Source organism: Centropristis striata, chromosome 19, assembly GCF_030273125.1.
Source record: "Centropristis striata isolate RG_2023a ecotype Rhode Island chromosome 19, C.striata_1.0, whole genome shotgun sequence".
NCBI classification, from domain to species: Eukaryota; Metazoa; Chordata; class Actinopteri; order Perciformes; family Serranidae; genus Centropristis; species Centropristis striata.
The window spans coordinates 13,108,717-13,395,454 of NC_081535.1; the positions used below are offsets into that span (position 1 = coordinate 13,108,717).

General features: G+C 38.7%; 17 protein-coding genes and 1 long non-coding RNA gene across 26 annotated transcripts; 6 read left to right on the forward strand and 12 right to left on the reverse strand.

Annotated features, from left to right (window-relative positions):
* Window positions 1-995: 995 nt before the first annotated feature.
* On the reverse strand, window positions 996-15,321 carry atp6v0a2a (ATPase H+ transporting V0 subunit a2a). 2 transcript variants are annotated; one of them, XM_059358318.1, is made up of 20 exons: window positions 14,679-15,321; window positions 14,054-14,132; window positions 13,751-13,848; window positions 12,284-12,421; window positions 11,827-11,903; window positions 11,594-11,720; window positions 10,333-10,415; window positions 10,146-10,239; window positions 9,850-10,062; window positions 8,600-8,750; window positions 8,357-8,493; window positions 8,109-8,266; window positions 7,923-8,013; window positions 7,714-7,832; window positions 5,808-6,018; window positions 5,600-5,719; window positions 5,384-5,500; window positions 3,609-3,726; window positions 2,967-3,138; window positions 996-2,022 (listed from the first exon to the last, which is right to left on the reverse strand). In XM_059358318.1, the coding sequence occupies exons 1-20, from the start codon at window positions 14,787-14,789 to the stop codon at window positions 1,920-1,922; spliced, it is 2,517 nt and encodes an 838-aa protein (XP_059214301.1). In that variant the 5' UTR covers window positions 14,790-15,321; the 3' UTR covers window positions 996-1,919. The 2 variants fall into 2 exon arrangements, with proteins under 2 accessions (XP_059214301.1, XP_059214300.1); XM_059358317.1 differs by having other exon boundaries at window positions 11,827-11,924.
* Window positions 15,322-16,061: 740 nt separating this feature from the next.
* nfkbil1 (nuclear factor of kappa light polypeptide gene enhancer in B-cells inhibitor-like 1) lies at window positions 16,062-20,498 on the reverse strand. The gene is made up of 4 exons (XM_059357776.1): window positions 20,113-20,498; window positions 19,903-20,015; window positions 18,273-18,384; window positions 16,062-18,193 (listed from the first exon to the last, which is right to left on the reverse strand). Exons 1-4 carry the CDS (start codon window positions 20,384-20,386, stop codon window positions 17,604-17,606), a joined length of 1,089 nt encoding a protein of 362 aa, XP_059213759.1. The 5' UTR covers window positions 20,387-20,498; the 3' UTR covers window positions 16,062-17,603.
* Window positions 20,499-29,051: 8,553 nt separating this feature from the next.
* LOC131992267 (apelin receptor B-like) lies at window positions 29,052-31,085 on the reverse strand. The gene has a single exon (XM_059357775.1). The coding sequence runs from the start codon at window positions 31,015-31,017 to the stop codon at window positions 29,926-29,928; it is 1,092 nt and encodes a 363-aa protein (XP_059213758.1). The 5' UTR covers window positions 31,018-31,085; the 3' UTR covers window positions 29,052-29,925.
* Window positions 31,086-44,887: 13,802 nt separating this feature from the next.
* tbc1d10ab (TBC1 domain family, member 10Ab) lies at window positions 44,888-54,337 on the reverse strand. The gene is made up of 9 exons (XM_059357774.1): window positions 53,673-54,337; window positions 51,101-51,200; window positions 50,705-50,812; window positions 50,233-50,339; window positions 50,018-50,132; window positions 49,722-49,787; window positions 49,002-49,191; window positions 48,002-48,156; window positions 44,888-47,789 (listed from the first exon to the last, which is right to left on the reverse strand). The coding sequence occupies exons 1-9, from the start codon at window positions 53,846-53,848 to the stop codon at window positions 47,385-47,387; spliced, it is 1,422 nt and encodes a 473-aa protein (XP_059213757.1). The 5' UTR covers window positions 53,849-54,337; the 3' UTR covers window positions 44,888-47,384.
* Window positions 54,338-55,644: 1,307 nt separating this feature from the next.
* Window positions 55,645-63,972, reverse strand: LOC131992272 (protein phosphatase PTC7 homolog). Its single transcript, XM_059357779.1, has 6 exons — window positions 63,424-63,972; window positions 61,705-61,884; window positions 60,449-60,647; window positions 59,068-59,191; window positions 58,817-58,946; window positions 55,645-58,458 (listed from the first exon to the last, which is right to left on the reverse strand). Exons 1-6 carry the CDS (start codon window positions 63,623-63,625, stop codon window positions 58,400-58,402), a joined length of 894 nt encoding a protein of 297 aa, XP_059213762.1. The 5' UTR covers window positions 63,626-63,972; the 3' UTR covers window positions 55,645-58,399.
* A 1,692-nt stretch (window positions 63,973-65,664) lies between these two features.
* Window positions 65,665-68,005, forward strand: prnpb (prion protein b). The gene is made up of 2 exons (XM_059357773.1): window positions 65,665-65,874; window positions 66,390-68,005. The coding sequence occupies exon 2, from the start codon at window positions 66,393-66,395 to the stop codon at window positions 67,860-67,862; it is 1,470 nt and encodes a 489-aa protein (XP_059213756.1). The 5' UTR covers window positions 65,665-65,874; window positions 66,390-66,392; the 3' UTR covers window positions 67,863-68,005.
* Window positions 68,006-72,144: 4,139 nt separating this feature from the next.
* Window positions 72,145-102,235, reverse strand: LOC131992273 (calsenilin-like). 2 transcript variants are annotated; one of them, XM_059357781.1, is made up of 13 exons: window positions 101,678-102,235; window positions 96,275-96,562; window positions 95,779-96,036; window positions 89,867-89,957; window positions 85,910-86,084; window positions 79,852-79,854; window positions 78,592-78,716; window positions 76,438-76,507; window positions 76,054-76,124; window positions 75,862-75,969; window positions 75,654-75,758; window positions 74,648-74,710; window positions 72,145-74,541 (listed from the first exon to the last, which is right to left on the reverse strand). In XM_059357781.1, the coding sequence occupies exons 4-13, from the start codon at window positions 89,870-89,872 to the stop codon at window positions 74,494-74,496; spliced, it is 774 nt and encodes a 257-aa protein (XP_059213764.1). In that variant the 5' UTR covers window positions 89,873-89,957; window positions 95,779-96,036; window positions 96,275-96,562; window positions 101,678-102,235; the 3' UTR covers window positions 72,145-74,493. The 2 variants fall into 2 exon arrangements, with proteins under 2 accessions (XP_059213764.1, XP_059213763.1); XM_059357780.1 differs by lacking the exons at window positions 79,852-79,854; window positions 85,910-86,084; window positions 89,867-89,957; ... (1 more) ...; window positions 96,275-96,562; window positions 101,678-102,235 and adding an exon at window positions 80,292-80,676 and having other exon boundaries at window positions 72,146-74,541.
* trim69 (tripartite motif containing 69) lies at window positions 96,028-101,144 on the forward strand. The gene is made up of 6 exons (XM_059357772.1): window positions 96,028-96,698; window positions 97,434-97,529; window positions 97,749-97,982; window positions 98,675-98,697; window positions 98,790-98,905; window positions 99,625-101,144. The coding sequence occupies exons 1-6, from the start codon at window positions 96,069-96,071 to the stop codon at window positions 100,167-100,169; spliced, it is 1,644 nt and encodes a 547-aa protein (XP_059213755.1). The 5' UTR covers window positions 96,028-96,068; the 3' UTR covers window positions 100,170-101,144.
* A 427-nt stretch (window positions 102,236-102,662) lies between the features above and the next one.
* Window positions 102,663-119,934, reverse strand: LOC131992262 (bone morphogenetic protein 1-like). 2 transcript variants are annotated; one of them, XM_059357769.1, is made up of 20 exons: window positions 119,505-119,934; window positions 115,074-115,184; window positions 114,839-114,982; window positions 114,608-114,725; window positions 113,932-114,110; window positions 113,729-113,834; window positions 111,675-111,799; window positions 111,377-111,492; window positions 110,884-110,986; window positions 110,634-110,750; window positions 110,311-110,456; window positions 110,025-110,220; window positions 109,817-109,942; window positions 106,873-107,033; window positions 106,542-106,722; window positions 105,162-105,287; window positions 104,739-104,866; window positions 103,791-104,004; window positions 103,335-103,585; window positions 102,663-103,249 (listed from the first exon to the last, which is right to left on the reverse strand). In XM_059357769.1, exons 1-20 carry the CDS (start codon window positions 119,635-119,637, stop codon window positions 103,115-103,117), a joined length of 2,916 nt encoding a protein of 971 aa, XP_059213752.1. In that variant the 5' UTR covers window positions 119,638-119,934; the 3' UTR covers window positions 102,663-103,114. The 2 variants fall into 2 exon arrangements, with proteins under 2 accessions (XP_059213752.1, XP_059213751.1); XM_059357768.1 differs by having other exon boundaries at window positions 102,664-103,249; window positions 106,873-107,036; window positions 119,505-119,933.
* Window positions 119,935-122,836: 2,902 nt separating this feature from the next.
* LOC131992263 (anthrax toxin receptor 1-like) lies at window positions 122,837-139,315 on the forward strand. The gene is made up of 18 exons (XM_059357770.1): window positions 122,837-123,174; window positions 125,980-126,051; window positions 126,131-126,202; window positions 126,353-126,434; window positions 126,556-126,589; window positions 126,867-126,946; window positions 129,863-129,931; window positions 130,017-130,097; window positions 130,201-130,261; window positions 130,507-130,605; window positions 131,673-131,742; window positions 131,877-131,955; window positions 133,041-133,136; window positions 133,244-133,285; window positions 133,439-133,531; window positions 136,214-136,375; window positions 137,635-137,715; window positions 138,419-139,315. The coding sequence occupies exons 1-18, from the start codon at window positions 123,020-123,022 to the stop codon at window positions 138,794-138,796; spliced, it is 1,806 nt and encodes a 601-aa protein (XP_059213753.1). The 5' UTR covers window positions 122,837-123,019; the 3' UTR covers window positions 138,797-139,315.
* Window positions 139,316-142,658: 3,343 nt separating this feature from the next.
* On the reverse strand, window positions 142,659-169,124 carry aak1b (AP2 associated kinase 1b). 2 transcript variants are annotated; one of them, XM_059357766.1, is made up of 20 exons: window positions 168,082-169,124; window positions 166,432-166,550; window positions 164,181-164,289; window positions 163,905-164,047; window positions 162,149-162,270; window positions 161,822-161,903; window positions 161,173-161,305; window positions 160,958-161,061; window positions 160,531-160,613; window positions 160,210-160,370; window positions 159,648-159,769; window positions 158,159-158,503; window positions 157,262-157,407; window positions 156,988-157,181; window positions 155,906-155,998; window positions 154,706-154,798; window positions 154,200-154,307; window positions 153,918-154,088; window positions 152,562-152,672; window positions 142,659-145,053 (listed from the first exon to the last, which is right to left on the reverse strand). In XM_059357766.1, exons 1-20 carry the CDS (start codon window positions 168,242-168,244, stop codon window positions 144,341-144,343), a joined length of 3,315 nt encoding a protein of 1,104 aa, XP_059213749.1. In that variant the 5' UTR covers window positions 168,245-169,124; the 3' UTR covers window positions 142,659-144,340. The 2 variants fall into 2 exon arrangements, with proteins under 2 accessions (XP_059213749.1, XP_059213750.1); XM_059357767.1 differs by lacking the exon at window positions 142,659-145,053 and adding an exon at window positions 146,704-151,514 and having other exon boundaries at window positions 168,082-169,121.
* A 2,897-nt stretch (window positions 169,125-172,021) lies between these two features.
* Window positions 172,022-182,356, forward strand: anxa4 (annexin A4). The gene is made up of 13 exons (XM_059357778.1): window positions 172,022-172,153; window positions 173,467-173,516; window positions 174,469-174,556; window positions 176,237-176,331; window positions 177,210-177,323; window positions 178,839-178,929; window positions 179,498-179,577; window positions 179,991-180,047; window positions 180,121-180,214; window positions 180,424-180,519; window positions 181,390-181,448; window positions 181,708-181,830; window positions 182,116-182,356. The coding sequence occupies exons 2-13, from the start codon at window positions 173,508-173,510 to the stop codon at window positions 182,170-182,172; spliced, it is 963 nt and encodes a 320-aa protein (XP_059213761.1). The 5' UTR covers window positions 172,022-172,153; window positions 173,467-173,507; the 3' UTR covers window positions 182,173-182,356.
* A 12,695-nt stretch (window positions 182,357-195,051) lies between these two features.
* On the forward strand, window positions 195,052-198,317 carry LOC131992269 (prolactin-releasing peptide receptor-like). Its single transcript, XM_059357777.1, has 2 exons — window positions 195,052-195,500; window positions 197,464-198,317. Exons 1-2 carry the CDS (start codon window positions 195,052-195,054, stop codon window positions 198,095-198,097), a joined length of 1,083 nt encoding a protein of 360 aa, XP_059213760.1. The 3' UTR covers window positions 198,098-198,317.
* Window positions 198,318-203,620: 5,303 nt separating this feature from the next.
* brf2 (BRF2 RNA polymerase III transcription initiation factor subunit) lies at window positions 203,621-210,605 on the reverse strand. Its single transcript, XM_059357738.1, has 4 exons — window positions 210,398-210,605; window positions 206,339-206,398; window positions 205,895-206,216; window positions 203,621-204,626 (listed from the first exon to the last, which is right to left on the reverse strand). The coding sequence occupies exons 1-4, from the start codon at window positions 210,540-210,542 to the stop codon at window positions 203,798-203,800; spliced, it is 1,356 nt and encodes a 451-aa protein (XP_059213721.1). The 5' UTR covers window positions 210,543-210,605; the 3' UTR covers window positions 203,621-203,797.
* A 1,378-nt stretch (window positions 210,606-211,983) lies between these two features.
* Window positions 211,984-228,770, reverse strand: rab11fip1b (RAB11 family interacting protein 1 (class I) b). Of its 2 annotated transcripts, XM_059357737.1 has the most exons (7): window positions 228,227-228,770; window positions 219,605-220,032; window positions 219,118-219,508; window positions 217,492-219,063; window positions 215,185-215,967; window positions 214,154-214,268; window positions 211,984-212,945 (listed from the first exon to the last, which is right to left on the reverse strand). In XM_059357737.1, the coding sequence occupies exons 1-7, from the start codon at window positions 228,586-228,588 to the stop codon at window positions 212,739-212,741; spliced, it is 3,858 nt and encodes a 1,285-aa protein (XP_059213720.1). In that variant the 5' UTR covers window positions 228,589-228,770; the 3' UTR covers window positions 211,984-212,738. The 2 variants fall into 2 exon arrangements, with proteins under 2 accessions (XP_059213720.1, XP_059213719.1); XM_059357736.1 differs by having other exon boundaries at window positions 217,492-219,508; window positions 228,227-228,769.
* Window positions 228,771-229,829: 1,059 nt separating this feature from the next.
* gpat4 (glycerol-3-phosphate acyltransferase 4) lies at window positions 229,830-237,995 on the reverse strand. Its single transcript, XM_059357256.1, has 13 exons — window positions 237,815-237,995; window positions 236,051-236,248; window positions 234,192-234,261; window positions 233,798-234,095; window positions 233,185-233,259; window positions 232,897-232,986; window positions 232,666-232,759; window positions 232,342-232,457; window positions 231,466-231,521; window positions 231,279-231,364; window positions 231,056-231,184; window positions 230,833-230,912; window positions 229,830-230,410 (listed from the first exon to the last, which is right to left on the reverse strand). The coding sequence occupies exons 2-13, from the start codon at window positions 236,216-236,218 to the stop codon at window positions 230,203-230,205; spliced, it is 1,470 nt and encodes a 489-aa protein (XP_059213239.1). The 5' UTR covers window positions 236,219-236,248; window positions 237,815-237,995; the 3' UTR covers window positions 229,830-230,202.
* A 2,473-nt stretch (window positions 237,996-240,468) lies between these two features.
* On the reverse strand, window positions 240,469-262,629 carry cabp1b (calcium binding protein 1b). 4 transcript variants are annotated; one of them, XM_059357917.1, is made up of 8 exons: window positions 250,388-250,920; window positions 246,219-246,386; window positions 245,307-245,337; window positions 245,058-245,201; window positions 243,592-243,701; window positions 243,242-243,316; window positions 243,045-243,117; window positions 240,469-241,061 (listed from the first exon to the last, which is right to left on the reverse strand). In XM_059357917.1, exons 1-8 carry the CDS (start codon window positions 250,427-250,429, stop codon window positions 241,036-241,038), a joined length of 669 nt encoding a protein of 222 aa, XP_059213900.1. In that variant the 5' UTR covers window positions 250,430-250,920; the 3' UTR covers window positions 240,469-241,035. The 4 variants fall into 4 exon arrangements, with proteins under 4 accessions (XP_059213900.1, XP_059213901.1, XP_059213899.1 ...); XM_059357918.1 differs by having other exon boundaries at window positions 249,247-250,920; XM_059357916.1 differs by lacking the exons at window positions 246,219-246,386; window positions 250,388-250,920 and adding an exon at window positions 261,767-262,629.
* A 13,744-nt stretch (window positions 262,630-276,373) lies between these two features.
* LOC131993001 (uncharacterized) lies at window positions 276,374-277,797 on the forward strand. Its single transcript, XR_009396259.1, has 2 exons — window positions 276,374-276,434; window positions 277,645-277,797. It is a non-coding gene; the product is annotated as an uncharacterized LOC131993001 (long non-coding RNA).
* Window positions 277,798-286,738: the final 8,941 nt, after the last annotated feature.

The window sequence follows — 286,738 nt, forward strand, 5'->3', positions numbered from 1 at the left end:
AAATATGTTTACAGTGCAGCAACTTAACATATTCATGCTCAAATGCATGTATAACAGTATAAATAGGAATACAAAAGGTTTGAAGCAAATAAAAAATAACCACTTACTGTGATTTATTTTGTTTTCAGTGCAAGAAGAGCAGACAAACATTAATTGCAAGAAGTAATTTTGTGAATTTCTACAAAGCACTTTTAAGATTTCATGCTCAAATGCATACTTGTACTGAGGGCCACTTCAAGTGAGGGTGCAGGCCATATCCGGCCCCCGGGCCTCCAGTTGCCCATTCCTGTACTATGGGAATAAAATGAAAATGATGAATATCTTAATTAGCATGATTGTATTCCAATCAATTTCTTTTAGAAAAACATCAGATATATTAGAAAAATCTGAATTGTTAGGCTGTATTTCCATTTTTTAAACAATTTGAGGAAAAAAAAGTCAGAATTCAAACACATAGTCAAACATTTCAAATAAATCTCAACTCAAATATTATAGTCAGATATTCTAAGACTGAAGAAAATAATTTGTAACTAAAGTCAAGTTTTATAATGAAATCTGAATAAAATTCATACACAGGAGATGTATTGTACAAGAGGCTATGTTGCACTGTGAGGTTAAAGCCACCAGAGGGCACTTCTGACTTAAATTTCACACAAAAAAATTAGTTTTTATAATTATTTAAAATATAGAATTAACAGTACAGTTAATCCCTTCTCTTACTAGCAATGCTATTTATCAATCTAGATAGTTTTTTTGGTGTGAGTGGTTGAAATAAGAGTCTGGAATTAAGGTGTCATTTTGGATGTTAAAGATTTTTCCCAGAACTTTGTCAGAAATCTGCAATATTCTGTTATTTCCATTTGACACCTGCCACTTTAAACTGTCTCTTAAAAGTAAAATACTTATTTTACTGGAAGAATTTATTACCAAAAAAGAGGATGAAGCAGAATCAACACCAGAATTGCCCATCAAAATTAATAAGGAAGCTTAAAAGAATCACACTGAACATGGATGCTTTACTTGCTTGCATTTCTTGAAACCTTTATTCAACACATCAAAATGGTAAAATATTAGACTCTTGTACAGACAATAATTTAAATAAATACCATGATTAATTATCATTAACAAACGCAACAAGCAGTATCATCAAAGAAAGGCCTAAGGCTTCTTGACTTTTTCAGGAGCATTTGACTTTTTTCTATCGATTACAGGGGAGGTTACGCTTAAATAAATGCATTAATAAGTAAATAAGCAAACAGCTAACAGTTGAAGATTATTTTCATTTGGCATCATCACAGTCATCAGTGAAAACTTTTCATTGTACAATCATTTCTGCAAAGTGCTTTGTGACAATATGCCTCACAAAAAGGGTTGTATTGTTTTAATTCTTTCTTTAGATTTTGTTGCGAACATGTTTTCTCTCATCGAGTGGAGGAGCTGTTTTAAAAGACCCAAAGGCATCCCCATATCATCATCAGAAATAAATCTCTATGGCACTACATCAGGATGCTTGATTGCATTACATTGCACTGTATAACTGTTTATTTTAAATACAATGTTGTAAATAATCCAAAACCAGTTAACACAGCACAATGCAAATCAAATATTTAAACTCACCCAACTGGTGCGGCGAGTAGTGTTGAGTGATCTCACCTACAAAATTAAATAATTAACAGAAGAATAATTTCGAACCTCTGTATATTCAGAGGTTTGCTGGGTACAGTAGTAAGGCAGTCAGCACAGCAATAACATTTTAAAAATCGTCATGGTGAAAAACGTTGCTACAAGAGTGAGTTTCAGTCCATTGTCTTGAAGATTTGTTGTCGTCATCACAGTGTGAATTGTTCCAGCTTTCAGCATCCTTTCCAATCATAAAGTCTGCTTCCAATCATATGTAATACTTCAGAGTCAATCATTTTTTAAAGTAGGCCATCTTGTTCAAAAACGGAGGGCAGGAGGGAGAAGTCAAAGGGCACAAACTTGACACCGGTCCCATGGTAGAATTTGTTCTGAAACTCCACCCTGAAATCAAATGTTCAAGTGAGCAATTAAGGATATCTAAAAAAATGATAAGGAAGGTCTCAAAAGTCTCAAATGTCTGTTATAGTCCCATTATTTAAGTTCTCATTATAGAAAGGTCATTTGGTCTATTTAATTAATCTAGAACAGTCAAATAAGTTAAAAAAAATTGAAGTGCTGAATAGTAGAATAGGAAAACCACAATTCATGCAACATTTTAACATTATGATTAGAGTTGAATGATGTGTTGTTGAAGTGTTGTGTTGGTTTGATAATCATTAATTGTTTAATTAATTCTTAAAAGGAACAAAGACCAAAATCCTTCTGCTTTTTTCCAAGTCTAATCTGCAAGCAAATTGAATGTCTTGGGTTTTTCAGTGTTCATTTTAACAAAACAAGATATTTGAAGACATCATCTAGCTCTTGGAAATTTTAGAGATCAAACGAATAATAAAAAAGAAGACAGTAATCGGCTAATAGCTAAAATCCAATAAAATGTTAAGTCTCATATCACAGTATTTATTTATTTTCCTGAGCCACTGGTGTTGCCATGTTCTAATACTGATGATATCCATGATATATAGAATACAAAATACTGATATCATGTAAACAATACACATATGAAAATATTGTGTTAATCATTTTAAGGGTTAGGGACGTGAGTTCATCTAGTTGCCTTTTCTTTATCCACGTGTAAAGAGTGTCCTTTTTGTATGCTTTTGTATAGTTATGGTGACAGACTCTCCACCTCATCCTCATCCACTCTCTCATTCTGAATCATATTTTCACAATAAACAAAGTTAAAGATAGATTTGACTGACAGCATTATTTTTCTTCAAATTTTCATTCATTACGATTAATTATTTTGGCCATGACGTTAATGTACTTAAATTTCATATTGTGACCGCCCTGTCATGAACTGAATATTCAGATCAGTTGAGACTCACCAGTGAAGTCGGAGAGCGTGGAGGAACGCTGATAAACCCTCCATGACGAGTAGGATGGACACGGTGAGTACAGCGAAGAGGCCGAACACAGGGACTAAAAGCACCACCCCCACCCTGGTGGTGATCCTCAGACCCAGACGCATCACCATGCCCCACAACACCTCAGACAGCTCTGAAAACAATCAAAACAAAGTCCATAAAGATGCAAAATACACAAAGAAATGAATTAACAGGGTTCATACGGGTGCTTGAAATCCTTGAAAATGCTTGAATTTAAATATTGTCAATTGCTTGACATTCTTACTGTATTTCTCTTGAAATCTGACTACATCCATCTATAGACTATAGATAATCACATGTTCAATGTAAAAAATAATGAGTAGCCTATCTGAAATGAAGACCGTTCCTCCTTGAAGTGTAATACCATCGCTGTTGGTATGGTTCAGTGAAATCTCCCCCTTTTAAGTATGTAAGTACTCATCTAAAACATGCAACTTACAACAGGTGTAAGGTACTGGAAAAGCTTGAAAATTGACCTTGAAAGTCCTTGAAAAATGCCACTGCTAAAGTGTACGAATCCTGATTAATATCCAAGGTAAAGAAATGAAAAGTATTAGGAGTACTTTTTGTGAGTGCACTTACGGGCGTGAGCCAAGCTGAGTGCCCACAGACGCAGGTATGATGCAGTGTTGGAGATACAGCCCAGGCAGTACTCTATGGTGTGAATGGACTGGTACAGGAGCACATCTGCAAAGTCAAACTGCAAAACAGATCAAATAATATATAAGATACTACACTTAATTCAGACTGATGAAAATTACGTCCAGATAATGTGGCTCTTCTGTTTAATGAAGCATTTATGCAATATTTCTGTATTCTGAAATTTACAAAAAGACAAGGCTGATGATTCTTCTCTACTCTCTGTCAAACATTTAATGTAATTTATGCAAGTGCAATACATATTAATCCATACTTTTGTGCATCTCCAACTGTAGTCCCTTTTGCAAGATATTTTAAAACCAATAACAAGACTAATGTCATGGGTAGGAAATACATTAGGAAATAACATTAGAGAATAATATGCCACAATGATGATGAATGCAAAATCAGCATACAATGATCACAACCAGTGTTCAGAACATGCGGCCTTGCAAAGAAGTAAACATTAATATCTTCTTAGGTGCAAATACAGCATGTCACATGCACTTCAAATGTCATGAATGCTGTTCAAAAGACAGTTAAATCATTAATGAGTAAAATGAGTAAAAGGAAGTAAGAATGAAACCAGTGCAATAAATCTTTTCTTGCATGATTTAGGTGACTGATCATCTCATATAAAACCTGTGGCCAGGAATTTATGTGTAATTTTTTTTCTTTTAAAGTGACCTGACTTTCGGAGAAAGAAAGTTGTGAAGTCCTGCGTCCTTCAGCTTGGAAATGTATCAAAAACCAAATCATTTTCTGAGAAGGTAGTTCATGCTTACGTTTAATCTCATCTAGACTTTTGAAACTCTCTCTATACCTGCCTCAGTCAAAAATCAACCTCGCATATCCAGCTTGTTTAAAATGCTGCAGCTAGAATTTTGACAGTATTTCCCCAGTCTTAGCACATCTACACCGTCTACCAGTAAGATTAAGAATTGATTTCACGACTTTAATGACTACTTTTAAAGCACAGAAAGGCCTAGACTCAAGATATATGCTTTCTGTTTTTTAATGTTGTTGGTTTGGGATTTTTTTTAAACACTTTATAAACACTGTTTTTTAGAAAAGTGACATATTAGTATTATTAATATTATCATCAGACTGTTTAGCAGCAGCACCATATAATACAGCACTGTTTGTTCCAACAGGTCACTTTACTGGTTGACTTGCACTGTCTCAGTTTACATCCAACCACATTAGGCCTATATTAGACCTTCTGTGTTTTTCCTATGATATATGTCATATGCCATTTATTCTATACTGTGTACATCTCTGCGTATATTTAAATATATTTATTCATTGATGTTCATACTTCTACTACATGCAACAACTTATTTAACCTATTTAACATGCTAAAATATATTTTCTCCAATGTGCAATATCTGTAAAATGCAAAGTACTTTCAGGAAAACAAACAAACACAAGAAAAATCTATATTTATAAAACATGCATATTAAATAAATAATATTTTTAAATAAAATTAAAATAAATAGCAGAATATATATGTATATAATTATTCTGTTTATTATATCTATGTGTCTGTATCTTGAGCTGCTGTCACAACTACATTTCCCCACTACAGGATAAATAAAGTCATCTTATCTTATCTTATCTCATCTATTTCATGCAAATATATATATATAATAAAAATATAGACACACAGAATCATAGATATTTAACATATAAAGGCAGGGTACTGTTGGATCTCTGACCTCTTTGGGAAGAGTTTGACTGCTTGGCATTTCATCAAGTCCCTCCTCTTCGTCATCTTCATAGGACGGTGCTGTGGAATTGTCATCCTCGCTTACACGCCTCACCCTCTCATAACCCTAAGATGAGACAACAGCAATTGATTTTATTAACAACTGACCAAAAACTGTTTGGGTTGAACATACAGATGTATATTTAATATGTTTGACCACACATACTCTGCGTCTGCGCAGGCCTTTGCCTCCCCGGTACAGCCAATACAAGTAAAGAGGTTTTCCTAACAGCAGCACAGGAACTGACAGCATCGCTATCACAACTAAGAAAATCTGCAGCCCAGTCTGTGGAATCAATCAACAAAAATGCATTAAGAGTACATTCAGGATTAAAATCATGCAGAGCTCATCATGTTGCAACATGAAAAGCTACCTGTCCTGGGTAGAGAGGAGTCATATCCTTCGACTGCATGACGAACATGTTGATGAAGTGGATGAGGATGCTGGGAGCCCGGCTGGAGTCTCGAGCACCAAACGCCAACCACTTGTAGACAATCATGAAGACCAGGTAGCCAAAGAGACAGAGCAGAAAGAGCAGCTCAGGAAGAAACAGCAGATAGACGTTAAATTTCTGTCGGAAGTGCCTGAAGGGAGAGAGCAAAGTGTGGGAATAATGAAAGTGATAAGAGAGTGCTTCAAACAAACAATACAACCTCTCAAAAAATTTTACATAAAAGGACATGAGTAGTGCACCAATGCCAACATTGCATGCTTGTTATTGTATCATTGCTTTATATTACAGTTTTATTAATTACATTTATGAATAGCTGTTGAGACAACTGTGTGGTAAAGCCTCATAGAGCTGCTATCATAGCTATAGTTTCTTAGTCTTGCTCATAGTTGTTTTTTCAACACTGGACCAGACATATCTGCGTGTTTAAGCTTCATTCGATCTGGCAGATGCACCTGGTCCCCCTCTCATTCAGGCAGATTTCCAGCTGAGCGGCCCCTTGTCAAACCGATCACAATTGTCTATCTAATATGGGGGGGGTTGGAAAAAGTTCAATTTTTACGTCAACAAAAGGAAAGGGCACAGTGTAAAAGGCTATTGCTTTTCGATCGTGTCCTTTCCTGTTTGTATGTTTTTGTAATTTATAACACGTATTATTTTCTAATTCTGACGATTTCTGATGTCTGGTTATATTTTTCTGTGGCTCCGTTCTACGTCACACATTTAAAACAGTCTTCCCTCCACAATAAGGGAATGTCCCACATATATTTGTATTTCCTTTTTTATTATTTTTAGGGACTACGGATGCAAACTAGCAGCTTTGCTATAGTCCGGCATGTTTACAGAGATGTTTTCGATGTTCGTTAATGTGCACTGTCCCTATCCAAAAACAAAGCATTATCCTAAATTGAAAATTTTTGCAAATTGGTCTGTTAATGCCAGACTAGAGGCCTTTGGCACAGAAACTCATTTAAACATGCTGATGCGTTCATTTTTATCTAGAAGAACCATCAATGCTGGTTAGTCAGTTAGTATATCTAATATAAATTACGGTTGTAGTGTTGCATCAGAAGACACTATTACTATAATAAAGATGCCTAGATGCCTGTCAGCCAATAACAATGCAGGAATACTGATACTATATATATATATATATATATATATATATATATATGTATATATATATATATATATACAGGGTGTCTATAAAGTCTCTTTACAATAAAAATACAAATGCAAATGCAATTGATGAGATATCTTAATCAGATTTGTTGTATTTACTGAGTGGTTATTAATCACATTGCATTTGTGTATTTCAGGTAACCTGCTGATGAAATAAGTAGCGGTAAATGAACCCCTACAAAAATGGCTACTCCCCAAGAGAAGGCATAATGTGTATCATGGTTTATTGAAACAAAATTGCAGGGGACGGTTTCTCTGTCTCCGTGGTCAGTTTGTCTCTCGGGGAGCCCAGGAGACAGTATTAGAGTTGACGGTAGAAAGGAGGAGGATAACAGACTGACACCCTACAGTGAAAATGGCAAGAAATCGAGTACCGTCTTGATGTGCTTCATGCAACTAATAGTGCGCATGTAGAAGTGTATTAAATGAGGCAAAAAAATTGAATATCTACTCCTCATACTGTAATTATATTCAGATATTTGTCTGTTCATTTGCTTTTGGAATAAATCTTTTAAGTTGTAAAGAGAATTTATGGACACCCTGTATATATAAGTTAATTTTTATCTGCACATGTTGCTGGTTGACTGATCGATGCTGTTAGTGCATCAACAAAAGTGATGTCAGGTTATCGCAAGGAGCCACTCACAGGTGATTGAAGACACTCAGCACCACTCCAAAGCTCATGTGAACGACCCCGATCACAACCGACATCTTCATCTTGTAGGAGTTGAGGAAGGACAGTCGGTTCACTGCCATGTTCCATATCTGATGGGATATTAAAAAGCATCTCAGTGAAAATGGTCAGAAAATGAGTCAATTATACCCTGAGTGTAGCATCTGAGTGCATTTACTCACAGGATCGATGCCAAATGGATACGGTCCACTGAAAACACCGCTGACATTAGGGTCTAATGTGAGCAAAGCATTTGTTCGGAGGGTTTTATTCCTGCAATGTAAAAAGAGATTTGTATCACTTAGAAAAACCCATTAAAAGAACACATTTATGTTTTTCTGAGTGTGTTTATTTTACTGGTGACTCACGTCCACTGCTGATTTGTGAACATAGCCTTGACGCTCCACCCAGAACCAAATATATTAAGAGACTTGGAGAAACAGTCGTTGTAAATCAGCCCGGTGTAGATAGAGAAAAGCCCCATCATCAGGATGATGTAACGTCCGTTGAAGAATGTCGTCCATATCTGAGATCAACAGAGACTCAGCTATCCGCAAAAACTAATTTGCAATCATCAGATTCTGCATTATGGATGAGCGGAACAACTCATTCCTACCTCATTACTGGAACGCTTCTTCTGCTTTTTTTCCGTCAGCACCATCCACAAGGCGAAGAGGCTCATTACCATCCCATGCCCGAGGTCGCCAAACATCACAGCAAACAGAAAGGGGAATGTGATGATGGTGTAGGGAGCTGCCAGTGAGAGAAACATCTTCAATAAATCTACCTTGAACGTATCCAGAGCCAACAAAAAGACACTTTAAAGTTAATTTCTTACAAGATACAGTGTGATTCTTACCTGGGCTTACCTCGCGATAGTCCCCCACCCCGTACGCCTCCACAATGCTCTGAAAGCCAGATGTGAACTTGTTGGTTCTTAACAGAGTGGGTGGAGTGTCAGTGCTCGGGATGCGGTTCACAAAGGACGGTACGGTGGCATCACCTTTTCTCTGTTTAAAAAAAAAGGAATGAAAAAGGATGATCACATAGCCTTTTATTGTTAGAAAAGGACATTTATGATGCTTTGAGCTCCCTTTGTTCATTCATATCTCATGTGAACTATTCACAAGTTTGAGTGATTTTCTGGTCAAAGAGTTCCGTCCAATGCATTCATGGTGAGAGATTTGATTTGAAAACAACAAAATATGCAGCTCGGAGCAGTAAGAATTGCTGGCACTCACAAGATGAAAACGCTAATTGACAAAATCTACAACAGCAAATGATACAGCCAATAATGCACAAAGAAAGACAGATGGAGTTGTTTTGGAGAGGGAGTCATCCAAAAACCCTGCTGCCAGTATAAATTGGAAATAATTAAAAATGCATCTTAGTGACACATCTTGAGTGCTTTACAGCTGATAAGCAATGCCAATTCAATTAAAGAAAAAAAAATCAGCTACAAAATGACAATTTGTATATCAATTACTCACCTTTTTTATCTTGAAAGTTTTTTTCAAGAATTGATGGTAATATGGGGTGAGTAATTGATAATTGATAACTTTAAGAGACCAAAAATGATTCATAGAATCAGCTCAAGGGAGAAAAACATATTAATACCAACCACAGTGTTTTTGTTTCCACAGAAAAAAAATCAGACTTGAGTAGCTGCCATTGATGCCTATAATTAGAGACTAATACTTGTAAGTCTGCTTTGGTGCATCAAATCGATTAACATCATTTCTATAGCGCCTGATACAACCAGAGTTACAAGGTACTTCACAAGTGCACAGAAAATAAAGTTTCAGGATTTGGCAACAAACCTGATTTTAGGGGTCTTGGTGCAGTTGAAAGATCCTAATAAAAAATAATGAATAAGACCTTGTGCACTATTCACAGGTCATGAATGTGATGCTTAACCTCAGCTCAGAAATTGCAGTGTAATTGATTTGTTGCAGCATTATCATTAATATTTTATCATAGAGCCTAATCACAATCTTGGTTTGGCTTTATGACTACACATTCATTCTGTGTGAAAAGGTTAAATGTTTATTAAGCACAGTGGTAGTTTTCTGTCACCATTTAAAAAATAATCAGCTTCTCTTTCCTCACCGAGCCTTCTTCTAGCGCCCCCCGCAGGTTTGCCAGGTCACTGACGGGACACCACACCTCCGCGATCAGACACTTGTTGGTGACGTCGAAGCTGCAGAGGTTCAGGATATGGTAGATTGCCTTCATCTTTTTCACCTGCACAACCCAGGTATAGGCAGACTCCGAGGCTTTCTGCAGAACCTGTCTCAGGTAGTCCTCAGTGCGGTGCAGCACCTGGAGGGACACAACAGTAACTACAAACTCACTGAGAAAGGATGTAAGTGTTAAATTTCCCTGTCTGTCTTCATCAGTCCTACATTGTTAAGATCTTGGATGCGAGTCCTTAAGCTGTCCAACACATCTGCCCGCTCCTCGTCGTTCTCAGGGTGCGGGTAAAGGTGGCAATGGTAACTGTGGACAAAACGTACGGACGTGTAATGTCATAAAGAAGGATAGTACAACAAATGTTTGAAAAATTCAGTCATGTGATGAGGGCATTCTTACCAATCACAGATTTTTTGTACTTTCTGTCCGATCTGGTCTCCCCAGAAGGAGATGAGAAACACAACACTTTTGCTGATCTCACCCTGAAACAACACAGATCAGGCAAGTTCATAACCACAGCATCACTAAAGTTTAGAAAAAGGGGGAAAAAATAAAAAATGTAAACGTAAAATCTAAGTCTGTTAGCAATTCATCAATTCATGACACATTTACCAAAAAAGTGACTCATAGAAATGTATGTAAACTTAACTTGAAAGATTATAAAAACTGGTTCAACCATTTGGAAAATTACCCCGTTGTAGGATTATTAAAGTAATATCTTAAATTATTTTGCATGTAGTAAACCAAGCCTACATAAGCCTGGATGTATTTGGGGGTGAAACTATTCAACAGGGAACCTATATAATATATTTGGATTAACATGACAAAAGCAGTTGACATTGAAGGAAACAGCAGACAATTGTACATCATCACTTGACTTGATGTGTTAAAGCATTTGCAATTTGTTCGAAAGAAGAAATTGCTTTTGTGATGTGCATAAGGGAACAGATGATGTGGAGGCTGAACGAGTCGTTTTTAGAATTTCTATTCTGCTCTGAAAAATATACCAAAGTGTCTGAGAAAAGTGTATGTCGCGTTAACCAGTGACATTTAGCTAAAGATATTGATCTATATCTATGTGTTTTCAATTGCTATTTGCTAATAGTGAGCAGATCCTCACAAATCCAACATGGAAACGGCTATTCAAGCATACAAATATAATGATGACAACAAAAAATAGCTCATAAGAGTTTAATTTAGGAGCTGATATCTAGCCATTTTCCATGGTTTTCTTGATAATAACCAAAATCATAAAAAAAACCCAGTTGTCCCGAGGCATTAAAATGAACACGAATTTCAAGAAAAACAATGCTCTAATATTTTTTTCCATGACTGTATATCTAGTTTAGATGTGGTTTTATCAGACTGACATAAGCCAACATCCCCAGAACTATCATCACAGTTTGATAAAATTGTTTCTAAACTCTGGTTGGTAAATAGAAATACATGACATTATCGTGTAAAACCAGGGCAAACCCACAAATGCAGAATGTGAAATGACCGAAACAAAACAAGAAAATAGTTTGATTCTGTAAGACCCCCATGCTCAGAGTAAGAAACAGCAAAAAAACAAAAAAAAAAAACAGCATTTCCTGTGATTTTTACAAGCAGAATACATGTTACGTTTGGCATTTGTAATGAAATCTGCGGTGTAACTCACCGTGTCGAGATCAGCGAGGTTCTCATCCACTTCTGCGTAGCTAAGGATGGTGTAACCTTTACACACTCTCCACAACATGCGCTCAAAGGCCTCCACCTTCACCCGCTGGATGAGACCCGACACAAACCTGCAGCCAAGAGACATCAGATGAGGTTAAAGGTTCATTTTTTATAGATAGCACACATTACAACATCCTGTTTTGTGGTTGTACAATGACACAGTTTGCAGCTCACCCCAGTTTGGCTCCGAGTCTTTGCATACCGGTGCATCCTGTCACCGAGTCTGTCTCCATAGTGGGGAACTCTTCATACTGGGGACCAAGAGCCTCATGCTAATTATAAAAGGGAACATGTTTCATTCATGACAGCTAACATTAACTGCTCCTTACATGGTCCTACACAAAGGCGATGTGGTGTTCACACACTGGAATGTGATGTTTACTCTCACATAGACACGACTGTTGCCGTGTCCCTGTTTAACTCGGCAGCCTGGATGAGTCAGGTGCAGCTTGTAACGGCTGCATTGTGACCGTGTCTTTAATTAAAGTCGTCTCTAGTTCCACCTCTGTCACCCCGGGAACACGTCAGTGACAAGAAAACAAGACGAGGTGAGTGGGAGCAATTTGCCTGAGATGCAAACAGAGTGGAAACAAAAGCAGCGTAAAACAGATAGTTTAAAAAACAGACTTACTCTGGAGCGGCTGTGAATGAAGGTCCGTGTGATCTTCAGCATGTGCGTGTACTCGGTGAGCTCCAGGAGGTTCCTCCGCAGCTTCTCTTTGTTTCGGGCCACCTCGCTGAGCTCCATCTCCAGCCTCTGAAGCTGCTCCTGTACGTCAACACACATCAAGGACACAGTGACTATGACTGGCAGCAGAATATGGTCATAATCCCACAATTTTAAAACATAAACTATCAATGTGGATAGATACTTTAGATAGATTAGATAGACGGACAATAACAATCACTGTCAAATATACAGTAGGTCAATCTGCAGCATTTGTCATATATGAATTCGTTTTTAAAATATACATAAAGAGCTGACAACTGTTGCTCAGTGCGAGGAACCTGATGATATCATTGTAGCAGTATTTGCAATAAGGAGAATAAAGTATTCTTAAAACTTAACTTTGTTTTTCATGATGTGTTTGTTATTTTGTCAACCATCCAGGGAGAGTTAGTTCATAACACACTTATCTAATGTATATATTTTAGTAGTAGTAGTTTAGTATATTTATAGTGTATTCTTATGTGTTCTTTGTATGCTGGTGTTTCTTCTATTATTCTGTATTGAGCTACTTTAATCTAATTCTATTGACATATATTTGTCTGTTGTAGTGTTGATGTGTGTATTCATTTTCCTGTGAAATGTCTGGATAACCTGCTGCTGTAACAAGAACTTCCCAGGTTCTACACGTTGAGTTGTGAGTCCTAAATGAGCCACAATGCACTCTTCAAAAAATGTAAAGCCATTTTAACAACAAAGTAGTAATATATTAATTTCTGCATTAATTTGTCCTTCATGATTTTCTCCTGCAACTTGATTGGATGCAGTCGGATTGGTTCAAACAAAGTTGATCTGGGTAATTTAGTGTTGACTTGATGGGAATGAACAGTGATAATGTTAGTTGATCCCGGAAATAAAATTAAATAAATTGATTTGTGGTCCACTTGAGGGAAGGCATCAAGTATTTTCAAGTCAGAAGGTGCAAGTACAAGTGAAGTCACAAGTTATACGTGTTGAATTCCAACTAGAGTTCAATATCTTCTTTGGTTTTATCAATTTGGAGTCTCCAGTCATCAAATGTGTGACTTGAGTCCACACTTCATCTAGTAGAGATCCCTAAGTTTCACTGAAATGCCAGGCTTAAACACACAGGAACAAGAGCTGAAACATGCTGATGCAGTATTTATGCATGATACTGCCAGACAGTGTGAAATAATGTATGATTTTCTTTCTGGAGGTTAACAGATCTACGGGAACATGGCTGCACCACTGAAGAAATCAAAAACATATTAATATTAGGATCTAGACAGAGATATGAACAGACTATTCTCTGTGTTTCAAATATTAAGGATACTAGAGTTCATATAAAATACTCAATTAAACTATGACATGTGCAAAATGTTTACAGTAAGGTGTTGATGTAATACTTACCATGATCTCAAGCACTTGTCTGGGGGGAGGAGCGAGCGGGCTCTCATCCTCCTCTGGAACGGCTATGTTGGCCTTCTGGATCTCCCTCAGAAGGTATCCTGTCCACAAAACATGCTGACGGTTTATTTCATGGTCATTATTAACTGGAGTGTCGGAGCAAGCTGTCTAAATCTAAATCCCTGAGGGACCATTTTTACAAAACACAATCAGCCAAGAGTTGCTTACTGCCCCTGATGATATATCGTCCAGGTGTATGCTCAAGGCTACACCCACATGAACCACCCCAGGTGCTCTCTCTCTTACCCAGAATCCTCTCCATCTCCTCACATCTCTTGATTTCGCTGACGAAGCGCCGCTGGAATGAGCTGACACTTGGGTTGAGCTGAAACCAGAGGAGCATTACAGGTCAGGTGAGCTGTTAAGTTATTGCATCAGTCAGTGCATGTGCAGTAACAATCACACCATCTTTACACAGATTTAGACTGCCTCTGACATGTTTTTATTGTTTATTAAATACTCTAATAAAATTCCTCCCCAAGGCAACTGCAATGTGGATTCATTGGACTTTTAACCTAGATTTTTATTTTATTTTAAATAAGACAAATTTGACATGAAAAGTCACTTGAATTGGAAAATATGGATAGATGGTCACATGGTCAAACATCACTACAGTTAGATAGATAGATAGATAGATAGATAGATAGATAGATAGATAGATAGATAGATAGATAGATAGATAGATAGACAGATTGATAGATATCCATGCATGCAGAGAGAAAATGAGCTAAGGTAGAATTAATTTATTCAGCAGGCTATTCGAAGATAATAAAAACAGGCCTTCTAAAATAATACACATAAAAGCACAAAGGCTTTTAATCTGGTGGTAAAAATAGATAGTTAAAAGTGTTTGTGCATCATCTGTACTTACATCCCTGAACTCGACCAGCCCCAGCTCCCCGAGCTCACTAATGCAGTCATATTCAGAGCCGGACTGCAGAAACAATTGCGCCAAGCACATCTCCTCACTCCGAAACACCATCTTTATCTGCCAGACAGATCTGCTCCGCCGCTTGATAATCTGTCTGTAGTGTAGGCTGCTGAAGCTGGACGACGAGCCGGTAACTACAAGCGAAAATAGGGCATCACAAAATTCAACGAGTCGGTGCGCGGCTTTAAACCCCTTAACCAATTAACATCCCCTCGAGGATTAATTATTGTCTATTAATAATGACGAATTTCAGACGGGGCATTTTTTCCTCATCCTTAGTCTGGGTGTCGCACCGTTGTGTCGCCGACTGATGTCTATTAAATAAACAATATGAAAACAAAGACAGAAACCTCCCTAGTGCACCTTATGCATCGAGCGATCCCGGAGAAAGGCGTCATCCTATGGGCTCTTTACCTTGAACACCTGTCATTACGGCGCAAAAACACGGCGACGACGCAACGCCTGCGGCACAGAAACGAGCAACAGGCAAACTAAAAGATAAAGAGTCAACCCGCCATGAAGACAAACGTGGCGGAGGGCAGCATCACACGTTATAAAAAGCCAGAGTCAGAAATAGGCTACGGCCTTTATTCCCGCTACGTCGCCCGGCAATTGACACAGATTGCGTCTCCGGGTTGCCAGGTTTGTCGCATCCTCCGAAATAATAGTGTTGTTTTTTCGCGAATTAGAAAATCGTCACCCTGTTAAAAATAATCGCCTAACTCAAGTTTTGCAGAAAACACAAAAAACTTCACCAAAAGTGTAAAATATGGCATTTATTGATCATTTCACTCAAAAAGGATGTAACAAAGGATGGCTATTGGCATAGTAATAACACTGTGTGTAAATTATGTAACTTTAGAGAAATAAATGACTTAGGCCATTTTTTGAACATGGCTTTGTGACTTAAGCAAGATATGGTAACACTTTATTTTGAAGGTGTCTACATAAGAGTCACACAAGCCTGTCAGAAACATGACATGTATCATGAGTATTAATGTTACTTCAAAGTGTCATTAATGTTCATGACACATCCCATGTCATGTTTATGACACGCTCATGTCACTCTTATGTCGACACCTTAGAGTAAGTGTTACCAATATTAGTGTCAACAATAAAACAGTCATAAACTAAACTGATAACTAAACAATCTCCCTCTAGCTCTTCTTTGCTGGGTTCTTATCATATGAATATGGCAAATTGTCAAAGAAGATGATGTTAAAGGGGTAAAATCACATGATCTGATCAACTGAGGATGTAGGCGATTTTACCATAGGTGGCCGGCGTCATGAGGAGATGATTGAGGCACAAAAAAAACAAAAAACATTTTTGACAAAATTTTAATTTTTAAAACTTTTTAAGTATGACGAAAGGTGTGAAATGGGTTTGATTAGACAAAAAAACGTCATATTGGTACATATACGTAGTTTCACTGGCATTAATGTAAACTTTGATGATTATTTATTAAAAAAAAATAAACAACAGAAAAACACAAATAGTCCATTTTCTATTCCTAAATGATAACACATTCACAAAAACATTTACGATTATAACAATTATGGCTTTGGCCATCCGTTCTGTATTATAATTTTATCAGCAAACCTACTCTGATAGACCAATTATTTTGTTTTGCTATTAGATTAAAAAACAGACGGAATGTTTTCATATTTTGCTCTTTTTGGAATAAATAAAATAAAAAGCCATGGTATATATTTAGGTGTAAATTGTTCAGTAGGCCTAAATAAATTCGTCTCGTGTTAAATGGCAAGGTTTTTTGTATTTTGTATCAGCTAACTTGCTCTATAGCAGTCTATTAGGTCTATTTTGTTTTGATGTTATATTAAGAAACCGGTGGAATTCTTCTACCCCCTTCCTCATTTCATATTATGCTTGTAAATGGCACGTTTTCTCATTTCAAAAAGGGGGGTATCATACAAACCTGGCAACCAGCGCATCTTCTTATTCTGTTCCATCACTGAAAGCGGGCCGACCATCTGCTCTTCTTTGTGTGAAATCCTTTATTTAGAATATGTTAATTATGTTTCTTTTAAGGCAAATGTCCCTTTTGGTAAATTACAATTGTGTGTTTAAATAAATCTGCAGATCACAGATGTCAGCATCTTTTTGACAAGACTCTTCATGCACGTAACAATGTATGATAAGAATATAAATACTGATAGCAGGCCCACATGACTCAACACAAATGTTACACAGGGTTAGAGAAATCTTGATGTTCATTTTATTTTTCTTTAAATCAGGAATTTGACAGAAGCATGTTTATGCTCAGGGTTCAATCTGGGGATTGGTCCTCTGTGGGTACCATCTCTGATGTTCCAATACGGCAAGCTCCACACTCATATTTCAGGAAAATGTCAGCTGGCAAATATTTAAATTATTTTGTCTCAAATGGCTTACACTTCCCAACACTACAGACATCAGAAGCATGGTTGTAGTCTAATTAAAAGGGCAGTGGTGTCCTTAAAGGTTAAAGGTAGCTTGAAGCCTCAGACTAGCAAGATAAATCTTGCTAGTATTGTTAGCACCACTAGTGCTAAACAAGGCCTTTAACCCTCACGCTCACATGTCAGACTGTGAAACCTGAAGCCACCTGATACCATCTCCTTAAATTTGTATAAATGCAAAAGCACACCTTCTGCTTTGTGTTTTCCCCATCAGGCAACGTTTACATTTGCATACTGGTGCTGGTGTGTCTGTATGAATTTGACCTGATGAAGATCTGAAGATGAAACAAAAGGTTGTGAGACAGTGTGCTGAATTTGTTGGTTCTTTTGCATTAAAATAATTAATTTTGTGTACAGAGTTTTCCATAAAAGCACATAATAATATTAGACTAGTTGCTAAGTTTTAAGTCCTCAGACTCTGGGCCAGTCTGTTGAGCTCCTGTGACAGAGCAGTGACTGTATCCAGGATCCGCTGTTTGTCCTTCTCCTCTAACCGAGCTTCGCATCGCTGAGCAAATTTATCAGGATGCCACAGAGCTTGCTGCTTCCGGAGCATTTTCCGAAACACAGGCACGTCCTTCCTGTCCACGCCGTGCAGCATCACGTCCACCATCTCCTGCACTGTGCCTTGTGCAGCTGGCCAGGGGATGTCGCTGTAGCTCAGCTTTGTGACACCTGATGAGGAGCCACCATTAAAAGTAGCTGCACACCTTTCATCGTACCTGCGCTTCTTGCCCTGCCGAGTCTCTTCCTCTTTACGTGCTGCTCGTGCCAGATACTCTTCATGTTCCCTCTGCAGCTTCTCATGCAGCTCCTTGTTGCTTTTCTCTTCCTGCTCTCTCTCTTGTTTACTCTTCCGTTTTTTCCACCCAGAAGACGACGCTGCCAGTCTTTGAGCTTCAGCGTGCTTTTTATCAAAATATTGTCTTCTAATGCGGTCGGCCCAGTCCCCAAAGTCTTCCTCATCATCGTCTACCGGAAGAAAATCATCAGCTGGGAAACAAATACAGCAGTGTTATTATCAAGTGAAGTCAAAATAAAATCCAGCAGTAATGAATGAGTTTACATTTACCGTCATATACTCCAAAAGTTTCAGAGAATTCATCCTCGCATTCACCGAACAGCTTTTCCAGCCACTCCTTCTCTGGGTCTCTTTCAGATGGACGGTTCATGTTTTCTGCAGTCTGAAGAATAAAAGGAAATTAGGCTTAAATATGATCCAATACTACAGATGATATTGTGCTCTGCTGACATCTGGTGCCAAATAATCACACACATTTTATATGGTTTGGTCCATTCTTTCAAAGATATCACACACGTCACAAAGATGTGTTTTCCACCTTTCAGGCAGCCAGTGGTTTGGATGCATTTGTGTACAGAGGATTGATATCTGATACTTTTGATACATTTTTTTAACAATGGTACACTCAAACTTTTTCATAGTTATAGAATCAACCATGAAAGACAACTAGCACACATTTAGCAAATGTATATCTATGCATGTATTTCTTACATTATGCTTTATAGAGTTAGAAAAGCAATGATTAAGTCACGCCTGATGTTGCCTCACAGAAGAATAATCTGATCAATGCACACTGAAATAGATAGCAATGACCACCTGGAAGGTACTTAAACTAACTTTTAAATAAATAAGTAAATGTGCTGTGGTAAAAATATGATAATGGTCAGGAGTTATAGTAGATGATATAATGTAGATGTTATATGAAGTAAAAAAGAACAACTCATTTTAAATCACTGGCATTATAACTAATTATAACACCATGAATAAGACAAATAGACTCCTGTCCAGTTCTGTCACTGCTGTAGGTCTGCTATGGAAAACAGACTGATGGGTTGGATTTGAAACAATTAATCAATCAAAATAATGTCCAAGGATTTTGATAAATGAATGACAACACAGTCATTTTCCAAGCAAAGATGTCAAACATTCCCAACAAATTTACTAGTTTCTCAGATCTTCTGGCATAATAATTTATTTTCGTTTTGTTTATATGTAAAACAGATATAATTGATACATTTCTTTATATACAATATTATTTATATATTTATGCTTCTTGTCTTTTTCAAGACAATTTTCCTTTCTCTTACTATGTTTAAGGTGCCCCATGATTTTTTATCAAACAGCTATCAAAACCCAGTTGATCATAGATTTCCGCAGACTCAAGCCCCCTCTTCAGCCAGTGTATACATTTACATGTATACCTGGATAATAAGTTGGACTGGCCCCTAAAAGCTATTGCTCTATACAAAAAGGGGCAGCTTAAGGAAGCTCAGATCTCTGGACATCTGTAGTAAGATGCTGCAGATGTTTTATCATTCTGTGGTGGCATGTGTGTTGTTTTGTACTGCAGTCTGCTGGGGAGGCAGCATCAGACACAGAGATGCAAGGCGGTTGGACAGACTGGTCTAAAGAGCTGGTTCTGTGGTTGGAGCCTGGTTGGACACACTGGAGGAGGTGGTGGAGAGATGCACTGTCAAGATGTTCCAGGCCATCTTGAAATACCAGGATAATCCTTATGGACCAAAAACACAGCAGTGGACAGCTCCTCTCTCTGTTGCAGGACGGATTCTACCAGACTAACTGAATTTCCCCTCAGGGATAAATAAAGTAAATTTGATTTGATTGATTGATTTGATTGTATGTACCAAAGCACTTATTCTTATCTAAATGTCAAATTTACCTTTGTTTGTTTCCTCCAGTTCAGCAGGTCTTGAGGTGTAACTCCTGCACTGTTGGGAACATTCAAACTTTCTGGGCAGCTCTTTTTCAGAGGCACAACCAGGTCATCATATGCTGAAGGGTAAACCACAAATAAAAGCCAATATAAATATGACACATGACTGTTAAGGTTTATAGCCCACTGGCAGCTTCTTTCCTCTGTCCTCCTCACCTGTTTTCCCGTGTTTCAGAGCCCGGTTGACTGCGATGTGTAACACCGTGTCTCCTTTACGGTCCCTCTGGAGGACATCGGCTCCGTGTTTGAGCAGCAGCCGCAGCACAGCGTCGTCTCCCAGGCAGCAGGCCAGGTGCAGCGGGCTCCTCTGCCTCTTACCCTGGGAGAAGTTCACATCCAGGTCCCGGTGCTTCCGCAAATACGACTTCAGTTTGAGCAGACTGCCCTCCTCCACGTATTTCCACACCCGCTTCTGTTTGCGAGACAGCATGCGGACTAAAAACAACCCAGCCTTTGAGACAAAGGAGGTTATTATGACCTGTTTTGTGGCTAGCTTGTGTTAGCTTCGAAAGGCCTTAGCATTACCAACGGCTAACCCGGTCCTTCTTCTTAATGACTCCGATGAGCTCGGACACTAAAGTTCCGGGGACAGAATGGTTCCGGTGTGTCACTAGGTGTCAGTGTTCATTCATTCATTAGGGCCCGAGCAGGCAACGACCTGCGAGGTCCCTATTGTATTTCGAATGATTCTTTATTTTTATTCTTTGTCCCAAATGATCGCATTTTACACTACCTGAACATACCCCAGAACTCATGAAACTTTAAATATAAGTCACACCAGCCGAAAAATTGTATAATCTATTGTCATCCTGAATTTTCACCACTAGGTGGCGCTATAATAAAGGAAAGTGCGTTTTGGCTAATAACTCCCACATACTTCATTGAACATTCAAAAATCTTATATTCACGCGTTCACTGAGTTTTGCTGAATCTCGTTATATAGGCCACGCCCATTTTCGCCTAGAGTTTTTTTTCCGCAAATTCGCGAAATGTCACAAACCTACTTTTTCGAACTCCTCCGAGGCAATTTCATCGTTTTGCACCAAACTTTGCACACAGCATCTATGGACCCTCATGACAAAAAGTTATTAAAAGAATTTTGATAACCCAAAGAATACTCAAGTTATTAAATAACAACAAAACAACAAGTTTTGTATAATAATGCACAAACTATCCCTTTAATCCTCATACAGTGTCTGAAGGAGGACACTTAACTGATATGTATAAGTTAGAAGAGGCAGGTAGCAATGGTTGAAAGTAACTATGTACATTTGCTCAAGTACTGGACTTAAAGTACAATTTTGAGGTACTTTTATGTACATTTTATTTAACTTTATACTTCTACACAGTGTGGTATTAGTACTTTTACTGAAGTAAAGGATCTGAATACTTCTTCCACCACTGTCCTTTTTACTTCTTTACTTTTTTATTTATTGTTTTTTTTTTTATTTGTAAATTTTTAATTTAATTTAATTTAATTTAATTTTTTTTCCCAATGCGCATGCGCGGCCCCGCTGCGCAATGTGGTTATGGATATGAGCTTGGGCTAAAAATAATATGCGCAATACTTGGAATACTTCTTCCACCACTGTCCTTTTTACTTCTTTACTTTTTTTATTCTTTTTTATTTTTTTATTTATTTATTTTTTTATAATTTTTTTACATTTTTAATTGTTTTTAATTGTTTTTAATTATTCTTAATTTTATTTTTAAAATTTTTTAAAAAAATGTATTTTTAAATTTTTAAATTTTTAAATTTTTAAATTTTTAAATTTTTAAATTTTTAAATTTTTAAATTTTTTAAATTTTTTTATTTTTTATTTTTTTTAAATTAATAATTTTTTTTTCTGCGCTTCTGCGCGGCCCCGGTGCGTTACTGCGCATGCGCGGCCTTGTTACGCTACTGCGCATGCGCGGCCCCGTTACGCTACAGCGCATGCGCGGCTTCGTTGCGTTACTGCGCATGCGCGGTCTGTTGCGCTTCTACGCATGCGCGGCTTTTCTGCGCATGCACAGAAGCGTAACAAGTCACGCATGCGCAGAAGCGCAGAAGCGCAGAAAATAAAATAAAATAAAATAAAATAAAATAAAATAAAATAAAATAAAATAAAATAAAATAAAATAAAAAAATAATTAATACATTTAAAAAAAATTAAAATAAAAAAAAATATGAAAAAAATAAAAAAAATAAAATAAAATTTTAAATTTAAAAAAATAAAAAAGTAAAGAAGTAAAAAGGACAGGGGTGGAAGAAGTATTCAGATCCTTTACTTCAGTAAAAGTACTAATACCACACTGTGAAATGACTCCACTCATTTAACTACCTAATAAACTTTTAAGTGGTTTAATTTATAAAAATGGGTCATCATTTTAAATGTTTCATGTTTTTCATTTTAAATCTTGACCTGAAAAGTAATTAAAGCTGTCAGCTAAATGTAGAGGAGTAAAAAGTACAATATTCGCCTCAAAATGTAGTGGAGTAGAAGTATAACGTTACATAAAATGTACATAAAAGTACCTGAAAATTGTTTTTTGAACTTTTGTTCACATTTGCAACATTTCACACATTTTATGTTGGACTAAAGGACTAAAAAAGACACAAAATTACCAAAAAAATACACAAAATGACAAAAAAAAAAAATACACAAAATTACCAAAAAAGACACAAAATGAGAAGACAAAATGACAACACAAAAAACACAGAAGAAGACACAAAATGACTGAAAAAAGACACAAAATGACCAAAAAAGACACAAAATGACTTACAAAGACACAAATGACTAAAAAATACACAAATAAAACCATTTATGTGCTTTGTTTCTTTTTGGTTCAAAATGTTGATCCAGTAAGTCAGAATATTAGGTCATATAGGTGAGGTTTTGCTGGGGAAAAAAATACCAACATGGCATTTAAACATTTTTAAGTGGTGTATACAGGTAGGATGAAAAGGATTAAAAAATGACTGTATAATCATGTAAACCTGTGTTTCATGTTGGGATTGAATGCAACTAAGTACATTTACTCAAGTACTGTACTTAAGTACAGTTTTGAGTTATGTGTACTTAAGTATTTTCATTTGTGTAACTTTATAATTCTACTTCACTACATTTTGAGGCAAATATTATACTTGTTACTCCACTACACAACAGCTTTTCAGAACAAGATTTAACATAAAATACATGATCAATTTGAAGTGATTAGACTTTTTTTGTTAAATGAAACCTCATAACAATATATAAGGTAGTTATAATGAACCCTACCTTGAGAAAATTTAGATGCTGATACTTAAGATGACTTTTACTTAAGTAAGTTTTGAATGCAGGATTTTTACTTGTAGTGGGGTAATTTCACAGCGTGGTGTTAGTACTTTTACGTAAGGCATCTGAATAATTCTTCCACCACTGGTTTCATGTCAGTTTTACAGACTCTGCAGCACACTGTAGCGACACAGGATGCTCCGAAATACAACAGAATGATGGCAAAGCAAAGTTAGCTTACAGAAACTGGACAAGTTTGGCACTACAGTGATGTTCTTTATACTTGCAGGGCTCTTTTGTCATCTTCTAGACTGCCTATACTCAGCATTCATAAGCCCTGCAGGCTCTCTTTGGTTCTCTGAGCCTCAGCCTCCTTTCAACATGCCACCTGTCAGAAAGATGTCATGTAAGGAGGTCATCTGTGTGGTTCTCTGTGTGGGTCGACCTACATACATTGGTGAATAAACAGTTTTTCAGATTTTTTAAATTTCATTTATCTGGTATCTTACAGTTATGAGATCTTGCCCTTTTATTTGAAAATCCTAGCCCATAACAATTTTTTATGAACTGATATATGATTTATTATGATTCAGTGTGAACATGTCACATTGTAGACTAGAGTATTAGGAACGAACAACAGGGTCCTAATACTGAAGGATGATGTTTTTCAATGAAATGTTCATGACTTATTTGTGGGCTGTGACACTGACTTCTTTCTTTATGATTGTAGATGCACAGTTTGACTTAAAAACAACATTTAGACAGGTAATCTTATTGACAAACGGGATCTCATTCTCAAAAGAGACCTGGTCAACACACAACAAAGTTACAGACAGACAGACAGGACATTCATACAAAGACAAAGTAAAAAAGACTTTTGATAAACTCTACACTTACTTATATTTCTATTTTATGAGATGTCTCTAACTTTAGTTCGAGGATTTACATGCTACATCAACTGTTGTAGCTGTGATTACTGTGAATGTCTTTCACTGTAGACTACAGTTCAACAATCTTTATTTTAAAGCACCACTTGAATTTATGGGAAGTTACAGGGAATCCATTTCTCAGGGATTTTGCTTGATCTTGTTCTTGTTTCTTTTGCTATTTTAAGTTTCAAATAGGTATGTTAACATGTCTTGAGTGGAAATTAAGGTTACAACTCTTCATTTGGTCCATTCTGAATCTTTTAAAGCCACAATACACAGAGCAAACACATCAACATTATAAATACATGGTCCAACTACACACACACAGACACACACACACACACACACATGTTGTTGCAGGGACCTGAAGATGTGGCTGCAATAACAGAGGGCAGTTTGCAACATGTTTTCATAATTAAGTCTAGAAAGTCTGTTAACATTTAGGTATCACTGCAGTCTAATATGTTGAAAGATTAAAGCCACTGGTGTTATTAGCTAAACCAATGAAAACTGTAAAGTGGGGTTGTTCTTGTGTAATTTCTTGTTTGCACATGCAGCTATCTCTACCTGTGATGGTTAAATTAGTGCAGCTGAGCCTCTGAACTGGCTCTGTCCTGCTGCAGATGACAGGGCATCCATTTAGGCCTGAGGGAGGGAAGGATGCACAAAGGAGAGGATAGAGGAGGGAATGAAGGGACACTCTGTGTGCTGTGAAGAGGATGATCTTCTCTGAGACCCACATAACCCAAGATCCGGAGTCACCCAAAGCTTGGGCACTTCCGCTCCTTTCTGCTGTCGGAAACGACGTGTCTCCACTAACGATGGCCGTCTTGTGTGAACGCCTTTGAAATGTCTGCCATCACAGGAGAGACGGAGTGAGAGCAGCAGAGTGAGGGAGAAAGAGACATCTGATTTGACACCTCAGGTGTTTAAGTCACATGTTTTTAAGGTTTATTGTCCTTTTTTTCTATAGCTCCTCTTTGTCTATCACAGAGAAGATAACTTTCCTCACATACTCAGTAGAGAAGAAACAAGTAGGCTCCCCTTATCCTCCAAGACCTCAGGTGGAGCATGCATCCATCAATCTCACAGAGGGTCCTAAAAGCAGAGAGATGCCGCTGAAAGACAGGATATCCCCGGCCAGGAACCCCTACCTTTCCTTTCCTGCCTGGCCTGCTGACTCCTATCCTGTCCGTGAGGTCCTTTGCGTCCTCCTGGGACGGTGCAGGGAGGAGAGCTGCGAGACCATTTGGCAGGAAGCTGAGGGTCCTCCAAGACGCTCCAGGGGTCAACATCTCATCCTTACACGCGATGGTCAGATCGGGCTCAAGGTCCGGTCTGCATTGTTAGGATGGAGGTGAAACGCGTGCAGACTTCCTCTGTCTATTTTCTGCACGGCCTGGTTTATTGGGTTCTGATTTATGACAGTTTACCTTGTGCTGCCAACACACAGGAGGTCTGGCTGTGTGCCTGATTTAAAACAACACATTTGTCTCCCATTGATACGACAATGAATGAGTTATGGTGGGCACCTCCATAGAAACTCTGCCTGCTTACCGTTAGTTTCTATTGTTATGCATCACCTGGTAAACAAACAGTTTCCAGTCTGGTGAAGATTTTGGGTTTGGCCTTTTCACAGTGTTTATAGATCACCATCTAAGAGAGAGGATTTTTGGTTTCATACATCTCTGGCCAGACTCATAAGGTCAGTTCAAGAAATAAGAAAACAAAACAAACAAATATGTTTAATAACAGATGTTCCTGACTCCATGTATTTTACTGCAAATTAACGCTATACAATGCATTACGCTGTCAACCAATTTTACAAATGGAAACTGAGAAAATAAAGAACAGTTAAATTTTTAAAAAGTAGCTAAATAAATATAAGTACTGTATGTTCAGTATCAGTAAATTGCTGACAATTGAAATAATGAAACAATAAATAAATAATAAACACCATTTCTAAACCACTCCAAGCATCGATTCTATTATTATTTGTTCCGTTAAAAAAGGGTTTCATATTGGATAAAATATATTCTGATACTGGCCAATATTAAAATGTGCTTAAAACAGATGGGTTGGGCCCCAATACTTACTGTTAAATTTTTACACATCAGTTTTTTTGTACATTTCACACTCTACCTTTCAAAAACTGTAGCTTTTCGTATTTGGAAAACAGATTTATATTACTATATTTATATTTTAAAATACATAAACTTGTGTAAAGATTTCTACTTTCTATTTTTGCATTTTCCTCTCACAAAGTGTACTGTTATGCAGCAAAAATACTAAGGCAAATTCCTTGTATATGAACACCGACTTATTCTGATTCTAACCAGGTGTTGTGTATTAATCCTATGCTGAGAGCTTATTTAGCGTGTTCACACAGAAAAAAGGCTTCAGGGTTTGTATTACTGTTTGGGATCATCATTTTAATGTTGCAGTAGGTTGAGATTGAGTGAAAAATAAAAAAGGTGCAACACAACTACAGGCAGTGGAATGAAAATAATATTTGTGAGGTGAGGTGGAGTAAACATATTTCACTATCATTATCATTATCATTATTATTATTATTATTATTATTACGTTTCTCTACAACAATATATGTCAAATGTTGTGCCAATTAAATGTGACAGTTTCATCTGAAACTCAAATACATGACAACTGTTAAGAGTGTAAACAATGGAACTAATGAGGACTTTTTACAGCTTCAGTATGATATAAACATTTAGTTCAGAGTAAAGCTGATTTATGTTGTTAGAAGCTATTGAAATAAGACTGTTGTATAAGGTGTTAATTAGTGTTGACAAGGTACTATTATGGTATGTTATTAGTGGTTTGAGTTTGTTATCTTTGATATTTTATGGAGCTTTGATTTTTTTTTTTTTACTCAGCAGTGTTTTCAGACAACAGTGGTGCTTTTTTTCTTTGCACAGACAGAACTGCTGTTGCCATCTAACAGAATTATCAACACAACAATGTTCCAGTCGCATTATGAATACAGAAAATATTTGGCAGTAAAGGTCAAATGATTATTTCTGCTTGTGCATGCATTTTCCAAGAAAGCTGTTCTAGTTGTTTGTCATTTCTTAAAGAGGGAGAATGAATACTGTTTATACCCTCGGGATTCCCCGCGGCGAGCCTGCTTCCAGTGTAGACGCACTCAATTTTCATACTCTGTTATTACAGAGGAATGAAAACATTTGTGTAATCATTTCTGAATAGTCATGTGCAGATATACACCCAGTCTATAGACGATCAAAGGGCATAAATCCCTTCTCTCTCTGGTTCGTGCCATGAAATCTTGGTAACGTGATCACATTAGCTTCATAAAACATGAAAACCCATGACAATAATCTGTCCAGATTATCTTTCACTGTGGCCTCTGACTTTGAAAATGACAGGTGGAGGATAATGTGACAAGTCCTCCTGTAAAAATAATAAGCTGCTGCATGGAATTTAAAAATGCACTGTATGCTCTTTCACTAATACAACCTGTTGTGTGTAGACTGATCGTGCCACTATTTAATTCACTGTTGCACCAGTTTGTAATGATTTATGTCCACAAGTTGTACAATGCAACTAGTTTTCATGTAATTCTATATGCAAACATTCCAGACTAAATTCAGGAAACAGATTTTGTTTGCATGTCTGTGTTTGTGTCTTGGCTCAGATGAGATTATAGAGCTGAGACAGCGATGAAGGACACAGAGTGAGTGTCACTGCAGCTGTTGGACTTCTTTTTTCTTTCCTCCAGTGACAGATTTCACCGGTGAAATTAAAGACACCGATGACTTTTTCCTTCTACGAGGAGTTCAGCTTTTGTCACATATATAAATGAAAAACCAACTGTAATTGTAGGTGATTTAGACTAAGCCACTCTCCGTCACAGGTATTACACAGGGACAGATAGACGACTCCCACTACAAATCAGTAACCAAGGATTAGTCCAATCCTTCTGTCTCCCTGCTGTTTCTGATTACATCCTGTAAAAAGCTCTTTACAGTCACAATCGCTGAATTCTAATTTAGAGCTCAGCAACCTGTTGTGGCGTTTGTTTGCTAAAACGATACATTGAACTATCACAAAGTTAATCATGATAGACTAATAACACAGGGACTGTGCAAACACTACAGAAAGATTTTGGGAGCTGTTGTTAAGTTGTTAAGGGCTTCCAATGGAATAAAACCACCATAAAGACTGACAGTCTGTATAATCCTGAACATTGATATACATCAGTTCTCACTAATTTGCATTGCTATTTTTTAAATTTCAACGTCTATTTTCTCTACATAAAATATGTTAAGAGCAAAATCATGCTTTCACACTTTGTACTTTTAAGTTAAACTTCATTTATTTTAATTCATACATATCTGATCTGGACAATGCTGCAGTGTTTTACAGCTTTATTTACACATTTATGTTTTCTAGTAGATCTTTACTTGTACTTACTTATCTATTATTTTTATTTCACACTTAATTTAGAAAGGAAAACATATGTCAAGCATGCCAATAGAGATGGTTTTAATTTAATTTAATTGACTCTTAGATGTATTTTGAGCTATATTGTTGAAGTTGAAGGTTGAAGTTGGGGTAATTGAAACATATCCGGGACAAAGCTTGTGGTTGATCCAATTTAGAAACTTTTGTACTCACTGATTGTTTGTGTGAGCAAATTGTAAGGAGGAGAAGAAACAAACATGCTGGAAAAGGGAAACAGAAGTCCAACTTGCATTTCCTGCAGACACATGCTTTGATTTCAACCCTGCGAAACACAATGGCAGGGAGACTGCCCTCCCTCAGCAATGCACCAACAGGAAGAAGCACATTCACTGGATGGGAGAAAATACATTCCAGCAAGACTTAACAAGCAATCACAAGTGACAGAGTGAGACCAGAGAGAGAATAATTGCGTTTTTTCAGATCACTTTTTTTTATTACAAATCATAAACAATCCATTCAAAATAATGTGTATTCACAAAATGCTTTCATGTATTTGTTGGGAACAAATTCATTGTCATTCTGACGCACAATAAACAAATTCATTCCTTCACACACAGACACACACTCACACACACATTCAGCAGACTGTCAAAGCGGTCACCTTTTAATTGGGCCCTGCACCAGCCTGAAAACATTTGTCAGCTGCCATCTGTCTGTCTGTCTGGGACTCCCCTCCTCCTCCTCCTCCTCTTCTCTCCCACAACCCCGTCTCTTCTTACAACACTCTTATCAGACTCCGACACCTCTTGCAGACTGGCACACCCTTTCTACACACACATACGTAACACTGCTGGCTGTGATACAGATACTACAGTTTCAGCTGGTAGATATCACACCTCAAGTGCTTACAAATGAAAACTAGAACAACAGGGGCAAATGCACGCACTTCACCAGGACTTGAGGACAAAATTTTTTGAGTTCTAAAGCTCAGTGTTTTTGCATAAAAGTCCACAAGCGAAACACATGAGCATGAGGTCCTTTTTAAAATACATTCCACCCTTTTAAAAAAGTCTGGTTTGTGCTTGGTCCCTTGTATTAAATGCAGTTTTGCTTCCCTGCTCCTGAAAGTGAGGTTGGAGTTTGGTCAGACCCCAAAACCTGAAGCCTTGACAGTCGTCTTCAGGACCACAGCAGTCAGATAGGAGCACAGATGACACCCTGAAACTGACCGCAGACGATCTGTGAGCAGGCCCCCAGCAGTGCTGTTCAGTTTAGATTTACCTGCATTGTTCTGCATTGTTCACCTCTTCCCCAGCATGCATCTGGGCCCTCAGTTGTCATCACACCTTTGTGGCCAGAGACTGAGCCTCTGTCTTCTGAGAGGACAGGGAGCTGGCAGGGCTCGCATGCAGGGACTTCTTTAGGTTGAGCAGACACAGACACTGGGATCTGAAGCGCAGGTCGAAGAAGGCGTAAAGAAACGGGTTGAGGCAGCTGTTGACGTAAGCCAGGCAGGTGGCGTAGGGGTGAGCCAGCAGCAGGAAGCGCAGGAAGGCACAGGTGGCGGGTAACAGCTCCAGGTAGGAGAGGGCATCAGCGCTCTTCACCAGGTGGAAGGGGATCCAGCAGGCGGCGAACACCACGACCAACGTGGTGATGATCTTCAGCAGCCTCCTCTTACGCTGGTCCTCTTTGCGCAGAGTGTTGAAGTGACGTGTGACGGTGCAGCCAATGAAGCCGTAGCACACCATCATCGCCAGGAAGGGTAGAAGGAAGCCCAGTAATGAGGAGGAGATGCTGAGACCTGCGATCCACAGGTTCTCCTGGTCCTCCCTGGTCATCACCAGGCTGAAGTCCATGGCGCAGGATGTGCGGTTGCTGGTCGGGTCATATTTGGTGGTGCGGAAGAGCAAAGTTGGGGCAGCCAGGAGACCAGAGAGCAACCAGATGGCTGTCAGGGAGGCTTGCATGTAGCCACGGGTGCGCAGCTGGGTGCTGGTCAAGGAGTGGACGATGGCCAGGTAGCGGTCAAAGCTCATGCAGGTGAGGCAGAAGACGCTGGCGTACATGTTGAGAAGGACCACGTAGCTGCTGATCTTACACAGGGCCACTCCGAAGGGCCAGTGGTAGCCCATGGCGGTGTAAACGGCCCACAGTGGAAGAGTGATCACAAAGGTGAGGTCAGCCAGGGCCAGGTTGCCGATGTAGACGTCAGCAGCTCGTCTCTTACCCTGAGCCCTCCACACGGTGAAGATCACCACGCCATTTCCAGAGAGGCCGAGGATGAAAATAAGCATGTACAGCACCGGGATGACGGAGTATGACGGCGTCCACTCTGAATAGTCACACATTGTGGAGTTTTCTGACTCATCGTAGTCATAAGGACCGTAGTAATCATCAGGACCTTCAGTCGGCTCCAGCTCCAGCTCCATTTTCTCTTCTTATCCTTTTTGTTAAAGAACAGGAAAACTGTTTGGGTGCAGATAGATCCACAGCAGTCATCAGCACTCTGAAGTCTGTTGTTGCATGTGGAAACTGCCCACCCTTTTATACCCCCTCAGCTTTGTACCCTCCCAGGACGCCCCCTGCTCCCCTCCCACTGCCCTCCTCCCTTCTGCTCTGAGGAACATGCTCTTTCTCTGCCTACACGCCCACCTCTCTGTCCATTTGTGTGATTTGTCTACAACATAATGCATAGTGGAGTCATTTTAATGCATGTAATATATGGGTTGAAATGCTTGTAACCTTTGCTAGTATTGCTTTAGGATATCCTTTATTTTTCCTCACATTTCATGCACAAATTATGGGAAGCAGGAATTGATGTCCAGGGGCAAAAGGAATCCCTGTCCAAAGTATTTTGTTTTTTTCCTGATATAACTGCAACACTTTTTAAAAAAAATTTCACTTTAGGGAGTCAAAATCACTTAGACATGTTTGGACAGTAGCCCCTGAGTCACGTCTGGGCATGACAAGTTTCATGAAGTAGTCAATTTCAATATCAATTGAGAGTCCTTCTGGCACCGGAGCACTCTGCTGAAATCCTAATGGGCTGCATTATTTACATTTCTATGTCTGTTTCCTACATGTCTGTACATGCTGAAACTAGGAGAACCACAAACTAAACACAAAATAAAGACGTGTTTAGCTTTAATGAACTGCAGGTTAGATAAACAAAACTTTAACCTCAGACATTTAATGAAAATCTACAATAATATTAAGATAATCAACAATTAAATTGTCATAATAAATTTAGATATCACTTTTCAAAAAGTCCCTAATAAACAATAAAATTGATAAAGGGCCGCCAGTATGACAGCAAATAATGAAATAATATTTATTAACAGTAGGGAGAGAGCACATTATGTAAAGGGAGAAATATGTCCAGAAATACTACAAAACAAAAGCTTTGGCGCCGTGATTCAAGTCATATGTCAATCCTGAATTTTATTTTCTCAATCTCAACCCCTTAAAAGACAGGGAATATACCAGGGACCCCAAATGTTCCTTGGAATAGTTTGACAAATATTTTTTTAATCATACAGGTTTTATCAACTTCAAGTGCATTTCAGAACACACACACACACACACACACACACACACACGCACAGACTTGTACTTCTAACATTGTGAGGACACCTAATCACAGAATACCTTTCCAAAAAAAAGAAAAATGACAGGCCAGTTAAAGAACAAACATTAATAAAATCATAATCATAATCCAGTCGCAGCAGCCCAGCACAAGTCATGTATATACAGCAGTGTTTCTCTGATTCGAGAACATTCAGGGTATCCTCCCCTTGTACTTTTATGTTTTATTTTGGTGCTTTTTTATGCACTCTGGCTTCTCATTTGCAGTACAAAAAAAATCCCCACAACCCCCACCAATTTTGGCCCCCAAGCCTTAAGTTTTAGTATCACTGCCCTAGCCTATTAACCTTAACCATTACAATTAAATGCCTTACCCCAACCCTTACCCTAACCCTAACATACATCTAAAATGGAAATAAAACAGAATGAATATATTCAAATTCAAATTGTACAAATGAGTAAACTTGTGTTTATAAATTTGCACTCATGTATTCTGAAATTGATGCTTTCTGTTTTTATTTATGTTTTACACAGTTGGGTGGAATTGGGGGTTGTAAACCTAATTGTAACCTGAACCTTAAAACCAAGTCTTAACCCTCAAACGGGCCTTTGAAGAAGTGAGGACCGGGGCCAAAATGTCCTAATAGATTTACAAGTACACACACACACACACACACACACACTATGAGGGGTATTTTATGCCAGCGAACTATACTAAAACGCCTTAATCACGTCGCCTGCGCCTGCATAATGACTGATAAATAGGCGTCCATACAGGCACGCAGATTGCGAGTACACCAGATAATGAAGGGGTGACGGGTGAAAAGTGTCATATGAGGGGTATTTTATGCCAGCGAGCTATACTAAAACGCCTTAATCGCGTCTCTTGCGCCTGCATAAAGACTAATGAATAGGCGTGTACAGGCACGCGTATTGCAAGTACACCAGATAATGAAGGAGTGACGGGTGAAAAGTGTCATGCCACGTGCGAACGTAGCGAACGCCTGTGCGCACGCTTGTCTCAATGTACAAATAATTATTTACTTTATGATGACGAATTTCGAGTTTAACAGCTGCTTCGCTTCATAATTAAAGCAGTTCATATATCACCAAGAGACGATGAGACAGTTTAAGCTGTTTCAAGTCTACATGTGCAAACGTTAAGGCGTCTGAAGCGTTGGCTTTAGGACAAAAACACACACGCGTTAACCCCATAGGCACGAATGACCCATCCCTATTTGATTTCCACAAACACTACACAGCGTGTGCCTGAACGCTCATGTAGAATTGTACTTAACAGTAACGCGGATCTTCATGTCATGTATTTGAGGCGTAGTTCACCCGTCACACAGCCGTCACGTAGGCGTATGCGCAACAACGCATGTGCAGCATCTGCGCGGCGCCTACGTGACGCTCATCTGTCCATTGAAAGTGAATGGAATTTACATGTGCACATTAGAGGTTTGATGTGATCGCATAGGCACTGTACACACGTTTTATATAGTTCGCTGGCATAAAATACCCCTCATACACACACACACACACACATACACACACACAAATCACAAGAACATGTTTCACTGTTAGTGCAAAAGTAATGGCAAATAATGTAATATGATATATCTTCATTACGAACTTAACATAATCTTTACAGGAAAACTGCATAAATTAGATATCTAAAATGTATATATATATATATATATATATATATATACATATATATAAATTACTTGTTAAACTTCAGATGGAACCAATAATACAAACTCATGCTGTGCAGCCAAACATTCATTCCATAAAATCCTAGTAAGGTCAAAATTTTGGGGGAAAACAGTGCTTGGCTTGAATATTTCACAGTAAACCTCCAACAGCATGGCTTCAATAGAGATATGTAATAAGCTGGTATAGATTTGTACTGTCCGTGTGGAATAAGATATATACTTTTAGACTTTAAAGCTACTTGAGGGGAAAAAGTGGAGAATGTAATTATAAGAGGTTAAACAAGTAACACTCCTTCTCTTCTCTGCGGTCTCTTGGGTGTGTTTGAGGGCCCAGGTGGGTCGGCTCAGTCTTCAGTCTGCTCCGTCTCTCAGCAGAGAGGCAGCGGTGGCGCCAGGGCACCGACCTTTAGACACAACTACTGTATCACTCAACAATCTTTTCCTCCGTTGATCCCTTCCTCCAGCCCTCCATCCTCCTCCTCTCCCCCTCCCCGCTCATCTCCGCCTTCCTCTGATTATGAAGATGAGGATTGATTCCCGTCTTCCTCCGCTTTCGCCAACGTCATTTACTGCAGAGAACTGTTTGTTGTTGCCAATTATTGTGATGTGATCTTGTGGCATTTGTTAATCAAACTGATGTGATTGTGTTTGTGTGCCTCCTCCTGAACTCTGTCTTCTCGGGCCAGGCTTGATTGTCTGTCCAGCTCTTTGTCCGCCCGGCAAGACAGGAAAAAAAGCATAAACCGAGCTTCCTATCTGTGCTCTGGAGGGACTGAGGTCTGTTTATAGCTGAGCTCGCTGACAGGGATGTGAATATAGAGCTAAATAAAACATCAGGCCCTCACTTTTTCCCAAAAATCCCCTCATTAGCATGGACGGATTATGAGACAATGGGCCCCTGGGCGCAGACATGTAAGAGGCCCCCCCACCCTGTCTGCATAGGGACAAGACACCTAAACTCAAACTTTCTACTTTTAGTCATTTTACGTTCCTTTTTATTTAATTTGCATCTATTTTTTTAGTAGCTTTGCGCCTCTCTGTGATGGTTTTGTATGCTTTTTTAGCTGTGTTGCATCTTTAATGGTGGTTTTGCATCTAATTTCAGTTGTTTTGTTTGTCATAGTTTTGTGTCTCCATTGTTTTGTATCTATTTTGTGTAGTTTTACTTTCTATATGATTGTTTTGGGTCTCTTTGTAGCCATTTTGTGTCTCTGTAGTCTTGCTTGCATCTCTATGTGGTTGTCTTTTGATTAATTTTGAATCTTTTTGTGGTGTATTTCCATCTATTTGTATCTTCTTGCATCTATTTTTAGCCATTTTACATTTATTTGTTGACATTTTTGTGTCTTTGTTACCATTTTGTGTGATTTATATTTGTTTTGTGTATGTTTGAGGTCATGTAGTGACTCCTGTGAATGTTTTGTGGGTTTTTAGCAGCCACATCTTGTGATTCAGTTGAGCCCATGGTTCCCTGGGCCTGGCCAGCCCGCTTAGTAATCCATCCATGCTCATCATCCTTGAAGGAGCAGTTTCACAATGACAGGATAAGAAACATAAAATAAAAGAAGATAAGTTTGCTGCCTTCAGGATTGACAAGTTCCCATTAGACCGAGACCCATCGAACCTCCTTTAATTCAACATAGCAGAGATCCTGTTTCTGCAACATTCAGCTGATGTTTTTCCACTAAATTGCCCACCTGTGTCTCAAATTGATAGTTGTTATTGTTGGTGCTGTCCTCTCTTGTGTGGCCTTGTGCTGTAAACCACACACCATGAAAGCAACAAGACATTCTTCACTCTTGTCTAACCACACCAAGGCATTTCATCCATCCTTCATACTTCATTCGACTGTCGTCAACGATGAGTCAGGAGCAGACAGTGTAGCCAGTGTATTCTATATCCGGGGGTTAAAGGATGACTACTTGATTCTCAAAATATACACAAAGGCAGAGAGACTCACAAACACACACTGCAGTGACAGTCTGTCTCTTTGATCTTTTATCGTGACCTTGCGTGTTTGTGAGTTTATTAGTCTGTTTTCTGTGATTCTTGCAGCACCAAAAGAGCGTGAGGTGTGTGTTCTTGTTGTTTAGGTGTGTGTGGGAGTCCGACAGTTGTTTGATGTGTATGTTAAGCTGTCACAGACCACATGCATGGGCCCCCCCTGTGCTGAGACAGCTGGTTCCTCCAGGCTTTGTTTGCGATTGGACCAATTCATTCTGAGTCAGACTCAAGCGCCCCTGACAATTCATGATATCACACGTCTGACCTGATAGCAGCCTGACAGCCCTGTTGATAAACAGACCCTCGGGCCCGAACCATCATCACCATTTACATTACCAATCACATCAGGAGTCTGATCTGCTCTTTTAATTATCCGAATGCCGTCAAAGCTAACACTCCCAGCAGCACGGCTGCAAAGCTGGAACATTTGGGAGTTGTTGCCGCCTGCTACACTTCTCCACCCTGCCTTTACTCTTTACAGCAAAGACGATGAGGTGATTGACACCAGCTTGTTAGACACAAAAGCCACCAGGACGGGAGAGTCACACCTTTTTCTTACTGCTCCAGTTAAGACTAATATGGCTTCAGCTAGAGGTTTACAGCCGTTTGCATGGATGAAACTGTTCTAAAGCAACTGTTTGTGTGTTTCCTGAAGCCGTTGCATGAAATAAGATTGGGTATGATTAAACAGGATGGGACAGGATGGCGGGGCAGGGCAGCATAAATTGGGATCAGGCATGACAGGACAGAAAACAACATGATACAATTCACATTTTATTGCAGTTGTAGGGAAACAACATAAAGGGCCATCTACCAGGAGTGTTTGGATGATGTTATGGCAAAAGTTGAGCCTGGTTCAACTGTTTTTCCCGGATGATTTGCTGGAGCATCTCCATTGGCACCCCTGCTGCGCCCGCCAACTGGCCTCATTTAATGTATCTAATGTGTCTTAGCTGATGGATTCATGCCAGTGCTGCAGCATTATTGTTTGGACTAATGTAATTTCCTGGTACTGGAACCAGCCAATAACACATTCTCAGTCAGTCCCTGGCCCAGAAACAGCCAATTCTAGCAACCATGAACTGAATGAGCCAGGTCTCTCACATTTGGTCCCCTGCTGCCAAAGCACAGAAATCCAAATCTTCCAATGCACATAGATTACATTATCAACTTCATTTTTCTTCTCTTAAAGGCAGACCCCACAGGTGAACAGGGGAAACTTTTTAACTTATAGATATCAGCAGTGCTGGAAAAAGTATTCAGATGCAGGCCTGGAATTTCATCATTTTAGGGGCAAGGCCACTTGGCCTTTTGTGTTGTCAATTTTTGAGGGCACGAAGGCCAAAAGCCAGGTCACCAAGGCCATAAAATAAAACAATGATTTTAACTTCCATATTGAATTTAATTTAAGGACTAGTAACTTCTGAGGAAGATTGGAGTCTCAGTCGAAACTGTGAGCTAAACTTTGAGAGCTAAATGAGAGCAAACACCTCACATAACATTTTTCACAGTCGGGAGATACCGTATTATAGAATCTTTGTTATCCTACTGTGTCATTTTTAATTGCTGTCAAAATGCTTTCCACTAGGACATGGAGTAGCCAGCCAGTGTGGAAAAATAGCTGGCTAGAATTTTTTCCCCATAAAAGCCCAAATTTGGTGCCTCTCACAAATTCTATTGCCACCATTACATCATATACACTGATCTTAATCACTGCATATTTTAAAAATTATTTTAAAGGAGAATAAAGGCACCTTATTTTGACAGTCCTCTTGTAAATTCTGTGGTCGATTCTGTTAACACCGGTTAACACACTGCACTCTTATTTTGAAAGCTGCATGCGTTTAGCCACAAAACTTCCCCAGCTGATTACTTACATTAAGGCAGTTATTGTTCGTATTACAGGTTTTTTGAAACTCTATGTTTGAATATGCAAATGAGGCATTATGTAATGCTAGCTTTTGGTGAATTTAGGAGAAATCTACAAACACAAACAAAGTTATCAAATAAACATCTAAATGTATCCTTTGGATTTTCTTTGCACAAGTCTGAAAGAAGACATGTTACAGAAGTGAAATAGCCTAAAATGTTACAATTAACCATTGCATGAAAAAAAAAAGTTTTTGCCTGTAGTATCTTGCCTTAATTAATAGATTCTCCCACTTAGCCTCTCCTGCTCAGGGTCAGGACATGCAATATAGAGTAAAGGGGACAAAGGCCTGCAGGTCCTACGTGCCTTTCCTTTTGAAAGGTCAGGAAGTAGCCATGGAGCAGTCTTTGCTGAGTTTGTATCTATATGATAACGCTTTCCTGACCTCACTCAGCACACGCGCGCACAAGATGTTTTCATGACCTAACGGCCCCGCTGACCCCTCTGCACTGCAGCCACTCACACATCCAGAGCAGCAGCAGCTATTCTGAATGAGCAGCTAACACACACATCCAATATCTGTTTGTAGACCAGGCGACCGGAGGAGTCTGTTGATATGAATCTTCCTGCTTTCAAGATGTTGTTGTCTTCTTGTGCCGGGATAGCAGCTGAACAGAAATGTTTATCAAATATAGGCTAAAAGTGAAGACAGGGGAGGGGAATCCCAAACAGTTTTCACGAAAAGGTATATATAGCTCAGTCTTCAGGGTCACCAGCGAAAATATTAGAGAAAGGCGGGGCGCCTCCTCGTCTCTCACGCAGGACAGCTGAGGAGAGTTTAAATCAGAAGGAACAAAAGCGAGAGCTTCATTTATCATTTACAGTAGCAGTGAGGTAACAATGCTGCCGCAAGTCATCATGACAACTGTGGTTGCTGTTTACACCAACAAAGAGTTGTGTCTTACACAGGATAAGGTCCAATAAGGAGGTTTGTTTGTTGGGTTTAGTTTGATATTTTTGAGGTCTTCCTGTAAGCCAGAACAGAGACAAGAGTCTTAGATTTTGAAAATTATTATATGTATGTTGCTAAAGTTTGCTAACATTAGCCACCATAAGTTACTTGTCATACAAGACATGTTATAATGGATTCCATTGCCGTTCTGAGCAAGTCACGCCCTACATTGGGTGCTCTTCACACCTTTAAAAGAAGTAAAATGCAACCGCTGTGTTTATTAGCCACGGTAAAACCTACATGAGACCTAAGTTAACCCGAACCCTAACCCTAAAGTTACCGTTACCCGTTAGTTTTGTGAACTAACCAACCAATTAACAACCTTAACCATTTTCCCACCAATTCACACCAAGGTTATAATAGTTTTGGATTTTTTATTAGTCTTAGTTTTAATTTTGTTGTGAATTTTTGTTCTCAAATTCAGTAAGTTTTAGTTAGTTTTTAGAGTGAGTTTGCTAGTTTTAGTTTATTTTTTATTTTTTGAAAATGCTTAGTTTTAGTTTAGTTTTTATTAGTTTTAGTGTTAGTTTTAGTTTTTTGTAATGGACTATGTGTGTGGTGCGAGATTCAAAGAGGTCACAATAAATTTTGCCTTTGTTTCCTTTGGCTTATCCATTGTATCCCCAATAAGGTCAAGTTTCATGACAGTTGTGATGCTATCTTGTTGACAAAATCTGTCCACAGGCAGACATATAAACCTGGCAAAGTACTCAAAACCACTTCTGTGCATGTTCCTGCTAGGCCATAATGACACACACGCATGCACGCACACACACACACACACACACACACACACAATCACAAGGTGAAAACAACACCAGCCACACACTGTCGCTGCAGGCAATAAATATGATGCTCCAAACCACTCCAAACAAAGATAAAGTCTCGAGCCTCCCTGCTGTCTAAACACCAGAAAGCTGCAGTAAAATCTGCACCCACAGTTCCCTTTCCCTATGTGAGGAACATCCAGCAGGTGAGAAACGTCCCTCTGCTGCACGCCTCCCCCCTCCTGCATATAAGACTGATATTGTTCATAAAATCGTGTGAAACAGCGATGGGTCAGACAACAAGAGGTAGTCTAGAAACTGTGTGAATTATTCTAAATGCATGCAGGATTTACAAAGTCTTTTATCCCTCACATGTAACATGAACTGTTTTATAGATTTTTATGGAGGTCCGAACTTCACAGAGTTTTGAAACACAAGCTTCCAGTTTGGTTTCAAGGCTGAGAAACGTACAGACACACACACACACACACACACACACACTCACTAACGCACACACGCACGCACGCATGCTACGATCGTACAAGTTCACACACACTATGTAACACCCATGACTATGCTGGACGCAATACAATAAGCTATTGTAACCTCAAACCAAAGGTCCTGACGCCCATGTGCTTTTGTCATTAGTCTCAATTATAACAGGCTATGAGGTCACTTGCTGATGTGTGAACATCCCTTCCTCTCTCAAGCACACACATGCAATGCAAACGCAAAAATGAATGCAAAATTAGGTACTTTTGTGCAGCCTAACATCTATGTTCTAACACCGAAATGATCCTTTAACTAATTTCTGCAGGAAACCTTTATTCTCAGTATCAGTGGGGCTCTCCTGCAGGCATGCACCAGCACACTGTTTGATTCCAAGCCTAATATTTTTCACAGTGGGCGACTTATTTTCTCTCTTACAAGAAAAAACCCTCCAATTCTTTACATGGTTGGTCTTGTTATCTGGCTGTTTATTTTACTGTTATCACAGGCAGCTTTTTCTTCTCCTGCTCACCATCAATAGTCTGTCCCAGTTAAGTCTATCCCAGGTTTATCAGGGCAGGGCTCTCTTTCTCACTCTCTGTGTCTCTCACTTGCACGCACACAAACATGCACACACAGCAACATGCACACTCACCCCCTCCTCCTCCTGTGTATCCTCTCTCAGCCCCTGGCTTCCTTGATGGGGAAAGAGGGGACTAGATGCACGGGAAGAGAGGAGACAGTGGGGATGTGACACAACAATGGCAGGAAGTGACTTCAGATCAATACAGATTAGCGCAAACACACCGACACAGAAGCACCAAGCTAACAAACATCCCCAGTGACAAGATAAACATGCAACACAAACATTACCAAATAAATGTTGCAAGGCCCAAAAACCATTTAAGACAGCAGCTTCACTCATTATTTGTCACAGGACTTTTCTTCTTTACTTACCAACAAATAACATTTTCTTCATTCTGTCTGGGTGTCTGATTTACAATTTAATTATGTTTAACATGCACTGGGTAAATGCCTTTAATTACAGTCATCATATGATAAATCTAAAATAGTTTAACCACAAAGAACTGCTAGTGTGGTTATTTTTAAAACATTATGAAGCACTGCTCCGTATTTAAAATGTGCTGATTGAATGCAACTATGACCTGACAGCTTTTACCCCATTAACTACCAGGCCTGGTTATTTATTTCTGTCAACTCTAATATATTTTTCTAAAACATTTTTAAGACAAGCCTAAGTTAATTATTATGCTCCAAATAAAATAAAAAAAACAACTAACATATAAATATGCACATTAAAACACAAAGATAATATTGAAACCTTCAAAATAAAAGCAAATTGTTTGCTGGAGGCTGAAAGAGTCAACAGCGGGTGCAGTTTGAGAGAAGGAAAGGCTGTTGAGCAGTTCAAAGGTCACGACAAGGTCTCTAAAACAGAAAACCTGATAGGTCTGTGAAACCTGCCCAACTTCAAACACTGAAAACAAGTGGAAAGAAGCCAGAAGATTTTCTGCAGTACTTTGGATCAATGAAATATAAGAATATGACAAAGTATGACTTTATCCAAGTCTTTAAATGAACAGAGATACTTTTATATATTATTGTAAATATAAAGAAACAGGAGTTTTAACTTTACATTGACTTAAAACTACAGGATATGTAGTTATTTAACCCACCTTAATGCCTAGTATAAAATTTTCTATTATGCACTTATTTTTCTAGCAGAAAATTACCCTACACAAGGACTTTACACAGGTACAATAACTTGTATGTGGATCTAAAGTTACTAAGCAGTATAAATCAGTCTTATGACAATTCACAATTTTGGTGATTATTCCTTTAATGTAGAGTGATCAGGGGGATCCCCCCCAGCTGGAACCAAAGACATGTGTGTTATCATTTCCTTTAACAAATTATAACCCAGTGTCAAAACCCCTGATAAATCTGAGATCACACGGTTCATAAGGATCATAGGTGCAGCTACTGTTGTCCTGAGGACAACCATAAAAGGACACACACACATCCTGTCCACTGTCCATTGAAAGAGCATCTGTCTGACCCCTGACACCTTCCACTCCGACTCTGCTTCCTGTCCCACACGTGCAGCTCCGCTACTTGAAACTTTTCATCAAAGCTTTTCCCCCAAAACATGGAAAAGTCCCAAATAAGAGATCTCAGCTCATTCACATATACAAGGTGGAGACAAAATTAGAGAAAAGTTGTTTTACCTGCAGACACACACAATTATTGTATTAGACAAACATCACTAACACAAGCTGCAATCCAATTTAACAAGAAAAAACATTATCAACGGGTCACATTGGTGTTTTTTTGTTTCGTAGCCATGACCTCTACCACTTCTAATCCCTCCTTTGGGCATAGGGCATGATGGGGGATGGCAGGCAGGGATAAAGGTGCAGACCCTCGGCCTTTTTACCAAAAAGCTTTAGAGGAGCTTTACAGCTCATGTAGCCAGACTATAATCTGCCAGACGCTTCACACATATGTTCTCATGAGATCATCCACCTCACTATATTCACCCACCCCCCATAAACAGCTACAGTGTATAAACAGATATCACATGGGTCTGGTGTCTGTTTACACACAGATACAGTTTATTTGGAGATAGTTGTACACTCAAAAAATAGGCGTGCACTGTTTTGTCCTAAAAAATAAAACCTGAGATTAATTCTTAAACCTGAAAATACACTCAAGACACTTTATTTGATCCACCATAAAAGGTGCAACATATTTTCTGGTACTTCAAAGGCTGCGGCCCAGTGATGGTGGTTTAGGGTCATTAAATATAGTTGTTTGGCTCGGTATCATTTGATACTTTTTGTTCTTGCTTTATTAAATATCCACTATGTGAATGGAAACCTTCAGTTGCATAGAAAGCCACCACCACCAGAATTCATTTTATCAGACGCAACTGTTCTGTAGTATAGTCATACTGAACAATTATTTGGAATTTTAAGGAAATCGCAGTATACGTGTGCTAAATTGAAGAAGGCGCAATATTTGTTAAAGGCAAATATGTGTCAAAACACCACTCTGAATTAAGTATTGTGGTGCTGCAATTGCAATATCAGTGAAAATAATCAAAATGTTATATTATTTTCAGATACTTCAACCCTTATTAAGACCACTGCATTGGGCCAACTGGTATCCTGGTAATAAACACGAGGTCATCTGGAAAAAATATGTGATCCTGGTTCAACTTTTGGTTTCCTCAATATTTTTGGGGTATTTCATGTCTTTATTAGATGATGATCGTGGATAGATGACAGGAAAGCAGCAGTTCAATAGGAGATGCTGTGGTTCATGGTCCTTGAAACTGGGTCAACTTTTCCTGCATCAGCTAATAAAATGTGTGCAAGAGCTTTCCTGGTAGATTACGTTGTAATGTGAACCTTCCAATAGTCGGGATGGAGGATGAAATGATTGCTGCCGTGACAACTTTCTAGTCTCACAGTATAATGAACTGTGTCTGATGACTCTTAAAGCTCGTAGATGTAGTGAAACGCTCAAACTGGACTTCCTGGATCATATTTCATCTTCTCACCAGCACTTGTAGCAACATGTCCACACCAACATAGCCTCTTGTGTGTGTTTTTAAAACACAGATCTATTTTCAGTCTGAACGTATGAGGCTTCAGCAGCAACATGGATTGCAAGAAATTGTTGCTTCAGATTGGGAGAAAAGGGAGAAAACATGAGTATCCTAATTTTCTCAGTCTTGATGCTTCCCCAGCAACGAGCTATTGTACTATGAAAGCTACAAACACAGCTCTGCTCTCTTCTGAGAGTGCGGTTATGGGGGCACGTCTGGGTCACGTCTCCTCCTCCTCCTCTGCAGACTTACCATAAAGCCAGTCTCCCATTACACCCTTTCTGGTTTAGTGAATGTCAGTGAGCACCAGGCAGAGACAGACAGGTGGGGGGTGGGGTGGGGTCCTGTGGGGTGGGGTTGGATTGAGGTGAAGGGTGGAGTTGGGGTGAGAAACTAGCATTGTTTACAGACAGTGAAAGGCACAAAAGAGATGATTGGAAGAGCCAGATGAACAAAAATGCTCTAATGACAGGCATCCTCAGACACACAAAATGCTTCACAAAAAATAGAGGAAGCCACTCTGAGGGACACCCAGGAATGTGACATGAAGATGAAAAAAAACCTATATAATCTCATCTGATTATTAGGTGTTATAAATTAAAATCTTGCCACAAAGCTTATTCCCAAATGACAGAAAATGTCTCTACCTAAAATGAGCATAAGTATGGTGGCACAATAGGAAGCACATAATATTTCAACTCACAATAATTATGAATTATATCCAAAGGGACTCGTATTATACAGTGTTGAGGTTCCACTGGTTAGCTAAATTAAAATGTGGAGGAGAGCCTTCTTAGCTGTCATGTTCTTGGACTGCAGCTGAACCTTGTCGAAGTAGAAGGAGAAGAAGAAGAAGAAGGCCTGTATACACGCAGAAGACTCCATTCAGAGACCAAAGGCAAATGGCTGGGTGAGGCGCTCTGGATGGTGCTGTGGGAATTCGCCCTATTTGAGATGCAAATTCCTCAAAGAGCTGAAAGAGCCGGAGAAACAGGTGTCCAAGGAAGTGTGCTGCTGCGGCGGTGAGGGAGGGCGGCTAGGGGGGGCGGGTGTGGGGGTGCTGAATGATAACACAGGGTGTATTGAAATCCTGCTTGTTCAGTCCAGCCTGTGTGGCACTTCTTCTCTTGTCTCATTTTTCGCTGTTTCACACTAAAAGTTGGTTACAGAGGGGGGACTGACGTCAGAATAAAATGGAAAAATGTGACAAATCTGCAAAATTCAAGAGTTTAAAAAAATTTATTGATTTTTGGATGTAATTTTGTATAAAACAGCTTGATATGAGAGGTTGATTTCAAATGAAATAAGTAAACAGATCAGAAATAAAAGTCCTATTGGATACGTTGCACATTTACAAGCTCCAGGCTCAAACATTTCAATCACAATAGTTGCAATGATTAATAGAAAGGAGTCTGTCAACAGTCTTCATTTATATATTTTTGATGGATATTTAAACCTTTGGAAAAAATGAACTTAAAGTTTTTAGATGCCAAACCACATCCTATATATTTCCTTATCCTTCAGCATGACAGGGAAACTTAGTCCCTGCAAGAAGCTCACTGGAACCATCTACATGACATAACAGAATGCTCCTGGTAGAAACTGCTCAACTGCATGTTGAGTAAATGTGATCAGTGTTCTTACAACATTACTCATTACTCATTACAACATTTAAAAAAAAAATCTAAATATTAAAAGCTTTGGAGGACGTTGCAGGTCAACAGTGCCTTCTTATACACAGAAAATAAACCCGTAGCATATAAAATCTCCACAGTGTGTAAAATCAACATATACCCACAACCATTTCCCATTATAAAAACTGGCATTTGACAGCTTTACAGCAAATAATATGATGTATTGTTACACATGTAACTGCTTATAAAGGAATTTGCTGGCCTGGGAGTTAAATGTTGATTGTTTCTAAATTGATTAAGAGTTTTTCAAAAAAAATTCTTCATTTAAACATCTCAAATAAAATGAGAATCAAAACATATTGTCTGGTCATCATCAAAGGTTCATGGCTCCCTTGACTTTAAATATCTTTTTATCTGAATAATCCCATTAGAAAAGAACTAACGGTTATAGTTGTACATTACTTGGATGTTATGATTTGATTTGGATTTTATATATATTTTTAAAGCTTGTTCAAAGCAACAACTGAGATAAGACAAGGTACTTTGTTACCTTTAGCTAAAGAAACATAATAAGTGTTGGGACTGGAGATTAGATTATAAGATTTCATAAAACAAAACTCCTAAATGCCATGTTTTTAAGTAAAAGATATCTTTAAGTCTAAGGAACCATAAACCTTTAATCAGAATTGCAAAAAACAGCTTTAGTGTTCTTCAAAATGGTATTTTACCATATATCATTCATGACATAAATAAAAACCTGATCCTCTCCCAAATACTGTATCACAATATGATTGAATAAACTGCTTGGACAACATATACTTTTAAAAATATACAATAAAAATCTTTGGCTTAGTGGCACAAAACATCCCTGCACACTTCTTCATTGTGTCAGCTTATGCTCTCAGCAAGAGGACTGCTGGTCACTGCTGCGGCTGTGAGATAATCTGAGGACGCCCTCAAGTGTTCGACTACAGCAAGGACAAACCCCCAAATGCAGCATTAACAGTCACACTGATAAACTGTGTGTCTGCAAATTAGTGCGAGTTTAGCAAAAGCAGGGTAAATACAAATCTCTGCGTTGGCAACTTAGCAACTAACACAGGCAAAGAGGAAGACTATAAAAGCAAAGTGCTCCAGAAAATACCTGATATCAGACTTCATTTATCAAAAAGGAAAGAATCTAGGAGGTAAATTCAAAATGTAAGAGGTAAGTGGTAGGAGTAGCTGTTAAAAGTTAATTAGCGAGTGTTATTTCCCCACAAGCTCAGTCATATGAAGCTCATAGTTCCAATAGCTTCATACTCTGACAGGCTAAAACCAAAGAACACATAGTCACCATCTGCTGGTGCTCCCTGGCAATTACACAATTTTAAGCTCCATATAGTTTTATGCTATACTATCATGACTTTACTTAACTAAAAGTAGAGTAAAGAGCAACCTGTATAAATTAAAATTACACCTCAAATGTGTTGAATATTATGATGAGTGCATTAACATGGACATGCATAACCCATTATGAATTTACAGGTATTTAGATTATCCCATTTATGTGTTTGGGCATGTAAAGATCATGAAGAAACAGAATTTTGACTTTCGGTAATAAGAAAGGTTGCATATCCTCATCCATTGCTCCCATGTCCTACATAGTGACTGCGCAGTAAAAAGGCTGGCACTGGTGTGGAGGACAGTGTTTTAAAAGTAGTGTAGCTGCTTAGCAATTAAGTGGTGGTAGTGGTAGTAAAAGTAGGTTGACAGTGTGCTGTTCAAAAGTTTCTTACTATCTAATGAAGGCAAAAAAGCCCTGAAAATAATCCCTAAACAAAAGACGCCTCAAATGGGTTATTCATGTTCATAAACACACAAAGTGACTGCTTAGTAGTCTATGAAATGGTGTTTTTGCAAACTCTAAAAATTAGATTACTTTTTTCTCGATTGTTAAAATAGCAATAAAAATAATAACTAAAACCTGTCAAAGGGTTTTTCATGTCACTGTGAGAACTCTGACTGAAAACTGTGAGTGCTAGTAAGTTAGTAAAGGCTGTATGGAATGATTAACGTTAGTAAACTGGTAACACTCACCCTGCTACAGGTAAGTGTCCTGCTCTGCACTGCTCAGACTCTCTTTGGACCCTTGTACAGTCAGGTGTTTGAGGTGAGGTGAGGGGTTACTGGGAGGGAGGTAAGGATTAACAACCCCCTGCGGCAGTGGGATTGTTTTCTTCTCTTTTTCCTCTTTAGTCTTTCCATTTTCCTTGGTGTCATCTGGCCTCTGCCCATCTGTCTTGGGTGCAAGAGGAGACTCCACGATGATGGTGGGCCTCTGTCTCAGGTCCTGACGACTGGGTGGATCGGCAGCGATGATGGCCTTAGCGCCATGCATCCTGGGAGGGGACTTGCAGTGTAGATCTCCATGAGTCTCCTTCCAGCGACGCAGCTGAGCATGGTGTTCCTTCTCAATGTCTTTCTCAGACACTACTAACTCAATAATCTGAAACACAAGAGGAGAATGAGTGTGAATCACATGAGTAATGCCTGAGTTTTTTGGTTCAAGTAGTCCAGCAAATTACACGTTAAGTCTTGTTGTTGTATCTTAATGTTAGGGGCAAAGTCGAAGGGAAAGACAGGGTGTGCAGGAAGTGCTGAGTCAAAACAATAAAATGGATAACACAGACTAATAACCATGACAGAGTATAGCTGTACCTCGTGCACCAAGAAGCCTTCTTGCATGTACTGTGGTTGTATTTTTCGGAGCAGCTCCATTGTTTCATAGAGACCTTGATTGGCCTTCAGTTTCTCTTGTGATCCCAACGTGCATTTCAGGAGAACCAGGCCCACTCGAAAGAGGATCTTTACTCCTGAGAAAAGCATCACATCAGAACACATAGAGCAGCAGTCTTAAATTTAAATAGAGAGCTCATCTGAGAGCTGCACCTTACTGCTGACAACCAATTTATTTACCTAAATATTTGGATGGACAACTATGCTGTTGCCACTTGGATTGGGTGCAACAACTTTAACATATATATCTGCATATTCTGCATCCCAAACTACAACAATAAATCAGCCTTATGTATTCAACATGATCCTTGTGCTTTAAAGGAATACTTCAACTGCAATATGACAATTTTCATGTCAATAACTCTACTCTACTCTTGCTTCTCAACCGTGGAAGTCTGGAGAAGTAGTGAGATTAAGACAGTCTATACAGAAGTGTTTAAATAGTAAAATTTTAGCAAAAATGTGTGTATTTGATCTTATGACTGGATAAATTAGAGTAGGTTTTTACTGGACAAGTTGTGAGAGAGCTTTCTTTAAGAATTCAAGGTAACACAGGGTGAGTAATCGATATACAAATGCCACATATCATGCGCTGGTGTTCTACAGGTAAGATTAAACAGGAGGATAATAAGCACATGATATGGCCTGGAGGAGAATTAAATACTGCTATTGTGTATTTAACTCGTTTGACCTGTAAAATGATCCTCGATTCTACTACATCAAACAAAGCTGCTGTCTATGATCCGAGAGTCACATTTCACTTTTATTTCTATCCATTGAAACACACTAGAATAGACGTTCATTCATGGAATAACCTCTGAAATGGTGACCTGTCCATTCAAGGGAAACCATTTTCAATATGATGCTTTTTCATGCATGGTGTAGTAACATATGTAGATGGTTTACATGCATAGTGTCTCACCCTCACAGAGGAACATGTCCCAGACACGCAGCACTGAGGCCCACGGCAGAGTCCGAGAGAAGGCGCACATGAACCACTCAGTCATATACAGGATGGGCTCCAGCTTGTGTTTCTTCAGGTGACGGTGGGCCACAGAAGACACCCGCCGCAGTAGAGCGTAGAGGATCTCCCCATCCAGCTGGATTGCCTCCTGTTGAGACAACAGGGAACAGCAGTCAGTGGAGAGAGAGAGAGAGAGAGGGAACAGACACCTTTCTATTTGCTTAATCTCATTGTCTGATTATCTCCTCCATGTGGCCTGGTCACCACCTCGTGTTATTGTGTCGTTAGCATGTCAGTGTCAAGCTGGGGCGACGCTGGCCTGAGAAAACTAGCACATATTACATCTACTGACTCTATAAAATGAAGCTAACTGACTATTTTGTCTTTTAAACTTTGGTTTGGCTGATCAAATAAGTTGGTGTTTTCAGGAAGCTTAAATACTCAGGCAGAATCAATGTGGGGAATAAATCTTGGGTAGTATAATGTCTAAAAAATATAAATAAATACAAGTCACATGGTAGAAATGCAGTCTTAGCTCAATAGATAATAATTGACACATAGAGGACTGTTAATGTGTAATTCTGTTACAGGTTGTACTCAGATGTTCACAACCTCTTCCTATGACATTAAAGTCCTCTTTACAAAATCATGTGACAGCGTGTCTGTCTGGACTCTTACCAGTCCTGTACTGTAGTATCCAGGAAGGTATTTCTCACAAATCTGGACAAGAACCCAAAATGCATCCTAGGAAAAAGAAAGGAAACAAGGGTCAGCATAGTAAAATGTTAAAAAACAAAGAATGATGACTATTACGAATGCATATGAAACAATGCAATATATAACAAGGTATCATTCTTTCCCGCTTATTCTTCTTAACCCCATCATTTTGGCATCAAGTATCCAGGATCAACTATATACTATTTCATATTAGAGAAAAAACATTTGGAAAGGTTGAATATCAGGTGTGTGTTCACCTCTGCTGGCATGTGCATCAGGAGCACAGCAGCGATGGGAGCCTGAGCCTGACAATAACCCTCTTCAGGACGATGCAGAGTATAAGCCTTCAACACGCGGAGCAGGTCTTGCTGCCTGAATGTATCAACAAACATAAACAATCATAAATGTTCAGAAACCATGTTCAGCCATATTAACACAGCAATATGCATCATGATCAGAGGGTAGTGCTTACCCATGACCTCCTCTCGCTGCAAACATTTCATGGAAGGGGAACTGTCGATGGAGGTCCCTCTCAATAATATCTACCCATTTAGGATCTCCTGGCTGGCTGTCCAGTTCCTTAAAACACAGCATAAGTTTAGCATAAGTTGCTACAATTAACCTTACGTTTTTGAGTTATTTCACACCATTCACTTTTTAATAGCAATTTTAAAATGCAGGAAATTTGGGAGCTTAAAGCCTCAGTGATGTTATAAAGTATTAGAGAATCCAACCCCTCATCAGGAGTTTGGATATTAGTGTAATGTTTGTAAAACTGAGTCAATATTTGGCAACATGACTTGAATTTCAAATATACATACATTTATCATAAATTCTTTATTCAATTTGCATCATTTTTTCCAAAACACTACTCAGTACTTAGTACAATACTTAGTACAGTATGTTTCGTTTCAGGCAGCTGAGATCACAAAAATACCACTGACCTGGAATTTGCCCTGGTTTTGCTCCCTCCTAACTTTACCCCCAGTGAGGAAGAGCCAGGCCCGGCCACGCAGGGATGGAGGTATCCCCTTCTGGCAGCGCTCTTTCACCTGCCATTCAACACATACACAGTTACTCAAGAGCCTGCAGAAAGTGAGAGAGGAAACACACACGTGCCAATCCTTGTGTCCTTTCTGTAATATGACATGCAATTAATCAAAGATAAAATAAAAAAAACCTGATATGATGATGGATAATTACAGATTTTCTTGCTCTGTTTTTGACATGAATTTGGATTGTGCATTCTATTTCAAAACTGTTGCCACAACACACACATACATATTTTCAATACAAAAAAAAGAAAACCTGAGATTTAATTTACAATTTATAAAGCAGACCTTCTTGTGTTTTTTGGCCATCCACTTGTCCCAATTGTTGAGCATCTCCAGCCATTTTGCCTCCCGCTGCCTCAGCACATCAATAGGGATTTCTTCAGCACTGTGCAGATGACAGAGACAGTGTCACGGATAAAAGCAAACCAATTAATTTAATAAAAATGGACTATGGCTAAACAGTACTGTGTCACATCCCTGTACTTATGACTATGTACTGATGAGTAATGTTGTCTTCAAAGGGGGCGAGACAGTGTGGCTCATCTCTTCCTTGCCCATACAGGAAACCTAACCTCAGACATAACAGTGGAACACTTGCCATCGACAGCAAAGTACAAGGAAAAACAGGAAGCTGCGTGAGAACTTTCCCCTAGTTCAGTTCCCTACAACCTCCTACACAACACTTGAACAAATATCTCCCTTCACTACAGTCCTGTTAGAGCTGTCATAAAGTCATGCACACTTTACTGTTGTGATCTATTGAACACGTCTGTTCTTTTTTTTGCAGACAAATTTAAACTGATAAATGTACAGGCGATTGACATGCTATAGCATACAAATGCTTCACAAGTTGTCAATCATTAAACGCGTCTGGTCGGTATCATTATTGGTCCATTACTGACCAAATTGGCTGGATTGGATATTGAAAAATATAATCCAACATGCTGTTAAGAGTGTGTAATGTGTGAGTAATAAAGATGAGCAGCATGTTTCATGTTAACAGTAGTTAGAATAGTCAAGCATGTGGCTTAAAGTTCTGTGTGAGTAAAAGTTGTAATAAAAAGAAGTTAAGGGAAGAAAAACAAAGCCATCAGTTTTGCATATCATGCATCACTCAGTTATGCAAAACGAATGGCTTTGTATTTCCTTCTTAAGGAGAGCATTTATTAGATGGCTAGATTAAGCAAAGTGTGTCCATACCAATTTAACTGCTTAGTTGTCATTAAAAACATTGCCAAAAATAAAATGCATGGAATAACTAGATACTGTTAAAAACATGAACTTCTGCGCTCCTCAGCGACGCTGTGAAGCCATGAATGATGATGCTGAGACAACCAGTCACATAATTCACATAAAATCTACAACATGTTGGGCAGACAGGAAGGTACAGGAGAGGTTGCAAAAATGTTAATAGTACAATATGTGTATCATGTGATGACCCAATTATTTTTCCAATAATAATAACACTTGTAGGCACTTGAAAAAGTGTTGTATATATAAATTCCATGTTATTCTAACCAAAAAAAATATTTATTACAGAAATTCAACTTGAGTTGTTTCTTTCTTTTTAGCGAAGTATGTCATTATAACTGTGTTATTATGCACAAAATACATATTTGAGTTGTGTTCACCTCTAGCCATGATTGTGCTGATTTCATAGAGGTGTAGGACTTGTATATTGCAGTGAAATACAAGGCCCCAATGAGTAACATGTAAAAAGAGCAACAACAAAAAAGCCCTGAAACGACTTGGGTTTAAAGGAGGTAAAAAAAGACAGTATTTGATTGGTATCGGTATCAGCAGATACTCATGGTTACAGTATTTGAAATTGTAAAATAAAGATATTATGTATATCATCACACTGTTCAAATAATCTCCTAACTCATTTTTTGTCAAAATTTGTTTTTTTGCCTAAATCATCTCCTCATGACGCCGGCCACCTATGGTAAAATCGCCTACATCCTCAGTTGATCAAATCATGTGATTTTACCCCTTTAAGATAATGGCCTATGTCAAGTGTGTGACTTAAGCGGATTTATTATGCCTACGTCAAAATAAAATGTGACTTGGGCAATTTTTTGAATATGCCTTTGGGACTTGGGCAAGATATGGTAACACTTTATTTTGAAGGTTTAAAAAAAAAGACATGGGATGTGTCATGAACATTAATGACATTTTGAAGTAACATTTATGCTCATGATACTTGTCATGTCATGTTCCTGACAGGCTTGTGTGACTTATGTAGACACCTTCAAAATAAAGTGTTACCATATCTTCCTTAAGTTAAAAAGGCATGTTCAAAAAATGTCCTAAATAATTTATTTCTCTTAAGTTACATAATTTACACACAGTATTATTACTATGCCAATAGACATCCTTTGTTACATCCTTTTTGAGTGAAATGATCAATAAATGTCATATGTTACACTTTTGGTTAAGTTTTTTGTGTTTCCTGCAAAACTTGAAAAAATTAGTTGGGCGATTATTTTAACAGGGTGACGATATGTAGTATTCTCCCTAACAAAGCCAAACTGGTAAGGATGGACATTACTTCACTTTGAAAGGTCCAGGTGCCAAGAAATTCAGCTATAAATCATGGTAATTACCCAAGTATTTACTTGAATGACCTATTCTTTGTTTTCCTTCTTCTACGTATAAAATGCATTCCAATGACAGCAGGCATGTCTACATCAACCAGAGCAAGGTTACGTGACAGAGATATTATCTTATTGTACACCTTTACCTGCCATCAGATAAGTGCAAGGACTGAAAGTTTATGGCAGTCTGTAGGTTCATTCATTCAGTTAATCTAACCAAATACTTTAGGAAACCTTCAGCATAATAAGGCTCAACTTACCGCTCTCCTGTCTGCTGGGCTCCCCCTGTGAAGCCGTACTTGTCCACCTCTGTGTCCCCGGGGACACTGCCCTTTACCTCGGGCTCGGATCCATACGAGCCGATTGTGCCATTATCTGTCAGCTTCTCACTGCTGCCCCGCAAGTCCAGTCCATTGCCCTGCTCAGTTTTTGCCATTTAATTAACATTTACCTAAACATGAGCCGCCTGTCTACTCTGTGCTCACATAACTCACCCTTCCGACCGATATTAAAGCTCAGCAGACGCTTTAAAGCTCTCCATGAAGACTAACCTGCTGTCACAGCTAGCTACGGTTGCTAGGAAGATTTGCTTCCTAGCTGCTAGCTCCACTGCTAATGCTATAAAAAAACAACTTAGCTAGTTTGTTTCAAGATAAACCTGTTCACTTTGGTCATACAATCAATGTCCAAGTCAAACAATTGAAAAGAAAAATCGAACCATCAAAAAACAAACGCTGCTATTTCCATAAACGTTAAATTAGTACAGTATCTTCTTGCTAACTCCGAAGCTAACATGCTAGCATCACACAACTGTCAGCTGACACAGAGCAGGCTGAATCTGTGCTGTCAGCAGGAATGTGGGTTAGCTGGTGGCTACAAGGAAGAGAAGATTAGTAAACAAAACATCCATGGTATCCTATAACTCTACACTGCCATCTACTGTTACTGCTGGAAATCACATAGGAAGTGTTTACTCCTAAAACATTATTATTAATAATATTAATTTTTAAACTTTATTAAAGCAACATGGTGCAATACAAGACAATACACCAACAAAACGCTGTCAGGGGGTTCAATAATACAGAGGCAAGCTTTTCATACAAAAACATTGTGTACAAGTGTACATACATTCAAAGTATTTATAGCTTTCATGTTGGTAGATTTCTAAATAGACTTAATATATTGTTTGGTTTCATTTTCAAAGACAAGAAAGAGAGGTTTTGATTAACGTAACAACATTTATGGATATGCCATTTGGCTAACTGTATCATGAGATTGATGATAGTATTGTTTGTCTTTTGCAAAAGGGAAGGCAGTGAAATCAAACAGTATATGTTCAAAGCACAGGGATAAAAGAGGTTAAATCAAAAAAGAAATCTCTTCCCATAATTTAGTTGAGAAAGGGCAAGACCAAAATAAATAAAAAACATCTTTTTTTACATGGTTGTAAAAAAAACTTTAGATGGGTAAATTCTGTGAATCATCTTAAAAGATACTTCTTTAACCTTATTATTGATAATAGTTTACTCCTAAAATACTAGGACTAAATAATAAGATTCAACTGTGGATGTCAGAGTATGCTGGCTTTACTTCATTTTATAGTGTGGTTTAATGAGGTATATGCAGTCACAATTCCTCTGTCACTGTGTGTTTAATTAGGTATATATAAAAGTAGCTAAGTTCATTCTACTTTTATTCATGTTGATTGTTTAACCATTTAACTAGAAAGAAGATATGAAGAGCAAAAGAGATTAAATGAACTGCTTTACATACTCCTAGGCAATGTGTAATATTGTGTTTCTTCATCATGAGACTGTAAAGTAACTACTTAATACACAATATGTTTCAGATAATCCCAATAAAGTAAAAAAAAAAAAGAACAGTGTTTTCCTCTGAAAAAGTGGAGAAAAGGGAAGTAATTTCTCCATTGTTGGAAATGTCCCTATTGTGGGACTAATAAAGGAATGTCTTATCTTACCTAGTTTCTGAAGTATTAACTTAATCTATGTAACATGCTTAATCAACCACCATACTGCTGTTGGGTTGTTTTGATTATACATTTTCCTAAAGCATGTCCTTTTTTGTGCACTCAAGGGAAACATAAATCAAGATTGTGTTGGTTTATTTATTTTAAGAATGGTTGTTACCTGTTTATTGCAAATGAGCGGTTTCTGAAGATGAAACATCATGAAAATACACAAGCAAATTTAGTATAAATACTAGATTCTTTATTTAAATATTGTACATATTTTAAAACATATTTACATAAATTAGACCTGCATTGTTACACTGTAGACATAGGTGTATCTTTCATTCACACAAACATCGCTTGCTGAAAAGAGGAAAATCGTACCTTACGGACTGCAGAAGCACCTTTGAGAACAACTTCACAGGAGAGAAAGACGGGGGCAGACTTTCTTTTACATTTACAAACACTGGGCAACATGACCGGGACGAGACAAGCTTGCAATGACAGGAAAGGCCTCTTGATTACAGGTCTAGCTATTTGTTAAGGCTGAAACTGTGCTCACCCTCATACTGTAAGTTCACAGCACCATTACCTATCTCACCACCCCTCCTCCTGCATATTGGTTATATCTCTCTGTCAAATATAGGGCTCTTTGAAGTAAATACAAGTTCATAACCTTTTTTTTTTTGTTGACACAATCTATAAACCAGCAAGACAAGAACATACGACAACTGTGTGAAGTTAACTTTGTAAAATGGTGCCAATAGCTGAGACAGAAACCATGCTTAAAGAACAGTGCAGACAGTAGGAGAGATAATATTCAAATAATTGTGTATGAGGAAGAAACACAATCGTATCTTTACAGCAGGGCTTACAGAGCAATGCCCTTATCATGTCTTTAAATATGGCTTTCCTTCTTTGGTTTCATAAACCTGTCTTACACTTTGTTGCAACCAGTCACATATAACTTCAACCAAGAATATGATACAGATTTTGCTCTGGTAAAACAAGTTCAGGCAAAGAAAAGACATTTAAATGTCCCTCTGAATATTTCCACCCACACCTCTGGCCATCACAAACGAGTACAGTATTGCTGTATGATGTTTGTAACAACAAAGCGTTGTATATGACATACACAAAGAAAATGCGTCTTTGGTGCAACTGTAAAGACAATTTCCAAACCCCTTGGGTGAGCTGTTAGACAAAAAAGGGACAGACTATCATGAGCAGAACAGTATTATCTTTGATTAATGTCATTTGATGCAGCAGAAACATTTACACACACTCCTTACAATCATGGTGACCATAAATCATGTCAAGTCATTTACAGACATTTGAATTACAAAAGAGAAGCAGCAAACAAATATAAAAGGGAAATAAGGAACTGGAAAAAACAAATTTGACACACGCACATCGACACACACACACACACACACACATGCACACCTGATTCTTGTTAAGATAGCCGGATCTTTGTCATCCATCACAAATATTTCATGTCAGCAGACATTTCAAAACTCTTACTTTTTAAAACTAAATAACGTTAAAAAAATACATCTTTTCCTTTAAACTCACGCCTGACCTATCATTGCAATTGTAAGCATTCCCAGATGCTAGCTTTAGCTTTGTGAGAAACAAATATTAACATTAAATACACACATTCCATAAACGACTTCTCACGTTACGCACACACGCACACGCACACGCACACACACACACACACACACACACACACTTTTTAACATCATTCCTACCACACAACTGTTGCAGCGATCAATCTCAGCAAGTATCTTCTTTTTCCATTTCAGCCAGTGGAAGTGTGGGATTGATAAAGCTCACTTCAAGATTAACATCTATACAAGAAAAATATATTTATGAATGCATGTGTACATCATCCACAATAGTAACGAAATAGTTCTTTGCTTTACCAACCAAAGCAAAGACAACAGAATAGGCCAGAATGAAGCCATAAAAACACAAAAATATTTACAACTTATCAGGATGTTCGCACCGACAGATCCCCAGCCAAGTGACGATAACTGATTAACCTTCACATGTAAGCTCTAACGAGTGTTACGGTTTCCCTTTATTTCTTTGATCTGAGCGATTGCTAGTAAGCTCTTCCATTGTTCACATTCCCAAACCCAAGACACTGAAACCCAACTCTTAAGACCATTCTCTCATAACACCCATCCTTTTTCATCAGCTTCCTCAGTCCATCTATATGCATTGCTCAAACACATTTACAACAAGGAACAGATTCACATCTGGAACAAACAGAGACAGCTAGCCGGGTTCAATAGTAAACTCTATCACTAGTCTCCCAAGCAGGGCTGTACCGAATGTCATCTTTTTTTTAAGTTTCAAGCTTCTACTGAAGTCTAAGAATGAAGCCTTGAATGTCTAACATGATTTTTTTATGACGCCTCTCCATAGTTTTGGATGGAGACGTGTCTGAGCAGAGATTTCACTTCATGCCAAAAGCTGCAGAGCATTTGAATGTTGGTTCAGAATTTAAATATATATGTTACGAATGAAGCTTTGCACTATTCGGTTCAGCCCTATGATCCAAAACCTTGGCTTGCTCCTCTTGTAATATGATTTTTTTTATACAGGAGGGCTACCAGGTTATAATGCTCTCAGTCAAACAAAACCATCCTGAACTGACTCTCACTCACAACACTTAAAAAGTGTTGATGCCACACAGAGACGGGAGACTGAAAGGCATCCCTCAGCCCGTCGTACTCAACTCCTCCTGCATCATGATCAACATGAAAATGTCCTAGCTGCCTGCTTCCCCTCAACCGCTGAAGTACCACAACATAAACAGAGGAAGAAAACAAAAATGTACACGGGTGAATGTCAGCCCCGCAGCAAGGAGTGTGTGTCGTGTTGGTGGGCGTCCTCTGTAAACCCACGGGATGCAGTGCATTTTTTGGAGGGCTGCAGGTGGAAGACTCAGGCAGACAGGAAGGTTGGATCAGCCTCAGAGAAGCGCACACACTCTCAGACACACTTTTAGTCTGTATATTCAGCCACAATAGACAGCAGCACCGTGATATCATCTGGTTTCCCTCCTGCAGAACATGACAAAAAGAGTGTGAGGAATCATGCCAACATTTATCACCAGTTCATGCAAAGTAGGTCAGGAATTGTTTTTCCTCTCAAGTGCATGGCTATTTTGAACTCAGTGACACTAAATGCTGGGAGAGTAATGGCATTTACCTTTTGGTATAGCTTTGTCAAGGGGAGCCAAACTTAAGGTTTGACTGCATCCATAACATAACCCTAAACCTTTGTATGTTATGTCCATTTTAAATAAAGAAAAAAGGCAATTTGGTTTCACAGCTTTGAATTATCTATCATCTGAATTACCTGTGCTGCAGAACATGTTTTTGAAGTAAAAACACTGCATATAAACCACGGTATGCTTACCTCTTACATTCAGGCCATTGTCACAGGCAAACTGTGCAAAAGGCGACATATAATTGGGGTCGTAGGCAAGGTTGTGCGCTTGCTTTGCAATACTCTGTGCAGTCTGCAGAACGCTGTCATAGTTGGTAGTCTGAAATAATAAAAAATAAAAGGCATTGAAAGACAAAAAAATATGCCTTTGCATATGTTCACTTACAACTAGATGCAGTATGTGTGAAAGCTTGAACAAACTGATAATTCAGAAGTGACACCTTGAGTTTCTTGAGTTCCTGAAGAATCATGTAGTCTGGCATGTTGTCAAACAAGCCGTCGGTTGCCGTCAGGATGATGTCACCAAGCTGCACGTCAAAAGAGGAGTTGTCAGCTGCTTCAGGGCTGGAGGAAACACACACGGGCACGGAAAGATCAGTCACAAGTGTAACAGGAGCATGTGGCGCCTGGGCCGCTGTCAACTGTTTCCAGTATGGAATTAAGCAGGTCAGAAGTCACTCTGCCAAATCTTGACGGTGGACGCAGCGTAGGCGTTTAATCTGACAGCTGACTCGGAAGCAGCCTGCCCGGTGTGTCTTTACGGAGGTCCTGTTGCTTGCTGACGCCATACCCAAGACTCAACTTTATTTACAGAGAGACATTAACCTTATGTTCATGCTACTTTTTGAGGGTTGTTATTTTTAAGGTGGCACACCACAGAGCAATACATGTACCTTAAAATGGAATGTTTACTTGTGCAAAGTAACAACTGTGTTTCACATTTGAAAAACAGTAAAACCAGTGTGGTAAAAAAAGAAGTTGAAAACAGGACCTCAAGACTGCTCTAAGTGGATTACAAAAGGTTTATCCCTTGTTAATCAGTCATTGTAAGAATCAAGTTGTGACACCTATCTGGGTAACCTGGCAAGCATATATACATGATTGTGCATTGGGTTTCTTCTGCTTGAAATATAACCTCATGGGGAACATTTTGGAATAAGTTTCACTGCTTTTTTTAGTTGCGGCAGTCTGCAGGCAGTAAAAAACACTGAATCCGTGTTCTCTGAAGAAAAGATGATCAAGTAGTTAAGGTAACTATGTCAAGGCGTGGCCTGGGTTGGCCAGGAGTGTGAGGCCAAGCAGGACTTGTCTATACTGCAAACATTGTCTCAAAGGTTCCCAACAACAACTTATGTTTGATGCCTACATTAGTGCATGCGTCACATTTTAAGAAATGCCGTCTGATGGCAAACAATTGTTTGGAAGCAAATACAACACTAAACTAGAGCTGGGCAATTAATCAAATCCGGCACTCAGAACCTACGAATTATTGCCCATGACGATTATGACCCCGAATATTTTCAGGGTGGAGTCACTTGTTGTTATGCAACTCTGTCCCGCCTTTTCGTTATTTGCTTTGCAAATTGGCATGCACACCCAACTATGTTATGTGCAATGTACAAAGCTGAACCAGGAAGTAGATCAGCAACATGACTGAAATTTTCAAAGGACAATTGTACTTTCACCTTTCCGTTTTTAATATATACTGTATAGTGCGCTGTTAAGCCTCCAGTATTTCCATCAAAACAAATTTTTAAATAATATTCTTTAAATTGCATTCACACATGACTTGTTAGGATGTATAAACATAAAGCTACAGACCTGTCACTGAGCACCACCCCTTCAGCTCCAGGGGGAGCGATGGACAGCTGGAAGGGTGTGTTAAAATAGTGCTGTTGCTCATCTGAGCGATGAACCACCTCCCCTCCCCGAACGACTAGGAAGCCTGAGTCACCAAGGTTACACGTGTGTAGCCGATGACTCCGCCGATCCAGAACCACGATACAGGCTGTGCTGCTCCCTGCAAACAGAGGAGATCAAAACAACAATAAGGTTATGGATATACAGATGGTAAAACTTGAGAAAACCTCGAAAAGGAAACTTATCTCGGTAGTAAAAATATAACCATATCTTTACCAGTTTGAACAGATAGCCAAAAAAGAAGCACTGGGTGAAGGCGTGTGTTTCGAGAAAGACCTTTTCTGCCTTTGTGTGCATTTTCCTCATGATTTTCATGCTTCCATAGTGGGTGGTTTAGAGTATCATGCAATTTGCAAGTGAAAAAGGAGAACGCAAACACAAAGGTCATGGACCGTGCCTGTCCCAGATCCCCAGTGACTGCAGCCAACAGTCCAAGTAACCTTGAGCAGGGAAGGTCAGGCACAGACCTTGTAACAACTTCCCAAAATAAAAGTAGGCCATTTGACAAGCATCGTGACTAGGGGAGAGGAGGTTAACATTTTGTGTACGTGCCTGCTGTAAATCAGGGATACTGACTATCAGAAGAAATGTGACCTTGGTCACATGTTTGGCATGTGAACAGTTTAAAAATTGTTCAGCCCTCCTGTGGTGTCAGTTACAAATGGATTCTTGACCTTTTGAAACTCAGGTATGACACAAAATATTCACCCAGCGTCAAAGGAAAACACTTTTGAGTTTCAACTTCCAACTGGCGGCATAACGAAGTACAGTGTGAATAAGTTGGTCAGTTACCTCACATGTATTACATCAGCCGAGATGCAAGTCTTAGCCAAAATCAATAACCAACAGCCCTCGCACAACATTATACATGTTCTGTGCCTAATGCATTTTAATCATCATTTATAATTTTCCGTTTTATTTCTTCCTACCTCCATTCATGCATTTAAATGGAGATGCATTCTGTCATGACTTATAGTAATAAACTATGCATTTCACTAAATAAAGCCACCACTCATAGTCTGACTCATCCTGCAGCTTATATTATGCATTTGCCAGAGTATGGCTGGTCACATAGGAAGCATGACTCACTCCACCACCGACTCTGTATGTATAACAATGTACCATCTCTGTGTGGTTTTGTTTCTGTGCGTACTCACCTAACAGGGGAACTTTGTTCTGTAGAAGCTCATAGTAGCCAGAGGTCAGGATACCCACTGGGTTACTGGGGGTGAAGCGTCCCTCCTTCACCAGTCGCTCACAGGTTCTCATTAATGTTGCAGAGAATTGAGACGGGTCGACGCCGTAGTCACGCCAACCACCAACGCCGTCTGCAACACCTGATGGACAGAAGAGGAAAAAACAATTTTAATCTAGTGGTTGTTGTTTTGGTGCTCAAACATCCACAAAAATACAGAATATTAATTGCACAAGAGGACCAAGATCTATTAAATGTCATTAAAATATAACTGGAGCAGCAGTTTCCTTCCTTGCATCAAGAAGGCAAAAAACATCATAATGGCTACATCTTCCAAACCACATACACCAGATGTTGTTATGGAAACATTTTGAAAGTTTTTTTTAGTTGAATCAAATGCCAGACTGGAGCAGAGAGATAAATGTGATGGCAATTGATCAAACAAGGTAATTGATATGTCAGAATTCACCAGGATGATATTGGATGACTTAACTGGATATGATATCATATTAGAAGGGCCATAAAGATGGTGGCAAGAACAAACAGTCCGTATTCAAACTGCAGCTTTGCATCATCCAACATCCCAAACAAATACTTCTGTTTACTTTGTAATTGGCTGTTTAGTCATTCAACTGACACTTCATTTTGAACAACTAGAGCTAAAATGTTGAGTGATGTGAAGACATCAGTATTTATGATGAATATTGTTACCATGCTCTACTTTAGTTTCATTTTCTCCTTGAAGTGCAGGTGGAAATTCCCCCAAATAAGAAACTAAAAAGGGAAAAAAACACTCTGGGAATCTCTTGAAATGTCCCTTTGTGCTGCTGGAAGAAAGAAGCAGCACCCATTACTGTTATGACGCCGGAAACCATAAATCCTTTATTAAATACTGTCACTGAGTCTAATTCAGAGGAGGTCACTACTGATTTTACTACCACGCCATTTCTGCTGCTTGCCATTTGCAACACATAAAGCCTTGGGGGGATTCTGTTCCTCAGAGCTGGCTATTTTTACTTGATAACACCCGCCTAAACATTTAAGGCTGCACTTTAAATGAAATCTATAAAACACACAGTTTATGTGTCTCCCGAGCCACGTGTTGAGGCATGTTTTCTGCTGTTTACCCTCTTGTCAGCTGGGCGGTGAGGACAAAGCAATTACACTCAGCTAACAGCTAGCAGGCTACTGACGCTATCAGCAACATGGCTGCCTCCATGCTCAACCATTCTGACCTTTGCAAGACATTGTGGTGTCAAGTCTTAGACGTTGTAATCTGAGCTTTTTTAGCACCGTTCTCCTTATATTAAGCGTATCTAAGTCTCCTTATTTGATACGTTTAATATGTCGCATTACCGCCATGTATTCTTCAGTTGGAGCTCATCTAGGTGAAAGGTCATCTGGTGTTTCACCTCGAAACTACCCGCTAACGGCACATAATCACAGTTTAAGCATAAAATAGCTTTCCTACAGCTGCACTTGTGTTCTGTACGCATCTGCTCGGGGTCAAATAAGCTAAACAAGGCTGACATAACAATGGTCAGGGGAGAAAAGTTATGGCTCTGTTTTTAGAGGGGGTGGGGGCTGTTGTGTTTTCATCCGAGGGTCGTACACGTGCAGGCCAGCTACCTGAAGGTCACCTGAGCACTGAGTGAGTCTACAGACCATTTTTAATGCTTACCCAAAACATCGGCGTTCCGATTCCGCGCAATGAAGCATGCATCATCTCCGTAGCACATCCCTTTCTTCAGGATCCCCTTGCGAAAGTCTTTACCGAAGCCATAGCTGGCGGTGATCAGGCTGTAGTCCCGACTGTCCGTCTGAGAGAGTCCGCCCAGGACAGCCCTGGCTACCAGTCTGCCATAAGACAGTACGGATAACATCCCCTAGCATGCAAGCAGCAACCCCGTCTTGTTCTGAGCGCACACACAGCCCCCCTCTGTCTCTCTCTACCGGCCCGGCCGCCTGCCTGCGAGGCTACTTCTTCTGAACAAGCCCCGGCTGGCTGTCTTTATCCGGCCATTCGCTCCCGACTGGCCCCGCTGCTGGGAAAATACTAACGTGGCCCCGGCAGTCGCTAACTCGGCTAAAACGCCAATGTCCGCCCGGACTGACTAACGCCAACTTTATGTCTCAGGTGTACATTTCATGTACGCAGTTCCTCCGCTGGGTGCTCTCCTTCCCGACATGTTTCCACTGTGTAACGTTACCGGACGGAAAGCTGCGACGAGGTACCATAGACTGTAGGTACATACGGGTGTTAGACAGTTTACAACACTGACGTCACGGCTCACCGACATCATCCAATCACAGAGCAGCTCCACAGACCTGCAGTTCCGAACTGCGCAGGGTTCAGATGTGCACCTGTTCTATTTAACGGGATGTAACGGTTGAACTCCATCGTTAAAGAGGTTTTTATTATGATAATCCAGATGATGGCGCTCTGGAAACTCACATAAATGTTCGAATGAAATACCTAATTTATTACCTTTTCTCCTGAACTGAATACTCTATTTAAATCATTTATCAGACAAGAATGAGCATTTGAAAAAATGTGGAACCTATTTTTCCATGAAACCTGTGACTGAATATGTTTTTCCCTGTTTATGTACAAACTATATCTGTGTATTTATTTATTTAGTTTTTTTTTAATGTAACTGTCCTAGATATAGAAAAAAATGCACAAACCTGTAAATGCTGCCCCCCTGGACATTTTGTGTTGTATTGTATTGTATTGTAAAGCGTATTATTATTATTGCTATTGTTATTGTTATTGTTATTATTGTTATTATTATTATTATTATTATTATTATTATTATTATTATTAATAATAATAATAATAATAATAATAATAATAATATAATAATAATATTGTTGTTGTTGTTGTTGTTGTTATTATTATTATTATTGAATAAAAGCGCTCTATTAAAGGTTCACTAACTACCTCTCTGTAAATAACCTGCAAATGTAGCCCTATGTACATAACTAGAATTTATTTTTAAGGTGCTATAAAAGCTTCTAATTTTTTTGCATTTTCTTGCTTGTATTTATATCTCATATATTTGTTTTTGTTTTTCTCTATATTTTTTATACATTTTGTGTTTGTGTGTGTGTGTGTTTTTACATGTTTATAGATATATATATTTTTTCTAAATGCATGGAGAGAAGCCATCCACAATTTCAGTTTACATAAGTGTAATGATAATAAAGACCTTTATGATTATGATGCTGATATTCTTATTTTCTGTCTTCATATAATGTTTGTATACACTTAGCCTATATTTGATTCAATATATTTTTATACCTCAATAAGTAAATATCGGTTGTATAAATATAAATATATTCATTTGTGTTTAGAATACAGTTTTAGGTGAGCTGAGGTCATGAATGGAGCCTCCATTTATAACTTAGGCTTCTTTAAGTAAAACACATTTGAATATATATATATATATATATATTTTTTTTCTTTTTTTTTTGGTGGGGGGGGGGTTATTGGTTGTATTTTTCTTCTTTTTTTTCTTTCTTTTTTCTTCACAATAACCATTTACAATATATACAGTATTTGCCAGGGGGTTACAGAAAGAAAAACACACACAAAATCAGACAAACATCAATTCCAAAACACAAATCCAAAATAAACACAGGGTAAGAAACAGAGACAAACAAAACAATAAATAAATACATAAATACATTTTCACATACACATACATTTCACATAGCCTTCATAAGAAGAAATGGGCTGACTCCAAACCCAGTTTTGTTCACTTTCTATATGAACTGGAGCAATACTGCACTTCTATTAAAGGACTTAAGAGCAAGAAGGCTCTGAAAACGGACTTTGTTTTGGACAAATACTCTATTGATTGATGAATCATGTATCATGTTTTTTTATTTATTCATTTATTTTTGGTTGTATTTGGCTTCATGATTATCATCGCAGGAACTTCACCGGAAACTGTCCCCACCTCCATTCCCAACAGGGCATGTGCTGGACATGGAAACGAGCGCACCCTTCAGCTAAAAGAAGCCACCCATAGCTGGAGCACATAACGGAGAAGAGCAGGGAGGAAAAGACAACAACGCATTATCTCCGACTTCACATCGAAGCAAGAAGACAAACAGCCAGTTCACGGTAAGAAATAATTCAGTTAAACTCAATGATAATGTTAAATAAATCTAATTAGGTAAGCTCGACGAGAGAACAAAGCGGCACACATTATACGATGCTGACGAATCGAATGGAAATAATGACAGTGATGCAACGATCGTTACTTGCTGTTTTAAAAAGAATTAAAAAAAGGAAAGCAGGAAATCGTTTCGATGTTATGGCTATCATATCGATTTTATTTATTTAGGCCTATTTCTTTTCCGATTACAAATTGATGAGAGAATGGTGAGAGTGCTCCGCTTGAATATCTTTGAAACGGAACGATTATTTTATTGGATTGAGACTATTTATTGCTATATAGCAATATAAGAGCATTATTGTTATATAATAATCTCAGTTGCTCATGTTCCTCATTGCTAAATGAAAAGGTAGCACTAGGCCATATTGCACATCACCCTAAATAACAGGGAAAGCAGTGTTTGTTTTTTAGAATGCTTGATTGTTTTTATGATAATTTCCTTGAACAATTTTCTCTTTAGGCCATGATGGGGAGGTTGCATGAGGTGGCTGTTGTGTCACTTCTTATTTTGCTTCTCCTGAACACTGAATCAACATGGGCGAAGAAAGGGGGGAGCAGCAGCAGCAGCAGCAGGAAGACCAATAACAAGGGAACAAATCCTAAACCCTCTCAGCCAGGAAATTACCCCCGACAACCACAGAATCCCAATCCATACCCCGCTGGTGGAAGTTACCCTCATCCAGGTGGAGGCAACACTAATCCAGGAGGATATCCCAGACAAAACCCACCAAATTATCCAGGAGTCGGTAGTAACCCAAACCAGTATCCTGGTAGAGCCAATCCTGGAGGTTACCCAAACCAGAACCCTGCTGGAGGCTACCCAGCAGCAGGTGGCAATCCCAACCAGTATCCAGGCAGAGCTGGCAACCCAGCATATCCTCCCCAGAACCCAGCTGCAGGAGGCTACCCAGCCGGGGGAGGGTATCCCAACCAAAATCCAGGCAGAGCTGGCAACCCAGCATATCCTCCCCAGTACCCGGCTGCCGGTGGAGGGTATCCCAACCAGTATCCAGGCAGAGCTGGCAACCCAGCACATCCTCCCCAGTACCCAGCTGCAGGAGGCTACCCAGCCGGGGGAGGGTATCCCAACCAATATCCAGGCAGAGCTGGCAACCCAGGAGGTTACCCAGCAGGAGGTCACCCAGCAGGAGGTTACCCAGCAGGAGGTTACCCTATCAGAACGGGGAATACAGGACAAGGTTGGGGTCAGCCTGGTGCATATCCAGGGGGTTACCCCGGTGGAGGTGCTGGTGGTTACCCAAACTGGAACCCAAATAATAAGATCCTCAGTCCGCGTTATGGTGGAGGAGGCTACGGATATGGTGGAGGAGGCTATGGACAGGGTCACGGGATGGGAGGGTCTCCTTTCTCCCGCTCTGTGCAGAGTATGGGTTACCAGCCCAAGTCTTCAGGTTTTGCCAAAAAAGCCATGATGGCAGCAGGTGTTGGCGCTGTGGCTGGTATGGCCGTTGGATATGGACTAGGGCGCTTCCCTCGACCTCACTTTAATTTCCGCAACCCTGAAGAAGAGCAGTACTACAATAACTACATGTATCGACGTTATGGCACCCAGTCCACAGATGAAAAAGACTATGGGCGTGATTATGTCTACAAACCTCCGAAACGGGCAAAGTCTTACGACAAGTTCATGGAAGAGTGTATGAATAGCACTATGCCTAAAAGTCAGGGTGCAGCTGGCGAGGATGATGATGACACCGTCAGCATTGAGGAGATTGGGTACCCAGCCCTAATTGACCAAGTGAAGTCTCGTCGCTGTGTTGAGCAGTACATGGTCTACTCTGAGCGCTTCCTGGAGGAACGAAAAGCTGAACAACAAGTCCAGCCAAGAAACAGCAGCCCTTTGAACAACAGCGTGATTCAACTTTTCACCTCCCTCCTCATGCTGCTGTCCAGCATGCTCCTTCTCCAGTGAGGATAATTACTGTCTTCCATTTACCCGACCCCAAATGGATTTCTATGTCCTTCCATTATGCCTGCATGCCTACATACTGGTAATGCATATTGTCTACATAGCAAGCACTGGGTCATATTCAGCCAATCTCTATTACTGCAGCAGACATATAGTTAAAAAAAGTAACGAAAGACTGATGTGTATATAGTTACTAAAGGCAGTCAGTAAAAAAAATAATCAGTTATGTGTTGTAGAAGGGCATTTTTTTTCTTTCAAGAATTTATTTAGCATCTCTGTTACTTTGCACTTTTTAAATCCACATTATTGCGCACTGAATGCATAGAAACAGATTCAGGGTATTTTAGTTTAGTATTTGTGGCTTTGTGGTTCATTGTGTTTGTTACTTTATGTAATAATAATGAGACATTTAGGGGTTTATATATTCAAGAAAGACAAACTACTACTGATGACGGGTCTGCATGGAACTAACATTCATCTATTCTTTTTTTATCTGTACTGGACAATTCAACAGACTGATTTTTCAATTAGTTAGGTATGGTCGATTAACTATAAAAGAAAGTTTAAGCCAGGGTTCCACTAATTTTGACCCAATTAAAATTTGGGGTTTGAAGCAGATTTTCAGATTATCAAATCAAAGTGCAGACGTGGTGATTACAGCTGTACAGAGATGTCATTATCTGTATTTGGTAAAACAACAAAATGATCTGTCTCTGTATTTGTATAGATGACAAAAAATGGGCTTGGTTTATACCAGAAGTCATGTTAAATTGGGCAAATTACGTATTTTCTAATCTAATATTCATTTACAATGCAATTTTTTGTGCTTTCAAAGAATCCAATTCTAAAATCTCTAAAATCTAAAAGAAAATATAATGGCTGATGCAAAGGATTTTTGTCTACAAATGAAAACGAGCAACTTTGGAAGGAAAAAATATCTGCTTATGTCACATTATTTGTGCTTTCCCAGAACAAAATATTCAAATTTTGGTTCATCCCTAGAAGTGGTCACCAAATAATGTAGTTTGGCAATGGGAACAAATAAAGATATACTTCCTTTAGCTGTTTTTTTAAAATAAGGGACTACACACAAAGGTGCCAAACAAATTGTTATAATTAAGAAAGTCCACAATCCAAGATTCAGGTTATTGTCATTTTCTTGTGTACTTAACATTAAAAAAAATCGCCTCAAAATGTTAAACGTTAAACAGTAAGCAGCACAATGCATCAAAGTCCTTTCAATGAAAAAGCCATGGTTCACAGTGTGGTTTAGTAATTAACAGATATCCTCGAAACAGAGTAATAGGTCTGTGGTGATGATTGGCTTTGTGTTGTTGTATAATGGCCAAGATGAGGCTTTTTAATGGTCATAAAATGTTGCATGAGCATGTACACATTCGATACAAACACTTGGCCCTAATGGTGTTTGCATCTTAAGTCAAACTGACCATTAGTAAGCATCAGTTAACCATAATTGGAAATGTAAGAGGCAGACTCCCTTTGGACCAATGGTTTACTTTCCCACAATAAACAACATGAGACAAATAAAAAAACAAGACTGAATGTGTCCTCAAAGTAAAGTACAGCCCTGTTCCTTCTCAGGTACATGATACTCACACATTGTTGCTTGCTTACTACAACCCTGAACTGCATGTAGTAGCTACTGACAGTAAGACGGCTTCAGCGAGCATGCGTCCTTTATGTCCTGCAGATGTCATCATTAGTGGTGTTGCTACCTTGCCTGCAGCTGTTATTATGAACAACGGGTGCAATTGTTGATGATGGCGCCTGATGCTTTGAATCCATGTATTTTGGTCACAGCTGGGACTTTACTGAGGTTCTGAACAGATAAGGTCCACAACAATTCAAGACTTTAATCTCAAAGCTTTGTTTGTATACATAATCACAGCAGGTGCGCCATTAGGAATTCTGGACAGGGGGGCAAGAGATTTCCCAATTAGGCCCCTCATCCCCCCCCCGGGGCTTTGGGCCTGAGTCTGATGGTGGGCCTGGATCACACAAAGTATCTTCACATGATATTTGTATCATCAGTCAGACAAGAAGACCACAGCAGCTGGAGGCACTGACACTGGTTTAAAACTGGAATCAGTGGAAAATACAGAGTCTGTCTCATGAATAGTGCTGTGGGGGGCGGAAGATCTGGATTCTTGTTTATGCTCCGAGGCATAAATACTTAAACTTTCCAGACTTTCCAGCTTTGTGCCAGTCAGTACATCTCAGTGTCTTCCGCCCATCACCTGACTCTTTCCGTAGCGCAGTCAGATAGTTCACAGGTCAGGCGTTGACGGGTCTGTAAATAAATCTGTTTGCTTTTTTGTAGCCTCCCTGGCTGTCATGGTGTATGCTACTCCACAAATGAAAATGTTCCTTTTCTCTACATCCTTATCTGCACATAGTTCCTTTGTGATTCTTTGACTGATCCAGCTTGTTTTCTATTATCAGACTGTTTTAATTATTTCTTGCCCTCTGGGTCTTGTGAAGCACTTTGTAACTCTGTTTTTGAAAAATTATACTTAAATTAAATTTGCAGGCTTTTAAAGGGACTTTCAACCTAGTAAATGTTCAGATTAAAGATAAACTGTCACTGCTCGTTCCTTTAAGCTATTTTGACAGAGTACCGGTGTTTCCGCTCTGTTGTTGGTGATTTCACACACAATATTTATGTGTATAAAGGAAATCAAGTGGATTATGTCCAAATTTTGACAAATTTTGTCTGGAAGGGATCATATAAACTATTTTAAAGTGATGTATTTATTTGTTCTCAGTCTTTTTTGCTTTTAATCCCTGAGCTCATGTTTTCATACAGTCCCCAGGGTTTCTTTCTGTTGATTTTTTTTGAAAAATGTTTCCTATCTATTTGACACTCTCATGGCTGTAGAATATCTGTAAAGTGCACTTATTTCCCTTTAGGTTTAGATATTCTGTGACTGCGTCATTGAGCTCATATTGGGACATACATCTGTGTAAATCTTCTCATTTTGACTTGCAGCTGTAAACGCTTTTGGTTACTAATATGGTTTAATATGGTTTGTCATGGATGTTTATGTGCTAAATAAAATGAGTAACACAACAAGGGGTTCTCTGTCTAAGTTGTATGATTTAACAAACACTGTCACATATTCTTGTTAACAATCTCCTTTAAATTGAATATTTAAATAATTACATTGAAGTGTAGAATTAAGACAATGAAACAAGGATTGGTTCCTTACAAGTGTAATTATTTACACTGTAATTATTTGCAGTTCAGCTCACAGCCACCATTTGTTTTCACTACAAGTATACCTGCAGTTACTCACATTTCTGAGTTAGACTTTAGTAAAGCATGCATTTTATAGATCTTAAGTTTTAAAAAAAGGTCAAAACCATAGCTGCAACAATAAGTCACTGGACAGGAATGTTTAATTAATTTAATATAATTTTGTTGCTCAAACATAAGACACTTGATGTTAAAAGAAAATTTCACTTGCATTCACAGGCCTTTTTCTAATGTTTTTGTAGACCAAATTACTTATTGATAGATCAATTAATCAATTAAATAATCAGCAGAAATAATTATTAGTTACAGCAAAGACAAAACATGTTCATATTCCCCCAAAGCAAGGTGTCAAAATAGAGACTAATATTTATACCCACCCATCCCAAATTCCCTATCAATTAATAAAGGACAGGAAGGATAGTTTGTTTAATGGAGCTTTTTTATTTGATTTGGTGATTGATTGCTGTCCCAGTGATCAGGTGTTAAATGTCTCTTATCCAGGCTGCTATGAGAAAAGACACCACATGTCCAAGTGTGAGAAAGATGTTAGTCACGGGAGCAGGGGCAGCTGCCTTAACAAAGGCTCTCCACAGAGACTGGTTATGGAATCTTTGGCCTTCGTTGTGGTTGTGGTAATGCTGTTGATCTTGCTCATGCGAGGCTGTCTTATGGCCGTGATGTTTCCCAGATCCGTGCTTCGGCCTCCCGAAGAGCCCCAGCCCGTAGCCGGTGCCGGTGCCTCCCAGCATCCCGGCTGCTGCTGCTCCTGCCCATTTCAGCCCGTGCTTGGAGAGGCCTTTGCTCTGAGAGGGAGACGATTTGTCGCCTTCACCTTTTCCTTTACCCTTGAAGATGCCGCCACGCTTACTGTACGCGCCTGGGCAGAGAGCTGCCATGAGCAGCAGCCAAACCCAGAGTGAGACAAGCTTCTGTTTGCCAGTCATGACTGGAGGCCCTGCAGAAACACTACATGTTTGAATAAACAAAAGAGTGGCAGGTGAAAGCTGAGGGTAAATAACCTGAGAGTGATAAAACTAAAATGATCTATGTTTGTATTTCTGCATGGTATACTTATTCTTTTATGTGAGAGACAAAGAGTGTTTTGTAAAGTCTGTTGGCTGTCGTTCAAACTGGCATTAAAGCTTTTGATTGAGCTCACTGCACATCCTAAGTCACATGCTCAGCAGCACAAACACAGCAGACATCCAGAACTATCCACATTCTCTGTCAACAGTGGGATTAGCTGGCCATTATCTGAGTAATGCATATTTCTCCCATCTATAATGTTTTTTTCCCCCTGACTCTGACAAGCAGTGTAAATTACAGAACATATTAATGTTTAATTATCAAAAGGTGTGAATATGCAACTGTATTATTGCAACGCACCTGGAAAAAACATATTTATAACTCTTAAATCACACAAATAAAATGTTCTGATATCATCCACTTTCAATTCATATAATAATAAAGAATATTAATTCTTATTTCTTTTACCTTTGTGATTGGTCACACCCAGAGGTTGTGATGCTGGAGCAGCAGTCCTTTGTCAAACCACAACAAGAGCAGCAGCATTTTGTTATCAGTATTATTTCTATACAAACATCCACTCAACACAGCTCCTCCCCAAAACAAACCCTGCTCTGCCATTGGTTCCAGATCAATAATACAGTACAGGTTGAATGATTTTGGCTGGTGACAGCATTTCACATACAGTTGCAACACAAATGCAAAGGCTGGTGCAAAAACAAACATATTACTGTCTGGTTATTTTCACTCACAGGTCTGTATGTTTGTCTGCCTACTTCCTTATAATTATTAAAAGCTGTTTATGCCTTCATGAATCTAATGCTCAGCAGTGACTGGAGAAATTGATGGTTTGTCTCCTTAATTTTAATCTGTGCCTGATGAATTAACCAGTTGGCCCTTTAGCTGGAAGGATGGCCTGTAGCACAATAAGCTAGAGTTATTATTACAGGAAATTTAACAGGAGAATATTCTTCTTTTTATAATTAATTTGTACTGTTGCTTTTTACGTCTATTTTAATCATAATATTACAATTACAACCAGAAACCTATATTCTGATATTTATATTTTGTCAGTCTTCGTACCATTGATTCTTTGATAAAAATAAACGAACAAACAAAAAATATTTCAACATTTGTTTACAGCATTTATAATGCTACTCTGGGCATCAATGTGTCAAAGATGTCTGGTCCAGAGGGACAAGTGTATATTTATCAAGTGATAAATGGAAAACCCCATCATGCAGGACAAAAACAGATTACTGCAAACAAGCACAACAGCCAATGATGGCTTGCTTCAAGAATTTGGACCTTTTTGCATGAAATGTTGAGACTATGATGCTACAGAGAAGTTAGACATCCCAGAAGATGCAGAACAAAAGAGATGATTGTTCAGAGAAACCAGACTGGTCACAATGCTACAAATTGGGGGGAAATTCCTTCAGGCCAAATTAAAGAACTATGAATTTTTGCTTTGTGTTATGGGTATAGAAGATTAGCACGATCTAGGGCACTCTTTGGACAATCATCGGTTTGTTCAGTATTTTTCATACAATCATTTAACACATTGAATTTTCCATGTAACTAAATTTAGATATAAGTTGCATAGAACTTTGTTTGATTTTTTTCAGCTGGATAGTTACATAACTTCAATGTAATGCACTGTAACCATCTGAACATCTTGCTTTCATAAATCCCAGCCTTGTGTGTTTTCAACAAGATAAAAACTTTATGTAGAAAGAATTTAGCACATTTAGATCATTTGTAGGTCCATAAAATTCTTAATTTAATTTAAGACTTACTATTTATCTTGGCGAGGAAATTAGAGATATAAAAAAAGAAGATATTCGATTGAGTTATCAGTATGTGAAGGTGTATATTTATTTCAGCAGGTTCTGGGTCAGCATGACAATGACGGGGTATCACGTTTACACAAAAATCTGAAGAACTTAGAAACATCATTATTTTCTTTACAGTATAATACAATAACAAGGTGGTCACATCGAAGCTCCTTGTTTATGTTCAATGTGGTTTGCAAGCACTCATGCTCGTCTGGTAATGAGGACATTTTTTCACATCTCCTTTAGGTGCAAAAACAAAACTGTCATGCAATAAAATATTTATTCTCCATGTGATTTGGTGAATTCTGCACTTTTCTCTGCATAGAACAGTTTGTCATGAAACAGAATAGTTTCTTCCACTTTGTATTAAAATGTGTCAAAAGTGTTGCACAACCTAGTTTTTCTCTTTTCAGAATGAATGAAGTTATTTCAGGCCCAGAGGCTCGGGGCTGGAAGCACTATGCAACATTACCGATCCATGAGCTTACAGGAACTAGATGACGTTCTCAAAGAGCTGCATGGAAGCCATTATATTTTCATCCTGTTGAGGAAGCAGATGCAAGAGAAGGTGTGCTGTTGTACACAACGCTGCATTAAATCGGTCAATCAGTCAGTGGTAAAACTTGACAGTTAAATGGTAGGATTACCTTTTGGCAGGTTTCTATGAATTCATCAATCGTCACCACTCCATCTCTGTTCCGATCCATTTTCTGAAGAACATCAGACATGAAAGCAGATATTTCAGATTAAAGCAAGTGTGAAATTATATTAATCCACAAACTGTGGTTTTGGAAGAGGTCTGGCTTTGACTATGTAACAGCGGTGTAGCTCTGGGTCTGAAAGGTGAAGCCAATAGTAGACAGCAGTAGTGACTTAAACCTGCATTCTTTCCAATGGCCACTAGGGGATGACTTCATAAAGAAGTCTGCTTGTATAGAAGTCTATGAGAAAATGATTCTACTTCTCACTTGATTTATCATCTCAGTAAACATTTTCCGGTAACTTTATAATAAGGTCCTTAATAACCATTAATTAACAAGTAATAAGGCATTGTTCTCGTTTTAGATCCGGTAGTTGCAAAAAGCATAGTTAACTTATAGTTAACTTATAATAGATGAGCAATAAAGTAAGATTAATTAATTAACAAAAAATAAGATTAATAAAGGCATGGCAAAGACATAATGGGTGGGTCATGGGTGTTTGTAATGCCATTATTAACACTTATATAAGCTTATAAACACACAATAATGTTAATTAATGGTTATTACAAGGACCTTAATATAAAGCGTTACCCATTTTCCTAATAAGTTTATGGTCTCAATCACTAGTTTAAAGTCTTTTGTCAATACAGTTGATGTTAAATTTATAAATGATGGTCCCACTTGAGCAAAATAGACAATAAAGGGTATGCTTTAGGGTATGGCTTCCTTGAGATTGACAAATTGCTATCACAATAGCCACTCAAACAGGCTGCAGTTGTTTTTTTCTGTTAAATTAGAGTTTCTTTTTCTTTGAGAGTATGTCATTGGTCAAAAACACCAGAGGCCCACGATATGGTCTTGCATCAGTACAATATCTAGATGTAATAATATGTAGTCTATTCAGATGTAAAGGATTAGGATGTGTGGATTAATGGTTGCAGAGATAACAAACCTGGAAGAATTTCTCCACATGCTCAGAGGGGGAATCTTCTCGTACACTGGGTAAGGTATACCTGCCCATCATGTCATAAATGGATGTCATTATTGCCATCATTTCCTGCAGGAAACCAGAGAGACATAGGATGAATCTGCAGAAATTAAAACACTGTATCAGATTTTGGCACGTTTTCTCATGAATGAAAGTGGTTTGTTGAGTGCACCTCTTTTGTAACATATCCGTCTTTGTTGATGTCATACAGGTTGAAAGCCCATCTTAGTTTCTCTGTAACGGAGCCTCGAAGCAACACAGACAATCCTATCACAAAGTCCTGAAAAAGCAATTTTCAATATTAGCTTTTGTTAAAAAATAAATAAATAAATGACCACAAACATGCAGTCCTTAGTGCCCTCACCTCAAACCGGATGGAGCCATTTCTGTCCATGTCAAATGCGTTGAACAAGAAATGTGCATACGTGGTTGCATCTGAAAACAAATTATGAATATGTAGCTTTGCAAATCAAGTTATTAGCCTTGTTTAGTTGCATGTCACTTTATCTATTTCATACTGTTTAATTGACTTTTTTTAGTCAATGGTCTTTGGGTCCAAACAAGCTGGAATTATTTAATTAAAGATGAACTAAAATATTAGCTTTATAGAGGATTAACCACTTTCATTTTCATTATTCAGACATTTTGGGTTTTACTTGAAACAGTAGCGAGATTTACAAATTAATAATAGCAGACTGAGTTTGCGAGGGCAGCCTTTTATATGAAAATAGTTTGTTACATACTGTACCTCCTTGAGGGAAGAACTGTGAGTAAATGGTCTTGAAAGTTTCCTCATCCACGAGCCCACTGGGACATTCCTAATGAAAGAAAAACATTTACATAATACAATACATAGAGTGCTTACAATATAAGGAAGGAATTCATAAGAATATCATAAAGTTACTGTTATCTTTATGTTGTATCATTGTATGCTGTGCAGACACAGTCTCTGACTGCACTGCAGGTTTATGACCACAGGAGGGCAAGATGAGTAGAATATCCAAAAGCTTCATTAATGCTACAGGGAAAACCTAGACTGAGGCCTTTTGTGCTATTTTCTTTATTAATCCTCACAGTGCAGTTACGCAGAGCAGAACAGGAATGAAAAGCCTCAAGGCACATGTTTATAAGCTGGTGTGAAAATGTCTTATGTCCTGTTTCAGTTGAAATGAAGTGCAAAAACATTCAGTATTAAAAACCAAAATCTCAGAGGCATATTTTTTTTCACTTAACCGAACATCTGCCATCAAAAGCATCTCCCTGTTGAGGTTTTATTACAGTTCTATTCAGATTCAACATTTCTTTCCATGACTCATTGCGGGATCATTAAGGTCCCAGAAACCTCATTACACATGTTCAATTATCTTCTTTGTTTGTTTGTTTAAAGCCGTTTTTGTTTACATCGCTATGCATGTGGCTTCTTCTTCCTCTTTAATAACACATTACAGTTCCCAAAGGTTGATATGCATCAACAAGGTCTGCAGCTGGTAAAAACAGGCCCATGTAGCCAACCCAGTCACCTGAATTAAATGTCGGCATTGTAAGTTTCTGCAAACTACAGGAATGTCAAATCTTGAAATGTCGTCATATTCTCGTCATATACTGTCAGGACACCTTGGTGTCACTTTTTGACACACCGAGTAGGTCCAGACTTATTAAAATAAGTATTTTTCCTGTGTAACTTAACTTTAACTTTAACTTTCACACAGGAAATGAACGTCACACAAACTGCGGCCTCTGAAAGTCCAGTGTCTATTTGACTCATCCTACTTCCCACCTGGCACTTGTTATAGTACGTCACCTGACTTCCAGAGGTCAGGCAACTGGGCTGAAATAGCACAACACTCACTGTGCTTGTGCATTTGTTGGGAGAACACAAAGATTTTTTTTTAACAAAGACAGCTGCTCATCAAAATCATGGCCTTATGGTGCCACCTGTGATCAGAAAATGCACAAGGGGCCTTTAATCAAGGCATTTAAATCTACAGAAATCCACTCTCAAATTGACTTGCTGGCTTAGTGTATGTGCAAATGAGGATTTTTATGTACATTGAGGCAGAAAGCCCCCCCCCCCAAATATTTTTATCTACATTAAAAGATGTGGATACAAATATAAACAGTGATATGACTAATATGCACTTTATTAACAAAAGTATGAAGGCACCCCACCCACTTTTTCATGGTTTTACTGAGACCCATTAGTTGAAATTATGGTCAGTGTTAATACTACAGCGTTAAATTATATTTTATACCAGTAATTCCAAGCCTCTTGGTATTGAGACTTCCCCAAGGGGTCACAACACAAATCTGAGGCCACAAGACAGAAAGAGGAGAGAACAAGAAATAAGAATACATTTTTGCTAAAAAATAAATAAATACAATTTTGTTTTGATTTCTATAAATCTGTAAGCATCTAAAATGTACTGAAATAAGACAGCCTGAAAAAGACAACCCATGTATATGTCCAACCTGTGACTTAGAATTACAGCTTTGTTTTACGAGGTCACAAAAAAAAAGATTGGGAACCATTTTTTTAACAATAGTGTGCTTCGAACTCTGTGGCAGTAGTTTGGGGAAGGCCAAGGCGACATCCATAAAGAAATACTTTTCTTGCATATTTTGTACCCATTCAGAAATACACACCTATAAACATACACAAAATAGTACATATGGTGTGGTTACACCCCAAGCCAGGTCTCAAAAAGTGAAGGATATAGCAACAGATTACTGTCCATGGTCTTAGAAATATATGTTCAGGAACTGCACCCCTGAGCAATCATTACTGTTGCTAAAGTGTAATGATATTTGCACATATACAAGTTTCTTCTCAAATCACAACCATTGTAAAATCCAATCAAGTAAAAATCAATAATTTGGATGAGTGTGCTAATTGTTTTCATACATTTTTGAAGCCTCTGTAGAGCGACTGAAGCTCCTTCCTGGTAAACTTTGTCTGGGCTTGGAGCTGATCGAGGCCCTCAGGTTGGTGACGCACCATTGAGAGTTCAAGGTCGCCGTCACAGATGTCTGTCAGTGGGAAACAAAGAAAACCAGGGGTGGGGTGGGAGAGAGGGGGAGGAAGAAAGGACGAAGGAAACAGTGGTAAGACAAGAAAGAAAGAAAAAAACAAAGGATGGGGAGGAGTTGAAAATATAAGAAAATCCACATAGATGGGAGGCAAAGAAACGTACAGTACAGAACTCAAAATGCTCACCATCTTTATACAAATAACAGTGGAGAGGTTTAAGAAGGAAAGGAAAAGGCGAGACAAGGAGATGGGTGGGAGAGAAAAAGGGTTAGAAGAATTAACAGTATTGGTTAAACATGTTAAAAGAAGACAGCATGGGAAAGGGACTTTTTTTGACAGAGAAGTGTAAGAAATTACTTTAAAGCTTGGAGAAATTAGGGTTAGAGGGAATAAGCAGATATACAGTTCATTGGCAGAAAGCAGTTTGAAAAAGACCTTGCTAATTGCAGAGTTTGGCTGTGTCAGAAATAAATCCCTCTTTCACCGATCCCCTGTTCCCTACATAATAAATGCACGATAGTTTACTCTATAGCATGGAATACAATGAGATTTTAAGTAGATTTTAGTTCAAAATCAGTATCATTTTTGTGCCGGCACTGACAGGAGTAGTACCACATTTTTTGCAAAAGTATTCCATAACCTAATTCTTTACCAACAAAAAAAATAAAAGTGGGAGAATTTATAAGAGGTTCTTGGACAAATAGTGGTGTAAAAGGAGGAAATGAGCAGACAAGCAGTCTTCTTCCTCCTGCCCCATAGTGGACATTTTTAAGGTCACCAGAGCATAAACTTCACACTGATAATTCTTGATATAATTAAGAAATATAAGTAGCAAAAAGGGAATGATTTAAGACACAGCTTTTAAATTGCCGTATAATCACAGGTGTCACTAATGAATGAAGTCTGTGTGTCAGTAAGGACGACATCACTCAAAGCAACCATAATTAATCTTATTAGCAACACCTGTGATGAACAAGTCCCAATGTCCACAAGGGAGAGAGCTTCTTACTATACCAGCCAAAGGGACAAAGTTCAGTTCGATAAAAAAAATGAAGGGGAAGAAGTTTACAGAGACAGCTGGGATGAAATTAAACTTAATAAGAGTTCACAGAGGAATACCATCGAGGTACTCACCATCTTTATAAGAGCAAAAACACAAATGGGAAAAGGTGGTGATGATGAAATGAAAGGGGAAGAAGAAAGTTAAAATATTTGGATTGATGTCCACAAGTTACCAACATGTACCAACACAGTGAACCCTATATTAAAAATGGGTTCACAACATTAACATGCCAATATGTACATTGAAAGAGTTTTTGGTTGCTGCAGATGTACACGGCCAGTATGAAGAAGACAAACACCTACAGCAACCAAAAACTCTATACGTTTGTTTTTACGTTTATTTTAGAATAGGTGAACCTGTCCTTTAATATTTACCAGTCTGCTTATGTGACTGCATTTACTTATAATTTAAAGATCACTATTTCAGTTGACAAACTCAAACAACAAGAAAGTTTTAACAAGATAATTGTACACAGAAGATAAAGGTTGTAACATAAACATTTATGTCTTACCTTCCAGTGACAAGGGCTCCCAAACCCCAAACTGTTTGAGCACGACAATAAACAGTCCAATAACAACAATAATGGCAATTACTTCCATGCCATCCACCTCCATCGTGGCCTTGCATTAGATATCTCCTGTGCAAAAACCCTTTTAAAAAACTTAACGTCAACTTCCTCCTGCCGCGTCCTTTTATCAGTGTTTTTGCACAGGCATCAGCAATTTTGTTCACTTAAATGAAACCCCTGACTCAAACCGCTGACCAGTTAGACAAAAAAGATTGCCCACAGAGCATCCTCCTCAAAGCAAACAAGTTCAAAGTCCATTATGTGCAAATAAATATCAAATTCATAGAGTGTTAATCCTCCAAAATGAGCCGAAGCTTTCTCCACTCGATCCATCTCTGTTACTTCTCGCCGGCATTTTACCTCCTGGCCAGTTCATTTTAGGATCTCTCCCACAACTCCATCAACTCAGGGGCTCCACCCCCCCACTCACTCCATCTCCTCTCACTCTGCCCTTAGCTGTGTGTGTGCATTCTTGTGTGTGTTTGAGGTTGGTAAGGAGGGGGTTGTTACTGAAGGAATTTCTTTACTAATAGTCTCTGATTGACAGTCTAAGCTGTCTTTATTTGCCCAGTCATTTCAAGGATGCAAAGCTGTAAAACCAAGCATTGATCCACATCCGCTGATGGCTGGGATATGAACAGCACTTAGAATGAAGGAGCCTGCCCTGCCCTGTGTGGCGCTGCTTGTGTCTACTAGGTCGTTCAGCCATACACGCGGTCAATAACTCAGGAGGATTCACTCAGAGCTGAAAAACACTGTGACCGTTGTGACTGTAAAAACGGTGCTCGGTTTATGACATTGTAGTTAAGAATAGTAAAGTGAATTATATCTGTGCCGCAAAAGCGAGCTGCACGCCTCAGAGGTGTAGCTCCTGTAAAATGCTCACAAACATGCAGAGTATTTGTATTTGGTAGATACTTTTTTATGCTTTGTGTTGTTGTTAAAAGATGAATGAGCCTTGGTATGATTATAATGCGGGGAAGGACAACGGGAGTGAAGAAGAATGTGAGTATAGTTCACAGCTGATGACTCTGCACAACATAATGGACTCAGTTAAAGTACAAAGGGGGGTGGAGGGCAAATCAATTGTTGAGAGGTAAAATATTGGTCTTAGAAGAGGGAGAGAAAGCGGGCCAGAAATGCATTTCGATAGCCACGAAGGGTTTATGTAAATGGACTCGTCTTTCATGTCTGAGTCAAACAGCTACTGATATAACTAATGAACTGGGATGGTGCCACTCCAAAAATACTAAAAAAGAATTTGATTCTATTCACAGCGCACCTCAGGAGCAGTGTTACACGTGTATGAATACAACTGACATTTCAGAGCGAGACTTTGATGTCATAGTGCAATGTTTGTTTGTATTATTATAACAGTAGTTGTCTATTATAGATCATAATAGTGCCTTACTGTTTATAAAGCAAGGAATCTGTGTGTATGTAAGTAGTGTCTTTTGCATATCTTAAGAAAGGTTTGTCATTGTTCTTCACACTTGGCAGGTGGATACTGGGGAGTTCAGTGTTTAAATGTGGCTCAGTTTGACAGTTTGATGGTGGCACTGTAACAACAACAAGCTTTACATTTTGGCCTGTAACTTTTTAACCTTTACTCTCAGAAACAACGTTTTTGTCTTTATTTTGTGGGATAGATAAATCTATCCTTATAAGCCACTTGCATCTTGATCAATTTTTTATGTCATTTTGAATTGTGTCTAAATCTTTTTTTTTTGCTACTACTCCTAGGTTAAGATTGGGAACCAATGTGCTTCCAACCCTGTGGCATAATTTGGGTAAAGCCAAAAAGAGTCCATAAAGAAATACTTTTCTTGCACATTTTTTACCCATTCAAAAATACATGTAATGTCTACACACTCACATACATATACACACCTATACACATGCACAAATACTACATACGGTGTGGTTACACCCACGCCAGGTCACAAATTTTGTACACAAGATCTCTGGACCAAAATGGAAAAAGTGTGGACAGCCATAGCTGGCTCTCAAAGTTTGCTCAAATGCTGTACGCAGGGACTATATTACAAAAAATGTCATATCTCCTGGACGATTTGTGCTGTTGGACACGTGTAGATATGTCTGAAAAATCTGGTACCATTCTACCGATAGGTGGTGCTTTAGCAGCATAATCTAACTATAAAGTCAGGAATCTTTATATATCTGTGTGTGTGTGTGTGTGTGTGTGTGTGTGTGTGTGTGTGTGTGTGTGTGTGTATGTGTGTGTGTGTGTGTGTGTGTGTGTGTGTGTGTGTGTGTGTGTGTGTGTATGTGTGTGTATGTCCTTCTCATATCACAAGATCCGATTGACCTCAGACTTGGCAGATGTATTGTATAATCTTGAATGAGCACTGCACTAATTATCTATACAATCCTTGACAAATAAGTCCCTTGTGGACGTCTAATGAAGGCTTGTATTATATTATTATATTAAATTATATATTATTATTTATATCACAGTTCACACTGGAGGTCACTCAAACAGTCATTCAGTCAGAGGAAAAGCACCTGTTTTCATTGAATATACTAAAATGACCAATATAATACACCTAACTTTGCCTTATATGTGAGCAAGCACAGTGTAAACTGGGAGATCAGAGGTGATGGAGCTCCAGCTAATAAAACTGTGTGAGTAGCTACCCTTTGCGTACACATATGGATTTTTCTGTTTTTGATGTGTAGGTTAATTCCACCACACCGGACAGAAACACACTCAGCCATTACAGAACATGCAAGATGTATGAGATCATGTGGGAACTCTCCTGCCATAAAAATAATGCAGCATTATACTGTTTAATGCACTCTAAGTGCTGATCTATCCCTGTTCTTCTATTAAATACAGACAAGAGTGAGGTGGCTTAAGCATGCAAAGATGCAGACAGTGCAACCATCAGTCTCACCATCAGGTTTAATGACTGCAGTGAGAGCAGCATTACAGCTCAGAGCCTGAGCCCATCTATCAAAAACTGTCACACCGCTTCTCGTCACACAATTAAACACCCTGATCTTTACTTTCTCTCTCTCTCAGTCTTGTTCTTATTGCAACATTTCTTTGCTCTTTCATTGATTTTTTATGCATTTTATCTCTGAAAGAAATTACCTTTCTGGAGAGGCTTCATGCACACACTTTGCATGGTGCAAAGGGGGATTCCACATGCACTCTTGGACTATTTTGGTCTAGGTTTCACTTGAATTGAATTGTTGAGCATAGTTTCTAAATGTGCATAGCTAACACTGATTACCTGACAAACGTCAGGTAATCAGTGTTAGCATTTTAAAAGTAAAATGGCTAAAATTCTAAGGCCATTTTTATAATAGTATTTCCATCATCTGTAGGCTATTCACAGATGGTCATACCTCCCCTTTTAGCAGCTGATATAATTCAACAGAAAACACAAATGTTTTCACTCTCTGTAATATTATATGACAGCTTGCTTCCTCTCTTAAACAGTTATCATGGAGAAGAGTGTGCAGAAGGCCCGACAGCAGCCATAACTATGACTAATTGCCTCTGTGATATTTGGCAGATTCAAACGCTGCTACAGCTGCGGCGGAAAAATGCTTGTTTGCTTTATTAACACCAAATCAGACAATTTCAGAAGCAGATTGTCATTTCTTTGATTCCTAAATTGTTTTCGCTCCTGTTTTTATGACTTAAGGATTTCGCTCTGAGTTGCTTTTTTTTTTGTCACCTGTGAAACTGGGTGGAAACCCTGCAAACCTTAGCCAGGATCATCCTGCAACACCCTCGGCTAATTTTATTGGGTCATTCAGAGATTCAAGTTTATTACTCAGGTACTGTATTTTAAAGAAAAATTGGAGTCAATGTACTTCACTTCATTTGAGTATTTTTCTGTCTTTTATTCCATTTTACTTTACCTTTATGCTTTCAATTCACTGAAATACAGATGAAAATATTATACTTTTAGTCAATTATGCTTATTTGACTTCTCAAGTAACTTTCCATAATTCTTCTAATTTATAATCAACTAATATATGATGATGTATTATTAAGCTACCTAGCAGTATATCTAGTAAAAAAAGAAGCTCCTGTTTTACCAGCTGCAATGTTCAAGTGATGTACAAATAACTGCATAAATAATTGGAACCCAGTACTATAATATACAATATTCAGAAATGTGCCTTTCAGATAATTAGTACTACTTTTTGCAGTTTAAGTATATTTTGAGGCTAATGCCTTTGTACTTTTAAATAAGAATTTGAATGAAGGACATTTACTTGTAAATATTTTAACACTCTGGTATTTCTACTTTTACTTAAGTAAAATATCTTCCACCACTACATATATACACCTTTGTAAGTGCAAACAACCTTCTGCTGTGCAGAGACAGACACTAAGGTGTAATAACGTCTGCAGACCAGTAGATGGAGATCAAGTTGTAATAATGTGATGGTGATCTGCTCATACCCTTTACAAATATTTGCATTTAAATATGTATGGTCGAATGTTAGGCCTCATAAATAAAACATAAAGACTATTTCTTATCTGATGTCCAAATTAGGGATTATATTTAAATGTCATCATGCACCTGTTTGAAGTAATGGTTTGTCAGCCATGGGTGCATTTGTCCTGCTACTGTTTACATCACTGTCCTGTCGGAGGCACATGACATGTCTGTTGGCAGAGAGAGAAGTCAGCAGTAAATAACAACAGCGGGTCATTTCTGGAAACTGCAGAGGAGACATTTTGTCTGCTCATCACTGCTAGCCAGGCTGATAAAGGTATCAGAGGGAAAAATAATCCACTTCTATTTATAAATTGAATTGAGGGAATTTTTGAGATATTGCATTGTCCTATTGCAGAACTAAAAGTCTGTTCTGTCTGTCAAGTGCACGCACACAGCCTGCACTGTCTGTCTGCACTGAAAGACAATGTCAATAATTTAGATAAACCGAGAAAAAGGGGCCACGTACAGGCAGTCAGTGCAACACACCGTGCTCTTCATCTTCAGAATGTGCTCCTACAAAGCTATATATTCTTTAATTTTCTTATGGATTCATTTACTTATAAATAATGGTATTTGAATATAGCTATACCTTAACATTAAATCCTTCTTTATAATTTCTTGGAGGTGAAGCAGTGAGACAAAAACAACAGTACTGTGTGTAAGAGAGAGAAAAGGAGAGGGAGTGCGAGCATTAGATGAGGAGGAAAAGATCAAACTTAATTCTTTAGAGCAGAATCAGAGGTGAGAGTGAAAATGGCCCCTGCACTGACTGATTAGCTGCTGAAATGAAGTGGCGTTTGCTGGAGCGAGAGGCCTGTGCTGTAAATACTGAATAGAAGAAAAGAACAGCGAGAACATACAGTAGATGTACATTCTGTGAATGGGGCAGATGCTTTAAAATTCATGTATTCTGTAGTGCAGGAGATTAAAGGTCTGCCCTCCTACTGTATCTCCCTCCTGCTTTGCTGTGAGTCCGACTTCCCCTGATATCACGCACAATCATGCAGATATTTAACACACTGTGTTTTGTGGAGGGTGTTATGCCTGGTGGTGTGTCTCTTTATGTGCCTGTACCTGGGCCTTGCTGCGTGGTACTGGCGATGATCCACTTGACGAGACAACACTTCATGAGAGATTTACGTGTGAGTCGTGGTTTCTGCCACTTGGAGCCGTCAGTCTGTCTTTCCGGGTTTGGATCTTTCCCGTTGGCATCCGGCAGCAGGCCGCCATCCACTGCCTTCTCATCCGCCTGAGGGAGACAGAAAAGAAAGTCTTCTGAGAGAGAAATGAGAAGACAGGCCTTATGATGATTCTGCAGAAAACAGCTCACCCTGTCTGGAAAAAAGACACACAAATAATATCTGTAATGTTATAGCAGACAGTTTTGCTCACATATTTCTTGTATGTGTCTGAACTTAGCAAGAGGATCCAGGTTCCTCCCCTGCTTTGTTTTTTCTTCACAGTGTATAATTTGTAACACAACTTCTTATCTGATTGGATTAACTAATTAACTGAATAAATATGATTTAACTCAGGAAGGCAATGCTGGCCTGTTAATAGTGAGTCCACCACTTTTGGTCCAGACTGAAATATCTCAACAATTATTTGATGGATGTCCATGACATTGGGTACAGATATTCACGGTGCCCAGTGGATGAATCCTAATCACTTTGGAGACCCAGTGACTTTTGTGATCATGCTCGTTTGTCATTGTCATTGTTAGCATTTAGTTCATAGCATTGCGCTGTGCCCAAATATGGCTTCACAGACCTGCGTGCATGACTGTAGAACAGGGGTGGCCAATTTAGGGAATCAGCATTTGATTGAGGGCTGCACAGAACCTACTAACCTCATCTAACATCACTTGCATACACAACAGAGTGACCATGCAACCATTAGTTTTCTACAAGTGGATGGACAGTGGAAAGATTCAAACACAATGCATGCATTTCATGTCATGACATATTTTCCTGAGGGGGGCCACCATTGGCCCAGAGGCTAAACGTTCAGCAGCTCTGCTATAGACTCTCCGTCTTGTAGTTGGTACACATGATTTAGTAGAAAGTTAGTCGTTTGTTCCTAATGCAGAGCTTCATACTACACATGCAGACAGAAATTCAAAAAAAATTCATCTTTGTGCTGTCCACGATTACATGTCCTGTCAGTTCTCTTAAAGTTTTGCTTTTAAGTGGTTCTCTTGGTGTAGAACACATAATCCGCGATACCAGGAGGTCTGTAGCACTTTAATGTAAGATCCTTATGATAAGGCAGTGTCTCACATTTCATCCAATTTAAGCACATTTTACTCTGATATAACTTCTCATAACTGAGTATATATATATATATATATATATATATATATATATATAATGTAAGTTTTTAATTACAAGGTGGTATGACATAACAACAGGTTTGGCACTGGCAGGTTACATGTGCTTGTGACAGCTGGACCAGCAGCAGGAGTTACATTCAGACATGAGAATGAGAAGATCAATACCTCAGGAATAAATACTGTCGTAGATTCACCCCTGCTCGTTTTACCTACATGCTGAAATGTATGTATTACACAGATTAAGACACAGCAAGCTAGTATAAAAATGTGCTTAGTGTCCGGAAAACAAGAGAAAGAATTAAGAAGAATCCAATATTCTTGTAAGATGAGTACTTATGAGAATAGGGACATGGACGCTCTTTTGTTTCCAGTTTCACCACCACATAACATCTCACACTGGATGCACCCTCACTGTTCTGTTCTGATTCCTATTTATGATATATAAGATTAACATTTCTGAGTCTGAATGAAATGGCAAAACTGATCGACTGTAAAATAAACCACTGTGATGCTTAGCATTTTAAATATTTTGTTTTTCTCAGGCGCTATAAGTGTAGAAACTGTGTTTTTCAGTCCTATACAGTATGTGTTGACTCATAGCATCTGTCAGTGTCATTGCATAATGTGCTGTTCTGCAGGGCAGTGCTACATGTCCAGCCTTTCAGTGGCGTCTTCCTTTTGCTGTTCAGTTTTTCAGAGCTGGTTTTGTCTTGTCTTAATGCTCTTGCGTCCCTTTTCTTTGCCTCCACTAAGTATTTTACTTGCTTGTGATAAAGAGGATTTAAGAGGTTGTAATGTAAAGAGTTTGTAGAAAATAGATAGAAGTACTATCTGGGGAGCTCTTCTGTCCCTCTGGTCCTCTATCTGAATATGAAAGGATGCCAAAGCATACAGAGCATCGAGAATGTTGCTCAATAATTCAAACTCCTTAAAACTGCATCAATAAAAGATCCGAGTTGGCTGCTGCGGTGAGGTGAAAGATGACTTTGAGTAATACAGACTGATACTTCATGGACCCTCCAAAAGCCACATAAACAAACAGACACACACATATGCAACCACAAAATTCACACAACCTTCTTGAGAGTCTCTGGGTTAGGGCTGACCGTATAATATATCAAAGAAATATAAAAAATATCAGTTTAACTTAATCATCCGTGACTCATTTAGAATTTCTGTGAATCCATGTTGAGAAACTTGAGATCTAAAAGAAAGAAGAAGAAGAAGAAGAAGAAGAAGAAGAAGAAGAAGAAGAAGAAGAAGAAGAAGAAGAAGAAGAAGAACTGCATTATTCAAAGTACTGAAGCCATGTGAGCAGTGAGATGCTCCTTGGGATGACTCCTTGGGAGTCATCATGAACGTTCTGGGCGACCATCTTCCAGTGATCATGTTCTTTGTGAGCACACACACACAATGCAAAAACAAATTCCACACACCAGACAACCGGATGTCTGCAGAGACGGTCTCTTTCATCCAGGACAGTTGAAAAAGAGACAACTGATGGCAGAAAAACCTGCTGTTCGCCTGCTTTGGATCTTTTCGAGCTTGTATCACAGCTTCCAGCTCTGCTGCCTGCACAGCCAACTATGATCCACCTGAGATGCTCTGAACCTCCTTTTATTTCTCTCATGGGTAAGATGTTAAAAAGAATGCACGAAAACCCCCAGATATTGTATTTACCTCTGAATTAAGGTTAGCTTGACCAACAGTGCCCTATATAATAAACATTTTTAAACAGCTGAAAACCTATTGATTTTATTAATATCATTAATATTACTATACTATTTTAATTTTACTGCCTACTTTTTTTTACATTCACATCTAACTTTTTATTTTCTATTTGCCCTTGTTTTAATGCATTGCATTTTTTTCAATTTCTTTTTATTTTACACTTTAAATTACTACATTAGTACTTCAAATTATAATAAACTTTATTATTTAGTGCTTTTCATCCAAGAGATGTGGTTTAAAGTTCTATATCACCAGTTTAAACAAGTACTGCAGTTGAATCCAGTTTTGAGTTACTTGCACTTTAATTTTATGCTACTTTAACTTCCATTTCCCTACATTTTAGAGGGAAATATCATACCTCTATATGTTATAGCTTTTAGATACAAAACACATGACTAATAACATATAACACATTTTAATATTTTATGCAGTCTATGATTTTAATAGATTAAACTAACAGCACATAAAGCAGTTAAAGTAATCAAGCAGCCACCATAAAAATACTGCCTATCAATACAATAAAATGATGTCATCACATTTTGAAAGGAGACATTCTGCATAATTTGACATTTTGACATTTGTTACTTTAGGTAAATTTAGCTAATAACGCTTGAGTACTTCAGTAAATTTTGAATGCAGGACTTTCACTGGTAACTGAGTATTTTTTCTATTACTTACAGTTTAACTAAAGTATACCCAAGTACTTCTTCTACCACTGGAAATCACACTGAAATCCTTTACTAAAATGTGACTGTGACCCAAAGCTTTTTCTCCGTAATGTTCAGTTTGCTGTGAAGACTTTTTGCAAGTGATGGATTAGAAAGTACTATGATTGTAGTAAGTGACCTACACAGTACCACAGGTACTCTTATCACATAAAGGAGTATTACCATGAATTATCCCTCTGCATGCATGTTTATCCCAGCAATAAGTAAAATAAAGCAAATAGAAATAAATGTTTATTGTACCTGCATTGCGTCTGGATGTGTGTTGCTGTTTTGCAGAATAAATTGCTGCAATCCTCCTCTGCTTGCGCTCCTCAGACGACCCTGAAGTGATCTGCAGCAGCATGCAGAGAGACGGAGAGAAAAGAGCGATATGAAGGAGGAGCAGAGCTGCTCAGAGTGCTGAGCTCACACACACACACACACACACACACACACACACACACACACACACAGACACAGACACACACCGAGCTGAGGATAAACACTATAAAACTACATCATCACAGCCGCAGATTAACGAACCTGAAGAGTCAGAGGATTAAAACATGACTCAGTCAGTGATCTGCAGGAGAGTCGTGATCCTCAACAGATACAGTAATAAGAGCATCAGAGCCTGAGCTGCTCTCAACAAGTGAAGAGGAGGCGGACAATTTATAGAGGGACAGCAGGAGTGAGGTGTGGATGAGGTGTTCACATCGTGACACATATTATTAGAAGTGCCAGACATATTATAACCTGCAGTGATGGTGTATGGGTCCAGACTCAGACAGGCACTAACAGTGTGTCTCTCTGAGGAAATTAAAAAAAGATTGCTGTGTTTCATAATCACATACTGTCCAAATAGATTTGCTGATTTCATATCTTTGTGCGAGGCTTTCTGTATGATCCTGCTCAGATATAATAATAATAAAAATAAAAACAGAAGGCGTGTTATATTATTATATTAACAGCCCCACCATCAACAGACACGACACTCTTGCAGACTGCTTGTGACAATTAATCACTGTGATTGACTGTGACATCTGAAAAAGTTAAACACAATTTGCAGGATGAAAATAACAATATGTCAACATGCAAAACTGAAAGAGGAAAATGATACACCCTTTAAACTAGGTTGTAATGAGATTTAGTTCATAGACAGAAAGGCCATTAAAATAAGTCCATTGTTAAACCTTTGTTAAGCTGTTTTTGTTGCTTTATTAAGATTAATACATAATTTATTAGGCATTTATTCGCATGAACTGCATTTTCTTGCAGTTACTGGATCTTAAGCAAGAACAATGCCTTATTATGGTTCGGAATTTCTTCATTAGGCACTTATTTGGTGCATATGATTAAGGATGATAAAACGTGTATAAGAAATTAGATATAAATACTATTTTTTTTAGCAATGAAGCAAAAAACAAAACAAAATAAACCTTAATAGAGGTCTACAAGTTCTTGTGTTAGATCAGATAGGAATAATAGGGTGCTATAATTTACACTTATACAGTCTTAACACATAATAATCTTAAAGAGCATGTTATGACTTATAATGGCCTTATTACCTATATGTATACTTATTACAAGAACCTTATTAAAAAGCTGTTACCCACTTGGGTCATTTCAGTGTTAAAAAATACAAATATCACAATATTTATAGTGTAATGGTCTCTCTAATAGATGGGTTAATTTAGGGGGTTGGTTTATGTGTTCTTACCAAAATGTTCTCAAACCACAAAAAACAACAAAGTAAGTCTGAACAACACTGAATAAACAGGATGCATGCGACTTTGAATGTGACATTATAGTTAGAGCACTCTTTGTACTGTACACCTGCGTCTGTCCATGGTTTCACATTAGCCTCGAAGGTAAATGAATAGGAGTGCAGGAAGTTGCCTCCTGTGCCCAAAATACGCTCCGACATTGCCTCTGCATCTGCTTAAGTGCCTCTTCTCAAATTCTATGAAAGTCATGAGGAGAAGGAGGAGGAGGGGGGAGTTTTATTGTCGGGGGGAATCTGTCAAAAAAACAGAGCTGAAGATAAACAGGGAATAGAGAGCGGAAGAGAGAAACACTGGCTGGGTGATGGGAAGAATATAATATGAATTTCACTTTCTGGGTATACCAAAAGTTGCCTTTTATTCTAGATGAGTAATCAACAAAATATGCGATTTCATTGCAGCACTAGTGGGCATACATTTGTAAAATAAAGACAAAAATGGTGCCTGGTTGTTGCTCACAATGACAATGCCAACATTACAATGTCTAGTAGGTATACTGTTTATGTAGTCAGTTTATTTTTAATCATCTTAGTTTAGCATGTTAGCAAGCTAATTAGCATGAAACACAAACAACAGAGGTTGATGGTAATATCATTAGTTTTGCAGGTATTTAATGATAAACCAAAGTATTGGACAAATAAACATTTTGATTCAATAATGGTGCTTAAGTAAAAGTCAGGGGTCATCAATGTAATTTTGGCTTCTAGCTAGGCTAAAATTATTATTTTTTTGAGTGAAATTATACAATTTGTAATATTTGAATGTGATAATTCCATTAGATGTCAGAGTAACTAATATTTATTGTAACTAATACTATCACCACGGTTACCACCATCATGCTAACTGGAGAAATTCAATATTTCCGCACAGTCTGTCCTTGTGCCTCTTATCTTCCTACAGGTCTCTCACTCCTGCAGACACTGAGGTTATTTTTAGCCTCACAAGTTCCAGAGAGCCTCCAGTTTCCCTGGTGCCTTACACATCAGCTCAGGGTTTAATTGAAGGTGTGTGTGTGTGTTCAGTGCAGATGTGCCTTCTGAGTGTGAGTGTGTGTGTGTGTGTGTGCGCGCGCGTGTTTGTACATGTCTGTGAAAAAGTCTATCTTTTATTTTCTCTCTGTCCTCATAAATATTGCATTTTCTTTCAGAATTTGCCACAAACACTCACACGCATGGCTGCACACATTTGTGCACATATTCACACTTTGTCTCCAGCTGTGCCATAAATACCAACTGCTTCTTCTCATCCCTTTGTATGATAAGAGGCACGAACATAGCCTCTATATGTAACATTGAAACCTGTTTATGAGTCATAGCCGATACAGAGGTGGTTGTGTAATGAGGCAGATGAAGATAAACAGCCTCACAGCAAAGCAGACATTAAAGGTTAAAATATAGAAGATCCCAAATTAAAATCTCTACAGCCCTCTCAATTAACTATACAATAACATACTGTTAGGTTTACTTCAAAGAGATCTGTCGAAGAAGCAACACATGGTGAAGACTAAGAATCTACAGCCATGTTAGAGGGACTTTAGTAATTGAGCAAATAATTTAGCTTTTTTTAAAAATATAATTCACCGGCTGCAATACTAAAACAACTTCACTTACCCTCTGCTGCACCCCATTCAAATTTTCACCTCCGTTTTCTGACCCATGAGGTTTACAGGAATCACAATGCCAAAGCATGTCAGCGTTTTAATTAACTCAACAATCCTAATCTGCCTCCTGTGTTAATTATGTGTGTGCAGGTCTGAGCAGCTCTAAAGATGGTTATTTTTTTAAATCAGGGACTACTGAAGGTTACAAGTTAATTACTCTGTGTGCCTTCAATTAACTTATTTTACAGGACATAAAAGTTGTATATCATATAACCTGTCTTCTTGCACATATTTTACAGTTATCACACATCATAACTAATGCAACGCATCCACAACATCTGACCTAGTTTATTGCAGTGTGATTGGATGGCATTTAACATGTGTTTATATTTTCGTTTTATGTAATATTTCAGTTTCACAGGTGATATGTGCATGTTGTGTACACAAAAGCGTGTACAGGAGAGGTAAGAAGCTATAACCGTAAAGAAAGACCAAGGAAACTGAAGGCAAGATAAACAGAAATATGCTTAAATATACTTTTTTTGTTGCCTGATCTAAGTTTAATGCATATTTTAGTGTTATGTCCTCATTGGAAATGGCTGAATTGCACCTGTCTTCATGTAGAGATGTCCAAATGTTAAAAGGATATGACACCAAAATGATAGGACAAGTCAAACCAAATGGTGAAGAAAATATAACATAACTAATACTATTGTGCAAAGTATGTGCTTGTCTTGGCTGATGGCCCAGCATCTCCTCGACTAACAAACTTAAGCATCTCTAAATTATAGATAGGCCTAATATTATTAATTGTAACAGCTGCATCCAAACTGACTCTCATATTCCTTTTTATACATTTGTAAATATTAATACTATTTATACCATGACTTTGCTTGATGGTTATTATTTACTGAGATATGTTTATTCATATTACCTAGTATGTCCAGCAAATCATCATTTTAAATTCAATATTCAATCAATAGTCAAGTTAATGCATTTCCATCTTGCATTAGTCCAGAGTTGTAACTAAACCTTGGCTAAGAGACTAGATAATCATTCAGAGGGAGAGAGTTTGCCAGTTTGATTGCGATGTCAATCAGCCTGATGAGAGGTGCAGCTTTGGTCTTTGTTTGTGATATTTGGAAATGTACACACGTTTTGCAAAATATGAATCTGTTAAATGCTTTTGAAATCATGAAACACAGGGTTTCATACATGTAAAGCTTCAGCACCACAGGCAGCTCAAGCAGCTCTTCAGCACCATGGATAGCGACTGAGTTCAGGGGTCACATGGTAACACGGTCACAGGGCTAAGGACGCACATCTGCAGCACATCTGTAATCATCCTACTGGTCCACTAAACACAGGGAGAAGAGACAGAGTTGAGTTCCTGCTGGAGCCATGACTGCTATCACACCTGTCTCGTCTCTCCAAAGGTTTACCTGAAAAATATTTGTCTCTACTTTTACGTCACTGAACTTTTAAAACATAAACATTAATAAAATGGTTGCAAAATGACTAGAGAGATGGTTTTAATGCTTTGAAACAAGAGCTTAATAACACAGCTTAGTCAAAACCGAGCTGCCTGCTTTGCTCTTGACTGCTCAGTGAGGAACAGTGTGGTAGAGGTGCATGTCAGGCTTTCATGGAGTGGAGGAGAGACTGGCAGACAACCAGGTCCAGTTTATGAAAAATATTCCTGCCTCAAGAAAACCTTCATAACTTTATTCACAGCCTGTATGGATTGACTCATGCTACATTTTTACCTGAAAAATAAAGGATGCTGTGTAAAATGTAAATTGCAACAGAATGCATAAGATTCAGAAATCAGAGTGTACACATTGAATATATGTTATTAATAATAATAATAATAATAATAATAATAAAAGGATTAACATATCACATTCTGTTTTGATTACATTTAGTAAAACATCCCAAAGTTGTTGGAATTGGGGCTGTATAATATTGCAGTTTTGTCATTTTCAGTTTGGACACCAGATGTCACCATTGTCTAGTAAGTTAGCTGCTGACCTGCTCGCTGTCTCAGACTTTTCAAGGATACAAGTTCCCTCTTCACCAAGAGACTCCAAACGTGAATTATCTTCACATACCAGATAAGACGTTAATTGTGCCATATCTTTGCATCACTCTCTCTTAAACACACACACATCCACACACCCACACATCCACACACCCACACACGCTTTTGAAATTTACATAATCCTAGTTTGACTCTCCTGACTTTTGATTATGTTCCAGTGTACAGGTACAGGGTGTCTGTATTGACTTTACTGCCATACAGTGTGATAAGCCTGATGTAACACCCTGTAATATTTAAACTGTTCACATGCTGATATGTGCCAGGACTTTTTTTCCTGTGTAGCAAGTCACATAAAAACACTAAAGAAACTCTGGTTTACTAGACAGATGTTCCAGCCCTCAGGGACTGAGCTGTAAATATCTGTCATAATAAGTGGATGGAGGAAAAAGAAACTCACAGGATGCCTGCAGCATTTCTATTTGCTCATGGTGGCTGCAGGACGCTTTTCTTCCTGTGTAAATCTCTTAATGATCTTGTTTATCCTACAGCGACAATGATTACTTACTGGGCAGAGAATGTTGCCATAAAAAGAACCAGGAAATCTGTTACTGGTCACAAATTTCTTGTTGCTCTCTCCCTCTCAGTCTCATGCTTGGTCACACACTCACACTAATATGGATTTACATTTTTCTGCAGTTACTCTACAGCAGATTAAGAGTTTATTAAAGCAGGACTTTCTTGCACTTACTGGCTAGACGTCACTAAACAAACAAGCCAAGGATAGAATATCCACGGTCCGCCTCAGTTTCCTGAATAAGATGTGACGTCAGTCTGGAGGGAAAAGGGTGGCCCATTGAGATCCCCCCACTATCTGCTGAGGACTTGAGAGGCTGTGGCTGCTTCTGCACCACCCACTTCATTTCCCCACAATCAACAGGAAGACTGGAGGCCAAAGAGAGCAGCCACACTCTGCAGGAGAGGAAGGACGTGGAGGTCCAGCTGTACACTAGAACAAAGGAAAACAATCAAGGCAAAGGAATGAGCAAGAATCAGAAAGAAGTGAAGAAAATCCAGACGGTTTATCTGCAGAACTTGGAAAAACTAAATCAGGGGATAAAACCAGACAAGAAAAGTTGGAAACCAAAGGAAGGAGACTTTGCTGCAGCGATGGAAAAGCTGCGACAGCCTCCCATCGCTGGAAAAGTAACCAAGAGCTCAGCACACAGAATCAGCAGAGATCTCACCTGCTCCATTTGCTTGGACCTGTTCAAGCAGCCCGTGTCTTTGCCCTGTGATCACACCTTCTGCCAGGGCTGCATTGAGGGGTACTGGACCGGCCCCAGGGGCCCCATTCAGGGAGGCTCAGGCTCCTGTCCTCAGTGCAGGAAGGTGTACCCCGGGCAAAGCTACAGGCCCAACCGCATCGTTGCCAACATAGTGGAGAGCTACTGCCAGGGTCTGCAGGAGAGCGGGACCGGACCTTGCCTGGCAGATGTTGGAGTGGCAGAGAGGGTTCCTGCTCCGGTCCCACGCTGCAACAGACACAGAGAGGAGCTGAAACTTTACTGTGACGAGGACCAGGAGCTGGTGTGTCTGGTGTGCGGTCTCTCCCAGGAGCACAGGAATCATACCATGGTGTGTGTCCAGGAGGCTGAACAGAAGTACAGGGTGAGTGAAGATAACACAATTTATCTGAAAATGAAGCTTTAATGATTTCTGTTTACTTTCAAAAATTCTACAAATTAGGATGCACCTTTGAAAATATGCATATGTTTACCTCAGTGCATAATGCAGTACAGGCCACTGTCTTCTGTCTTTTAAATGTGGCTCGTAAAATGTTGCATGTGAAATTTCCCTTTTCACATGTGAAAATCACAATTTCACACGTGAACTAAAAATGTAACATGTGAAAAGAAAAAAATGTCACATCTGAAATTTTCAAAAATAATTCACTTTTTCCCCATATTGTCTAAAATTGTAAATATCACGTGATTTCCATACACTCATATGTTACTCATTTGTTACTCATATGTGATTTTTTTTCAAGCGGAAACAACACATGGCGCATGAAACCACATGAAGTTTGCTTCCTCACATGTGAAATAATCACATGCTGGCAGTTCACTCAGATGACATGTGTCCAAAAACCACAATGGGTTTTCATTTCACAAACAAAGTTTTTCACTGGACTTTTTTTGTAAGGGCAATAATGCCAACTTAGTGATTGACAGACCCCTTTATTTAGGATGCAAGTTCACCTTCTCTTGTACTTTCAGTACTTGCAAAAGACTTAAATGACGTGTGTTTTCATGCATAAGGACAATTAGTAAAAGTGGATGTGACATTGTATTTGAAGTGAGAAGTGGGTCAGTATGCAGTGATGTCGTGTCTCTGTCCTGTCAGGCGTCTCTGAACAGCTCCATGGATTCTCTTAAAGTTGAGCTCAACACGGCGCTGCAGTGTGACAGGGAAGCAGAGGACGAGGTTAAAAAGCTCAAGGTGAGAGGAAAAACTTCCAAAACCAATATACAATGCATAATGCACACAGTGCAGTCACTACTGGATTATGAGTGTCCAGTTTGACATATATATTGTCTTAAAATCAGAAAGGAATGGCTATATCTGCAAAATAAACACGATAATGTAGCAGAGTTTCCATATTTGTGAAAACACAAGGTGATTTTTCATCATCATCATCATCATCATCTTCCACCTCAGGAGCACACCGCTGACCTGAAGCAGCGCATCGAGGCCCAGTTCAGCGACCTGCACCAGTTCCTGTACCAGGAGGAGAAGCTGCTGCAGGTGAAGCTGAAGACGGAGGAGCGCCGAGAGCTGATCCGACTGGACGAGCACAAGGCCCTGCTGTGTGTGGAGATCTCTCGTCTGCAGAGAGCCGTCCACGAGATAGAGGACAAGCTGAAAGAGCAGGACGCCTTCACTCTGCTCCGGGTGAGTTCAGCTCATATGAAACGTCATGCACGGTGAAAACAGTCCATCTGGAAATTATCAACAGCATGATGAGTCAGCTGTGGGGATGATTAGGCCGAGAAATGCTGAGCTCTATATTTTAAACTTATTTGTTTCCAGAACTATTTATACCACAATGACACAAGATGAGGTAGAGAGGTAGAATTTGGGGTGAAAGTTAGTTTTATATATCGTTCAGTCATGTATTTCTGTGCCAAAATGTTAAACAGCCTCCAACATAAACATCCAAGACTTCACTGAGCAGGGTGTGACCATTTTGGCTTTCCTGTTTAAGTTTGTACACTACTCTTACAGGGCTTAAACGTGTTGATCATGTCAGTTTGCATTTATTTGAAGAGTGGTGTTCAAGATGTGAATACTGTTGTTACTTTTCTAATAACAAAGGACTTGAGCAGTGAGTGTAGACAGGATGTAGAGCAGTGATCTCACTCGCTGATCTTGAGGATAAGGAGTTTAGCTCAGGCACGGGGCCATACTCTGGGCCACGGCTGTGGGACTTTCCCCCAGCCACAGGGAGATCCCACAGGGTGGGATAGCGTGAGCTCAGACATTGATGTAATGTGGAAAAAGCTTTCTCTTCCTTCAGATACAACAAAACTAATCACCAAGCTCTGTCTCTCTTGTCTCATGTTTATTTCCGTGTCTCATTTCAGAGCATCAAAGTCCTGCTACAGAGGTGAGTGTGGGAAATGTTTTATCTTTCGTATCCTCGATGGATTTTGTTTTTATTCTCTCTTTTCACTGTGCTGACTTTGTTTTTGTTGGCAGACCTTCACTGAAGTTTGAGAAACCGACGTTTACACCGCCAAGTCTGTGCGAGGGTCGGTTTGCGGGGCCCCTGCAGTACAGAGTGTGGAAATCCATGAAAGGAAGCATTTATCCAGGTACTTAAAGTGACACTTTGGCCCCATCTTACTTTGCAAATGTAAACTAAGAGCACTCAATTACACTGAAACAAAAACCACAATAGCGTCCAGCTGCAGAGTTCAAGGCTCTGGGACCCATCTCCATTGCCAGGACTCATGATGGAAAGTCCCATGTTTATCATGTTTTCTTATCAAAAAATAATGTTTCCTTAACACTGTATTATAGTTCCCAGAGTATTGTTTCACAGAGCTTATCATAAATAAAGAACGCAGCCAACTGGGTGTATATCACGTCCATGCCACTGTATCAGTAGGCCTATTATAAGCTGAATGATCACATTTGGTTTGATACTTAGGATATGCATGTATTGTTGCACTTTTCATTAATAAGTGTATTATATTTTTGTATGCCACTGTATTATAAGGTGCAGATACCAGCAAAATGATAAGATACAATAGCAAGCATTCATTAGTTTGAATAAGCAACATAACCTCCATCAATAACACCAAAGTAAACAATACAACCTTAATATTTCGACATAGCAGTATAAGATTAGGTAACATAACATTCAACAAACTGATGAACTGCTATCGTATCTTGATGAGCGACTGGAACGATCACAATTTCAGACACAATTTCTCCAAGCGAGACCCTGCTCACCAACACTGATCATCTGAGCATCAACATCAAAGAATCTTTTAAATATATTATTAATTAACACTTTTCCTGTTTTTAGTTCCTGCAGCCATCACGTTTAACTCCAGCACTGCAAACCCTTGGCTCAGCCTGACCTCCTCCCTCACCTGTGTTCGCTACCAGACCTTTAACCACACCGTGCAGGACAATCCCTACAGGTTCAACGCCGCCCTGTCACTGCTCGGAAGCCAGGGCTTCACCCACGGGCGCCACTACTGGGAGATTGAAGTCTACAGCAGCACGGTCTGGACCGTGGGGGTGGCCCGAGAGTCCGTGCCCAGAAAGGGAGTCATCAAAGCCCTCCCAGCCAATGGCTTCTGGACTCTCTCCCTCTCTTATGGGATACAGTACATGGCGGGCACTTCACCCCCCACGGTCCTGTCCCTGGAGGAGCCTCTGGCCAGGATCGGAGTGTACCTGGATTACAAGAGGGGCCTGGTGTCCTTTTACAACGCAGAGTGCATGACACACCTCTACACCTTCAGGGAGAACTTCACCGAGACCCTGTACCCATACTTCAACCTGGGCTTTCTGGATAAAGTGCATGAAAATGAGCCTCTCAAAGTTTTCTTACCAAAGATTTAAAAAACTGTGACCAAAACACAACTGAATATAGAGAATGGGGATAAAAAGTTACCAAAACCATAAGAACATTCCTTTGTATTCTACAAAATGATAGTGGATTTGTAATTTTACTATGTAAATTACATCTTAGAATTAGCTAGAAACAGATGTGTAAGGACCCTGTGGAGATGTCAAACAAGAAAGTATTGTTTACATTCCACATTACTCACAATCCTTGAGTTCTAACAAACATTTCATTCCTCATAAAGCATTTGCAAAGCTGATTTTCATTTCAGCATTGTTTGCATCCATGTTTGCAATTTTTTCTGGTGCATGGTTGCATATCTTTGTGTGTTACAGCCACCTGTTGATCAGTGTAAAAGTGTGACATCATTGGTAGGACTGTGTATGCATCCCTTAAATAAAACGGGGACCTGCTCTTTAAAAAACAGCCCCTAAAGGACAAAAGCTCCACAGGGAACCTTGAAGTAACAAGTTGTTTGTAGACTGGCTCTACTGCCACACATTTCATTTCAGAGAAGCTGAGCTTCAGTGAAGAATGTGAAACTGTCTGGTTACCTTAAGGTTGTTGTGCTATTATAGTTGTTTTATTGATTCAAAGATCTTGTGCATGATACACTAAAATACCTTTATACTGTGGTGTTATTGACGTGTTGAACAAATGATTGAAGTTATGTTTTATTTGATTATATGGCGTCATATCCTGTTAATGATGTATTTGGTGCATTTAGGGAGAATGGGATATGTTAACTGTGGTTGAAACTGGTTGCGGAAAAATAAGACTATGTAAAATCAACTTGGCTTCTTTTTTATGTGAACAAATGTTTTTAACTTTGAATGTCGACTTTGTACTTGTTGTACCTTATGCATTTACTGTACCGACTGTCTACCCTGGTTGATCCAAGGGCTGATGCCTGTGAAGTGATACCCAATATCACAACACATTATATGGATAACATTTTAATAAAAGCGTTTCTTGAAACCTTTTTGCCACAGTGCTTATTCCAACAACAACAAAAATACTTATGTGCACTTATCTATCCCCTGTGGTAAATAAAACATGATGAAGTACCCTCCAGGGTGACCTTCAGTGGAGAAAACATGATAAAAGTGCCCCATCACATACAGCAGGTGCCGGTTTTATCATTTTCGCCCCCTGCCACTAAAACATCCTGAATCCGCCAGTGCTTGCGTGGAAGGAAGAATCACAAAAGCACACCTAAACCTACAAGTGCATCTCAATACATTAGAATATCATGGAAATATCCATTTCCAGTAGTTCAAGTCAAATAGCCCAAACCAAGTATTGAGTGCATATAGATGGACATACTTTATTCAGGCCAACATTTCCATATTAAACGTACTTTTTAAAATTGGTCTTTTGATCTATATAATGTGTTATTTCCACTCTTTGAATTGGATTACTGACGTAAATACAATTTTCTATGATATTCTAATTTATTGAGATGCACCTGTGAATGAAATGTCCCCAGGGGCAACCCCCTCACCTTAATGAGAGGCTGCCTTCCTCCGTTTCTTCTCTCTTTGACCCCAGTCATGTTGTTTGTCTTCTTGAAGTCAATTTCCTCCATAAATAACAGGCTTAAGACAATGTTTCACCGTCCTTTGTGGTTAAAATTTTTAAGTTGCTCCTCTTACCAGCCTGTAAGATGTGTTGCACCTGTAACCACACCCACATACAGGTAATGTCGGTGTACTGAAATCACCCAGAGTACACTTCTACATCACCAGCGGGAGTTAAGGAATAAAATCACAGTCTCGTAACTTAATATCTCAGTTTGAGTGTCAATTTTAGCTTGAAGCATAAAATAAAGCTGTTAACTGTTGCTAAGGATACAGCTGCGTTCTTTTCTTCTTCCTCTCTGAAGGCAGACTGAACACCACTGCGACTCAGTACCGCCACCAGAGGACACACGCGGTATTGCAAGACCGATTTAGTGCTCGCTTATTAGCATTTCATTAGATCAAGGATTGGCAACTTAAATGCTGGAGGGGCCACAGTTTTTCATCGACACTACCACAGGGTCACATATAGGACCATGCATTTAACCAGATATGATGGAACTGCAATTTTAAATATGTTTACAGTGCAGTAACTTAACATATTTCATGCTCAAATGCATGTATAACAGTATACATAGAAATACAAAAGGTTTGAAGCAAATAAAAAATAACCACTTACTGTTATTTCTTTTTTTTCAGTGCAAGAACAGCAGACCAACATTAATTGCAAGAAGTAATTTTGTGCATTTCTACACAGCACTTTTAAGATTTCATGCTTAAATGCATGTAGTTGTACTAAGGGCCACTTCGAGTGAGGGTGCGGGCCATATGCGGCCCCCGGACCTCTAGTTGCCCATCCCTGCATTAGATGGACAAAGACGGAAACACTGTCACTTCTAGAACACAAATCAAAGGCAGGCCAGGAAAAACAACAGTTTTCAAAAGATTTTCATCCTTCATACTCATTATTGTTAATATTATGTGCATTTGTCGAGAGAGATAATACAACAAAGTGCATTACATTCATTAGAAGTGAACTTTCAACCCCAGACAGTAAAAAGTGACACAGTTGATATTATGATTTAAAAAAACAATAAAACTATATCACAATATATACATTTTATATCTCAATACAGTGCTATGACGTGATCAGCTCATTACAGACGGTCTCACTGAATTTACTCAAAATAATCACTGCAAACTAGTCCTCGCCTTTCATCCTATACCAGCTATATAATGAGGAAGAGCAAAGATGCAATTTGTCTGCATGGCTTCACTCTGTCTAACAGATGCGAATGTAAAGTATGCGGGTTGGTGTTTGTGGTATCAATCCGTGCATTCACTCCCCGTCTGGAGATGGGTGTGTCCGACCAAATGCTAGGGGTGAAGTCTCCATTTAGGTTTGATTTAGTTGCAGAGAGTCACTTGCTTGCGTGTAACGTGTCCTGGAACTTTGTGCTTGTATAGCGTACATGAAAGCCTTTTTTATTGATGCTGTCATCTGAGTGAAACTTTAAAACGATGGCGTCTCCGGCTGAGTAGACTTCTTCTGGAGCCTGAGGGAAAGAAAATGACAAAAAGAGTTTTTGTAGAATCATTTAAACAGTGTTTACAACACAAGACTGATATTTTTAGCCTTACCCCAAGTCCACAATATCGTCCCAGCCTTGGAGACTTGATGTCAGCACCGTCATACAGCTCAACGTAATCATACCCGCAGTCTGCCTCCTCCTCGATCTCAAACACTTGGAAGATGATCTCCACTCCGTAACCTTTTTCAGCAGAGACCACCCACAGACAATCGGAGCCGCCGGGGTAGTTGTTATCTCCAAACTGGGCATGAGAGTAGAGATCTTTTGTCTTGACCTCGGCTTTCAGGCTTCCTCCACATTCTGGGAATTCACAACCACAAAATTAGAGGGTCAAAAAAGAGGAACTCGTAAAAGTGAGGAAAGAATGCAGCTTTCTAAACACGGCAGAAAACAAACCCATAGTTGAAATGTCACATTTATGGTATTCTATTCTTTCTCCAAAGTGCCATTTTGCTCATTTTCCAGGCTTTTTTGAGGGTAGAAAACGTATTGTTGTTTCGCCCACCTGCTCTGTATGAAGCCTCAAAGCCTCTCTTCTGCACTGAGTTGTCAGAGAAAAAACGCAGGAACATTTTGTTGCCACTGGTGATGACTGGAGAGGGCTTTTTGGTGCCACAGAAGCGTCCGAGACTCATGGCACGTGCGTCTCGCCCATCGTAGATCTCCAGATGGTCGTAAGCGCACTCCAGATGAGCCTCCATGTCGATCTCATTGAAAACCTACAAGACGTTTTTTTTAAAGTTATTAAAAACTACCTGGATAAGTGGCATTTCAAATCTTTAATTTGGGCCATGACAATAGACTGTATATACAGGCGCATCTCAATACATTAGAATGTCGTGGAAAAGTAAATTTCCAGTAGTTCAAGTCAAATAGCCCCAACCAAGTCTTGAGTGCATATAGATGGACATACTTTTCAGAGGCCAACATTTCCATATTAAACATACTTTTTTAAATTGGTCTTTTTTAATATAAAACATTTTTTACACACTGAATTGTAGGTGTTCATTAAATGTAAACATTATAATTAGAAGAAATTAAATAAATGAAGACATGAAATGTTTCATTCTGTGTGTCATGGATCTTTATGTGTTATTTCCACTTTTTGAATTGAATTATTGACATAAATAAACTTTTCTATGATATTCTAATTTATTGAGATGCAGTAGTATGAAGTGGACATCAACCATTGTGGACGACTCATTTGAGTCCCTAGTTATGCATTTTGGCTGTCAATGCAATGCAAACACTAAAATGTTGGAATGATTCATAAACAAACCATAAACATTAAACTGTATTTGCAGAAAACTTGAAACTAGTTATAAAGACCATGAACTCCTTAGGAAAGTGTTTACTGTGGAGTCGCCCCCTGCTTAAGGCATTTCTGCATTGGGTTCACTTATCAGACAAAGAGGTTGTTGCTGCCAAAAAACAAACCAAAACATAAACATACAAGTTTGATACGATGGCCCGGGGTTGTGGACAGAGACCAGGTGCAGGCCTTCTTGCTGGGATACTTATTAGGCCAGTTGGGGCTGCTGATTGTGCCTGACACAGTGGTCACAGCATGGTCACAGCCCGCTGGAAAAGAAAGGAAAAATAACATAATAACATATCAGAACAAAACAAAGCTGCATCACTGAGTGGTAACATCATTTCCTCCTTTTCAGCACAAGAGTCCTCTTGGGTTTTTCCTTGAATAGGCCTTCATAAAGAGTTATAATAAGTAGTTCCTAAGAAAATCATCCACACTGAGAAAATCCACAACCTCTCAACACTCATATCTAAATAGCTAGTATTATCCCGACTTTCTGTAATTTGTGTGAACTGGCCCTTTAAATCAAACACGAGTGGACAGCAGATACACCTACTGTACCTTCCTTGCAGTCGTGTTTATTATCATGCAGCATGAAGCCGCTGCGACACTGACAGCTGTAGCTCCCGAAGGTGTTCACACATTCATGCTGGCAGCCTCCGTTTTCTTTGGAGCACTCGTCTATATCTGTTGAGACATTTAAAGAATTTAAATCATTTTGCACAACATGTGAATCCGTCACAATAGGCTGCAGAAAACTTGCAGGACATATTGAGTTAACATTTTAGGCCGAGATCTGCTGCTGAGTGCAGACACAAAGGCCTTCTGTGTTAGGAGGAAGAATCTGCAGTATGAGACACCCAGAGCCACAGCCCTGGGTCATCTCGCAGCAGAACATCTCTTGGGTTTGAGCCATGTGTTAATATTTTTGACAAGCTTAATTCTTCTTGTCCACAGAATAAAATGAAGGGTTGTCAAATGTATCGACAATTTGAGTTTGCATGCGGTTTGGTCCTGTCACCAGTGAATAAATAACAATGTGAGTTGGTGATTCGGCATTCAGGAAATGAGATGGTCCTCTGTGGATTTTTAGATGGGCCATGAACAGGGTTTTTTTGTAACTGCAAGAATAGTAATCCAGTCAGAAATTAATAGGACAAAATATATTATTAATTCTACAGCCATCGGCTTTGATTAAGCAGAATATAGATTTAATTGAGCTGATTTGGCATTGAGTAACATTTTTTGCAATAATATATTCTCCACAATACTTATTAGAAACAAATACAAACACTAGCCAAACTGTTGCCATTTTAGAATAAGAATAAACATGAATAATAAAAAATGTGAGGGGGGTTTTGAATGTTAAATTAAAGGCATACTATGCAGGAATTGTCACTTACTGTTTGTAAACACAACATTCAAATTTGGCCCTACCAAACCAGTTAAAAAAATCCAAACCCCAAATTTACTGTGGTTTTGGACTAGGCGATGTCTGCTTGGTGTTTCGTCTGGCTATAGTTGCATTTTTTTTTTTTTTTTGCTGTTTTGTCCGCTATTTTCATAGTTTAGCTCCCAAAGTGTGACACAATGAAATGCCCTAAACACAACATAATAAGAAGAAACACAAACACCATCACACACTTCTAGTGGGTGATGGTCGAATGGTTTTATTTTTCTATGGGTCTATTCATTATTTTTTAGGAACTGCATAGGACACCACAACTACACTGCCTTCATTCTTGATCATTCATTTATTAAACCTGAGCTTCACAGAGAGTCGAACTACACTGACTTCATTCTCTTGTCAGAAATGTAAAACAGATGGATGCATTGTTATTCAAGTGAATAATGGTTTTGACCTTGTTACTCAGACTCAGAACTGGACATTACACAATGTTTCCTCAATACTTCCCGAATATTTCCCTCTTCATGACCTACCAGAGAAGAAATGAGCCTTGAAGCCCCTCTTGGCGACGGTGTTGTCAGATTTGAACTCGATCCTCATGTTGTTTTGTAGGGAAGTGATGACCTCAGGTTTCTCTGCTCCACAGAACTTCCCATGAAGCTCTGAGTCTGAACTCAACCCACTGCGCACCTCCACATAATCATATTTACACACCTGATGGTAAACACTAGAACATTTTACTTACTACAGAGGACAAAGAAATGTAAAATGATCATGATTTGAGTAGGTTATCTGATTAAATATCTGCAGAAAGATTACAATATGTTGTCTCTGATCAGAAATATATCACTTTCATTAACTTACATCATTCCCTTCAGTCTCAAACACATCGAAGACCAGAGTGATGCGATACTGAATGGGTGCCACCAGCTGCCACACGCAGTTCTTGTTAGGAGGGTATTCTTTGGGCCACCCGGGAGTGGTGAGGGAGCCATTCAACTTGGTGATGAACCCGCCACAGGCAGCTGCTGGTGGGAGAAAATACTGATTTAAGTGGTAGAAGTGTAGGAGGAAAACACTTGCATAACATAATTCACCAATTTGTGTGAATTTGTGCAGCCATTATTTAATAATTTAACTGCAGAGAAAGATTGTGTCTTAACTTACAGGCTGTTACATAATGACGAATGTGAAATAGGAAATAGTGGCACTGGATGGAATCAATAAGGACAGCCTGCAAATCAAAAGGCTGCAGAATATTCAATAAAAATGTATGAATGCAAATATAAATCAAGGAATGCAGTAAGTTGTACTGACAGGAACAATGATTTCTGTTTGTTCCATTTAGATGAATCAAATCAGTGCTGTATTGGACTGTCAAGGTTCAAAAAGAAGTTACAGCAAGGGAGCAGTGCCCTCTAGTGGTGAACATTATAAAAGCAGGGAATCATCTCAGCTGGGCAAAAGAGGCTTCAGGTTGCTGAGGGGTGGAGGTTAATGGAAAATATCACTTTTTGGGACTACTCATTTGCTTGAGTGTTATATGAGATTGATACCACACATTGCTCCGAGTAATCTTGAAGTCTTTGTGGTTTTCTCACTACATGACTTAATGGCAACTAGAGGTGGGAATCCCCAGAGGCCATTCAATACAATTTTATCCCAATACTTGAATGGTGATATGATATAATTGCGATTTTAAGCATTTTGCATTTTTAAGCAATATGATGAGTATTGACATACAATTTGCAACTGAATTTTGTGTCCACAAAATTAAATCCAATCAAGAATTGTTTTGTCAAGTAAAAGAAAATTCTCAGTCTGTTCATCTCACTTCAGTCTTCTACTTCACTGCTCTGGATTTTTTTGAATGGAACATAAAAAAGCCTAACTTTGCAACGTTATTTCAACCATTTCCCAACATGATATCCTGATGAACGGTGGCACGATGTTGCCTATCTTCTAGTTTCATAAGATAGGAGTATCTCCAGTATATTCCTAAAAGTGAGCCAGCTACAGCCTCCGGAAAAAAACAACAACTACGAAAATAGTGACAGCCGCTGAAACGCTAAATATGGATACGATGAATCGATATAATATTGCCACGCAAAATATTGCAATACTATGCTGTATTGATTTTTCCCCCCACCTCTAATGGCAACAGAGGCGTAAAAGCCATTTTTATCATGGTTCTTTAATTTGTAAGAACATAAATGTTCTGTTAATTTAATTTAATTCTTGGAATCAGATTGTCAATTGTATAATGAAAAAAATTAAAAAACAAACAAGTATCTACTTTTTTAGACAAATTTTTTTTATTGTTTATATATAAACAGCAAATATTTTGGTTATGGGTGGAGTTTTGTTTTTATATAGGTCAGGATACACAGGTGGTGGGGAGCAAGTTCTTGGATTTTTTGGATTACTGAATTAAATGAAAATCAAAGCAACGGATCCATGAGTAACCAATGATTCATTTCATGTTTTGGAACAGTGGACACGCATCAGAAATAATAACAGATCAGTTCTTACCACTGAAGTTTAAACACCTTCCTGGAAATTGCCACTACAAGGGGGTTGTGCACTAAAAGATGTTTCCCCAGGAATATGTTATGGTAAACGTCTGGAAGAAGTGACTAAAGCTGCATGCAAGAAGTGACACAGGATATGATGTCACACCTTGTGTGAGACAGGATTTTTTCCCTGTACACTGCAAAAAAGCCAATGTGTGTTTTTTGGACTAAAACAGGGATTTAAGTTGGTAAAACTTGGAAATATAAATTATTGACATTCAGGGCAATTATGTAAGTTAGCACAACAAAGGAAGCCAGTTGTATGCTAAAAAAAAAAGTTTGTGAGTTGTTACTTATATCTTTAAGTGGGGTTTCACATCAAGGGACAATTCTGCAAACTCTTTTTCTCTGTTTTGAAATGCGGGAAAGCGGTGAAATTCGGTCATTAGTGAAAGCCAGCGGCTAACTGATGCTAGCGGCTAACTGATGCTAGCGGCTAACTGATGCCAGCGGCCCTGTTTGTTACAGCTACAAGAGTAGCCATTAGCATATCAATGCTAACTCAAAATTGTGGTCGCAACATTAGCTGACATTTCATAGCGGCGTTACAATCGTGCCAAATTAAGCACATTGCAGAAGTTAGCAGAAGTAAGGATTAAAAGTTATTACAATGTAAAATTATAAGTTAGTACAATTTACAGTTGAGTTGACAAAAATCTGAATTCAGAGTTGTGCAAACTCAAAAACAAAACTTAAAAATATCTAGTTTAATTGTCCAACTTCAAATTTTATCGAAGTTTGTTGCCTTGAAATTTTGAGTTCACCCAACTTTTCTTTTTTTTGCAGTGTAGTATTGCTTGTTGATGTAGTCTTTGGCACACGTGTTCATAAACTGACCTGTTTGTGTGTCCATACTATTTATAGGCTGTTTCATCTGGCTAGAGGTAGCCTGGGACAACAGCAACAACTCTGGTGCATCTTTATCAACATACACCAGAGTTCCTATTGTTAAAGGTGCCCCCTCCACCAGGTTTCCCCTCAACTTGTGTCCAGATATTTAGCCTTCTAGATATTTGGAATGTGTCTGCAATGCAAGCCTGGTGTGGCATCTTTTTAACAGTTCACACATAGAGCTCACCCACCAATTTGCAAGCTCTGAGCCAACACTAATTTGCAACTGATCTGGGGTTTTTTTTGTCAGGCAGCTCCAAAAGCCCTTGGTGTGTGTAAAATCACAGCAAAAGTTGTGTAGTGTGAACTGAGCATAACTGTGTGGTGTTGTGCTCTACACTCACTCTCACAGCTGCGTCTGTCGGCTGCCAGCTCGTACCCGGGGTCACAGGCACATCTGTAGCTGCCCAGCGTGTTCAGACAGCGCTGCTCGCAGTGACCGTTGTCAGGTCTGGAGCACTCGTCCATCTCTGGCAAAGAGAAAAAATTGACAGAATAAAACCAGAAAGGTCTTAAATTCCTGGCAGGTTATAATTGAAATGACTTTCAGACCTTTAAAGAAGTTGGCTGAAAACCCAGCTTTGTTGACCGAGCCGTCGGATACAAACTTCAGCCAGAGCTGGTTGGAGGTGCTTTTGATGTCGTCTGGTTTGTCGTAGCCGCAGAAACGGCCGAGCAGCGGGCTGCTGTCTGAGCTGCCATCCCTCACTTCCACGTAGTCATAGGCACAGCTGTCATGTCTCTCAATCTGCAGTGGAAGTGAGGACAGTGAAGTGTGCAAAGAGACATTAGAGCAGATGATCCTTGTTTTCTTAATATGTAAACGAGTAATTTTTACCTCAAATGACTGAAAGGAGAGGCCAACATTGAAACTCTCTTCTACTGTGAGTTTCCACACACACACTTTGTTGGACTGGTAGTCATCGGGATAATTGGGGGATTGGATGTGGCCGCTGTCCCGCTTCACCTCTCCCCCACAGATGGCTGCACAGGAGGTGAGAAGTGATTTGTTTCATCCAGAGATTAGCTTTCTATATTTCTACATTCAGTTGTCTACATTAAAGAAATGTAAAACCTGGAAAAACTGAAAAAAGCTTTAATTGCTGATTGTCCACATGTAGCGAATGAAAAGTGCATATTAAAACCCAGTCAGTGTTGTACCTTCATAGACTGCTGAAAAGCCTTTTCCCACCCAGCTGCTGCTGCTTCTGAATTCAATCCACAGTCGACTCTCGGTTGAAATGATCGGCTCTGGAAGTGTGTCTCCACAAAAACGACCTGCCAAAGTACATGAAAGAAATAATACTTCACTGCTTAATATGACAGGAATGACACTGCATCCAGTTAATGACAGGTTTATGGATGATACTCAGCAGAGAGAGGAGGTTTGATATAAATCACAGTTGAAAACCTTTCAGAGGAGCTTTTCTCCAGAACCCGTCTCGGACCTCCACGTGGTCATACCAACACAAGTGACTCCTGAAGAGGTCCATACCAGTAAAATTCAGAACAATCTAAGAGACAGAGGACACACATGGAGGGCAGATTGTTATAAGAAAAATGCCAAGATTTAAAGGAGCATTTTGCAGGATTTAGTGGCATCTAGTGGTGAGGTTGCAGATTGCAACCATATGAATGTCCCTCTGTCCTTCCCTCCTTTTCCAAGTCACATTGGCCTTGAGAATCTGTGCATAATATCACTACTGTATGTAATAATTAATTGTAATTTCAGAGTGCGGAGTAGATCACATTTGTGATTGAGACAGTTAATTAACTGAACATTGGGATATGAGTAAATACTGGCAGTTATTGTTTACATTTTTTTTTTTTTTTTTTTTTAGAATTTTGGTCAATTATCTAACCCCTGATTGAATTAATGCTTCCACTTATTAGTCATAACTCACCTTCTCTCCAGGAGTGACAGAAATCCTCCACACACAGTGAGCGTATGCTGTGTAGCCATTCGGAAAACCAGGAGAAGAAAAGTTTCCGGTACTTTCCTGCAGACTGTCCCCACACCCTTAAACAATCACACGCCACAGCATGCACACAGTTATATACACTAGACCACAGAAATAACATTAAAATGCACATTCAGTCATGTTTTGTAATATCGATTTAGCTTTAAAAATAATGAAAGTCTAAAATGAAGGTCTTATCATTTGGGTGATTATATGTTTCTACATATGTAATGCAGCTCACTTGCACACTTGTAGAGTTTGCGGGCTTGTGCAATGTCCCCTTTGCTAAGCCTTGTCCTCTGTCCAATAGGTGGCCTGACTCCATTGATGTCATAACGGGGCAAGATGGTGTCTAAGAAGACGCCTCTGTTTCAGACAAACCGCAAATGTGAGCAGTTAAGAGAAGATAAAACGTTAATTTACAACACATGATGCCTGATGAGGGAAAACATTTTGACGTGCATGAAATGTTTTTTCGAGAGTGATTTTTTCCTGATCAGACTCCTGTTCAACACCTTGATACTTTATTGATTCTGATAATCTCTCACTGGGTTTGGAGCCCACTCTTGCACAGTTCCCATGGTGATGCACCCATGAATGACAGGCATGTGCAAACAGAGCACTCTGAATGGGGCCTTTCGACGGTGCCAGCCGGCTCAGTGGAGCCCGCTCCTGAATGCCAGAGAAAAAGGCCACTCCAGCCCAAATTGTTCAACAAAGCCTGAACTGCCAGGCCTTTATTTAGCTTGGCTCACTTCCATGACCCAGACCAGCAAAGCGGCGATGGAGGTAAAAAACCAAAGCACAGAGAAAAGCAACGGGGCAACAACATGCACGAGACTGAAATGAAAAGGAGACTAGTGTGAAACCATTTCTGTGACAATAAAGGATCAAATCCCCTGAGGTTTGGTGCTTGTTTAGCAGAGCTGAATGAAGGGACAAACATCAGATCAGTGTAGTAGCTCAGCTGAGTACTGCAGCAGTGGCAGGTAGGATCAAATGAGCAAATACCCTGTAAATAAATACTGGACAGCTACAGTAACAAATCAGAACTTGTTACTTGTTACTGAGCTAAATAAGGTTAAAACTTGCATGGTCATTTTCACAGAGGTCCCCTGACCTCCGAACTCAAGGTATGAAATGAAAATGGGCTCTTTGTTTACACACACACGTCTCCATGGCCTTTACAGACAACTGTATGCCAACCCCATGCAGTTTGGGGCAAAAATCATACAGTTTTACTGATGTAATGTGTTATTTTTTTCCCGATTTTATTTGAACATTTCTGCATACTGGGGTTCCTTAGTGTTCCTGAGTGTTGGAATTGCATAAATGAGGTATCACTGGAAAGCTGAGACTCTTTTGGATTCAATGAGCCAAACTGTATTAAATATATCAAAATGTTAGTCCCCATAGCAGCATTTCGTTGTCATGAGATCTGCTGGGACCTTAAGGATAATCATGAAACTTTAGCCATACAGAGCATGTATGGCTTTTCTAGATAAATTAACATTAAGCAGTTTACACAACAGAAGTGCTCGCTGAAATCCCCAAAAATGTCAAAAGGTTTTGATACCAAATCACAGCATGGATTCTTCTATGGTGTTCCTCAAGGTCTCTGTGTCTTAATGTGGGATTTTTTAACATTTTGTTCTATTTTGAGTGGCCAAAAATTGTTAATTTTTTTTAACCAAACATAAATGTTACCTAAACAAAATGTATGGGCATCATATACTTCAATCATAATGTTGTAAGCCCTTATACCATATCTACTTTCAACATTTGAATGGGCATCTAGCAAAAACTATTATTCCAGATTTATGACCAGAAAAACTATTCACACAGTGCTGAGCTGCATCTCAAATTAACCTTTAGATTCACAGCCTTCAGATGGTCTACTTTTACGTTGACCTTTTACCTAACCCTTATAGTTTCCTGTCCCCCCCTCTAAAAGACAAAAATGTGTCTGTGGTGGGCCTCTACGGGTTAACCACTGTCACTGTCAGAAGTAAGGTGGTGGTGATGATGGCCTGGTTAAAACAGCAGACTGCTGCACTGTACCGTACGTTGCCAGTTAAAATATACAGGCAGGCTGGACAGAGTGAATCACCAAATGCTCAACAGAGAGGCTCTTGAGCCAATAACTGCCCCAGTGGAGCTGTTTAATGGCCTGTTAATGTGAACCAGGGTGGAGCTGAAAACAAGGTACGCCTGCGAAGTAAAAGTCCTTGCAGTCGCTTTAACACCAAACTAACTTTAGGAAAGAAAAACATAAGAAAGCATCATAATTCCAACCTGGAAAATGTATTTCTTGCATAATGCATGATGCTGCCAAAGTCGTACGTCTCCCCAAGCGAGTCAACCTCGCCCGGCTCCATCTTCAGGAAGTTATACTCCTGTCCTGTTCATACACAGATAATCAGCAGACTAAATACAAGGAGAAACGTCTGGGTCGTCAGTGCGCACACACACATTTTCATACTTTTTCATGTCAGTACCTGGCTGGATGTTGTCTCTGATGATGCTTACATGCTCGTCACGGTCCGGACGCGTGTGTTCGTGCCAGAAGCCGATCACGTGGCCGAGTTCATGCACCACGATGCCAAACTTATCACAGTTTTTTCCTATAGAGATGGCCTGCGGGCCGCCACCTCTCCTCCCCACATATGAGCAACACCTGCAGGGAGCGACACTGTTTAGCTCAACAGAACAAACACTGATGCCACTGAATATTAAAGGACCATACCACCATGTATGCAAGTTTAAACTCTGTTACCTTTAGTTTTTCTTAAAATTTTTCCTGAGGGAAACTGAGCTTAACTGCTAAATACTCCACCATGTCTAGCTTTGTCTGTCAACCATTTGGTGCTTCTTTTAAAGCTTTTTAGATTAAAAAAGGCAAAATAACTGTAATGAGAACAGTGAGAGTGAACCAAAACAGTAAAGTTGCAAAAGCAAAGCATAGAGCTAAAAAAAGATAAAACACTCAAATGAATGGCAATCAATGGAGGCCTTGCTCAGCAGAAACAAAAATAATTTGTATTCATATTTAAAACACAACAGTATGTTTGCCTGGAGAGACTGGCCTATAGGCTGAGGCAAATATGGTAATCAATTAATAAACAAAACTTAAACAAAAAAAATGACAAAATGGTAAATGAGGGCCTAACTCACCCACAGGGTCTGTATGTGAAAACAATGTAGCTTTCTTCAGTCGTCCTCTCAGTGAACGTAACACAAGTGTGTTTCTCCCAGTGACGCATGGCCTGACGGAAAATGGCTCTCTGACTGCCTGAAAGAAATTACAAAAACCACACAAGGAAACGACCACATGCTGGCTGTGTATAGCAGACAACTCCCCTGTTAGAAAATATGAATTATTTACTGTTTTCATTCAGAACTCACCAGTGAAATTGCCACTGATCACATACGGGATGATGCCGTCCGGCCACACTCGCTCAGGTCTGGAGGTGGCGGCTCTCCTCCGACGATGAAGTCTGTCTGCAGCTCTCTTCCTCCGGACGCTCTCATTAGAAGTGGAATTGTTAACTGTAAAACATCTGCAATGATCATCATCCCTTTATTTGAACAGTCCGTCAGAATTATTCATAGATTAACAAACATGGAAGTACTTTGATACCTGAGTCTGTGCTGTTGGTCTGGACGGCGTGCTGTGAGCCATCGCTGCTGTGGAATGCTCTGAACATGCGGAGGTCATCTTCATCGAGGGCGATATCTCCCAGAAAGGCAGCTGAGGCAAACAGATGAACACACAGATACACAACACACACACATAAAGCTGTAATAATCAATACATTTATGTTAAAAGTATGCCACTTAGCTTAGCTTAGTTTAAAGACTAGAAACAGCGGGAAACAGCTCGTCTGGCTTTGTATAGAGGAAACATACAGGTGAAAAGGGTAAAAAGATTAACTAATAGATATTACCATTAAACTTCCCCAGCTGATTGATTACATTAAAACAATTCTTATTTTGTATTGGAAGTTTTCTTAAGTTTTAAGTTTAAGTATGCAAATGAGGCATCATCTAATGCTTTGTTACGGTAAATTTAGGAGAAATCTACAGACACAAATAGTCAAATGAAGTCAAATAAACACCTAAATGCATCCTTGACACTAGTCTGAAATAAGACATGTTATGTTATGCAATGGAAATGACCAGTCCAAGAAAAAAAGAGATATTTGCCTGTAGTGTCTCTCCTAAAGATAAAAGAAAAAGCTAATTTATTAATATGTTATCACATTGTTACGTGTAAAAACTTGTTTTCAAACATGTAGTACTACAATTAATACATTTTTTAGAAAAAGTTATGAATGAGCATTAGAGGGTTTTTTTTCCAGACAGAGCCATGTATCTGTTTCCAGACTTTATGCTAAACTTTAAGCTAACCATTTGCTGGCTGTAACTACATATTTAATGAACAGACATAAGAGTGCTATTGATCTTCTCATGCAAAGCTTGGCAAGAAAGCAGATAAGTAGAAAGATAACTCTGAGGAAAACTACAGTCCTACTGCTTAAAACTGTAAACCTGAAACCTGCTTAAATGAATTGCTCTGTACAGACAAAACCAGTCTGAACTGAATTTTAAACTGTATCTGTGAGTTTCCATTTTTTTCTCTCCTGCAAACATGCACTAAAGCTCACTGCATGCTTTACTGTGTCTGTAAGTGTTTATCTCTGTCCTGAAAAGAGGCCTGAACGGGACTCCATGTGTCTGTTTGATCAGCAAACACTCCTCCTGAGCACACAAAGTGAAACATATTGGACGACTGTCCAGCTACTGTGTCATTAAAGAATGAAGATGTGAACTGAGTGCTTTACAGGACTGTGACCACTCGATGCTGCAGTTAGCTGCTCTACTGGTAACCTTCAGTACAAACCAGCATTTCTATAGAAATTATTGTATATATATTTATATTTTAAGATAGGGTGCATTCAGGTAATGTGGGACACTTTTTGCAATTTTGACTTTGTTATATTTTTTTTTATTTAAAAATATTTTATGTCATTTCAGTCACATGACACCCATTGTAGACAAATAGTAAAGGTTTTAATGACTATATTTACTTTAAGCAGGAAATAAACCAGCCAAACCTTGAGGGGCGAATCCACCCTATATTATATTGAAGAGAATTGTGTCAAATCATAGTTTTCATAGTTATGCTCAGCAACTCATTAACCTAGGAGTGATAAGGTGAAGGACTGCATTTTTAACACTTTAATAAATGCACTAAACATATTTCTCTACCTGTTGAATGAGGAAACACATTGTCTCCTAAACTGAATCAGTCGTGAACTCCAGGATCACTGTGTGTTTGTTTTGTGTGTTTAGCTGCATGGAGTTCCCAAACATTATTCTTATCTTTTGTACGAAGCCCAGAGTTATTCTTGGTCATGTTTAACAACACAATGTCAGCGTCAGGAGTTCATTTGCAAAAACAAATAAGAGACATTCTTAAAACAAATACAGCAGTTTGATCGATATTTCCTTGAGAGCACGAAAAACATGATTTCTGAAAATTACAAAAGAAAGAGCTTATTTTGTCTCCCTAAGACACCCTAAGAACAAGTTTGATTGACTCTCTCTCTCTCTCTCTCTCTCTCTCTCTCACACACACACACACACACACACACACACACACACACACATAAGCATGCGCACACTCATGCACACAAACAAATAAAACAGATATCTGCTTCTGCAAATGAACCCTTACATAAAATGCCAAATATGGCCTATCAGTAAGAGAAAAGACTCACAATCATGACTGATTTTTCCATCTTGCACCAAACTGAGATTTTAAAAATGTTATTACTATATAATGTAACCACTAATTTGCTGTGGGTTTTTTTTTTAGCAACATGTGTATCACTGTCACTTTTTCTTAAGGACAGATAGTTTATCTGATATAAGATAAATATTTTACACACAAAACACATCTATTTCTAAAGATATCTAGAAGATGATATAGTTATAATAATAATAGCTTGAGAAGCAACTCAGAATGTACTGAAAAAGATGGTTCCTTTTTTAGATAATTCAACCTCAGCAGCGGAAGATTGGGTGACAAGAAGAGCAATCATAAGAATTAAACATGACTAAAGCAGGACTGATTGTCTTGGACAGAAAATTGGACTAAAGTTGGGTTGTTGGCTCCAACAAAATGTGTTGCAGTGAGTGGGAAAACCTTTAAACTTCTTCTTTGAGATAAAAAGTCAAACCACAAGACATTAAACTCTCAAAAGCTCATTCTGAAGCCCAAATTGAGCTTTTCTGGCTCCAGTCATGAACAAAGACGACACTGAGCGGTGAATCTAAATGCTTTAAAACATCGCACATTGTGGACCATGTTTTCTGTCCCCTTTACAGGATTAACGTTTTGTTTCCATCAGTAAGACCTCCTGTATAAATCAGGATCTCATGTTGTACTAGTGGAGCAGAACAGCTCATTTAGCCGTGTGATGTAACAACCTTTGAAAGTCCAAATGAAAAGACATAGCGGGCCCTGTGTCGGCCTTTGAAGTGAATTCACTCATGCAAAGGGTGACTGTAAATGACTGTCACCCCTGCAGTGTGCACCCCATGCCCTGAAGCCAGAGGGATTTCACCGGCGTCCAGCCGAGGGCTGCGCTGGCACGGCCTCAATGACCTCTAGTCTCCAGGCAACTGCCTCGCAGAAGAAGAGGGGTGTTTTGGACATTTCAGAAGTCACAAGTGAAAAAGGGACCCCAACCAGCTGGAGGGCCCCGAATAACCGAAGTAATTGTTTGGTGTGTACGATGACGGGAAAAAGAGTTGTACATTCTTTAACACTGAAGAAGGCTCATTGTAAAGGCGCTGCAGATGGTTTTACTGCATCAGAGACACGGTGGCAGCTTCAGGACAGTTAATTTATATTTGACTTTTAATTCATTAGTTATTATTGAAACACGACCAGTGCCCTGTATACCTGCGAAGCTATTATCAATACAATCTGTTTCTTTTTTTACACTAGATGATGTTTTTAATACAATCTTGACTTGGTTGGCTGATTTGACAGCTGTAGTTATTGCAGCTCTTTAATTACCAATATCTTTCTCATTATTTCATTAAATATGTTATGTTGTAAATTAAACACATACACGGTCGCCTATACAGTTGGAATACAATATTTTTTCCATGAAATTATTGTAAAATTGTGATTTATTATTGACAGAAACAAAAATAGACAGTATCTTCTCAAAACTGTATTAATGCATCTCTTCCAAACATATCACAATGAAAATGAAACCACAATTAACAGACGATTGTGTCTGAAAACAAAATTATTCCAACATAAAGGGTGACTGAGTATTTAAAACGATCTTCACCTCAAGTAAATAAAAGATTTAGAAAAAAGATAGAATGCATTAGTATTAGTATAATATAATATAATATAATATAATATAATATCATATAATATAACATTATATAATATAATATGACAAAAACAACGTTTGTTGATGAAACCTGTGTACATTTTGGGGCCACTGTTTTTGCACTTACGTTCAATTAGAATTACAGGACTTTAATTTGTATTTCATAGTGTGGCATCTCTTCGGCCACCACTATAGAACTTGAACGTGACTTGAGAGCTGTTGCGTTTAGATGATTTGTCCCCATGAGGATTACAATAAACCTTTTTTAACTTGACTAGTAAACCAAAATGTAAACAGAAAAAAGAACAAGTAAATATAGTGTTACAAACATCTCCAAATACAGCACGGAATAAAAATATAAGTTTGACTGTAAAGGTATTAGTGCTGTTGCAGCAGCATCTCAGGCAGACTACCACTTAATTGTTACCATTAAGATGAAAATATGGGGCTATTAATATTACTATTATTACTGCTATTGCTTTGCATTTTTAGCCCATTTCTATTAGTCTGCATGCAATTAGGAGCTACATTGAACTTGACTTATAGCACCTAGGGGGCTTTGGATACTGGCCAACATACACATACATATATACTGCTAAAGGACATGCAAAAGATCAATAAATTCATAAAGGAGGCAAAGTTCACTGTACCAGCTTTACAGGGATCCTTGTAGTCGATTACATCACCGAGGTAGGTAAAATTAGTGTCCACTAAGTCCCAGTCAGCCGCCAGAGAAACGCGCAGACCACACAGCAGCAACAGAAACGCTGGAGCGACTTCCATTACTAATGGTCAAATCTAAGAGGTAAAGCTGTTAACTTATTGGAGGAAGAGGAATAAAAAGCGCAAATAAAAGTTCCTCGACAGCAGCGTGTGATTTTTAGAAACACAGCGTCTCCATTGTGCTGCAGCTACAGGACCGAGAGCAGAGCGCACACAGTGCACTGTAAAACACACATCCATGCATCTGAAGCCAGAGGTACTTCACCTGCAGCCACATGGGCTGCTCACATTTACATAATGTGTGAGGAAGGGTTAAACCTCATTTTATTTTTTACCTTTCTTTCTTTCTTTCTTTCTTTCTTTCTTTCTTTCTTTCTTTCTTTTTTTCTTTCTTTCTTTCTTTCAGTATAGAATAAAAGCAAGATGATGTTTTTAATATCTAACTCCTGCCATATAACATTTACTTACACACTGAAACAATTTATGCAAATTAAAGTTCCTGCAAAAAATAAAAAGATTAGCTATGTATGTTGAATTATTCCAACAAATATCCCAGACTCTTTCCTGAGACTCCTGACCCAAAAACATTCTCAGTAGGTGTTGATTCTTGACTGGATGCACCACCTGCAGGTTACTGGGTCCACTCTGCGCACGCACACGCACACACACACACACACACACACACACACACACACACACCTATAATGGACCGAAGAACAGAGCTAAAGAACAATTTCAGAGAGGAAAAGATCCACTTACTGAGTGTGATGCATTTAATGTCCTCCTCAGCTCATGGGTCCGTGTAGATGTCACATTTAAACCTTCATGTAAACTGCTGCGTTGAGATTGCACAATTAACTTAAGAAAAGTGTTAACTTATACAAAGGATAAATCCTGTTTTCTGTTCTTCATCTGAGCTACTCTGCTGCTGCACAGTGCCATGCAGTGATGGCAAGAGAAGATCCAGTCTCCTCTATGAACTGTTTTATGTTGGCACAGACAGAAAGAACTACTGCCATGATTTTTTTTTATTTGGGTAAAAGGCCCAACTACTGTCAGTTCAGTTTAGCTGGATCTCTCTATTGCAGCCGCTAATGATGCTCTTTTTTTTAGTCTGAGGCAACATACAAGTATCAAAATGACCTGTTTATTTATATTAAAGGATATTAAAAAAAACAAAAAAACAACCAGCCTTAATATAAGGACCCTCTGAAACTATATATAAAAAAGAGTTCAGCAGTTTGGTAAACACTTTCATTTGTTTTCTTTCTGTGAGTTAGATGAGAAAATTGACACCACTGTCATTTAAGCAACCACCAGAATCTTACAGACTGGAAACAACCAGCCTGGCTCTGTCCAAAGGTAACAAAATCTGCCTACCAGCACCTCTAAAGCTCACAAATTAACACATCACTGCTTGTTGGTTTAATCAGTCACCAGAAAAAAATGTTGGCATTGTACATTTCTGCAAACCACAGGGACGTTCATGTGAAAGGTTTTCAGCACCCCTTAGCTGCAGCACTGGGCTGGTAGAAAAGTATACGAAACATCAGTCTGCAGGGGGAGGTCACAGGGGTTTGATGGCTCAAATAGACTTTCACCCAGGACACTGGTGTTCATGTCCTGTGTTGAATCCTAAAGTCACTTTTAGGTTACTTTTCTTAGGTTTTAAAGTGGCTCTACAGGAAACTACAGGCTGTAACTAAGCTTGCAGCTATGCCAATGGTGCCAATGCCACAGCATACTGTCCAAAAATGAGCAACAGTGGGGACAGAGCTAACAGTGCAACCTAAAATATGAATCAGCAGGTGGCTGTTTAGTTTCACAACAATGCTACGGGTCGGGAAAGCAATTTAAGTTAACATGGAAACCATATATTCATCCTCAGAACCTGATGCAAAATATGGTTGCTTTACCAACCTGTGACAACTTTTTGGTTTCAATTAATAATTTCTGTGTATCTGGACACTTTTATGGATACATATACAAATTTCTGTTACGATTTTGGGAAATCACCACTACGCACATATTTGTACATCATGTACAGTATGAGGTAGCGATGAATGAAGCTTCATGGACCATTTAAACCCACTAGATGGCACTATTGGTTAGAAAAAGGAAAGAAAAAAGAAAACATGACTCAAGAAATGACAATCCATTGTGCTTGAGTGTGCTCAGAAAATAATAATAAAAAAGGTTAATGGAGATTCATCTGACCATCACTAATGAGGGCATAGGCAAACATGCATAAAATGAACACAAAATTAATATTCGCCCCCTGTTCACATCCATTCTACACTAGTGAAGGGGTGAAACTTTGTATCGCAGGAGTTCAACTTGCTTTGAATGTCGTATATTGCCTTGTTCACTTGCAATTAGCGTAGCGTAGCTTAGCATAAGTAAGGGCAACAGCTTGCCTGGCTCTGTCCAAAGGTGACAAAATCCAACTACCAGCATCTCTTAAATTACTTCAACGGATTAAATCGTGTCCATGGTGCTCCAACATAGTTCTCACAGTTGTTAATATATATTCCCTATGTCCATGCTTGGAAGCTCAATGTTCCTGTCATGGAGAAATTCTGAGGCTGCAGTTTAGAGTCCTAAATTATTATTTTTTTTAAATTGTAGATGTATGACCCAACCTCTTTACCAGTCAACGAAATAAGAAAGTAATGTAATCTTTTTTCTTTTACAATAAAAATAAATCACAATTAATCACATTTGAAGGATGCTTCTCCTCCTCATGTATGAATCACTGTGCATTTATTCTCTTATGTGAATTGCTAAAGGTTTCACTGTGTTTGACACTAGAAGATAATAGTTTAGCAATTGTTCCAACAGTTATAAAGTTATGTTACTTTAGGGGACACGTATCATCATCATTAGTTTTCACTAAGGTGAGGTTTCTACTTTTAAATGAACTAAACCGAATGACCATTTAATGTTGAAGTACAGTGACTTGCATGGTGCATGTGTTTACCACTAAGTGGCACTGATGGGTAGGTGTTGAACTGAGTAAACTTGCATGAAAAATGAAACAAAGTATTAGGACAAAGGAAATAGTTGAAAAATTTGGTGAAAGCTGTAGATACATTTAGACGAACAGTTGAAAGAAACACAGTAAATTACTTACTTAGACTTTTCTTTTTACTTTGTGAATGTGAACTCATGGCAACGTGTGTTAAAATTATTTAGTGTGGAGAGAGAGAGAGCCGAAGACTCAGTCCCACCAGCTTCACTCCTCCTCTGCCAGCACACATCTGCTGCTGAGGAGACACTGATCCAGAGAGGAGCGTTTAATGCCTTGGAGATCGCTCTGCACAGGATGGCTGACTGCATCAGTGACTTGTGAGAGGAGAAGGGGACAAACATCTCCATCTGGAGACTATTTATGTTTACCTTCTCTTTGCTGTAGTTGGTGCTTTCTCTTCAACTTGGGGTGATGTCCCAGTGCTGGTGCAGGCAGGTCCTGCTCGGTGTGGAACTGGGCATACTGGTGGCGGTACTGGTGGCCGGCAGTGCAGGACAGGTCCATGACAGGAGGGAGGCAGGCTCGTCCTGCTATGGAGGATTTGACCTGTACTTTGTTCTGGACAAGTGAGTGCTACTACTATTACTCAGCTTTTAATAACTTGTGCATGACTCATTGTTTTGAAGACACAGGTGCAAACATCATTCAAAAATATCCCCAGAGGCATTAATGAGCTACTTGCATGAAAAATATGTGCTACTGTACTACAACGAGCAGATTTCAAAGTAAAAGTAGCTGAAAGTAAAATAAAAATATGACCGGTTTCTGCTTGGGTACAGACAAAAGAACTGTGTCATAACTGTTGAATCCAAGTTCAGGATTTATCAACATAGTTAGCACATACGGATGCTTTTAATTTGAAATGTCACCTGCCCATGTGTTTCTGCTTAAAGGTATGATTAACCTCAAATCAAAAATGAATTATTTTCTTCTTACCCATAGTGTTATTTATCAGTCTTTGTTGTTTTGGTATTAGTTGTTGAGTGTTGAGTGAGTATAGTTTCCATAATGAAACTGCTCAAAACAGGGTCTGTGCATAATTTTGAGTAACCAGGTCATGATTTGTGGAAAGAGACATCGCTGTTTAGTTTTTTAATGTATTTCTTTGGTGCTTTGAGCAGCACAAGCCAAGATCCATCTAGTTCCATTATATTTGAGAGAAGACAGACATCGTTACAGCCAATATCTCCAACTTCTCAGCAACTCACAACAAAACTATCTGGATTGATAAATAGCACCACAAGTAAAAGGGAAAAAATGTGCATTTTTGATTTGTCGGTTACAGGCTTTCTAATGGTTAAATAAAAAAAGGCAACAGAGTGAAACACTCATTCAGTCATCAGATCTGATCATTTCTTGCGGTACTGGTGCATATCTACAGCGGCATTTTATAGCTCCATCATTTTCCAGTTTTTGAGAGTTTAACTGAGGCATAAACCAATAGCAATGCAATTCACTGTCATTCTATTATGCAACAAACTTTTCAACAGAATCTTGGATTAATCTGTTTATTATTTTCTGGATCAATTGATTAGCCAATAAAATGGCAGAAAATAGTGAAAAAGGCCTATTGTGAAATCCTCAAAGATCTTGTTTTGTCTGGCCAGCAGTTCAAAACTCAAAAATATCCCATTTACAATGATATAAAACAAAGAAAATCAGCACAATGGAGAAGCTGGAATCAGAATAGTTGGCACTTTTTGCAGTAGCCAACTGAGTCATTGTATTTACCAAACACAGGAGCAGATTTCCACAGACTCGAGTGCCCTGTGAGTGCAGACATAAGGGTTGCATTACACTGTTCATTAAACTGTCATGGAGCTAACGTGAAGCTTCTGATCCGGTCATGTCAAGTCCTGCGTCAGAGTGATGTTGTTGTTGTTTTGTAGGCCAGCTCATTCTAATGTTCTCCTGAATGAAAACTACTTTAGTAGTTAAACACTAGGTATAAAAGTAGTAAGAGTGGACAGAAAGTGTGTTTACTCTATGATGAATCATTTGCAAAGTGCTGATGCGTTAACTTCAATGATAAAGTGCACTGCAGGGATTCCTGTTGTCAAAGTGCGGCCACGTTTCACTGACAGGAGCCCACATTTAGCCCCGGCTCCTCTGCTCCAGTCTGCAGAACCCTTTCTCCATTAGAGCCAGATGTTCCAAAGATCCAGAGTTTTTGGCTGTCTCCACACTGCGACTCACATCACAGGATAAATGAAAACATAAGAGAGGGAGAATGGGAGAGGCAGTGCAGCGTGAGAAGAGGCTATGCATATTTGCCTCACAATTCTCTAATTGCGGACTTCGACTTTAAAAACTGCATTCTATTTCTGATTGTTCATTTGAGTCCGCACCTGTATTCAGAATCAGGACCTGAAGTAAAGCTAAGCGCGTATGAGAAACTGACGTGGCACTTTTTGTTTTTTGTTTGGCATTTAAGAATAAGCAGCAAAGCCACATGAGAAAGAATGGAAAAATTAGGCATCAGAAGGGAACAAAAAGACTAAAACTGGCTTAGTTCTCTGTGAAGTTTCACTGTGATGAAGAGATTGGCTCATACATGTTTAGTGTTTTTTTTATCCAAGCAAAATCCAAAACAAATAACTGCTTCTGGCATCAACAGTGTGAACATTTTCTGTTTTTCTTTGTCTTATAAAAACTGTCAGCTTTTACATATAGTCTCAATCATCTCGGCAAATACAACAGCTTGGTCAGTGGCCCTGCGCTGCCACGATGATGCTCTATGTACCCTTCCAGTGTCAGTTTTGGATGTTAAAGTTTTTGCTGTTTTTGATTGTTTTAGTGTCCATAGGAAAGAACTTGGTTAGGCTTAGGAAGATTTAGTTAGGTTATTTTATTAAAATAAGAAGATTTAATTTATTTATTTATTTCCATGTTTTTTGGGGGTTCAGTCTTGGGTAATATCAATCAAATGACTGTTGGGATGTTTTGATCTAAACATCTAAAAATGTATTTACTAAGATAAAGACTTCCAAATTAACTCCTTGTTATGTAGTTAAGCATGAGAAAGAACTTAATCTACATTCATGTATCTAAAAAAGTAGACTTTTGGTTTGACACGGGATATGAATAGTGATTTCCTGTGTCTAGTGCTTTTTGCATTATGACTTGGGAAGGAGTTGAAATTTAAAGTTTAACTTGTGACTTGTCAGTCTTGAGTTTAAAGACTTGAGACTTACTTGTGCCTTGTGACTAAAATAATGACTTGGTACCACCTCTGAGGTCACCTGACCTCCTCCTTTACTCCTGTCGTAACTATAGCCACAAAGAAACTGGTAGAAACTGGAGCTTATTTAGGATTGCAACCGATTTTATTTCCATGAAACATTAGTGAACTCAATGAATCTTTCTCTCAGGTCTGGCAGTGTGCAACATTACTGGAATGAGATATATTACTTTGTTGACCACCTGGCTCACAAGTTTATCAGGTAGGTCCACACTGAAACATCAGATTTAAAGATAAAGTGATAAAAGGTGAAACATGACAGTTTTTTTTCTTTTTTTCAGTCCTCAGCTGCGGATGTCTTTTATTGTATTTTCAACAGAAGGAAGGATCCTCATGGGGCTAACAGAAGACAGGTACACACATGCACAGCCTCACACAAATGTCTGAATGATTGTATGTTCATATGTGGCTTATTATATCTTTAGTGAAAGTTAATCCTTGGTGCTAACTCATTCCCTTTCAATTACTATACATTTTATTCTTTGGACTACGTCACTGATCAGAGAGCAGATTCGAGCTGGACTGGAGGAGCTCCGCATGGTGCAGCCAGGTGGAGACACCTACATGCACAGAGGCTTTCAAAGAGTAAGCCATCTGTTAAGTCAATGGGAAACTGATCCTTTACCCAACAGTATGCCATCTAACTTTTTTTAAATGAGGGCCATTTAAATTTATAGTCACTGACGCCTCTTAACTTCTCTCTCAGGCCAGCGAGCAAATATATTACGGGACTGGAGATGGTGAGTAGAAACCTTTTCCTTTTTAACACTTAATCATTCCTTCTGCTGGTGGAGCCTTTTTTATCCATTTAATCAGAACTCAATCCAAGCATGTGCTACAGTCATCACGAGGACAGAAATAACAACAAATCATGACTATTTTTTCCGTCACGTGACAATTTTGTTCAAAATATTTTTAAAGATGGAATAAAAATGGATTTTTAGATGATTACGTATCAATATTTTAACAGCTTTTAAAATTGTTTTTTTTTTTTTACAATCTGTCTCTGACTTTCAGGTTTCCGGACAGCCAGTGTCATTATCGCCCTGACGGATGGTGAACTGAGAGAAAATCAGTTTGACCTGGCACAGAGAGAGGTGACTTGAAAACCAGTTAGGGTGTTTGCATAATTAAGTTTCAGTTTTTTGCTTTAAAATATTCCTTGATATTAATGACACCTGTTACCATGAAGTGAACTGCAGTCAGCGTCCTGTTGCTCTGTAGGCTTCAGCGAGCTTCCTGGGCATCAGCCAAAACAATGACGTGTCCGGCATCGTATTAACAGAATGCTGACAAATTAAAATCAATCATATTTAGAAGAATTTTACAATGCAGTCACCCTTAAAGTTGCTATGAAATTTTTTTTTTACCTCTTTCCATGAAATTATTTTGACCATGTGATTTATTATTGAGAGATAAAGTGTATGGGTGATTATTCAATTAAGGGAGTTTTTCTGTCCCCAAATTTTGAAAAAATAATGTTTTTTAATCTCTGTTTTTTCTATTTCAAAAAGTTTATCAATTGGTCTGGAACAAAGATCTTAGCATAGCTTTGATTGTATTTCATGATGATTTTGATATTTTTATCATTTTTTCAAAGTTGTCAGAGCAAAATGTCATTACCATCACAAAAACAAAACACTGATTTTAATACAAAATGGTTTGAAAAGCAAAGTTTTCACAATCATTCCAGTAAGTACAAAACATGCTCTTTAAGAATCATATTCTAAATATTTGTAAATACAATTGGTCACTGTTCAATTATGTATCATAGTAAAGTAGTAAATAGTAAATTAAGCTAATATATTCTAGTTATAAGGTAATAAACAGATAAATTGTCATTACCATCACTGATTGTCATTACCATCACAGTCACTTGTGTGATGGTAATGACACGTGATGGTAATGACAATTTTCACTTGCCGCACAAAATGTTGGCTAGGTTTTCGCTAAGCTAAGCTGACTGGTTAGCTAGCATACAATTTACACTAAATATACATAAATAAAGTGAAATTTCCTATTAATTAATTAAAATACTCAAATAGTAACTTGTTTGGTAATGACGCCTAATAAACATACGCTCAGATCAGGATGATCAGGATGTATAAAACATCAAATTACTTACATATGTGGGCATCAAAAAATCAGGCTACTGCCTCATGTCTGGGATTGGTCCTGTGGAGCATCTAATTTGCATGCAACAATGTAAGTAACTTTTTGTAAAAACTTTATTGCTCTCTAAAATGTTGAGTGTGATGGTAATGACAGATGTATGAGGGACAGTGATATTTAACTATAAATAAATTGTAAATTGAATAAATATATATTATATGAATTTAAAAAATGTCTTTTTAAGTTGTTATGAGGAAATACAAAGTAAAGTTTTAATGAATTTAGCACTTTTTATTGCTTTATTGAAGAGGGGATGTCAAAAAGTCTGGGTTGGGGACAAGCCCAAAACAGTGAAATTCCTGCCCATTTCAATTTTCAAACACTGAAAAAGTATTAAAATGTCATCATTGAGACACAGTTATTTTTTTCATAGCTACTACAACCTAACCTTAACAAATACAATAATTGTTTTTCCTAAAAAACATTTTTTTCTTGAAAATCTACCCTGGGGACAGAAAAACTCCCTTAATTGAAGAATCACCCGTATATTGTCTGAAAACGTTATTAATCAATCTCTTCCAAACACATCACAATGAAAATGAAACCACAATCAACAGAGGATTGTGTCTGAAAACAAAATTATTCCAACTTTATGGGCGACCGTGTTCCTTTATTTAATTTGAACCATAGGCTCAATTATACTAACTAGTAGCTTCCCGTTAGCTCCCCAGCTAACGTTACTTTTTATAGCTTAGTTACAGCTAGCCAGCTATCCTTAGCTTAGCTTAGGTTACTGTTAGCTAATAGAAAGCATTTACACACCTTTGCTTTAGTACTGTAACATCATTGTTGTTGGCTAAAATCAAAACCATTTGTTATGATTCATATCATGGATCATTTTAGCTGGGTAATTAATTTGGTAAGCTGGCTAACTAACATGTCCACTCAATATTTTGGTAGTGATAACATAAGTGAGCAAGCAAGCTAGTGTTGGACTCGGTTGGCACCATAGGGCAGCTCAAATGTCACAACCTTCAGATTTTCTAACCAAAAACATCTAGACATCAATTCACAGGCTGTTATAGACATCAAAGAAAGTCTGTAAGGGACTTAGTTTTAAAGTTACATTACAATCCGTTTCCACATTGGCAACACAAAGATGAAAGATTAATTCATGAAAATTGCTTATCATAGGTCCGGGGGCCGCATATGGCCTACACCCTCACTTGAAGTGGCCCTTAGTTCAACTACATGCATTTGAGCATGAAATCTTAAAAGTTCAGTGTAAAAATGCACAAAATGACTTCTTGAAATTAATGTTGGTCTGCTGTTCTTGCACTGAAAAAAAAAAGAAAGAAATCCCAGTAAGTGGTTATTTTTTATTTGCTTCAAACCTTTTGTATTCCTATTTATACTGTTATACATGCATTTGAGCATGAAATATGTTAAGTTACTGCACTGTGAAGATATTTAAAATTGCAGTTTCATCATATCTGGTTAAGTGCACGGCCCTATATGTGGCCCTGTGGTAATTTCCATGAAAAATTGTGGCCCCCCTCCAGCATTTAAGTTGCCCATCCCTGCTTTAAAGGGTAAGTCCACACTGAAGGAACACTGCTGGAGGATGTTGCCGTATTGTCCTCTTGGGATTAAAAACCAGGCTTGTTGTGCTCGTGGCCACATGACTCTCAATGATGTCACAGCAGATTTTTTTCCTGCAGCTGTCAATGTCATAATGTCAACAACATCAGTGACGGAGGCGTTTACACATGTGGTAAAAGTTTTAATGTTTCATTCCTTAAAGAGCAGTACAACTGCACTTCTCTCCCCATTGTGATTTAGTGAGCATTCATCATTCTACTTTAAGCTTATCTGTTGTTTTTTTTTGTTTTATGTCTCAGGCAAGCAGAGCACGCCAGTTGGGCGCCACTGTGTACTGTGTGGGAGTTAAAGACTTCAACGAAACACAGGTAAATCAGTCTGTCAGCCAATAAATAAGTTAACCAATGAACTGTAAGACATATTCAGTAAACATTCAGTCATACGTCTCTACAGCTTTCAACGATAGCCGACAGTAAGGACCATGTCTTCCCAGTGAATGATGGATTTGAGGCGCTACAAGGTGTCATTGACTCGGTACGAAAGACACTGTCATATCAAAGAGAGATGATTAAATAGCTAAATTCCTAATTTAATGTACATTTAGTTGATCTTTTTCTGTTTTTATTTTTACTCTCAGATCCTAAAGCGATCATGCATTGAAATCCTGGCTGTAGAGCCCTCCAGCATTTGTGAAGGAGGTAAAGAGGAAATGAAAAAATTATTTACAAACATAATAAAAACAATTAAATTAATCTATCTATCTATCTATCTATCTATCTATCTATCTATCTATCTATCTATCTATCTATCTATCTATCTATCTATCTATCTATCTATAACCAGATAACACTGATGGTTCTACCTCAGCTTTAAAAATACACATTACATAACCTAATATGAGGAAGAATGATATGTTTAAATATGGTCTATAATCCCATTTCAGAATCTTTCCAGGTGGTAGTCAAAGGAAATGGGTTCCTTCACGCCCGAGACGTACAGAAAGTTCTCTGCAGCTTTCGCATCAACGACACAGTCACTTTGAGTAAGTAGATCCTCCAAGTTTTTACTAGAATTTAAAAAACAACTCATTTTTGTGCAATGCGAAAGGAGTCACTCATAGAGACAGATCCACATCCAACACAATGTTAGCATTTAGCTGTTAAAGAGCTGGATACATCTTTATCATGAGTTGGGGGGTCCAAAACAGAGCTAAAAGGAGAGTAAACATTGGACTTACATTTATCTGTTTGCCAGACACATGACTTCACAGGAATGCTAATGTTATTGTGTCTGCTGGATATGCAAACAGGCAAATAACAAGTTCACCATATCAACTTTACAAGGCCGTAACATGTTAAATGTAAAAGCTTGTTGTGGCCACAAAAGCATAAAAACTGCAAAAAGGCGGAAAGAGCTAGTCTGGCTCTGCCCAGAGGTAACATAACCATGGAAGAATGTAAACTCTATCACCTCATGCTATTGTGATTTTGTGAAGCGATCCACAGAAGACAACAAGATGTAGGTGTGTGAATCCACACTATTATTAGACAGCATAGAAAAGTACCGGGGAATTTACTCAGAAGCCATTTACATCACTGTTCCAAGTTTGTTTTGGCGATACAAATGGGGCCGGGCGGTGTGGGGGAGCAGCACTTTGTGGCTCACAATGATTTAAATCCCCGTCCTGCCCCCAAAAACCATCAACACCATCTTCCCCTTCTTTAAATCAGCTGGTACAACGCTCAACGCTTCTCAGATGTCTGAAGGGGAATGTGGATCTCATCAGAGACGAGCACTGTCTTTGCACACACTAGACACTCACTCAGCCAGGGTAAATAAACCACAGCCCTCCCTCATTTGCTTCATTTTCCATAAGGAGAGGAAGTCCAGGGATTTAATAACAAAAACGAATATTTTGAGGCTTGAATCTCCTGAAATGTCAGGACTGGAAGAGAAAAGTAAAGCAAACTTTCTCCTGTGCATCACTTTTACTACATTCACTGTCACAAATGGTCCTGACTGATCTCTTAATTAACTTTACTATATATAGTATACTTTTAAATCACATAATTACAGCATCAATTTCTTATGTTAATTCTATTTCCACAGTGAAAAGACCGTTGGTGGTGAGAGATACATACCTTTTGTGCCCAGCTCCCGTTCTGGAAAAAGAGGGAACGTAAGTGATTAATGTTGCTGGTAACACGTTGGAGTGTCTGGGTTTTATTATACTGAGCACTGAATGTGCCAACTGAGGCGCTAACTGTCAGCAAATCACCATCACTCCCATTTACTCTCCTGTCATTTCTACAGCTGTGCCACTCTTCACGTGAGCATGAATAACGGCCTGAGCTTCATATCCAGCTCTGTCACCATTACTGCAGTCACTTGTGTGAGTACAATGAAAATAAACATGGCACTTAAAAGCTCAACGCACACATCCGCTTATGGCTAAATGTAATATTTTATGAACTTCAGTCTAGACTTGGTTTGTCATTTTGTTACTTTGTGTCTCAAACTGCTAGTATCGTATGCTGGCCATATGGAATCATTTTCTCCTTGTATGGATCAGCTGTTTCTTTCAGTTTCTCTTTGAGGAAGCTTCCTGTCACACATGTTTGCAGCTGCAGCAGTTTGACCCTCTGACTCAGTTCTCTGCATTTAATCAGTGGACTGAACTTTATGCTGACAAGATGTTAGGGTAACACTTTCTATGATGTCAATAATGCATTATAAATATACTTAGAATGCATTAAAATTTGCTTACTGCAATGTATAATTAAAAGCACTCATAAATATTCATAATGATCCATAACGATAATCAAATCTGATTTTAAAATAAAAAAAAAATAATAAAAAAAATATTTTTGTAAATCAATGTCATATGAAACTATTGTATTTTATAAGTCTTTCCAATGTACATAAAAAAAGTTTTAATGCATTTTTCATGAAAACGAGTGAATTATCCTCATTGAACCATGATCTGTGAAAGGAAAAGAACACCACTGCACTAAATACTGATTGAGATGGATAGTAATGGAGTTAATGATGAAACATAAACAATGTTTATTGGTATTTTTTTGGTTTCTGACACTTATAATTAAACATGCTCCGGGTCAAACCCATGAACATTATTGCTGTTCCTGAGAAACAAACATAACAGGAGGGTTAAATCATTTTAATGATATTAAGTATCTTAAGACTTCATATAACGACTCGTCCTCTGAAATACTTTACTTCTATAGTTTTGGTAGAAAATTTGTAATAGTTGCGTTTACATAGAATACGCACATATAATAATAATAATAATAATACAGTATATAAACATGTTTAAGTTAGACATTTATTTAGTGGACATTGAAACACACACAAAAGCAAAACATAATGTTTCCACAGGCCAATATGAGTTTCAGTAAAGCTGTGTACAGGTTTTTGTGAGTAGTGGACTCACCCTGGTCTCTTTTTTTCCCCTTCCAGTCTGATGGGACCTTCGTGGCCATCGCTCTGCTCATCCTGATGCTCCTGCTCACCATTCTTCTGCTGTGGTGGTTCTGGCCTCTCTGCTGCACTGTGGTACGACAACCATCTTGGATCCTCTAAAAGCGAAGAACATATAAATGTTAAGACACGACAGCCATCCTTTGAGGCTTACAATACAAATTTATTTTTCATGTTTGTAGGTCATTCATGAGCCACCTCCTCCAGTAATAGAGGACAGCTCTGTAAGTGATTTCCTTCACCTCTTAATAACAAAATGATAGAAATGTGTGGCACTGATATTCATTGCTTTACAGTAATAATTGCCTGCAATCAGCTATAGTATAATATATTATCTTTCTTCTTGTAAACATAATTACTGTTTCCTTCTTCTTTAGGATGATGAGGATGGTTTTCCCAAGAAGAGGTGGCCCACAGTGGATGCCTCGTACTATGGAGGACGTGGAGTCGGAGGCATCAAGAGAATGGAGGTAGAAAGAGAGAATGGCAAAGTTAAAATAAATTCACATGTACTGATACTTAGTGTTTAACAATGGTTTCCAAATTGCATACTTTTCTTTTTTTCTTTCTTCAATTTCTTGTTCATGTTAATGCCTGGTACAACTAAAGGTGCATTTGTTTGGACAAATATAATGATAACAACAAAAATAGGTAATTTAAGAACAGATTTAATTTAAGAACTCATATCTAGCCCTGTCCATGGTTTTCTTGATAATGATTTTGGTTATTGACCAAACCAATTTACCTTTAGTTGTACCAGGCATTAAAATGAACAAGAAATTGAAGTAAACAAGGGTGGTCCAATAATTTTTTCCATGACTGTATATGCTGCACACAGGATTGTAGGGCAGAATAGCCAGAAAAGCATGCCGTCTACTATACTACAAAATGCGAGTGCAATAGAATACTGCTTTTTTAAATGCATACTGCAATTGATATACTATGTATGTGTACATATTTGATCTTTTTTTGGCACACTAGTATGGTAGTATGGGTATTGGAGTGCACCCTGACTTTTTTTATCTTCAAATTCTTACCTTCATAAATCAGCAATTCATGCTTCTTCGTGCTTTACTAGTGTAACTAATTTCTGCTTATTTCAATATGAATATTTAATATAATAATATCTATCAGCTGTCTTTGGGTTCATGGATAAAACATGTGGTTGTCTTGATTTAGCACTTGGCTACTTTGAGAGAGATCAAACACAAATACAGCAGGAATACAATGGGAAACAGGAAGCGACTCATTCCTTAAAAGAGATGACTCTGCAAGTCTGTGCTGGAAGCAACTGACTCACTTTGTTCTTGCGACTACTTTGGAAAGGCAGTGAGAGTCAAGACGAGGCCATATGTCCAGTAAACTGCAAAGGCAACAGATTTATCATAAAGCCCAAGGGCTAGGACGTGTACTCTGTTAGCAAGCTCGCATGATTCGTTTTGTGGCTGTTACACAACAGGCGAGTGTCTTTAGTTTTCAGCGGTCTGCTAAGGAGAAGCTGCCTGTTAGCCACATCTTGTGCAGAGGCTTGGATATGCTGCTTGAGATGGTAGAAGGAAAGAATTCCCTCAATTTATGTAAGAAGAAAAAGGTCAGCAGTGGAAAAGAAAAGTTCAGAGTCATGATGTTGAGATATCTAGTGGAATAAAAGGAGGCAGCCAGACATTTGAGCCCTGTGCAACCTCAAACCCAGAGACAGATATGAGACTGAGACGTCCGCAGGTCAAGAGGGTCCAGATGTGTCCGTTGCCTAAGAGGAAGAAGGTCAATGAGATAGAAGTGGCCCTCTCAGTGTGAAGTGCTTTACAGAGTGGTGGTGCGGTCTGAGGAGTCTGTGCTGTGAACTCGAAGCCTTGAAGCGGCCACACTTCCAAACAGAGCAATGGAAAATATGCACAACTTCATTTAAGTGCTTTCTCTGCCAAGTTAAAGCCTTCATGGCCTGTCTGTGGCAGCTGTGAGGGAGTAAATCTGAGTAATGAACTTCCAAGGTTTCTTTGACAGAACTGGTTTTTACCTCTGATGTGATGAATTGTTCTTGACATTTACTTCAGCTTTATTAGCATCAAGGTAATTATATATACACTTTTAAAAAGTGAATGCTTTTAGGGAAACATTCTTTATAGGACACTTTTTTTGAGGACACAGATTGCATGTGGCACTGGGTCTCTTGCTAAATTTTAAGGTTTTATGCTATAAAACAGGTTCAGATGTATCTGCTGTTCCTGCAGGAAAAATCCCAAATCTGAAACTTTGGAACAGAAATCGGCATAATTAAATTTTGAGGCAAGGGAGCCAACTGCTGATTTCTTGTGGATTTCAGAGGACTGGGTTTAATTAAACTCTATGTAGACATGTTACAAACATCTGGATATGGAAGGAAAGAGTCGTTTTTATATGTAGAAATAAAAAAGCAAGCTGTTGCAAAGATTGACTTCATTTACAACAGTTGCAGTCATTTAATGTAGATGCCTTGGATATAAAAAAAGTGTATGTGTTGGGGATTTCTCCTGGATCTGACATTATGAGCTGATTAAATTGTCTTGTTATCGCAAAATAATGATTTAGGATTAACAAGAAGAGTCTCTAAGGGTAAGAGTATGCTAACATGCACACAATGACAAAACATGCTGATGTGATTGTGTGTTAGCATGCCAACATTCAGTAATTAGGACTAAATGCAAAGTAAAGCTGATCTTGATAGGAATGTCATAAGCTTTACAAGTCGTAAATCACAAACCATAAAATATTTTATCCGTTGACAGGGCTAGAAAAAAAGTTGACAAACGGTCCATCCAAAAGTTGTTGACTTCTTTAGAAACTAAAAATGTCAAGCTCATGATGGAACTTGAGTTAAAGTCAGTGGATCACCAAAGTCAGCTGGAATCATCGACTGGAAACAACTAATAGTTTTACAAAGTTTCATGACAATCCATCCAAATGTTGTTGAGATATTTCAATGTTCGACCATTCAGAGCCACAATGCTAACGTGGCAAAAAAACCTGAACGACTCTGTAGCTTTGGTAGCCAGTGTTTTATGATGGTTGATTTAGCAGCCCTATTCCTTTTTTAGATCAGTTTTGTCCTGAATGAATGGCTCTTATTTGTGACTGATTGCAGAGCAGTGCTTAAACCTTTTGTTTCTCTTCAGGTCCGCTGGGGAGATAAAGGCTCCACTGAAGAAGGAGCCAAACTGGAAAAAGCTAAAAACGCTCGAGTTGTGATGCCTGAGGAGGAGTTTGATCCACCACGACCTTACTACTACAACTCACACAAATCCAACCGCCCCCAGGAGTGGTACTCTCCCATTAAGGTTCTCCAGCTGTTCACCCTTTTCATTCATTTCCAACATGGTCTCACAGGAATCCCTGAAATAGCCACGGATTTGCTTAACTCAGAATCCGTGGAATAGCCACGGAATCACTAAAATTTCCGTGAAACTGACACGGATTTCGCTACAATGCAAGTTAATGACAGTCATATCCCGTGGCTATTCCAACATACAAAATGATTATGTACATTCACTGAGTGAATATTTAGAAAATAAAACATATATTTCTCGCTAGAAATGTGATCAAAATCAATTTTTATGCAGAAACTAAGTCAAAATATAGACTTTTTTCACTAAAAATGAGAGAACTGTCCGCCATGTTTTTTGTTCTGACCGCCGGGACCTTGAAAGTCACGTGACTTGGAACAAACCAATAGGAAAAAATATCCATGGATTAGCCACGGGATATGACTGTCATTAACTTGCATTGTAGCGAAATCCGTGTCAGTTTCACGGAAATTTGAGTGATTCCGTGGCTATTCCACGGATTCCTGTGAGACCAGGTTCTTCATTTCAATGGTTATGTACTACAGGACCTTTAGGATTATCTTTAAAATTATTATTTGGCATTCAAATTAAAAATATATATTAACTTAAATATTCTGGTTTAGCTAGGGTTCTTCCAGAACCTTCAACCACATCTCATGGTCTTCTTCAGTCTGCTCAGTTTTCATAGAGATGTATAACTGTCAGCTAATGTACTTCACAGCATGGATCACACAATGTTAACATGTGTAAAATATAATATGATGCCAATTCCAGATGTTTTGAAACATATAGACCTCCTTACGACAGCGTGTATCCATCATAATATAAAAATATTATTTTTTTAATGATTCTGGGAATGATGTGTGACCAGGAAATAGTTAATAAAAAGTGTTTCCTGACATATTAGTCAGCTGGATGGATGGTAATAAGAACCAGACATGGACCGAGCTAACCCCTGAATATGGAATTTGTTGAGCGGGCGTTATTGCTAACAAAATACATTCTTTGTTTATCTGTCGCTTCACCATTTAAAGCTTCCTATGCACGACTCAAAGACAAACATCTGGAGCAGAAAGTGGAGCAGATACAGTCTGGCAGCGTCTCAAATAAACAGACAAACTCTGCTTGTTTGTTAGCTTTTAAAGGATTGATTTTGCTGCAAAACTGGACGCTGCAACAAATGATGTTTATAATCTGGTTGTTATCAAAGATCACTGGTTTATTTTACTGTTTTTTTAATCATATTTCTGCAGGGCAAACTGGATGCTTTGTGTGTATTCCTGAGAAGAGGCTACGACAGAGTGTCTGTGATGCGACCTCATCCTGGAGACAAGGTGAGCGATAGACAAGCCAGAGATAATAACAGAAAATTGGAAAGTAGAGACGTCATGCTGCAAATTCCTCTGTGGAATAATAAAAACCAGCGTCACCTCTTTACAGCTGTAAGATAAGAATTGATTTATTCAAAACAAAGCAATTAATAAGATTGTGAACTAACTATGTCAACGTTTGGCAGGCAGATGTGTAAGAATGAGCCAGAGCTTAAATTCATGACCTCTGGAACGGAGGGATAAAGGATGTTTGCAGCGATGGATCAAAGTACAGAGTAGAAATCACGCTGAAATCTTATCTGCAAGACATTAAATACATGTATTCCATGAACTTAACAAAGAGACTTCAAAACCCTCCAGTGCATAGGGAGAAGACAAAGGTAAAAACAGCAGCAGTATTGTCTGGAGGAATGCTCTTGTCTGCAGAAGTCATTTATGCTGCCTGCCTCCTCCAGCTCCAGCATCAGCTCGACTGGGCTGGCAGGAATGCTGTTTCCTTCCATGACACTCACTAACGGAGGAATTTCCTCTTTCCATCTGTTGAAAGCTGTACCCTTCTATGCCTGCCAGTCGCTGTGCCACAGTAGATTCAGGAATTTTTCCTGGAAAATCTGCAGTTTTTTTGCAGATTCTTTACATCTCACACTGCACAGTTAAGTTCAAAGCCTTCCTCTTCAATGCCCTGTGTTTCTTTTCTTTATTACAGGGCAAGTGCATAAACTTCACCCGAAACAAATCCTACCCTGCTCCTCGCTACCCCATCTACAACCAGCCCTCCACGCCGGTCTACACTTTGCCCCACAGCTACCGGAGGCGTCCGTCAGAGGGCAGCCAGAGCTTCAACTTGCCCCCTTCACCAACTTCAACGCTCCCCCCTCTGCCGTCCACTCCTCCCCCATCCTCCACGACCCCTCCCATGTACACACCGCCTCCGAACAGAGCCCTGCCTCCTTCCAACATGAGCTCAATCTCTGCACTCCCGTCTCCAACCGGCTCCCTACCGCCTCCACCTCAGGGTCCGCCCCCATGCAGAGCGCCTCCTCCGTCACGCCCTCCTCCACGCCCCAATCACGAGGACCTCTAATGATTGAAAAACAACAAGTTAAAGGAGAACGTTCCAAGCTTCAAGGTTTTCAGAAACCTTAAAAAATCTCCTCACTGTGCTTCAGTGACTGGAAAATGTTGCCTTTCGAGGCTTCAGCTGATGATTCGACTCCTGCACAGTCTGTTCTCAACATGTGGCTCAGGCATGATGTGCCACAGACTATGACTTTTTTTTCTCGAAAGTGAATATTTAGTGTAGCGAGCACAGCTTTGGCTAGTCATGCTATTGAAGTTAAGCATTTTTACATACACTTTGGTCAAGCATTGCGATGTGCTTTAGAGTTGTATAAACTTGCATTTAAGGCTGTGCCTAATGTGACTCTTTTGATCTTAAACGACTCTTTTACTGCTTCCTGCAGTGAAAAACAATACGTTTTAACAGCAGAAAATCCAAAGGTTCAGCATCTGCATCATGTGTTTTATACATGTAAGTCTGTTTGGCACGTGCTGTCTTGGAAAATGTATATTTTGTGAATAAATACTCATTTAACCACAGAAATATATACAGTACATATTCATTTTATTGCATTAGATGTAAGACTTCATTGGGGGAACTAATCGCAAAAGCACTGAATTGTCAATTCAAGTGATCAAGAAAGTGGATGCAAAGGGCTTTTCTTTGATGAGAGAAGAGGGCAGGAGGAGTTGAGCTGCGGTTCAGATTGTTGTTACACCTGGTAGAGATGTCTCCAGAAGTCTCCATACAAAGATATTGCGGTTACCATTAGAAAACTGGAGGAATTTGCTGGGAAAAGCACATCTGGGCTGCTCCGCTTTCCTGGCTGTCACTGCAGGAAATGTGCATACAGCTAGGGATTAACAAAAGGATGAATAACGTGAAATTATTTACTTTATTTATAACTTTGAGTTCGGAGCAAATACTTTCCATTTTGGTTACCATGTGTACAGGCTCTCTAAATAAAAGAATCTAACTTGATTTTCAGAGTTTGAGATTATGCAACAAGCCAAAGAAGCAGCTGGTCAGCTGACTCTTTTTCCACTCTCATCTACTAAAATAAATCCAAAATATCTTTTCCATGTGCGTTTCTTAGTTCTTTTCTCATTTGGGAATGCTTTCACAGATGCATGCAGACGGACTTGCAGTCCTGCGGGCAGTGAGCTCATGGAGGCGTGTCTGAGAAAACTGCCAGGAGTAAAGGCAGTCACATTCAAGACAGACAATAAAACCAAAATCCAACTATGATGCCATGCAGCTCTGGAAGAGGTATTCACACAGCTTAACACTTTACCAAGTCTGCAGGCAGAGAAGGGACAGTTGACAAAATGTACAGAGGTAGCTGGAGCATAAAAATGGGCAGGTTCAGCCTTTTGGGGCCACTTCAAAGTCTTTTGTCTATTTTTTATCCCTTTTTCCTGTTTCCAGATCTGTTTTGGCAGAGAGTGTGGCTTTTTACGGTCTATCATGTTAAACATATAACACAATATTAAAGTTGTTGTACAGAATGAAATTCAGTCGGGGTCGGGACCGTCTCCATATTACCCTCAGCAGAGTTTGATTGACATTCAGAGTCTGTCAGGACTGCTCGTGGCTCGTACCTGTGATGTCACAAGCAAACATGGAGGTGGCCTAGCCAAAATGACAGCAGCTAGCAGTGCTAGGCTAACAGCACTATCACTGCCCACAGCAACAGTACTGACAGAGTTAGTGGTAAGCTTCCCTCACAGTGGGTCGGTACTGAGAAGTCATCTGCTCTTTTGCGTTTCTCAGACATGGTGTTTGATTCACTGACCACAGGAAAGGAGATTGTGATACGCTAGCCGCTATCTGTCCTGACAACCATGACTGATGTCGTTCTCGTAGATTCAGAGGTCACAGATGTGAACTGCAAAATAGTAAAAAAAATAAAAAATAAAATGTGGAACAAATGTATTTATTTATAAATAACATAACATATAAATTATGTTTCTAAGTGGGTTTATACAGACTTATAGAATTATTCCATTACTTGTGTTTTGATTTTTTTATTTAACATACACAAATATTATTTTGATATCCACATAACCTCAAAGCAGACAAAGTTTCGTGCACCCCCTGTGATCTCTGGCGCACCCCTAAGGGGGGCCCAGACCCCAGGTTGGGAACCCCTGGTTTACAGTATACCCACGTATAACCAAAAAAGCCATTGGAATATATAGGAGAGTACCCATCTACCTAGTAGTACACCCAACTTATCAACTACCATTTAAATCAGGGAAACGGAAAGGAGTTCTAAAGGTAGGGATTCTCATACACTCACATGCAGACACAGTTGGGCCATCTACCAAAACAAAGAACAGAGAAGTTCGGGTTAAAACACACAGAGAGGGAGTGTGACTTCATTTTCTGCTCAGGACGTCATTACTGCACTATATCTTTACATTGCACATTGTTGTTTGATGCTATATGTTCTGAATGTTTTGCACAGAACCTTTAAATTGTCTCATTTCCAAAAGACCAAAACTTTACCTCAGTATACCATACGAATGATCAAATCAACTTCTGCTTCTTGACTAATATTTAGATCCACTGACTCCTCTTCAGCACATGAATATGTTTAACTTTAAAGATGAAAAAAATTATGCTTAGCTGTGGCCTCAACTTGGCCAGTGGCACAGTCTACCTTGGCTGCACAAACAATGGCAATCACTGACGTCACGCAGCTAATCAGCTCCACAGTAAAGTAAGTTCACAGACCTCAATGTAGCTTACGCACTGCAGCCTTGAACTAATTTACAGGGCTTATCTATTTCCATTTACATATACAAATCCTGACATGTTTACTGTGATGAAATCAGCTCACGACCTGGCTCGCTCTTCTCTTTTTCCATTCGCTCTCTTCATCTCTTACTAATTCTAAGCTCACATAACAATTTCCGTATTGTTGGATAAAAAAAAACCAAGTAGCTCATCTTTCACACAAGATCAACTTTCTCTTTTTCCTCCTCAAGCAGATATAAATTTAAGCTGTAACTCTGATGCTTTTGTGCTGATTTATTGGGGGCTAAGTCTGACGTGAATATTAGTCTTGTAATAGTAGACACCTGTGATTAGTTTTTTTTTTTCCATTTTACCTCCACATCTTGTTTTAATCTGGTTGGAATAAAAATTAAGATAAACTAAAAACTTTCCTGGAAAGACTGTGACAGCAGCATGAGGAGCAACAACATCCTGCTGCATCTAAGATAGAAATAGGGCAGGGGTGGCCAACCTGTGGCTCCAGAGCCTCATGTGGCTCTTTAGGCCGCCTGCAGGGGCTCCCCGTGGCTGAGACAAAAAAAAATTATATACATATTTTTACTTTAAAATGTTCATTTATCAATGGTGTAGACCAAAAGCTATTTGTATTACTCAATTGTAAAATTGTATAGCCTTTTTACAGCATATTAAAAACGTTTTGACATTTAAGTCAACTAAAATATGTTTCATAGTTTACGAAAGTCTCCGGCCCAGTGCCTTAACCTTTAAGTTTTGCCAACTTTGAGTTTTGTTTTCAGTTCCCCCATATAGACTAGTTTTCAAAATCAAATTAATAAATGCTCAATATGACTATCAATAATGTTGGTATGCTAATTTAGACTTATTAGGCTGTTTAATTTTCATTTTAGGCTCAATATAAGGTTTGCGGCTCCATTCCACGATTTTCTCTTTTTTTTTGGCCAACAGTGGCTCTTTAGTTAGTAAAGGTTGCCCACCCCTGGAATAGGGAGATGAAACATCATCTGAACCTCTCTGAGTCCCTGCAGGTACATTTTAAGGCATTTGTAACTTCTCACATACAGCCATGACAGCCTGGATATGAAACAAGCTGGCAAAGAGGCACAAGCAGAAGACCAGGATAACATTGTGTTTACAAACCTTTAATAAAATACAGTTTAAGGTTAAATTTTACTGAAATGACCTAATGTCCAGTATTCATAACCATATAATATAATAATAACAAATACTGTTAGCGTGGCAAGGCAGCCCGGTTTACAAAAAGTCCTTATCTGTGACAAAATATAAAGCAAAAAAGAAGCAATATTTAAAATCATTTTAAGATAAACTTACTAAAAAGTCAGCTCGGTAGAGATGATGCTTTTTTCTTGAGAATCCCTTCTGACCTGTCTCCCTACGTATGCTGTAAGACATCAGTGAAATTGAACCACAAACATGATATGTTTCCTTTAAAACACCAAGACCAAAGACAGACAAACAACATTAGCAGGTTAATCCTAATAAAAGAACTATAAAGGTCCAATAACACTGTTCTTGGAAAACCTGCAAACAATTACGAAGCAGTAAAAAGCAGGTAAATTAAGCTTGAAATCATTAAATTCCTTATAAATCTGAACATCACACAAAGTAAAAACTGCATGCATATTTTTTTGTCCTTCAACTGTGTGAAAAATGCTTCAAACCAATACATACATTTAAGTTTTCAATGATTTCTTTGGCTTGCAGTAGAATGTCCAGTATCTTTTGCAACACTTCTGCTGAATATTAACCATTTTGGAAAAAATAACACCACTGGTATTAAAGGCACAATCAGTAACATAAATGTAAACAAAAGGATAAACAACTTCAAAGAATTATAACCTGCAATCACTATACAATATTATTTAAACCGTAACGTTTGTAGATGTCTGACTAAAACAGACCCATATTTTCAATTAGAATCATCTAGAAACACAATAAATGCTTTTTAAGAATTATTTGGATGAAACTGTCATTTACATGGTTAAAAAAAATGATAAATTTGACCTCAACGACCCCTTTTTGATATTCTAAATTGAGCTCAGCACCAATTCTTCAAGTTCATGTTAACACTGTTTGTAAAGTGCTGAAATGATGCACTGCTGTGCTCAGACTGAAAGCAAATCACCCGACTGAGGTAGAACATTTAAACAACTACATAATTGGTAAAAGGATAATTTACTCATTTTAATACTGCAGTTATAATGAACAGAGAAAAACTAAATCAGAAATCTAGGTAATACTGCAACTGAACTTTACTCTGTCTTGGTATATTTTAAAGGTACATTTTTTTTTGGTTTATTTTTTTCAAACTGGGGCTATATGAGGTACTTATTCATAGTGAGTGTATTACGTGCAGTAGATGGTGGTCAACATGAAGCAGGCAGGAGTACCAGCATGGAGGCTAAGCAATGTACTGCTGTGGACGGGGCAGCAGCAAAATGTATTTAAGGAACCAAAAAAAAAAAAGATATATTTAGAATATTTTCACTGCTTTACCTTGCCATCAGGCAGCCTTTTTTTAGTTTATGTGGGGAGATCTGAAGCCTTTATATAGCTCTCTTCAAAGCCACCAGACTCCATTGACAAAAACAGTAAATTTACCTCACAGAATATGAGTGTAACTGATCTACTGCTGCCTCAATTGTTAAGTTTGTTTGTGTTATTGTGTCACTTTGTTGTTTTTAAGTGTCAGTTCACATTCATAGTCAATACACTGACTATGGAAAAGTACCTCATACAACCCCACTTCAGAAATCTGAACTATCCCTTTAGGAGATGATAATATAATCAAGGTTTCCCCTGAGAGTATCTTGGCTGGAAAGGTGCAGCGGTGAACGGGTCATCCAGAGGTCTTCCCCCGATGCTCCAGGAATGCAGAGGCCCCACAGCTACCGAACCCACAGCGGCCTGCTGACCGATCCTGGAGACAACCCGGTGCACCGCCACCGGCTGCTGGAGCAGCGGCGTCTCTGTGTGCAGCGGAGGGCCCCGACTACAAAGAGACTGGGGACCAGGAGGAGATGATAGTGAGGCCAGGTGACACAGTTTGCTGGTTTGATTCTGCTGTGTACCAGACTTTAATATGTGAGCGTTAGTAGGAACAGCTTGGGTGGTTTCCTGCCTCTTCCCAAACGGTGCCTGGAGAAAAACATCAGATGTCTCAGCAGGTTTATGAGACGCAGAAAAGGAGGAGCTGCTGAATGCCATCTTTCTTTCTTTTCCTGGCGTTTTAAAAGGGGCCAGCTGGAAGACATCAGAGGTGACTGGGCTGTTTGGGGGCTGGAACTGGGATACTTGGTTGACAGGTATGAAAGGCAGACTGGTGGAAGCAGCTGGTATTGTATAGTGTTGCATGCTCCTCTCATCTGATGGCAACATGTGTTTGTTGTAGACACGTGCAGCAGTCTTCTGCTGGTCCCTTTGATTCTCCTCAATCAGCTGCATAGAAGCCACAATCCGAGCAGCGTGCAGTACATTACTGTTGAGCTCCCTCTGCAGGTCTGTGTGTGGAAAAGATGGGAGAAAGGTCAGATATTACGATACGAGCTTGAAAGCTTTTCTGACCTCTGAAGATATAATACTTTGCAATCTATGATATTAACCACGAAAGGAATGTTATTTATTTCCTTTGCAGGTGTGCTTTAGACTTGTAGACTTCTAATTTGTTCTATAGGTTACTTGTTCCTGTGCCAGTTTTGTATTTTGATGAGGCAAAGACATTTTCCTAGGTGGAAAACACACTTTTTTGGACAATAAAGTTGTATCCTTTTACTACGTTAATATGGACAATCTTTCTCCATTAACACACTGGTCAAAGGAAAATTATGTTGGGTTCTACTGAAAAAAATGGGAAAAGTGCAACATATTCTTGTGTTCTTTTAAACCCACCTGCCTACCAGCGATGAGATTAAGCTGTATACTGAACAGTTACCCCATACCTCTGTCTAATTTTAATCTTTTTTTTATAGCTTTGGAGAGATGCAGGGACATCACGACACAACAAATGATAAACTCGCTGTACACTCATGAGGTTAGGCCAAAAGGTCTGGGATTTTATACAGGCGTGGTGATTTGCATAGTTCTGGGATGAATCTAGTTTTTCAAATATGACTGTAGTTTAAGTTGTTTTAGCCGCATGCTAAATAATGCACTTTTTCAGAAATTATAAGATTACCTTTCAAATGAAACCTCACGTGGATGTATTTTGGCTCCACAGATTATTTTTAAACTTTTACATCTGGGTATACCAAATAGGTAATAAAAAAATAAGGTGGGTGTTTAAAGGTTAAGTGGCGTATCCTCGTTGTGATCTTCATCAGCAGGTTCAGACAGGTGACGTAAAAAAAAAAAATACTTTTGGCAAAAATCTCTTGCATTTAGACTTTAGATAGTTGTGACCAAGATATGTGCTGAGCGGGACATTTGACAGTTAAATAGTAAACTTGTCAGTGCCCTCTGGAGACAAACTATCTGTCATAACATAAAATGGATTGACATTTTAATGGGGCATGAAGGTCTTACCTGAGGAGAATTAACCTGCTATCAGAGCAGAATAAGAACTTGATTAGTGCATTACACATTTAAATCACCCCTTACTATATTATGCACCAAATTAACAAATAATTTCTCACCCAAGTACTTCATTTAGGTATCTTAATCTGGTAATTAAAGAAGTACTCCATCAATTTATCATTGCACTCCTTTAACGCAATGAGACTTACAGAAAAAAATGATCTAAAAAATTCATGCAGCAGAACGAAAGACATCTTCTTCCTTGAAAAAAAAAAAACTTGAGCCTACATTACCCACAATGCAACTTGACTACCGACTGTTCGGTCAGAGATTCCGATTTGTGTTATGCTAATAGTGGCTTATGTAGCCTTATTTAAATTACTCTTATTTTAAACAGTTACTGAACAAACATTCTTATTTTAACCTAAACAACAATCATAAACCTTACCAAGTCGCTTTTTTCCCCGATACACAACGTTAACCACTTGTTTAAAACTGTGACTGTAACTTGGGAGAAAATACATTTTCCTCAAAATTTATGAGAAAATGCAGTTTCAATGTACGGGAATGCAATTTTTAGGAGATAGGGTTGAATATTCTGGAAAACAAAGAAAATCTTACAATCAATACTCAACACATTGACATTCACATTTGTATTTTATTTGCCATCCCTTTATAATTCTTTAATTATCTCACAAAAATAGAAGGAGCACACGATACCACAGCTCTGACGCAGGTTTGGGCCATGAAGACGTCTCAAAACACTCAATAGTATCAGATAATTGACAGCTTTCATTTTTGGCAAAACAACAGAGAAAATGAGGGGCTTCTGTTTCACATCGAGGACTAAATCTCACTACCTGCTTGGCTTCACCAATTACAACAGCACACTGGCGGCTACAGGGAGAAAGCTCAGGAGTTGCATAGGTTCAAACAGTAACTGCAAATGACTGAGTTGTTCAGAGGAAGGATCATAAAGAGGATGATAAAAACAACATTAGCCTTCGGTTGCACATGCAGTACCTACAGGAAATACACCTCGGAGACTGTTGCTTTGAATCCAGCCACTCCTTTAAGTTTTCCCAAATTTATAAAGAAGAATTAAATAAAATACGTAATTTCAAAAAGTTTGAATCAGGAGTTCTACTGAAAATATTCTCAATTTTAGTGGTTGATGAATAAACTTGAAATAGAACATAAATTAGTTGTTTGAACCCAACTTTGTGATCTTTTATTATCTTTTTATAATCAGTCACTAACTGTGCTATATGCTGTTTTTTATTATACTGCCTTGAATTCAGTCATCAAAAGATAACTACACTGTATTATATATTACAACATTATATCCAACTAGCATGTGAAAACCCATTAAGATCTGAGTCGTTTGTTGGCATTAAATGACAATATGACAAAATTCTTATTGCACAGCTTTGTCGATTCTGATTGGTCAATTACGGACTGTTATTTCTGAATCCAGTGGACCATGTTAATTTGACAGAAGCAATAAAACCTTTTTAAATCAATAATAATTTCTAAATAAATATTTGTTCCAAATGATTGATTTCTTTAGTAAGTAGCCGTGTAATAAGCTAATGATTAAGATAAGATAATGTACTGTGAAGCAGGTCATTATGGCAAAATAAACAGTGAACTGCTTGCTGTACATTATTTCTTATTTGTCATGCTTCAATACTAAATAATAGTAATAATAATGATAATAAATCCTGATTATTTCTCTTAAATCTCTAAATTACGTTACCAACTCTAGCAGAGACTATTTTAAGTAGATCTCACAATCATTTTCCAACATGACAAAATGACAAAAAAAAAAAAAAAGAGACAGAGGTAGTCGTCCCACTGTCATCATGCACGGGAAGCAAGACAACTTTGTTTGATCCTACAGAAACATTTATATTGCTGATTGATTGGAGCCGATTCTTCAAACCCTGGACAGCTGACTGAATGCTGAGTGTTGGCTCTCCACTGTAAGACCTTTCCACACTCCAGAGAGCCCCTCACACATGAACCTAGCAGACAAATTGTCTTTAAACTGTAATATGGAGCGCAGACTTCCAGAGGACAGCGAGACCGGGGAGCAGTAAGCCAATCCAACTCTCAGATGTAGCTCTGACTTCCTGAGAGAATTTAGGGGGCTGGGGGGGGGGGGCTGTGCTTTCAGAAGAGATCTTAATGACAACGTGACCGTCGCCACATTTGCAGCAAACAACAACACAAGTAGGCTACTGGAAAACACATCCAACAATTCTGACTCCACGCACACACACATACTTATCATAACACTGTATACCAACACACATGAACATAACATTCAACAACACTGCCATGCTTTTCGATATGAAGTCTGTGATCACTAAAAGCCGGTAAAGCAAAACAAAGCTTTACGAAGCACAACGTTTTCAGAAAAAAGTTCTAAGTTTAGCGATGGAATGAAACAAGATTCAAGAGGTTAAGCTCCCACTTTCCAGAAAACTGTCAACTGTTTTGAATAAAAATATAATCCTTCATCAGTCCGTGTAAACAAACAAAACACAGGCTCACGTTCTTTTCACAAAGGTAGAGGAGGTGGAATAAGACACAGGCCTAATCTCCAGGTTGAACAAAGACTAGGGGTTATCATCTATACATTTTAATGTACTGACAATAATTGAGTAGATATAACCAAGAAAAAAAAATTTCTCAACACACAATTCCACAAAGAGGAATGAAATATTTATATAGAGTATTCTTCAATATTATTCAGTGATTATGGTGTCAGAATCATAGATATTTTTTCATTATAGACTAATATTTATTTCTTACATTCATTCTCTAACACTCTATTCATATTAACATTTATTAACAGGAAAACAATGTCATTTTTAGTCATATGTCTATCACATATATATATATATGTTTAATATATATATGGATGGATATATGAGATTTCACAAGTAAAGCAATATGTTTTCCACAAGTAAAGCTTTATGACAATGACTTAATATATACAAGGGAAGAATAACCAATTCTATGGTCTGGATAAGAGCCTGCAGGGGTTGCAGATACATATTTACATAAATTAGGAGTGAACAAATGACAGGAATGTAGGAAGGATTGCACAATGCGGAATGAATGTTTGTGTTGATATTTAAAGAAAAAGTGCAAGTGAGTGGAAATCATTTTAAAATGCCATATTAGACTGTTTCTGTTAGTGCCAAAACTTTACCTGAATAGTCATGAATGGTCTCTCTCTACATAAAAGCTACTGTACTTCTACTATTTCCTATTATCACTGCTGATTATTCAAATTATTTTCATGATTTCATGCATTTTCTATTGACATGGCACACTGCTATAAACACTGTTAAATGACCGTGATTTGTCATTTAATCCCCAAACTACCTATTGCTTATATTCGAGGACAGAATCAAAAAATAGGATTAAAGTAAGAGCAAACGAGGACAGATCCTCGTTTCAAAAGTACAATTTGTCTGTTGGATGTAATTTAATTTTGTAGTTATTTTAGAGTTTAGCTGATACATATTCTCCACCAGTCAGCAATTTATAGCTTGTCTTGCAATCACGTCACTATTATGACGCCTGAAATTCAGATGGAGGGCAGGAAGTGATGAAACCATATACTGCGTGAACTGGAGAAAGAAGAAATGACCTCATAACTGGAGCCCGACAGATATATCAGCTGACAGATGAGGCATATCACTATCGGTGTATATGCTGTTTTTATACAATATATAATGCAGAAAACTTTGTTTGGCCTGATTTAGAAATGGTGTTAGCTATTTATTTTTTATTCATTTTTTTAATAGTCAGCAATTGACTGAAACTGAACAGTACTGATGTTTTTTTAGCCATTTATTTTATTCCTATTTATTATTTATCTTCTTAGTTTTCGTTTATAGAATTAGCTGACAATGTAATACATTGTTTGTATAATGTATAACAATGTTAAATATTACTTAATAAAGATTTATGTTTGAGAAAGTAGCTCTCTGGGTACATCTGCAGAGTGCTGAAAAATCGGTGCACAATCCAAAAATTTTCATTCCAGCTCAAATAATTACCCTATATCGGCCACCATATCGGTTATAGATAAATTCCCCCCTGTAAAATCAGTATCAGCAAGAATCTCAACAGCTATAACTACTTTTTGTGCAGCTGGCTCCATGACATTAGAACCAGAGTAGAACGACTGCTGTCTTGTTTTTATTCAGGTGATTAAATACGCTTGGTACATGGTTGTACCCTTTAGCTACTATTTTATTTAAACCACAACCAGAGGTCTGGTGAAACACAATACAAAACCTGGTCATAGCTAAAAAACACAGCAAAGTTTTAACAAGGCATTGTAATTGCATGGCAATACCAACTCAAGACATTGATTTAATGTTAACATCAGCTGACCCGGGGCTTAAGATGGTAGTTTTTTTGATCCAAATCTTCCCCAAGTCAGATGGATTTGTGCAGACATAACCCTCGAACCTGCCTCCAGTTTCCTGCCCTCCACATGAAAAACGCTTATTATGGCGCCATATGCAAAGAAGCTATTCAGAGATTTTATGGCACTTCACTGTTTAAACTGATGAGGGGGAATTTTACTGTCCTGCCCTTCTCTTCATCAATAACTGACATGTTTTTTGTCTAATCTATAGCAGCTTTAAATCATTAGATATTCCATCAAACAGCTCTGACAGAGGTAACATCTATGCTACTGTGCAAATCAGGCTACAAGTTTCCCTTTTATAGAAGAAATAAACTGACTTCATTGGAACGAACGGCCATTCACTTTCCCATGGGTTCTAACTTTAAAATGTGCAAATAAATCTGGGGAGGAGAATTTAAAAAAGGCAAACAACGACAATTTCACTTGTGCACGATAATAACTACAACCACTTATAACTATGCCTATTGTACATTACAACAATGATCTTCTATTGTTTGCTATTAGACATAATGCAATATTGCTCAAACAAACTGGATAGCAATAATATATCCTGATTGACAGAGAGATGTAATGGTTAGAAAGGATGATGTTAGTGTTCTGGCCACTCTTTAAACCAATAGGTGATACGTGGAGTGTAGAGACTACAACAAAGAGAAAATGTGAGTGAGAGGGTGAGAGATGAGAGGTGAAGAGAAGCCAGATAATGCGAGTGATGCGGCGGAGAGGGCAGGTGTGAAGAAGCACTGAGAGGCGTTTCTACTGTAGGAGCTAGAATGGAGATGACAGGCGGAGGGGGTGCAGGAAGCTAGCTATGACAACAGTGTTGATTGCCGTTATGCTATGCCATTCTATAATCCAGTGTTACAGCTTCTACTGGGGGGGAAGCCGCCTACAAGTCGATGAGCTGGTCCACCAGCAGCAGGGAGCGGGCCAAGCTGGGCAGGCTGGATTCAGAGCCGCCACTGTTACTGCGCGAGTGGCCTCCTGAAACTGGCCGGAGAGACAAGGGGAGGGAGAGGCGGGGGGACAAGACGAATACAGGCAGACAGAGGAGGGGGAGAAGCAGAGGAGCGGGAGTCACAACAAGCAAACACAGCAGTCAAGGAGGGGGAGAGAGAGGTCGAGAAAGAGAGAGGGCAGAGTTTACCCATTTACCTCTACTGGTTTTAATACATTCTGTAAAAATAGTGCAGGCACCTGATCCTGTTATCAGTAGGTTTGACCACAGACTGTGTATAAAGATGGACGACAAGCCTCCACTTCCTCCCACTGTGCAGCAATTAGGTCAATCTATCCCAAATATCATAGCAGCAAACTAAATATTTAAAAAACAAAGTTAATAGAAAAATTAACACTTGAACATACATCAGCATGATAAGAAGAAAGCATCTTTGGAAAATGTACTGTCATCGAAAAAATTATTAAAACATTGTTTTCTTAAATTTCTTGTTCATTTTAATGCCTAGTACAACTAAAGGTACATTTTGGACAAATATGATAACAACAAAAACAGCTCATAAAAGTTTAATTTAAGAGCTGATATCTAGCCATTTTCCATGATTTTCTTGATAATAACCAAAATAACCAAAATCAAGAAAACCATGGAAAATGGCTGGATATCAGCTCATAAATTAAATTAAATCTTTAAATTATTAAAAATTGAATGAGCTATTTTTGTTGTTATAATTATATTTGCCAAAACAAATGTACCTTTAGTTGTACCAGACATTAAATGAACAGGAAAGCAAGGAGAAAACAAGGGTGGTCTAATCATTTTTCCATGGCTGTATATGATTTATGACCTGTACTGCAGTCAGCCACTAGGTGGCGATCTAGTTGTTTCAGCTTCACTTTTAGGGAGCTGTCATGTCATCCATCTTTATATACGGTCCATGGGTTTGAGTATTACGTTAATCAATCTGCAAATTATCATGCAACTGAAGGACACCCGATAAACAGCCCATCACTGTCTCTTTAATCCTGAAGACCAAATCGACCCACCTGTGCTTCCTGCTGGAGAAAGTAAAAAAGACTTACCTTGGGAGTTCTTTCGGCCGGTGACGGGGATAGGATCAAACTCGTCCTCCTCTGTGCCGGCCTCTGCAGTGGCCTGCTGGGGTTCGAAGTCTGAGATCAGGAGAGAAGAGTCTGTGGAGGACAAAAGAAATTTGAGTATGAGAAAGCTTTAGAATACACATATTACAGTCAGAGAATTGTATTAAAAGTTCCTAAAAAACTCATCTCAATACTCGTAGGGAAATATTCTGCTCAAAATTCGTCCAAACTGCTCATTTTACACAAACTTCCTGCAATTATTGTGCTCACTGTTTGGGTTAATGGTGCATTTTATCAGTTGTTCTGTGCCGTTATTGCTACACATTAAATATAATATAAATATATCCACATCCAAGTCTGTGGTCCCTTAAGGAAAAAGCTTGTGAATGACTAGTTTAGGCTCACTATGATAAGACGCAACACCTTCATATCCAGGAAAAACATTCTCATAAAATCAGCAGTTACTGCAAAACCACATGGGCAGCTCTCCACTGGTACAAAGCCTGTTTGATAAGATATTATGAAGAGAGATCAGCAGTAATTAGGATCATGCAGCTGCTGCTCACAGTCAGGCTGTGATTCAGAGTTGGCACTGTCAACAGCAGTCAAACGCCTTCGTTCACCAGCCAAGAACCAACAACTAAACCACAGCTGCAGCGGTTTTATTAGTTATTCCATTCAAAAGAAGCATGCAGCTATTAAAAAAAAAATAGAATGTTTTATTATTGTGAAACAGAGAACATTTAAGAAGGACCATGAGTCTACTGGCACCAGGAAACCCTTATAATGAATAGTCAAAGTTTTTAATTTTATTAAGTTGGCTTTAATATTGAACTTTATGAAGTTATGACAGAACAGACTGTCAAGATAAATCTGTAAAGATGATTTAAATGCTTCTGCTGACACCCAGTGGTTAAAAAATTGCAGCCTAACTGCACAAAATGTGAATAACAATGTTAACATGAACAGCACAAGAAGTTAGTTAGTTCATGTAGTTTGTGAAGGAATTTTTCTGCCCTATTGCATTTTTTGCCTACATGTATGTAAGTAGGAACCTTGTTTACATACAGCCAATCAAATCACACAAAGCAGCATAGGACTCATTTCAGAAGTTGGACGGCCAAAAACGTAAGTATAGAACGAACAATAATGTATCATCCAAACATAATATCTGATCAGAGTAAACAAGAATTTGCATTTAGTGGAAAAATTTGGTCCTTTATCATTTTAAATACTTGGTGCTGAAAATCAGTGTGGAAACACTTCTGTCACTAATTAAAAATAATTGGCGTTCAATACCCATGTGCATGTTGAAGTCTTTAGATTCTTACAGCTCACCTGCTACAGGCTGTGCGGAGTCCCCAGACAACAGACTGAAATCATCCAAAGCGGAGGCAGCAGAGGTGGGAGCAGAAGAGACGGAGGAGGTGGCGCTGCTCGCTGCAGGAGGGGCCGACGGGCCGGAGATCAGAGAGCAGCCCAGGAGAGAGTCGTCTGTGGTGAGGGGGTCTGGAACAGGTGGGGAGAGGCCGAAGGTGGACAGAACGGAGGGTAAAGTTCGGTTACGGTTGAACAAATGCATGGCTGCTTGCATCGGAGCACTTATACACACACACAAACCTTTTGCAGATTCTTCCACAGAGCCGCCGAAGGGATCCGCCAATGACAAGAGGTCAGGAAGCATGAGCGAAGAAGTGTCTGGAGATTTCAGTCCTTCAATCAGCTTCTCTGAAGGCCGAGGAAGAATTAAGAGACATACTTGAGCAAAGTACAAAAAAATGTAAAAGGCCCGAAGTGAAATACTGCCAATACAGCAAACAGACAATTGTCTATAGACTAAAAGAGCCAAAAGAGCGAGTTAACAGAGACATGTTTGGTTTGGAGCCAGACTGGCTGCTGATCATGCACCTAATGTTTAGAACATGTACTTCTATACCATTATTTATTAATGCAATTGTTCATTTGTATTATTTATTTATTTTACTAAGGATAAATGCACATGCACATTTAAACACATGCTTTTTTCCTCAGGTATTGAAGATGTGTACATTAAAAGTAAAGGCATTGAATGAAAAAGACCATACAAAGTGTGTGTGTATTGTGGAGCCACTGAGAGAGCTAATTACCTGGTGCATCTGAAAGCTCGAGGATACCGAACGGATCCGGGACCACCAACAGTGAGGCTACTGAATCCACATCAATGGATGATGGTCTTTCAACTGGAAAACAGAAGCCGAACAATGAGCCTAAAATGCATTATGGGAGGAAGCTTTTTCACTGTTTGTGTTTTAATACAAATTGTTAAAACTTGATGTATTTAATTGTTAAGACCAGTTAAAATGATCAATGAAAGTCAAGTGTGTATTTAGTATATAGCAGGTATTTAAAAGTGACTATGCTTGCTTTCAAATTACGTCCACATAAACACACAGCATTTCCTTGAGTGCATTTTTATCGCTTCGACACACCAAGTGAAACTTTATGAGCTCTCTCTTGAATGTTTTCAGACTGTGTGAGACTCTAACATTGCTTCTTTATACAGCAGAATCAATTCTGAAACTTTTCTTTCTCATTAAAAGGATACGCATTAAAATGCTCAGTGGCTGTCAGAACTCTTTACATTAACATCATTAGTCATTTATGACTGGCATTTCTTTCTTTCTGCATTTATTTTATTTATGCGGTGCTCACTGGCAGCTCTTGCTTTTGAAAGCTTCTTAAAGCCATCACATTAATGGACCAGGTGCATTAACAGATCTACATTGCATTATATTCCTCCAGACTCACACAGTCAATGCATTACGTGGCATCAGTACAACAATGGAGGTATTGAGGCAGGTAAAACTTGTGTAGGTATCTTTACTGTAAATCTTAGTCAAGGAAATGCTAATGTCTGTCAGTTGACAATTTAACCTCTTGAACCAAAACGGGGGATTTATGTGCCCCCAATATATGAAATATGGAAATGCCACAAGACACTTCTAGTAGGTCATAAGTGACGATGGAGATGAATTATTTGTTTGAGTCTTTCCATTGCTTTTTTAGAAAAATCCAACTTTTTTCGCCTTAAAAACTGATTTTTTTTTTTCAGAGTTTAACAGTGTGTATTTTGTTTGCCCCAGCACTTTGTTGCGTGCTACCATTAAGTGTTTTTTATAATTCTTTGAGAAAAATTAAAAGTTATGGCAATCTTAACTGTAGGAACAGCAGGAATTTGTGACGATTTCGTGAAAAGCAAGTTTTTATGGGTCCAGGTCCACGTAGAAGCGAGAAAAGAAGAAAAACACAAATTCTGTCAAAAATCCAAAGGAAAGAATGTGACGTACTGGTGTCTTGGGTTGGATTATCAGTAGCTGAGGTCTGCAGGCCTGGTATCAACTCCTCGGCAGCAGAAGATGCCTCAACTTCTGAAGTTAGGTCTGGAAAAAGGAAAATCACAGTTATTAACCGTTATTAAAATACAACACATATAGTACACACCAAGTAGTATTCAGAGATGATTAAAGGGGACCAGGCTTTCTCCACCAGAGCGCCCCGACAAACAGTCTTATAGTCTTCCCACTCCTGTTACTTCTTCACTTTTTATATTTTCACTCCTTTTAACTTTTATTTTCTGTGTATCTGAGAATGCCTTGTTATTGTTGCTGCTCTGTCTCTTATTGTTTTTTCTTTTAACATAAGAACTGTTTTTAGCCTTATGGCATCATTCTCTTTCTAATTAACTGCTCTCTGTCGAAGCACTTTGTAGACTGCAGTTTTTAAAAGGTGCTATATAAATAAAAAGTTATTATTACTATTATTCAGAATCGATTTTAAGATTATTTTACTGTTTTATAAATCTCTTAATGGTCTTAGTCCAGCCTATTTATCTGATTTACTTTTATCCTATGAACCCTCGAGGACCCTCAGGTCTTCTGGGAGTGGCATTTTAATAATACCAAAAGTTAGAACAAAAACCCACGGTGAGGCGTTGTTTTCTCACTGTGGTTATTTAGTCTTTTAAATCTAGCTATTTTACTTATTATTGTTATTATGATTTACTTTTGTTTTCTATTTAATTTTATCTTACCTTACTTTCTTTTTATTTATTTTATCCAATTAATTTCTAACCTGCCTCCAGTGTTTCCTCACTGCTCAACGATGAGATGGTGCTTCCTCAGTTTGTGTTTTGTTTTTAATGAGATGGTTGGGATGGAGGGTTGGGGTTGGGCGGAGATTGCTTGCTTGTTTCTATGTTTAATTATTATTATTATTATATTCTCCTTTTTTATGTGAAGCACTTTGTGTTACATTTCTCTTGTATGAAAAGTGCTATACAAATAAAGTCTGATTGATTTATTGATCTTATTATTATTATTATTATTATTATTATCATAATATGATGAATTATTATATATATTAACAGTACCAGGAGGCTGTTTGTCTTCAGATTTGAATTCCTCTGCAGTGAGGTTGGAAAAGTTGTCATCGTCAAACGGATTCCATGCAGGCTGTGTGGGGGTGTTGGTGGCATCAGTGGGTCCAGCTTTGTTTTGGTCCTGGCCTGCATCACCAGCACCGAGCTCAACAAGCTGGACGCCGCTTGATTCAGATGTAAGTGATCTATGGATAAAAAAAAATAACAGAAGAAGATTAGAATTTGAACTGTTCTGTCAGTTACTTCCATTACATGTGCTTCTTACTGGTTGAGGGCAGCTTCCCCGTTTGCTCCTTGTGGCGGCTGTGAGAAGTCGCTCACTGAACCTCCAGCAACGATGCTCGCTGCGGCGTCACTCGGCGTGCGTTGGTGGCCTCGTTCTTCACTTGTCTTTGGAGAAGCAGGTGGAGTCTGATCAAAAGGGGCATGGAGTGAAAGCAAAACACAGAAGATAAAGACGTAGCTCATAGATGATCAGAAGTCACAGAAAGTCTCCAAAATATTTTTAAATGTTAGACATGAATGTCTATGAGGGATGGCAGCATCAAAAATGTATTTATAAAAATGGTGCTGATGAAAATGGATGTGAAATGAAAAATGAAAAGTGATTTGATTAATTTAAAGCTGATTTGGTTAAAAACTTGTGGTATAGTTTAAACAGAGCATCTAACATTCATCATAACACAAAATTTCCATTTATAATTTAGGAAATTAGTCTCAAGGGTGGGTCTACCACAAAATAATGAAATCGGCTTTAAATTAATCAAATCACTTGACAATTTATCACTTTACTTTTGATTCCACGTCCATTTTTTCCTCTCCATTTTAATCAATTATTTTGTTACTTCCACCCGACATAAATGTGCTGACAAGCCGTGTTATTAAGTTTTCATTTCACTTGCAGGCACATTTGTTCAGAGCAAAAAGTCTCGGACCAAAGAGACAAAAAAGAAGCATAAAGATTGGCAGAGTTAAGATATAATAAACAGAGAAAGTAAATCTCTCTTAAAGCCATACCTAAGTAACTAATAATAATTGATGGATTGGTGGAGAACACCGGGCCATACCACTTAAACAATAATGGACAAATAAAACAGAAGGAGAAGTAATTCATGCTGACATCTCTACAGTGATGATGGCGTTCAGGCGGAGCAGAACTTACCGTCTCAGCTGCTTTTTGGCTGATCTCAGCGGCGGCGGGCTGAGCCTGGGCAGCTTGTGGCTGAGCTACCTGCTGCGCCTGTTGAGGCCCGGGCGGCTGAGCGGAGGCCGGTTTGCTGGGTGAAGGCTGAGCCGCCGGCTGCGGAGCCTGCTTGCGTCTGGCCGGGCGTTGAGGCGGGGCGGGGCTCGACGGAGTCTGAGCTGCCTGCTGGGAGGCGGCGCTGGCCGCGGCGGGAGGCGTGGTCTGCTGCTGAACGGCCGGCTGTGCTTGTGGTTGGACTTCAGCTTTGGTCACTGGTGACACGACTGCCGCTGTTGTTGTCGTCTCTGCAGCTGGCTGCACCGGCTGGCACACAAAGACGTGGATTTATATTTGTGTTGGGCTGATATATTTACATTGATTAATTATTTAGTAAGTAAGTAAGTAAAGTTTATTTATAGAGCTCTTTTCACATATAAAATCAAAAAGTGCTTTAAAGAAAAAAAGGGGAACCAAAGACATTTAAAACACATTTAAACATAAAAGTATAAAATAATATGTACAATGCAAGCTGGTCATCCAAATGCCTGTCTAAAAAGAAAGGTCTTAAGGTGATTTTTAAAAGAGTCCAAAGTTTGGGTGCCACATTTTCAAATGATCGATCACCACGTATTTTCAGACAGATACTTGGAACAGACAGAAGAAATAGAGTGTTTGACCTAAGAGGCCGAGCTGGCAGATATGGGTGAAGTAGTTCAACAATATATAGGAGAGCCTGACCATGTAATGCTCTATACGTGAGAGTAAGAATTTTAAACTCAATCCTGTATGCAACAGGGGTTTAGGTTATGATATAATTATAATAATAATGTTAAAAAAATATTAAATGTAACATGAGATTATATGCATAATACATTAGAGCTCAAAGTTATGTTTTGAAATTACTTTTTATTTTGAAAAAACAGTCCAAAACTTGACTCTGAAAAGGGTTTTGAACAACTTTTAACATCTTCCTGTATAATGTTTCTGTCAATCTACTATTGGATTAATCCACAAAACTCATGTGAATAACTTAAGCTGCAGTTTGGGAGTTTGCTCTTTGTTTGCACTTGGGTTTCTTTTATCTGTTTGTGTTGTATATTGTTTTATGGCAGTTTTTAAAAAACGTACGCATGCTTGTATGTGAGTATGTGGTTGTTTTTGAAAATGTTATATTTGTATGATGTACAATCATGTATAAATATATTTGTATTTTTATAAATGTAAATTCTGCATTTATCCAGTTGTTTACTGTGAGCATGAATGATAATAAAGTAAAGCCTCAAACTTATATTGTATATCCACCCTGACAGGAACAGCCAAACGTTCATTATACTTTACTGGAGATGTTTGCTTTTGCGTATTCCCATTCTGAACACATTTTCGTACAGAAAAATATGGTTTGGGCTTTGTACTCATTTGCACCTGCATAAGCTCCTCTGTCTGTTCAGTGTAATTTGTCAGCATGTACCTGCTTCTGAGGAGCCACAGCCTGACTTGAATTGTTTTGTGACTGGATGAGTGGCAGAGCTGAAGTCTGTGCCTTCTGTGACTGCAGAGCTGCAGCTGGCTGAGAGAGGTTTAAGCTGACTCCTGTGGGATGTTAAAAAAAAGGGCACAGACTACAAATTACTCAACAGCATGGAAACTATTTTAATCACAATACTGATACTGATGTGCAACAATGTAAAAATCCAGCAACATAAACAGGTTTATCCGAGCATTTGATGGGATTTCATACTAATAAAAGACATCAAAGTGATTTGTAACAGGTACAGAAACTGATATTAACTGAAGCGGCATTTCAGAGTGTGGAGAATCATTACATAATCTCTTTGGGCCTGTGCTTAGATTGCTTTAATTTGCATGAGTCTTAACCTGCATACTTGATCTGTTCCTGTTGGGAATTGTGGTATTCAATGTGTGCACAAAGGATTAGAGGGATTCCTGTCGTTATGCACATCTTTATTCAAAAGCTTAGTTTCTTTTTTCCTCTGACAGAGATGAGAATAAGGACGGAGTGCTGTACGTACCCACAGGCTGAGCTGCACCACCAGGGAGATTAGCCCGCTTGCGAGGGGTGAGAGCAGCAGGCTGGATGGGTAGGATGCCAGCCGCAGGCTGTGTATGGGCTGCTTTGGGCCTCTGGCGAGGGGTTATGGAGGTTTCAGTGGTGGGAATTGGATCCGTCAGTCTGGCAACAAAGGGAGCGTGTTGGCCTTGTTAATCACGGCAAATAGTGTTAACATAATTATTTAATGAGTATCAGACTACTGACTGTACCTAATTACTTCCACTAAATGTTGTGTTACTACAGATTTATTGGTGATACAAAGTAAGCTGGTCATGCTTGCCTGGGTTTAGCCTGGCTCTTCTTTGCTGCTGCAGCCTCACTCGCTTTGATTGGCTCGGGAAGTTTAGTAGGAATTGGAGAATTCTGGATTATGGAAAAAAAAAAGTAAAATATTTCAAGAAATGTATTTTGAATTCCCACAAGACAGAAGTATTAATGATGATGGCAGAGACCATATTTGACAATGAAAATGTTCTGATTCTTGCAGTTGGCAGTGATAATAAAGAATATCATCAGTGCTAACAAGCATATTCCACTATTTGCATTGATGAATTAGTGCAGATTTTCCTCCCACTCTGTGACCACTTGTTGGTCAGGCAGACAGGTCAGCAGATTCCACTGAATACGACATTAAAATCAATTCCCGATGAGAGAAAACCAAGCATTTCAGAAAATTTCAGCTGACGCTGGTGCTGAGAGAGACTGACCTTCACATTCTGAACAGGGCAGGTCCGCTGAGCTAGTTTAAAAGCCAAGAAGGAAACCTGGTAGATATCTGGTCTTTTGTCTGGGTCTGGCTCCAGCATGTACCCTGAAAACACACCATGAACAAATAACTCAGAGAGTGGGGAGTTATGGAAGTAGATATTCGCACTTGTGCATGGGTTTGTTGAACAGTAAATATTGTTTGAGAAGGACTAACGAATGAGGCAGTGAAGATCATAAGAGTAGCGTGAGTTGTCAGGAATGGTGAAACTGCCGTCACAGATGGCCACCTGGCTTTCACCAAAGGGCAGAGTGAAGAAACACAATTTGTACAGCAAACAGCCCAGCGCCTGGAGAGGACAGTCCCATGCATGTCACCAAACAGAAACAAAGAGAGGAGAGGTTTATTAAAGAATTTCAATAATACACCATAAGTTACACATTAAACACCAGCTAGTAAAAAGTTAGAAACCATGTATTCAGGAAGCAACTTTTAAGCTTCTCTTTTCCTTTTTTTATACTTTTAATTCTTATTTTAAAACCCGAAAACCTGCCAGCAGGTGTGAGAAGCATGTTCTCTGAAAATGAAATCACCTAAATTAAACAATTGATCAGACAGAAACTGTAAAAACAGGCATTATCATCTGATTTTCAACTTTCCGATGGTCCTTGAACATATCATATCTGCCAAACCTTTCCATCAGGAATGATATCTAACTCTAATCTTAAAATCGTGATATTTTATCAAAATCACTTAATTACACATAATGTTTCGTTAAAAATAAAAATGTTTGCACTAACCAGATTCTGTAAAAAACATTAAAATGTGTTCCCCAGTGCACCTATTCTCTGTCCTCCTTACTCACCCAGACATCTGCTTTTGTGGTGATAATCTTATTATTGTAGAGGTTCACCATCTCTGGGGCACGATATGATAAAGTGGTGTACCTGAAAGGAAATGGGAATAAATTAGTTAGAAAAAACAGGATAAAATTAGAAAGACAACTATCAGTTTGTGAAGTAAAACCTGCCTACACAGTTTTATGTGCTCATAGATGCACATAAATTCTAATGAAAGTTGAGATTTTATCTGTTACAAATTACATTATGCATCAAGCAGCCTGAACCTAAAAGGCGTGCTAATGAATGAAAGGTGCTAAAAACCACCAAAGCGGGCGAAAAGAGGCACAAACTTTTTGATCTCTTCCTCTACGGTGGCTACTCCTTCAGTCTGTGGGCTCTGGAACTTGTTAGTGGCGCTGCCAAAGTCACACAGCACATAATGACCCTTGTCATGCAGGAGGATGTTCTCCACCTACAGATATAGAAGAGGCGAGAGTCACACACAGTCATGTAGAGCAACATGGATGTTATACATGAAAGAACTAGGGCTTGGCGATATGGACCAAAAGTCATATCCCGAATATCGATATACGTCAAGTCAAAGTCAAAATATGACATGTCACAGGTAGTTTTATTGAAACCATTTATTTAAGTGAACATAAATACTGTATAACAACAGGAGTACCATTTTTAAAAACAAATTTCCATAAAGTGCACATTTAAATAGAAAAAATATCTTAAATAAAAATAGCCTATGAAATAAAATAGGCCAATCTTTTTCAGAAATAAGTATATTTATATGAGAAAACAATAACGAACATTACAAAATAACTAAGTATGACAAACCCTAGTAAGGGCAGCATTATAAAGAAAGAAAAAAATGTGAACTATATCGATATATGTGATATGGTCCAATTCCATCACATTTAAAAATATATCGATATATTAATATATCGCCCAGCCCTAGAAAGAACCCTGTTTGGAGTAGGGGTGTAATGATACATCGATATAGATCGATATAGATCAATTCATCGGTGAACGATCCAACTGCATCAATGTATATTGCCGTCTTTAATATACGCTTTTATTTTGAAAATTAGGCTGAATACAGATAGAATCTGTAATGGGAATGGTCTGTGTTTATTATTAAAAGATCATCAAGGGCTCTTTAAGTCAACCCATAAAAACATTTACACTTAAATGCAACATGGCACTTTATAGTCAACAAAAGGTCTATTTTTATTCTTTGTATTAAAAAATAATGGATTGTTCTTCATTTAAATATCTAGGAGAGATCAACAATAAAATAGTAGAATTGGTTTTTGTGAGCTGATATAAATGTAACAGGTTGTGTTAAATACTTTAAAACTTTGAATACTACTTTTTTCACCTGTAATTTATATTCACACATTTTGCTTCTGTTTTTGCTGCTGTGACAAGTGAATGTCCCCGTTGTGGGATCAATAAAGTGTAATTTAATCTAAATGGGCATATGATATTGACTCATATTGATCGCAGGCAATTGAACCGAATCAAAATCGTACCGCGGCAGAATTTGTGTTAAAATCTGCAAATATTCAGTGAATGGATCTAATATTCTGTTGTGATAAAACCCACAATTTACACCCCTAATTTGTATGCAGCATGGTAATAAAACTACTCTGACAAATCAGATACAGGAGTTTGTTGCCTCCTGCAACATGTACACTGAGAGAGCTTTTTGAATACAAACATCTACACTATCTACACACTCCTAAACATTTGAGTTTCTGCACTGCCATAAGAAGTCGTGTTCCACTGTTAAATCACTGAGTGACAGTAACGTAAAATTAATGCGACAACCGCACTGCAGTTGACTGCGCTCTGCAGAAATGGGAAGGTATTTGAAGTATTTTGACAACTGACAATCTCCTCTCCCCTTCTATTAGAGCTATCCATAATTAAACACAGCTTCAGCTCTCACAAACATATCAATCACGATTCTTCAAGCACACAGCGTGGTGATCCAGAGTAGGTGTTGCCCCAGAGTTAACACAGAATAAGCTGCCTTCCTGTACCATCCACACAGTGCAGAGCGGAGCATTACACAGAAGAAAAATGTGTCACCTTAAGGTCCCTGTGGATGATGGGTGTCTTGCGCTGGTGCAGACGAGAAACGGCATCGCAGGTGTCACAGAAGATCTGCAGCACCTCAGCCTCAGTGAAGCCGGTCTGCAGCCTCTGGTTCATCAAATTAACCACCTGCCCCCCTGAAAAAAAACAATATACAGTTTGTATTATATACAGTTATTATTCTTTTAAAATGCTGAAACTGCCACACAAGCTCAAATTCTTTTTGCAATTGAAGCAGCAGTCACAACACATTTCTCTCTCAGCACTCACCCTTGCAGTAGTCCATAAGTATGAAAACCTCCCATACGTCCCTCGACCCCATAGCCGTAATACTGGAGTCCAGGTAACCAACTATATTCTTGTGACCGACAAGGTCTTTCTACAAGAACACAAACACACATTCAAGAGCATTAAAAAAACACTGTTCATCAAGTTTGTACACAACATGGTCATAAACATAGCATATAACATGACAACAACACCTTTTCTTGGCTTATTTATACAGTCTATGCTAGCAGCAGAGACAGCAGTCTTTATAATTATTCATTCATTGTCCTTAACTGCTTATCCACACGTGGGTCGTGGGGGGCTGGAGGCGATCCCAGCTGACATTGGGAGAGGCGGGAAGCAGGGTGCACCCTGGACAGGTCGCCAGACTATCACAGGGCTGACAACCATTCACACTCTCATACACACCTACGGAGAATTTTGGACTGTGGGAGGAAGCTGGAGTAGCCAGTGAGATCCCATACTGACACAGGGAGAACATGCAAACTCCACACAGAAGAGCTGCAGGCTGGAGTCGAACCACTAAACAATAAAGTGGCCCTTTATTATTATCATTATTATTATTATTATTATTATTATTATTAAGAGTAATTAAAACTTTTTGTCCAGTAATGACAGCATTTCTTTGGAGGAAGTGTTCAAAAGCCTCTGAGATCAACACACATTCAAAAGGCAATAGTCGCAGAAGCTCCGCACAATGACTTGATTTTTTAATTCAAATCAGAAAGAAACCCTCAGAAGTGACAAAATGATTTGCAACATACATACACACATGTATAAAAAAAACCATGGTGGCCCAGGAAGGAAATATTTATATATATTGCTGCAAAGAGGCAAGTAAGAGGTTCAACACCAGAACCTTTAAAAAAAAAAATCTGGTCAGTGTTTTGTGCTGCAGTGTGAAGCCATCACCTGCAGAGGGAGCTGCTATGAAGAGCTGAAATCAGGAACCTATTAGGTAATGAAAAATGTCAAGTACTGCAGCTGAGGTGAAGCACTGTCTGTCTGTCTGCTGTGTCAGTGTGTGTGTGTGTGTGTGTGTGTGTGTGTGAGAGAGTGAGAGAGAGAGTGTGAGAGAGAGAGAAAATGAATGACTGAGAGGTGAAGGAAAACATGCCTTTTAATGAAGGAGAATGACACCAAACAGCATCTTTTAACCAGATTTTGGTGTCCACTAGTGTTGGTTGCAAAAGAAAAACTAAGACCCAAGTTGTCAGAGTAGACTGCATGTAATTCTGTTTATACAGCCAATTTTCCTTTGTAATTTGACCGTGCATTTCTTCCTTCCTTCCTTCCTGAGTGACCCTTCAGACAGACAAGAACAAACACTATGTGTGAACTTAATGAACGCAGGAGTTTCAAAACCATGAAATACCTCTTCACAAGTGAGAAAAAAAGCTTTACAGTTTGTGGTAGGCTACCAAGACATACATGTCTATCATACACTATATAAACCCGGCCCTGCTACCAGGTTTATATAGTGTATGAGGACCAGGACAAGAGGTTGGGGAATGTAGGGATAGTCCTTTATATAAGCATGCAATCCTTACATACGTTATTTTTATAGCAGATATTCAGGTTTGTTTTACAAGCAAACACAAAGCATGTCTCATAAATATGTCAAATACCCCATAAGGGACTTTCAGAACAATGAATGCTTACAAAATAACTACATTTTAACAAAACATCACCTTGACGGTTTACGCCAGCCAAGCATCAGAACATAAAGCGCCATCCGAAAGGCTGCTGGTTGTTACATCACCAAGATAGAGAACTATAAACAATAGATATTTCTATGTATTCAGGCTTTCGCCATCTGAAGTGACATCCAGACGCATCTGCATGGAAAAATAAACCCTGCTTTTCTCCACTTTAAGCATTAGTGTTCGTACAAATAACCCCTGCAACTCACCCGACTATACATCTCAGGGGGAGAGCAGAACATGTAAGACAATACTATGAAAACAAAAACAAAGCACACCAAGAACCAGATGAATAAACACAGTACAAGCATGAAACAACCTGCTGCAGGCTGTATGTGTACTGCACTTGTCCTCGTCTTTCCTGACAGATTAGAGAACGTGCATGTGTGGATTTCTTGGAAATGTTAGTCACAATATGAGATTCCCTTTGTCTTGTGGTTGCCTTAATATGTCGGTTCAACCCCCACAGAAAAATCACATGGGCTCAGTGTGAGAACAAGCAGAGGAAATATTTGACCCCAGCAACTCACCATTATCTGAATCTCGCATTTGCACACTTGCAGATCATGCTCATTGTTGACATACATCCTCTTCAGGGCGCAGCGCACCCCTTGATTTGTTCGCACGAGGAACACGATTGCAAAGCCACCTGCAGGATTCAGAAAGACACAAATCATCAGAGACATATTATCACAACCTAGAGGCACACTGCAACATTATTACCAGATTTCATTAAATACATACAAAATGCATAAGCCTTTGGTAAATTCTCACAAGTTTTCTTTACGAATCATGATTTTGCAAATAGCAAACATGTTAAATTTTATGCCCAATTAATTCCAAAACTGTTGCAATCTGTGCCCATATAGCCTTACATCAATATGGACAATCAGGACCAAATGGTGCAGCCTTATAGTGTTATGTATTAGTCATGTCATTGCTGCAGGGTTTACGTAGAGGCCTACATTGAGGCCTAACCATCTGGTATAGCTCAGACCACAAATTCACTTTGCCGAGTTTAGTTGTGACAGAGTCATCAATTTCAGGCGTACATTGCGGCTTCTACTGCATCTTCGACTTGACATGAGTGAAATGGTTTTGTGTGGCACCGTGGCACTATAAATCTGCAAGTGATACCGATAAACATGGGTGCAGGTTGTGGCTGAGGGTTTGCATCAATACTAATATAACTGTAAAGGAATTAATTATAAAAGCCTATGGCTGAGAAAATGAGTAGCTTATAAGTCAATAGAGTCAATAAATGTCTGACAATAGTCATTCAGAGTATTTTACCAGAAACAAGCACATCCCTCTTATTTCATCTTTATACTGCACTTGCATTAACATGTATGCAGTCTGGATATAAACAACCAAGTACTGTTGCATCACATGATGGTCAAAGCAATTGTTTCATCTATTTAAAACTATACAAATACAATTATAACAACAACAAAAAGATTATTAAAATCACTTTTTTATGGTGAAGTACAGGCCTGCACTTCAGCATCGGGAAGAAGGTCCTGCTGCCAAAAAAGGCTACTTCCGGTATCTAAAAGGACATCTAGGGCTGATTCTTTGTCTACTAACACCTGATTAGTTGATTTAATCTAGTGATATGTCAAATTGATTTTCATCACAAAGAATAATGCAAAAGCATCACTTTAAATCTTGTGTTTACCACACATGCTCATTTGTTTCATGGAAAGTCAGTCTGCATGAAAAAAGCAAAACAAATGACTAAATGACTAAAGAAATCATAGTTGACTAAGATCAAAACGACTAACTGACTAAGAGGGTGCAGCCCTGCAGAAATCTAACATTTATGTGTGATCTACAGCTTGCACTAAACCTGCATGTATTCATTTTTAAAAGGACCAAATAACTGGGTTAACTGTCCAGCACCAGGTAGGCTTCCATCTCCTTGAATCACACTTCTGACTCATAAAACAGCTAACAGGAAACTGCTTTTTGTCAGCTGAGAGAAAGCAGTAGGCCTCTTTTTGCATTTGTGTATCCAAGACACATAGATGCAAAGCTGCATCATTCCTGTGGGGATAACATAAGGTTACATCCCTGCTCTGTCATGTGACGTATGCATTTGGCTTGCAGGACATGCATGAAAATATATAAGGGGAGGGATAAACAAACAGCATCATTCGGCCTGTGCAACCCCTTCTCACCTTCAGCAATTATCTCCTCAACAGTGACTTGGTGCCGCCCGACAGTGAAGGCTCTGCCAATGAAATTTCCGCCTGCATGACTGGACCCGGAGCTGCCACCTCCTCCTCCAGAACCAGGCCCGGAGCTCACCAACTCCCGACGGGAATCAAAGAACTTCCTCATGTTGCCGAAATGACAGGAGGAGTATCTGCGTCTTCAATCAGATGCAGTGCTTGTTTCCTGTGCACTGAATTATTGCACTGACAGATAATGCAGGTCAGATTGTAACGAATCCGACGCTTCAAGCGAGTCTATTTGCAGCCTCAAAACATGCAGTGATGCCTTTGTCACTTATGATGTTGAGACAACCCAGATTTTTGGTGGCAAATTTCCCATTTGCTGGCCAACACAAGCCAGTTGGTGATAGCTAGAGCGGTTGCGACTAGCTGTTATGTAAGTGAATTACACCACCCAGGAGGCTAAAGCATCTCCGGAGAAAGTATTTCTTTAGCTATCCATCCAGCTGTTCATGGTCGGCTGCTGCTGCTGATAACATTAGGTCTTTCTCCATCTCGTCCAGCCATTACCCAGCTAGCTAAGTGCTAGCTACTTACGCGCTATGACATTTCGTGTAAGGTTATCCAGGTTATCCTCTGAAGATAATGTCTCCGAGTGCGATGTTTCCGACGTGTAACTTGCGTGATAGCGTTACCCGAAAAAATGTTTCCATCCTCAGTCAAGTCGGGAAACCGTTAGATGGCACATAGCCGCCCGTCTAGCTATTTAATTGCTCCCATTTAGATCAAAACTGTGATTTTTGTAAGCTAACGCATTAGCGCGATGCAGCCTTTCATCAACACAAACAAGCGCAGAGTCTGCAGGAAACTAAAGCCTCCTGTCTGTTGCAACTGTATCTGAAGCAACAGAATTTGACATCTAATCTACCAAAACATTAGGCTGAGGTTTCAACCCAGCAGCCTAATCTCTGCAACCACAGCAATCTTTGGCTGCCAGCGATATCGCAACATCCTAGCTGTTGCTGTTGACGCGCGGACGGAATTATGGGTACTGTAGTTCAGAGCGCAGCTGCAGCATCCCCCCTCCCCCCCGCGTATGTGGTCATATGCTGCGTTTAAAGTCATGTCGCTGAGCTTGTACAGACGAGCAGTGAGGAAAGTTACTCAAACCAGCTTAGATTCAGTTCAGGAACATCATTTTCTGGAATCATACAGTCATGGAAAAAATATTAGACCAAATCAAATCAAACTTTATTTATAGCGCGTTTCATACATGTAAATGCAACACAAAGTGCTTTACAAAAAATAAGAATAAAAACAGACAATAAAAATGACAAAACCCACCCCTCCCATCCCCACATACACATCTGTATGCACACATATACATACATGCACACACACGCACATAGACATGCACACACACAAACACACACTCAGACTCACACACAGCACATATTGACCACCCTTGTTTTCTTCATTGTAATGCCTGATAGGCCTACAACTAAAGGTACATTTGTTTTGGACCAACAATGAAATACAAAAAAAAAAAACCTCATAAGAGTTTAATTTAAGAGCATGGAAAATGTCTAGATATCAGCTCTTAAATCAAACTCTTATGAGCTATTTTTGTTGTTATCATTGCATTTGTCCAAACAAATGTACCTTTAGTTGTACCAGGAATTAAAATGAACAATAAATGGAAGAAAACAATGGTCTAATAATTGTTTCCATGACTGTATATGTAAATCTCACACTTGGTAAAAGAAGACTCAACAAACAATTTTGGCTATTTAAAAAAAACACCAATACACAGTCGGACATTATAGTTTTTTTTTCAGTGTTATTCATATGCTTAATGGTTTGAATGTTAAATTACAGTGAATAATATAAGAATTTGACCCACTTAGAGGCTCTGAGGTCGACAGCCCCCCCTCCCAGAAAACACTTCCAACATCCCTGTACCCACGGGTGATCTGTACCTTAAATACTCAAATTGGAAATGCTTTAAATTGAATGGGGGTGTCTGTAAACATGCAACATAAAGTGCATACATATAATACAAATATAAGTGAGTAATTACTTTAAAAAATCATCTGTACCACATTTGCTCTAGCATCCACATCTGACAAAAAAAGCAACAAAAAAACTGATTAATGATTACTGATTAATGGCACAATATAATAACATTATAATATAATGAGATGACCAATTACTTTGTAAAAGTGTGTACAAGTGTGAGTGAGTATTTGATTTGGTTCTCAGGGTTATAGGATCTAGATTATGTCCATTATTGCATGTGGGCCCAATGGGAAAGGAATGTTTAACCAACTGCTGGTAGACATTTTTAAAAATGGCTGGCATGACTACCAGGGTCTGAGTTTGTGATGGCCCAATATTCAGTTTTGTTCCCAATATAATTATCAACACATCCGCCAAATTTGGTGCTTTTATCAAAAAATGAATGATTTTTATGATATATTGAGCTATGCCGCCCCACTAAAATAAATTATCTGTAAAATAACTTACGGTTGTTTACTGTTATTTGATGGTAAGTGTTTGGCAACTTTTGCTGCCAGACTTTGTATGTTGTTATTTATTGTTGTTTTTTACACGTTTATTTTACTGTGTAGCCTGTGCTTAAAAATTTTATCTTCCAAATAAAAGTCCTGCAATGAAAATGTTACTTAAATAGGCACAAATGGGGGACCAAATCTGTGGGCATTTAGCTTAGGACGCCTGAAAAAGAGGTCTATACAGGAAACCTCATGTAGGTTTCCTGTATAGAGGTCTACTCTCAGCTGCACCACTGCTTAAAGTACCAAAAGTAAAAGCACTCATTATGGAGAATGACAGTTTTCAGAATAATTATGATTATAGATGCATTTTTGTGTAAGCCCCACTTTAATGATGAAGCATGTAAAGGTGGGTCTACTTTTTAATTACCTAATATACTGCTGGGTAGCTTAGTAACTCATCATACTTTATAAGTTGACAAATAATTGAAATCCGCGAAGCAACTAGTAACCAAAGGTATCAAATAAATGTAGTTGAGTAAAAAGCACAATATTTGCCAATGTGGTGGAGTTGAAGTAGCTGAAAAAACTCTGAAAATAATGAGAAAGGCCTGCCACAATTACCCAACCAAAAGTATGCAATTCAAATGTATTGAAAATAAATAAAATGACTAAAAGAAAAAAATTCTGACGCTGGAACAATTAAATGTTTTTGCATGAGAAGTAATGTCAATATCTGCAATGTGAAATAAGCAGTTGCTCTTCATATTTTGTATGCAAAAATCTTAATTTGTAAAATAACTAAAGTTGTCAAATAATTGCGATGTAAAAGGGTACAACATTTCCCTCAGAAATGTGGAGGAGTAGAAGTAGAAAGTGGCATGGAAATAAAATTACTCAAGTCAAGTGGAGTACTCTAATAGGCTAAATCAGGGATGGGCAACTGGAGGCCCGGGGGCTGCATACGGCCCGCACCCTCACCTGAAGTGGCCCTCAGTACAACTACATACATTTGAGCATGAAATCTTAAAAGTGCAGTGTGAAAATGCACAAAATTACTTCTTGCAATTAATGTTGGTCTGCTGTTCTTGTACTGAAAAAAGAAAGAAATCACAGTAAGTGGTTATTTTTGATTTGCTTCAAACCTTTTGTATTCCTATTTATACTGTTATACATGCATTTGAGCATGAAATATGTTAAGTTATTGCACTGTAAACATATTTAAAATTGCAGTTTCATCATATCTGGTAAAGTGCACGGTCCTATACGAGGCCCTGTGGTAGTGTAGATGAAAAATTGTGCCCCCCTCCAGCATTTAAGTTGCCCATCCCTGGGCTAAATTGGTAAGGAAGGGAGGTTTTCCTTTATCCGACACTCCTTGAATGCAGCAGCAGCTCGCTTGCGCGCTCTAACGTGCACGCGACAGGAGGGTCTTGTTAAACATTTGCATCCTAGTGGGTGGGACCTGCCTACAGCTGAGTTATAAGCTTTAGTTTTCCGGTCGTTTGACGCTTCACCCTCTCCTGCCGGCCTTCACGCGGAGTAATTTGTCTCCAGGACAGGTAAAGTGTTGGACACAATCCGGGTTGTCGTGTTGTAGACGGTTTTTTGGAGTTTAATGCGGCTGAGTAGAGTTCAGACTGAGAGCGCTCCTCCTCTGTTTGTCTGTCTGAAGGGTGTGCCCACTATTAACCTCATGCCAAGTTAACTGTTAGGCAGCTTCGCTTCCTGAACAACTTTTTATTTGCATTTTACTAACTAAATGAAGCAATCCGCAACATTATTATTATCACAGCGGATTTCATTGATACAAACTTACTTTGGTAACATCATTCTAGTGTAAAAGTTTTCCAGTTTTTTTTTAACTATTGCTCAATTCCGCTGACGTTGGAGGGTGGTGATCCAATCATTTGCTTTCAAATAAAAAAATGTTGTTCAAAAAAGCTGCAAATATGATTGTACTAGCTAAATCATGCGTTTAAGATTAATGGCTCCTTAGAGGAAAATAATTGCACGTTGGATCCTAGATATGACAGGTTGTTGTAAATGACTTTTAAGCCCAGAAATTACTCAATGTAGTGTTTGAATATACTGTGTTGATTCTGCTTTGGTGTTTAATGCCTGAAGATATTTACCTGAGTATTAACAAGCTATAATTTCTGTTTGTTCAAAAGAGGGTTTTTTTTTAAATATTTATTCAATTGTGCTGTAGAAACAGGAGCCACTTTGTCTTCATTTGTGGTCTGTCACCTGTTCACATGTTGTTAGGTGTTTGTAAGAGTCACCTGCTTTGTATTTACATCAAACAACACTGTACGCACAGACATTTGATAATCAAACACAGTGGTCTGAACTCTGTTTTTGTTTCACTAAGTAGATACAAACTTAAGATAAGAGAAAATGGAGGGAAGTCAAAACAAAACATCTGGGCGGTGTGGACGTTTCTGCAGCACTATGGCTTGTATTAAATTAGTCTTATCAATAAGTTTTTAAGTAATTTGATTTTGACAGATGAATGATAACTACGTCAGTGGGTAAGTTGATGCCTGCCTGCAGGAAACCCCCACCTATTCTTGCTCCTAGAGGAGTAATTACAGGTGTGTCCAAACAAACACCAGCCAAATGAGATTAGCTCCTGGGACGTCTGTCAGCACAGACGTGGGACACAAGAGAGCCCATAACCAAATGTGTGTGACGGAAACCCTCTCTGAGATGATGAGCTGCATACAATATTGATCAGAGGTCAATGAGGGTCACATTAAAAACTGAGCAGTTTACTGCCCCTATAGACCTGAAGTGGCACTTCATTTCTTATTATAAACAGGAGGTCCTCATGTGAGTAACAGACTAACATTATGTGTTTTTTCTTCTCTAGCTTTCTGCAACTCCACTTTGAAAATCCTCACTCTTCCAACAATGGCAGCGGTAAGTCCTCAACGACATTTACATTTATTTGCATCACAAGTCAAATGATAGGGCTGGGCAGCAATTTAATATTATAATTTGTTTTTATTAAAATTCCATTTAAATGATTTGGCACTGCTCTAGCTGTGAATCCGAGTTGCTACTACAACCGATGATGAAAGTCCTTAATCTTGATTACATCTGTCATGTTTATTTTCTACCTGTGGAAAGTCTCTCACTGCAATGTCCATTAAGTCTGAAGCACATTAGCACACCAGAAATGTGCCCTTAACTAGACTGTAACATTTTGCAGTAAAAAACTTGCATACAGGGCAATACATTATTATCTCAACATTTCTTATCAACCTTTTTTAGCACTATATTTATTGCATTTTTAACTTGACTTAACTTAAACGATTATGAATTTATGTCTGGAACTATAATATAGTTTGGCAAAATGTTAAATGTATGTTTAGTTGTTTTTTAATAGGTTGTGGCCTGTACTTAAAGACATTTGAGTAAATTTATTTTGGTGTAGTTTATTATTTTTATGCGTTTAATATACATTTATTGGTTTTAACAGGTTGTTGAAGTGCACATCAAATTTATTTTTTAAGGACACATAAAATAACTCTGCTTTGAATAATAATTTTTTTTGTTTTGTTTGACATATAGCTCTAAAACCTTAAAAATCCAGAATCTTTGAATATGCAGATTTTATTTCAAAAGCTTTAGTGCTTACATTAGATTTATTCTATTATTCATTATTTTTATTCTTGCATGATAAAATGAGCACGGAGAAATGTTTCTTTAGTAGACATGTGGAGTCAAACTGCACATCATTCTGCAGAGTGAAGGTCAAACTAACAATAAGAAAAACACATTTTTCAGTGAAGAGACTTTAAGCTTTGTGTCTGCTTATTTTATTCCTGTGAAATAAAAAAATTGCTCTAACTTTGTCCTTTATGAGCAGATTGGAAACCGTGGAACAGTGACCGAGGCGGCTGGTTTCGATGCCGAAGCTGACGTTCAGAGACTGAGAGGAGCCATGAAGGGAGCTGGTGAGTTATTCCGCCACTGAAACCATCATTAGCTAAAGATATACCTGACCGTGTCATTAAGACTTCCATAGGGAAAAAAAATATTATTCTTGTCTTTGGTCTCTTTCCTCCTCTCTAGGAAAGTTTGAGAACTAAACTCATTGTATGTCAGTGTTTGTGTAGCCATGGCAGCTTTCTGTTTCCATAGTCCATTCATTCTGCAGGGCACGTCCTTGTACTTTGCCTCACCTCTACACACCGCGTTATAAAGCTGCCTCTTCACTCCTGATATGGAGGAAGAATGGATCTTGGCATTGCTGATCATGCAGGAAGTACTAGTAAACTAATCTCATTATGGGTTGAAGTGAACTGAAGTTGTTGGCAGGTGTGTAGCGCTAAGAGAGCTGCATCCTAACAAACAATCCCATTTATTACACTGTCAGCTCCTTTATAACTTGTAATGTTGATGCTGTTTGCGTTGGTGAGGATAATCATCTTCCCCTGACTCTGATAGGGTCCCCTGACTCTAGTTTGAGCTCTATACAAAACAGATAGTTGCCATGCCAATGCCAACAACCAGCTGTGTGTGAGGGTCATCTTCATGGCTGCAGTGCTGCTGCCTGCTTCCATGTCCGACACGCTGAACTAAATACAGCTCCAAGAACAGAAGAATATTTAGACATTTAAATAAGGGATAATGTACAGCAAAAAAGTTCATGATTGTAAAGGGATAAGGAACCCTTCAGGAATGACCCGCTCAATGTACATTATCTTATTACACTATATTGATTTTAAAATTATTTTAAAAATAATTTCATTCCTTCAACTAAATTAAACAAATCTGTTAGATTCTACAGTTGGAACTTGAGCAACTTTAACTTTGGACTAATACTATTGAACAGATGCAATCTTTTCAAATAATCACTTTAAACACTGCCATAGCCAGGGTCTGAAGTTTTCTCTGCCTGTCTTTGTGGCGTGAGGGCCAAAAAAATGGCATAAGTAGAAATAAATGAATATATAAATAAATGCAAAAAATGCATGTAAATTCTATATTTTTACATAATTAAGTAATATTTCTGTATTTTATTAATTTACTTCTACATTTTAATTAAGTTTTTCCCACATTTATTTTTACATTTGCTCATGTATTTATTTTATTTATAATTTATTTCCACTTATGTCATTTTTCGTCCCTCATTGTGTGTCTCAAATTTTATCTGCCACTTTTAAAATCCGTGTGCTAAATGAAGGAAGAAAATTTAGATCACTTAGACATCTGTTAAGTAATTAATGGTGTTATTTAGTGGTCAATCTATTTATACTAAAAACATCACATGCATGGTAAATTAACTAATATCAGACCCTGGCACATCTTGCATTCTGTTTGTTTGCTTCAAGTCTCTTCTTCAGTTTTGTCGATTTCTTTATCGCCCAACTCTTTGTGTCTTTTTAACCTCTTGCCTCTTCTGCACTGTTTTGTTGTTTTTGTTTTCATCCATAAACCATTTATCGAAATGTTTTTTCTCTCCAAATATATTAAAATGATAAAAAACATGGTTCCATTGCGTCTTCTGCAGAGTAATAGAATTGTTTTCTGTTATACATAGCAGCAGTGTGCTCCTCAGAAATTAGACTGTAGAAGTGTATTAAAGATGATAATTGCTTAAATACTATTTTGTTTTGTATGATTTCTTGCAGGCACTGATGAGGCAGCTGTCGTCGAGGTCCTAGCCCACCGTACTATTGCCCAGAGGCAGCGCATCAAAGAGGCCTTCAAACAAGCTGTGGGGAAGGTGAGAGTTTTGACAGAGCTGCAAACAAAGTCTATTTGTGAATTTGTTTTTTCACCATAAATCACCATTCGTGGAAAAATGACAAGAACACCAGAAGAATCTGAAAAGCAGCCTTGATGGAGACAATTGGCAGCAGCAGTGCATGCGTCATCTCTTAAACTCTTATTCCATTGTGTTTGCTCTCATCACTCTTTTTCACTTAAGGTTGCTGTGCTAACGTTGTGCTGATAATGTGCATGTTAAACATTAACTGAGAAGCAGAAATGAATACCCCCTGTAAACAAACAGCAGGACAGAGAGGGCCTTGTCTTCTGCAGGAAGGAAAAATGTTCCCCACCATAAAAACAAAGTATACTGAACCCACAGAGGTATGCTTCCAACCAAACATTTCTTTGTTTCATCATTATGTGGATCAATAAATTAACTAAAAGGGAAGTTGGATGTTTGTTGTATTGACAGAATGAGATAATAACCAGCCTACTGTCCGTTAAGACCTCAATAAAGTTAACTGAAAGTTCCACCGAGAGAGCTGTAGAAACTAAGATTGTAAGAGGAATCCTCCCAGGCAGAAAGAGTGAGTCATGTTGCACAGGGAAACGCCCACATGTGGTCACACAGGGGAGCTGTGTGGAGCAGCTTCACTACACTGTGTCCAGAAACCACGCCCTCTAGTGGAGACACGAGACCTGCTGCTGGAATGTGTGAAGTCATGTCCCGTGATGTCCACGCTGGCAGAACAAAACCCCAAACATAAAGCCGAGAGTTCCTTTTTTTATGTTAAAGATGATTAGCTTCCATTGCAGAATAAATCATTAAAATACTAGGAATGACTGCTGGTTTGTTTCCCTGTTAATCCATCTGTCCCTGTCCTCCTGCAGGACCTGGCTGATGAGCTGTCCTCAGAGCTGAGTGGGAACTTCAGGAGCGTCGTTCTCGGTCTGCTGATGCTGGCGCCGGTGTACGACGCCTATGAGCTGAGAACTGCAATGAAGGTCAGAGTTTAGGGCATCTATATTTCCTATTGTCAGCAAATCTCATGAGAAGCCAAAAAAACCCCAATGTATTAATCCTTCAATATCCTGATTTATGGTAGTGCATGAGAGCATTAATGTTGTCCTAAAGCACATTGGTGTGTTTCACTATGTGACTTGTTACTACATAACAATTGCACATGGTCATTGTGCTGCAAGAAGAAGTCCAAAAACCTTGAAATGAGTTAGCATTTCTGTACTTCTGCTTCCCTCTTCTGTCTTGAAGTCAATGGGGTTTTGTCCTTAAATAGTCTGTGGCTCACACAAGATCAAGAGAAATATGTCAGTAAATGTCCCACTTATGAATTTGAATATTCTTTTACTTTTCTAAAGGTGCTGTTCATTTGTGAAGGTTATCTTTCTGAGCAAAAGTCGACGGCATCAGAAACTTTCGTTTGCCACAGAGTTTATTTTCTGCTATGAAACAAAAAGCCAATAAAAATCCCACTGGCTTCTTGTCGAGGGGACCAGGGTGATGCATCAAATGTGTTTTAATCGCCCAGTCTTTAGGAAATTAATAAGCCTTTTTTTAAGCTTTTATTAGTGCTAGGATTGCAACGATGGACTGTAAGTTGCTGTTTATCTTAGTGTGTACTTTGGTTTACCTACAGCATTAAAAAAAATGCAATTCCTTTCCTCCTCCTCCTCCTCCTTTCCCTCCCTGGGGATTAAGAATATTAATTGTGAAATAACACATACAGTGATATCTCTAAACTGGAATATTTTCTGAGATCGAATCACTCTGTTAAAAATGTTTTACTGTGCAACTCTAAGTGCTGCCAAGTCTTCAGTACATGTAAGAACAGATGGGTTTGTTAGGGCTGAGAGCCACAGACACTGAAGTTGAAAAGTCTTTAGAGACAGACTAACATATTGTTGATTTTGGTCTTTTTAGGAGATTTATTGTCAGTAACAATGATTATGATTGTGATGATGACTATTCAGGGTTCGTACGGGTGCTTAAATCCTTGAAAAAGCTTGAATTTACATGTTTTTTCAAGGTTTAAAAAGTGCTTGGATTTTCGATTAAGTGCTTGTAAATGCTTGAAATTCTTACTGTATTTCTCTTGCAATCTGACTATGTCCATCTATAGACTATAGATAATCACATGTTCAATGCAAAAAATAATGAGTAGCCTATCTGAAATGAAGACCGTTCCTCCTAAAAGTGTAATACCATCGCTGTCGGTATGGTTAAGTGAAATCTCGCCCTTTTAGTATGTACGTACTCATCTAAAACAGGCAACTTACAACCGTTGTAAGGTACTGGAAAAGCTTGAAAATGGACCTTGAAAGTCCTTGAATTTGACCACTCAAAAAGTGTATGAACCTTGACTATTACCAAATGCATCTTTTAAGATATATTTTCTTTAGTTCATAAATGTATCTCATGTTTTCAGTGAAAAGCTGAAAACCACACCCGCTTATTTCTTCATATCTTGTCTCTAACACATGTCCATGTCCTTTTATCAACAGGGGGCTGGAACGGAAGAAGCCTGCCTCATCGATATCCTGGCTTCAAGGACAAACGCCGAAATAACAACCATCAATGCGTTCTACAAGAAAGGTAAACATTTCACCTCTATGAATAGAATTTATGACATCAGGTCGCGATGCGTCTCAGTGTCCGTCGGTGTTGTATGATATCCGATATTGTGCATCAGTGGCTGCGCCTCTGTTCTTTGTTTGGAGATGCAATGCCATCCGTTATAAAACAGTGGATGGTATTAATTATTCATCAGAGCCATTACTGCTCTCTGTGTGGCCATTTATCGTTTGCCTATTTGTTCTTCTGTGGTTGCAATGACAGCTGTCAGCAAGTATTTTCAAAATGTAAATGTCTTTTAACGTGTGTAAATAAATAATTGTGTGGTGCTTTTTGTCTCACATGTACATGTTTTGTACCAATTATGCCAGCATAGTAAGGATTTAGATCACAACACAATGAATATTAATTAAGCTCTATTCAGATGTAAAAACCTTATTGTGTTTGCTAAAGTCATAGAAATCTCATAGAAAGTCATAAACTATGTAGAAGTTGTGTGTCTGAATTTTTCCCCACAGTAGCTAATATCTAAGAGGTATCAGATTCCTTGCTTTGTATTTAAATGTCTTTTCTTGTGTGTTAATGGCAGAATATAAAAAAACCCTGGAAGACGCTGTGTGCGGGGACACATCAGGAATGTTTCAGAGGGTTTTGGTCTCTTTACTCACGGTGAGTAAATATTAGCCTTTACATTCACATAGCTTGGCCAGTCTCAATGTTTTAATGCAACACTTTTAGAGGTCACTTAAAGGTGCATTCTTTAAAATTGGAATAAAATTCAAGTTGATGAAAACATGCACAAGTAAAGGTTCTAAAAGTGGAGTTTAAACGCTCACTTCCTTGCTTGAAAGCATTTCATTAGATCGCTTTTCACTTACAATTAAAGTATTTTTGAATTCTTTCGGAGTAACAAGATGACTTTCAAAATGTCAGTAGGAACCTTTTTTTTTTTTTTTAACCGTTGTGTGTTTTTAGTAAGAGGAAGCAGTAGATACTTCTGTGTCATAAAATCAGAATTTTGTTCTTTTTTTTGTCTCTATTGTTGTGCAATTCTAAACTGGCTTTCTTTTTCTGCATTGTAGGCCGGACGGGATGAGGGTGACAAAGTCGACGAGGCTCAGGCTGTTCTAGACGCCAAGGCAAGAGTCCTGGTTCTTTAGATCAAAGTATGTTTTTCAGTTATGACTGCTAGTTTAACATTTGTGGTTATAGGAAATCTATGAGGCTGGCGAGGCTCGATGGGGCACGGACGAGGTCAAATTCCTCACGGTGCTGTGTGTGAGGAACCGAAACCATCTGCTGCGAGGTATTCTTACACTGTGTTCACAAGCATCATGTTATAATCTGCACAAGGTTTAAAAGTGTTATGCATCATTAAAAACACTTCCTCTGGGGATTTTACTCACCCTTGGTGGCAGTTTTAGGAGCAAACACGCTCTTTTTGTTCAATCACTTTCATCGTTATTCATGTAGTGTCATGAGTTTGATAATGAAAAATATATTTTTTTATTTCAGTCTTCGAGGAGTATCAGAAGGTTTCTGGGAAAGACATCGAGGAGAGCATTAAGAGGGAGATGTCTGGCTGTCTGGAGGAAGTCTTTCTGGCCATAGGTTTGTTTCTGCTGTGACATCAAACAGACATCTATAGCTAATTTACAAAGATTCAACCCTGTTGTGAAAGCTGTTCATGTTCAAGTTCAGATGAAGGTGGGAATAAGTGATGATTACTAATAGGACACAGAGAAGGGCTGTAAAAAATCTGAAGTGCAGGCAACATTTATTCCAAATTGGAGTGAAGAGTGGCTGGGACAAATGGGTTAGAAGAAAAGCAGGATAGTCTTAATGGAAGACATGGATTTATCAGTGCAGAAAAAGAAAATGACTGCCATGATTGAGCAAGTTTTCTAAGCACAGGACCCGAAACTCAAACTTTGGAGGTAGAAAATAAAAGGAAATAGATCTAAAGGATGAGGAACTGTCTGTCACAAGCAGTAAAGTAATTTATTATAATTTATTATGTTTTTTATTTATCTTTTCCCTGTTATCTAGAGAATAGAACAGAGTAGTTTTATTTGTCATTGCACATGAGTACAGCAAAATTAAAAAGAGCAGCTCTCGTTTTAGTGCAACAGAATACAATAATGTAAAAAGAGTAAAAAAAAAAAAAAATCTATAAAAACAGCACAAGAATAAGAAGAGGGAGCAGCAGGTATATTTTCATGGACATAATGGGAGTTATTGCACACAAAATAAATACATTGCACTCTTGTTCCACAGTATTGAGATGTTTCTTTTCAATTAATTTCTTGGAGGCATTCAGGGCAATGACAGCTCTCGGGTAGAAATGGGGTGATATATATGTTTACTCAAAAAACTACCCCCAAAAAGATGGAAGCAACTTTGAAAACACTGCCCTTCTATTACTGTTCCTGTCGTGAAAGCATTACACCTCATGCACTGCGATTTGTTTTTGTCTTACAGTGAAATGCATAAGGAACAAGCAAGCGTTCTTTGCAGAGCGATTATATAAATCAATGAAGGTAAATATTTCATGCTTTTAATAGAGCTATTATGCTTAAATGTGGAGTTACTTCACATTTATTTGTTGCCGTTTGTGCATATATATATATATATATATATATATATATATATATATATATATATTATATACATTTAATGTTTTTATTCATTTTATCAGTCATCAGTACACATGATTACAGTAGTTAGAAAAGCAGAATGATGTCAGCATACTTTACCTTGTATGAAAGCCATACAAACACAGTTTCTGTCTCCTGTCAGGGGCTGGGCACCACGGATAGTGTCCTCATCAGAATAATGGTTTCGAGGGCCGAGATTGACATGTTGGACATTAAGGCGCAGTTCCTGAAGATGTATGGCAAGACTCTCTACTCCTTCATCAAGGTGAGGCACCAATATAAAAACTAGGAGCGGGAAATGCAGCAGTCAGCAAAAGCTCTGCAATACATTAGCTGTGATGTAAAAATAATTATTCTAACATGATGTAATACCTCTTTCATTTCATTTGATTAGCTATTTGAAGTCATATCTTGAGTAATATCTAACTTTTTTTTCAAAGGTCTGAAAAAGAGTATCTGAGTCTGTAATCAGTTTGGCTTCATGTGACTGATTGCTGTTATTCCCTACACTCGCCTTTGAAGTCTCACAGATCTTTCTCTCACTGCATAGGGAGACACATCTGGTGACTACCGCAAAATCCTGCTGGAGCTGTGTGGAGGCGAGTAAAAGAAACATCAGAACACCCTCCAGCTCTGCCTTTATTCCAAATTATGAGCTTTTATTCTCTAGATTACTTTCTGCATCTTACATTCTCTTCTTCGTGGCCTTCCCATTTCACTTATCAGGCGCAGTGCCTTGTTTTACTGTTTGTACTGTAATACCAATTAAACCAAAGACCAGTGACCTTTTACACATGTCTGTGTTTCGGTTATTGATTCTGCGTTAAGAGTTAATTAATGGTATTAGTTCGAGAGAGATATATGCTTCTCACATCTTTAGGAACATAAAAGATTACTGTTATTGGCCTCCAGCTCCCGGTCTTGTTACAGCACAACATTTTCATCACTGTCCAGTCACAGAGGTCCATTTGTTTAATTGGTAGCAATTACTCATTTGTTGAGTCAGCCCTTAGTCATTTGACTCAATTACATTAACGGCATGCTAGTTTGATTTGGAGGCAGTAAAGCGTGCTCTAATCAAGTTAAGGAGAACAGCCCATAGCTCATTTAAACCTGAAGCTCCATCTTGGTTCAATAAGACCGGGAAGTACAGTGCCGTGGTTGTACTTTATGTGACCACTAGGTGGAACCAAAACAACTCTCCATGAAGTTTGTCTGAAGCAGCCAGCACCCAGCAGTGAAGGAGAGTCTATCAGTGTCCTTTTATGTGAAAAGTACAGCGCTCAATGTCATGGGTTTTATTGAGCTGCAAAATGTGACTCCTGCTGTTTTATTTTTCTCAAATTATCTTTTACTGTCCTTGGGGAACATAGGCTTCTCTTGTGCCTTGCATGTGCTGAAGGAGATAATCTTTTATATATTAAGGTTGCCTGACAGTTTTTAAGCATGCTAAACTATTAAAAAGATGTTTTATTTCCAGAAGAAAACAAGAGACGGTGATGACAATGGCCTATAGTTTACTCTGCCAGTGTTACAAACAAATGTTTCTGTGGGGATTCTAAAAAATATAAAATGAAGGGGCCTACCTATCACAAAAATGTTGCTGAAATAAAAAATAAAAAAAACACTAAATCACGAGACACTAACCGACTGCAAACATACACAAGGAGACCCAAAATGAGTACAAAGAGAAGCAAAATAATCAGAGATGCAAAATGACTACTAAGAGATGCAAAGCAACAACAAGACGACCGCATGACCACAAAGAAAAGTAAAATGACAAATGCAAGTTGACTACAATAATATGCAAAATTACCACAAAAACACAAAATTACTAAAAAAAAAAAAAAAAGATGCAAAACAATCAGGTCCAACATTTCTTCAGGTACAAAATGACTCAAATAATACATTTCCCATCTGTGAAGTTACAGCTAGAAACTGCAAATAACAAGCATGAATTTTGACCCTGTTTCTACACTTCAGAGCCGACCTCAAACCTCATAAACTCAATATCTATACTCTAATATCCCATAGATCTGAGACATAATGCTGCCCACTGTAGTCTGTAATGGTGGAACAACAACAGGAGCAGGCAGACCTCATACAGTAATATAAGAACTGTCTGAGTGAGTTATTCTTTCATATATATGCTGCAGCAGGTGAGACTAAACCACAGGTCTGTGTGCTCCCTGGTGGCCAGTAGAGAACGCAAAATATCCAGTAGGGAGTGCTTACAGCCCAACAGCTGAGCTATTTGCTGTCATTCTCTTAGTGTCTTTTGAAATCTGACCATTTTCAATCTGAAAATCACTTTGGCACCAGGCACGTACTCATGTGTTGTTGATGTACGTTTGATTGGATAAAAGCGTCTGCTAAATGAAATTGTAAGAGTTCAGTGCAAACTATAACCTCAAATATAGAGTGTTACTCCCCCTCATTAAATTATAAACACTAGACGATCATTTTTGTTTAACAGGCGGTTATTTTCATGTCATGCCATACAGTGAGAACTAAATTAAATGAATAAATAGATAGATAGATACAAGTCAAATTAGTTCAGCGCATTCTCATAGAGAACAATCATTAAACATTGCACAAACAAACAAACCATAAACAGTGGTGGAATGTTACTAAGTACATTTCCTCAAGTGCTCTACCGAAGTACACTTTTGAGGTATTTGTACTTTAATTGAGTATTTCCATTTATGTGACTTTATATATTTCGAGGCAAATACTGGATTTTTTTTTTACCCCTCTACATTTATCTGACAGCTTTAATTACTTTTCAGGCCAAGATTTAACATAAAAACACTTTAAGAAAAAACCTCAGCTCTACCTTGACAGCAGTAAAATACTGCTTACATAAATGAATAAAAAATGATAATCCAACAATATAATTGGAATTCAAATAAGAATCTCCCCATTCTGCATAATAAGTACTTTTACTTTTGATACTTTTAATACATTTTGATACTGATACTTTTGTACTTCAACTTATTAAGTTTTGAATGCAGGACTTTTACTTGCAGTGGAGTCATTTTACAGTGTGGTATCAGTACTTTTACTTAAGCAATTACTATAAACTATAATCAAATACTTAGAAAATAAAACGCATTTACCTCATTGATCGCATCAACTCCATAGATTGTAAATTTGACTCTTGGGGAGGTAAAGAAGTTTTGTTTTCCAGAAACAAAGCACATGTGCACCTGTATTTAATGCCCTGACGTCGCAACGTCGTTGCTTAAAAAGCAAATAATATGTTTGTTATTTATCATAACGTAAATATTGAAACTCAATTCGGTAGTTTGAGTTATTTTTTTAATTAAGGAAAGCACTGACTCTGATGGTAAACTGTTCTTTTAACATAGGTAAACGTAAATTTATATTGTTGTGCCTTATTTCTAACTTATTTCTTGCTTAACCCTATAAAGCCTGAACCGTGAAATAATTGCCAGAAAATTCTAAATTTTCAAAACTGGAGTGTTCGTTGAACCGGCTAACATTTTTTTAAATTCAATATCAATTTTCATATATGAATTTAATTTGGATCATATTTGATACATCAGGTCTTTTTGTGCAATTTGTTGCTCACAATTTGCTTTTCTTGAACTCACATAATCACACAAAACCTAATATTTTTAACCAAATAAAACTTTGACTTTCCTTTTAACATTTTCCTCAAACATACAAAATATTTTTTCCATATAAAACAACATCATACATCCGCTGATATGAAGTTTTCACGCAGCAATGACTGATCCACCAGTGGAACCAGCAAATCATTTTTGTTACATCTGGTATTTTTGTGAGATTTGTTGCTCAGTTTTTTTAATCATCAATTCATGTATTCATCAGGTTTTCCAGGAAAAAAATATCACACTGATGATGTAGAGGTCTCAAAAACGTATGTATCAAATATGATACACTTGGCTTTATAGGGTTAAAGCAAAATCCTACCAGTTTCTCTTTGCTGCTTAAAACATTTTTACACTTTTACCAGAAAGTGAAGCAGAAAAGAAACGACACAAACCCAGTCATTTTCTCTTCCACAGGTAACTAGCAGTTAAAGTTCATACATTTGAAGCCAGTCTGGGGCTGCTGTCTGAAATGTGATAACGACAAGAAAATTCAGGGGGTGAAATATGTGACAGGGTCTATGAAATGAAAACCATCCATCAAGGCATCATCATGCAGAAAGAAGAACAACAGTCAAAATAATGTCAGACAGAGGACGGGTCTTGGCTCTAATAAACGGGGACAGCAGAAAACAAGAAGAAGTGGTGAGAGTCAGTTGGGATAGGAAGGGGGAGAGGGAGCTGTTTATGAGACTTTCAGTCACTGCAGGACCCTGCAAAAGTCATGAATAGAATTTGCATTTATTATAAGAAATCAACATAAAAAGATTCATCTGTTTTCTTACATTAAATTTAAATATTTATACCAAGAATGAAGGCCAAATCCTAGACAAAGGTAAAGGACGACTTCTGCTCGATGCAAATTAAGCAAATGCAGAAAATCAAAGCCACTGAAGTGCAGGTAGATGTTTCATGTTCAAGGTACAGAATTTACAGTGAGCACAAGTTTTAAAGTAGAGTAAACTTAAGAGCAACATGACTTCGATCAGAAAACCTTGATGTTAAACTGATAAATCATTTCATGCTTGTTTCAGATTCACTTTAAAGGAGACTTTAATCACCTTAAAGTGCTTTTAAAAATGGATTTTAACTTGGATTTAACAACAATTATTGATTACTTTAAAACGCTATCAGTGTTTCAGGCTTCAGTGGTATGACAAAATAGATTTAAAAAAAATATATAAATATAAGAAATACAATGACAAGGTAGTGAATCATCCACTCTTCAGAGATAATTGTCATCAAGCTACAAAGATGTACTGTACACCACGTGTCTCTTTGAAAGCATTCATACAGGAGAATCACCAGCGTGAGAGATGAATCAGACCTGATTAAAGGGACCAAATTGAGCTACTGGTTTTGATGGAAATTTGTAAAACAATAGAGATTAAGAATAATGATTATAATATATATGTGCTGAAGAACTGTTGTTATTTCATCTAAAAAGTGTCCCATCCCATATGCTGCCTGATTAATGAATGTCTTCCTCCTTATTGATCTGGTACTTTATTCTAATTTTACTGATTGTACTAACAAGCTCTTAACATTTCTCTGCTCTTTTCGTTTGTGCTTTTTATGTATTTCTAACAAAATATTATTTTTCTAGAATAAATTTAGGGGGGAAAATCTTCAAATCTTGTGTAAACACACAAAAAAATCTGTTTGTTACAGCTACAATTTAGCTCATAATGATTTACATGAACGAGCAAACAAAATGCTCATCAAGTTTGAAGAAATTTACATAACACAGAAACCGATCCGTGACGGGGGGCAGGTGGAGGCAAGATCACTGCGGGAAGGAAACTGAGATGGCAGATGGGGATTTAAAAGGCATGGAGATAGGAGATAGAACCATAATTGTTTAACTTTTTTTCTTTTGTTTTGGGTCTCTTTCGATGGAAATTAGCTCCGGTCAGCAACTCAGATCCTGTCGTTGTTTGTAGATAACTTGCTGTTATCTGCAGCTTCACTGTAATCTAGAAACAGTTTCAATTATCATAATCAATTCCAATTACTTGAATTGCAATGCATTAAATATTTAGTGCACATTGGATCATTAATTTAAGCTGTCAATCATTTGGCTATATGAACAGGCAACAGAGAACAGCACAGAAAATAAGAAAATTGCATTGTTAAAAGCAAATAGAAAGATGAACTTGACTGGTAATTTAGAGAGAGAGAGAGAGAGAGAGAGAGAGAGAGATAGAGAGAGAGAGAGAGAGAGAGAGAGAGAGAGAGAGAGAGAGAGAGAGAGGTCAAAAGTTCAAAGTGTAAAGATTCAGTTTGTGACTGACAGTCGGGCTCAGACTGACCGATAACACATCCATTAATATGGAAGAGGTCACATGGGAAGCTCAACTGACACTGTTTCCACTTGCAGCAAAGTGTAACGAAATGGAAAACAAACACTGTACCGGCAATCTGCAGGTAGCAAGACTATACATGAGAGAGATTTGTTCAAAAATCCCCAAGACAGTGAAACACTGATATTCAAAGACAACACCTGACAGCAGCAGACACATTGAATCCATCAGACACACACACACACACAAACACACACACACACACACATACACACACACACACACACTGGTACAAACTGATCTGAAGTCTGTGCATACTTTTCTCTTCATTCAAAATGCATGTGAAAGACTGGGGCATGACTCACAATCCACTACGTTGCTTCAATACAAAACACATTTTCTCACGTTCCTTGCAGACAGTTTTGTCTATTTTCTATCAAAGAATTTCTCACAATCGAAACTGTCAAGTCCTGCTAATTATAAGGGGAGTAATCAAGTGGTATCGCATTTTTACATTTAAAATTTTCATTAAGAATGTTTCATTTTTGAACACTGGGAAAAATATTTGACATGATATCTCAAACCATCAATAAATTAAACCAAAACTATCTGATGTGACTATGACGCGATGCAGAAATGATGATGATGCTGCTGCTGCTGCTGCTGCTGCTGATGATGATGATGATTATTATTATTATTATTATTATTATTATTATTTTTATTATTATTATTATTATTATTATTGCATTACATTACATATCATTTAGCTGACGCTTTTGTCCAAAGTAACTTACAATAAGTGCATTCAACCTGATGGTACAGGAATCAAGTAAGTACATAACTTTAAGAGCCATCTGTAATCGGAAGTGCTATATGCTAAAAAAGACAAGAAATAGAAGAGTAGAGGGTTCTTTTTTTCTCCCTTTAATATATAGATTGGCAACCATGACAACTTTAACCAAGGTATTGTTGGAAGAGGTAAGTCTTCAGCCTGCAGCGGAAGATGTACAGGCTGTCTGAGGTCCTGACGTCGGTGGGGAGCTCGTTCCACCATTTGGGAGCCAGAGCAGAGAAAAGTCAGGAGGAGGTTTTGTGGCAGGTCGCCCCATGCAGGGTGGTAGTAACCAGCTGTTTGGCTGATGCAGATTGGAGAGGACGAGCAGGGGTGTAGGGTTTGGCAAGGTCCTGGATGTCAGCTGGGCCTGAACCATTAGCAGCGGAGTACACCAGAGCTAGAGTCTTGAAGCGTATCTGCACAGCCACTGGTAACCAGTGGATGGAGCGGAGGAGGGCTGTTGGGTGTTGAGGACCAATTGAGCAGCTGCATTCTGGATGAAGCAGCTTCATTCTGGATGATGATGATTATTCTTATTATTATTACTATTATTATTATGTTTTTATCACTGTCCTTATTTTTGTCAATGAAGACAAACACGGCAGCTGTTGTGTGTGACCCACTGTTGCTTCTGTTTAATCCGGCCAACAAGCAGTCAACATTTTCATGATAAAATATAATGTTCAGTGAAAAAATGGTTTGGAAATGGAAAAACTGCATTGTGAAATAAAAACTGCTGACCTTCAACAAAATGATGGTAATAAACTCTGTTATTGTAAAAGAAGCAGGAATGGCTTCATTTCCTATAATGCACCATGTCTCCACAAGACACCATTAGAGGCAAAAGAGAAAATATGTTTTACTTTTGAGATTTGGCGGAAAATCAGGAAAGCATGTGTTCAATTCCCTACATCTATATTTATGGACCCAGCTCTTCCACAAGTCAGCAGCCACATACTGAGTCTGATGCAGGGATTGGAGCTCACAAGGACTCCAGCATGACAGAATTAGTTTTGTTTCCATGTAGTGAAGAAAGATGGATCAAACGAAGGTGTGATGCTGCACCCCGGGGGATCTTTGTCCTACAGGGATTTGTTCTTGTTGAACAGAGCATCGCTTTGACCAGCAGAGCTCCAACTTGATAAGAAGACACTCGCAGTTAGCTGTCAGCTGTAGCAAAGTGGCAGTAATCACCATAGAGTGCATGGGGTTAGCCTTTTCTTTAAGATCAAGCTGCCAAGACATTGATGTAAATACACTACATGTCCTAAAGTTCATTAAAATGTACATGAAACCACTATTAAAGCAGGATCAACACTATGATATGAAGATATGTAAAGCTGTATCAATCTGAGCTGGTGTCGAGTCCCTGAAATCTAAAAAAAAAATGTCAGTCCAGGTGTAATATATATGGGCTAATTACCACTTACTGTTCTTTGTTCAAATGCGTCATGTTTCAGACACTGTAGCTGCATCCCGTCTGTCCTCAGACCTGTAAGTGTTTTCTCTGTACAGATAAATGCTCCTGGATGTGCCAGGAGATGTACAAATAACACGTAGTCTCACACTCTCTCCTGTAGCTTATTGTTCAGTTGGTTATGGAGTGAAAAATATGGGGTTTTTTTGTTATTTGTCTGCGTCATTACTCTGCTATAGACAGTTACACTGAGCAGCTCTTCTAAACGTTTAGCTGCGGTCAAGGCACACAGTAGCATGATACTCTAAAACTTCAGATTACATTTCATTCTTAAACTGCAACAAAAAGTCAAGCTACTAAATAGGACCAGTTGAAATTATTATTATTATTTGATATCATTTAAGATGTTAAAATGTACTTTCTAGCGGTGAAAATGGATTTGCAGCATGATTGCACCCTCACGTTACCATAGACAACAAAATAAGTCAAGAATGAGACTTCTTGCCAAGACCTGTAATGACAATCAAATCAGAGTTCAATCATAGTTTGTATATAGGAGCTTTCTTTCCCCATCAGAATTCTCTGAAACTGCTGTAGATGTAATCTCCATACATCAAAGTGAGCAGGGCTGCAGCATATTAACTCTGATGTTGTGGGTTCCTCTTCAAATGCCTCACAGACAAATGTGTTGACTGCTTGTCTTGCACAGTCTAGTCTTCTAAGGGATTAACTCAAAAATATGCATTAGTCTGGTACATGAAAAAAATGTGCATCCAGGTTTTATTTAAAAGTTAAGAAAATCTATAATAAGAGTCAACTTTCTAACAATTGACAAAAAAATGACAAACATCTGCAGTTACAAATGTGATCTATTAATAAAGGGTAAATGGGCTAAATTTCTCCTTATTTTTCCATTCTATTTGAGACTTTTTTTTTTCATTTGACCATGTCGTATAAAATGACCTACTGTGACCTCTGGGATTATCACAACCTCATGAAACTTTACAAGCACAATCTAGGGACCTAGAGCATTCAGAGGATGGATGGACTTCCCTAGGTTTATTGACTGTAAGGGGTTTCGGAGCAGTTTACAGGACAGATTTGCTTGCCATCCAGTTCCTGAAAAGTGCAATTCTTGCAGAAGTTTTTAAAACCGATAATTACACCATGGATTTGTTTATGGTGCTGCTCAAGGTCTTGGTGTCTTAATGTGGTATTTTTTATCTTAATTAGCAATACATAATTGTGCATGAATGTCAGCTCACGTAAAAAAAAACTCAAGTAAAACTATAATGATCTGCAGGCTTTGGTATTTACACTGAAAAAACATCTAATTCTCTACCTGCATATATCAGAAAAACTTCATTACACTCATTTGAAGGCAAATTTAAGATGATTTTGTGCAAACATTGCAATTTATGCAATCAGAGTTTCTCATTTATCAAAACACTTTCAGAAACTCTTGCATGATATATATATTTTACAAATACGCTTGAGTTTTCATAATAATGCCCCGTGGTGCCCCCGTCAGCAGATGGTCCATTTCATTTAGTGTCAACACATTAACATATTTTAGCATCTTTTAATGGGCAGTTTTGAAGAAAAAGTACTCCCACTTATGCCACTTAATCCATTCTTTTATATATTTATTTATCTCTGCAGGCACAGACATGCTCTTCTAGATGAAAGCATTGCTCTGGTGGATAAAAATGTTGCTTCCTACAATGCTGCCCTCTAAACCTGTGATTATTTTGTGACTCTATGGATTCCATCTGGCCTCGTGAATTGATTCTCTTTGTTTTCTCTCTCTAATGGACAACCTTGACAATATTACAGTGCTATCATTATAATGTGCTGCCTATGTAATGTAAACATATTGCCTAATGTGTATATAATGAGAATGTTTCCAGCTTTTGCTCACTGTTGTCAAAACAGAAAAGACACATTTATGTTGTGCATGGCTTTAGCTTAAAGTCTGAGTGCTTATGAATAGGAAGAACAGAGGTATAATGTTGTCTGACCTTCAATATTCACTCTCCATGTGCAATTGAAAAAAACCCAAACCTAACTACAACTAAGTATTCTGGCAAAAAAAGAAAGAAAGAAATGTATGTCTAATGGAGTTATTCACTCACAAGTGCTCTCCACAAAAAGTTCATGTTCATTTAGAGACGGTTGTACTAGGAAAAGGGTTTTGATACCGAGTTCCTTGTCAGGTTATTATAAAGGTAGAAAATGTATTCTACTTAGAATTAGATACAACCATCTTTCACTGAGCTTAATTAGCTTTAAAATATAAGAATTAATGAGCTTAAAATACAAGAATATCAATGCATAGCGAGTAAAAGGTGCAATGTGAAAAATATGGCCAGAAATTTTGTTTGAACCATTCTAAATATACAAACATTATTAATAAAATGGGAAGAAGTAACATATTCATAGCATGTCGAGAGAAATCTTGAAAGATTTCATGGCTGCAATCAGTACACCGTGAAACTTTTGCACAAGGTGAAATACTGCCCCCCATTTTTACAGATATGAAATAATGTTCTGTACACCTAGATAGTTTTGTAGATAATTGTAGACAACAATTAGAAATTCCCACTTTAATCAGCTCAGTCAATCAGCCATAATCAATGATCAATGCACATTTTCTGAAAACACTAACATTTTAACACAATGTTAAATCAGAGGGTCTACTGCATCTGTGCATGCATCGACAAACAAACAATATAACAAACTGTTCTCAGATAGAGTCCTGCACACGTCTGTGAACTGATCAATAATTACAGTTCCTGTCAATATCGACATCTATCAGTCCTGACCACTGACTAATCAGTTCAAGATCAAACGTCATCGTCAAGTCCAACCCTGACATTAATCTTTGTGGTTGTCTGTCATCTTATTGGCTTACTGTCATTTCCACAGACATCTCTCTCTCTCTCTTTCTCTCTCTCTCTCTCTCTCTCTCTCTCTCTCTCTCTTTGTCAAACAGCAGCAGCTTCAGCTCACTCACTGAGGAGAAGCGCACAAGGAAAGTCCGCTCTTCATCCTCACAAACACTCAACTCATCTTTACACTGAGAAACACCAGCACAGGTAAGTTACTGTGTGATCTGTATTTATTTATTAAGGTAAGCTTTTTATTCTTATTATTATTACTATATATTTGGAACAAAATAAGTGAATAGAACAGAAATATGATTACTGTTAAAGTAATAAAATACTGAATATATGCTTAATAGTTGCAATAATGCAAGCTTATTTCATTCTATCCGTTAAAATGTCGAGTCACGCTGCTTATTAATTTCATCATTTTTCATTTGCATATATTTTAAAAAAATTGTCAGTTCACATTACACAAATGAAAAATCTATTTTCAAATCTATCAATATTCCCCCTCACCATTTAAAAAAAAAATATGTGTAATGTCTCTACATTTGTATATATTAACATTATCATTAACAAATGTATATATTATGTGCCAGATCTGTGTTATATAACACTTCTTACTATTATACTGTAAACCAGAAGCCTATAGCTACATAATAAAACCGGCGTATGTAAATAATGTAGGAGGTGAACACAAGAAAAAATCTTTGAATATGGTATTGAAATAATTGTGGAGGGTACAGTATCTATCTCATAGTAATACATTAGGGGGGAACTCTGTTCTTTTTAATTACAATTTTTAAATATTAATTTGTATCTGCATTGCAACAACCAAGATGATAGCATATTGTGCCATTGTGTTTCTTTACAAATACAAGGAATAAAAACATGCACACACTTGCTCAAGGGCACCTCAGCAGTGAGTCTGCACCTCTCCAGCTTCCAGTCCACATACCATACTTAGTCTGTACCGGACTTATACAAGCCACCCTCCAGATTCAGAGCCCAGCTATTTGCTAATGCAGCTGAATATCTGAGCATTTAATTTCCGCAGATATGATCTTTTCATCCACATTGAAACAGAAATGTTCCACTGATATATTTATCATTCTATCAGCAAGATGATAACAGCAAAGTCAGCATTAATTCAAGAAAGCATGAGATATGTATCAAATATATTCTCTGCATGTAAGTGTAAGCCCTTGATACAGATGTGGTTATGGTCATAAAAAGATGAAGTTCACTGCAGAGCTCTGAAGACACTAAAAAGCCAAACTTATACAAAATACAAATACTTTTTATACAAAAAGTCTTTGTTATACATTAGATTTCCTTGATAACAGTTTTATTTCTTCTTTATTGTTCAAAAGCAAAGCCTCACTTCAGGAATATGACAGTCATGAAAGAGTGTCCTCATTCATCGCAGAGATAATATATAATTTAAAAAGCAGTTATTCTCTCGTTGGATAACTAGTCAAATTCCAGTCATTGCATCAGCAAGCTGGCTTTAAACTCAACAGATTGCTTTGATGTGATTTAATATTTAGAAATCTTTTGCCAACAGGAATGTCACAGTTTTACCTTCCTTTCAATCTCCCTGTAACTCTTCCTCGAATAAATTGATTGCGACCATGGAGGGATTACTGAATAGGCCAAGCAGGCACAGGCAAAGTGTCAGAGCCCTGTGGCCCTCACCTACAAAACACCACTTTAAGTGACACGCATCAACCTTGAAGAGACTCAAAATAACAAATTGGAAAGATAAGTACTGAGAGACTAAAATAGCTGAAAAGAGTACCAAAGAGGGTCTATGAAAAAACTACAAAAACAACCACAAAGAGACACAAAATGACCATGAAGAGACAGAAACACAAAAAAAACTGAAAAACCACAACAAAAAGAGGCTCAGCAACTGGAATGGTGGTGGGGCCTCCTGCATGTCTGTACCCAGGGACCCATTATTTCATAATAAGCCCATGACTGGGACAATAATAATCAGCAAAAATATTTTTACTGGTTAATAAAATGCATCAAAAGCCAAAACCTCAGTCATGCTGAAACAATATTTGTACTAAAACCACCCAGCTGGTCTGTCATCACACTGATACAGTACCTATATCCTCCATATGCACACTCAACACTTGACATTTTGCTTTTGCAAAATTACAGTGAATGCTGTTGTGCTGCTTATCTTAGCTTCATAATTACACACCCTTTAATCATGGAGCTCTTAGCGTCTTGTTGGGAGACTGTGTCAGTGTTGGTAAAAGCTTAGCTATTCAATAATGCTCTCCCACTTACTAAATGTCATGAACAGAATGTTGTTTACAGTCACATTTACATTTTGCCTGCATCCTTTATTGTATTTTGGCCAGTGCAGATTGAGATTGAGCTGTGCTGTTATGGAGGGGAATCACAGTGGCTCTGCTGGAAGCACGCAGCCGTCTGTGTCGGGGGGACACACAGATGGACACATTTACGAGGTTGCCGTGCAGAACAGCTCCACCAACCGCAGCTCCCAGTTTGCAGATGTGGCTCTGCTGCAGACCTTCAAGCCTCTCATCATCCCCTGTTACGTGCTCGTTGTGGTGGTTGGCGTCTTTGGGAATTACCTTCTGCTCTACGTCATCTGCCGGACCCGCAAGATGCACAATGTGACCAACTTCTTCATTGGAAACCTGGCCTTCTCTGACATGCTCATGTGTGTGACCTGCGTCCCTTTCACTCTCGCCTACGCCTTCAACCCACATGGCTGGGCTTTCGGCCGCCCCATGTGCTACCTGGTGTTCCTCATCCAACCAGTCACAGTCTATGTTTCAGTTTTTACACTCACTGCTATTGCTGTGGACAGGTGGGTGGATCCCTTGGCAAATCAGGAATGATGCCACTTATATCACAAATGACATTTTGAACATAATTGTGTCCTAACATTCAGTCCTTTTCACAGATTCCTGTCCCTGCAGGTTTGTGTTATGTAATTGTGCTGCCAATTTGGCCAAAAATCTCTTGAAAACTAAATTTAAAACCATCTTGATTAGATAAAGGTCAAATGGTACTCACTTTAAAGAACTTATTTCATATTTTAAATAACTTTTAAGTGAGTAGAGAGTAATTTAAATGGCAGAAAAATTAGCAAACCAGGAAATTACACCATTATCTATCCTCATTTTTCATTTATCCTCATTTAGAAATTATGGAGATGTGCAGATTGATTGGTTACTTACTTTTAATTGCACTCACTCTGCTAAATAAATTAATGACTAAAATGTGACTCATCATGCTTCGGTATAATACATGATGAAAGGACTCCTCTGGCTTAATAATAATCAATGATTAGGTTTTGTCAGCCATAAATCAGACACTTTAATAAGCAGTTAAGTCATAAATGAATCAAGAACATAGCTCCATTAGACAACCGGCCATTTTATTTTTCACTATTTGTAAAAAACAAGCTTGTAAAAATCTATTTCTGAATTCATAAAAACAAAGACTAAGTGCAATATCTTTTGGGCAGCTTACTGCAGTTTATGTATGAGAGAAATCCAATTATCCAGCTTTATACTTTGCGCACAGGAAAAACAATCAGGTATGTGCTGCAAAGAAACGTCCCCCGCTAGACCCCAGAGATCCACATTCACTCTTTATTCTTTCTATATGAAAAAATCTAACAACGACAGTAAAGCTTCCTTCTATAGGTGGCACTCCAGCGGCTGATTTCTCTCATCCAGAGGCAAAGACAACAACTTTAATGAAGTCTTTTGAGCACCGCCGGGCTTATTACTGCTCCACTGCTGTTTCATTATGCATGCCTCAATCTTAAAGCTTTTCAGTTTAAAATGATTTTCCTCTTTCCCTTATTGTTCTTGTACAGGTCACAATTGAAACCTCTGTTGCTGTTATTATTTCTGGTTGTCTTATTGTAAATCAAATTGTGCTCCAAACGCAAAAAAAGGTGCTAAGTAAACAAATGTTACTACCAATTATAGTCAATTCAGCCAAAAAAATATTCAGTCATTTTCAGTCCCCAAGTCAGATCAATCACTGCAGTGGTGGAAAAATGTGGTTATGAAACAAATTATCATTCCATACTGGCTATATGGTATCCAACTTTCATTGCAATACAATGTTATACAAATTATTCGGGCAACGATACAATACTTGCTGATACGACAATGTCTACCAGGATATGATTTCAATTTAATTCAGCGGTCTGCAATCGATACGAGACGATATATCTCAGTTTAACACAACCAGTTACTTTTATATCACCTAACAAAGAGCAACTAAAATTGACTACATTTTATTACTGAGCTCTTCCAAACATTTAAATGAAAAATTGACAGAAAGACTAAATATAAAGCTGGAATTTCAAAATAAAGGTGTAGCTCAAAGATGATGATATGTATTGATACAAATCAATGTATCCTTACACCCCTGCTCATGTCTGATTTGACATAAAACCCTCTTTGTTTCTCCATTATATAGACTATTTCAGCCTATTAATTTTACTATAAATAAAAATGAGAAGTAAGGGTACTCGTGGACAAAAAACAGAAGTGCCAGTACTCAGTACTTGTGAGTACTGGCCCATTTCAGGCACTGATATTACCATCAGCCCTTTGAGATTCTGTGCAGTAACTCTGACAGCTAGTGTACTAATTTAACATAGCACAACAATAGTGACTTCAACCTTTATCAAACATTTGCTGCAGGAGTTCATGATAAATCATGCAATAATTAATTCATTGGACATACATTAATTAAACATGAGGTTTTTACCCATACTATAAAGTCCTTCTCTTTCTTTATTGCAGATATTACGCAACAGTTCATCCCCTGAAGAAGCGTACCTCTGTGTCTACGTGTGCCTCCGTCCTCACCGGCATATGGCTGCTGTCCTGCGGCCTGGTGGCTCCAGCCGTCACCCACACCTACCATGTAGAGTTCAAAGAGGAAGGCTTCACCATCTGTGAGGAATTCTGGCTGGATCAAGAGAAAGAAAGACGTGCTTATGCATACAGCACCCTGCTGGTCACGTATGTCCTGCCGCTGTCGGCTGTCTTTGTGTCTTATCTCTGTATTACTGTCAAACTGAGGAAGTGTGTTGCACCAGGCCACAGGACACAAGGCCAGACGGGTGCTCAACAAGCTCGCAAGAGAAAGATCTTTCGCCTGGTTGCTCTTCTGGTGTCTGCCTTTGCAGTGTGTTGGCTTCCAATTCATGTATTCAATGTGCTGCGAGACATAGACATTCACCTCATTAACAAGCGCTACTTTTTACTCATTCAACTGCTGTGCCACCTGTGTGCCATGAGCTCCTCCTGCTGTAACCCTTTCCTCTATGCCTGGCTACACGACCGATTCCGCACAGAGTTACGCAAAATGTTCAAGTGTCGTCATCGCATTGGAGTGCCTGCTAATCACTGTGCTGCCAGTGTGGTCTTGTAATTACCTGGTGAAGATCATCCTTTGTGATTGTGTAAGTTGCAGATTCGCCTTGAGTGCAAATTGAACCACTGGTGTGTCAGACGAAAGGAGTTCATTTTCGGCTCACTTGTCAAATCCTTTTCATGGAAATTCAGATTATTCATTAGCTAAAAGATGTTCCATTGGCCAGGGGTGGCTCCTGGGAAGAGGTCAATCTGTGGGGAATCAAAAAGAGTAATTTTAAAGGTGATCTCACTATTACAGATGGGATATAAAATTAGAAAGCGGTCAATTGGTGTTCAGCCTCATTTTTATTGCAATCTGGCCATTAGTTTTCTTGTGTAAAGGGTCCAAACCTGAAAGGGTTCAGCCACTCTGAAGCATAAATGTGCCCCATAAACCTCATAGCAATCTGCCAGTTTTATGTGAAAGGACACAATGTCACTAGATAAAGGGTTAGTGGGTCACTAGTATAACTTATCCTCTGGGGACAATAAACATCAAGTGCAGTTTTAATTAAAATCAGGCCATTAGTTTGTTAAATGACATCTTTTTTACAGCCTAGCTAAAAAATTGAAGTTTGCCAGACATTTACACTTTTGGTTGCCAATTCAACACTCAAATTATGAGACTGTGAGAGAAAACTGGAGACATGAATGCTTGTGGATCTAAAGTACTTATTGTACTCGCCTACAAGTCCTCCGTCCTATATGACCACATGGATTGTTTGTTTATACTCTTTAATATGACCCACATGAGTGTTAACGTAGCTACCTATGGCAGAAGATCAAAACATCCTTATTCCCAAACATAACATAATAAGGAGGAGTCCGGCACTGCCAAGATGGCAACGGTAGAAGCCACTGGAGTCACCACCTTTGAGCTTCATTTTGGCTCTTCAGAAACCTCAGGGTGGCATCACAGACACTGTGTCCATATATATATACAGTCTACAAACTCTTGCATTTGTTTGACTCGTCCATCTTGTAGGTGCAGTTTCTTTCCAAAATACTGAGAGTGTTTCTAAATCTCGGAAGAAAATTGCAGCAAGCTGGTTTGATCAATCAAAGCCTTTAGTTAGTTCATGCAGCACAGAGAGAAGTCAGTCAGCGTTCGCTCCCGACAAAAGAAACTCCTACACTTTTATACAGAAATTCAGTCTCACATGATCAAAGGGCGGTAGTTACAGGTAAAGCCGCAACTTAATGTAATTAACATACAGGATAATGACAGAAACTTCAAAGAAACAAAAGGAAGTGAATTGGAAGAACAGCCAGTCAGATACTATCATGAAAATACACATTATAACCCCCTGCAGTTGGGTTGTCTGGTCCTGTGTCTCTGAGACGGGATTTAATTACTATGCTGTAAATGTTTAATGCTTTAAAATATCAAGAATCTAATAATATTTTTTCACATTCTCCCCCCTACACAGACTTTGTTGCTCCTTATACTATGTGTACTATCACGACTTCCTCCTCTTCTAGTGTCAAAAAATCAACTGCCATTAGAGGTTAATGCCTAACAATAAAAATAAATATGGGTCGCTGCTCGTACAAAAAACCTATGCGGTCGTTTGGGGAACCCAGTCTCTATTGTACATAAGCATAAAAGTTCTGCATGATAAATTAATTGAAGCTGCATTGAATACGTGTTTGGAAAACGGTCACTGCAGAAGTGATTGTTACCTCCAAGGCACTGCCGTCAGAACTGCTCCTGCTACGGTGCTGCTTCCTGTGAAATTACATTTATTAACCTGCCCTGAGGCTTTAATTTTCTTTAAGCCTGTAGTTGATGAATATGCACCTTAACATTATATTTTTATCAAATTATTTCTGATGGGATTGTGCAATGGTTGTAAAAAATAAAATAAAAAATTGGGTAATTGGCTAATTGCTAATTGGGTCTGTGTTGCTTTCTTTGTTCTCTGCATTTATTCTATTGCTTCTTGAGGTTTTATGCAAAACTAATTTACATGGTCTTCATCCCACTCCAATTATTTAGTTTGCATTATAGCTGTCATGTAACCTTTTCTGTATTCTCTCAGTTTGCATATCTGTCTCCTGCCTGCAGACAGATTTATATTAACAGCAGCGATAACTCAACAAGTTTCAAGAGTTACGGTCACTAAAATGATTAAACCTCTCCCACAGCGGTATGGATGTAAAACATGTGTGCCTTTGTTTTTGCTCTTTTCCCATCATTTGCTTGAAGAGACTCTGTGATTTAATTGTTTCATGTCAATGCTGTATACAGTGTAACAACCACAGAACTGAAATTGTGTATATGATTTGTGCTGTGACATTCAAAAAATAATATATAATTTCATCTGTAATGTGTACTGACAATACCCTGTGGAATATTGTGAATAAAAATACAGACTGAATGACCTCTTTGCTTCAGATCAATGACGTGCATGAGGAAATAAAATTATATCCAACTTGGTCAGAGTGCAGTTGCTCCGCTGAATTTACTAATTAAATAACGGGGAGGACAGAAGTGTTTTATGCAAATCAACGAGACCTGTTTAGGACATTTAAACAATGTGAGAATTTATTGATGGTTTCAGCATGCTTGGTGCTTGCCAACAATGACGTAAACTTCCTGCAGCTGAATTATGTTAATTTTGCTGTTATTCACTCTAAAAAATTTTGCACAATTCTATTTCTGTTCACCATATTGAAGTTTTTCGTTATAAACAGCAGCCTAACTTATTAAACACATGCTAAATATTTGTGATTATCCATGTCCAAATATATATCCAGAATCTGTAAATTAATAATTAGGGCCCAAGTAGGCGAGGTCCCTATTGTATTTCGAATGATTCTTTATTGTTATTCTTTGTCCCAAATTATCGCATTTTTCACTGCCTGAACATACCCCAAAAATCATGAAACTTTAAATATAAGTCACACCAGGCGAAAAATTTTATAATCTATTGTCATCCTGAATTTTCACCACTAGGTGGCGCTATAATAAAGGAAAGTGCGTTTTGGCTAATAACTCCCACATACTTCATCGAACATTCAAAAACCAAAGAATACTCAAGTTATTAAATAACAACAAAACAAAACAACAAGTTTTGTATAATAATGCACAAACTATCCCTTTAATCCTCATACAGTGTCTGAAGGAGGACTCTTAACTGATATGTATAAGTTAGAAGAGGCAGGTAGCAATGGTGGAAAGTAACTATGTACATTTACTCAAGTGGACTTAAAGTACAATTTTGAGGTACTTTTATGTACATTTTATGTAACTTTATACTTCTACTCCACTATATTTTGAGGCAAATATTGTACTTTTTACTCCTCTACATTTAGCTGACAGCTTTAATTACTTTTCAGGTCAAGATTTAAAATGACAAACATGATACATTTAAAATGATTAACCATTTTTATCAATTAAACCACTTAAAAGTTTATTAGGTAGTTAAAATGAGCGGAGTGGAGTCATTTCACAGTGTGGTATTAGTACTTTTACTGAAGTAAAGGATCTGAATACTTCTTCCACCACTGTCCTTTTTACTTCTTTACTTTTTTATTTATAATTTTTATTTTTGAATTTTATGTGGTTTAATGTGGTTATGGATATGAGCTTTGGCTATATCTTGGTATCTTCCACCACTGTCCTTTTTACTTCTTTACTTTTTAATCTTTTATTTTTTTATTTTATTTTATTTTTTTATTGATTTATTTATTTTATTTTATTTTTATTTTTTATTTTTCTTTAAAAAAAATTTAAATTTTAAATTTTCAAATTTTAAATGTTTTTATTTTTTTATTTTTTTAAAATTATTTTCTGTTGTTCTGCGCATGCGCGGCTTTGTTGCGCCACTGCGCATGTGCGGTTTTTCTGCGCTACTGCGCATGCGCGGCTTTTGTTGTGCTACTGCGCATGCTCGGGCCTGTTGCGCTTCTGCGCATGCGCGGGTTTGTTGCGCTTCTGCGCATGTGCAGAAAAGCCGCGCGTGCGCAGTAGTGCAGAAAGGCTGCGCATGCGCAGTATAGCAGAAAGACCGCGCATGCGCAGTAACGCAACGGGGCCGCGCATGCGCAGAAAAAATACGAAAAAAAAAAAAAAAAAAAAAATAAAAAATAAAAAATAAAAAATAAAAAATAAAATTAAAAAAATAAATAAAAATAAATCCTTTACTTGTGTGGTCCTCCTGAGGATAACCCTTTAACCCTAGGTGATTCATAGGGGTGGTATAGACTGGCCTCTCTTTTAGCTGAGGTTTTTTTTAGATTCTACCTCACCTGTACATGTATTTTATCTCAGTTTAATTTGATCTTTCATTTTAAAAATGTGCAAATGAACATAAAAGTATTAAGCATAGGTGAGATTTCGTATTGTATATGGGCCTGAAAGCTGTGAGCTGCATGGATTATCTCCTTTGTTTCTTTACAGAAGTTACATTTTTACACTGCAGTTAACACTGAAGCATAATCCAGATTCAAGATCATAGTCCAAAAAGCTCAGTGCTTGCATCAAAGACATTAAATCCAATCAAGCAGGCATGATTTAAATCTAGTACAACATATTTGCTCTTTTCTCTTAAGAATTTGACAATTAGTCTGACCATGAAAGGAGGTTTTTACTCTGAAGAGATTGATATTAACAGAATAATCAGTCACAGCTAAAATTCAGACCTTCACGCTGGCATTTGCAATGAATTTGTAATGAAGTTAAAACCTTCTGAACGTTTTTTTTAGGTGTTATGAAACCACTCAACACAATGAAGGCTTGGCATAATAGACCTTTTCACCAGCAGACATCTTGATTTGTATGGCAGGAAGAGCAAAAGGTATACTAATAACTGATAATATTAACAATGGCTATGTCCTATTCAAGTGTCAGTAAGCCAATAACAGTGTAACAGTGAGTCAGCGTGCACAATATGCTGGTAGTATTAGATGATCAGGGTGACTTTTTATGTTACCAGTTCGCAACCTCTGCTTCTTCTATTCTATGTAATGGTGGATTACAGCCTTGTGAAGAGTGCCAACTTCGGATGAAACTATGTTGTAGTTTATTTTTTATTAAATCCATTGATGGAACACTGCTAAAAAAGGGCTTTCTAAAAACAAGATAAAAACACTAAATCTGATGAAAAAAGGAATTAAAAACAAGTGAAATTATCTGTCCATGCAGCAAGATAATTTCACTTGACAAGATTTCTTGAATTAAGATTGTTAAATCTAGAAATAAGATTATAGTGTAAAGTTGAACACTTAAAAAAGGAAATTAACTCTTAAAACAAGATAGATTATCCAACACTTCTAAATCTAAGTTGTTGTTTTTTTTATCTTGGTAAGAACCAAATAATTTGCAGTGAAATGTGCCTAATTTGAATTTCTTTTCTGAGACTTTTAAGAAGTTTGCTTAACTTTCACTTGATAATAAAATGAAAGCCCGGCTGCTGATTACAAACATATGGTGTCATTAATTCATTCATATACTCAAATGCTCATCCAAACCCTGGAGCCAATCCCAGCTGACATTGGGTGAGAACATCATCTGATGTGTCAAAAATAAAAAAAATTTCACCAGTTCAACACAACTTTATTTGAAACTGAAGAAGGTATACACAAAAACAAAAACAAGCATAATCTGCTACTGAATTAAACTTAAAGTTTGCAGCATCTCTTATAAACTAAAATCTTATGTAATAAGTACTTAGAACAGACTTAGAATAGTCTGGTTTTAATGCATAGCATATTATAATTTCCCACTCTCAGAAAGCATTTTCTGAGTCAGCGCAAATTCTCGAGCTTCCCGAGGAGTACGGATGTATGATTCAATTTCGCTGTCAGAGATTTCTTCATCACCAGTTACATCTTTGAGCTCAGGCTGCACTCTCCTTCTCTTGGCATGAATCACACACGGAGGAGCAAACAGCACTCTCTTCCCCCAGTTTGGTTCTGGATCTGGGCTCTCCAGAGTGTCTCTGTGCAGCTCAGGCACCGTGCATGGATTATCATGTCCAGCTCCTGTTTGCTGGGCCCTCTCAGCATTCAGTTCACATGTTTCCACAGAGGATGTGTTTGGATCCTCCTCTTCAAGCTCAGAGATGTCGGAGGGAGCGGTCTCCTCAGTTAGAGAGTCCTCGAAGCTAGTCAGACACTCTGCCAGCAAAACATCCTCGTGGGTTTTCAGAGCCCTCCTTAGCAGGGTGTGCTTGTTCTTTAGAATATCTCCTACCAGCAGAACCACGTTGTTTGGCGTCACCACCGCCCCGACCCAGGGAATCTCCTTACCCAGCTTACACAGCACCTCCTTCATCTCAATTATTCTTTTCAAAGCAGGTTTGTGCTTATTCACTTTGGCAATGTGACAAAATGTATCCAGAGAAGTTTTCAAGCGGTACTTGTTGGGTTTCAAGGACTGCCAGGACAGATAGACCGCCGCCATCATGATGGGGATGGGCCGACGGCCAGTCACAATCCAGGATTCTGCTGCCAGCTCCACCAGGGCCACGGCTCGCTTGGTCAAGTCCTTGGTGTTCTCAGCCAGTTCTTCAGCAACATGAAGTGAGCTAATTTTGTACCTGGTGGAAAGAAGTAACATTTTCACCAACTATTGAAATCTTTTTAGGAAAGTAAAAGCACCAAAAGCATAATTTAAAACACTGCATATGATTTAGAGCGCTCTTTGTTTTGCTGTCTAAAGGAATCAACGGCAAGTTTTAGAAGGACTGGGTCATAAAAACTTAATAACCTGCTGTAACGCTGGTTGCAAACTTGTCACCTTTTGGCATAGATTTCCATCTTAAATACCAAATATGTCATTTGTGTGATTTGAGAAGATCCAATTAGTTTTTTTAATTTGAGAGAGGGGAGTCGGGGAGGGGGGAGTGAAATTAGGTTCATTTTTGACTGCTCTGTTTGCCTCAAGGTAAGGATCTTTTTGCCACATTAAGATAACCTGCCTTACATGACTATGTGGCAAGTGTGGGACTGTTAATAAGCCAGATACAGTTGAGTTTTGATTAATGATCACTAACCATCACAGTTTGTTCTGTAATGTTAGGTGTTAACGCTATTTCATTAGAGTCAAACATTAGCTAGCGTACTTGTTTCTCCAAATTATACTTACTAACGTTACCATTTTGCCAGCGATAACAAAACAGGTTAAACTCTTCAGCGAGAATGCCACCTAACTCAGGGTTACCTTAAGCCCCTGATGGTTCTGTTTTCTTTATATTATCAAGGTTAATTATGTCCTAAACTATGTTGTTTTGGACACTATGTTTTGCTGTTCATGTCTTTTCATTTACTTCCCCATTGCACTTAATACTCTTGGTGGCTTTATTGGACCAGACTGACACTGTGTTGATATGGGTGAGGGCTGGCTCCTCTCAAAACAACAGAAAAACTCAAAAGAAAAAATAAATAAATGATGATGTGGACTGAATGCCAGGTACAGAAGTCAAATCATGTCACTTGAGGAGAGGCAGATGCCAAGCTCACTGAGAACGACAGAAGCTGAATCAAAAGAAGGTTTTTCTTTTAGTTGTAGTGGGTGTGAAATCAATGTTTAAATGTAATACACAAGTCCTGTCTTTAACTGACCAAACATCAGTTGCAATAGCTGCAAAGAACAAAAAACACATTCATTTTTAGTAGCGACCCTGATCACTTTTTTCACCCCTGATGAGTTTGTAGCCCTGTGTCACATTAGGTTCACTACCAGTCAGTCTTCTATCATATGAGACTGTGTAACAGAGGGAAACAAGAAAGGTTTTATCTGTTTTTTGAATGGCCTGTTTAACTATCATGTAACTGATGATCATTCAGACCCCTGCCCTTCACTTACTCCTGGCAGTGGGACTCCATCACATCTATGACGTTGAAGATCGGAGCCTCAATGCTGAGAATCTTGACCATCTCTAGGTAAACCGATCCCACCACCGCCGGGTCGGCATCCACCAGACAGCTGATGGTTCCCATGGTGATGGGCCAATTGAGCAGTCTGCAGCTTACCAGCACGCAGCAGCCACCGAGGACATCTTTCTTCTGGAGCCTCACTTGGATTAAACTTTTGTGCTCATAGGCCTGTTTGTAATAAGTCTGCGACAGATTCTCGATCTCACTGTTGACTCGGAGAATCCGACATATCGCTCTCACACGCTGCACACCTGAAGAGGTTAATAAAGATATATGAGAGCAGCAGGATCAACTATATATATATATATATATAGAAGAGCTGCTGTGTAACAATATCTCTAACAAGCAAAAGCTCCCCTCAGAGAGATCTCACCTTTTATCAGGTTCCTACATGGCTTTTTGGACACTGCTGTGGTCTGGCTGTACATGACATCTATAAAAAAGCACACAAGACAAAACAGATCTAACTGTAAATATGAAGAAAGTGTCAGAGATTTGTGATTAGTTAAGATAATATGACACTTAATGCTCCAATCACCGTGCTATTTAACAAAAAACAAATTATTTTAATACAGTCATGAACAAAATCACTGCTCATTCAGTCTATTTAAGGCCTGAAATGGCTCTGCCCCTGTTTGGCTTTAATCCTGGTGATAGAGGTGAGTCAATAAACCTGAACCAAGCTGTTTTTGGGTGATTTGGGGTATTTTATTTTGCAAGTTTAATGGACTGCCTCCGATGGATGACAAAGAGCTGCTGCTGCCATGTTCAGGGGACATCACCTGTGTAAAACCTTTTTAATTGCCAAAAATAGGTTACTGCAGCTATAATATCTGTGTAGATGTTGGTCAATACAGTTACATGACAGAAATATCTAACTAGGATTGAGATCATCAGTAACAGTGTTACGGTGTCCACCAGAGAACACTTTTAAACATTTTAAATGTAATCCTGCTTAGTATGTAGGGTCTTACTGTATATTGGCCACTATTAAAGAAATAAAACAATAAATAATAACTCTTACAGGTATTTATGAAGTTTCGTTATGTAAACATGCATTTAAAATGCTACTGCTGATATAGCTATGAACATGGTGGGGGGTATGAGGTGGCCTGTGACGATAACACTTTTTTTAGGAAGATATATTTTCCCAGAAAATATCACGATAAACGATAGTATCGTCGTATCGATATTGTTTTATTTTTATACCGAAATTAGACCATAATAAGTACATCCTTTTCCACAACAATTCATTTTTTAATCTTGAGAATACTAAATATTGGAATTGAAATGTGGAAAATAATTATTAAAATTTCATAGATAAATAAAACAAATAAATAAACTACAACCAAAATGAATAAAATAGACTTTCAGGCTCTGTCAACAAGACATTGCAAGGAGATAATCGTTATCTATTATATTGTTTTATTAATAAAATATTATATAAACAGCTGGAATGGCTGCTTGGGAAATATAAGATTTTTTTTGGCAGTTCTTACTGCCTGTCAAACATTAGCAGCATTCATTAAACACAACACAAAAAAACACAAAAAGGCATGAAAAAAACGATTGTGTCCATTTTTATGTATTGAATGATAAGTCGATATAGTAATTATTATGACAGGCACAATTGTGGAATCGAATCAGACATAAGTCACAAATGTGATGACTTTAGAGTGCAAAAGTCTTGACTTGAACACCAATGAATTGTGACTTCATTTGCATTTAACCCCGATCATTAAGTACAGGCATACTTCTATATAGGACCTTTACCTGCTTTATTATCAAAAGAATACAATGCGGGCCTTTAACATATTATTATCCTGATGTTAAAATGGCATTAGATTTTGCGTAGAGTGTATTCTGACCATTGCTTTGTCTTGGGAATTGATTGCAAAGACTGGGCCCACCTCTGGAAGGGGTTATTATTTGATCTTTTAAAACTCCTTAATATCGGTTTTGCCTATTTTAATAAGATATCTGTATATCAACTGTTGGTGTGTCCCCAGATTTATCCTTACATTCTTGCTTAATCTAAGGAGGGCGTTAAAAACAAACAGACATACAATTTATCAAATTTATTGGGTGCTCCTGAAAAATGAAATGTTTTTTTTCAGTCATGTTCAGAAGGTCACCAACTGACACCATCAGCTGTGCATGCGGTCTCCATGACATTACGTTACATCTTACTGATCCAGGGACCAATAGTATTTCAGCAATTGAGTATCTTAATTGAAGAGACAGTTTCAGGTTTTCAGTTGTCGTTCCAGGGGACAATGCTATCAAATCTAAACTTTCATTGTAGTTTTACAGTTCATCTCCTGGAATACACGCCATTTCATGTTTGTGTGACTGTGTTTTCTTCTTTTTCTTTCATATCTGTGTGCGTCCTTAAGAGGTGAGTGCAGTGTTTGGCTTGTTTCTGTGTGTTTTGTCACCCTGTTTTAATTCTTATCCTTATTCCTGTATCATGTGTATATTGTTCAGTTTATTATCAATATATGTATAGTTTATGTCGTACTTTTCCCTCCCGTTAAGTTGTACTGTGGCGTCAGTTAGGAACCGTTGTGTAATTACCTATTCTGCAGCGCCTTTTCATTTAAATATGTAAAATATTGACGCTCCCTTATTTAGTTCATGCTTCTCATTCATTGCTGTTCAATTCGGTCATCATATATGTCATTTTCAAACTTGTTTATATCATATCATATTTATTCATTACTGTTTCAGATGTCTAAACTTTCATATTTGTTTGCAAATTTATTTTTCTCTTTTCAGTTACCACACAAATATCTGTAGATGCATATAATATCTAGTTCTAAAATAAACAAGTGATCAGAAAGAGTGTGAGAGTGTCATTGGACCGGCCAGATTACCAGCATCATATCAATGTTCTAACTCAGGGATGGACAACTTAAATGCAGGAGGGGCCACAATTTTTCATCGAAACTACCACAGGGCCACATATAGGACAGTGCACTTAACCAGATATGATGAAATTGAAATGTGTTTACAGTGCAGTAACTTAACATATTTCATGCTCAAATGCATGTATAACAGTAGAAATAGGAATATAAAAGGTTTGAAGCAAATAAAAAATAACACTTACTGGGATTTCATTTTTTTCAGTGCAAGAACAGCAGACCAATATTAATTGCAAGAAGTAATTTTTTGCATTTTTACACTGCACTTTTAAGATTTCATGCTCAAATGCATGTAGTTTTACTGAGGGCCACACAAGTGAGGGTGCGGGCCGTCTGCGGCCCCCGTGCCTCCAGTTGCCCAGCCCTGTTCTAACTGGACACACTGTGGAGGTCTACAGCCAATAACAATCATTCCATCATTCAAGTTGACAGGGGTCTCAAGTTTGGTGATTAGCAACCAACACCTCTTCTATAAGTTATGTGGGCAGCATGGGCAAGATAATAAATAATATAGGATACCTTTAACCTAAGAGGAAGACGTCTGAAGAGTTTGAATGCTAATGTAGCTGAGCCAATATGTTGTTCATTTTATTTCTATTTTTATTTATTTTTGTGAACATTCTCAAAACCTGTGTGTGATATTTGTTGTTTGTATAGTTATTTAGCTGAATGTCTGTATGGTTCCATTTCACCTGTAGCATAGGGGGACCTTAATTAGGGGTGCACGTAAACATGAGTGACGTAGGCACAGACTCCCGGCAAAACTCCTGAAGCTGTTGTAATGGTAAGACATGTGTTGGTGCTCTTATCATATTATTTAAGCTAGGTTGCTTAAAAGTGATTTGTTTTGAAGATGCAACTGTTAACATGCCCTTGAGTTTTACTGTTGGTCTTTTAAACTGAAAAACGTCCAGTATTTGTGTTCAAATATGTCGTAGATTTCGCTTTATTTGCATATCCTTTGACTCGCTTCAGGAGACCCTGCAGCTCCGTGTGCATGTACTGACTGTCCCCTGTGCTACTGTTTATAGGTGCGTCAAGGTTTTTCATCTGTTTTGTGATAGTTTTGTGCATTTTTATATAAGGACTGCATTAGCCAGTAGCCTGACAGACGAAACATATTTTATTTGAGAATGTATTTTTATTTCTTCAAGTTCTCATTAGACAAAAATATATTTATTGCAGTGGATATCAGTTTTGTTTTTATTGTAACTGCTGCTATGTGAAACCACTATGAGGGTATACATTTTAGTATACACACTTTTTGTTCATATTAATATTTTGTTTGTTTAGTTGAGAAGAAAAAAAAACTCCTGAAGCTGTTGTAATGGAGACACTGTGAGAGAGCCTGCAGCTCCGTGTGCATGTACTGACTGTCCCCTGTGCTACTGTGTATAGAATAAATGTGCAGATCCTGACTTCCTGGTGACTGGTGTCCTTCTCTCTGAGCAACCATCTTAAATGCCTCCGTGTCTCACTTATCTCAAGCCACTTTCAGTTGCTCTTACCTGAACCTCCGACGGGTTCATTAGCCAGGACTCCCTCAGACACCACAGAGCCGCAGTCCACACACACCATCTGGGCCTGACAGTAAAGATCATCTTCCACAATGTTTGAGGAGCCGCAGCCCGGACAGCTCAGACCCGCAGACATGATCCAACAACAGTGGAGAGGAAGAAACTACAAGATAAGACTAATGTTTGTCTGAACACCTCCAGCACACTGCACAGGCATGGAGAAACTGTAAACAGTGGATGAACGACCAATGAACGTTGCTGAAGCCGCTCTGATGGGGTTGAGAAAAATGTGTCCGGGTGGATACAAACGTTCAGCATGTTGATGGTTCCGCTTTGTGCCGACGGCCTACAGGTGCATCTCAATAAATTAGAATATCATAGAAAGTTTGTTTATGTCAGTAATTCAATTCACAAAGTGGAAATAACACATTATTTAGATCCATTACACTCAGAATGAAACATTTCATGTTCTAATTTATTTTATTTTTAATTTCTAACTATATGATGATATGATATGATTGTGGCTGACATTTAATAAAGACAAAATCTAGTCACTAAAAATTTGAATATTACAAAAGACCAATTTCAAAAAGTATATTTAATATGGAAATGTTGGCCACTGAAAATTATGTCCATCTATATGCACTCAATACTTGGTTGCAGCTATTTGACTTGAACTACTGGAAATGGACTTTTCCATCATATTCTAATTTATTGAGATGCACCTGTAATCAGACCCTTTACTTAATTTAACGTATTGATACGACACTAAAAATACTGCATTGAAATTATACTTAAAAGCATGAAACATGAAGGTACTCAAAGCAAAAAATGGACCCTGCTACTGTATACTATTATTTATTATGTCATTAAATGATGATTAGGCACACTAATGCATTAATGTAAACACAGGATTGGTTGAGGTGGAGCTATTTTAATTGTATTTGTATATGACTGCAATCAATTAGTATTTTGACAACTTTTCACTATTTCCACATAATTTTCTTCATTAATCGATTGATTGGCTTGTAAAACAATAGAAGTAAAAAGTAACTAAAGCTATGAAATAGAGTGAAGTTAAAAATATATATTTACCTTAATATAGAGAAATATACTACAGTAAAAGTATAAAGTAGCAACAGAATAAATTATTCAAGCAAAGTACAACCTTACATTATTTGCTTTTTCTTTACACTTGAGTAAATGTACTTAAGTAAAAGTTACAAAAACCAAGGTACAGGACAAATAAGTTTGGAAAAATCTTTTTGGAAAAAAGATGTTACTGCTAAGAATTCAAAACCTTAATATTTACCTCACCGTACATTACATAAAGATCGAAGAAACCAAACAAGCCTCTTCCAGACAATCCTACTTCTCCTTTTTGAGACATTAAATCCCAAATTTAATACAAAAACCTCCCCATTGATAATTTTGGTAGAGATTAGAACCATTAAAATAAGGGACACAAAGTAGATTCGGAGGAAAAAAGTTAGAAAAATATTGATATATAATGAATCCCAAATTTCACGCAATATTAATCCACAATGGGTTTTTTTTTTTTAAAAACAGAAACAAAATTGTCAATTAATCAGAAAGACATTTATTTTATTATGCATATTTTAATACAATAACTCTGCACAGTACAGTAATTCAGTGTACATCATATTAATAGTGGAAGCAGAGTAAAGTGCATTTTGGGGGTTCGTCAAATCATGTAAACTTTGACATTCAGTACAAGAGCAAGAAACGTTTTCTACCAAACTAGTGCAAATAGTAAAATAAGGCTTTTTTTTTTTGTTCATACCTCTCCAGGGGCTTTTTGTTCATACCTCTCCAGGGGACAGGAAGCTGGTGGTTTGTTTTTTTTTAAACCATTAATACAGTAATTAAGTTGGACAAAGTGTCAACAGTTGACATTTAAGTAATATGTGAAAAGAATTTGTGCTGAACATGAAAATAGAACAAATACACAAGAGATTGTTTCAACTTCAAACATGTACATAGAGGAGGAAAGTCAAAATGCTCAGTATTTAGAAAAATGTAGAATCTTTGTACTTATTAACATCTTTGATTAGAAGTTTACAGAATCCCCTAATTTTAAAGCTCTTATCCTGAACTGGAACAGCTTTTGCAAGATGTCGTTTGCATATAATATTTAAATATTCATCAGCCATTGTGGGAAACAGTTTAAACCTTGTAAACCTAAACTTTTACTCCAGTTACTTTTCATAATATAATCCAGTAAATTTACAGTTTCTGATGTCGTACTGTCAGATTACTGGCTCTGAACTGATTAGCTACAGCGGGAATAAAGTGTCAGCTGTGATTCCACCTACGCAGCTTTCTTCAAAGAGTTCAGGGACATGAGAATACTCGGTTGCTCTTCCATGACGCGCACAAGCAGGTTGTCGATGTACAGCTCCAGCTGTGATATCTTTGTGTCTCTCTCTGAAAGCTGGTTTTCCTGTTTGAGCACCAGAGAGATGAGCTCCTCTCGAGTCAGCTGGGAGTACGGTCCTTTCAGCCCGGTGTCATTTACCTGTGAGAGGACATAAACAGAGTATTGTATCTGCATTCATTCATTCATTTCACACCCTAAATGTAATATTAAGATGCTGGTGAATCTGCGTATCTTCCTTTCAATCCCTATCCGTTTGGAAATCAAAACACGAAAAAACATTATTGATTCATTGATTTCATGTTGTACTTTTTATTTTATTTTTTCAACAAAAAAACAGATTGTTTTATTCAAAATATGCCTGTAAAATATGAATTGATTGTCATTTTTCATTGATTTGTCATTTTTGTTTTCCACGTCTCCCTTAACATAAGAATATGGGAAATGAGACAAACAGAAAATGAAAGAAAATGGGCATTTTGTCACATAGAGATTTATTGACCACCGTGGCACGTAGAGTCAACTATGACATCACTTGAGCCATTCGCTGATTATATTATTGATCCGTTCTGAAACGGAATCACATATGCAGACATATAGGGCTGGGAGATATATCGATATAAAAAATATATTGATATATTTTTAAATGTGAGATGGAATTAGACCACATCACATATGTTGATATAGTTAAACACCCCCCCCCCCCTTATATATATAAATGCTGCCCTTACTAGGGTTTGTCATATTTAGTTATTTTGCAATGTTTGTTATTCTTTCTCATATAAATATATTTATTTCAGAAAAAGATTGGCCTATTTTATTTCATAGGTCCCCTTCAGGGTGTCCCTCTCATGATTTACATTATAATGTATCATTTTAAAATTCAAGCCTTTTGAAAACTTTCATTATACACAATTTTTCCTCTAATTTCAGATTGTAATTAAAAGAAATCCATGCATAATCTTATTAAATATGCACCAATTTACAGTTTTCCCCATGTTTTTAGGAAACAAATGTTATATAAATCAGGCTATGAATGATATATAACACTCTTTATCACACTACTTTAAACTAATATTTTATTTATTACAAATTGTCTTTAATTTTATGTTTAAATATATAAAACAAGGCATTATCTAATGCCAACTTTTTGCTAATGTAGGAAATTCTAACGACACAAATGAATAAAAAGTGTAGTAAAATAAACCCCTAGATGTGTATTTTGGACATTTTCTTTCCACTGGTCTAAAAGAAGACATGTTATCTCAAAACTGACCGGTGCATGAAAAAGAACATTTTGTCTGTCTTCAACCACTATAAAAGGTTTTGAATAAAAAGACAAGCGATACCTTTGTTTTCTGCTGAACTTCACAAAGGATTCCTGTGGATTTGTTCTCTTTTTCCTCTTGAGCGCCTGAAACAAATTGCTGTTCCAAAGGATTGAGGGGTTTTACAGGTTGAAGCCTAAAATGACAAAACCAAAAAGAAATAAAGATGTAGTGAGGGAATGCAAGGACATGGAGTATCGGTGTCCAACTGTGACTCAGTTATATAGGGCTGTATCATTTTATATACGATCAAATAGTAACCTAAACAGAATGTGGTAGTTGTGTTAATGCTCACCAACCTCAGATACATACAACATAGTTAAAAATCTAAGCAGTGATGAACGCGTATAAATGACACATAAGAGGGTGAATCATAGAAGACTCTACATTAGAAATTTAAAGCCAGATACATTTTTTTTATGAAAGGCATAATACTGGGAGCTTGTATGTGATCTATAATATATAAAGAGATGATGAGTTATTGAACTATTCTGCAGTGGTGGAATGTAACTAAGTACATTGACTCAAGTACTGTACTTAAGTACAATTTTGAGGTACTTGCACTTTAATTGAGTATTTCCATTTTATGCAACTTTATACTTCTACTCCACTACATTTTAAGGTAAATATTGTACTTTTTACTCCACTACATTTAGCTGACAGCTTCAGTTACTTGACATGAACATCATGATCAATTTAAGGTGATTAGATGTGTTTTTTTATTACACCTCATAACAGTATATTTAGTTAATATGAGCTCTACCTTGAGGAAATGAAAATGCTGCTTACATAAATGCATAAATACAAATAATCAAATAATATATTTGTTATATATAAAACAATCTGAGTGAGGTCATTCTGCACAAGTACTTTTACTTTTGATTGAAGTACATTTTGATGCTGATACTTTTGTACTTTTACTTCAGTAGTTTTGAATGCAGGACTTTTACTTCTAGTGGAGGGATTTCACAGTGTGGTGTTAGTACTTTTACTGAAGTAAGGGATCTGAATACTTTTTCCACCACTGCAATTCTGTAGGGGAGCTTTCTCACCTGCGTGGAGCTATTTGAGGCCCCTCCTTCTTCCCACCTGCCTCCCCCGCAGCACTCTGCACTGTTGCAGGCTGGGAAACCTGCAGTGGATCCTCCTGGACCTGCACAGGACTTGCAGCCTCTGACTTGGGGTCAGATGCAGCGTTATCAGTCACACATTTATCATCTGTAACGCGGTCTCCTCCAGCTTTCTTTACAGGAAGTGGCGGTGCGCGGGTCTTTGAGGATTTTATTTTTGTTTGAGAGGCTGAATCTTGATCTGCAGTTCTTGACACGGCTGGAGGCCACTGTACTGAACCAGCATCACCAGAGGTTGTTGTGTCGTTTTGGGCTGCACTTTCATCTTCATCGTCATCAAATGGATTCAAACCATAGACAGCTGGGACTTGTTTCGCCTCCTTTTTGTGTTCAGATGATGGCTCTTCTTCCTCAGAACGAGGCCTAGGCGGAGCATGACGTTTATTGTGTTTGGCTACGTTTGATGTTTCTTTGGTGGCACTGTTTTGCATCTTTGCATCAGTGGGAGACCTACTCAGAGGAGCAATCATTTGCACCGAGCGCTGAGGGAGAACGCTGACAGTTTTGATGTCTTTCTCTTTACTCTTCTTGTTAATTTGTGCCAGATGTTGTGTAGATTCGTCCTGCTCCCTCTGACTCTGTCTCTCAGCTTGATTCCTTCCTGGAGGCCGAGGAGCCGGCCGCTTCTCCCGTTGAGTACTATTAGGATCCTTTTCATCAGCGGAAATGGGTTTGCTTGCCACCAATGATGCAACAGATTGGACCCTGGAAATGTGAAACAGACTACATGACTAAGCATTTAATTTCAGTGTCATGGGGAAAGCAAAAAAAAACCTTTTCCAGGATGTTGAATAGGAGATTTTAGATTAAAATGTTGTGTAAAACCTTGTGTTGCAACATTAGAGAACGCACAAAGGAGAACACAGAAAAAAAATTATTGTAAAAGCTAAGATATAGTGATATAATAAAGGATAAAACTTTTTAGAGTACCACCAAATATTCCCCCCGAGATCTCTGTGAAAATACCACCAGCCTTCACTGTCAAACTCAGTAATTACCCTTTTGTTTGAAGTCATTTTCACTCCCTATTCATATGACACCTGCTTTAATGAGGTAAGACTGTGCAATGAGCCCCCAATCTCTGTTGACAAAAGAAACACATCCCTGCTCTCACACACGTACGAGTCTGCACACTCACACACGTACAAGCACCAAGCTATGCAATTTTCATGACGGTGTCAGCTTTAGGCTGCGCTTAAAAGAGAAGAGCAGATAACCGTTACTGACTGAAAACAGAAGATTAAAAAATATTTCGCATAACTTTTTCTTTGCAGATTAAAATGACTTTGACTTCATGTTGTTCATCAAGCATTCAAATTTAGTTCCACAACCTCTTTTGCCGTGTGTTCCTCTTTACTAGGCAGGTTAACTAAACTCTAAACTTTTCATGGTCTGTCCACCACTTTGATCCACACTGAAATATATAAACTTTGATTAATTGCCATGAAACTTTTAACTCTCTCCTGAATTAATTGGCATAATCATTCATGGTTCCTAGATTTGTGTATCTTAATAACTTTGATCACCTGATTTTCCTTCCAGCGCCAATGTAGTAAAATAATAACAGATGATTTACCATGATTATTGGTTCACATATTCCCCATCAGGAAGAATTATCATAACTTTACTGATCCTCAACTTTTCATTTAGTGCCGTTATCACCGTCATCACTTATACAGGTGCATCTCAATAAATTAGAATATCATAGAAAAGTTTATTCATGTCAGTAAAAGTGGAAATAACACATTGTATGAATCCAATACTCACAGAATGAAACATTTCATATCTTAATTTATTTAATTTCTTCTAATTATAATGATCATGGCTTACATTTAATGAAGACCTAAAATGCAGTGTCTCAAAAAAAAATGTAATATTACAAACGACCAATTTTAAAAAGTATGTTTAATATGGAAATGTTGGCCTCTGAAAAGTATGTCAATCTACATGACTCAATACTTGGGGCTATTTGAGATGAACTACTGAAAATGGACTTTTCCATCATATTCTAATTTATTGAGATGCATCTGTAGTTTATAGAATTGTGTCCAAAAATTTAAAACTGGGTATGCTATTTGTAAATTTCATGTAAACCTGAAAACAGAAACCTCAGGTACAGATCTGATGAAGGCAAATTGCCATTTTTTTTTCATTACACAATGAGGGTAAGTTGTTCCTGTTTTTGTCTTATGTTTGTGATCTGTGTAGTGTAATGTGGCTTGAACTGACCTTTGTTGGAGAGGTTCAGCAGGTGAGTCTGGAGTCTCATCGGAAGGATTTGAAAAGTTTTCATCGAAAGGATTAGTGGAAGGGACTTCTGCCGGGCTCTCTTTGGGTTTCTTCCCTGCAGCTTTGTGTTTGCTTAGATTTTCCTTCTTCTTTTGTTCTTCTGCTTTCCTTGCTAACTTCTCCTTCTCCAGCTTCCTGGCCTCCTCTTCCTTTCTCTTCTTTTCAGCTTTCTCCTCCCTCTTTCTCCTCTCCTCTTCCTCCCTTTGATTTTTTTCCTCTTCCTCAACTCTCCTCCTCTCTTCTTCCTCTTGTCTCATTTTTTCTTCTACCAATCTCTCATGTTCTTCCTTTTCCCTCCTAGCCCTCTCCTCTTCCTCTCGTCTCCTTTCCTCTTCTTCTCTTTGTCTTTTTTCTTCTTCCTCAACCCTCTTTTTTTGTTCTTCTAGTCTTCTCTCTTCTTCTTCTTGCCTTTTAACTCTCTCATCTTCCTCTTCTTTCATCCTCCTCTCCTCCTCCGCTCTTATCCTCTTCTCTTCTGCCTCAATGCTTTTCCTTTCTTCCTCCTCTAGTTTCCTCTTTTCCTCCACCAATCTCTCAAACTCTTCCTTTTCCCTCATTGCCTTCCTCTCCTCCTCCTCTTTCTTAATCCTCTCATCTTCCTCCCTTTGCTTCCTTTCTTGTTCCTCTAGCCTCCTCTTTTCCTTATGCTCCTCTTCCTGCATTCTCACCTTCTCCTCTTCCTCTTGTCTCCTCCTCTCCTCTTCCTTCCTGATCCTCTCCTCTTCCTCCTTTCTAAATTTCTCTTCCTCAATCCTTTTCTCCTCTGCTAATTTATACTCCTCTTCTTGTCTCCTCCTCTCTTCCTGAGCCCTTTCCTCCTCCACCCTAATACTCTCCTCTATCTCCTTTTGCCTTTTTTCTTGTTCCTCAAGCCTCCTTTTTTCCTCCAATTCACGCTCCTCTTCTTCTCTCCTCACTCTCTCGTCTTCCTCTTGTCTCTTCTCTTCCAGAGCCCTTTCTTCCTCCACCCTAATCCTTTCTTCTTCCTCCCTACACCTCCTTTCTTGTTCCTCAAGCCTCCTCTTTTCCTCACGCTCCTCTTCTTGTCTTCTCAGCATCTCCTCTTTCTCTCGTCTCCTCCTTTCTTCCTCAGCCCTCTCCACCGCCCTCCTGATCCTCTCCTCTTTCTCCTTTTTATCTCTCTCTTCCTCAATCCTTCTTTCATCTTCCTCCAGTTTCCACTTTTCCTCTGCTAATTTCCTCTCCTCTTCCTCTTGTCTCCTCCTCTCTTCCTGAGCCCTTTCCTCCTCCATCTTAATCTTCTCTTCCTCCTCCCTTTGCCTCATTTCCTGTTCCTCTAGTCTCCTCTTTTCCTCTGCCAATCTTTCACGCTCTTTTTCTTCTCTTCTAAGCCTCTCCTCTTCCTCTTGTCGCCTCCTCTCTTCCTGAGCCCTCTCCTCCTCATGCCTCCTAATCCTTTCTTCTTCCTCTCTTTTAACTCTCTCCTCTTCAGTCCTCCTTCTTTCTTCCTCCTCTTGTCTCAACCTCTCAAGCTCTTCTTGCCTCCTAACCCTCTCTTCTTCCTCCTCTTGTCTCAACCTCTCAAGCTCTTCTTGCCTCCTAAACCTCTCTTCTTCCTCTTTTCTCCTCCTCTCCTCCTCCTCCATCCTTATTGTTTCCTCCCTATTTAGTTCACCCTCATCTTCTTTCATCTTCTCTACTTCCTCCTCCTCTTCCTCTGTCCATGGTGAGTATTGCCTCACCGCCCTGAGTGAATCAACAGATGGAGGAGAGCTTTCAGGGACGTCCTCCATGGATCCGAGGCCTGAACTGGCCAGACTGTAGTTGGAGCCGATGCGAGAGGTCCGGGGCGGCGGCTCTTCACAGTACACATGACTGCCATTGATGCACAAGTTGCTCTGTTCTGCAGCAGCATGTTTCTGTTGACCCAAGGAGGAATCTTTGCTGTCCGAGCTGCCTGAGCGTTTATGTTTCAGGAACTTGAACTTCTTTTTACCTGGAAAGACATGGGAAAATGTATTTATGACACAAAGTACAAGCGAAAAAAACTATTAAGAAATGGTGATTGAGTAAATTAAAACCCCTTCCCGACCTTCAGATGAATCCACATTCAAACCAGACGACTGGCTGCCGCTCAGTGAGGAGTTCTTCCCCGGTAGAACAGACATGGACTGAGACATGTTCTTCTGCAGGTTCGACTTGGGGGAAAACAAAGACTTCATCTTGTGTTTCTTCTTTTTTTCATCCTTTACCACAGCCACCTCACCATCCCCGTTTCCCTCCTCCTCGCTGTCTGTCAGAACCTGACTGAAGGGCGGCACCACGTTAGACGCAGTGTCAGATTCCTTTTTCTTGCCGCGGACTTTGTCCTTGAACTTGCCCAGACGAGATCTTGACTTGCCGGCAGCAGAGAGATCAAACATGCTGGCCGTCATGTTGTTCCTCATGAACTGGATGTCTACCAGCACCTCTCCTCTGTCTTTGTCTGCCTTGCCAGTCTTATCCAGCAACTTAAACCATCTGTTGAAGAGAGACATCTAATTAGAATAATGGGTTTGAATGCAGATACATAATCCCAACCTCTCCGAGGTGGAAAACATTCTTAGACCTACAATGACTGAATTTTTTGGCCACTTGAGGGCAGTGAAATAAGAAATAATCATCTTTTCAAGTTGATATGGCACATCCAGCAGAAACAGAGCAACACTGTGTCCAGCTAGTAATTGTAAATCCAGTATTCACTATTTACCTCAATCTCTATCAAAATATCTGGATCTTAAGCTGCTGGCAGGTGGTGTAAAGAGTGTTTTTCAGAGCTTTTTAGCTGAAAACAGCAGCCTGGTGTGGCAGAAAATGCATTGCAATAGAACCAAAAGAGGAAAAGTTACAGATGGGACAGCGAAACAATGAGCCCAAACTGTATATAAAGGCTTAAAAAATTAAATGTGCCTACTGTGCATTTACATTAATTTTAATAACTTTTAAGATTGGCATGCTTCTACAGTAACCAAGAACAAACAAACCAAATTTAAATTTTTTTCATCTCACCAAAAGGCCACTGTAGTGCTAGGCAATACGGCTTAAAACTTTTAGCACGATATAGGTAATTTCTTAACAATGTGTGAGGCCACTGTGAAGTTCTATTTCATGCTTGTGAAGGGAGGGGTGAGCAGAGTGGTATTCAGTTGGTTGCACACTGCAACCTCACTGCTAGATGCCACTAAACAACCTACACTTTGCTCCTTTAAAAAGGAATCAGACTTGTACAGCATGTTGAATTTCAGTCATCCTTAGTTTCTTTGTGGAAACTATGATCCATCCTGCAGCAAATGGAGAATGACTCAGCAGCGACTTGAATGTTTTTGGAAAGTCTGTGAGGATCTAAGCACAACCAGCAAACTGACCATGGAGGAAAGTTTTTAAAAATAATAAGTGTTCTGCCTGTGGGCGTCATGAATGCCTCTACTATGTATACCTTTTTTTGCATCAATATCTAACAGCCTTTATGAATGTTGTTCTCTTTTCCTCAAGTCTTACATGATCAAATCCGAATAAAAAGTTCTATATTAGCATCAGACTTGTAGTGTAGATTTATATTTAGCAGCCAATCTGATTATTTTATTATGCTTTTTGACATGTAAAGCTCAACCTTCCCTGCGCATTCCCAGATATCTAACCCTGCAGACAGACAGCAGACCAGTCGGCATCTTGAAGGGAGTTTTAGCAAACAGGATTAGTCTGTAATTCTCATTGAACTGGTCAAGTTCACAGGAAACCAATCTGCTATTAGCCTCATCTTCACCCCGTCAACAACCACCACATTTAATTGTAGCTTGACAATAAAACACCAAGATGAGAGTCAAGGAATCCAACATAAACATCAATTACAACCTCAAACTAGGAACTTAGAATGTAAGCCCTGTAATAACATGTGGAAAAGCCTAAACCCACTCAGTAAGACATGGAGACCAGGTTGTGTCAACTTTGCACAGCTTCTGCACCTGAGTCATGGTCCAAAACGGACAGAAGGGTCTCAGAAAAAGCAGAATACTTTGGAGAACAACGGAAAAGAGCAGTCAGCATAAAAAGTGCCTATCAGGCAGAAATCTGAGGTCAGCTAACCACTGAACAAACAACTCCAACTGAAATCTGGATTCCTGGGGAAATGAGGAAATGAGGAAGGGGCCATGGGCACATTTCTGTGTGTGTGTGTGTGTGTGTGTGTGTGCAAACAGCATATTTCTGTGATGTGGTTGCGTCACAAATGATCTGTTCTTGCAATGTAAAGTCATCTTAAAAAAAAAAATCTGTTAATGATAACAATTTTTCCCCTCTTTAATTTTTCACCTCCTACTGAGAAGCAACCGATTTTAATTTCGGCCCGCTGTGTTTTGCTCTCGGTGGTACTGAATCGGATGATACTGAGCTCCACCCTCCTCCTTCCTCAGCAATGCTTCACATCTGTTGCACAAACAAATTAAGGAGGGACACATCTTACCCTGGAAGTTGCCAAATGGGTGAGAATGCAGTCACAGCTCCCTTGCCTCCTGTTCTGCTGCTGAGTAATGGGATGTGATCTGCACATTTCAGGCCGTTGACGTTATTATAAATATTCAACTGGGTCCTCCTTCAACAGAACACTGCCAGATAGATATTGCGTTTATTCATCATGCAACTGTAGACAGCGTTCTGTAGCCGTTACTTATTCCCCTTGCACGGTGACGTATTTAAATTTGGTGCAAAGTTATTAAAAATTATATTTCATCACATCCCTGTGTGGCATTAAGTAGCACCATTTTAAAATTCCTCTCCACTCTCAGTCTGGCCAAAGAAGAATACAAATAAAATATTGGAAAATTATAAATTATATACAGACTCCCAGGCTGTCAGCAGCCATAAATGTGCAACAGATATTTTTCCCAATGAAGAATAAATAAAAATTATTTTTCAGAGAGAAAGTCACAACTCAATGGAAAAACCTTCAACACAATATTGTGGCGATAGAGTTGGAAAAATATGGGTTTAAACCTTTGCGGACCCAAGAATAGCTAGGCTGACAAGTGAAATTGGCAGATTAATTAGCTATTGGCTTTTTTCTCCTCCAAACTATCATGATTATATCGGATGTAAAAAAAATGTCTACCATCATTTGACCTCTTATCTTCCCCAACCCTTTAAAAAAAACATAGTTGATAACAAACTGTAAAGCTTCTTGGAGCACCGAGAAACTGAAGGGTCTCTGCAAATCTCTGAGTTTTTGAGCAACGACTTAAACATTCAAGTAATCCATTGGAAATATAAAAATATTTATTATAGCACATTCTAGTTGTATGACTGATACATGTTTCTTATACTCACCGGCCACTTTATTAGTTAGACCTGTGCAACTGCTTGTTGAAGCAATATCTAAACAGCCGATCACATGGCAGCAACTCAATGCATTTAGTCATACAGATGAGCTGCTGAAGTTCAAAGAGAGCATCAGAATGGGGAAGAAAGGTGATTTAAGCAACACTACCTCAAATAATTACTTGTTACAATCAAGTTATGCAGAAGACCATCTGTGAACGCACAACACGTCCAGCCTTGGAGGAGCAGCAGTAGACCACAATGCCACTTTATTAGGTACACCTTGCTAGCTAATCAAGCGGCCAGTGAGTGTATATCAATTATACTGGAAAAGTGATATGGAAAATATAATAGAAAACCAACTACTTTGTACAATCAATAACACTGTATTAGTATACTGCCCTACAAAGCCTAACTGCAGTAACTAAATCTCTGGTCGAAATTGAGTTATAACTAAAAATGAACCCCATGATGTCTGTTTAATCTTGTGACAAAGTTTTAGATTTCAATTTTGCTTTATTTCAGAGAAATAATTACATAAAAACCACAAAATCCAATTCAAAACCAAGCAGTAATTGCACTTACCATGGTCTGCTTTGGATATATATATATACTAATTTAAACATAAAAATAATAGAAACTATAAGTTTATTTGAAAGGGAAATGATTATGGGGATAGTGATGAAGTAAAAAAAGTGAGATAAAATGATATTAAGACTAAAATATATAATTTCTTTGTAATATTAAGTCTTAAATACACACATCTTTGAATAGAGTTGTTAAACACTTTTAAATACACTGATTACAAAATCTATTTGAGAATGTTTATTCACAGAGAACAAAATATAAAAGCTGAAAGAAGACAACAACGTTGTAGTTACTCCACTCTGTTTTTGCATTACTATTAGAACCTTTTACAGCGAGGCAGTAACTACGTTTTTGGGGTCAAATGTCAGTTTTTTTTTGCATAAAAATTACATCATCAATACATGTAGAAATAAGTGTCTTAACACGTATCTACATATAACCAATTTGGCTGGCCAGTTAAAACACGTTAAAAAACTTTAAAGCAGTTTTTCTCAGTTTTACCTTTTGTGTAGTTACTGCAGTTAGGCTTTCTAAGACAGTATAGTATATTATTGGTGTATACTACACTGTACTACAGCAGCCTATATCATACTAACACTGCACTATAGCATACAATATTATAACCTATGTCCTATAGTGTACTGTACTTATATGTTCAGTATAGTCACAACCGACCTTCGAACAACTGCTGATGCCGACACATGCCACTAACACAATTACATCCTACATGAAATAATAAAAAAGAGAAGAAGTAAGCTAGTTCAGTTTAAACAGAAGGGAAGTTGCAAAAGTGTCTGGGCGTTAGCGGTTTGGGGTAGTAAGCAGTGTGCTGGAGGAGGAATTAAAAGCAGCTTTCACTTAACACTGACTGAATTATATTAATAATGATCTTAAACTCCATAATCTCACTATAGAAGTCTGTGAAGAGTAGAGGGTGTTCTGCTCTGCTGTACGGACAGAACCTTAAGAGGATAACGGATGAGTCAACATTTTGTAAATGTATTCTACTTTCTGCACACACACACACATACACACACACACACACACATCCTTCCTTGTGAAGCCTGAACGACTGATAAGACAATGCGTGGCTCAAGCCTTTCTTATCACAGAGCACAGCTGTGTGAGTGGGAGAGCGGCTGAGTGAGTAAAACAAGTCAGTGATAAAGTCCCAGGACCGAAACTATCCAGGGCTCACTGTATCAGTCCACATCCAGAGAGTAAGAGAAGAAAAATTGAAGGAACTTGTTCAGAGGAACCAGAGTGAAAGTCAAAAGAAGTTCACTTTCCATCCAGAATCGATCACAAATAGGTGAGCGCAGACCTCTACCAAGGCCATGTCCTCTTAACAAAAGTGAAACATTTTAGTGCATCCAACCTGTGACCCGAATCTGCTCTAAATGTTAAAGGGTTCTTCTTGGCCTATGCTACACCCTTTAAGCAAGTTTCATGAAAATCAAGCCAGTAGTTGTTTTCTATAGTTCTGCTGACAAACAGAGTAAAAAACTGAACCGAACACATGACCTACCTGACCTCAAATGACAACATGCTGGATGGAAGCTGCAGTTGAGGATTCAATTGCATTTCTGCAGGTTTTTTAAAAATTCTTACACTAGGGCTGGACAATTAATGGAAATGTTTTTTATCGCAATAAGGACAAGTGCAACATCTCAACTGCAGGTGGCATACATTTGTTAAAGGTCAAATATTATTGTGATTTACGTATTGTGGTCCTGCAAGGAAAAAGCCCTCCCTTACACTATAATGCTTCTGTATTTGGTAGAAAGGGATTTTCTTACAACTGGGGTCCCATTTCTTTGTATCTAAGCTTCACTGCACAGGTGCTCTCAGGCCTGACAGCGGATTTTTGTACCAGAGGTACAACAATAAATGTCATTCTGCGAGTCTGTAGCCCCATTGTGGCCGTTACAATGCACCTGTAGCTGATAAAGTTCAAGATAGAAAATAGACCTTTTTCACAGAAGACATTTTGACATTCTACTACAGAGTAAGAAAAGCACAGGTATAAACCATACAAAACACTTGGGCCATCTAAAAGTTTCTTAAGTCTATCGAGAAAATACTTTACTAACAGTGTTCCTTTTTAGCAAGAAACAGATGTTCAAAAAGTCTTGGTGGAATAAGTTCAGCAAACACCATCTGCCTCAAACAGTAGAGCTGTTGTACTGGCAGCTCATGTTTGTCTGTCGAGGATCAGTACAGACACTGTGGTGTTGCTCAGAAAATATGACCTCGCCAGCCTGTCACTGTTGCCATCACTGTTTGCTTTCACAGATAAAAACAGGCAGGAATGCGAGACCGAAGCTGGATTTCAACCTCAGAGTCAAGGTGCATTCACCGAGCGCACACGGGACTGCAAAAAGATCAACAGAAAACAAAGTTGAAGCATTTACTCAACACCAGCTGAAGCATGCTTGCTGATTCTACAAAATGTAATCCTCATAAAACTATATGCGTGTATAGAAATGCTAATTTTTGCAGCAGTGCTCAGGGGATGATAAAATCTGATTTTTTTTAATGATATGTTGCCAAAAAGAGCAGATGCAAAAACCATGCACGATTAAACATGCAGCATACAGCCAGGTGAAGTTCAGCTTTGCATGCTGAGAGAGTTGAACACAAGCCAGACCTGAGGAGCAGGCACAACAGTATGAGAAGTAATGTGTGGCCCAGTGCACAGCTCACTTCATGCTCGCATATCTAACCACTGGGGTAACTGGATTTTTCACTGTGACGATCACGAAAACACTTTAAAGCCGGTTGTTTTATAAAAGGCGTGCCATAATATGAGCAGAAGCAAATCTACATGAAATTCAGCCCAAAATGGACTCGATTAAAATTCCTACAATGACTCAAGACATCAAACACACCAAAACAACAACAAACAACCCTTGGAGAAGGAAGTGTGTGTGTGTTTGTGCATTCATGCTGGTATCCAGTCTGCTTTTGAATAATACCGGTCACACGGTGTGGGAATTAAATACTCAGAAACAGCTTAGCACAACAAAACATTTTCCATTCTTACTGAACTACAGACGTGGCTGACAGGTCTTGCATTTCAAAGTTTAACAACGATATGTTGCATTTAAATGTTAAAGCACTTCTTTTATGGACTGAAGACTATATTTCTGTTTCAAGCAGCAGGTGTATTCTATTACAGTACCAGCAGGGCCTGTAAAACCTGATCACTGCACTTCATTACTTCCTCTAGTTTGCTCAGCTTGAAGGAAGTTTAATAACAATCTGAATGCTTTATGTTTTATCTTTGCATCCTTAGAATATGTGCTTCAGTGGACACAGTGAGGTGAAGTCTGGGTCTTCTTTGTGGAATCTGTGTGTTGTTGGCAAGTTCAGTGAATGAAAGAGTGAATCCTTTGACTCACGTCTTTCGCCTGAGTAAGTAATGCTGATTGGCATCCTTGAAGGCTGCTGCCCAGGGAACAAATCCCTTAAGCTGCACTGGAGCGAGTGGGCAACATTCATAAGTCAAACCCAGCAAAGCAGGTCTGTGCAGTGATGCATGGCCGTGTGCACCAAAATATTTCACCTCAGTGGAAAAAGCTGCAAATATCACAGAGGGTACCAATTTCCAGAGTCTTTCAAAGCATAAATTAAGGGAAATATATTCATATAGCAGCATTAATCTACGGTATTCAAAGATGCTGCATAATTTAACATTTGAAATAAAACAAAAGACGGTTTTTAATTATCAAGGATTTAACAGGGGTTAAGAAGTTTTGTCCTGCAAGACCACAAAGCTGCAGGGTGATTGAGCGGTTCGCTGTATTGCAGATGAAAATCAAAGTTACCCAGTCTTCATTACTCCTCCCATGATTTCCTTATTTACATTCAGCTATGAGAGCCAAATTAACATCTGCCCCAAACTGCATATTGCATTATATTCAGATTATTTTCTAGATTGTTCCTTTGGCCTATGAAATGTAAGAACATTGTGAGTTTTGAATGTCCTGTTTTCTCAGTCCAAAGATATTCAGTTTAATAGGATATAGATACAGCTCTACACAGAACACAGTCTTGTATATTGAGGACTGGGATAACCTTATTGTTTGATCTCCAGACAGTTCAAATATACAGGGATCGTGCAAGTTATTTTTTAAAGTAGAAAATTTTTTTTACACAAGCAAAACTTTTTCTTTCGGCCTGGCTGTCCTCAGGGTCAGCTGCAGTCTGCAGAGGCATTCGATTGCTCAAAAGAAGCTGTTTTTCTGAATCTTCTATGATAAATTAAATATCTTTGGGTTTTAGACTGTTGGTTGAACAAAACAACACATTTTTGGACTTTCTGGGAAGTTGTGATGGGGATTTTGGCCACTTTCTTACATAGAGAACACAATTCAAGATTCAATCAAAAGAATAATCAATATCAAAATAATGGTTAGTTGCAGCTCAGGGTGTTGTGACATTGAAAAAATAAATGGAAAAAATATAATATAAAAAATATTGGTAGGCTATCATGGTAATGCACATACTGGTGTGAAAATATGTAATTTTTCTACCAAACAAACAGACAAAAAAGATGAATTTGACTGATTTGAGGAACAAAATTTTCCATATTCCCACTTTCTAGGCTATAGATACCGCGATAATATCGTTATCGTAAATTCAAAAATATTCATGTGGTGAAAATCTGATATTGTGACAGCCCTTTACTTTATAGATCTTTTAATCCATCTATCTTTTAACATCATTTTTATTCAAACAATGACCCTTTTAACTTCCTGCTATGTGCACTCACTCGGTCTTGTTGCGGGTTTTGTCCTCACTGAGCAGCAGCAGGTTGATGACAGCCTGTCCCAGTAGTTTGTCTGGACCCACCAGGGCCCGGTGGAGGACGTGGACATGCAGCGTGGAGCGCTCCGTGCCTCCTCCTCCACCACCTTGATGCAGCAGCAGCGGCGGCAGGTCGAAGGCGGCCTCCTCCTTCCACACCGGGGCCACGCACTTCTCCACCACCGAGGTCTGAAACTTCTCCTTGCCCACTTGCATGATCGCAAACGCATCGTTGGTGCCGCTTTTCCCCTTTATCCTCAGGCCTCTGGCTTGGTGCACCGTTACCTGGACGCTCGTGGGACACCACTGCTGATCCGCCAGAGACATGCTGACACAACTTGTTGGTTTAGAAATTAAATCCCAAAACAAAACGCGGTGAAGTCTACCATCGGTTCACCGTCAGACTGGACATGAGCGAGGAAAAGTTTTCCCATGAGCTTCGGCGAACTTGAGGAAACAGCTGATTGGGCGTGGTTACACCGGGAGGGGTCCTTGGTCCTTGGTTAAGAAGAGACACTCCCCCAGATTAACAGATTACATGAAAGGAATTTGACACGCTGCTTGGCCTTATTCACACCACAACAATCGTTTACTGGAGCTATCAGTACACACCTGATTCCCGTTGACACCTGTCAGAGTGCATCAGCATCACACATGACATCAGCTGCATGCAAATGAGTACAAGACTGAATGATTGATTGATTGATTGATTGATTGATTGATTGGCTACTTTCCTCAAATTGACAGTTCTCATCATCTAGTCCCTTGGTGTATTTTCATTCAAATCATGTACATTTTAGTCATAGTCACAGTTTAACTTATCTTTAACATCTTTCTGGTCGGAAAACATGAGACTTCTGCTCTAATTGTGACGTGGAGAGAGAGCAGGATACCTGACAAGCCTTTGTCAACTGATAGGGTTCATAGGGTTGGGTTCAGTTTCACATGCAGGCCCAGTTTGAATCTTAATCAGGCTGCAGTGCCAGTGTCTGCATGGGTTTCAGGTCAGTTGGATGCTAAAAAATGCCTTTAATGTGTTTGCTTTGCATAATTTCTAGCCCTCAATGCATGCTGCGATAAACCTTCAATTCCCATGAGCCTGAGAGGGATTAGGTATCTATGTGAAATGTGTCTTTTAGACAGTTATACAGCTGTCTAAATCACTCTCTATGTTGTCTTGTATGTTTGTAACTCATGCCACAGTATGCAGGATGATTCATGTCTGAACACTGACTCCTGCTGGGAAAAAAACACATTTCTGGTCCTTTGCAACACTCTGAAATCCTTCAAAGACAGACTCTCCTAGCAACGTGACACAAACAAATTGAAAACCTACGTTACTGTGTACAGTGTGATTGATCTCACTTTCACTGTGTCCTGGTGCCCAGCGAAGATTAAAGACGCAGACACACATATAGAGCCTTGAGCCAATTAGCAAGGTGACGCACAAGAGTTGGCACTGCCACTGTCTCACTGTGATGTAACAAAGTCTGTAGTACTAGACACCTGAAATGTTGCAGCTATCTTAAGGGCTGAAATACTTTATAATTACTCACAAAGAGGTCAGATAACTTGCTTTAATCAGATATACAACAAGCTCATATGGTTGGAAAAAGGAGGCAGGGATGTTGAGGTTGTTATAGAACTTTGGTTTACTAACAATTAGTAAAAAATAAAGACTATTTGTACATCTTTCAGTGTTTGAGCTTCCTGTACCATACTCCCAATTTCACATCGTACAAAAAATTTAAATAAATATTTTTTTTTACACTTATAAAATGACAAATATCACATAAATATCACATTAAATAATTTTCTTCCACTTAGACGTTGGTAAAAATAAAAAAAATACAGTTACAGTAGTAATCAATATAAAGTCCTACTTCTGATAATTCACATTCACCATTATGTAAAATGTCACTCTATAATATGTGGAGGTCTCTATTTATTACGTGGTGCATTCACTGTGTTTTCATTGTCATTTTTTTCATCTTGATTACTTTTATCCTCTTCTGGATTTTCAGCTTCTAACTGTGTGTTGTCTCTTCGGCCCCCCTCGTCCTGCTCACCGAAAAGAACTTTACTGTAGAGTTTCTGCTGCTCTTCTTTAAACGCGTCTTTCACTTTTGCTCGTTTCAACCCCCCATCCCTGAAAGCAGACAGGTAAGAAAGGAAAAGGAAATCACAAACTGACTCAACAGAGTGTCATACAGTTCTGGGTGTAATGCTGTCATAATAACGATGCATTTCGCAATACCATTGGAAACCTCGCTCTTCTGTAACAACACATACAATTTTTGATCTATATCATGACTTTAGGTGCATTTCCATCACCTAATTCTATGCAAAATTTGAGGGGAAATGCAGAATAAAAAAAAACAAAAAACTAAGGCTTGGCAAAAGCAACACAGTGCAATGTAAACAGACTTGAGCGCTGCTGATCTTGATGAACAAACTGGAAATATTGACAAAACGGGATGGAAACACTTAAATTCACATTTTTGGGCTGATTTTCTTGAAATGTGTCAGAATTTGCACTGCATTTGGATGAAAACTTCGCTACTAACTCACCAGATAAGATCCACTAATCCTCCTTGTGCAGCTATGGCTGCTTTCACTCTGTTGGCAAACTGCACTGCATCCTCCCCTTTCTACACATCAATAATACAAAAGAACAGACAAAGAAAAGGTGGAAAAGTACTCCAGGAAGTAGAATAAACATGATCTACAAGTTCTGTCACTCACACGTATGACACCAAATATTTCTTTGTAAGGTTGTGACAAAATGTTTCACCTCTTTGTTCATAGGCGGCAGGTACCAAACGCTGCACACAATGGCCCAACTGCTCATCATCCTCAGCAGATAATTCACCATGCCAAACTTACTGCTGTTCCAGAAAGCATCACCGAACTGAGGATCATACTGCAAGACGGACATAAAGTAACATGTAGGTATGTCAAGTGCAGGAAAGAGCAAAATGAGCAGAAAGGAAGAAGAAGACTTAAATGGTTTCGACCTTTATAGCAACAGGATAGACTGTACAGTCGATTTCAAAGCTGCCCTTTTTGAACATCATCACTGAAGTGTTGTTGATACAAGTTCCTATGAAAGACACAGTGTAAAGCTCTTATCAACACTAAACACTGAACGTTATGTTAACGGCTCTTCATTTGTGTTTATAAGAATTAAATCATCATACACACCCTCGGGGAAGATCAGGATGGGCTGTTTAGTTTTGTCAGCAACATGATCACTTAGCCTGAAATAACAAAGCAAAGTCAACACATTTGTTTAAAGAATCTTGTGCTTAGAGCTTTAGTTCAAGCCAAATGATGCTCAATCTAAACAGCCACTATAACCAAAACCAAATAATTATGTATTTATACTCCATGGTCTATGGCAAGTTACCAAGTGTCAAGTGCTCATAAATTACAAGAAACGATGATATACAAATGTCTACAATTTCAAGTTGTATCCACAAGCTGCTCCAGACTATGCCAGTTTTTTTCCTCACTGTCAACTTTACTGTCTGATAACAGACATGCATAAATTCTGATATATCATAAACTGAGAAGACATCCGTGTTTCTTGTCACACGTTTAGAGCAAGAATGCAAAAAAATGAACAGAATATCAACATTTCTGACTGTTTAATGTTCTCTATGAGTAACCAGTGTATTACTTGTCAGGAGACCCTTTCTCATTATAAAAACACATTTGTGTGTGTGCAAAACTGGTTATGTTTTCAGTCATTTAACCAAATGCGTCTAAGCAATAATCAAATGTTTTAACCACAACTTAATTTCTCAACTTCCCATATTGTAAAATGGGTTCTAAAACCTCTATACCTGGAAAAGACCATATGTCCCCTTTAAAACTTAATTCTATAAAATGTGTACCTAGTTTCTTGAAACCCATTCACCATAAGACATATTAAGATATATACAGGAGTGAACAAAATGTATTGTGAATTAAAATTCAATACACATCTTAAATGATAAGTGGTTGCACTGCAGCAGGACTGACCACAATACAGCTGGAGATCAGAGCAATACAAACACTACGAAGATGCATTGTTACCTTTTGGCCACTAGATGTCTGTCTCTGACTTCTGATCTTTCAAACCAGATGTGAGCAGAGGATTTCACCATGGCTCTCTGAACCATTCCTATTAACCCTCCGTGCACCTGGCCAACCTAATGGACAAGTTTGATTCAAGTTCAGCTCAAAAACAATTTTTCATGATCATTCCTTCCTATGAAGAACAAACTCACAGAAACACAAACACAAACACACACACTCACAGAAACACACACACACACACACACACACACACACACACACACACACACACACACACACACACACACACTCACAGAAACACAAACACACAAAAGTTTCTACCATAGAGTAGTAGCCATCATTGGCCAAGATGATGACATCAATTGGTGTCGTGTGATTGGACACGCAGATACCTCCATTCTTTGGTTTGTTCTCTCTGAAAGCAAACACGTTTGTGTAAGACAATAACATAAGACTTGGTGACAGGTAACTTTATACATACTTCAGCGTTTAAGAGTGTTAAATTGTCTCTTAGGAAGCTGATATTGTTCCTGAATATTAAATGAGTTGTACCTGTTATGGTAGGTGATGATTGCTGTGAGAGCTCGCACACAGAAGCGGTAACACATCAGATGAATCTTTTCACTCAGGTAGGATCTCAACCTGGAGACATGTAGCACATTGCCACAACAATTACTCTATTACTCTTAGGATGTACACTTCAAGGTTAAATTATGACTGATATACAAGTGGTTACACTGAGTAAGTTTGTAGCTTTTTATCATCTTTCTACCCTTGTTATAGCGAACTAACTTCATGTGAATGCTTGAACTGTTAGGAGAATTGAGGGTAAAAACTTACTCTCTATTTGGTAAAAAGCCCACCAAGGTAGTCAGGACTAGAAGCAGACAAATGCCAGTGACTGCCAGAGTAACCCTGCAAAAATGGGAACAGACAGTTGACCAAAGCCCAACAAGTTGTTTACCCACTGACAGCTTGTGTACGATGAGACGGATCATTCAAGCCAAAGTTGTTTGGAGGTTGGAATTTCCGTATTGAAATTTCCCGCATTCTCCAAGCATTCCAGGTGCATGAAACTAATGTTCATTTGGCGAGTATACACACAATTGTACTCTCAGTAGTGCAGCCTCCCTGCATTCATATATGAAACAGTGGAGGAAAAATGATGCATTAGCTAACAGACGCCATTATACATATTATCTTACGGCACTTGGACTTGGAAATATCTGTATTTCTAAATGCAGATGGTATGTAATATTTTAACTGAATGTGAGCAAATAAGCTTTATAATGAATTTTAGTTGATGGTTAACCATTTATAAAGTGCTTTTCCATCGGTGCTGCCGTCCTATTGTACTTTTCTACAATGAAGTCAGAAATTTTGGGGTTTCCAATGTGTCTGGATTGCACCCTGACTACCTCAACCACATGACCTGCCTGTGTGCTGCTCTGACCTGAGAGGCAGCAGGACGCCGTATCGGATGAGGACTCCAAAGCCCCACACGACAGTTAGTCTTAGACTGATATGACGGAAGTTGTAGTTGCTTCGAGTCAGCAAGTTCCAGCTCTCCAGTTCCTGGGCCGAGAAGCGCTTGGTCACCTCGTCATCCACGATGCTCTCTACACCTCTCCGGCAGAAGTAGAAGATGTCAGCCATCTCAAACTCCGGCTCTGAGCGCAGACAGCTGGCAGAACCTCTGAGCTCCTGGATCTCTTGCTGCAAGGAGGATGATGGTTCTTTGGCTATGATTCCTACCATGTGAACGAAAAGAAGAAGGACATGCATATGATACTGTGCACAAGTACAGTAAACATTCATGACTGAGAACTCTTGAAAAACTTGTTTACCATTACTATATGGTTTATAGAGTTGCTCATTTTTTTCCTTTGCTCCCATCTCCATTCGTGAGGTTGCCCACTAATTTTAAGAGAAAAACATTGAGTTAACAAGATTAAAAACACATTTTGCATTGTTTGCTGTAATGTTTAACATACTGCAACGTAAAAGGAAGAGCTAAAGATTTAATTTGATACACTACTGCTGACTAGCAGCTATAAATTTGGATGAGCAGTAATAAGTACTGCAGGCCTCTAAATTGCATTCAAGGCTACAGATTCAAAGAGGATATGAGCAGCATAGACTGCGATATGATCAGAGTGATGAAATTAGGCAACATGATCCCTGGAGACAGAGACAGCTCTGCAACAGAGAACATCTTTCCCTGAGAACAATGCAGAGAGATTGTAGACAACATTCAGCACTATTGTGGTCCAGTTTCAGTTTCAAACCCTTTGTCTGACTTCCTCAAGCATAAATAGGTCACAGTTTTGATGGATCAGGCATCTGTGGCACCTAAACTTAGACCACACACTGATGTGTACTAAATAAAACACCAATGTGCATTCCAGCAGGGCTCTAGCCCATGAAAGACAATCTATTCACAATTGTACACTAAATATACACACTCCTACGCCAACAAGTATATCCAGACCTGCTGCATGAAGCCAACATGACATTACCAAATGCTTGCCAGCCTTGCAAGATACTAAGGCTGATTTAGTGGTGTAGATAGGCCACTCAGGCCAGCCTGCCAGACAAAAAGCTTCCTGTTGGCCAATCTGGGAACACAACACATCTATTCCCTGAAGGAGGTGCCCAGAGCTCGGTTAAGATAGTAGAATCATAGGATGGTACAGATTAAATAGCAATACCATATATTTCAGTCAAATAAAAGTGTACTTGAATTGCCAAGATGCTGCCTGGCGAAAGTTAGAATTTGACCATATATGAAGGTAGTGGAATAGCAGATCCATATTGAAAGCTTGGACTTTAGGCTCTCTGAGTTAAAACCAACGTAAAGTTGTTTTTTCTTTTAGCTTGGCTCAATGCCAGAGACCTGAATGGACAAAGCAGAAAGAGAAAGGTCAGACAGGATGCTTGGAGGAAATGTCACACTGGGCCGCACATCCACCCCTTTACCTTGATCCCTGATAAACCTGCACAATGCAGGTTTATAAGAGATCAAGAGAGCCTGCAGCTCATCCCAACCTTCTGACAAAAGCCAGCAGGAAGACGGTCTTGATTGACAGTTACTTTACATTGACCAGCTCCAGGGACTCAAACAGGGCCTCATTCAGAGCCCCAAGAACCAAATCCAAGGGTTAAAACAACTGCATTACTTACAGCTGCCTTCAGCTGTATTGCCTGAAACTGTAGGACCACAGGGGCTGCACTTGTGAGGAGATTTGCCTTGAGTTTTCACATCTCAAAAAAACTCCAACTATGCCAGTAAATATATTCCACCCTAGGAGTCTAAGCTCCATGCACTATCTACACCACCTCAGATGGTAGTCCCATGGCTAAAAGCTTTTTCCTCCCCGGGGTCAGTCCCAAAATGCAAGTCCCTGAGGAAAGGGAGGCAGAAACATGTCCTGTGTCTCCATCAGTCCCCCCTGAGCTGGGAGAACCCGGGGGTCCCATCCAATGGGGAATGCATTTTTTTTTAACACTGCAAAAACTATTTTGATCTCAAAGGCTCCTAATATGTTACTGCAGCAGTTTAGATACTTGCTCTGAAATGTTGTATAATGTATAGTCATTAAATAAACCTTTTCAGTCCATCAAACCCCTGGTTCAACAACATGTCAATACAAAATAATTTGTGCCCCCCTAATAAGATTGCGTATTATGCAGACACCATGCTCACTTCAAAGATCTTGAGAAGTGTCCTCATGTAGAGTCTGCGGACACCAAAAGAGACTCCAAGTACAGCTGGCACAATTCCAAAGACAAACAGAAGAGCCAACCAGGCAGTGATGGAGATGCAAAGACACCTGCACAGCAGGTTGTCAGCAGGAAATGTGAACCAAGTCATGATCCTTAACAGCTGGAGAGACAATTTTCTCTGTTTGACAAAGAAAGCACAAAAATATTAACATAAGTCATAAAATGTACAAACTTTTTAATCCCTCATGTTCGCACTCAGGTGACTTGTTCTAAATTGAGATTGACTATAAATTACTTTTCGAGCAATATTATACTCAGGCTGATGGCCAATATGTAAGGTAGGTTTTCACCCACATATGTTCACTCATAAATTAATATTATAAATGGAGTGCCACTATTAGGAAACCATTCACACACCGATTAACCACCAACCTTCCGATCGGTATACGGCTGCTCTACCAACTGAGCCACAGCCGCCCCATTATTGTGTTACTGTTAGTGATGGGCATTATGGAAAGAGACATGAAGTGCAAAACTTACCTTTATTAGGTGTAAGTTTTTAATGGGTTCAAAATAGAATGATTTCCTTTTTAAATTTACTGACTTTTTTGTGACAGCATGCAGAAGAGTTATTCCAGGGTTTCAACTATGAGGCATTGACTAAAAAACTAGAATAACTGTAATAATGCAGGCAGTCAGAAATAAAGCTGATCAATGCATAAAATAAATTATTCACCCCGAGCTTCAGTTTACCTGGAAGCTGGCTAGCATCTTGTATAGTTGTGTTGTTAAAATATGAATTATTGTCTATATGGTAATTGAATGATGACAATACATTTTAAATTCCCAGCTATCAATGGTTTGTGTCAAAAGTGCAAAATCACTTAATACTCATGCGAGACTGATGCAATTGAAGGAATGCAAAAATGTTTAATAATAATGGCTAGTTAGTTAGTTAGCGAGCTGGTTATATAGTAGGCTAATTACCAATTCCAGCAAACAACTAAACTAACGCTAACTAATGGTACCACAAAAATATGTTTAACATAAGGGGACAACAAACACCTGATTCAGAGGTAATTATAATAATAATAATACTAATAATAATAATAATAATAATAATAATGATAATAATAATAATAATACATTTGATTTGTAAAGCACTTTTCATAAAGAAATCTCAAAGTGCTACAGAAACCAGACACAAAATAAACAAAAGACTAAGAGAAAAATCAGACACGTTAAAATCAGCAGTAGATAAAAAGACACAGGTAATAAAGTACATTAAAGAAAACAGCTAAAGGAGGAGATTAAGGTGCAGAGACAATAATAAAAACATCTAGGGACAACCTAAAAATGCCTGCCTGAACAAAAAAGTTTTATTAGTTAAATAAGTACAGTAAGTGGTCATTAATTAGTTCCACTGATATCAAGCAACGACGCTTTAAACACCAATTAATTTAATTAACGAATCTGCTAAACAGCAAATAATCTAACTATAAGGTAGGTTCATTGTTTTATGTTTTACGTTTCATCACCAGTATACAAGCATTGTGTAACGTTAATACGACACATTAACTTAGCCTGTCGATGTAGGTAATTGATTATTTGCTAGTAAGTTCGATACGCTTGGTTCAAAACATGCTAACGTTACTTTATAAGGGAGCTGCTCGCTTAATAAAGCTCACTTTTGACCCACAGCTAACGGTAAATAACGTGTTAGCTGCTGGGTAGCGGCTCTTACCGTCACCTGGACTTAACCCAGGTCGTGTGCCGGAGGAGGATTGAGGTGACACTGACAGACGGTCAGGTAGCTCTCCATCTGGCCAATCCAGGCTGAAGCACAGGGATCTCTGACTCTGTGTTGGCTTTACAGCTTGCTAGCAACATGCTAACTACAACTACAGACAGAGTTGTATATAGTCGTCATAGCAACAGGTGGCCAATGAGAGCCACTATCATAGCACTGTGGGCGGGACATGGACTGTCAATCTGATTACAGTCATGGTTGTAAATGTCTAGATCAGCGGTCTTTTTTAGCCGCGCACCCCCTTCTATGTCCCAACCAGGTTGACGCACCCCCAATCCCCCACACCTTAAAAAACCCCAAAATGCAATAAGCTTTTTTTTATCGCCATATTAAAGGCGGCATGTTTAATCATGCTCAAATGACCAGAACACACATATAATTAGATAATCACCATCACAACAAATGAGCTCTTGTATTTGAATTAATCTGAAACACAGTTACAATATAATGCAACAAAGTTATGCGCAAGGTTCCACTTTTAAGAGCAAAGAGGATGATGACAGGCTCAGGATCAGAGGCAGAAAGCAGATCAGTTGGGGAAAAAAGTTTATAATATTTTGAGCCACATTGAACAAAAAATGCAGCAATTTTAAATGAGCGTGGAGCTAACAAACACAACCCCGTCATCATAACACAGGTTGGAAAAATGGAAGACGCTTTATTTTGAGATGAAGTGCATTTTGAATAGCCTGCATTTATTAATTAATTACTATTACAGTTTTTGATTTTACATTTTACAAAGGAAATGTTTATTTACACTTCTTTATTGTGTGGGGGGAAAAATGTAATTGTGTAATTATCAGACCGCCATTACATTTTTCATCTCGCACACCCCCTAGCAGCAGCTGGTGCACCCCCAGGGGTGCATGCACCACACTTTGGGAATCCCTGGTCTAGATATATATCTTTTACACACACACACACACACACACACACACACACATACACACACACATACACACACACACACGCACACACATATCTTTATTGATTATCTGTATGCTGTTATGAGTTTTATCCTCTATGATAAACGTTTTATTCACATTGAAAAATGTATTTGAGTGAGTGAAGATGGCCTATACTGTTTCTCTTAAAAGCCAAGTTGGCTTTTACTCAGCAATATCAATCAGCAGAGAAAGGCCTGTGTGTTTATAATACTACAGAAGACTTGCCAGTGTGCTACTTAAACAGATTTTTGTAAATGTCAGAATTGTATTTGTTCCCAACTTTATTTGTTGTTCTGAGTGTTGCACATTTCAAGAAATAATTCATTTTAATAAACCACACTGAAATATTTGATGAGCTCATTTTGGCATTTGAGAAATAACATCACAGATTTGATCCTGTCTCAGCTACAGACTTTGCTGGATTTGAGGAGCTTAATTTTCTCCATCAATCCAAATATTGTCATACCAGGGTCAAGTTTATTTTGATCCTATTAAGAAGATGTTTCTGATTTTGCTCAACTCTCCCATATGCCTGTTGTGTTGGATTTAAACACACATGGTCTTATTTTTTGTTTTTTTTAAGAGTCCAAGGGATTTCTTGAAATGCGGTATGTACTCAAATGTCTCCATAGACAAAGTGTCCTCATCATGTAGCTGACAACACTGCACAAATTTTTTTATACACACTGCTTTTGTTCTCAAGTTCCAATAAAAACCTTTATTTTTATATATTCTGCTACAAATGTCAGTTGTTTCGTACATGCATAGTTTACACACTTAAGACAAGTAAAATCACAAAGTAAGATTTCCCTTTAGAAGAATATCTCAACTTTATAGCATGCATATACCCCCATGTCCATTTATGAACCAATAATTTAGCTGCCCAGGATCCAGGAAGGGCAATTTTAAGCAGCCATTTTTAAAATATAATCCAATGGATCATATTTCTAACACACATCAAATACACATACACTGAATAAGACTCAAATAATGTTTTTGTAAACTTTCTTTGGCTTTTTTTCTTTCATAAAGACGCAAATGCTGCTTCTTTATAAATATACATAATGAAGGTAAAAGAGGGTAAGCAATTGGTATTAGAGTGTATATGCTAGGGGCAGTTCATGGATGAGGTTGATTGTTCAATTAATCTTGAGGTATTAAAGTTAAAAGTGTAAATGTTGTACCAAAGTAAAAGTCACTTCAGCTCTGTTCTGTAGACTCACAAACCCCCAATAAAAATTTACCAAAGGTCTGATAAAAATTAAAGCAACAGATTCTCTCATGTACATTTTTAACTCTCTCTGTTGATCACATACCATTTAAGTATTGATGATCTGTCAAACTGTGTGTATTCATGCAGAGTAATATTCAGAAATAATAAAACATACATGTAATAAAAAAAAGGCCTATCGCAGTAGTCAAGATCAGAAACTCACTGTAACTAGAAAGAATTTCCTTCGGTAATTTTTTGCAGTTGAAGGAGTCTTATGCACACTGAAAACTACATATATATCACAGTAAGATAGGCATAATGTTATTAAAGTCAGAAGAACTGCATCAGTGCTACATTACACAAACTTACAAAACAATTACTGGCTCGCCTTAACCAGGGTAGTCTTATGGGACATGATAAACCTACAGAAACAGGAAACAACAGTATGCACAAAACACAAACACACAGCTTTGACAGGATCACATGAAATATTTCCATATTGCCATATTATATTTGTGCTTATGTCCTCAGAGGAATGTGCTGTATTGGTTTGGGTGTTTGCTGGCATACAGCTGTTGTTGAAAATGTCTTTTGAATTGCTACATTTATTAACATGGTGTTTGAGCAAACAAACCTCCCATTACCCATTGAGTCAACAGCCACATCAGCATTAGAAATGTTGTCATTACTAAAGGAAAATATGCTTTTTTTAAAATATACTTTGTAAAAGTCAAAAACGCAGCTGTTGGTTTTGTTTATGTTCTAAGAAACAGCAGCAGCATATGATCAACAGTGTCGCTCCTGGCTGTAGTCGTCAGCCTTTGTGCTTCAGCATGGCAGTTTCAGGGCAGGGTTGATATGTTTTTGTTTTTCTGTTCACTGACAGTTCAAAAGTTCAAGATCCATCAGAACTCTGTACTGGTCTCTCTACTCTTCCTCCCGTACCATCAGAGCATCCATGTCGTGTTGCCACATGTCGACTTATTGTTGGGAGCTCATCGGGACATCATCCGCACAAACTCTGTGAATTAAAGAAAAGGAAAATTTGTTTTACAATGCTTTATTTATTTATATAGGATAAACGTCATACGACTTGAGTTCTAAGTCATGCATTTCTATTAATTTCACATAAAAAGAGCTTCATTAAAGCTGGTGTAGGTGTTTTTCTCTTCTGCCGTCATCGGTCAAAAATTCCATAATAACCTTTCAGCATATTGTATTTCAAGTGGTCTGAGAGAAAACTAGACTGCATCCCCTCTTGGTTCTGTTTTCAGGTATTAGAAAATCTGGCACATGATGGGAGACTTTGGCCAATCACAAGTCATTTCAGAGTGAGGATGTTCCTATTGACACGTCCCTTCAGATGGTGAAAGCCTGATTCAATGGTGAAAGATCTTGCAGAAAAAGTCGCAACAACTTCCTACTCTGTAAAGCATCCAAAAAAATCCAAGATGGACTCAAAAAGAGTCTAAAAGGCGCGTTTCCATTAGGGTAAAAAGTCGCCGCTTTGAAAGTTTGAGGCCATACCCTCTCAATTGGCCGCTCACTCGGCGTGTCTCCATTACAAAAAAAGGACCCAGAGGGATTTACCAGACTCCGGGGGTGACGTATGGTTTTTGATCGTTTCGTAATCGCTTAGCAACGCCAAATGTAAACAATAAGGAAGGAGATGCAGAGATGGAAGGAGCGGAGCTTGCTGTGTTTCTTGTCGTTGTGTTCATGCACATGGCGGCGATGATTATGGATGATAATAAAATTATTGATTGATGATAAAATTATTGTTGCGACTTCTCGCTATTTTGGCTGGCTTTTAAAAATGACACGTGTTGTTGTGGCCTCGAGTACAATGTCACATCCCGCTTATTCGACTATACTGGAAAATGCACCTTAAAAGAGAATCTGACAAAAATACAATAAAATGTGTCATTATCATCAAAGGGTATCATGGATTGAGAGAAAATTATGCTTGTAGTATAGCCTTCTGCAAAAGCTCACGGTGGCCAATATTCATATGAGTTTAGAGCTTTCTAGAGCCTTGAATTACATTTATATTGTGGCTTTAGAGGCCCACAGGTTTGCAAACAAAACAGGATAGTGATTCACAGAATTGCAGCCATATAACGGCGGCCTATTAGCCACAGCAGTGACATCATGGCCAAACTACAGACAGATACAGAGACTCGCTGGTGAACATAGTGGAATGTTTTCAGCAGCTAAAGAGCCAGACAGCTCCCGAGGGAGTTAGTTGGAGCGCAGGTGGATACAATCACCACCAAGGTTAAGGTCACAAATATGCACAACAAAACACTACCAAGTATGGTAGTAATTGTAAAAGTAATATTTTGATCATTTAAAGTTCATTTTCACCTTTTTTCCTTAAAATATTTCTAAGTAACAGTCATGAATCCAAATATTTCACTAATAAACCTTGTAGGCACTTTTACTGAAGGTGGACATGACTTGGTTCTTTTCTGCCATACATCCGATCTCAAAAGTACCTTTAATTATGTGACCTATTATCTAAATGCATCCCAGCACTCCTCAATAAAATGTCCTTTTTCAATCTTACTCGATGAAATGCTGCTTGGACATTGTTACTAATGGCATGGCTGTAGAATGAAGGGCACATGTGAAATTATGTTGTTATGAGTACTTTTGTGCTACTGAGAACAGCAGCCCTTTCTGATATTTTCATCCCTGACAGCCTGAGTGCATCTTTTTCTCTGTGGGTAATCTATGAGGTGCCATAATCCCTTGGTATGGAGATAATCTGACAGACAGACCTACTGCCTTCATCCCCCCACCTCACTATCTGCATGATGCTGGAATGTCAGCACATATGTTGGGATTTTCATTTGAAATGTGTGTGTGTTTATGTTTAAGAGAGAGACTATAAAGGCACTAACAGATAAAGACAGCATGTCTGATTTCCAGGCTCTGCACACTGTGAAATGTGTGTATGAAATGTAAATCATAGTGTCACACACTGCATAAGACTCTTTACCTTCAAAGTCTACATGCCCATCTCCGTTAAGGTCGATGTCTCGTAGGATGTCCTCCAGGTCTCTGTGTCCGACCTGAAACAGTCAGGTTGTGGAGAAGGTGTGAACGTTCACACCCCAAACAGATAAGATTGAGACAGACACCATGATTGATAGAAAGCTACAGAGAGGAGGACAGAGTCTCCCAGCAGCTCTGTACCTGTTGTCCTAAAAGTTTTTTCATTGCTTCTCTAAGTTCTGCTGTGCTGATCTGGCCGTCACCATTAGTGTCAAACTGAGGATGAGAGGACAGAAACAAATAGATAAAAACATAAACAAAGAATAGAATAATTTCATGCTATAATAAAAATTCTGTTTTCCTCATTAATAATATGTATCCCTAAGCTTGTACCAACCACTGTCAGCATGACTAATTTACCCAAACACTGGTAGAACATCCTTAAGAATATTGTCACTTTTTTCTGACATAAAGTCTTTTGGTAATGCTGTATAATAAACTCTACTTAATGCTGCCTTTGAACTCAGTTTGCTACTTCATGATCTCCTCACCTCCTTGAATGCGTCCCTCAGCTCCTTCACCCCGATCATGTCCGCAGTTTCAGCCAAAAGTTTGGGACCCATGAGTTCAACAAAGTCCTCAAAGTCAACATGTCCTCCCACTGTTGGACAGATTGAAAAGGGAAAACTGGGTCAACCTTCAGGGTGTTCTTAGAAACAAAACATGACAAGAGTCATAGCTTTTCTTTGTACACAACTGATGAATAGTGATGCTGAAGACTAAGAACTGTTTTTAAAGCAACTGTAAGATGTTATTTCGGTATAGTTATTCTTAATGCCTGTTTTCTGTGTCCAACTGCCCGCAAAATTAGACAAAAGGATTTATGGCGTTCAGACCGGAAGAGCCTCTGTTTACATTTTCTTTAGAGAATTTTGTTTTTAAAGTTATATTATGTGGCCATAGCTGATACTGCAGTGGGATCAGCAAAGAGAAAAAGATTGACTCACCAAAAAAAAGCAAAAAGGAACAGTGATAGTGGACCTTGGTTGGTTAATCTACAGATAGAGAGAATTGAAGGATCCTGAATTGGCCCTCACGCTTTTGTCCAGAGGGGCCGCCAAAATCTAACCTGACACTGCAAGATGGTTTGTTAAACCAAACCATCTGAGAAGCAGTTATTGGAAACTGCTTGGAAAAAGACAGGATGGTCCATCTGTCAGTCACCATCTACATCATCATCGCCATAGGGCGTTTCTATTCGGTACTTTTCTTTTTTACTTTAGGTAGTACTTTTCTGAGCTGCTACAGAGCCGCTACTGACTATTCGACGCAGATTGGATACAGTTGAGGAGGCGACTTTCCGCATGCGTGATTCATTTGCAGACTGGTTCAGGGGTTACCAGCTCCTGCTCTGCTGACTGCAGCTGGAAGAGGCTGCTGCGGGAGGACTGGGCTGCTTGTGAGTGCTTTGGGATGGCACCTGCTACTCGTTAAGAAGAGTAGGAACAAGTCTCCAAAAGTCTCCAAAAACAACAGAAAAAGTCGCTAGATTTGTCGCTAGTTGCTTTTTTGAAAAAGAGTTGAGTTGTCACATTCCAACTCCGTTGGTTAGCTGCTACAAAAGTACCTGTATGGGAACAGAGTCCGAGGGGAACTAACTGGTGGGCGTAGCCAAAACACACAAAAAGTACTCATGCCTATGAAGTTTTAAATATTGTCTTGTCTTATTACTGGACGTCACACACATCTAAACCATTCCTGTAACTATCAATACCTCCACACAGGTCGCTGATTGACACAAATGCATTACTTTAAGCCTAGACAAGACAAGATGGATTTTTGATCTCAAAATCCTGTGATTTTCACATTAGCTTGTCAATACAACATGAAAGTTTCCGGATTTAAACTTTTGCAAGTGATGACATGCACACTTGATTTCTACTGTTTGTCAGAGGGAAATAAGGATAATAATTCATAAGCATGCACACATATGTATACATAGATAAAGTTTTCTTACAATTCATGTTGATCTGCTGGCTCAGTTCTATGAGCTCCATCTCTGTTGGCATGTAACCCATAGTTCTCATGCAGTTTCCCAGGTCTTTACAGCCGATAAAGCCGTCTTTGTCTTTGTCGAACTCCTTGAATGCTTCACGCAACTCTGAAAGCAATGGAGAGGGCGGTACAATGTGAAAATTATCTGAGGATAATTTTGAAAATCAATGTTTTATTTCTCATTCTGTATTTTCCAGAAAATGCGCCATACCATCCATTTCTTCGGGTCTTAACTCTCGGTCCTGTGAAAGATCACAGTGCAATGTTAGGATCCAAACACTGCTGATATTTTTAAAATCATGCCAGTACGCAGCATTCCTCACACAATAGGATGCTGTAGAAAAATAAATATCGGTAGATAAATGCGGCAGAGTGCCAAGAGTCTGCAGGTTCCCTTCCAGCCAGAGAGGAAGAGCTTATCAGTGAGATCAGAAAACATGCAGAATCTTGGCACTCTGGCATCCTGTTGGAAGAAAAACACATTATGTGTTGTGGTGAATGTAAAACAGCAGAAACAAGATAAGATGTAAGATAGGCCTGCATAGACAACAGAAAGTACGTAACAGTTGCTTTATTTTCTGGTCCGCTGAATTAAAATGACTCAATCTCAACCCCTGCATCCATTACAGACAACCATGTGAGAGCTTGTCATCAGAACAGTCAGTAAAACAGCAGTCGTATACACTGAGGATTTCAACATCACTGTTTTCTTTAATGACTAGACGTTGACTCGTGTTGTTGCTGCTGGAAATAAACTAAGGAAGATAATCGTCATGTAAGGAGCATATCTGCCATCACCATAACCCAGCTTTAATAATCCATCATCCTGCTACAAATGTCCACCAATGTTTATGACTGATGTATAAATATTGGTGTGCATGAATGAACACACAGACACACACATCCTTGCATTCAGTATTCTTGCTATCAAAAGGACTTAAAGACTAAAAAAAGATTCCATATTCTAAAAATACCATCTTTTTATGTCTTTATTTACATGCTGATGTAACAGTCAGAGGTGATTACTACACATATTTATCTGTGTTTTTGTTATTGTGCGTGTGCGGTGTTGTGTGCTAATCTCTTGGCATGCATGCACATGATGTTGTCTGGACTTACGTACAGCCTGCCGGCTCTCAGCGAAGCCCTTGCGTAGAAAGATGCATGCAGGCCCCAGTACGTTGTGCATGTTGGCTCCGTTCTGGGCCAGGGCCACTAGCGGCTCAAGATAGGCCCCCCCAGAACCCCCCTCCTCACAGGACTGCACTGCTTTGTAGTTCTTCTTTTGGTCCTGGAGCAGCATCCGGGGCGGGGGGCCAGACATGGCAGCAGGGTCAAAGACAGGGGTAGAGACCGTGACTCAGATTGTGGTAGCATGGAGTCAACAAGGAGGTGTGATGGAGGGTGTGACGGACATATGTTTGTCATTCATAGGTGTGGAGTCAGGGCAGTCAGGATGGAGGACAGCACTTTAGTCAGAGAGGAGAGGTTGTAATTTGTCATGACAAGAGCAACTGATGCCATCTATGAATCTGACCTGCACAGCAGAACACAACCAAACCTCTGCATCACGTGGTAAATGGTAATGTCGAGTTTACTGCATAGCAAAAATGCAATGCCTATGTCACAATGACAGCCTCTCAAATCTTTCTTTAATGTTAAGCTGCACATTTTCTTGCCTTTAAGGATATTTATGATTTAATACTATTTCTAATTTCACACCCCAAAGTAATTGCTGAAATCTGGGAAAACAGCAACATCACTACAACAAAGTTGGACAGGTTGAGAAACACAAGCAGTCAGATGATCATATACAACAAACATTTCACAGGAACCCTCAGACTAGCCAAACTCATTTGGAAAAACAGAAGAGTCCAAACTGCAAGTAAACAACAGTGACAGTTTAAAGACCAACTTCCTAGTTCACATTCAAGTAATGTTAGATTTGAGAATTTTGAACGAAAATCTAAAAGAACGACGACTTAACTCGATTCACAAACAGGAGTGAGTCCAACCTTGTCCTTATAGCAGTAAAAAACTATTTATTATGCAAAGATATAGTGGAGTAAGGCATCCTGACCAGAGAATAAAGTCACACTCCCTCCATGTGTGTTTTAATCCAAGCTTCTATGTTCTTTGTTGACAACGAATAACAACAAATTGTTGTGATAGCCGGTCCGGCTTCACGTGTATGTTAGTTGATGTGAGTCCCTGTGTGTTCATACGATGGTTAATGCTGATGATGCCTCCCTGACATAAGTCGTTGTCGTAAAAGCATTATGGCCACCAGCAGGTTCCCCCTCAGGTTACAAGGTTAGCTATGTTGTTTTTTTTGTAATTTTAAAACTGTTCATGTTGTGGAGTTAACACTGTTAATCTAGCCGCCAGTTTGAGAGTTGTGTACATCCACTTTAACCCATTTAAGCCGGGAAAGCATTACCACATTTCTACCATTAAAACCGGGAGCGATGTTGCTTTATTCTACCATTAAAGCCGGGAAAGCGGATACGTCGTTTTATAGTATTTGTAGTTTTTTCCACCTATTTTTGTCCTCTTGGCCAATGAAATGCATCATAATACATGTGGAAGTGTCGCAATGCAACATGGGACTTTTCCAGAACTGAAATCATGGTGGAAGACGACTATAGTGGAGGGAGGTTAGATATAACAGGTATAAGCTCTCAAATACTTTTTGAATTTCATTTCTATCTGCTGCAAAGGCAAAAATTATTTAGTAGGTGTTGACACTTCTGTTGAATTTCCAGAAAAACTTCAGGTTTTAGAGGGTTATTTTAAAATTACGTAGAGGTTTTACAGGCATTTTTTCCCGGCGTTTTAGGCCTAAATGGGTTAACTGTTGAGACCGCTGCTTTGGATTGTCATTGCCATTGACACTTCAAACTTCCATTTCAGGTTGTTGCTCTTTCGTATCGTGCTAAAAGATTCTTGCTGTGTAAGGTTTTCATCTTTCTGTAGCAAGAATTAATTCTTGGACATAAGAGCCAGGTTAACTCCTGACTCAAAGTGTCTGTCTAAGTTAACTCTTTCATGAGCAAACGCTGAACTCCGCCTCTTATCTGCTCACTCTCACTTAGCTGAAGAATGATAGCTGATTTGGAATGAAACGCAAAAGATACTTTTCTGATGACTATTTTCCTTGTCTTTAGATGCAACAGAGTTTTTTTTTTTATTAGACAGAAACAGCTCAGAGAATCTGAGAAACGTAGCATGCTCATTTTAGATCTACTGACTGCTCATGTTTCATCCCCCACTCGACTTTGTATAGTATATTATAATAACTGATGGCCAGATCTACAAAAATAGGACCTAAGTTTGAGCCTAATAAAAAATATATATAATACATAATCCTCTAATGGCTGATTCGTCAGTAGTAGGAAATAATGGAGTTCACATGAGAAGACATTTAACTGACAGCAGTATGATTCTAACTAATGACACAGTCTGCAATGAATAGCGCTAGTGAATCTCTGTGTCTTTCTTTGGTGCACATTACAGAATAATTGTGCTGTCCAGAAGATCAGGCTAAAGTTCAACCAGCCATTTCATTATAAATCACCCCTTAGCCAACCATCCAGGGGGCAAAAGTTGTTCTCATGGCAGTCATCCTAATTACAGAGAGAGCTACAGGTTAATTAAAAACAGCCGAATCACTGTCAGCCAGTGGACCTAAAAAGCCTCCTTTAGAAAAACCAAATAAGGTCCACCCAGTGCTCTGACTAATATTTGCATTAGAGAAACTAGCAGCCTAATTTGAGGCTAAATGCAGAATACAAGAGACTGTTTTCATGCTTTGTGACTATCTACTGCAGTAAGGTCTCTTCTTACTTATAAAACATAATAAAGTCGGTTAAATCCTCAATTACCGCCATGCAACATGCAACTCAGGAGAGGAAAATCCAGCTAAAAGCGACCAGAGTGGATTCACTGTCACAGCAAATTACCAAGAATCGTCTTTGCTGCTGCTTTAAATCTCACAGACATGAGCCAGTACCCGACCTCAAATGTTTTTACAGCTACCATAAGACATCTTCATGCAAACATGATGAAATATTAATATGCATGCATATACTACATGCAAATATACACCGTATTATATTCTCTACAAATGACCTTCACATTCCATCTGTTACCATGCCAGTTCATGCATTCCTACAGTCCCCACCACAGGAACGGATGCCCACTGGGTAATCCGAGCAAGTGATGCATGGAGCAGGGCTGTCTGTGGGTATATCGTGCCAGAAAAGTACTATGAAGCCACGCGCTTGCAGTTATATAACCATAAAAGAAAAAAAGAAAAAAAAGGCTGAAGTCGAACAAGAACTTCTCCAACACATTCTGTACAGATGGCATCAACAGTTGCATGTCATATTGTGCTTCCTCAAGGATGTGCAGCTGCTGATATGAAGGCAAATCTATTTGTGGGAACGTCTGCCTGCTACACTGAGAGCCTATTCAAGCATACGCTGACTCGATGAGGACCACAGATGTAAGAGATGTATTGCACGGACGAAGGTTATCTTCTTGAGACCTTTTCAAAAAGGTTATTCACTCGTCGCTACTCAATTGCGCACTCTTAATGCCTCAATACCAGCTGTACATCTGGGCTAATAGAATCTGATATAGCTGAAAGAGCACACCTGTTTGCAACATTTCCACTGACTGGTCACATCCCGCAAGTGCAGCTTCAACAGGGTAGAAATCTTCCTCTGGCTTGTAAGGTGGCATCGCTGTGAGATTTGACCCGCTCTAATGTTTGGTGACACGATCCAAATTCACTGACTTCACCTCAGAAAACAGGTCGAGCACAAGCAGCGCAGACTCTGACCTCTGTCTAAAAGACTCACATGGGGTTTCTAGGGAATAAAACCATGCACTAATGAGCACAGAGGGAACTTATTGAGAAAGAAGACTTTTAATAAGATGCAATTGTCATATTAGCCCTTAAATGCAATTCCTAAAGTACATGCAGACTTTTCAACAAAGTCCGAAACAATATAAAGACAAGTTCCCAACATTAAAACTATAGCACCAGACACAAGCTTCACCTTGAAAAACTCTTCCAATATTCTCCCATGTGCTTGAACTCCAGCAACACAAAACACAGTAAGAGTACAAGACAGCCGGTTAGTGAATAATCAGTTAGACAGTACACAGGGTTCAGTCAGAAAAGGTCCAGTCAATTAGCCTTTGGTCAAGTTGGGGACACAACATGAGACAAACATGCACCAACAGTCAGGGGACTCAAGGAGACCACAGCAGAGCGGACCTTACCTTCTTGGTGAAAATTTTAAGCGACTTTACAGAGTTGCCCATTGCAAAGAAAAATCCTCCTTGTTTTATGTTTTCTCTCTAACCCGTGTCTGTGTTAGTGTGGCTGTAGGTAAGTGTATGCATGTGTGTTTGCATATGTTTCCAGGCATGCATGGGAATAGGGGTGACTAGAAAGGGAAAGAGGGTTCAGTGGGTCATTAACTAATATAACATTTGGGAAAAGGCAGGGAGAGGAGCAGAGATAGCTATCATAGGAGGTAAAGGTAAGGTAGGAGGGAGAGGACGAAGGAGTGTACAGGGAGGACCTAGAGGCAAGGACGCCGGGAGGCACAAGGGGAGGGACACTGAGACAAAGGAGGAAATATGTAAACAGGGACAGAGGACAGATCAGAACAACACAAAGATAAGCGAGGGAGAGGAAGCATGCATGTGATCAGACCGAGATGCAAGCGCCAGGAGTAGAAAAACCAAGATTGCTTATTCATTCCATCCTCTCTCATACAGTGTCTTTCCTCCCTCCCCTCTCTCTCTCTCCCTCTCTCTCTCTCTCTCTCTCTCCCTCCCCTCTTTCTAACTCTCTCTCTGTCCGTCTGTCTGTCTCTTGCCCTTTTTTACCCTCGCTCTTTTTCCCTACTCCCGCTCACTCCACAATTTTAAACCATCTATGCGAATGTGACAGAAGAAGCTCGTTCGGACAAGCATATTACCTTCCCCTGAGCGAGACGCTGGAGACACTAATCCAAACATGCACGCACACACACACACACACGCACAGGCACACACACCACTACCACACACACACACACACACACACACACATACACATTCACTCGATTAAACACACAAGGATGTGGGGCTGTGGAGCTAAAAATATAACACACGCTCACTCTTCACCCCCTACTCTCCCACATTTTCCCCCACTCATCCCCCAGCATCCATCCCTCTTTCTCCCTCTCCCTCTCCCTCTCTCTCTCTCTCTCTCTCTCACACACACACACACACACACACACACACAGGAGCAACACAATGTCATGTTAAGCTCGAAGGGCTCCGGATTCAGATCAAAGCCAAAATGCACAAGAAATGACACATGGATTGTGAACCAGCAAGGATGCAAACCAACACGTGCGCACACACACACACACACACACACACACACACACACACACACACACACACACACACACACACACACACACACACACACACACACACACACACACACACACACACACACACACACACACACACACACACACACACACACACACACCGTGAGGCAAATGCTCTCTCTCAGCCTCTTCCACACACACACACACACACACACACACTTATTGTAGAGTGCTATGTCTGAGAAAGTGTGTAAAGATCAAACGGCTCAAAAGCTAGCAGTGTAAAGTAACAATGTACAGGTACTTATGTATTTATTATTTACACAGCAGGTACTTCTACTTTAGCATATCCACTTTATGCTTCTACCCCTCTACATTTCAGAGAGATATAGTGCACTTTTCACTCCACTTCATTTATTTAACAATGATGTTTACTTTGCAGATTTTGATTTCACGTGCAAAAAATATGATCAGCCTGTAAAATACAACCACCATACCAAAAAAGTTTGTTCATAAAAACAGAATGATTTGTGAATCCTTTTTGACCTGCATTCATATTAATACAGTAAAAAGACAAGACTTAATGTTCAAACGGATAAACGGAATTCTGAATTTGAATAATTCTGGTTTTATATATATTTTACACAACGTCCAAACTGGAGTTGTAAGAAAAATTGTTATATCTTAATGTACCGAATGGCAGTAGGCGATTTGAGGGGGAATGGGGGAGGATGTCATCCCTTTTGTAAGCAAAAATTGCCAAAGTACAAGCCCCTTGTTAATCTGCCACCCCTCTCTCCATTCTCAGGGAGAGTGCAGAGGAAGAGGGGTTGTTTGTTTGAATAGTCTCCCTGACTCATTGATCCTTTATCTGATTGAGGTTTGTGCACTCGTCCATGGCTCAGAAATATCAGTAGCCTAAATGTGTGTTGATAAATCCATGGCACTGTCTCTGGTGCTGAAGTAGCTCATAGATTAGTAGCTGCGATTTTTCCATAATATTCTCTTTATTATAGTTGTGGGGTGGGGAAAAGATACAGAACTAAAAGGATGGTTTATTGGGAGGTTCACTAGTCGTGTGTGAAGGAAATGAACTGGGTTGTTGAGATATATTGTCTTGCTGAAATAAGCAGTAACGTCAAAACGCCAAAAACATGATGTTGCATGTACCATTCAGTATTAAAGGTGCCTTCACAGATGTGCATCTGTGAAGGCACATCCATGCTGGCTGCGCTGGAACAATGTGGATGGTTGTCTTCCTCTCTCGCCCCGAGGACATGATGTCCAAATGATTTCCAAAATTTGTGCATGGACAACCATTTTAAATTGATATGTCTTTAACGGTTGGCTACCAATGAACCTGTTTACCTGTGAAATGTTCCAAACAGGTGGGGTTTTTAAGCTGTTCCACAACTTTCTCAGTTTTCCCCAACTTTTGTAATGTTGTAAACTTTTTTGTAATGTGTTGCTGGCATCAAATTCAGATATTTACAGAAGCCTGTCAAGCTGATAAGGTTAAACATTAAATATCTTGTCTTATAGTGGTGTCAACAATAATCGATTCGGCGATGCATCGCAATGCAGGGCATGCACGATTCAGCATCTATGTGGCATAATCGATTATGGCAGGTGTGCATCAACACATGGCTAATTTGAATATTCAAATGAGCCATGTGTTGAGCAGGACAAGCTGTTTTGATATGTTGTATCTGAAGTATGTGGTAGTATTTGACAGAACTTAACATTTACGTTTTTATAGAAAGTACTATTGATAGGTAATTACCATTGTATTTGCCTATTTAAAGTCGACTCGTTAACGTTACATTTTTGCATCATGAAAACTAGCATTGCTAGCTAGTTGGGATAGCGCTAACTTCTTCCCTAGCTCAGGGACAAGGGGTCGACATTTAGCTGATGTAGATTTCACCTCAGCAGGTTCCTTTCTTATGGCAGGGAGGAGGCATTTTTCTTTCCTTACTCTTAGATGAACTCAGGCATGAGATTCATTTTGCCATCTTTTCAAAATATATGCATTTGCCGTCTTTTCAAAACAGGTTCATTTGTCATTTTCCAAAAAGGTCCTTTCTAATATATTTAATATATTGTGCATTAATGTTTCTTGGTGAATGAGAATGTTAAGGTATTAATCTGAAAGGTAAAACCAGCGTAATTTAACCAAACAGCCTTTATGCCCTGTCATGTGGCCTTTGTGCCCTTAAAATAAGTGTGAACAGGAAAGCCAAATGGCCTAAAATGACGAAATTCCAAGCCTGGTGGGGGCAACTACAACTCCAGTTTAAAACTGTGTTAAACTCCAAACTAGTGACAGAGCAATTGCCCCGTGAAGTTTCAATTACTTCCGGCGGCTTCATAACAACAACAATCAAGATGGCTGAGGCGGAGGGAGATGACAGTGTTGTGTGCAGTATAATTGTGATGCATCGCAATGCATCGTAGAATCGAATTGAATCGAATCGTTACCTGGTGAATCGTAATCGAATCGAATTGTGAGGGCAGTGCCAATGCACACCCCTATTGTCTTAGATTTAAAAAGTTACACAGCAGTTTTACTCAGCATCCCAACTTTTTTGGAATCCGTGTTAAACAACAGTTTTATGACTGTTGATGCAGTCATGGAAAAAATGATTAGAACACCCTTGTTTTCTTCAGTTTTGTTGTTTGTTGTTGTCTTGATTATGATTTTGGTTATTATCAACAAAACCATGGAAAATGACTAGATATCAGCTCTTACATTACTCTTATGAGCTATTTTTGTTGTTATAATTATATCTGTCCAAACAAAGGCACCTTTAGTTGTACCAGGAATTAAAGCAAACAAGGAATTGAAGAAAAAAAAAGTGCGGTCTATTAATTTTTTCCATGATTTTATGTGTGATTATAAGCGAAGTCATAAAAAAATCACTATAAACGCCCACATAAAGCACCATAGATAGTGTTTATAGAAAGTTTTACACAGCCTTCTAGTGTCAAACATCACTCAGCACAGTCAAACAATCAAATGAACAGTAAGCAAAACATATTTTAAGCGGAGGTGGACTTTAAGGAGTCCTTCTTCCACCACTGTCTAAAACTACAAACCACAACACACAGCATAAACCATCATTTTAGTTGTTTCTTTTTACCAGCAGCATGAGGAAACTTTAGCGGCGGCCATTGCAACACTAATAAACATCCTTATTTCCCTCTCCTGTTCGACCTTGCTATTCTCTCCCATTTTAATAAACACATTCACGCCGAAGTCGTTTCACATCTCGCTCCCATTCAATATCTCTGCGGCTCCTCTGTGTTGTTCTGCGGATGATTCACCCAGCCTCTCACCGGAGGCTCATTGTGAACTTCAGAACACATCAGACGTCAGACACAGGAGCCGTCAGCTCTCATAATGTCAGACTATAGTGTGCACGGGCATGGGATCCATTTCTCCCCCCTCTCTCTGGCTGTATCCTTCTCCTCACCCTTTCCCACTCACACACAATTTCCTTTACATAACGACTTACACACTACGCACTGACAACACTTCACCAACATGTCAGGAGAGCGTTCATCTGAATATCTGAGCATTAATTGGGGAGCATTACTTGTGCAAAATATAAATTTTACACACAATGTTGAGAAATGTATATATGCATTTACTAGACGGGAAGATCACACAAAGAGTAAATATTAGTCCATACTTTTGCTTTTTAATGAAGAATTTGAGGTCAAATATAATCCTGTTCCACTGCCACACAAGTGTGTTAAATGAAGTGAAAGATGTAGGAGGGAGAGTGAAAGGATGGTTGCAATGACAAGCTCTCTTGTGCTCATCATCAATCTGACAACTGCTGTTTTCCTATTATAAGGCATGATTTTGTGTGTTTTATTTGCAAAGTGGAATGACGTGCAACTATGTCACGGTCAAACGTGGTCTTCTCTCTAAATCTACTGACTTCACATCCCAGTGTTTCTCATGCTGAGACAAAAGGATAAATAGAGTGACCATGAGATTTTCTTGTGCGTGTCTTTTTGTCGTCATCAGAGGACGTCTGCAGAAAACAAACATACAATGCGCACTTGCGTCATCTTCTTGAGCTCGGGCTTAGACGTCACAGTTTTATCCCATGGCTGATTAATTCATTCAAATCAGAAAATTGCCCGTTTTCATGCGGATTATTCTGTTTTTTGCACAGTTATTTCAGATAGTACTACATGTTCAATTAGTCTGGTTAAAAGTCTTGTACGTCAGCAGGGAGAAACTATTGACATGTCTCATTTCAGTCAATTGAACCTCTGTTGTTTCTCCTCTGACTCATTTATCCCGTCCTCTGTCTCACTTCCTCGTCTCTCTCCGATTTTCTCTTTCAGCCTCAGGTCTCTCCATGAATATTTAGCATCATCATGCACATGCTTAAAATTGCAGCACGTGCAGTTGTTTGTGCAGGCTTTTTACATTTCACTGCCTAATCCTCATCTCAAAAAAGGGATTTAACCAAAGAGTGAATTCTCTACCTCCTTCTTTGCCAGCGCAGATATAAAAATATCCATCTGTGGCTAAAAATAGACATACTGGAGGCATATGCTGTGAATACGATGATCTCTTTCCTCTTGTTTCCTCCCAGCTCTTTGTCCTTATTTTACTCGTTTTCTCTTTTTTTGTTATGCATTCCTCCTCTCTCTTTTCACTCCTCAGATGTCACCAAGGTCAGTGTGACCCTGGCAGATGAAAGCAGGAAAAGCGTGAGGGATTTATGAGAGAAAAGGAGAAGAGGAAAGGGAATGGTGGACAGGAAACATCAGAGTAACAGGAAAACCGAGAGAGGAAGTGAAGGACTAATCTGTGTTTTAAGACCTTTCCTCACATTGTCTCCAGAGCTGTCAGTTGGGAGCAGGGACGTGAGAGTTGATGAGCGTTTGTCTTATATAACAATCATCAAGTCTGCCAGCACTTTCTATTTTACTCTATGTCCTCCTCCTGATTTATCCAATTGCCTCGCTTCCATCTCTTTCCTTCCCTACCCTTTCACTTCTCCTGTCTCACTGATGTGACACACAGTGGACCGTTAATCTCCCTCACTTACACACTCCTTGAGTTCAGACCTATTAGTGGAAACGGTACTTGCTCCCTCTGCTGGTTGATTCACATATTCTTTCATCTGAATTTAATATAAAAAGAAAATAATCTCCCCAATAATAAATCACTCAGCAGTAGATAATAGATCTCTTTTATTAAGAGGTGTTTAACACATTTCCGGATTCCCAGTGAGGGTTTTTTAGAACAAGGTCACTGAAGGTCACAAAAGCTGAGGAATGTAGTGATTGTTCAGAATCTCTGAAAATAGAAACAGAATTTCTACTGGGACAAAAAACTCTTCATGCTCTGTCCTTGATCAAGGTGTCTGCTGTAACCTGGATAGTTTAAAGGCCTGAATGTGCAGAAATAATGGCTTTTGTGAAAGGGGACCTATGCTTTTCTTATTTTCTGCCATATATAATGTTACAATGTCAGATGTTCATATTAAATGTGGCCAAAGCTGCAAATAACACAGTAAATGCATCTAAAAGTGAGCAAAAACAGTTTTTTAAAACCATCTGAACACACTTTCCAACTTCCAAGGACATCCAAGGTTACCGTCTATATGAGACGCATCAGGCTTTCCATTAGGTTCAATGTAAACCCATCTGCATCATTATCAGACGTTCTAAGCAATGAGTGTACAAGTTACATAAAGAATGTGTCCAGAACTTTGACCCAGAAGACTGGTGTCTGGTGTGAAACCAAAAGTCAACAGTGTGTGGTATTAAAGTGGAATGGACTTACATAGCTGTTTTCTAGTCTTTGCGACCTCTCAAAACGCTTTACACTACAGACAACGCTCATTCACCCATTCACACACATTCATACAGCCTAAATGGTGCCACCTGCCACCATCAGGAATTTATTCACACACTGATGAACGCAGCATCGGGAGCAATTAGGAGTTCAGTATCTTGGCCAGGATACTTCTTGCTCTACCAGCTGAGCCCCATGGAAGTAGTCTGTTTTCACCCTAACCCTGATCTTTTTTCCTAACAATCAAGTGGTTTTGTTGTATCTTCATTTTGAAAAAAAGCTCACAATGCATGTGACAACCTGACACGCTCTTCCTGTCGCGTCCAAAACTGACGCTTAAGTGTTCTTCGTGCGTCCATATCTGACGGTGAGGAACACTGACCACCAGCATCATAATCTGATGCATGTGTTGGTAACTGCTGTGGCTCAGTTGGTAGAATGGTCGGCCACTGATCGGAAGGTTGGTGGTTCAATCCCTGATCTTGACAGCCTACATGTCGAAGTATCCTTAGGCAAGATACTGAACCCCAAATGGCCCACCAATGCTGCGTTCATCAGTGAATGAATGAATTCCCAATGGTGGCAGGTGGCACCAGTGTGCCCTGGCCACCAGCATGAATGTGTGTGTGAATGGGTGAATGAGCGCAGTCTGTAGTGTAAAGCGCTTTGGATACAAGCAATATATAAGTGCAGTCCATTTACCGCAACTGCATGTAGCTACATGCTAACATCTTTAATATTGGTAAAATTGGTCCAATTTTTTAAATTTTGATAATTGTGCTAATTTTTCACGGTAAAAAGTGCTACTACACTCAGTTCCTGTCATGTCAGACGGAATAGAGACCATGGGAGTGCGGATACAAAAATCAGAGGACTGTTTTTTTTTTAAAGGAGGGGCTTAAAGAGCTTAAAGAGACAGACATTAAAATGATGCAGACAGATGGTAACATTAAAGCATGTATCATGTTCCAATAGTAACCCAAAATACAAGTATGAACCTGAAATGAGCACTTAAATTTGTGAATTCTCACAATTAATATATTCTTTAACTAAGAAATCATTACATCACAACCTCCTGTATCTGTAAGCACCAAACTACAGAACATACTCAAGCAGCTATCCGTAGCTCACATTTGTCCTTTCTCTAACCCCCACACGAGCCTCAACCATGATCCATTTTATGAATATGAAAGCATGGATTATAAATTGATCGGAGAAACATGTCAGCACATGACAGAAACATGTTTGTTTTTTTAATCGCTTGTTTCACAGATGTGCTGTCAGGTAGCACTTTTGCCAAAAGGATTTGAATATTCTCTCCAAGACAAACAAATAAAAAACACCCAAACACTCTGCCCTCCTCCAGTCTCTCGTAATCAGGTCTTGATGGTCTATTTTTAGCTTCTTCCACTGGCAGCGAACGAGTTCTTCTGGGAACTGTATGCAGATCTTGATGTTATGTAAGAAAATATGAAATGAAGGAGTTTATAGTGTGCAATATCTCACCCTACATTCTGCGCTGTGCTGCCACATCTTTTCAAGGACCATCAAAGGCGTGTTATTATGACTGCGTGGTCAGTAAAAAGAAACAGCTTGGGTAAGATGCTGAGCAGGTGCAAAAAAAGTCTCCTCTATCATTTTCTTTCTTTTCACTCCCACATATACATCTTACATCCTCTCTTTCACACAAACGAAAAGTGGCGTCAACTCGGACATCTATCGACGGCTGACTTAACTTCACGGTGACATCACAGTAAACAAACGTGTCCTCTTTTCACACTTGATGATTCAGTTACAAAATATACATTCATCATCTCTGAGTGATGAGCTAAACTTTTTCATGTGATGTTAATGTGAGTGAGTTATCCTGTTATTTGTTCACATTTCTCATGAAAAATCATTCAAAAGGTGTTAACACAACTATTAAAATATACAGTGACACTATTACAATACTCGCTGTCCCCAAAAACTCCCAACAATTTCAGATAGAAAATATAAGACATCACTCATAGACTTGGAAATGACAAAACATCTGCTATTTCCACACACGTCAGCAGCCTTTATATAGCACACCGCTGCATGGATTTCGCCTCACTGGAACCCCTAAGACTGATTGAAGCTCTGGCCTGGATTGAGAGGAGTTATTTCTGGAACACATTAGCGTTCGGGGAGGTAATTGTCTCCTCTTGAGCTTTTTTATCACCAACGCAGAGAGAGAAGGATTTCAATGAGACAAAAGAAAAAGATGAGAGGGAATAGACAGACTGCTGTACTGTACGACTGCACAATGTGTCACAGGAGAAGTGTAGCAGACAACTGGTGTATTAGTAGGTGAACAGGTGATGCAGGGAAGAAGAGATACACCCTTTATCTTACTCACATCTTAAATTGTAACCACAATGTGAATCAGTATATAAATGGTGTACTTACCTGTGTGTCCATGTTTGTGTTTGCGCGTGCGTGTGTGTGTGTGTGTGTGTGCGTGCGTGTGTGTGTGTGTGTGTGTTTGAGTGACAAGCTCTCATCATTGAAAAGTTTTCCACCCAGTGGGAAAGTTGATCCCCCTGCTGTCGCTCAGGTGACAGGCACAATGAAAGCAGCTGTATTCATATTGGGATGCATGACAGACTGCTGCCCCTCCGTCACGAAACTGATGGATATCAGATATATATATATACACACATGAGCCAGATTTGGACTGAATACATGCATCCATTTTTAATCTGCTCAACTGGGGGTGACTGGAGGTCCAGCCACACATGGCTTCCAGCTTCACCTGCACCTCAGCTATGTAAACTCCAGCTGCTGTCGAGTTCAGCTCTGCAGCTGTGATACACTTCTAATAAGCATCTACAGTTATAGTTAATTTGGCAATAAAGGAGACTGTCCTTCCCCAAAACAACCCTATAAATGTTTGTTGTGAGCAGCACCCTCTAGTGGCTGTAGTTATTATGAATAACGAGCTTTAAAGAATGACAAAGTCCACTTAAGGTGTGAAAGTCAAACAAACAGGACTTTGACCAGGAGACTGACGTTTGTGTCCAGTGTAAAACCAAAAGTCAAGTTGTAATTTGAAGTTACGTTTTCAACACCAACTTAACTACGTCACATTGGGCAGTTACGGCAATTTTCTTTACTTTAAAATCATTCTTTTGTAATGCCTAAATATGCACTTCTATCCTGACCTCAAAGTAGTTTTGTTGGCCAAATCTGACAAAATTTCACAACGTTATCGATGTGTTTCAAACAGTGACTGTTAACGTATAAGGATGCGTGGGCATTGATTTGGAATCGCTCCTGTTATTTAAGGGGACGTACAAACATATGTGGTCATATGGTTTGGAGGATTTGTTGCAATAAGGAGCAGAATATCAAAATTTCACTTAATTACAAATATAAACATAATGTCGACAGAGTAAAAGATGAATACACCATGTCCCTCTTATACTGGGATTAGTGTGAAGATTGGATTTTGGCTTATTTCTGCCCCATCATTGATATTGGATTTATACTCTCATTATTAATTAGCTTGCTTATTTTTAATTGCTTTTTCCCCACCTATGGCTCCAACTGCACCCTGAGCGGTCTGTAGAGAGAGATCTGTCTTTGCTTGGCCTCTCCCACATTTTTCATGTATTAAGGACAAACTGTCCAAAGACTTTGTTTTCTTACAGATGAACTGATGCGGCCATAAAGCCCATTGAGACATGGTATGTCAAATAAATGTAACTCGGGGACGGGGAGGGGACTGAGTATACAAAGACACTAGAGTGAATCTGTGGATGTGGGAAGAGGCTGAGAATGGTATTTGCAATGGAGAATACCTATGTAAAGGGTCAAGGGTTTTGTGCTAAACGATGTCTTCATTGACCGTAAATTAAGACGTACTGATTAACAAAATCACTAGAAATCGTTTATCCAGGAAGAAAAATTTACCAAGCATTAAGCTCTTTTGCCCTGAATTTAAATTCATGATGGGCTAGAAGGATATAAACTATAAAGATAAAATAAACTGTAATAACAATAAAGTGATGAAAAAATCCTATAAATTACAGCGTTTCATTGAGCTTTGAGCAGCACATTCTCTAAAACTGTGGTTCTCAACCAGGGGCCCTTGAGGAAGTTTGAGGGGGATAGTTTATTTATACTATTTAATTCACAATAAAAGTAGGCCCAATGTGAGTATGAATCTATGAATCTATTCGGATCATCGGTTTCTCTTCCTCCGTTATCTCCCCAACAACTGATCCTGATCCCACAACCAAAACATTTTCAGAAGGAGGTCCGTTAAATCAATCTAGGGGTCATTGACATCTAAAATGTTGAGAAACTCCGATTTAAAACGACCTTCTTCTTTTTTTTTCTACATTTCAATAAAAAAAAAACGTTTCTATACAACTGTCTCTAAAGTAAAATTTCCTCTCCATGCCTCCTTACCTGCCCAAACACTGACTTCACTATGGGATGAAGACTAGAGTCATACTCAGACAGGGTTGCGCTCAGTCTTTTGGACGTGCGGCTGGATGTGGTTTTGACAGGTGCGCTGGTCGCTGGTGGATCAGAGCTGAGGCTGGAGGACGAGCCGGTGATGACCCTCTCTCTGGGCTCGAAGAAGAAAGCCGCATCGTCCGTTTGTTTCGGATAAGACGGAGTTGGAGAGGTCCTCCTGTCCTGCGCGGTGTGATGCGCTGCAGGAGGCAGCTCACCTCGAGAAGAATCATGGTGATGATGTTTGGACCTGGAGGACTTGCTGCGCTCTTTGGGATGCCGACTTGTCTTGTGTCTCACGTCCTCCTCAGCGTAACCGTCATCCTGCCGGTGAGAGTGGCTCTTCTGCACCCGGTGATCTGCCACATTTCTGGAGTCTGCATGTCTTGGTTGGCAGAGAGGTCTCCGCGCACTCGTCTCGCAGTCCTCCGTCCAGCCCGCATCCTCTCTGCCTCCAGCTCCGGTAGGATGGTGGTGATGGTGATGTGCGCGGTGGCTCCGGTGCTCGTGTGGAGCGCTGCTGGAGTGCGCGGACCTGCGGTTGAGCCCCGATGATCTCAGCAGAGAAGTAGTGGACTCGCTTTTTGGGAGAGAGGAGCTCATGGTTTCGCTTTCTCTCGCTTGGCAGGCGGAGTGAAGCTGCTGCAGGCTGGAGGTCGAGTAAAGGAAAAGAAGGCAGTCCCTTCGCCACGTGCAGGTGTTGGACCCCCCACTCTCTAATCCACGTCCACGCACTGGAGCATCACTGAGCAGTCCGCGGAGTGAGGGTGACTGTGAAGTGCAGGCTGATGTGGCAGCCAGGCGGTCAGTCTGACGCTTCACAGGAGCTCCTCTAACTTTGGATGACAGCACTGTGTTGCGCTGCTCGTGTCACGCGCAGGACACGCGCAAAGTTCATCAAGACGCACGTCACTAAAGATAATTCCCCACGTAATGAGGGCTTCATTAATATTCCTTTTCTGCTCTATGACTGTGGAAGTCACATTTGAGCTCTGCCAAAACATCCTTAAATACTTCACAAGCATCAACTGATGTTAGACAATAAACACATTGACTCAGAAGTCAACAGGTGGCTGCTGTGACATTGATGAAGTGGACAGAGGTCATTTTAAAGCATGTTTGAAGTGAAACTCTCCTTTTTATCAGACTAAATACAATTTCAAAACTGGCTCAATAGACTAACCAGAAGGTAAATTAATGATAAGGGGAAAATAAAAGAGGAAACCAGGATTTAAAGGATTATATAAAAACGAAGACAAAGTGACATCATTTTGCACACTTCAGCAGTTAGAAGGTCTTTGGAGCTATGAATAGTAACATAACCTTTTTGGGAATTAACTCGGAGGCACCAGTTATTCATTAGTCAGCATGGAAATAAACAAACAGTGAAATGTGATATAGAAAACAGAGCTATGTTAAAAAGGAGGAAATGTTCCACAATCCACAGTAAAACAAAAAGGAAATTTGCAAAAGAACTGTCATGTTGCTGTGGACATCAGCACTTTTGTACCAAATGATTTGAAATAAATCGGGAAAAAAATCTATCTATCTGTCCAGTAATTTTAAATCATGTATTCAAACTGATGTACTCTCTCAGTAGGGGTTTTTTTGATCTTCTAAATCTAGTCATAGACCCAAAGATTTCACTATGATTGGTATATCTGTATTACTTAGGGAATAATATGTTCTAATTTGGTTAAAAATACATTACAAGTCAAACAATATACTTTCTCTATCTTTCACAATGTCAGTATTGTTTGACATAATGCATTGGTAATGAAATGGGTTTTTGCTTCTCCCAGCACACTACATTTCAGAATGTTTATTTACTTTATTTGTTTTTAACCTGTGCAAATAAAAAAAACACACGCCATTGTTGCACAATCTGAGCATAAAAATGATGCCCAGATGTGGTATATTTGACTGTTGTTTACTGAAAATAGTGACAGTGAAGCTAAAAAAGAATAAATAAATAAATAAAAGCGTGACAATCTTCCACTCTCACCCCATCTGCACACCTAGGGTCATAATTCTCACAGCAGATGTCCGGGGATGCAGGGCAAAAGTGTGTAATGATGTCAATACATGAAGCTAATTAGACGCTGGAGCTCTCACGAACTGTGTTCCGCAGTGCAAAGCTGAGAAATGAGCAGATTTTTGCCCTCTTCTCTCTGGGGAATTTTTGTTCTCTGACATCTGTGTCTCTGTCTCCTCTGCTCCAGGGAGAGGCAAAGTATCTTCACTCCATCGCTCCATCCTCCCCCCGCTCCTCTTCAACATCGGCTGGCTGCTTTAACTCCTCTGCTACCTTTTTTATACCTCTGTGCTGCTGATCCAGTGTGCTCATTATCAGGTGTAACTATCAGCTACACTTACACTATTTACATTTTCTCATTTCCTACGATGATTACTAGAAATTCTAATGTTTTGATCTCAAATTTGGGGCTGGTTCTTCCCAACAACATATGTCAGCGTTGTTAAATGTTTTTTTTCCTGAAATCTATAGCACTTTCTCTTCATTTTCCCCTCCAACACTCTCTCGCCCTCTCCCCTTCTGCAGACTTTGGGCTGCAGCAGGGGATATACAAGCCTCAGGGTGCAATATGGCCCATTTAATGTCCGCAGAGACAGAGAGAGTGAAAAAACAACAGGAATGTGATGTGCAAGTAAACAAAATAAACACCTATTTTAAAAAAGGACAAACAGAAAAAAAATATTAAAAGAGAAAACACTGGGAATTCATTGCTTCAAAATCTGATGAGAAAACAAAGTTACATGTTTTCTTTTTTACTGTTTGTGGGGCCATGTCACATTCTATTTTTGCATATTTCCCCCCCAATCCACCCCGACACGACCCGCTCCATCTCTCAGCAGGGTCAGATGGCCAAACTAACTTTCATGGCAAGTGCTGTAATGCACACAGCTGCTGCTCTGAGTTCAGAAACAGCAGGATTATTGGGGATATTCTGAAATATTATATATAGGCTTATAATATAAGCAGGAAGGACAGAGACTTTCTGAAGCACACAGTACTTTAGATCTATTTATTTAACCTTGACAAATGGTGCTCCCTTTTAATGTAGCCTCCATTATGTTTTTATGTTTATGTAAATGTGGTTTAATGAGTCCTGTCTCGTTGTGATGTGATTTACTTTACATCTATCCTTTTCAACAGCAGATTGTGCATCCGCTATATTCTATTCAGATATTTCTGTACATGGTTGATGTGAAAGATATTTTGATAAAAACAACCTCAGCTGGAGACGGTTGACTTCAACGACAATATGACACATTCAAAAGCTTTATGATAAATAGTAGAGTAAGAGGACCTCAAGCTGAGATTTTTGTTCCATTTCAATTACTTGTCAAGGTGAATAAATGTCTTGTTGGGTCTACCAAACAAAAAACATTTCTGATTTCATTTCTGGAAATATGAAGACATAAGTAAAGCCTATTGTGTACAGTGAAAATGTTACAAAGTCATGTTGGAAAGCTTTTGAAAACCATATGAAAGACATATTTGAGGTGAAAAGATACAAACCAATGTATTAACCCCCAGAGATCCACCATAGACTCTTTTCATCATAGATATGAATGCATTTGGGCTTAGAGAGTCTCAGCTTTCAAGTCATACTCAATCTAAAGCTGTTTAGGGACCTCAGTATGCAGAAATATTCAAATACACCATTTATAGTATAGGCAAAAATAATGAACATTTACACTGCAAAAAAAAAAAAGTGTTTTTGGTCGAAAATTGCATGGGATTAGCATAAAAGTGGGCATGTCATGACCTTTAGAGACATTCCCAACATGCTATTCTGACAAATATATAAAATTATTTATTAGTTCTGTACTTTTTGCAGTGACACTGAACAGTTTTTTCCCTGACTATTGGGCTACTTTGTCTCCTATCACACCTTGCATCACCTTTAACCTCAAAGTTTGGTATTACTGAAAAATTCATCAGCAGGGTGAATTATTAACCACCCAGCAGCTTGGGGCCTACAAGGTGAAGAAAGAGCTCCCTCATCTGAATCATCAAAACATTTTGTCCACTCCTCTAATGAGCACTTTCTGTAGGGAACCTGCACTGATCCAGACACTGATACGTTGACAAAGAAAGCCTCGCTGTCATCAATAGACTGGTATGATAATTAACTGAATGCTCCAGTGAACCACAGCTCAACTCATTAAATAATCAAATATTTATTCATGAAAACAGTCACTTCATCTTTATCTCCCTAAACTTAGTTTAAATTTCTATGATCAAGAATGTGTGGAAGGTTTGCACCATAGCTCCTAAACCATTATGTGATGAATTCTTAAACTATCCAAAGTAATAAACAATCACATTTTGTTCATGTTAAATATAAAGCTCAGGTTACATAAAAACTGAGACTGTCCTCCCTCTTAAAACCAACCTCATAGATCATTTGTACAGGCGGCTCATTGCAGCCCATGTTTATGTTCACTGTTGGGCACGGACCTCTTGTGGCCAATTATGATGATCGTAGTGTGTTCACACCAAATGTGTTAAATACAAAGTCAATGCAAATATGCATTCACTGTTCAATGACAATAAATATGAATCTCATCATCATCTCAATCTCATCTCAAATAGATGCAAATTCAAATCGTGCAAATTTGTGTGATGCTGTCTCACCTACGTATATCTGAGTTGAGATTCCCCTGACCTCCTGACGTTGTTGAATCAGAAATAGAGGAACAAGTAACACCAGCAAACACAAATGAACATGAACATATGCTGTGGTCAAACTTGCATAATTAATACAAGGGGAAGATTTGTCAGGGTGGATGGATGGCTTAAACAAACACAGCACTTTGTTCCAGGAGACTGTTGTTCAACACTGAGTTTACATGACATACTTGACAAACTTGACAAACTTAAATCATGTTCAAGTTAACAAATGAGTGTACCGCTCAAGAAACACAGGTTCAAAGTTCAAAAAGCTGGATGTATTGTCTAAAAAGATGTTCAACAAATCAAATAACTAAAAGCAGCAGAATAAACTGTTGTAGGTAATTAGGTCAACAAAATATCTACTGAAAACCAAGGCTAATCAAAACAAGATGTTAACTCAACTAACACACCTTTTACAATGAGACATGAGGGAAAGTTATATACTGGCTGATAAAACCAATAAAACTCCAATCACCCTGTCAGAGGTCTTGGTCTGGTCCGTGGCCTGGGTGGAGAAGTTAGATCTCTTGATTGTTTGTTCTATTCTGGCTCGTGTCTGTGTTTCTCCTTTCTCTAGTTTCCTGTTAACATGCTCTCTGATATTTCCCTTTTCCTCTTTTTGGAGGAGGTAGCGGAGGTTTTTGTTTATCTGGGCACTGACTCATGTCAAGGAAGCACAAATGTAATATGTTTTTTCTTCATTATCTGTACATTGATTACTGATGTGGCATTTAAAAAATATTTGGGTAGGTATAAATACTATATGATTAATGTATTTTAAAAAATACATATGACAACAAATTAAACATAATTTAAAATGTGTGGTGCCACTAACTGGCTCACTGTGTGTGTGGCAAGGAAGGAAATCACACAAAGATGCGAGAGTGCCAGCAATTGTTTTTATTTTAAGAGAACAAACCTGTGTCCGGGTTACGTTGCAAACTGTAACCTAAGTGTTAACAACTTTAATACCATGTTATTGTAAGATTATTTTTATTGTAGAGTTGAAGAGTGATATTTCTTTTTGCAGAATAGTCACTTGAGACCCCTGAGAGCTCCTTGGGCACATTGAACAAACAAACCTTCCCAAAAAAACCATCCACTTGACTCTTGGAGTGGGTTTAAGGACATTATGACGTGTTCATGTGCTTACTTCCAATCAGCCACAGCTGTATGAGGGAGGTGTTAATTCCTTTGAGCTTAAACTGCTTAATTTCCACCCACTCCAATAATGGTTTCATCACCCTAAATGGAGGACTGGTGCAAGTTCAATCAGTGTTACTGTAGGGCTCACAGCTACTCCAGAAGATTCATTTGGATTAAAGACTGAATTCAGTGAGAATTGTCAACAAATTCTCTCCATGCTTCAAGATGGAGGTCGTTCTTTGTCCCCCTCCAAACAAAGACAAACGACCCCCACCCCCACAGGTATCTGGAGATACCTAAATGCGTCTCATTGGCTGATACCAACAGGAAATACAACTTCCAGGTTGAGACACAAAAGTGTCCTGCAGCCACCCCCTTCCCGCTCTTCTCTTCTCAACTCCCTGAGGAACAGCATGTCTGCTGTCCTGGTCTGATCTTCCAGGAGGAAGATCAGACATCTTCCCTCTGTCTCCAGCTCTAAGAGGCCCCAAACCAAATGGGCCCACCACAACGCTTCTAAGTTTCCTGCCTGTGATCTATCCTGGACATAATCACAGAGACCCTCACCAAGCTTCTGGAGCCAACAGCAACCAACGCTATAACCACCAAAACCCAACCAGGAACCAGATTCTTCCTCAAAAGGAGTGCTGCTTTCCCCTTTCAACTCTGGACTCTGTGGTACAGTACTGGGCAGTTAGTAAGCAAGAACAAGTTTGTTAAGCTTTAATCAATGGTGTTGATCTGTTGTGTGTTTAAGTATATTTGTTGGGATATTTTGTGTAGTTAGATCATTTGAAGTTGTATGATTAATGTTGCTCTACATATCTCAAGTTGTACATGTAAATTAACTATAACTCATTTGATTTGCTCACACACTAATCCACATGAAATATACTTTAATTTGGCTTCCTACAACACATAGACCTTCAAGACCGCATGGTCTATTGTTCTTCAAGAACAAAAGGGCTTCCGCCATTTTGATTTATTTAAATGACCGCCTTTCGGCAGCCATTTTGTTACACATCCTTTCTCATCCACATTTCCACTGTAAATAGTCTTTTAGATTAGTTATTGTGTGTTCTGTTTGCTTTGCTTTATTTAGAATAAATATGTTTTTGGATTGATATGCTTCTCCCTTTAATGTTGCACATGAATGAATGATTTGCTAACCTCTGCTATGGAAAGAACTCAAAATTCCTTCAACCGTTACTAAATATTAATAAGGTAATTCGATTATAATTATATTCATAATTAATAATCAATGTTCCAAATTGATAATTTGTTAACTTTATGAGACTGATTAACTATAATTTGCTATCTTTTCCTATTCCTAAGTGAATAGGTGGTGCCCCATCGAGTAACTTTAATTCATTTAAAGTATTAAATATTAATTTAGTCAATTTCCGATAGCAAAATTGACCTAAATTAGCTTTACCTCTAAATATTTTGGTACCCCTAATGGAGGCAATGTGTATCTGAACCATTCTCACCTACATTATTATGGTGCCCCGTGTGAGGCATAGTATAGTTGGCAATCATTCATAATTGTGCAATATTAATAATAGCATATTCATTTTTGGTCCACACCAAAAATATTTTTGATTCCAAATTTTAGACTTGCCAGAAGTCTTTACATTTTACACCAGTAGTCTGCTACAGGAGTAGACCCATCTGCACTCACAAAAGTACATAGTGGTGTAAATTAATTAATTTATAAATTAAGTAAAAGCAATTTGAGAGAGTTGCGTATTGGTAACTACCACTTTTTAAACCAGTTAAGTCATTCTGCGAAGTTAACCACTTGCTGCTGCTAACTAACTAGGTAAACCTACTCTGTAGAAGTTTAAGAACTTTGTTTCAGCATTTGAATACAGGATATTCAATGCAATCTTTTCAGACATTTGCTGTTAAATAAGTGCTCCCCTTTTTCCCTTGAGTAAGACACAACGCGCCCCTGGCCCTGTGCATATAGAGCTGTATTTTTGCTGTTACTGCCGTGCATTTCAGTGTAAAGAGACTGAGTTTGAGATAGAGCCACAGCGTGCTTCCAGCCCTGTGAATAATTGTTGTACCTTGCAGCTTCTTCCATGTGTTTCAGCTTGAGTGCAATCTTTGAGAAACAACCCTCTAACTGTTACTGCCAAGCATTTCAGTTAGTGTGCAAGTTTAAGCTTCAAAAGCAAACCTGCCTTGTAAACTTTGGTTTACATTTTCTGGTTAAAACCTCTACCCACTAGAGCCGCTAGTTGGTGCTGTAGCTGTCCTCTTTCACAGGAAGCTATTGTCTATAGTGTAGCCAGCCTTTTGTTTGGTTAGGCCAGTGTAAGTGTTAAAACTACACTGACGGGTGTCTGTCAAAACAACACCTCAGCCAACCATTTGTTTGTACTAAACCCCCCTGTTTAGTCTTTGATTCCCTAATCATGGAGAACCCCTGTGTAGATAAGTTTATCTCCTCCCTAGCACAGAGCCTTCAACCTGGCTATCCTGAACTAATCAACAAGTTAAACTTCAGTGAGTGCAGTGATGAGATCAACTCCCTACTCAGTGGTAGTTATGATGCGAAAGCTGCATCTAAAGGCCCTTTGGTCAGATGTTTGCTTTTGAATTTCCACAGGCAAGCCAACATTGCTTCTCAGAGCAAATCTGCTCTTGAAAGGGAGGTGGAGTCACTGAGAGCACAAAATGACTCTCTTCTCCAGGAAATTCAAACAGCAAACAAGAAATCCATGCGCTATCTAGAGGATCTGCACTCAGCTGAGTTAAATCTCTGTGTGCACAAGGAGGAATTGTTCAGGCTTAGAGCCCAGTGTCTCCCTTCATCACAGACATTTGAACAATGTGACTCAGGTTACTGTGATTCTAACTCCTCCTCTTCTAGTGACAGGTCAACTCCCCCACCTGTCAAAGGATGGGAACACATCCCATATGACTCCAAGTCTGTGGAGATAGGGTCAGCTTCTCAGCTCCCAGTGAGAGACAGAGGTTACAGCCTCCTGACCTCCCATCTCCCTAAAACCGATGTTGAAGAGATTTGTAGCTTATCATCTTCCAGATTTTCTACCAGCTCTTCTTTTCAGTCAGCATCAAATCAGCCTCCCCTCAGACATGCTAATAATGGTAAGCCCTCAGCAGAGAGGAAACCACAGGCTCCCCGCTGGGAAGAGCTTGACTCTTTAGCAAAAGATGTTGAGATTTTCAATCCAGGAAATGATCAACATGTAGAGGATTATTTCTCTGTATTAGAGTACAATCTAATTGACCTGCCCCATGCAACCAACAGAGAAAAGGTTAAACTTGTGTGGCAAACCAGCGGTAAAGCTGTTCGCAAGTTTACACAAACATTACCTGCCAGTGTCAGGGATGACTTTTCTCAACTCCGTCAGGCATTAATAGAAGAATTCTCTTCTTCTGTTGACAACCTCACATCTCTAGTTGCAGCCCTCACAATCAAACACTCTCGTCGTGAGAATCCTAGAGATTATTACAACCGTTTGAGGTATGCGTATTTTCAGGGCAAGAATGCACCAGGCTTAGAGGAAGACAGTAACTTTAAGGCCTTATTCTTGAGAAACCTCCACCCATGCGTACGCACTCACGTTGTACTCACAACAAATAATGGTAAGCCCTCTATGCACGAGTTAAAGAAAGTGACACAGGTGGTTTGGGAAACTGTTGTCAATTCCAAAGCTAGAGCGAAACCATTTGAGCCTGCAAGTGTAACCACGGCAGCGTCTCAGAGCTCCCCTGCTCTAAACTCTCACCCTCCCAGCAAACCGAAAGGGGGTGAGAAAAGGCAACGCAGGGAGACTAAGCCAGATCGCAGCGTCCACCGACTATACAGAGATAGGCATTCACATAGCAGAAGCTGTAGGAAGCCATACTCTGAGATCTTGGCCCAGAATTATGACCAGACAATGAGCCCTTCAGATGATGACCTCAGCATCTCTGAATCCAGTTCAGAACGTGGTCATAATCAGTTTGACAGCGCCTCTGACTGCATCTCTGCATATGGCCACATGGAGCGTTACAGCCCTGAGCCACGACAGCAGAGAAGTAACAAAAGCTACAGAGGACGCTTTTGAACCCAGACAGGATAGTCCATTTCCGTACTGACAGCAGAACAAATGCTGATTCAGTACCTCACCTTTCTCTTCTTCTTTGGCAGTTTCTTAGGTAAACTTGTGTTTGTTAGCAACAGCAACAAATTTCAGTTAATTTTAACCCAGTAATAGTCAGACATCGTCCTATTAACTGAGTTAAAGCCTAAATTCTGATTGGACTAAAACACCACTGTCTAATTTTACATGTACACTTGGACAACTCCTCGTTAGTACCTTCTCAGTGAGACAGCTTTTGTTTAACATTAGCTTAGGACACACCTTCATGACTCCACAGCTAGTCATACACATGTCCACATGTCTACATTACCATCTCACATAACACATTTACACAACTAACATTTTTTTTTTTTTTTTTTTTGTCCTCACTAACCCTGATGTTCAACTGTGTTAGTTATCTCACACCATGTCATTATAGTTGTGTTTATCTGGATTTTGTTTATATCTACTGTTCTTGCTTAGCCAGATAGATAGAATAAACTGCCCAGACGTTACCAACTAAATGAACTTACAAATGAACACTTTCAACTGTGGACCCTTCTTTTCTTCATTAGCTCGCAGAATTACCCATCGAGAGAAACTCTGCGACCGAAAAGGGGGATATGTAGGGCTCACAGCTACTCCAGAAGATTCATTTGGATTAAAGACTGAATTCAGTGAGAATTGTCAACAAATTCTCTCCATGCTTCAAGATGGAGGTCGTTCTTTGTCCCCCTCCAAACAAAGACAAACGACCCCCACCCCCACAGGTATCTGGAGATACCTAAATGCGTCTCATTGGCTGATACCAACAGGAAATACAACTTCCAGGTTGAGACACAAAAGTGTCCTGCAGCCACCCCCTTCCCGCTCTTCTCTTCTCAACTCCCTGAGGAACAGCATGTCTGCTGTCCTGGTCTGATCTTCCAGGAGGAAGATCAGACATCTTCCCTCTGTCTCCAGCTCTAAGAGGCCCCAAACCAAATGGGCCCACCACAACGCTTCTAAGTTTCCTGCCTGTGATCTATCCTGGACATAATCACAGAGACCCTCACCAAGCTTCTGGAGCCAACAGCAACCAACGCTATAACCACCAAAACCCAACCAGGAACCAGATTCTTCCTCAAAAGGAGTGCTGCTTTCCCCTTTCAACTCTGGACTCTGTGGTACAGTACTGGGCAGTTAGTAAGCAAGAACAAGTTTGTTAAGCTTTAATCAATGGTGTTGATCTGTTGTGTGTTTAAGTATATTTGTTGGGATATTTTGTGTAGTTAGATCATTTGAAGTTGTATGATTAATGTTGCTCTACATATCTCAAGTTGTACATGTAAATTAACTATAACTCATTTGATTTGCTCACACACTAATCCACATGAAATATACTTTAATTTGGCTTCCTACAACACATAGACCTTCAAGACCGCATGGTCTATTGTTCTTCAAGAACAAAAGGGCTTCCGCCATTTTGATTTATTTAAATGACCGCCTTTCGGCAGCCATTTTGTTACACATCCTTTCTCATCCACATTTCCACTGTAAATAGTCTTTTAGATTAGTTATTGTGTGTTCTGTTTGCTTTGCTTTATTTAGAATAAATATGTTTTTGGATTGATATGCTTCTCCCTTTAATGTTGCACATGAATGAATGATTTGCTAACCTCTGCTATGGAAAGAACTCAAAATTCCTTCAACCGTTACTAAATATTAATAAGGTAATTCGATTATAATTATATTCATAATTAATAATCAATGTTCCAAATTGATAATTTGTTAACTTTATGAGACTGATTAACTATAATTTGCTATCTTTTCCTATTCCTAAGTGAATAGGTGGTGCCCCATCGAGTAACTTTAATTCATTTAAAGTATTAAATATTAATTTAGTCAATTTCCGATAGCAAAATTGACCTAAATTAGCTTTACCTCTAAATATTTTGGTACCCCTAATGGAGGCAATGTGTATCTGAACCATTCTCACCTACATTACTGTTGGCACACAGCAGGTGAGTTTCCCTTTGAATGTGGAGGTTAAAAGGAGTGAAATTAAGACTTCAGCAAGTTACTGGTGGAGTTTTCTTCATGAAGGACAAGTGTACTAAATGCAGCTCTAATGCAGCTCTCAAAGCCCAATTTTCATGGACATAATATCTTTATAGTGACATTACCTCTTTGGTAAAGAGTGATATATTGTGGAACGACATCAGTAATTGTCCTTGTAGGAATGTGTAAAAGTCTGTGTTTTAAGTATTATTTGCAAATGTACTGCACCAAGACATAGTTGCATAAATGTTTTGTGCTTAAGTTATAGGAATGTATTTTTGGAATAATACATTACCAATGAAATAGGAGTGCAGCCAAAAAAAAATGACCTTGAATGCACTCGTCCATCTTTACCCAGCTGTCCTCTTTTTGCTCTCCAGGGGTGATTCAGACAGAAGGAAATTGTTTTGGAACTATTTATGCCTCACAGAAAAAAATATATATATTTTGGTCACTCATCTGTCCGTCAGCCTCCAAGTGCATTGTAATACATGTCAGTATTTATATAACCCAAACTACATATTAAAAAAGTCAAGACAAGTGGCTGTTTGGAATAATGAATCATTCTCCTGAAGAGAGAAAAGGTTACAGACTGCAAAAAAAAAGAAGAAAAAACATGTCTGTGACTGAAAGATCCAATGGACTTTGAGCTATAAAGGATAGGATGGTGGATGTGAACAGGGGCTGGCACTGGTCGGTGGGGGGACTGGTGTGACGCTGTCAGGGCAGAATAATAACTATGCACTATTTATAGGAATGACCTGCAGTATGGTATCCTTGCAAAACGTGCTCCTGCACCCTCTGTGTGCCTTTTTACTATGAGGATAGTAATGATGACACTCTGTCTTGTACTATACTGAGATGAGCTGGATTCATAATTGTGAGTATAATGCAGTGCTGTAGGCAATTCACACCTTTTCAGGTCATGTGGCTGTGACACTAACCTAATGCAACAAAAATTAACATTAACATGCATGTGTTTTCTGGCTGGGTTTTGTATTTAAAGGTCTTATAAAAGGTCATTTCTTACTCTTTAATTTCCCTGCTCTGTACTAATTCTACACAGACACACACACATTCATACTGGTGGCTCTACCAACTGAGCAACTTGTCCACAATTGTCCCCACTGTCCTCTCAAATATCAATGCACATTCAAATGTAGCAAAACTTGTGTGAGCACATTTATGAAGGCGCAGCATTGACAAAATGTTGGCCGGTCTTATCAAATAAATTTACAGTTTAAGAGTGCAGCAGGTCTATGAGGTCACCAGAGGGGCCCTCAGGGGCCTGTTAAATCTGAAACGGTGTGCATAGATTTGTAACAGTTTCCAGCTTGAACAACACATTTACTTGAAAATGGTACGAGAGGCTTTGAGGTATGCTTTCTCTCATTTGGTGGGTGTTTTAGAGATATTACACAATCAGCATTCGTGTGTATATAAACCAAATATAAAACTGAACAAACTAAAATGTCATGTATAATTCTATTAGCAGGCTTTTTTATTTATTTTTACCTCATCAAACATAGCGTTTAGTACTAAGCTTTAGTACTACACGCTACCACACTGATTTAGTGTATATTCTTTTAAAACCCTGATTTGTTATTGTGCTTTGGTTTTTAAATTATTCTGTTTTAAGTCTTGTTTACCATCTGGACCCTGAGTCTGTATAAATTTTGGATGAAGTTTTGATGAAATAATAAAAAGGCACTTACATAACACAACACCGTGTTCAATGCAATACAGTTTTTGTTTTTGATAAACTTTTTTCTCACATAACACATCCCTGAGTTTGTCCCATGAAACTGAAAAGGTTCAACAGTATCTTTCAGTGTCCAAGAACCACCCTCCTCTTTCCCAGCACCCACACACTCAACACAACCTTCTGTAGCAGGTTATACTCACTTCTGTTTACAATATACAATCAGCTCAGAGAAGCTAACCAGCTACAACTGCACCAAGCAACATGATGGTCCAACTAGCATGCCTCCTTCCTCACCCCTCTTCTACAGCTACCTCACATTGACAGTCAACAAAGCATTCACTTCTGTGTTACAACATCAGCCAACGCCATGCAGCAACATGTCGATCCAACAGCCTGCCAGGCATCAGCTTTCATCCAAGCATAAAAAGAGCACTGTTCCTTTCACCAAACACCCTAATTCAAGCAAGCCACACCACACGCTCCTGTCTAAGACATCACAAGTTAACTCTTTTTTTTTTTTTTTTTGTTTAGTTTTGGACTTACCTGTCTTTGCCCCAGTCACACAGCTTTCTTCGAACCCACAACAAGGCACATGCAGAGAGGGCAGCTTTGCCTCTTGATATCCAAAGTTTTATATAATTAATTAATTAATTAATTTATTCATTCTTCATTTATTCATTTATCTATTTATCGTAAAGGTCTGCCAGTGGCCCTTATCAATAAAAACATTTTTTTTAAAGTGTTAATGATTCAGCTAAGAAATAAAATGAGCCGGCTGCCGTCAGTTAGTTTATGTCACATGATTACCTACGTCAGGTAAAAGTTCACGACAGGTGAAAGGTCATCATGTGACGTGACCTCCGTTTTGCTAACGTGGAGCTGTGACGCAGGACGCCGCAGACAAACAGCGGCAACTTTACGATGGTAAGTTTTGTGTGATTGATTATCAAGTCATATTTATAGCGCTGCGCAGCGTCATTGCATAATATCGCCCCTAACTGCTGTTTCTGATAAATAGTTAATGCTCACAGTGACGCTCACCTGCATTTACCTCCTCGTTTTGCATTGTGTGATGTTATTATGAGCTATGTTTGGTTCGTCTGAACACTGAAGCTGTTGTGTTGTTGCTGATGCTACAGGATGAGCAGGGACAGATTCTGCAGAACTCTGAGTCAATTGTTTGTTTCAGTCAGCTGTTGATCTGTGTGAGTTGAATGAGACTGTTTTTACCGTCTGTGCGGGTCTGCTGGAAGCTGTGAGGACTTTAGTCTTCCTGCATTTGTTTTGAAGTTCTGTTGTATAATGAGTCATTAGCTGAAATAAGACCATTTGTTTGATACATGCATTGAAACTTTTTTTTCATGTGGATGGAATTTTAAATCAGCATATGTGTTTTTGTGTTCTATCTTTTAAGTGTTAAGGAAAAAATAATTGGACCACCCTTTTTCTTTAATTTCTTTTTCATTTTAATATCTGGTACAACTAAAGGTAGCCTACATCTGTTTGGAAAAATATAATGATAACAAAAAGAGCTCTTAAGAGTGTAATTTAAGAGCTGATATCTAGCCATTTTGCAGGATTTTCTTGATAATAATCAAAATCATTATATTGGCTAGATATCAGCTCTTAAATTGTACCTTTAGTTGTACCAGGCATTTACATGAACAATACATTGAAGAAAACAAGGGTGGTCTAATATTTTTTCTGTATGTTTGTGTGCTATGAAGTAAGTCACATGTCTATGATATGTGTATCATATGATAAACCATCTTAATGTTTTCTAATTTATGTGTTGTGATGTTTTTCACACTGTTGTCAAACTTTAATTTAATTTGTTTTATATATATTTGACTACAGACATGAGTATAACTTTCCAGCAGTTGAAAGTATTATTCTATTTATATTATTACAATTATTATTACAATGATCTTGGAAATGGTGGGCTGGGTGTGTTAAACGTGCAGTTAATTATTTGGTTTTATTCCACGTCACTTAACCGATTGTCAGGATTGGTACGCCTTGTCGCTGAGTGACATGTTATATGTTAGCATTGCTAGTGCCAACAAAAATTAATGTTACATGAGTAATTGAAAACTTACGTTTGTTAATTCTGTGTTTTGTGTTTATATTTCAGGTTTACCATCTAACTAGGGGTCTAAATAACTTTCTGTCCATCGAGCTAACCACTGATAAAGAGTGTCGGTAGGCTGGTGTGTCAATGTTTGTTGTGCGGGTTTATGCAATAAATGTGAAAAATAGTAATTTAGTAAACATCTGGACACAATGAGACATTACTTTCATTTTCCAGTCACTTCCTGTTTTCTTCCTGTCGTCCCTACATGATTCATAATGACGTGCTATCTGACCTGCTCACTGTCATGAAAAACCCCCAAATTTCCCTTATAGATAGATAGATAGATAGATAGATAGATAGATATACTTTATTTATCCCAAGCTGGGAAATTACAGCGTAGCAGCAGCATTACACACAGAGACAATGACAACACAATTAAATAAAAAGAACAACCTAGGCATACTTCAAGCAATAAAATATAAAAATACAATAAAATACAATAAAAAATAAAGTGTCTAAAGAAGAGTATGTATTAAGGAGTGGAATAGAATTCCAGTGCAGAATAAATATGAATATACAGTATAAAAATGTTGGTGCTATGAAACAAATAAGGTGCAATGAACAGTGTGCATAAAAAACACAAAGTGCATAGACAGTATGTAATGAACCAGGTTATTATTTGTTATTGTACAGTGTGATGGCATGTGGCAGGAAAGATTTTTTATATCTGTCCCTATGACAGCGGAGCTGGAGCAGCCTGTGAGAGAAGGTGCTCCGCTGTCTTTCTACTGTGTGATGGAGAGGGTGCTGATCATTGTCCATGATGGCCAGCAGTTTGTTCAGTGTTCTCCTCTCCACCACAGTCCCAAAAGTCTCCAGCCTGAGACCAAGTACAGAGCCAGCCTTCTTGATAATTTTATCAAGTCTGTTGGTGTCGCTGGCTCTGATGCTGCTGCCCCAACACACAGCAGCAAAGAAAATGGCGCTGGCAACAACAGACTGGTAGAAGATCTCCAACATCTTGCTGCACACATTGAAGGATCTCAGCTTCCTCAGGAAATAGAGTCTGCTCAGCCCCTTCTTGTACACAGCCTCTGTGTTAGATTTCCAGTCCAGTCTGTTGCCGATCACCACTCCGAGGTATTAATGCATCCAATGACTTTCCAATTGATAAATGCTCACCTGCAAACTACTGCAAAACACTTCAGCATGTTTCCCCCTGCCTTGCAATATCCCTATGTGTAAATGCTGCCTGAGCCTGTAAATCTGCCTCCCTTGGGTGACACTTCCTCCCCGCTGAGATTGTTGATGCTGAACTGTTCTCTCTGACAGCATTATCTCCAGCATCTCCAACATTAAACTCATCTGTTAAACTAGTTATAGGGAGTCTTCAGTCTAAATGAGGCAGAAAATAAAGGTATAGTACGAAAGAAGACACCAAACCTACAGATGGAAGATGATGTTTTATTGGTGATCACAGTAGCCAAGAGATGTCCTACTGAAAATGTACACACCGTCTCCCCCTTGTGTTGGAGTTTCAACTGGCTATAGGCAGAACTGGACAGATGCATTTAAATTGTATCAACATGCTCTCTGCATTAAGATTACAAATGTATGCATCATTCATTTTCACCATATTGAAACATTCTGTATATACTGCAGACACAATGTACAGGTGCTGGTCATATAATTAGAATATCATGAAAAAGTTGATTTATTTCAGTAATTCCATTCAAAAAGTGAAACTTGTATACTGTATACATTCATTCCACACAGACTGGTATATTTCAAGTGTTTATTTCTTTTAATTTTGATTATTATAACTGAAACTAATGAAAATCCCAAATTCAGTATCTCAGAAAATTTGAATAATGTGAAAAGGTTCAATATTGAGGACCCCTGGTGCCACACTCTAATCAGAAAATTAACTCAAACACCTGCAAAGGCCTTTAAATGGTCTCTCAGTCCAGTTCTGTAGGCTACACAATCATGGGGAAGACTGCTTTTCATGCTATATTCAGACTTTTCATGATATTCTAATTATATGACCAGCACCTGTATATAGTCATGTGTCTGGCCAGTCGTGCATGTGGTAATCTGCACGAAAGATAGGGATAAGATAAGAAAAAAATTCCAAAATAAAATTTTAAAGGGGAAAATATACTTAAATTCTCCAAACAAGTTTAGTGTTGCTGTTAATTAAAACAATTTATTGTTAACTAACATTTGATTTAAGATAATATTTACTATAAATAGCAATGACAAGGACAAAACAGCTGACTCTCATGGCACTGGACCCTCAGGGTTTTGCCCCATCTGAGGGTCAGCACCATGGACAGGGACAGTGGGTGCCACCCTTTGCCAGAACAGATTCAGCACCTCGGTCAGCGACTGCCACACTGAATCACCACGGACAGCATATAGAGCTGTATGTTGAGGGCACTGAAATTAAAATGTTAAAAATCAGTTATGCTTTTATATATTGAGGTCCTTATGATGAGCATTATTGAATAGATACTAAGACTCATAAATTAGATTATAAGTTATTTATATACATTTATAAGAAAGTTCTTTAAAAAAAATGTATCTAACAATAACTGTGTTTATGATTCTGTTAGGTATTTGAACCTGACTCACTTATATATTAAACAGAGAGCACAAATTGAGTCACATCAAGAAACTTTATGAAAAGTCGATATAGCAGCACCTACAAGATCTTTCAAATAGATCACATTGTATTTACCATTTCCCCCCTCTGACTAACCACATGTGATCATGTGTAATTAGCTGATGGATTATCAGATTGGCTTTCATCCTTGCAGCATAACAGCCCACATGCTCAGTCTTGTAACTCACCGCTGCTGATCACCTGCAGGGCAGATATTTAGCGAGCTTTGTGGTTTCAGTGTTTACCGAACCAACTTCAAGCTGAAGTTGAAATGAGTCAAGTTGGAGATAAATTATTGGAGGCATTGGCAGCTGCGTTGTTCTCGTGAGAGTTATGTTTCTACTCTGGGCTTGTGCCACTTCATACAGCTTAAGGCTAGACTAGCCATCTGGAGAATTTGGGGATTTGGGCTCATCGATATAATGCTGCAACATTCAAAACACAAAGAAATCTCATTTGGTTTAGTTGTCCTACAGTAGCCCTGCTGGTCAGCTGAACGCAGGTGTGTGAGAGGCCACAAATTCATCACATTATGAGTCACTCACTGATCCATCTCCGGCTTTCCCATTTGCTGAACTGCCTATGATGCGCCAGTTGCACAGTTATGTCAACATTTCATATAGGCTTTTGGAGGTAGAAAGGCGTGTGACACATATAAGATAAATGTAAAAAATGCCAGGTAAATGTATTGTTTTATTCAATTTTCAATTCAAGCGCATAAGGCTGTCCAGGCTGTCAAATCACTGTTATTTGCTTCCATAGTGCACCAAACTCAAGTCTAGAGTTAAGATTTTTGATGATGTAATTATATAGGAAAACAACCACTTCCAACTGGGACAAGAGTCAAACCTTTGTGCTGAGACGCACAAAAGACACGGGAGCATTTTGTTTTACTGCCCCGGGCTCTTTTTTCACACTTCAAATACCACATCACAGCCTTATAAAACAACTCGCCCCTCTCTAAATTATATCGTCCTCCACTTTTACTCCAAATGCTTCTGTCTTATTAAATTAAAAACTTTGTGACTCTGATGCCTTTATTTAAGGATCTCGATCAGGTTTTATTGTAGGAAGATAGGATCATTGTATCCCTTAGAAGAATATTTATCCAGGATTTGTAACTTGAGAGAGACTGACTGACTTTTCACCTTAGTTTTAAAGTTTCTATTAGGTGCTTTATCGTAGAGCTGGGCGATATGGACTAAAAGTCATATCCTGATATATTTAGGCTGAATATCGATATACAATATATATCCCAATATTTTTTATCACAAAGTGAGAGCAAATGTTCAGTCAAAGTCAAAGCCAAATATGACATGTCACAAGTAGTTTATTTAAGTTTATTTAAGTGAACATAAATACTGTATAACAACAGGAGCATATTTAAAAAAAAAATCAAAGCTCCATAACGTGCACATTTAGATTAAAAAATATCTTAAATAAAATGGGCCAGTCTTTTTCTGAAATAAATATATTTATATGAGAAAAGAATAACGAACATAAAATTAACCTTCAGAAAAGTGAGGTGTTTCCTATTAACTCCCTGGCCCACACTTATTCTTTTCACAAATTTCCCTTTAAGGTTACTTATGATCAGTTCATGTATCTAGGGGTGCAAATTACGAACAGTATGGGCAGACTTATTAAAGAGAATTTTAACCCACTAGTAACCAAGGTAGAGCAGAACCTTAAACGCTGGATGCCTCTACATCTGTCGCTCACTGGTAGAATAAATGCTATAAAGATGACTGTTTTGCCCAAATTTAGCTATCTTTTTCAGTGTCTTCCAGTGTATATTCCCATGTCATTTTTTAAACGCCTAGACACTCTCATATCCAGCTTCATCTGGAATAATAAGAGTCCACGATTGAACAAAGCCTATCTACAACGTCCAAAGGTGTTAGGTGGTATGGCTCTGCCCAACTTTCAGTTGTATTATTGGGCTGCTAATATTCGACCTATTCTCCATTGGCTATATGAGGATCCTGGTGCCGATGCCCCCTCGCGGTGTACTCTTGAAGCTAGATCCTGTACCCCATCCTCATTGTCAGAAAAACAGAGGACTGCGCACACAGCAGGACCTCTTCATAGATGGTTCGTTTGTCTCCTTTCAACAATTGCATACTAAATTTCTTATTCCACATACACACTTCTTTCGATACTTATAGTTGCGTGATTTTATCCGAAAACAGCTGCCTCATTTTCCAGAATGTCCCCTGAGCTCTGATATTGACTCCTTATTGGCACCTGTGCAGTCATTTAAAGGTATAATATCTAACCTATATAGAGCACTTTTATCCCAAAAAACCCTGTCCCTTGACACCATTAAACATAGATGGGAGCAGGATTTAAATGAGAACATGCCTGATGAAACCTGGGACGCAATATTAAAAAGAGTCCACACCTCCTCTATCTGTGCAAGGCATGGACTAATACAGTGTAAAATCTTGCATCGAGCTCACTGGACCAAAGAGAAGTTATCAAAGAGATTCCCAGACATAGATACAGCGTGCAACCGTTGTAAAATTACCTCATCCTCATATTTACACACGTTCTGGAGCTGCTCCAAACTGACGACCTACTGGACTTTGGTGTTTAAAACACTCTCTGAGGTTCTGCAGGTTACTATAGCCCCCTGCCCCATCATAGCTCTTTTTGGAGTACCGTCCGCTGTTTACAGTTTAAACAATTCCCAGTGTGACTTTCTGGCTTTCTGTACCTTGCTCGCCCGTCGCCTAATCCTTCTGAAATGGAAAGATGCCATCCCTCCATGCCACACACTTTGGATCAGAAGTACTTTACATTATATGAAATTGGAAAAAATAAAACACACACTTAGAGGTTCAGCTGGCAAATTCAATAAGATTTGGCAACCTTTTCTGAAATATGTGGAAGAGAAATCAGAGCTGCATGACTCAAGTTAATTAGGACAGCCACAGATTTCATTGTGCTTAGATGACAACCCGCTTAAATACTATTCAGTATGTACTGTACTTTTCTAATGTTTTTTGCTTGTTTTTTTTGTTTTGTTTTCCCGTAAAATTCTCTCCTTTTTTATGTTTATAGATGTCCTCTTTTACAACATACTTAACTTATGTTGTCTTAGATTGAGTCATCTTTTGATCATTATTATTATTGTTGTTTATTTGTCTATATATTTGTTTTCGCTTTCTGGGGTGGGGATTCTGTTCTGAGTGTTCCTGTATGTCTGTGTTTTATTGTGAAAAAACTTAATAAACAAAGTTTAAAAAAAAAAAAAAAAAAAAAGAATAACGAACATTACAAAAGAACTAAATATGACAAACCCTAGTAACAATCTGAACTATATCGATATGGTCTAATTCCATATCACATTTAAAAATATATCGATATATCGCCCAGCCCTACTTCATCGTTCAAAACATTCAAAAACAAAGCATCAAACATTCTATGAAAATGCAGCTCCCTGAAATTTCAGGAATATTTTAGAGCCATAAATGATTCTGTGATCAAAAGTGAAATAAGAAGAAGGCTTACTCATGCCTATGAGCTATTATTTTAAAATTTTATTCTAAATTTGCTCAACTGAAATGTACTTTAGACTTTATACTGACAAACGGTACTTAAACTAGTTGAACTATTGACAAAGACATCGATGCAATAGAAATTTTCAAAAGGTGAACACGTATGTTGCTTGATTTGCTTTATTTTAAGGCTGATTTGTTGTTGTACGCTACAACTTTATCCAAAATATTTTTTTACGTTTCTATCAATAAACCAACGTATAGCCCAAATGATTTAGTTTGGGAATAACACATACTTTACATAAAAAATACACATACATTCATAATCTGAAGTTTATGGGTTGAAAAGCGACCGTTGGGATTGTTGTAAGACTTTAATCTTCAAACTGCTGCTGGAAAGGAGAAGTGAGGTGTGGATGTTTCAGTTTCTACCAAAATGTGGTAATTTGAATGTGTTCTGTGGAATGTTTCATGTTGTTTTATGGTCACTGTGTCGAAGCCACTGAAAGATTAAAGTCACCCATATGTACTGTTTGATCCCCGAGAATGCCCTGAAAATAGGGACTTCTGGACCAGCTCTCCACTAAGGGGTTTTGTTCCCTACACTATGGATATTATCACAATAAGTGTTTCAGGAACTTTATAAGCTGGTGGCGAGGAGATTCGCCTAGCTCTCACTGCCTAATTCCGAGCACCTGCCCTGCTTAAGCCGGAATGGCACCCATAGGATAACCCATAAACCACAGATACCACGCTGGCCGCGCCCGTTTAACGGCAGCTCTCCTCTAAACGATCTTTGCACTTGGTGAATTTGCTAGGTTAGATTTAGTAGCTGAGAATAAAAGCTCCAAGGACAAGTTTAATTTGTTGGCTAGAGTTAACCTGTAAGAACCTTATTTAAACACACAGCCTTATTATAACAAAGGATTTAAAAATCTAATGTCCACTACTTCACTTTAAATGCAATTGAGAATTTATTGGTAATATAGCAAGGTGCAAGCATACAGCATATAATATTTATAAAGTTGATTACAGATCAAATTCAAAAGTTTATAATAATAAAATGATTATTGTTTGATTTGTCTTACCCTAAACCTGACTTTCCTATGCTAATTGAAGCTGTAGCTGGGAATTGTGATCCATCCAATTTTTTTTTTTTTTTTTTTTTTTTTTTTTTTTTTTGGCATTTTTGTTGCTTTATTTATAGTGACAGAGTGAAAGGGGGTGATAGAGGGGAAGACATGCGGCAAAGGGAGCTCAGGCCGGATTCGAACCCGGCTCCGCCGCAGCACATGGCATACATGGCAAGCGCTCTACCGGTGTGAGCCACCGGGACGGCCTGATCCATCCAATTTGAAGAGGAAAACGGGAAAAGTTGCCTGGCCAAGCAACTTGAAACGCACTGTCCGAAAAACGGTCTTCAACCGAGGCAATCCACTTTGTCCAAAGTCAGAAAGGTCCTCGTCCGAAACCGCAATCCAAAAACAGCAAGAACAAAGAAAGAAAAATCCATCAATACATCTTGACAAGTGTTGGAAAATGGTTATCCTTCAAAACTCATCTCTCGTCCTCACTCGTCAAAATTGGAAATCTTCTTTCTTGATGGAAACGTCCTAAAAACCGTCTTCTTCTTTAGTTGCAAAAATCCAAGTCCTACCACCGATGTGATAGTCCTTAGATCCAGAGAGAGTCGAAGAGTCTTGCAGCTCCTCACGAAGGATAACATCGATCTTTCCTTGCGCTGCAACTTTTATCCTCTTGCCACTCCTTAGTTCTCGAACTTTCTTACTGCCACTCCTCACTAGTCATCTCATTGGTTTAATTCTCTTTCTAACTCTGATTCTTCTGTGGCTGGCCAGATTTCCTTTAGTCCGTTCCTCCCAACTTCACGACTTCGTTCAGTTTTGCAGGTACACCAAGTTACAACATGTCTCGGCTCAACTCTGCTCTCCTTTCAATTCCCCTTTTTTCTAACTGACTTCGCTCTAACAGTGTGTTCAGACCGGACGCGTAGCGAATATTCGCGTCGCGTTACTCGCGCGAATTGATACGCGGGAGAATTTAATTTAATTCGCGTCACTCGCGCGAGTAACGCGACGCGAATTTTCGCCCAAGAGACTATTTAGCGCCAAATAATTGCCTCCATTTCATTCTGTCATCAACCATGGCTGACATTACAAGCATAGCGTCCCTGTACCTGCTCTGCCGTCGTGTCTGGGTGAGTGACATCATCCGGAGGCGCACTCAGCACGGAGAGAGGACCGCAGAGTACTTCCACCTTTTTCCTGTCCCTCCTGCCGACCCACTCCTCCTTCCTGCCTCTTTTCTCCTCTCTCTCATGTATGTATCTCGGACACTGTCGTCCAGAATCTCAACGCTGATAGGCTGTCCCGACACAGCGTCACGCGAATATTTCGCCAAAGTTGAATTTATTGAACTCACGCGAATTCGCGTTGTTTCATTCGCGCCGCGAAATTCGCGTCAATCGCGGCATTCGTGTCGCGCGAAACCCGCGATTCGCGCCGCCGGCAAAAATTCGCGTCTATTCGCGTGTTTGCATTGACTTTGTATGTAATCTTGTCGCGCGAAATATTCGCTACGCGTCCGGTCTGAACGCACCGTAACTGTCCCTTCTGTTAGACACAGTCATCAGAATTGATATCATAGTCATCACATTTAATAAAAATGATCACTTCAGCTACCACACGTACCACACGTACAGCACGTACTCTTCCACTGATCATTATTGTAGTTTAACTCAACAGTTAAATCACTCAATCCCATCAACTTGGTAATATATCATTACACATAATGAAAATCATTACTGACTTTGGTCATTACAGTCATTTATGTATTTTGATCATCACATAATATCTCAGAATCAACAAGTTTCATAGTGCATTTGTGTACTACATCATGTTAGGAAAGTGCTAAACCAAAGCCTCGTGTTTTCACAGTCTCATACCATCTTTTGTTGGTATTT

Bases quoted from the DNA above. Each gene is read 5' to 3' on its own strand.
- atp6v0a2a (XM_059358317.1), bottom strand. From the start codon at position 14,789: ATGGTGTTTCGGAGTGAGGAGATGTGCTTGGCGCAATTGTTTCTGCAG. The intron at 8,267-8,356 runs GTAGGAATGAGT...TGTTGATCTCAG, and splicing joins AGAAGCGTTCCAGTAATGAG to ATATGGACGACATTCTTCAA. The intron at 3,139-3,608 runs GTAAGTGCACTC...GATTGTTTTCAG, and splicing joins ACTCAGCTTGGCTCACGCCC to AGCTGTCTGAGGTGTTGTGG.
- nfkbil1 (XM_059357776.1), bottom strand. From the start codon at position 20,386: ATGCTGTCTCGCAAACAGAAGCGGGTGTGGAAATACGTGGAGGAGGGC. The intron at 20,016-20,112 runs GTGAGGAGGACA...TTTACCCTTCAG, and splicing joins TCTGAAACACGGGAAAACAG to CATATGATGACCTGGTTGTG. The intron at 18,385-19,902 runs GTAAATTTGACA...TTTATTCTTCAG, and splicing joins ACTGGAGGAAACAAACAAAG to ACTGCAGAAAACATGAACCG.
- LOC131992267 (XM_059357775.1), bottom strand. From the start codon at position 31,017: ATGGAGCTGGAGCTGGAGCCGACTGAAGGTCCTGATGATTACTACGGT.
- tbc1d10ab (XM_059357774.1), bottom strand. From the start codon at position 53,848: ATGGCAAAAACTGAGCAGGGCAATGGACTGGACTTGCGGGGCAGCAGT. The intron at 50,340-50,704 runs GTCAGTGGTATT...CTGTGTTTTAAG, and splicing joins AAAACCAGGGCAAATTCCAG to GAACTGGACAGCCAGCCAGG. The intron at 50,133-50,232 runs GTAAGCACTACC...TGATACATTCAG, and splicing joins GCAGCGAGAGGAGGTCATGG to GCAGCAAGACCTGCTCCGCG.
- LOC131992272 (XM_059357779.1), bottom strand. From the start codon at position 63,625: ATGTTATCCGTACTGTCTTATGGCAGACTGGTAGCCAGGGCTGTCCTG. The intron at 60,648-61,704 runs GTGAGTACGCAC...CTCTGTTTGCAG, and splicing joins GAACAAAGTTCCCCTGTTAG to GGAGCAGCACAGCCTGTATC. The intron at 58,459-58,816 runs GTAAGCATACCG...CATGTTCTGCAG, and splicing joins CAATGGCCTGAATGTAAGAG to GAGGGAAACCAGATGATATC.
- prnpb (XM_059357773.1), top strand. From the start codon at position 66,393: ATGATGGGGAGGTTGCATGAGGTGGCTGTTGTGTCACTTCTTATTTTG.
- LOC131992273 (XM_059357781.1), bottom strand. The intron at 76,125-76,437 runs GTACAGTATGTA...ATTTGTTTTCAG, and splicing joins ACAGTTCTTCCCTCAAGGAG to ATGCAACCACGTATGCACAT. The intron at 75,759-75,861 runs GTGCACTCAACA...GGTTTCCTGCAG, and splicing joins ACGGATATGTTACAAAAGAG to GAAATGATGGCAATAATGAC.
- trim69 (XM_059357772.1), top strand. From the start codon at position 96,069: ATGAGCAAGAATCAGAAAGAAGTGAAGAAAATCCAGACGGTTTATCTG. The intron at 97,530-97,748 runs GTGAGAGGAAAA...CTTCCACCTCAG, and splicing joins ACGAGGTTAAAAAGCTCAAG to GAGCACACCGCTGACCTGAA. The intron at 98,698-98,789 runs GTGAGTGTGGGA...TTTTGTTGGCAG, and splicing joins ATCAAAGTCCTGCTACAGAG to ACCTTCACTGAAGTTTGAGA.
- LOC131992262 (XM_059357768.1), bottom strand. From the start codon at position 119,637: ATGGAAGTCGCTCCAGCGTTTCTGTTGCTGCTGTGTGGTCTGCGCGTT. The intron at 110,221-110,310 runs GTAAAAATTACT...CTTCCACTGCAG, and splicing joins TCTCCTTTCAGTCATTTGAG to ATTGAGAGACATGACAGCTG. The intron at 107,037-109,816 runs GTGAGTGTAGAG...TTCTCCCACCAG, and splicing joins CGACAGACGCAGCTGTGAGA to CAGCTGCCTGTGGCGGGTTC.
- LOC131992263 (XM_059357770.1), top strand. From the start codon at position 123,020: ATGTCCCAGTGCTGGTGCAGGCAGGTCCTGCTCGGTGTGGAACTGGGC. The intron at 129,932-130,016 runs GTAAATCAGTCT...ACGTCTCTACAG, and splicing joins AAGACTTCAACGAAACACAG to CTTTCAACGATAGCCGACAG. The intron at 133,286-133,438 runs GTAAGTGATTTC...CTTCTTCTTTAG, and splicing joins CAGTAATAGAGGACAGCTCT to GATGATGAGGATGGTTTTCC.
- aak1b (XM_059357766.1), bottom strand. From the start codon at position 168,244: ATGAGGAAGTTCTTTGATTCCCGTCGGGAGTTGGTGAGCTCCGGGCCT. The intron at 161,904-162,148 runs GTTTGTGCCTCT...ATTTCCTTTCAG, and splicing joins GTAGAGGAAGAGATCAAAAA to GTACACCACTTTATCATATC. The intron at 161,062-161,172 runs GTTAGTCCTTCT...GTGTGTTTTCAG, and splicing joins TGATCTTCACTGCCTCATTC to GGTACATGCTGGAGCCAGAC.
- anxa4 (XM_059357778.1), top strand. The intron at 177,324-178,838 runs GTCAGAGTTTAG...TTTTATCAACAG, and splicing joins AGCTGAGAACTGCAATGAAG to GGGGCTGGAACGGAAGAAGC. The intron at 181,831-182,115 runs GTGAGGCACCAA...CTCACTGCATAG, and splicing joins CTCTCTACTCCTTCATCAAG to GGAGACACATCTGGTGACTA.
- LOC131992269 (XM_059357777.1), top strand. From the start codon at position 195,052: ATGGAGGGGAATCACAGTGGCTCTGCTGGAAGCACGCAGCCGTCTGTG. The intron at 195,501-197,463 runs GTGGGTGGATCC...TCTTTATTGCAG, and splicing joins ACTGCTATTGCTGTGGACAG to ATATTACGCAACAGTTCATC.
- brf2 (XM_059357738.1), bottom strand. From the start codon at position 210,542: ATGTCTGCGGGTCTGAGCTGTCCGGGCTGCGGCTCCTCAAACATTGTG. The intron at 206,399-210,397 runs GTAAGAGCAACT...GCTTTTTTATAG, and splicing joins TGAACCCGTCGGAGGTTCAG to ATGTCATGTACAGCCAGACC. The intron at 206,217-206,338 runs GTGAGATCTCTC...TAACCTCTTCAG, and splicing joins ATGTAGGAACCTGATAAAAG to GTGTGCAGCGTGTGAGAGCG.
- rab11fip1b (XM_059357736.1), bottom strand. From the start codon at position 228,588: ATGTCTCTGGCGGATCAGCAGTGGTGTCCCACGAGCGTCCAGGTAACG. The intron at 214,269-215,184 runs GTGAGAAAGCTC...TTGTCATTTTAG, and splicing joins CCTCAAATAGCTCCACGCAG to GCTTCAACCTGTAAAACCCC. The intron at 212,946-214,153 runs GTATCGCTTGTC...GTCCTCTCACAG, and splicing joins AAGTTCAGCAGAAAACAAAG to GTAAATGACACCGGGCTGAA.
- gpat4 (XM_059357256.1), bottom strand. From the start codon at position 236,218: ATGACTTGGTTCACATTTCCTGCTGACAACCTGCTGTGCAGGTGTCTT. The intron at 232,987-233,184 runs GTAAGTTTTTAC...ACATGTCTCCAG, and splicing joins GGCTTTTTACCAAATAGAGA to GTTGAGATCCTACCTGAGTG. The intron at 230,411-230,832 runs GTGAGTTAGTAG...GTCTGCTTTCAG, and splicing joins GGATTAGTGGATCTTATCTG to GGATGGGGGGTTGAAACGAG.
- cabp1b (XM_059357916.1), bottom strand. From the start codon at position 262,420: ATGAGCTCCTCTCTCCCAAAAAGCGAGTCCACTACTTCTCTGCTGAGA. The intron at 245,338-261,766 runs GTAAGGAGGCAT...GATCTTTCACAG, and splicing joins TGAAGTCAGTGTTTGGGCAG to GACCGAGAGTTAAGACCCGA. The intron at 241,062-243,044 runs GTAAAGAGTCTT...TTTAATTCACAG, and splicing joins TGGGCATGTAGACTTTGAAG to AGTTTGTGCGGATGATGTCC.